At 43.2% G+C, this 288,358-nt stretch overlaps 1 protein-coding gene and 1 long non-coding RNA gene across 4 annotated transcripts; one reads left to right on the top strand and one right to left on the bottom strand.

The window, feature by feature from the left end:
- Positions 1-73,739: 73,739 nt before the first annotated feature.
- On the bottom strand, positions 73,740-77,360 carry LOC132534633 (uncharacterized). Its single transcript, XR_009546359.1, has 2 exons — positions 77,283-77,360; positions 73,740-75,075 (listed from the first exon to the last, which is right to left on the bottom strand). It is a non-coding gene; the product is annotated as an uncharacterized LOC132534633 (long non-coding RNA).
- Positions 77,361-77,766: 406 nt separating this feature from the next.
- DPYSL2 (dihydropyrimidinase like 2) lies at positions 77,767-228,508 on the top strand. 3 transcript variants are annotated; one of them, XM_007535037.3, is made up of 14 exons: positions 77,767-78,124; positions 145,431-145,519; positions 148,132-148,316; positions 192,462-192,626; positions 195,187-195,248; positions 195,684-195,764; positions 196,203-196,271; positions 201,506-201,626; positions 212,561-212,717; positions 213,194-213,335; positions 215,328-215,498; positions 222,151-222,330; positions 223,333-223,498; positions 225,919-228,508. In XM_007535037.3, exons 1-14 carry the CDS (start codon positions 77,771-77,773, stop codon positions 226,008-226,010), a joined length of 2,034 nt encoding a protein of 677 aa, XP_007535099.1. In that variant the 5' UTR covers positions 77,767-77,770; the 3' UTR covers positions 226,011-228,508. The 3 variants fall into 3 exon arrangements, with proteins under 3 accessions (XP_007535099.1, XP_007535100.1, XP_060034827.1); XM_007535038.3 differs by lacking the exon at positions 77,767-78,124 and adding an exon at positions 141,021-141,378; XM_060178844.1 differs by lacking the exon at positions 77,767-78,124 and adding an exon at positions 141,996-142,018.
- Positions 228,509-288,358: the final 59,850 nt, after the last annotated feature.

The following is a 288,358-nucleotide window of genomic DNA, read 5'->3' as shown; positions in this document are numbered from 1 at the left end:
TGGAGAGAGGAGGGGAAGACAGAGAGGTAGAGAAAGATAGACACCTGCAGACCAGCTTCATTGCTTGTGAAGTGACTCCCCTGCAGGTGGGGAGCTGGGGCTCGAACCAGGATCCTTCCGGTGGTCCTTGCACTTTGCGCCACGTGCACTTGACCCACTGTACTACTGCCCGACTCCCTTAAAGATTTTATTTATTTATTCATGAGAAAGATAGGAGAAGAGAAAGAAGCAGACATCACTCTGGTATATGTGCTGCTGGGGATTGAATTTGGAACCTCCTGCTTGAAAGTCCAATGCCTTATCTACTGTGCTGTTGTTTTCGGCGGGCTGACTTCACGGGCGGGTAACAGACGACCTGGGACTCATGGCTGGGTTGTACGCAGTATCTCTTTATTCATGCAGGACGCAGCGCAATCTATACCAAGCTAAGCTAAACTAACAACTACAAACAATCTTGTTCTTATAAATATACTAGCCCAGTAGGGTGGGAACAGGATGCGATGCAGAGAGGGTGGAGAGAAAAGTGACTGGTGAAAATCAGGGTATGACAAGGAGAGGGGGCGGAGCAGGTGAGAATTCTACCACTAAACCACCAATGCCCTGGAGGGAAGGTGGTGCTTGTTAACAGAGGTTATGTAAATAGAATGAAGTGGTTATGTAAATAGAATGCAGTGTTAAGCAGGGGGGATTTAAACCAAATGAAACAGAAGGGGTTTTTAGAAGCATACCAACAATTCCCCCTTTCTTTTTAACTAATGGCCATAGTATCAGGATTGTGGGGTGAACAGAAACCTATATTGTACAGGTGTTTTCAAAAGAACTGGCATAAGACATGGAAAACAAAATAGGTGAGCAGCAATAACCAGTGTGATGCCAAGGGGAATGTTTCTTGCCTCAAAGGACAAGGCCTAGCAGGCAAAAGGGCATTTCTTGCCTCTGGGAGCGCTTCATACCTCTGGGGGCATAACCTAATAAGGAGGGGGAGTTTTCCGCCTCTGGGGGCAGAGTCTGCCGGCGAGGGGACATGGTCTATAAAGTCTCAAGGCAATTGGCTGAAGTTAGTCTTTGAGAAACACAGCAGTGAGTACCAGTAAGTCTGATGGAAGTGTCAGTCCAAAGTAGCTGACCACAGAAGGAAATGCCAAGGGATGAAACGCTGCATGTCTGTCTCGATGGGGAATGTTGGCCACCAGAATTCTGCTTTTCTGTAGAGAGTGATGTTTGGAGTCTGTGAATCTGTTTCTTCAGGTCGTGCCAGGTCACATCATTGGTTTCCGGGGTGTGTTGTAGTCATTTCATCTTGTGGGCGATGTCAGAGATCAGGATCCAAATGGATTTCCAGGAATTCCATTTGAGTAGATGCTTTTTCATGTGAAGACTTGACAGCTGAAATTCACTTACTTGTCAAACAAAACTTGTAGCAGATTAGAAGTTTACTATAACTGATAACTCCATTATAATTGGAAGTCCTTTCTAGTATGATTTTAAGGTTGTTTAAACAGTTTAAACTCAATAAAATGTGGAAAGGTAAACAGAAGAACCACAGTTAAAAGCCTCAGGCATGAGAATAATTAACATAATCATTGCACTATCTGTCCTGTCCATAACTCATACTGTTTTCAGGATTAAGCATTTCAGATTTATGCCAAGACGTAAAAAAGAAATCAAAGGAGGGAAAAAACAATTTTTTGGATTGTTTCTGGATGTCTCTAGAAATCATGGCTGTGTCCAGCATTTTTTTTTTTTTAAGTCAATGTCATACAAAAATTCAGTCATTCAAATCACTCTCTTACGAAACAGATCTCACCATGTAGCATTATGATTCCCCGGAGGGCATCCTAGTCCAAAAAGCTCCTCGAAATTCCATTTAGGGTGCTTCTGACTATTCCTGCTGTATTGCTTCAGGCATCTACTTTTAAAAGCGTCTTCCCATCGAAGAAAGAATCCAACCAGGAGAGTAGAACTAACCACGTGTCTCCATTCTTGGGGACTGCCAGGGTACTGGAGAACGTTCCTCAAATTAGAGTAGTCCTTCTCCATGGGAAACATGCGAGAAGAAGTCCAGAAAGTCCCAGTGGAAATCCCCATGCATATCCCAAGGTCTACGATCACGGTCTTAAAGAACCAAACTGTGGCCCGGAGCAAAATGTAGTCCTTTTCCTCAGGAAACATGGGAGAGGGAATCCAGAAAGTCCAAGGAGAAATCTCAGTGCATCTCCCAAGCTCTATGATTAGGGTCACAAGAAACCAAAGTTCCCGGTCAGGGAGACAAAGTGTGGCCCAGAGCAAAATGCTCCAGAGACAGAGTAACTGTCTCATGATGAAACAGTGGAGGCTTTGGCAAGCCTCTTCATAAGTAGAAGAGAAGACCATAGTGCATAGGTAGGCAAAGTCTTCACTTATCTGGGAGTTGCGCAGGTCCGGTCCCACGTTGTAGGCGCCATTATGCTGTTTACAATGGGCTGACTTCACGGGCATGTAACAGACGACTTGGGACTCATGGCTGGGTTGTACGCAGTATCTCTTTATTCATGCAGGACGCAGCGCAATCTATATCAAGCTAAGCTAAACTAACAACTACAAACAATCTTGTTCTTATAAATATACTAGCCCAGTAGGGTGGGAACAGGATGCGATGCAGAGAGGGTGGAGAGAAAAGTGACTGGTGAAAATCAGGGTATGACAAGGAGAGGGGGCGGAGCAGGTGAGAATTCTACCACTAAACCACCAATGCCCTGGAGGGAAGGTGGTGCTTGTTAACAGAGGTTATGTAAATAGAATGAAGTGGTTATGTAAATAGAATGCAGTATTAAGCAGGGGGGATTTAAACCAAATGAAACAGAAGGGGTTTTTAGAAGCATACCAACAATTCAACACTGTGCCACCTCCCAGATCACTTCTCTGCCTGTTTTTTAATTCAATTGTGCATTTTTGTCATTGTTGCTGAGTTGTTTATATATTTTGGATTGTAACCCTTTGTCTCATACCATTGGTAAATACCTTTTCTCATTATGTAGGTAATCTTTTTTTTTTTTTTTTGTGATTGTGTCTTTACCTAGACAGAACTTTTCAGTTGCATGGTTCAGTTCATTTCTTTTGCTGCTGACAATGAGTCTACAGAGACATAACTAAGACTGATGTCAAAGAAGTTTTCACTCAGATTTTTTTCTGTGTATTTTGTATTTTATTTGTTTTAGATAAATAGATAACATAGCACCAAAACTTCCTTAAATGCTGTGGGTGCTGAGATAGAACCTTCATCATGGGGCAGGGGAAGATAACATAATGGTTATGCAAAGACACTCTCATGTCTGAGGCTCTGAAGTCCCAGGTTCAATCCCCCACACCACGGTAAGCCAGAGTTGAGCGGTGCTCTGGTGAAGAAAAAAACAAAAAGGACCTGAGTCAAGCACATGGCAAAGCAGCACATTATCCAAGTGAATTGTTTCACTGACCCTTCTGTTTACTTAATTAAATTAATTAATTAATTAATTTTGGTATTATCTTTATTTGTTTATTGGAAAGAGACAGCCAGAAATAGAGAGGGAAGGGGGTGATAGAGAGGGAGAGACAGAGTCACCTGCAACACTGCTTTACCACTCATGAAGCTTCCCCTTACAGGTGGGGACTGGGGATTCGAACCTGGGTCCTTGTGCACTGTAACATGTGCACTCAACCAGGTACACCACCATCTGGCCCCCCTTCTGTTTATTTTGTGGTTTAGGTTTTAATTATTATTTATTTATTTATTTGAATAGAGACAGCCAGAAATCAAGAGGGAAGGGGGTGATGGAGAGGGAGAGGCAGAGATACACCAGCAGCCCTGCTTCACCACTTGTGAAGCTTTCTCCCTGCAGGTGGGGTTTGGGGGCTTGAACCCAGGTCCTTGCACACTGTAACATGTGCGCTCATCCAGGTGCGCCACTACCTGGCCCCTGGTTTAGGTTTTATATTAAAATTAAGACATACTTCATACTGAGAAAAAGGTTAAGGAACATAATGGAAAACTCATAAACAAATGCAGTGTATCTGGGCCTGTATATATGTTTGATTTAATACATAAAGATAAAATTGACACTACCAATCAGTGAGGAAAAGATAGATAAAGGGGACAGTAGGAAAACTGACTTAGAGTACTTAGAAAATAAGTTTAAAGTCTTACAGCATCTTTAAACAATGAAAGACGTGTGAAAGGTAAACTAAGAAACTACTAGAAGAAAATATAGGATATCTTTGTGGTCTAACTATATGGAAATGATGTTGTAAAAAAATCCCAACAACATGGGAATGTATTGAGAAATGTGTAAGGCAATAGCATATGGGAACACACTGATGGTTTAAATACATCAAAATAGCTTTTTTTTTTTTTTTTTTAACCAGAGCACTGTTCAGCTCTGGCTTATGGTGGTGCAGGGGATTGAACCTGGGACTTTGGAGCCTCAGGCATGAAAGTCTCTTTGCATAACCATTATGCTATCTACCCCTGCCCAACTTTTTTTTTTTTTAAAGCAAAAGATAATATAGATAGGTATACATAACAAGAGGGACTAGGGGGCTGGGTGGTGGCATATGGCGTGAAATGCACATATTACCATGTGCAAGAACCTGTGTTCGAGCCTTGCTCCCCATCTGCAGGGGCAGGGGTGGTCAGGTGGGGAGCTCGCTTCATGAGCTAGATGGTAGGTGTCTTTCTGCCTCTCTACCTTCCCCTCACCTCTCAGTTATTTTCTGTCCCATCAAATAAAATAGAAAGAAAAAAAATAGAAAAAATGGCCAGTGGGAGCAGTGGATTCATAGTGCCAGCATCGAGCCCCAGCGATATACCAAGAGGAGTTAGGAAAGGTACTGCTAACATTTAACATCGGTAAGAGTTGCTGTTCAGAATATATGTGCAAAGCAGTAGCAGGAAAGTAGTGCAAAAGGAGGGACAGGTAGTGGTGTACCTGGTTGTTGTGGTTATTATTGTTTTTTTTTAAAAGAACATTTATTTTTATTATCATTTAAAAAAATTTCTTTATTGGGGAATTAATGTTTTACATTCAACAGTAAATACAATAGTTTGTACATGCATAACATTTCCCAGTTTTCCATATAACAATACAACCCCCACTAGGTCCTCTGACATCCTTCTCGGATCTGTATTCTCCCCACCACCCACCACAGAGTCTTTTACTTTGTTGCAATACGTCAATTCCAGTTCAGGTTCTACTTGTGTTTCCTCTCCTGATCTTGTTTTTCAACATCTGTATAAGGCACATTTTAAAATAATTTATTTATTTATTTATTTATTCGTTCCCTTTTGTTACCCTTGCTGTTTTTTTGTTGTAGTTATTCTTGTCGTCGTTGTTGGATAGGACAGAGAAAAATGGAGACAGGAGGGGAAGGCAGAGAGGGGAAGAGAAAGACAGACACCTGCAGATCTGCTTCACTGCCTGTGAAGTGACTCCCCTGCAGGTGGAGAGCCGGGAGCTCGAACCGGTATCCTTAGACCAATCCTCGTGCTTTGTGCCATGTGTGCTTAACAGCAGCCCAACTCCCAAAATAGTCTAATTTTTAATTTGTTATTATTTTATATATTTATTGGACAGTGACAGCCAGAAATCGAGAAGGAAGGGAGTGACAGAGAGGGAGAGAGACAGAGAGAAGCCAGCAACACTGCTATACCACTCTTGAAGATTACCCCTTGCAGGTGGGGACCAGAGGCTAGAAACCAGGTCCTAGTGCATTGTAACGTGCACTCAACCAGGTGTGCCACCACCCAACCCTGTCTAATATATTTTTAATAGAGACATAAATTAAGAAGGAGATAGAGAAGGAGAGAGAAAGAGAGGCACCTGCAGCACTGCTTCACCATTCATAAATCTCCCTCTCCCCAACACTGTCCCTATGAGGACTGAGGGCTTGTACCTAGGACCTTGTGCACTGTTGTGTGTACACTCAACCAATTGTGCCAACTCCCAGCCATGCTGGCCAAACATTATTCTTGATGTTGTGATGTCCTTTAGAATATTTGTTTATTTATGAGAGAACCAGGTTGTCTTTCCAGCACATATGATTATGGGGATCAAACTCGAACCCCATGCTTCTAAGTTCAATGCTTTATCCACTGTTCAGTGCTTTATCCATTAGATAAGTGCTTTATCCACTTTGTACCACTTCCTGATCCACTTAATTTGTGTGTGTGTGTTTCCAGTGGGATTCACATTTTAATTAGTAGACTCTGAGTAAAACAGATTGCCTGCCATAAGGGGGCAAGGAGTCTGAATCAACCAAAGGTCTTAAGAGAAAAAGACTGTAGTCCCCTGAGGAAAAAAGAATTCTGCCTCCAGGGGGCTGGGCAGTAGCGCAGTGGGTTAAGCACAGGTGATGCAAAGCGCAAGGTTTCCAGCCCCTGCCTCCCCACCTGCAGGGGGGTCGCTTCACAGGCAATGAAGCAGGTCTGTAGGTGTCTCTTTCTCTCCCTCCCCCTCTCTGTCTTCCGCTCCTTTCTCTATTTCTCTCTGTCCTTTCTAACAACAACAAAATGGGAAAAATGGCCTCCAGGAGCAGTGGATTCATAGTCCAGACACTGAGCCCAGTGATAACCCTGGAGGCAAAAAAAAAAAAACCCAACAATTCTGCCTCCAGCTGGTCTTTAGATGCAAGATGCATTGTCAGCTCTTCCTTGCATCTCCAATCGTGCAAATTCTGGACTAGTACCTGTTCATAATGATTGAACCATGTAAGAATCATGTACCCTATAAAGACACATTCATAGAAACATCTTGGCACTAGGCGGTGACGCACCAGGTTAAGCACACGCAGTGAGAAGAGCAAGAACCTGCACAAAGATTCCAGTTTGAGCCCACAGCTCCCCACCTGCAAAGGGCTTGCTTCACAAGTGGTGAAGAAAGTCTGCAGGTGTCTATCCTTTTCTCTCCCTCTCTATCTTCCCTTCCTCTCTCAATTTCTCTCTGTTCTATCCAACAACAACAAAATGGAAAAATGAAATGGCCTCCAGGAGCAGTGAATTCGTAGCATACAGATATCCTTCTCTCTAGGTAGGTGTGACTGCACGTCTTATTGGTTCTCTTTCTCTGAAGGTCTCTCAAGATCCCTAACTAATACATTCATGTTACAGAAAATTCCCTTTCTCTGGTCTGACTCCATTCAAGGTGGGAGAATGAAGGTTTTCCCTCTGGAAAAACTGTGAGGAATAAGACCTCTAAATACTGACATTGCCTGAGGTATCTGTGTGTCTCTTGTGGTGAGGACTCAGTGGACCCGGAGCAGTTGGTTGGTATTTCAGTGCTTCACCCTTAACTAGATCAGACAACCAAGATTCTCAGATATTTGTGGAATGCCACAGGCATTAAAGACAGAGTCCAAGACAAACAAAGGAAAGGAACATGGAAGGAAAAAAGAAACAGCGTTAGGAGCAAAATACAAACAAACAAAAACTGATATCTGTCTCCCTGGACAAAAGACATTATGATGTTATGGTGTTCTCTCTCTCTCTCATCAATAAATAAATACAATTTGAAAAGAAAAGGATTCTTAATGTAATAAACATTCAAGAAAATGTAAAAAAATCTAATAAAATATTAGACCACATAGCAAAAGATTATGGTCTGAAAAAACAAGATTTCTCAATAGCAACTCAACAGGTATCAATGCCTATAAATCTCGAAGGGAAAAGATCTTAAACCCAGAAGACCAAACTTATGCAAATTATCAATCAAGTGTTAGTATAAAATGAAGATATACTGATATGTGCAAGGTAATAAATAAATGATAAAAATAATTGGGTGCCCATCCTTTTAGCTAAGGAAGCTAGTGGGGGGGATTTGCTCAACTCATGTAAGATTGTCAAGGTGGAGAGAAAATTTCCCTCTGCCCCTCTGGGGTTTATGTAGGCTGGTCAAGCAATCAAATGAACACCAGGTCAATTTACAAGATAAAATAACAAATATGGGGGCAGTAGCACAGTGGGTTAAGCGCACGTGGTGCAAAGCGCAAGGACTGGTGTAAGGATCCTGGTTCAAGCCCCCTGCTCTCCACCCGCAGGGGAGTCACTTCACAAGCGGTGAAGCAGGTCTGCAGGTGTCTATCTTTCTCTCCCCCACTCTGTCTTCCCCTCCTGTCTCCATTTTTCTCTGTCCTATCCAACAACGACGACAACAATAAGACAACAAGGGCAACAAAAGGGAATAAGTAAACAAAATTTAAAAAAGAGAAAAAAACAGATATGATTGCATTTACATGGGGGGAAATATTTCTACATAGATGTTGATTCCAAAGACACCTAGGAAAATGGAGATATATATATATTCTGAGCTAAGGAATGGGGTAGGGGCCTGGGACTTCAAGGAGAAAGGAGAGAGTGACTCACAGTGCAGACTAGACGCTCTGTCATTGTCAATAGATGTTTCTCCAGCTGAGTAGATACATTTCTCTGACAGATTATCTGGGGAGATAGAGGATTGGTAAGAGGCCTTTCTTTCTCTGTCTCTCTCTTTTTGTATTTATTTTTCCCTTTTGTTGTCCTTTTTTTGTTGTTGTTGTTGTTGTTGGTGTCGTTGTTAGATAGGACAAAGAGAAATGGAGAGAGGAGGGGAAGACAGGGGTGGGTGGGGAGAAAGAGAGACACCTGCATACCTACTTCACTCCCTGTGAAGCAACTCCCGGCAGGTGAGGAGTCCGGGGCTCTAACTGGGATCCTTCCAACGTCCTTGCGCTTAAGTCCTTGCCATGTGCACTTAACCCGCTGCATTACCTCCCGACTCTCTCTCTCTCTCTTTCAACCAGGGTTATCATAAAGGTTTGATGCCTGTACCACAAATCCACCACTTTTGCAGCCATTATTTTTCCTTTCTTTTTTCTTCTTTTCTTTTCTTTTCTTTTCTTTTCTTTTCTTTTCTTTTCTTTCTTTCTTCCTTCCTTCCTTCCTTCCTTTCTCTCTCTCCTTTCTTCCTTCCTTCCTTTCTCTCTTTCTCTCTTTCTTTCTTTCTTTCCTTCTTTCTCTCTTTCTACCAGAGCACTATTTAGCTCTGGCTTAAGGTGGTGTGAGAGATTGAACCTGGGACTTGAGAGCCTCAGGCATGTAAGTCTCTTTGCATAACCATTATGCTATACCCCTACCTTCTTTTTTTTCTGTTTGACAGAAACAGAAATTGAGGAGGTAGATAGAGAAAGGGACAGAAAGATAAAGAGAGACACCTGCAGTACTGCTTAATTGCTCCTGAAACTTCCCCCATATGGCCCTGTTGGGGGGAGCCGGGTGCTTGGGCATGGCAATGTGTCTGCTTTACTGGGTGTCCCACCATTCAGCCCCAAGAGTGGCCAGAGTTTCTCATGAACCTGCAAGGTCTTGAGGGATCTTACTTTGAAATAATTCACTTGCTAAAAGGACTCATCTTTGAAGGCCTGCATGGAAAACCATTGGGATCCTAGTTTGAAAATCTTTGGGAGACCCAGCCTTTAAAAGAGAGATGTGGAGGGGCCAGGTGGTGGCGCACCTGGTTGAGCACACATGTTACAGTGCGCAAGGACCCAGGTTCGAGCCCCTAGCCCCCACCTGCAGGGGGAAAGCTTTACAAGTGGTGAAGCAGTGCTGCAGGCGTCTCTCTGTCTCTCACCTTCTCTGTCACCCCCTTCCCTCTCAATTTCTGACTTTCTCTATCCAGCAAATAAATAAAGATAAAAAAATTAAAAAAAAAAAAAAAGAGAGATGTGGAAATGAAGGCTGGTGTAACTATGGCCCCAAAGGGGAAGGATTACCCAAGATAGTCCTTGAAGGAGATAATCTGAAATTGAGGAATCACATTCAGCAACAGATAATAACTCTTAGTACTGTTTATATCAATGGCTTTTGCAAGGAACAATTAATTAATATGCTAAAACTAAATTTGGAAAACCAAAGGCAGTCATACAACACACACCCCCCCAGTGCATTTGTCTGTCTGCCTGCCTGCCTGTGTCTGTCTGTCTATCTATCTATATTATCACCTATTTCTTTTTTAGAATTTATTTATTTATGAGAAAGATAGGAGGAGAGAGAGAAAAGAACCAGACGTCACTCTGGCACATGTTCTGCCGGGGATTGAACTTGGGACCTCATACTTGAGAGTCCACTGTGCCACCTCCCGGACCACTCATTATCTACTTTTTATCTGAGCACTGAACAGCTCTGACTATTAGTGTCTCTGAGCCTCTGGCACAAAAGTCTTTTTGCGTAACATTATGCTACCTTCCCACTGCACTTCTGGCTTTCTTTGTCCCTTCATAACAATGAGAAGAGTTAAAACCTGTTAGAAGTTTTGTTTTAGGAGAAATTTTAAGGAACGTTTATCATAACCCTGGAAACCTTGATCTAGGACGTGAAGAGACCTGTTGGTCTCAGCTGCTCATGCTGTTTGCCTCAGAACTGGTCACCTGGTTTCCAAGCCAACCTCCTCCTGGTCCCCATCCCCCACCATTATCTTCATAAAGGTCTCTGAGACAAGGGACTGGGGAGGTTGACTTAATACCACTTCTGTCTCCACTGTACATTTGAGCTGTAGTAAACGAGCATTTCTCTTTAACTCAGAGCTGATATAAAAGTGATTTTCCTAGGTAGTGGGCAGTGGGCCCTGCTTTGGCTTCAGAAGTACAAATAAGCAAAGGTTTAGAGCAGAAGGAACTATATATTTTTTTCTTTCTTCTTTATAGGGGGGACTAATGGTTTACAGTCAACAATGAAATACGATAGTTGGTACATGTGTAACATTTCTCATTTTTCTACGAAACAGTTCAATCCTAGGTCCTCCTCTGCCATCATGTTCCAGGACCTGATCCCTCCCCCCAACCCCAGAGTCTTTTACTTTGGTGCAGTACCAGACCCAGTCCAAGTTCTGTGTTTGTGTTTTCTTATTTTTCAACTCCTTTTTTTTTGAATTAGCAATTTAATAATGACCAACAAGATGGTGGCATGAGATGGGTAGAATTCCATACAATTCCCACCACCAGAGTGCCATAACCTATCCCCTCTGTTGGAAGCTTCTCTATTCTTTATCTCTCTGGGAGTATGGGCCAGAATTCTCTATGCGGTACAAGGGATGATCTTCTTTTTCTTTTTTTTTAACATTCTTTTAAAAAAATTTTTATTGTCTTTATTTACTTATTGGTTAGAGACAGACAAAAATCAAGAAGGGAGAGGGGATAGAAAAGGAGAGAGACAAACACCTGCAACACTGCTTCACCACTTGCAAAGCTTCCCCCCTGCAGGTGGGAACTGGGGGCTTGAACATGGGTCCTTGCTTGTTTGACATGCTCTCTTAACCAGATGCACCACCACTTGGTCCCCTCAAACTATTTGTTTTTCACCAGAGCACTACTCATTCTGGGTTATGGTGGTGCTGGGACTGAACCTGAGACCTTCGGTGCTTCAGGCATGAAAATAGTCTTTTTGCATAACCATTAACCAGAGCAGGGCAATACTCTGGTAAAAAAAAAAATCTGGCGAACAATTTGTTTGGCTTTGTATGTTAACACTCTTTTCAACCACCAGGTTCCTGATGCTAGCATGATGCCAACCAGACTTCCCTGGACAGACAACCAATATATCCTGGAGCTCTGCTTCCCCAGAACCCTGCCTCACTAGGGAAAGAGAGAGACAGGCTGGGAGTATGGATCAACCCCCATGTTCAGCAGGGAAGCAATTACAGAAGCCAGACCTTCCACCTTCTGCATCCCACAATGACCTTGGGTCCATACTCCAGAGGGATAAAGAATAGGAAAGCTATCGTGAGGGGATGGGATACGGAGTTCTGATGGTAAGAATTGTGTGGAGTTGTACCCCTCTTATCCTATGCTTTAGTCAGTGTTTCCTTTTTATAAATAAAAAAATTTAAAAAGTCATTTAATGTTTCATTACATTATCGATGAGAAAAAAGTTAGTTTTGATTCCTGCCTGAGGAATTCTTGTGGAGTTTGGGGGTTTGCATGTTCTTCCCATTTCTGAATGGGTTTTCCTGGGTTTTCTCCTATATAACAAAGATTTGCACATAAGGTTCACAGCCACACCTGAATTATCCCTGTGTGTGTGTGTGTGTGTGTGTGTGTGTGCGCGCGCACGTGTATGCACGTTAAATGCTGGATTAAGGATCCTGGTTCCAGCTCCTGACTCCCCACCTGCAGGGGAGTTGGTTCACAAGTGGTGAAGCAGGTCTACAGGTGTCTATCTTTTTCTCCCACTTTGTCTTCCCCTTCTCTCTCGACTTCTCTCTGTCCTATTCAACAACGACAGTAATAATAACAACAACAATAAAAAGCGACAACAAAAGGGAAAAATGGCCTCCAGGAGCAGTGGATTCTTTAAAAAAAAAAGAAGAAATTCACATTATTGTTTAACATTAAAAAGTTTATGGGGAGTCAAGCAGTAGCACAGCGGGTTAAGCACATGTGTTGCAAAGACCAAGGACCCGTTTAAGGATACCAGTTCGAGCCCCTGGCTCCCCACCTGCAGGGGAGTTGCTTCACAAGCAGTGAAGCAGGTCTGCAGGTGTCTATCTTTCTCTCCCCCTCTCTGTCTTCCCCTCCTCTCTCCATTTCTCTCTGTCCTATCCAACAATGATGACAATAATAATTAACTACAACAATAAAACAACAAGGGCAACAAAAGGGAATAAATAAATAAATGTTTTTTTAAAAAAGTTTACAGTTACTTTCGTGACCAGAAATAATGCCATAGGAACTTAACTCTTATTTATATCAGCCAGCTTATGGTAAAAATTCATTTAGTTGAACATTATTTATTTATTTATTTTCTCAGTCTAACACTTCAATACTCTCAGGAGTTGTTGAAATTATTTCTCCCTTGAACTCATCTCTGAACTCCTGGAGGATAGAGATCATGGTTAAGTGTATTGGCAACATGGCAAACTTGTAGTATTAGAGCATATTTCTTTTTCTTTTAAATTGATTTAATAATGATCAACAAGTCCACTGGATAAGAGGGGGTACAATTCCACACAATTTCCACCACCAGAGTTCCATATCCCATCCCTTCCATTAGGAGGTTCCCTAATGTTTATCCCTCTGGGAGTATGAAGCCAGGATCATTGTGGGGTGCACAAGGTGGAAAGTCTGGCTTCTGTAATTCCTTCTCTGCTGGACATGGGCATTGACAGGTCAATACATACCCCCAGATTGTTTCTATTTGATTACATATATATATATATATATATATTAAATACTTATTTATTCTCTTTTGTTGCCCTTGTTGTTTTATAGTTGTTGTGGTTATTATTGTTATTGATGTCATTGTTGTTGGATAGGACAGAGAGAAATGGAGAGAGGAGAGGAAGACAGAGAGGGGGAGAGAAAGATAGACACCTGCAGACCTGCTTCACTGCCTGTGGAGTGACTCCCCTGTAGGTGGGGAGCCGGGGCCTTGAACCGGGATCCTTATGTCTGTCCTTGTGCTTTTCACCATGTGAACTTAACCCATTGTGCTATCACCTGGCTCCCTTTGATTATATTTTTTAAATTACCACCTGAGTTGCTGCTAGGGCTCAGTGCCCACACTATGAATGTGCTGCTCCTGGTGGTCGTTTTTTTTTTTTTCTTTTTTCTTTTTCTTTTTTTTTTAATTTATTTATTTATTTTATTTATTTATTTTATTTTTTTTATTATTTTTTATTTAAGAAAGGATTAATTAACAAAACCATAGGGTAGGAGGGGTACAACTCCACACAATTCCCACCACCCAATCTCCATATCCCACCCCCTCCCCCGATAGCTTTCCCACTCTCTATCCCTCTGGGAGCATGGACCCAGGGTCATTGTGGGTTGCAGAAGGTAGAAGGTCTGGCTTCTGTAATTGCTTCCCCGCTGAACATGGGCGTTGACTGGTCGGTCCATACTCCCAGTCTGCCTCTCTCTTTCCCTAGTAGGGTGGGTCTCCGGGGAAGCTGAGCTCCAGGACACATTGGTGGGGTCTTCAATCCAGGGAAGTCTGGCCGGCATTCTGATGACACCTGGAACCTGGTGACTGAAAAGAGAGTTAACATACAAAGCCAAACAAATTGTTGAGCAATCATGGACCCAAAGCTTGGAAAAGTGGAGAGGAAGTATTAGGGAGGTACTCACTGCAAACTCTAGTGTACTTCTGCTTTCTTAGTTTGGTGCCATACTCCAAACTCAGTCAATTTCTGCTTTGCGTTTCTACTTCTTTTTTTTTTTTTTACATGCATAACATTCCCCAGATTCCCATTTAACAATACAACCCCCACTATTTCATTCGTCATTTTTCATGGATCTCTATTCTCCCCACCCACCCACCCACCCCAGAGTCTTTTACTTTGGTGTAGTACTCCAATTCCATTTCAGGTTCGACTTGTGTTTTCTTTTCTAATATTGTTTTTCAACTTCGGCCTGAGAGTGAGATCATCCTGTATTCATCCTTCTGTTTCTGACTTATTTCACTCAACATGATTTTTTCAAGGTCCATCCAAGATCGGCTGAAAACGGTGAAGTCACCATTTTTTACAGCTGAGTAGTATTCCATTGTGTATATATACCACAACTTGCTCAGCCACTCATCTGTTGTTGGACACCTGGGTTGCTTCCAGGTTTTGGTTATTACAAATTGTGCTGCCAAGAACATATGTGTACACAGATCTTTTTGGATGGATGTGTTGGGTTCCTTAGGATATATCCCCAGGAGGGGAATTGCAGGGTCATAGGGTAGGTTCATTTCTAGCCTTCTGAGAGTTCTCCAGACTGTTCTCCACAGAGGTTGGACGAATTGACATTCCCACCAGCAGTGCAGGAGGGTTCCTTTGACCCCACACCCTCTCCAGCATTTGCTGCTGTTACCTTTTCTGATGTATGACATTCTCACAGGAGTGAAGTGATATCTCATTGTTGTCTTGATTTGCATTTCTCTGACAATCAGAGACTTGGAGCATTTTTTCATGTGTTTCTCGGCCTTTTGGATCTCTTCTGTGGTGAATATTCTGTGCAAGTCCTCCCCCCATTTTTGGATGGGGTTATTTGTTGTCTTGTTGTTGAGTCTGGCAAGCTCTTTATATATGTTGGTTATTAAACTCTTATCTGATGTATGGCATGTAAAGATCTTCTCCCATTCTGTGAGGGGTCTCTTGATTTGGGTAGTGGTTTCTTTTGCTGTGAAGAAGCTTTTTAATTTGATGTAGTCCCATAGGTTTATACTTGCCTTAGTCTTCCTTGTAATTGGATTCGTTTCATTGAAAATGTCTTTAAAATTTATGCGGAAAAAAGTTCTGCCAATATTTTCCTCTAAGTATCTGATAGTTTGTGGTCTAACATCCAAGTCCTTGATCCACTTGGAATTTACTTTTGTATTTGGTGAAATACAGTGATTCAGTTTCATTCTTCTGCATGTTTCAACCCATTGTTTCCAACACCATTTGTTGAAGAGACTCTGCTTCCCCCATATAATAGTCTGAGCCCCTTTGTCATAGATTAGATGTCCATATGTGTGGGGCCTCATTTCTGGGCTCTCAATTCTATTCCACTGGTCAGTGTGTCTGTTCATGTTCCAGTACCAAGTAGTTTTGATGACAATGGCCCTATAATACAGTTTGAGATCTGGCAGTGTGATGCCTCCGGTTCTGTTCTTTTTTCTCAAGATTGTTTTGGCAATTCTAGGTCTTTTCTGGTTCCAGATAAACATTTGTAGCATTTTTTCTATTCTCCTAAAAAATGTGCTTGGGATCTTGATGGGGATAGCATTAAATTTGTAGATGGCTCTGGGTAATATATTCATTTTGATGATGTTAATTCTTCCAACCCATGAACATGGAATATCTTTCCACTTCTTTGTGTCTTTTTCAATTTCTTTGAGTAGTGACTCATAATTTTCAGTATACAAGTCTTTCACTTCTTTGGTTAGGTTTATTCCTAGATATTTTATAGTTTTTGTTGCTATAGAAAAAGGAACTGATTTCTGGATTTCAATTTCTTCTAACTTAGTGTTTGCATAGAGGAATGCCACTGACTTTTGAATGTTAATTTTATAGCCTGACACCTTACTGTATTGCCTGATGATTTCCAAAAGCTTCTTGCTGGATTCCTTAGGTTTTTCTGTGTATACTATCATGTCATCTGCAAATAAGGAGAGTTTGACTTCTTCTCTTCCAATCTGTATGCCTTTAATTCCTTGCTCCTGCCTGATTGCTATGGCAAGAACTTCCAGCACTATGTTGAATAGTAATGGTGATAGTGGGCAGCCCTGTCTAGTACCTGATCTGAGGGGAAATGCTTCCAGTTTTTCACCATTGAGTATGATGTTGGCTGTAGGTTTGCTATATATAGACTCCACTATCTTCAGGAATTTTCCATCTATTCCTATTTTTTGTAGTGTTTTGATCATAAAAGGATGTTGTATTTTGTCAAAGGTTTTCTCTGCATCTATTGATATGACCATGTGGTTTTTGGTCTTGCTTTTGTTGATGTGGTGGATCACATTGATTGATTTACGTATATTAAACCAACCTTGCATGCCTGGGAAAAACCCCACTTGGTCATGATGAACAATTTTTTTGATATACTGTTGTATCCGGTTGGCTAGAATTTTGTTCAATATTTTCGCATCTATGTTCATCAGAGATATTGGTCTGTAGTTTTCTTTTTTGGTTGTGTCCCTGTCTGCTTTTGGTATCAGGGTGATGTTGGCTTCATAGAAGCTGGCAGGGAGTATTCCAGTGTCTTCAATCTTTTGGAAGACTTTTAAAAGTAGAGGTATTAGTTCTTCTTTGAAAGTTTTGTAGAATTCATTTGTAAAACCATCTGGTCCAGGACTTTTATTTTTGGGGAGATTTTTGATAACTGTTTCAATTTCATTAGCTGTGATGGGCCTGTTCATGTTATCCACTTCCTCTTTACTTAGTTTTGGAAGTTGGTAGGTATCTAGGAAATCATTCATTTCTTCCAGGTTCTCTAGCTTGGTGGCATATAGTTGTACATAGAAGCCTCGCATGATATGTTGAATTTCTGCAGTGTCTGTTGTGATTTCTCCTCTTTCATTTACTATCCGATTTATTTGGGTCTTCTCCCTTTTTTGTTTTGTGAGTCTGGCTAAAGGTTTGTCGATTTTGTTTACTCTTTCGAAGAACCAACATTTACTTTCATTGATCTTTTGTATGGTTTTCCTATTCTCAATGTTATTTATTTCTGCCCTAACTTTAGTAATTTCTGTCCTTCTGGTTGCTTTAGGATTCCTTTGTTGTTCTTCTTCTAGGTCTTTAAGATGTGCAATCAGGCTGTTTATTTGTGCCTTTTCTTGTTTCCTAATGTGTGCTTGTATAGCTATGAACTTCCCTCTTAGGACTGCTTTAGCTGTGTCCCAAATATTTTGATAGCTTGTGTCTTCATTTTCATTGAACTCTCGAAACATTTTGATTTCTTCCTTGATTTCCTCTTTGACCCAGAAGTTGTTAAGAAGTGTACTGCTGAGCTTCCACATTTTGGGACTGTTACTAATCTTTCGTTGATTGTTAAGTGTTAGTTTAATTCCACTGTGGTCTGAGAAGATGCTTGGGATTATTTCAATGCTCTTGAATAGGCTGATGCTGTCTTTGTGGCCTAACATATGGTCTATCCTTGAGAATGATCCATGTGGATTTGAGTAAAATGTGTATTCCAGTTTCTTGGGATGAATGAATCTGAAAATGTCCAATAGTTCTAGTTTATCTATCTCTCCATTTAGCTCCCTTATGTCTTTACTGATTTTCTGCCTGGATGATCTGTCAAGTTGAGAGAGTGGGGTGTTTAAGTCCCCTACTATGATTGTGTTACTGTTAATATATTGCTGTAGCTCTTTCAGTAGAAGTTTGATGTATTTAGATGGCTTCTCATTGGGTGCATAGATATTAATAATTGTTAAGTCCTCTTGATTGACTGATCCTCTGAGCATTAAGTAGTGTCCATTCCTATCTTTTTTAATCTTATGTATTTTAAAGTCTATCATGTCAGATATGAGAATAGCTGTTCCTGCCCTTTTTTGTGGGCCATTGGCTTGAATGATCGTTTTCCATCCTTTCACTTTAAGTCTGTGTTTGTCTTGTTGCGTTAGGTGAGTTTCCTGTAGACAACATATTGTTGGGTTGTGTTTTCTGATCCATCTTCCTACTCTGTGTCTTTTAATAGGTGAATTCAGGCCATTGACATTTATTGATATCAAAGATTGAAGATATTTTAACGCCATTCTTGTAGAGTTTTAGAGTGTTTTGATATATGTCCTATTTGTGGTGGTCTGTTTGTTCATAGGAGACCTTTCAGAACTTCTTTCAGGGCAGGCTTGGTGATGGTTGCTTCCTTCAACTGTTGCTTGTCTGAGAAGGTTTTGATGCTTCCATCTAGTCTGAATGACAATCTAGCAGGATATAGTATTCTTGGCTGAAAGCCTTTCTCATTGAGCACTCGATAGATATCTTGCCATTCTCTTCTGGCCTGTAGTGTTTGTATGGAGAAGTCTGCTGCTAATCTTATGGGTTTTCCTTTGTAGGTGACTCTTTGTTTTTCTCTTGCAGCCTTGAGGATCCTTTCTTTATCCTTATTCCTTTCCAATCTAAGTATGACATGTCTTGGTGTCTTTAGGTCTGGGTTAATTCTGTTTGGGACCCTCTGGGCTTCTTGAATCTTTATGTCTTTGGTGTTGTCTAGACTAGAGAAATTTTCAGCTATTATGGCCTGGAGAATGCTTTCTTCCTCCCCTTCTCTTTCTTCCTCTGGTAAGCCAATAATGCGTATATTGTTTCTTTTGAAGTCATCCCATAGGACTCTGTTGTTGTTTTCAGCATCTCTTAATCTCTTTTTGAGATCTCTTACTTCTTTTTTAGTTGTCTCTAATTCATCCTCAATCTTGCTAATTCTGTCTTCAGCCTCATTGATTCTATTCTCTCTGCCCTCTACTGCTTTCTGGAGTTCATCTATTTTGTTGCCCTGCACTGATACTGTTTTAGCTTGTTCAGCTAGTTGCCTTCTTAGCTCAGAGATTTCAGCTTTCAGCTCTCTAATAACCATGAGATAATTAGAATTTTCTTCCATATTCTCATTTGTTGTTCCTGCATTTCTGATTACAATTTTTTCAAATTCTTTACTCACTCCTGTTATTATTTCCTTAGCTAATGTTTGGATGTTGAACTCGTTGTTTTGTGCTTCACCCTCTGGAGGACTTTTAGCTGGACTCTTGTCCTGGTTCGAGTCTCCAATATTTTTTCTTGTTGTTTTAACCATTTTATATAAGTTAACAGTTTTTTCAATCCCTGAGTTGGAGTTCAGTGGTGTAAAAGCCTTTTTTTTTCCCCCTGTAGGCTATGGGAGCCTGAGGGCTTTTAAACTATCAATAGGCTTCTTGGCTTAATCAATGACTCCGGACCAAGAGATAAAGCAGGGTGTGGCAGAGATAATCCAGTGGTTATGCAAAGAGACTTTCGCAGCCCCTCAGCTATGCCACCGAGGTATAGGTCTTCTGATTTTCCCAGTTAGATCTCTGTACCCTGGTGTCCCTCCCTGTTGCTGCTCCAAATTCTGAGGGTAGTAGCAATGGAGACTCAGAGTTGCACTTGGTGAGTCTCTGGGGAGTCCTTTCCTCCCTTCAGCTGTCCCCTTGTTGGTGGAGCAGACTGGAGGTGGTGTCTCCACTTACAAACTGTCGAACTGTTAGCAGTCACTTAATCTCTCCTTAGGCCCCTCTCTCCTCTCTGTCACCAGCCACGCGTGTTTGTACTCACGGGTGATTTACTGGGTTTCTGTGGTCATTCTAGTCCTGTCTTGTTTCGGTCCGGGTGGTCTCCTTTAGTATTCCTAGTTGATCCGGGAGAGGAGAGGAGAGGAGAGGAGAGAAACTGATCTGCTGCTCGTAGCTCCGCCTCCGGAAGTTGAATCTTTTCTTTTTCTGTTTTATTTGATAGGACAAAGAAATTGAGAGGAAAGGGGGAGATGGAGGAGAGAAGTGGATCCCTGTAGGTGGGGAGTGGGGGCTCAAACTCATGCCACTGAGGATTGTCATGTGCTCTCAGCCACACCCGGCCCTCATATCACTTTGTTTAAAGTGACAGTTTCCAGGACTCCACAGATGCTATAAAGTGGAGACTTGCTATGTTTTCTTTCTCTTAGCCTCAGTGAGCCAGTGATCCAGCAGCAGGTTCCTTCTGGGACTCCCTTGAATCCTCCACTTCCCCTGAATGGACACCACCTCCTTTTTCTCAAGGCAGAGCTCTGGGCGCTCTCCTCACTTCATACAGTCTCACAGGCCCCTCTCAGCCTGTCACATCTTTAATTCTCACATAAGACTGGCCGGCCCTGGAATGACTTTTTGTCTAGTGTGCTCTTTGAGTTGCAGATCTGAGTCATCTATGAGATAGCTCTGAGTTTCCCTCAGTGCTAATGTTGCGGGTGGATGAGACTGAGGTGTTTTCCCCATGGTGCCTGGTTTGCCATGGGGTACTCCACAAAGAATTGGGGAGACTGTGGGCAGGCATTATAAACTTTATTTAGGAAAATGAAAACACATGTGTGAGATGTGTCAGATTTTTTTTAAAAAAACAAAATTGAATAATTTCTAATGTTTTAAAAATAATCCCATTGTTCAGATGCTAACCTTCTATATGCATGGCTTTTTGAATAAATTCCATAATTTTTAATGAAGTTCCTAAAAAGAGATGCTTATGAAAAGGAAGGTAGCAATAGAGAGATATACAAACAAGATGTAGACTAGCCCTTTGACCAAAACACAATTCTCTCTGCCTGAACTATTGGTTTAATTAGCCAAAACTACCTACATAGGTTAACACCTACCTCCTCCTCCTCCTTCTTTCCTTATTGGGGGATTAATGGTTTACAGTCAACAGTAAAATTCAATAGTTTGTACATGCTTAACATTTCCACATAACAATATAACCCCCACTAGGTCCTCCTCGGCCATCTTGTTCCAGGACCTGAACCCCCCACCCCCACCCCCACCCCAGAGTCTTTTCCTTTGGTGCAATGCACCAACTCCAGTCCAAGTTCTGTTTTGTGTTTCCCCTTCTGATAATGTTTTTCAACTTCTGTCTATGAGTGACAGCATCACATTTTCATCCTTTTGTTTCTGATTTATCTCACTTAACATGATATCTTCAAGCTCTAGCCAAGATGGGGTAAAGAAGGTGAACTCACCATTTTAAAAAAAATTTTATTTATTTATTTTCTCTTTTTGTTGTCCTTGTTGTTTTTCGTTGTTGTTGTAGTTATTATTGTTATTGATGTTGTCATTGTTAGATAGGACAGAGAGAAATGGAGAGAGGAGGGGAAGACAGAGAGGGGCAGAGAAAGATAGACACCTGCAGACCTGCTTCACCGCTTGTGAAGCGACTCCCCTGGAGGTGGGGAGCCGGGGGCTCGAACCGGGATCCTTATGCTGACCTTGTGCTTTGCGCCACCTGCGCTTAACCCGCTGAGCTACAGCCCGACTCCCGAACTCACCATTTTTAATAGCTGAGTAGTATTCCATCATGTATATGTACACGGCAACTTACTCAACCACTCTTCTGTTCTTGGATATCTGAGTTGCTTCCAGGTTTTGGCTATTACAAATTGTGTTTCTGGGGAGTTGGGCGGAAGTGCAGCGGGGTAAGCGCAGGTGGCGCCATAAGGATCCTGGTTTGAGCCCCTGGCTTCCCACCTGCAGGGAAGTTGCTTCACAGGCGGTGAAGCAGGTCTTCAGGTGTCTATCTTTCTCTCCCTGTCTCTGTTTCCCCCCCCTCTCCATTTCTCTCTGTCCTATCTAACAAAAACAACAATAACTACAACAACAATGAAAAACAAGGGCAACAAAAGGGAAAATAAATAAATATTAAAAAAAACTTTAAAAAATTGTGCTGCTATGAACATATGTATACACAAATCTTTTTTGGATGGGTATGTTTGGTTCCTTAGGATATATCCCCAGGAGAAGAATTGCAGGGTCATAGGGTAGGTCCACTTCTAGCCTTCTGAGAATTCTCCAGACTGCTCTCCACAGGAGTTGGACCAATTGACATTCCTACCAGCAGTGCAGGAGGGTTCCTTTGACCCCACAACCTCTCCAGCATTTGTTGCTGCTGCCTTTTCTGATGTATGATAGTTTCATAAGAATGAAGCGGTATCTCATTGTTGTCTTTATTTGCATTTCACCACAAAATTAACATAAAAAGTCAGTAGTGGTCCTCTATGCAAACACTAAGGTAGCAGAAGAAGAAATCCAGAAATCAATTCCTTTTACTATAGCAACAAAAACAACTAGGAATAAACCTAACAAAAGAAGTGAAAGACTTGTATACTGGAAATTATGAGTCACTCACTATTCAAGGAAATAGAGAAAGACACAAAGAAGTGGAAAGATATTCCATATTCATGGGTTGGAAGAATTAATATCATCAAAATGAATATACTACCCAGAGCCATATACAAATTTAATGCAATTCCCATCAAGATCCCAACCAACTTTTTTTTTTTTTTAGGAGAATAGAATACAAGCTACTTTTTTTTTTTTTTTTTTTTTTAACCAGCGCACTACTCAGCTCTGGCCTATGGTAGTGCAGGGGATTGAAACTGGGACTTTGGGGGGGCCTCAGGCACAGAGAGTCTATTTGCATAACCATTATGCTACCTACCCCTGCCCAAAGCTACAAATGTTTATCTGGAGCCAGAAAAGACCTAGAATTGCCAAAAAAAAATCTTGAGAAGAAAGAAAGGAACTGGAGGCATCACACTCCCAGATCTTAAATTGTATTATAGAGCCATTGTCATCAAAACTGCTTGGTACTGGAAAACAAATAAACACACCTGTTAATTGAGAACCCAGAAGTAAGTCCTCACACTTATGGACGACATCTAATCTTTGATAAAGGTGCCCAGACTATTAAATGGGGGAAAACAGAGTCTCTTCAACAAATGATGTTGGAAGAATTGGTTGAAACATGTAGAAGAATGAAGCTTCATTTGTGTTTCACCAAACACAAAAGTAAATTCCAAATGGATTAAGGATTTGCATGTTAGACCAGAAACTATCAAATATTTAGAGGAAAGTATTGGAAGGACTCTTTTCCATCTAAATTTTAAAGATGTGCCAGTTTTTTTTTTTTTTTTTTTTTTTTTTAGCAAAATGGCACATGTTGACTCCAGCTTAGCTTTTCTCTTAAAGCCCTTTCTTTCTTTCTTTTCTTTTTTTTCTTTTATGCCATGTCTACCTCTATTACTACTTCCTCTGGTCTTCCTTTCTTTCTCTTCTCTTTCTTTCTTTCTTTCTTTCTTTCTTTCTTTCTCTCTTTCTCCCTTTTAGCTTAGGGAAATAAAATATCTGACTTCCTCCTCAAGTGTTCTCCGGATTTTCTTCCCTCTCAGTGACAGGGCCAAAAACAAAGGTTACTGGTCATAAAATTTTCACGTCTCAGAGTCCATGTGGAACTGGTTTCAGGGCCCCCTGACCCTAATCTTTCCCTAACACTAACTTGCCCCCAAACAAGTTCCTGACTTGATCTCAGTCTCTGTTCTCTTCTGCTGCTACTGTCTATACCACCATCTTGCTTGGTCAAGTCAAAACCTCCAGTTCATCCTCACCCCTTCTTCTTCATCCTCTTACCCACATCCACTCCAAATTTTCTCTAGTCCAATAACTACTCACCCCCCTTTCCCCTGCGCATTCAGTATTAACAACCTAGTTCTTAGTTCAGACTGCTTTTTTCCTCACCTGAACTACAGCAGATGGTAAAAGTCTACCTTGTCAGTATGAATGTCTTCTCATGTCACCCTCCCACTCCCATTACAAGTAAAACTTCTAATCTGGCTCTGGGACCACAGTCCCAACATTCCTTGCATCGCTCACATTGATCGAATTTAGTCCTTCACACTCCAAACAAACGCTTTGCACCTGTATTTTCCTCTGGTTAGAACCTCTTCTCTTTGTCTTTTCCTGGGAATACCTACTCAGAAGTCACACAAGAGTTCAGACATTTCTTGGCCAGGAAGCTGACTCTCCACTACTTACAGTCCTCATTCTATGGAACACGAGTCTCAATTATAGTTTTCTAGAGTTTGTGTGATTTGTAGCATGATCATGTTACTACAGTCTGTGAGATCCATTTTATCTGGAATGCTTAATATACTGTCACACTTATAAAAGTCACTCAATAAATGAATGACAAAATGAGTATGTCCCTAGAGCATTTCCATCACAGGTTAGATCCTCCTGCTGCCTTCCTCTAAGGCTAGAAAATTAATGCAGACCCCCCCAAAAAAAATCACCTTCAAATATAAGTGACTCTAAAGCAGATGACTCCTATCAAACTCAGCTATGGAGCCTGGCTTTTAGCTTTCTGGGAAAGGATCCTGCACAGCGAGGCAATGTGTTTCTCCCCTAGCAAGCAGGTATGCCTAAAAACTAGTTCCCATTCTACATCATCATCGTCTTATTTGCTTGTTTGAGCTTGAGGGCTATTCTCAATATTCCAGATGCCGCAACCTTGGACACATTGTAAGAATTATATTTTGTACCATACCAGGTGACTAGCTGGAAGGATCTACTTTTGGCTCAGTCTCCTTCCTTTCCCACATGGATGAAGTGGTCCTTTGATGGGCACAGATGGAGATCTGTTTTCCTGGAAACTCACAGCCTGTCTTATCAAGGGCAAGGCGTTCATTAGCAGAAAGTCTGAACCAAACCTTCTGCTGAGTCATCTGTCCAAGTGAAATAGGAGGGAGTCTGGGCTGAACCTTCTGCTGAGTCATCCAAGGGCTTGGAACAAATCCACTAAGGGTGGCGTGGGTGGGTTTGGGGAATCAGAGAATACTTTGGGGTTCCTCCTTATCCTATGCTCCTTTTTCAGTGACTCTCCAGCAGAAAGGGAGAGTCTTTTTTTTTTTTTAAACTTCTTTATTGGGGAATTAATGTTTTACATTCAACAGTAAATACAATAGGTTGTACATGCATAACATTTCTCAGTTTTCCATATAATAATACAACCCCCACTAGGTCCTCTGTCATCCTTCTTGGATCTGTATCCCTCCTCCCCCCCAATAGTCTCTTACTTTGGTGCAATACTCCAATTCCAGTTCAGGTTCTTACTTGTGTTTTCTCTTCTGGTCTTGATTTTCAACTTCTGCCTGAGAGTGAGATCATCCCATATTCATCCTTCTGTTTCTGACTTATTTCACTTAACATGAATTTTTCAAGGTCCATCCAAGATCGGCTGAAAACGGTAGGGAGAGTCTTAATTCTAGGTACCATCTCTAGGTATAGTTGAATGGGACTGAGGGGCATCTGACTGCCTGTGGGTAGATGAGATGATCTTTCTGGAGCTGGTTGTTGACACAAAGTGCTTCTGATTCATACTGAAAATACAAGTCAGGCCTCTCACTATATGAGGCCATAATGCAAAGACTGCGATCCACAAACCCGGAAGTGGGCTCTCACTAGTCTGAATCACATTTGTTGATTCCTTGAACTTAGACATCACAAGCTCCAGAACTATCAGTTTCCATTGCACAACAAGAAGCAAAGTCACAGCCGGACTTTCATCACCCCTACTTCAGCAGACTTGGAGGAAAAAAAAATTTTTTTTTAAAAGGTTTTATTTATTTATTTATTTATTTATTTTTATTTTTTTTTTATTTTTATTATTTATTTTTTTTATATATATATATTTTATTTATTTATTCCCTTTTGTTGCCCTTGTTGTTTTATTGTTGTAGTTATTATTGTTGTTGTCGTTGTTGGATAGGACAGAGAGAAATGGAGAGAGGGAGGGGAAGACAGAGAGGAGGAGAGAAAGATAAGACACCTGCAGACCTGCTTCACCGCCTGTGAAGTGACTCCCCTGCAGGTGGGGAGCCGGGGTTCGAACCGGGATCCTTATGCCGGTCCTTGTGCTTTGCGCCACCTGCGCTTAGCCCGCTGCACTACAGCCCGACTCCCAGGTTTTATTTATTATTGACAAAGATAGGAGGAAAGAGAGAAAGAACCAAACATCACTCTGGTACATGTGCTGCTGAGGATTGAACTGAGAACCTCATGCTTGAGAGTCCAGTGCTTTATCCACTGTGCCACCTCTCCGAGCACGAAGAAAGAAATTCACTGGTAGGTGCATACAATCTCCTTTTTTAAAAAACATTTAATAAAAATTTTTGTATTTATTTTCCATTTTGTTGCCCTTGTTTTCATTGTTGTTGTAGTTATTATTGTTATTATTGATGTCATCCTTGTTGGATAAGACCGGTAGAAATGGAGAGAGGAGGGGGAGACAGACGGGGAGAAAAAGATAGACACCTGCAGACCTGCTTCACCGCCTGTGAAGTGAATCCCCTGCAGGTGGGGAGCCGGAGGCTTGAACCGGTATCCTTCCGCCAGTCCTTACGCTTTGCGCCACCTGCGCTTAACCTGCTGCACTACCTCCCGAGTCTCTCTCTCTCTCTCTCTCTTTTTTTTTTTTAACATTTTTTTTGTTGTTGTTGCTAAAACTCAAACCCTGAAGTAGTATGTCTCAGCTGGCAAACTCCCTGGACTAGCACTAGCTGTTCCCAAGTAAGGTCTTTTAGTTCCAGAAATCTCTCCTATAGCCCCTTTCTGTCCATAAAATACTGTGTTTTTACTCACCTGTGGCTTGGTGAACATTGGTCGTCAATTATTGAATATTCAGGTGATTATCATTGCTTTTTAAAATTTTATTTATTTATTTATTCGTTCATTTATTATTGGATAAAGACAGAGAGGGAGAGAAACCGAGAGAGACACTTGCAGCCCTGCTCCACCACTTGTGGATCAGGGACTTGAACCTGCAACTTTGAGCACTGTGATATGGGAACTTAACCAGGTGTGCCACCGCCTGGTCCCCGTTGCTTTTTTTTTTTTTTAATTTCTTTGTTGGGGGATTAATATTTTACAGTTGATAATAAACACAATAGTTTGTACACACATAACATTTCCCAGTTTTCCACATAATAATACACCCCCCACTAGGTCCTCCTGTGCCATCATGTTCTGGGACCTTAACCCCTCCTCCCCCATCGCCCCAGATTCTTTTACTTTGGTGCAATACACTAACTCCAGCCCAACTTCTGCTTAGTGTTTTCTCTTCTAATTTTGTTTTTCAACTTCTGCCTAAGAGTGAGATCATCCCATATTCATCCTTCTGTTTCTAACTTATCTCACTTAACATGATTCCCTCATGCTCCATCCAAGATGGGCTGAAAACAGTGAAGTCACCATTTTTAATAGCTGAGCAGTATTCCATTGTGTATATATACCACAACTTGCTCAGCCACTCATCTGTTATTGGACACCTGGGATGCTTCCAGGTTTGGGCTATTACACATTGTGCTTCTATGAACATTATCCTTGCTTCTTGTAGTTGATGGGGAGAGCAAAATGCAGCTGCTGCTATTCCATAACCATGCCTCTGGAAGTCCTGGTGCATATAATCTAAGAGAAGGTTTCTAAATGATGTACTCTGGAGTCCTTGTTTAATCCTTGTACTCAGAAATTTGGACCAGGGGTTTGGGGGTACTGTGATTAAACTAGGCCTAGGTCCTGTATCTATGGTTTGGGTAATAAAGCACCACAGTTTATATAGATTTATTTATTATTATTTCCTCAAAAGGTTGCATGAGGCCCAGGCTTGCATGGCCATTTTCTCTCTGAGCACAGGAAAGACAGAATGAGTAGACAGAGATAGAAAGGCTAAAGTACAATAAAATAATAGGCCATGTGATGCCAGTTCCTGATGCCTGTCTGTCAGAGGACCTGGCTGTGTTTCCTGTACAAGATTCCACAAAAGATCCTCTAATCCTTCCAGTAGATTCTAATTTGAGTTTGAACATGATCCAGACAGATACAGAGATGGGCTGGGTGAGAGGGGTCCACTGAGAAGCCTTTCTGAGGGAGCAACGCCAGTTTTCCTGGTGGAGTGGCAATCAGTGTAAATGGAAAGAGGCCACTGACACTGACAGAGCACCTGTGCGCGCTAATGCTGGGCTGCATCCTCTCATGAAAAGCCTCCTCTCTGAATGGCAAGAACCTCATGCAGCTGATCTTATTCTTCTCATCAGGCAGATTAAAAACGACAAAAACAAACCAAAAGAAGAAGGAGAAGGAGAAGGAGAAGAAGGAGAAGGAGAAAGAGAAGAAGTAGGAGGAGGAGAAGAAGAAGAAGGAGACTTAAGACCAGGATTCTTTGTTTTAATAGCATCACTGAGAGGGAAGAGAAAAAAGGGGGGGAAAAAAACCAGGACGTAGTAATAGGTGTAGGTGTGGCTAAGAAAGGAAGTGAAGGTAGGACAATAGAAGTGAATAAAAATGGGCAGCTGTTTCCACTGAAGGGGAATAGGGGCACAAAACTCTGGTGGTGGGGAATGGTGTGGGATTATATGCCTATTATCTTTTAATTTTGTGTGTAACTATTAAATCACTAAGAGAGAGAGAGAGAGAGAGAGAGAGAGAGAGAGAGAGAAGGAAGCAGACTTAGAGATGACAAGCAATGTCTCAAGGTCATGCAACACCCAAGGGTCACAGTACTAATGGGTAGCAGGCAAGCAGATAAGGAGTTGACATTATGGGAAAAGATGGCAACTGCAGTGACTCCTGACTGGTTGACCAGAGGTTGGGAGGGTGACTTTGGGGAGGTGGGGGGCTGTAGCATCTCCCTGTCCAAGAAAACTGCACCACATTTTTTTTTTTTTTTGACCAGTTATGTCTGATCATCATCTGTCTGAGCTGAAGAAAGGCATCAAAGACTTGGCACTGTACAAGATTCTTTCTCTGCCCTTCAGCTCTGTCTCATTTCCTCCTGACATGACAGGTTGCAATTAATATCCTAACCATTTGCAGATGTCTGATCCTTCACTCAGACCAGGAAAGCTTGTGTTTGTGGGTCATTGAGGGGCTGACATATCTCCCTGGGGTACCGGCAGGGTGGGGGACCAAGCAGGGAGGAGGGAGGTGTCAACTCTCCTTGTAGCCTTCTACCTATTTGCTTTCCTCTCCTGATGCCTGTCTGCAGATTCCTGCTCAGGCTCTTCGCTCTCTCGGGAGCTGGGGGGCGAGGGTGCAGGAAGTTGCCCTTCTTTATGCAGGGCACACTCATGGTTTCCATGGGAACCTCACAAAAGGAGAATGCTAGGATTCTGGGCTCCCTGTGGCCTTGGAGAAACAATGTGGATGGGTGCTTCTGGGAAACCCAGAATCTTTCTTCTTCCTGTTTTAACACACAGCTCCTCCCTCTGTGTAAAAAAAAAAGAAAAAGGAAAAATGTAACCAGAGGGAAACATTCAATCAATTCAGCTTTAAATGTGTATAAGAATAAACTTTTAAAAAAATTTATCAAGTATATGGCTTTTTTTTTTTTAAACTCACATCCATCAAACTTGTTTGGAATACAAAAGAATCCTAGGGAAAAAATTATGACCAGGACTACTGAGTTATCCACAGGGATTTGGGACTTGGGGATGGGCTTGGCTTTTCTTTGAGGATTTGTGCTGTCACTCATTGTCTGATTTAGTAGTTTCTTCAGGGCTATTCCTCAGTTAAGGACTCACATCCATCATCCATCAACCCACCCATCCATGTACACCACCTCACCACTATCAGCAGTGTACTTGCCAGGGCAAGGTATGGTATTACCAGCTGGAGACAGAAAACTATGTACTGTGTGCACAGCCTAGTGAGAAAGAGAAATGATAGATGAACCAGACCTGAGGCCTCAGGAGGCCTGTAGCTCCAGCCATGCATGTTAGAACACAACCCACAAGACGTTTTGATTAATGGTCAACCCTTTGCTCCCTGTCCTGGTGCCTCTTTTTTTTTTTTTTAGATTTTTTAAAAAATATTTATTTTATTTATTCCCTTTTGTTGCCCTTGTTGTTTTATTGTTGTAGTTACTGTTGTTGTTGGATAGGACAGAGAGAAATGGAGAGAGGAGGGGAAGACAGAGAGGAGGAGAGAAAGACACCTGCAGACCTGCTTCACCACCTGTAGAAGCGACTCCCCTGCAGGGGGGCAGCCGGGGTTTGAACCGGGATCCTTATGCCGGTCCTTGTGCTTTGCGCCACCTGTGCTTAACCCGCTGCGCTACAGCCCGACTCCCCCTGGTGCCTCTTGAGTACTGTGGTGCTGTGGTCATGGAAGAATGGCATTTCTTTTTCTAGCCTACCTTCGAAGGACTGAACCTTTTATTGAGTCTCTCTGGTCCCTAGGACCTTTCTTTTTTTAATTTATTTCTTTATTGGGGAATTAACATTTTACATTCAACAGTAAATACAATAGTTTCTTTTTTTTTTTTTTTTTTTTTTTTTTTTTTAGTAAATACAATAGTTTCTACATGCATAACATTCCCCAGTTTCCCATTTAACAATACAACCCCCACTATGTCATTTATCATCCTTCATGGACCTGTATTCTCCCCACCCACCCACCCCAGAGTCTTTTACTTTGGTGCGATACGCCAATTCCATTTCAGGTTTGACTTGTGTTTTCTTTTCTGGTCTTGTTTTTCAACTTCGGCCTGAGAGAGTGAGATCATCCCATATTCATCCTTCTGTTTTTTTTTTTTTTTTATTCCCTTTTGTTGCCCTTGTTGTTTTATTGTTATAGTTATTATTGTTGTTGTTGTTGTTGGATAGGATAGAGAGAAATGGAGAGAGGAGGGGAAGACAGAGAGGGGAGAGAAAGACAGACACCTGCAGACCTGCTTCACCACTTGTGAAGCGACTCCCCTGCAGGTGGGGAGCCAGGGTTCGAACTGGGATCCTTATGCCGGTCCTTGTGCTTTGCACCACCTGCGCTTAACCCTCTCCGCTACAGCCAGACTCCCCATCCTTCTGTTTCTGACTTATTTCACTCAACATGATTTTTTCAAGGTCCATCCAAGATCGGCTGAAAACGGTGAAGTCACCATTTTTTTTTTACAGCTGAGTATTATTCCATTGTGATATATATGTACCACAACTTGCTCAGCCACTCATCTGTTGTTGGACACCTGGGTTGCTTCCAGGTTTTGGGTATTACAAACTGTGCTGCCAAGAACATATGTGTACACAGATCTTTTTGGATGGATGTGTTGGTTTCCTTAGGATATATCCCCAGGAGGGGAATTGCAGGGTCAAAGGGTAGGTCCATTTCTAGCCTTCTGAGAGTTCTCCAGACTGTTCTCCACAGAGGTTGGACGAATTGACATTCCCACCAGCAGTGCAGGAGGGTTCCTTTGACCCCACACCCTCTCCAGCATTTGCTGCTGTTACCTTTTCTGATGTATGACATTCTCACAGGAGTGAGGTGTTATCTCATTGTTGTCTTGATTTGCATTTCTCTGACAATCAGAGACTTGGAGCATTTTTTCATGTGTTTCTCGGCCTTTTGGATCTCTTCTGTGGTGAATATTCTGTCCAAGTCCTCCCCCCATTTTTGGATGAGGTTATTTGTTGTCTTGTTGTTGAGTCTGGCAAGCTCTTTATATATATTGGTTATTAAACTCTTATCTGATATATGGCATGTAAAGATCTTCTCCCATTCTGTGAGGGGTCTCTTGGTTTGGGTAGTGGTTTCTTTTACTGTGAAGAAGCTTTTTAATTTGATGTAGTCCCATAGGTTTATACTTGCCTTAGTCTTCCTTGTAATTGGATTCGTTTCATTGAAAATGTCTTTAAAATTTATGCGGAAGAAAGTTCTGCCAATATTTTCCTCTAAGTATCTGATAGTTAGTGGTCTAACATCCAAGTCCTTGATCCACTTGGAATTTACTTTTGTATTTGGTGAAATACAGTGATTCAGTTTCATTCTTCTGCATGTTTCAACCCATTGTTTCCAACAGCATTTGTTGAAGAGACTCTGCTTTCCCCATGTAATAGTCTGGGCCCCTTTGTCAAAGATTAGATGTCCATAGGTGTGGGGCCTCATTTCTGGGCTCTCAATTCTATTCCACTGGTCAGTGTGTCTGTTCATGTTCCAGTACCAAGCAGTTTTGATGACAATGGCCCTATAATACAGTTTGAGATCTGGGAGTGTGATGCCTCTGGTTCTGTTCTTTTTTCTCAAGATTGTTTTGGCAATTCTAGGTCTTTTCTGGTTCCAGATAAATGGGTAGTGGTTTCTTTTGCTGTACAGAAGCTTTTTAATTTGATGTAGTCACATAGGTTTATACTTGCCTTAGTCTTCCTTGTAATTGGATTCGCTTCATTGAAAATGTCTTTAAAATTTATGTGGAAAAGAGTTCTGCCAATATTTTCCTCTAAGTATTTGATAGTTTGTGGTCTAACATCCAAGTCCTTGATCCACTTGGAATTTACTTTTGTATTTGGTGAAATACAGTGATTCAGTTTCATTCTTCTGCATGTTTCAACCCATTGTTTCCAACAGCATTTGTTGAAGAGACTCTGCTTTCCCCATGTAATAGTCTGGGCCCCTTTGTCAAAGATTAGATGTCCATAGGTGTGGGGCCTCATTTCTGGGCTCTCAATTCTATTCCACTGGTCAGTGTGTCTGTTCATGTTCCAGTACCAAGCAGTTTTGATGACAGCAGCCCTATAATATAGTTTGAGATCTGGGAGTGTGAGATGCCTCTGGTTCTGGTTCAAGATTGTTTTGGCAATTCTAGGTCTTTTCTGGTTCCAGATAAACATTTGTAGCATTTTTTCTATTCTCCTAAATAATGTGCTTGGGATCTTGATGGGGATAGTATTAAATTTGTAGATGGCTCTGGGTAATATATTCATTTTGATGATGTTAATTCTTCCAACCCATGAACATGGAATATCTTTCCACTTCTTTGTGTCTTTTTCAATTTCTTTGAGTAGTGACTCATAATTTTCAGTATACAAGTCTTTCACTTCCTTGGTTAGATTTACTCCTAGATATTTTATTGTTTTTGTTGCTATAGTAAAAGGAATTGATTTCTGGATTTCAATTTCTTCTAACTTAGTGTTTGCATAGAGGAATGCCATTGACTTTTGAATGTTAATTTTATAGCCTGACACATTACTGTATTGCCTGATGATTTCCAAAAGCTTCTTGCTGGATTCCTTAGGTTTTTCTATGTATACTATCATGTCATCTGCAAATAAGGAGAGTTTGACTTCTTCTCTTCCAATCTGTATCCCTTTAATTCCTTGCTCCTGCCTGATTGCTATGGCAAGAACTTCCAACACTATGTTGAATAGTAATGGTGATAGTGGGCAGTCCTGTCTAGTACCTGATCTGAGTGGAAATGCTTCCAGTTTTTCACCATTGAGTATGATGTTGGCTGTAGGTTTGCTATATATAGACTCCACTATCTTCAGGAATTTTCCATCTATTCCCATATTTTGTAGTGTTTTGATCATAAAGGGATGTTATATTCTGTCAAAGGCTTTCTCTGCATCTATTGATATGACCATGTGGTTTTTGGTCTTGCTTTTGTTGATGTGGTGGATCACATTGATTGATTTACGTATATTAAACCAACCTTGCATGCCTGGGATAAACCCCACTTGGTCATGATGAACAATCTTTTTGATATACTGTTGTATCCGGTTGGCTAGAATTTTGTTTAATATTTTCGCATCTATGTTCATCAGAGATATTGGTCTGTAGTTTTCTTTTTTGGTTGTGTCCCTGTCTGCTTTTGGTATCAGGGTGATGTTGGCTTCATAGAAGCTGGCAGGGAGTATTCCAGTGTCTTCAATCTTCTGGAAGACTTTTAAAAGTAGAGGTATTAGTTCTTCTTTGAAGGTTTTGTAGAATTCATTTGTAAAACCATCTGGTCCAGGACTTTTATTTTTGGGAAGATTTTTGGTAACTGTTTCAATTTCATTAGCTGTGATGGGCCTGTTCATATTATCCACTTCCTCTTTACTTAGTTTTGGAAGTTGGTGGGTATCTAGGAAATCGTCCATTTCTTCCAGGTTCTGTAGCTTGGTGGCATATAGTTGTTCATAGAAGCCTCGCATGATATGTTGAATTTCTGCAATGTCTGTTGTGATATCTCCTCTTTCATTTACTATCCGATTTATTTGGGTCTTCTCCCTTTTTTGTTTTGTGAGTCTGGCTAAAGGTTTGTCGATTTTGTTTACTCTTTTGAAGAACCAACATTTACTTACGTTGATCTTTTGTATGGTTTTCCTATTCTCATTGTTATTTATTTCTGCCCTAACTTTAGTGATTTCTGACCTTCTCGTTGCTTTAGGGTTCCTTTGTTGTTCTTCTTCTAGGTCTTTAAGATGTGCGATCAGGCTGTTTATTTGTGCTTTTTCTTGTTTCCTAATGTGTGTTCGTATAGCTATGAACTTCCCTCTTAGGACTGCTTTAGCTGTGCCTAGGACCTTTCTTCTCTTCTCTTCTCTTCTCTTCTCTTCTCTTCTCTTCTCTTCTCTTCTCTTCTCTCCTCTCCTCTCCTCTCCTCTCCTCTTCTCTTCTTCACTTTTCTCTTTCTTTCTTTCTTTGCTTCCTTCCTTCATTTTTCTTTCTTTCTTCTTTTTTTAGATTTTTATTTATTTATTTTTCCCTTTGTTGCCCTTGTTATTGTAGTTATTATTGTTGTTATTGATGTCGTCATTGTTAGATAGGACAGAGAGAAATGGAGAGAGGAGGGGAAGACAGAGAGGGGAAGAGAAAGACAGACACATGCAGATCTGCTTCACCACCTGTGAAGTGACTCCCCTGCAGGTGGGGAGCTAGGGGCTGGAACCAGGATCCTTACACCACAGGTCCTTGTGCTTTGTGCACTTAACTCGCTGTGCTACCACCCGACTCCCTCCTTTCTTTCTTCTTTCCTTTATTTCCTCCAGGGTTATACCTGGGGCTTGTTGCTTGCACTACAAATCCACTGCTCCTATGTCCATTAAAAAAATTGGGGGGGGGGGGAGTCAGGCTGTAGTGCAGCGGGTTAATCACACGTGGCGCAAAGTGCAAGGACCAGCATAAGGATCCAGGTTCAAGCCCCCAGCTCCCCACCTGCAGGGGCTGTGAAGCAGGTCTGCAGGTGTCTGTCTTTCTTTCCCCCTGTCTTACCCTCCTCTTTCCATTTCTCTCTGTCTTATCTAACAACAACAGGTGGTGAAGCAGGTCTGCAGGCGTCTCTTTGTCTCTCTTCCTCTCTATCTCCCCCTCTCTCAATTTCTCTCTGTCTCTATCTAATAACAAATAATAATTTTTTTGTCTATTTACTTTTTTTGGTAAAGACAAAGAAATTGAGAGGAAAGAGGGATATAAAGAATGAGAGAGAAAGAGCCACCTGCAGCCCTGCTGCACTGCTCACGGAGCATCCTTCCTTCAGATGGAGACCAGAGACTCGAACCCAGGTCCTTGCTCATTGTAGCATGTGTGCTCAACTGAGTGCACCACTGCCCTGCACCCGAACGTTTTTTTTTAAATTAATTGATTCATTTTCCCTTTTGTTGCCCTGTTTTTTTATGGTTGATGTAGTTATTATTGTTGTTGTTGATGTCATCGTTGTTGGATAGGACAGAGAGAAATGGAGAGAAGAGGGGAAGAGAGAGAGGGAGAGAGAAAGATAAACACCTGCAGACCTGCTTCATCACCTGTGAAGTGACTCCCCTGCAGGTGGGGTTGGGGGCTCGAACCGGAATCCTTATGCCCGTCCTTGTGCTTCACGCCACGTTCACTTAACCCGCTGTGCTACCGCCCAACTCCCGATCTAGAACTCTTCTTACCTGGGATTAAGATTTACTTGATTGAACATACCCTCTTTTTACTGGGTCTCAAAGCTGAAACTCAGCTTCTGGTTTGTCCAATAGGTAGATTAATTTCTTTTTCTTTTCTTTTTAAAAATATTTATTTATTTATTTTCCATTTTTGTTGCCCTTGTTTTTGTTTTTGTAGTCATTATTATTGCTGTTGATGTCGTCGTTGTTAGATAGGACAGAGAGAAATGGAGAGAGGAGGGGAAGACAGAGAGGGGGAGAGAAAGATAGACAGCTACAGACCTGTTTCACCGCTTGTGAAGCGACCCCCTTGCAGGTGGGGAACTGGGATCCTTACGCTGATCCTTGCACTTTGTGCCACTGTGCTACTGCCCGACTCCCTAATTTCTTTTTCTGAAACTGGGGCCTTGTAACATGTGTGATTTCACTGCTCTAGGTCACTTTTTCATTCAGACAGAGGTAGAGACAGAGAGAGGGAGAGGCACTACAACACTTCCTCAGGCTTCTATTGTATTTTCCATGTGGTGCCTGGGTTTGAACCTGAACCATGTGCATAGCAAAGCATGGGCCCCATCCACTGAGTTATCTCTCCAGTCAGCTAGATTATTGCTTGCATCTTAGAACTCAGCCTCTCACCTCACCCTGCACCCACATTCCCTTTGCTCTGTCTTTTAAGAAGGTTGGTAATTTGTGAGGAATTTGAAGAAATAATTGAGTAATGCATGCTGGGAAGACAGGGTCACCCAACTGAAAATAAGTTCAAGGTCTCTTCACTGCTCTGGACAGACTTTTTCAGACAGATAGAGTGAGGCAGAGACAGACTGACACACAGACACACACACACACACACACACACACACACACACACACACACACACACACAGGAGAAAGAGAGAGAGAGAAAGACTCAGCACCAAAGCTTCCTCTAATGGGGTGTGGGTCAGGCTCAGACCTGTCACGTGTTTGGGAAACCAACTCTCTGTCCAAGTGAACTATTTTGCTGGTCCAGGTGATTAGTTTTCAGAGAAAGGAAAACCTGCATTGCAGATCACTTTGAGTCTCTGACCGGATCCAGTGCTCGTTTCGGGGCTGACTGATTAGGCGGCACCGCCAGGCTTCTGCGAGGTGTGATCTGAGCGACGTCTTCTACTCCCCAAATATCTCTGCTCACCAGCTGTCGTAGCGCCTGGGGCTCCAAAATTAGACAGCTTCTCTTTTGCTCCCCTTATTAAAATGCTTGTTTCTTGGCAATTCCGTTAGATGAACTTGTCACGGGGTCACCAATGGCATCAACCTGGAGCTCCAGAGGACACTGGGCAGCTAGCAAAGCTCTGCTGACTTGGCTGTTGAGGGTGCCTTTCCAGATTGTCGGCCCCACAGAGACCCCTGGAGTGTGGGGCCAAGGAACCAGAAGCCAGAGAGGAAGAGGAGGGGGAGGAGACAGAACTGAATTGTTCTTCCTGAAGATTTCTTTATTTTTTGAGAGGAAGTGAATCAGAATATCATGCTGACACATGTGGTGCTGGGAATTGAACTCAAGAACCTCTTGCTGCACATCCTATCTTCTACGGCTGTGCCACCTCACAGACCCAGAATTGTTTATTTTTACATTAGTGACTTAGTAATGATCAACAAGATGTGGGAGCAGAATTGGTTTTTTTTATGCAGGAAAAAGATTCTTCCAAGAGACTGCTTCCATGTATGGTCATTCAAGGAATAGAGGTCAAGGCATTGAGCCGCCAAACATGGTTATGGTAGAAGGAGAGGCCCACATGGTCAGCCAGAGACCCCCAGGCCCAGGCTCAGATGACTGTAGGAGACAGAAGATTGGACAAGGAACAGTAGAGTCTTGTCACCCACCTGGTCACCTCGCCTGGGGTGGAGTCGATGCTAGGATGATTGATCACATGGAGGTACTGGTTCCTGCCATAGACCTTCAAACCCTTGGTGTTTCCTGAACATCAACTGTCTGCTGCTGCCAAGGTGACTCCTGACAGATACCTAGAGAGTTTCAAGGTAGGGATTGGTGCCACAACACAAGCCATGTGATTAGAGAGTCAAAACTCTCAGCTTCACCCCTCCCCACTCCTGTTGGGGAGGGAAGTGGGAGGTGGTGGTACTGAAGATAAGTTTCAGGAAGTTGGCCAATGGAAGCCCCACAAACTCTGAACAAGGTTGAGGGAGATTCCTGGTTGGTAAGCATGTCAGTATACCAAGAGGGAGTCATGTGTCCCCCCTGTTCCATTCCAGTGCTCTGCATACCAGATGAGGATCTTCTGTTGCATTTCTGCTCTCTTAGATCTTGTCCTATTCTCTCTGACTGTCTCTGAGATCTCTTCTTCTCCTTCTTTGTCATCTTCTTCTTTTTGCCACCTTGGTCATTGCTGGGGATCAGTGCCAGCACTACAAGTCCACTGGTACTGGTGGCCACATTACAATGTGCAAGGACCCAGGTTCAAGCCCCTGGTCCCCCACCTGCAGGGGGAAAGCTTCATGAGTGGTAAAGCAGGGCTGCAGTTGTCTCTTTCCTTTTATCACTCCTTCCTGCCCTTTCAATTTCTCTCTTTGTCCAATAATAAGTAAATAAAAAGATTTAAAATAATAAGATAAGACAGAGAAATTGATAGAGGATGGGAAGATAGAGGGAGAGAAAGATAGGCACCTGCATACCAGCTTCACCATTTGTAAAGTGGGGGCTTGATGAGTTCTGTTCTTCATGACAAATGGTAATCTTTTTTTTTTTTGACAAATGGTAATCTTAAGCACAGTACTTTTTGAGTCCTATGAATTGTTTTAGTAAATTACCAAGGGAGGGGGTGCCTGGGTAGGTTAGGGACACCAAAGATTTGTGGCTGATGTGGGGACAGTCCTTTGGGACTGAGTCCTAGGCCTGGGGCATCTGCACAAGTTGTTTATTTATGTTTTTTCTTGTTTCCTAATGTGTGCTTGTATGGCTATGAACTTCCCTCTTAGTACAGCCTTAGCTGTGTCCCAAATATTTTGATAGCTTGTGTCTTCATTTTCATTGAACTCTCAAAACATATTGATATATTCCTTTATTTCCTCTTTGACCAAGTAGTTGTTAATCAGTGTACTGTTGAGCTTCCACATTTTGAGACTATTAGTAATCTTTTGTTGATTGTTAAGTGTTAGTTTCATTCCACTGTGGTCTGAGAAGATGCTTGAGATGATTTCAATGCTCTTGAATTTGCTGACGCTGTCTTTGTGGCCTAACATATGGTTTATCCTTGAGAATGACCCATGTGGACTTGAGTAAAATGTGTGTTCCAGTTTCTTGGCATGAATGACTCTGAAAATGTCCAATAGTTCTAGTTTATCTATCTCCTCATTTAGCTCCCTCATGTCTTTATTGATTTTCTTCCTGGATGATCTGTCAAATTGAGAGAGTGGGGTGTTGAAGTTCCCTACTATGACTGTGTTGCTGTTAATATATTGCGGTAGCTCTTTCAGTAGATATTTGATGTATTTAGATGGCTTCTCATTGGGTGCATAGATGTTAATAATTGTTAAGTCCTCTTGATTGATCTTCTGAGCATTAAGTAGTGTTCATCTCTATTTTAAAAAATTTTCGTTATTTTAAAGTCTCTCGTGTCAGATATGAGAATAGCTGTTCCTGCCCTTTTTTGTGGTCCATTGCCTTCTATGATAGCTTTCTATTCTTTCACTTTGAGACTGTGTTTGTCCTGTTGAGTTAGGTGGGTTTCCTGTAGACAGGATATTGTTGGATTGTATTTTATGATCCATCTTCCTACTCTGTGCCTTTTAATAGGTGAATTCAGGTTACTGACATTATTGATATCAAAGATTGAAGATATTTTAATGCCATTCTTGTAGATTTTTCGAGTGTTCTGATATATGGCATATTTATAGTTGTCTTTTTTTTTTTCTTTTTTTTTTTTGCCTCCAGAGTTCAGTGCCTGCACCATGAATCCACTATTCCTGGGGGTCACTTTTTTCCCTTTTGTTGCTCTTGTTGTTGTAGCCTTATTGTGGTTATTAGTGTTATTGTTGGTGTTGTTCATTGTTGGATAGGACAGAGAGAAGTAGAGAGAGGAGGGGAAGACAGAGAGGGGAAGAGAACGACAGACACCTGCAGACCTGCTTCAATGCTTGTGAAGCGACTTCCCTGCAGGTGGGGAGCCAGGGGCTCAAACCAGGACCCTTACGCCAGTCCTTGTGCTTTGTCCCACATGTGCTTGACCCACTGCACTACAATCCCCGGTCTGACTGTTTATAGGAGAACTTTCAGAACTTCTTTCAGGGAAGGCTTGGTGATAGTTGATTCTTTCAACTGTTGCTTGTCTGAGAAAGTTTTTTTTGTTGTTGTTGCCCTTGTTATCCATCATTGTTGTTGTTGTTATTATTGTTGTACAGGACAGAGAGAAATCGAGAGAGGAGGGGAAGACAGAGGGGGGAGAGAAATATAGACACCTGCAGACCTACTTCACCAACTGTGAAGCGATCCCCCCGCACGTGTGGAGCCAGCTCGAACTGGGATCCTTACACTGGTCCTTGCGCTTTGTGCCACGTGCACTTAACCCTCTGCACTACCGTCCAGCTCCTGATACGGTATCAATCTTACAGAGATGCAGAGAGGACTGTATGAGAGAAGATATTTAGGTGCTCTGAGCAGTCACTAGCTGGTACTCCCAATTCAGTGATGTCTGCCGGAACTTCACTGGTACTACCGCTGCCTCCACCACTACTGGGGAAGGAGCACACAGGACCCACAGGTTTCATCAGCTGAATCTCGGGGTGGGAATGTAGACTGTTTCTAGGACATGGGGCTTGGAAAAACTAAGTGGAATGGCCATCTTAGCTCACTGTAGGACTTCATCCCAACACATCGATTAGGAAAACAGAATAATGGTCATACTATAGATATTTTTTTGTTTTTTTGAGAACTAAAGGCTTTTCCTTTTAAATTTTTAATTATCTTTATTTATTAATTAGATAGAGACAGCCAGAAATCAAGAGAGAAGGGGGTGATAGAGAGGGAGAGACAGAGAGACACCTGTAACAATGCTTCACCACTTGCAAAGCTTTCCCGCTGCAGGTGGGGTCTGGAGGCTTGAACCTGGGTTCTTGTTCATTGTGGCATGTGCACTCAACCAGGTGCGCCACCACCCAGCCCCATTTTTACCCCTCTTAGAACAGAACAATAATGATAGCACAAGGATTTTATGACGGAGTTTTACTCGAACAAAACTGGGCCCCATCTGTAACCTTATATCTATGTTTGTAAAAACTACGTAACACAGCCATCTTATTCGGTCTGATTATGCACACACAGATGCATTGCAAGGTACATACAAAAGAATGAGACAGCCTTATAAGTAGAGTACAAAGAAGTTACATTGGATTTCTTCTCTGCTAACTAGCAGGAAGCAACAAGAAGAGAGGAAATGGAGTCGGGCGGTAGTGCAGTGGGTTAAGCGCAGGTGGCGTGAAGCGCAAGGACCGGTGTAAGGGTCCGGGTTCGAGCCCCCGACTCCCCGTTTCACAAGTGGTGAAGCAGGTCTGCAGATGTCTCTCTTTCTCTCCCCCCCCTGCCTTCCCTCCTCTCTCCATTTCTCTCTGTCCCATCCAACAATGATGACATCATCAACAACAATAATTACAACAACAATGAAAAACAAGGGCAACGAAAGGAAAAATAAATAATAAAAAAGGGGGGGGGGCGGGTAGTAGTGCATGGGTTAAGCACATGTGGCGCACAGCACAAAGACCGGGGCGTAAGGACCAGGGTTGGAGCCCCTGGCTCTCCTCACAGGCGGCCAAGCAGGTCTGTAGGTGTCCATCTTTCTCTCCCCCTCTCTGTCTTCCCCTCCTCCCTCCACTTCTCTCCGTCCTATCCAACAACAACAACAACAATAATGTTAACAACAATGATAGACAACAAGGGCAACAAAAGGGAAAAAAATGGCCTCCAGGAGCAGTGAATTCATGGTGCAGGCACCCAGCCCCAGCAATAACCCTGGAGGCAAAGAAAGAAAGAAAGAAAGAAAGAAAGAAAGAAAGAAGAGAGGAAACAAACCAAATGGTATTATCATAATTAAATAAACTATATTAGCTTAGGTAAATTCACTTGGGCTTTTTTTTTTATTTCTTTATTGGGGAATCAATGCTTTACATTCAACAGTAAATACAACAGTTTGTACATGCATAACATTCCCCAGATTCCCATTTAACAATACAACCCCCACTATTTCATTCATCATTTTTCATGGACCTGTATTCTCCCCATCCACACACCCACCCCAGAGTCTTTTACTTTGGTGTAATACTCCAATTCCACTTCAGGTTCGACTTGTGTTTTCTTTTCTAATCTTGTTTTTCAACTTCGGCCTGAGAGTGAGATCATCCCATATTCATCCTTCTGTTTCTGACTTATTTCACTCAACATGATTTTTTCAATGTCCATCCGAGATCGGCTGAAAACGGTGAAGTCACCATTTTTTACAGCTGAGTAGTATTCCATTGTGTATATATACCACAACTTGCTCAGCCACTCATCTGTTGTTGGACACCTGGCTTGCTTCCAGGTTTTGGCTATTACAAATTGTGCTGCCAAGAACATATGTGTACACAGATCTTTTTGGATGGATGTGTTGGGTTCCTTAGAATATATCCCCAGGAGGGGAATTGCAGGGTCATAGGGTAGGTCCATTTCTAGCCTTCTGAGAGTTCTCCAGACTGTTCTCCACAGAGGTTGGACCAATTGACATTCCCACCAGCAGTGCAGGAGGGTTCCTTTGACCCCACACCCTCTCCAGCATTTGCTGCTGTTACCTTTTCTGATGTATGACATTGTCACAGGAGTGAAGTGATATCTCATTGTTGTCTTTATTTGCATTTCTCTGACAATCAGAGACTTGGAGCATTTTTTCATGTGTTTCTCGGCCTTTTGGATCTCTTCTGTGGTGAATATTCTGTCCAAGTCCTCCCTCCATTTTTGGATGGGGTTATTTGTTGTCTTGTTGTTGAGTCTGGCAAGCTCTTTATATATGTTGGTTATTAAACTCTTATCTGATGTATGGCATATAAAGATCTTCTCCCATTCTGTGAGGGGTCTCTTGGTTTGGGTAGTGGTTTCTTTTGTTGTGAAGAAGCTTTTTAATTTGATGTAGTCCCATAGGTTTATACTTGCCTTAGTCTTCCTTGTAATTGGATTCGTTTCATTGAAAATGTCTTTAAATTTTATGCGGAAGAAAGTTCTGCCAATATTTTCCTCTAAGTATCTGATAGTTAGTGGTCTAACATCCAAGTCCTTGATCCACTTGGAATTTACTTTTGTATTTGGTGAAATACAGTGATTCAGTTTCATTCTTCTGCATGTTTCAACCCATTGTTTCCAACAGCATTTGTTGAAGAGACTCTGCTTTCCCCATGTAATAGTCTGGGCCCCTTTGTCAAAGATTAGATGTCCATAGGTGTGGGACCTCATTTCTGGGCTCTCAATTCTATTCCACTGGTCAGTGTGTCTGTTCATGTTCCAGTACCAAGCAGTTTTGATGACAGCGGCCCTATAATACAGTTTGAGTTCTGGGAGTGTGATGCCTCTGGTTCTGTTCTTTTTTCTCAAGATTGTTTTGGCAATTCTAGGTCTTTTCTGGTTCCAGATAAACATTTGTAGCATTTTTTCTATTCTCCTAAAAAATGTGCTTGGGATCTTGATGGGGATAGCATTAAATTTGTAGATGGCTCTGGGTAATATATTCATTTTGATGATGTTAATTCTTCCAACCCATGAACATGGAATATCTTTCCACTTCTTTGTGTCTTTTTCAATTTCTTTGAGTAGTGACTCATAATTTTCAGTATACAAGTCTTTCACTTCCTTGGTTAGGTTTACTCCTAGATATTTTATTGTTTTTGTTGCTATAGAAAAAGGAACTGATTTCTGGATTTCAATTTCTTCTAACTTAGTGTTTGCATAGAGGAATGTCACTGACTTTTGAATGTTAATTTTATAGCCTGACACATTACTGTATTGCCTGATGATTTCCAAAAGCTTCTTGCTGGATTCCTTAGGTTTTTCCATGTATACTATCATGTCATCTGCAAATAAGGAGAGTTTGACTTCTTCTCTTCCAATCTGTATCCCTTTAATTCCTTGCTCCTGCCTGATTGCTATGGCAAGAACTTCCAACACTATGTTGAATAGTAATGGTGATAGTGGGCAGCCCTGTCTAGTACCTGATCTGAGTGGAAATGCTTCCAGTTTTTCACCATTGAGTATGATGTTGGCTGTAGGTTTGCTATATATAGACTCCACTATCTTCAGGAATTTTCCATCTATTCCCATTTTTTGTAGTGTTTTGATCATAAAGGGATGTTGTATTTTGTCAAAGGCTTTCTCTGCATCTATTGATATGACCATGTGGTTTTTGGTCTTGCTTTTGTTGATGTGGTGGATCACATTGATTGATTTACGTATATTAAACCAACCTTGCATGCCTGGGATAAACCCCACTTGGTCATGATGAACAATCTTTTTGATATACTGTTGTATCCGGTTGGCTAGAATTTTGTTTAATATTTTCGCATCTATGTTCATCAGAGATATTGGTCTGTAGTTTTCTTTTTTGGTTGTGTCCCTGTCTGCTTTTGGTATCAGGGTGGTGTTGACTTCAAAGAAGCTGGCAGGGAGTATTCCAGTGTCTTCAATCTTCTGGAAGACTTTTAAAAGTAGAGGCATTAGTTAGTTCTTCTTTGAAAGTTTTGTAGAATTCATTTGTAAAACCATCTGGTCCAGGACTTTTATTTTTGGGAAGATTTTTGATAACTGTTTCAATTTCATTAGCTGTGATGGGCCTGTTCATGTTATCCACTTCCTCTTTACTTAGTTTTGGAAGTTGGTAGGTATCTAGGAAATCATTCATTTCTTCCAGGTTCTCTAGCTTGGTGGCATATAGTTGTTCATAGAAGCCTTGCATGATATGTTGAATTTCTGCAATGTCTGTTGTGATATCTCCTCTTTCATTTACTATCCGATTTATTTGGGTCTTCTCCCTTTTTTGTTTTGTGAGTCTGGCTAAAGGTTTGTTGATTTTGTTTACTCTTTTGAAGAACCAACATTTACTTTCATTGATCTTTTGTATGGTTTTCCTATTCTCAATGTTATTTATTTCTGCCCTAACTTTAGTGATTTCTGTCCTTCTAGTTGCTTTAGGATTCCTTTGTTGTTCTTCTTCTAGGACTTTAAGATGTGCAATCAGGCTGTTTATTTGTGCCTTTTCTTGTTTCCTAATGTGTGCTTGTATAGCTATGAACTTCCCTCTTAGGACTGCTTTAGCTGTGTCCCAAATATTTTGATAGCTTGTGTCTTCATTTTCATTGAACTCTCGAAACATTTTGATTTCTTCCTTGATTTCCTCTTTGACCCAGAAGTTGTTAAGAAGTGTACTGTTGAGCTTCCACATTTTGGGACTGTTACTAATCTTTTGTTGATTGTTAAGTATTAGTTTAATTCCACTGTGGTCTGAGAAGATGCTTGGGATGATTTCAGTGCTCTTGAATTGGCTGATGCTGTCTTTGTGGCCTAACATATCGTCTATCCTTGAGAATGATCCATGTGGATTTGAGTAAAATGTGTATTCCAGTTTCTTGGGATGAATGACTCTGAAAATGTCCAATAGTTCTAGTTTATCTATCTCTTCATTTAGCTCCCTTATGTCTTTACTGATTTTCTGCCTGGATGATCTGTCAAGTTGAGATAGTGGGGTGTTGAAGTCCCCTACTATGATTGTGTTACTGTTAATATATTGCTGTAGCTCTTTCAGTAGAAGCTTGATGTATTTAGATGGCTTCTCATTGGGTGCATAGATATTAATAATTGTTAAGTCCTCTTGATTGACTGATCCTCTGAGCATTAAGTAGTGTCCATTCCTATCTTTTTAAATCTTATCTATTTTAAAGTCTATCATGTCAGATATGAGTAGCTGTTCCTGCCCTTTTTTGTGGGCCATTGGCTTGTATGATAGTTTTCCATCCTTTCACTTTAAGTCTGTGTTTGTCTTGTTGAGTTAGGTGAGTTTCCTGTAGACAACATATTGTTGGGTTGTGTTTTCTGATCCATCTTCCTACTCTGTGTCTTTTAATAGGTGAATTCAGGCCATTGACATTTATTTATATCAAAGATTGAAGATATTTTAACGCTATTCTTGTAGAGTTTTAGAGTGTTTTGATATATGTCCTATTTGTGGTGGTCTAGTTGTTTATAGGAGACCTTTCAGAACTTCTTTCAGGGCAGGCTTGGTGATGGCTGCTTCCTTCAACTGTTGCTTATCTGAGAAGGTTTTGATACTTCCATCTAGTCTGAATGACAGTCTAGCAGGATATAGTATTCTTGGCTGAAAGCCTTTCTCATTGAGCACTTGATAGATGTCTTGCCATTCTCTTCTGGCCTGTAGTGTTTGTATGGAGAAGTCTGCTGCTAATCTTATGGGTTTTCCTTTGTAGGTGACTCTTTGTTTTTCTCTTACAGCCTTGAGGATCTTTTCTTTATCCTTATTCCTTTCCAATCTAAGTATGACATGTCTTGGTGTCTTTAGGTCTGGGTTAATTCTGTTTGGGGCCCTCTGGGATTCTTGAATCTTTATGTCTTTGGTGTTGTCTAGACTAGAGAAATTTTCAGCTATTATGGCCTGGAGAATGCTTTCTTCCTCTCCTTCTCTTTCTTCCTCTGGTAAGCCAATAATGCGTATATTGTTTCTTTTGAAATCATCCCATAGGACTCTGTTGTTGTTTTCAGCATCTCTTAATCTCTTTTTGAGATCTCTTACTTCTTTTTTAGTTGTCTCTAATTCATCCTCAATCTTGCTAATTCTGTTTTCAGCCTCATAGATTCTATTCTCTCTGCCCTCTACTGCTTTCTGGAGTTCATCTATTTTGTTGCCCTGCTCTGATACTGTTTTAGCTTGTTCAGCTAGTTGCCTTCTTAGCTCAGCGATTTCAGCTTTCAGCTCTCTAATAACCATGAGATAATTAGAATTTTCTTCCATTTTCTCATTTGTTGTTCCTGCATTTCTGATTACAATTTTTTCAAATTCTTTACTCACTCTTATTATTATTTCCTTAGCTAATGTTTGGATGTTGAACTCGTTTTGTGCTTCACCCTCTGGAGGACTTTTAGCTGGGCTCTTGTCCTGGTTCGAGTCTCCAATATTTTTTCTTGTTGTTTTAACCATTTTATATAAGTTAACAGTTTTTTCAATCCCTGAGTTGGAGCTCAGTGGTGTAAAAGCCTCTTTTTTTTTCTTCCCTGTAGGCTATGGGAGCCTGAGGGCTTTTAAACTATCAATAGGCTTCTTAGCTTAATTACTGACTCCTGACCAAGAGATAAAGCAGGGTGTGGCAGAGATAATCTAGTGGTTATGCAAGGAGACTTTCACAGCCCCTCAGCTATGCCACAGAGGTATAGGTCTTCTCCTGAGTTTCCTGGTTTGATCTCTTCCCCTGGTGTCCCTCCCTGTTGCTGCTCCAGATTCTGAGGGTAGTAGCAATGGAGACTCAGAGTTGCACTTAGTGAGTCTCTGGGGAGTCCTTTCCTCCCTTCAGCTGTCCCCTTGTTGTGGAGCAGACTGGTGGTGGTGTCTCCACTGATAAACTGTTGAACTGTTAGCAGCCACTTAATCTCTCTTTAGGCCCCTCTCTCCTCTCTGTCACCAGCCACGCGTGTTTGTACTCACGGGTGATTTACTGGTTTCCTGTGGTCATTCTAGTCCTGCCTTGTTTCGGTCTGGGTGGTCTCCTTTGGTATTCCTAGTTGATCCGGGAGAAGAGAGGAGAGGAGAGAAAGCGATCTGCTGCTTGTAGCTCCGCCTCCAGAAGTCGAATCCGAGAAAGTTTATTTTTATTTATTCCTTTTTATTGCCCTTGTTGGTTAATTGTTGTAGTTATTATTGTTGTTGTTATTGCTTGTTGTTGTTGAATGGTACAGAGAGAAATGGAGAGAGGAGGGGAAGACAGAGAGGGAGAGAGAAAGACAGACACCTGCAGACCTGCTTCACCACCTGTGAAGCGACTCCCCTGCAGGTGGGAAGCCGGGGGCTCGAACTGGGATCCTTACATCAGTCCTTGAGCTTTGTGCCACATGCACTTAACCTGCTGCGTGACTGTCCGACTCCTTTGAGAAGGTTTTTATGCCTCCATCTAGTCTCAATGACAGTCTAGCAGGATACAGTAGTCTTGGTTGAAAGCCTTTCTCATTGAGCATTCAATAGATATCATGCCATTCTCTCCTGGCCTGTGGTGTTTGTGTGGAAAAGTCTGCTGCTAATATTATGGGTTTTCCTCTGTAGATGACTCTGTTTTCCTCTTGCAGCCTTCAGGATCCTTTCTTTATCCTCCTTCCTTTCCATTCTAAATATGATGTGTCTTGGTGTTTTTAAGTCTGGGTTCATTCTGTTTGGGACCCTCTGGGCTTCTGGAGGCTACAAGTCTGAGATCACATTGTTGGCTCTTTCTGAGAGGCACATGGAAGGATGTTTCACAACTCTCCCACTTTTGTGGCCATCTTGGCCATTCCATACCATGTGGCAGCATCAACCTGGTTTATGCTTCATCTTCCCCTGGCATTCTCTCTGTATGTGTGTGTGTGTGCATGCATGTATTTGTGCCGACATTTCTCAGGACTAGCAGCCCACCCTGCACCAGTGTATACTCACCTTAACTTGCTTCATCCACAACAGAAACATGCCGATTTCTGAAAAAAGAACGCTCAGTAAGGACATTGGGCAGTTGTCTAAGGAAGAAGGGAAAGTATGGCACAGAAGTTGTGCACCAGAAGCAAACCCCACCACAGTCAGAACAACCCACCCTTGTACCACCACTGGCCACGGGCACCTTATGTGGTGTCTCTAGGCACTGTATCTATTGCTTCAGAAATTCTATTTAGATGCCCCACCCCCTTCTATCCATTGCCAGTTAAATAATATTAGCTCCTGCCCCCCTCCCAATTCTGAACAGTCCCTGAGTCCAAAAGAATAAGCCTATTTACAGTAAGGAAACTTCTTTATTCTTTTTTAAAAATCCCTATTTCTCCCAGTCCTAGAACCTCTGGGACTCTGTGTGTATTTATTCTTGCTTCCCTTGGTCCCCTAGCATTTGATACTCCACCTGTTGACCTCAACCAAATCAACACAACCAGTTGCACCACACTGTGTTTCATGTTGGACTGCATCCAGAGATGCTAAGCCTGACATGTCAACCCTCCAGCTCCAATACTCTGGTGACACCTTTCCTAACACTTCCTAATTCCATTTCAAACAGCTCACTCACTAACAAAGTTACAGAACCTACTTATAGATCAGGGCCAAAAGGATAGGGTACACATGCACATATTTCCATAAGTTAGGGGAAGATGTGTGCCTTAAAGTAAAAGTGCTCAATATCCTGCAGTGAGTAGACTGAGACTAAGTAAGTGCAGCAAGCAAGTTGAAAGACTGACAAAAGACACCATAAAGTACTTAATCAAATATTTGCTACTTAAACCTAGATAACCCTCTCTCCTACCCCCTACTTCACTTCCTTCAGTCACTTTAAGTCTAACCTTGTCAGATAAACTAAGGACTACAAAAGCTGGGTAAGAGCAAGAGACTGGTACACTTTAATGATAACCTTTTTGGTACTGCCAGGCTACCCCATCATCTAGGGTCTTAGTCAGGGAATCCTTGGATTCCCACATAGATATGATGGGCCTAGACCTCTAACAGATCCCTTTCTTCATCATCACTGGTTGTTGGCCATTACGCCCTGCTCCATCGTTGATACTATGGTCTATTTACATAATCATTGTTTTGGATCTATTTCACAACTCTCTCAATACCCTGCCTGCAGGGTATTGGTTTAATCCCACTGGTTAGAACCTTCACAACAGCTGCTATGGAAGCTTTCTACTTTCGCGCTCTTTTCTTGTCTCCACCCCCTCTCCTAGCCATTTCCTTTTCCAACCTGTCACTTCCATTTCAAAAGATATAAAGGCGTTTTCTCTGATCAATAAAGGCATTGCATTGTGTTCCCACTCTGCCACAAGTTCCTGGTCTCTCTCTCCCACATGGCTGAGTAAGCAGCCGCCCAGGTTAGCTCTGGTCGAGTTTTTTCCAACCCAGAGAGCAAGTGCCCGGGAAGAAACACTCTCATGCTAGCCCGACAACTGGTCATCTCCATCAGGAACAACATCATAAACCATCTTGTGGGCCTTTATAGAACCTTGCCCTCAATGTGGAACAACAATGGTAGAATCTGCCTTATTCTCCAAAGGGAGGCTGGGTCAACCTACTCTGCCACTTGAGGAAGACTGGTCCTGAAATGTTCCCAGCTGTGACTATGGACTATGAGCTCAGGCTTACAGGGATGCAAAGTTTACACAGGCTACTGTGCTAAATATGAACAGATATAGGCCTAGGTCAGATCAATGGTTAGTGGTACTTTCCTCATATTTGGGATCTACTCTCTGCCTTAATCCAGCTTTCTAGTTCTAGTCTCAAGACTGACATCATCTTCCTAGACAATATTCCTAGCCCAACTGCATATTTGCTATCGGGCCCAGGCAAAAATTAGTAAAGTCATGGGCCCCTTGGAATATACCTAAAATGGACTTCCTAGCTTCTTCCCACATGAAGACCCTTAGTTTCACCTGCTCTATTCTTACCTTTAGGTTCTTGTTTATTAAATAATTTGTCCTGCTTTATATCTTACCACATTCTAGCCACCAAGTTGTAGATGCTACCATGATTTCCTCTTGACTTTCCTGGGCAGATGACCTCACCTATGTATCCTAGAATCTCAGAACCTCCCCAAAGCCCTATCCCACTAGAGACAGATAGAAACAGGTTGGGGGTATGTATCAACCTGCCATAGTCCATGTCCAGTGGAGAAACAATTATAGAAGCTAGACCTTCCACCTTATGCACCCCATAAAGAATTATGGTCCATACTCTCAGAGGGGTAAAAAAATAGGGAACCTTCCAATGGAGGGGATAAGATATGGACTCTAGTAGTGAGAATTATATGGAACTGTACACCTCTTATCCTACAGTCTTGTTAATCATTCTTAAATGACTAATAAATATATACTTATTATTATTTTAAAAAAAATATTTATTGATTCCCTTTTGTTTTCCTTGTTGTAGTTGTTATTGTTGTTGATACTGATGTAATTGTTGTTGGATAGGACAGAGAGAAATGGAGAGAGGTGGGGAATACAGAGAGGGGGAGAGAAAGATAGACACCTGCAGACCTGCTTCACCACTTGTAAAGCGATTCCCCTGTAGGTGGGGAGCCAGGCCTTGAACCGGGATCATTATGCCGGTCCTTGCGCTTTGGGCCACGTGTGCTTAACCTGTTGTGCTACCACCTGACTCCCTACTTATTATTTTTATTTGTTTATTTGTTACTGGATAGAGACAGAGAGAAACTGCGAATGGAGGAGGAGGTACAGAGGAAAAGAGACAGAGTAACACCTGCAGCACTGCTTCACCACATGTGAAGCTTCCCCCTGCAGGTGGGGACCATGGGCTTGAACCTAAGTTCTTGCACACTGTATTATATGTGCTTAACTAGGTGTGCCACCGCCTGGCCCCTCCATTATGTTATCTACACAGCCCATGCCAACAGGTGTTCTGGAGAAAATTCCTATCTGGGGGAGGAGGGGTTGAGGTAGACATGTGCCCTGTCATGCTCTGTCATTTTATTTGCCACCTCAGGAGGAGAGCAACTGAGTCCCAAGCTGACATGGAGCTAATGAAGCGAATGCCTACATAAAACTGTGGAGATAGCATTAACAGTTGTACAAAAGACTTTGGTGCCTGCAAAATCAGAGGCCCCAGCACTACCATAAGCTAGAGCTGAGCAGTGCTCTGGTAATAATAAAAGAAGATAAAATAAAATAAGAAGTGACTGACCATTTGTCACAAACCACGAGCCTAGTGGTTAGGCCAGTGCTGATTTGAGAGACCACTTGAGCAGTGCCTACCACACCGGCATTGGACCTAGCAAAGGAACGTTTGGCCCTGCATAGCTTTATGGTTCTCCCTGTCCACATTAGTTTGGGGAGTATCAGCGCACGTGGCAACATCAGGCACTGTCTGTGTCATCACCCTCATTCATTCTCTGCATCGCAGCCTTCCTTCCCTAGTAAGATTGGAAGCCCTCCAGAGATACAGACTGTGTTTGCCTGAAGCCCAGAGTAGAAGCCCCGGGCACATGTTCTGATCCATCAGTGGTGGCTTTGTATTGCCTGTGCATCATCTCCATCATGTTGTAAGCCCATCTATAAGCACAGCAATTTGAAGGCTTCATTAGCACAGGTCATATCTTAGATCTCTGACTCACTCTCAGGGCGGATTTCTGCAGACAAATGCTTTCCTCCCTGCCCCCACCTCCAATCACTCATTGTTCTAGCCTCAGCTTAAAGAGAAAAGCAGGCAACGCTGAGGGAAAGCAATGGTCCCACTCTTGACACCTCCCTCACAGAAAAGCAGTTGACAACCAGTTTCCATGGCAACAGGCTTTCTTTGAAATAATTTCTTCATCTCTGTGCCAGACCCCCTCCTCCCGCTCCTTGGGAGTAATGGCCAGCTTTGACAACCACAGCAGACCAGACAAGGAGAGGAGATCCAGACAAGGGAGTCAGCAGGCTGGTGAGAAGGCTCTCAGCATCCGGAAGAGCAGAGAGCAAACTCACCCACTCCCTTACATGCTAGTGCTCCCCAAAGAGTTAAACGATGCCAAAGAGAAGCCTGGAAACAGCTGACAACAGCACTAACAGGCGCTATTTAGAGCAACACAGTGGCACAGAGCTCTCTAATTTTGGAAGAGGGCCATGTTCACACATTCTGAGCAATGGTGCCTGCCCTAGCAGTGGCTGGCTTCCTTGTTTTGTTTCTTTGTCAGCCTGGGCATGTGAGAAGCCTTTCCCTCCCAGAGGGGCTCTGACCCAGGCACTGTCCCTCCCCCCCCCCCCAAGTAGGGATAAAACCAGCCTTGACACCTGTTAGAGGTTGAACTGTGCTCCCAAATTCATCTGTTGAAGATATCACTCCAGGACCCCAGACTGTGATTATCTGGGGGAAACAGGACATTTAAAGAGGTAACTAAGTATCAATGACATACCTACAGTGAGCTCTGGTCCAATCTGACTGGTGTCTTTCAGAGGAATCTTATACAGAAAAGCAGATATGGACTCACACAGAGACATCAGACACATACACAGTGATGTTGGGACATACACAGAGCAGAGACCATGTCTTCATAGTAGAAGTAGAAGATAGCCATCCACAAGCCAAGGAAAGAGTCCTCCAGTCTTGTTGACACCTTTTAAAAAATGTTTTTTTCTTTTTTTTGTTAAAAATTATTTATTTATTCCCTTTTGTTGCCCTTGTTGTTTTATTGTTGTAGTTATTATTGTTGTTGTTATTGATGTTATTGTTGGATAGAACAGAGAGAAATGGAGAGAGGAAGGGAAGACAGAAAGGAGGCGAGAAAGACACCTGCAGACCTGCTTCACCATTTGTGAAGTGACCCCCCTGCAGGTAGGGAGCTGGGGGGCTCGCACCAGGATCCTGACACCAGTCCTTGCACTTTGGGCCATGTGCACTTAACTCGCTGCGCAACCGCCCCACTCCCTTAAAAAATGTTTTATTTGGTTGTCAGGTGGTAGTGCAGCCAGTTAAGCGCAGGTGGCGCAAAGCATAAGGACCGGCGTAAGGTTACGGGTTCGAGCCCCCGGCTCCCCACCTGCAGGAGAATTGCTTCACAGGCAGTGAAGCAGGTCTGCAGGTGTCTACATCTTTCTCTCCTCCTCTGTCTTGCCCTCCTCTCTCCATTTCTTTCTGTCCTACCCAACAACTACGACATCAGTGGTGACTACAACAATAAAACAACAAGGGCAACAAAAGGGAATAAATAAATAAATAAATAAATAAATAAATAAAATGTTTTATACGTTTCATTTTAATAAGTGAGATACAAAGGGAAAGACAGAGAAAAACCAGCTCTGGCCCTTGTGCCTTGATATGCTGGAAGTTTTGTTCTATTCACTGGTCACAATGTTCTGTGAACTGTTTGGCAGAAGCCTAGTCACCTGTCATTTGATAGCAAAAGAAAATCTCAATAGATTTGAGTAATGTCACTTTGGGAGGTTTGGGTTACATCTGCGGCTGTGTCCTTGTTTCTTCCACTTACCCACCATACTGTGTTTTCCAGGTTTGTGAGATCCTATCATGAGATTCCTTGACACTGTGATGCTGTCTTCCTTTAGTTTGTCTCTAGGCCATCACGACTATACTTAGCATGAAGGTACTTAATAAAAGTCTCTGAATAAACTAATGGATCTTATTTCAGTAAAGAGTAGGAGAGCCCAGACTTTAAAGCAAAAAAGGAATTGCTAGTAGCCTTTTGTTTCTGATGTTGTTTGCAGAGAAGGACAAAAGCTTATAGAAGTGAAATGACTTGCTTGAGGCAGATAGAGGCAAAATCAGGACGAAAACCAAGATCTGAATTCTATCCTTTTCTTCTTTCTTTCCTTCCTTCCTCCCTTCCTTCCTTCCTTCCTTCCTTCCTTCCTTTCTTCCTTCCTCCTTTCCCCTTCCTTCTTTTCTTTCTTTCTTTCCTTCTTTCCTCCTTCCTCTCTTTCTTTCTTTCTCTCCCTTCCTTCCTTCCTTTCCTTTATTATCTTATTTATTGGATAGGGGAAATCAGAAATGGAAAGGGAAAGGGGGTATAGAGAAAAAGAGAGACAGAGAGACACCTCAGCACTGCTTCACCACTCGAAAAGCTTTCCACCTGCAGGAAACGAAGGGCTAGAACCCCAGTCCTTGTGCATTGTAACATGTGTGCTCAAACAGGTGTGCCACCACCTAGTTTTCATCCAGTTATTTCTACTCTGCTATTCAGAAAACTTAATATAGCTATCAGCTGTGAATATACCTGTGCCAAGAGAATAAGAATAGCACTTGCATTTTCAGTGATGCATATTCTCTTAGGGGCAGCAATTAAATATGACTATTGTTTCCCAGGGCCTGATATCATTTCATGCACTCCTTGATGTTAACCTCGTTTATCTCTTGACTCCATTCATTAATAATCTGAATGATGTTCAATGCTCATAGTCCTAAGCAAGGAAACTGCCCATAGTAAGTATTCAGTACATTAAAAAAATTAGTTAGTGGAGAAATGAAAGCAGAGATAATTCTTAATTTCTCTCTGGTATACAAAATCTTCCAATAATCTGACCTGTGCATTTCTAGACTTTTACAGATGTAACCATTTGGGTTATCTAGATCAGGTTCCTCTCTGGCTAGAAAAATGTATAGCTTGTAACCCAGGCTTGTTTTTTCCCCCAGGCTCATACAGCCCTCTCCTTCCATAATTAATAATCGTGAAGTTTTTCACATCTTCAAACCTAACTGAATCCTTTTCTCTTCTGGCTTTGTGCACAAAGATGAACAATAAAGTTTGGGGGTGTGGAAAGAGTAGGTGGAATGAAAGGAATCTACAAAACTTCCAGAAGTAGGACTGGGAGTTTGGAAGAAAATCTGAATGGACTCGGAGCAGACTCTGTCACTCAGAAGTTACTGCTTTGGTGAGACACACATTCTGTAGTTACATTTTCTTCATCTATACAATGCAATTTCTACTGAGGTAATCTTAGCACACTGTCAGCTTTAATACTGTGACTGTAAATCAACCCATATAGCTATAGTCTTTCTTTGTAGAAAATGAACTCCCAACTCTCTTTCTTCCAGTCTCAGGGAAGAGTTCAAAGAATCAACCCTTTTCTTCAAGACCTTGTCTACTTAGATTCCTACTTTTAACTGTCAGTCACTCCTTCACTTCTGTCTTCAATGTCTACTTCTTTAAAGGTTCTTTCCCATCCACATTTAATGTACGTAATGTCTTTTATAGCTTCTTTTATTATTATTTTTTATTTTTTCCCTTTTGTTGCCCTTGTTATTATTGTTGTTGTTATTGATGTCATCGTTGTTGGATAGAACAGAGAGAAATGGAGAGAGGAGGAGAAGACAGAGAGGGGGAGAGAAAGATAGACACCTGCAGACCTGTTTCACCACCTGTGAAGCGGCTCCCCTGAAAGTGGGAAGTCTGGGGCTCCAACCAGGATCCTTACGCTGGTCCTTGCGCTTTGCACCACATGCGCTTAACCAGCTCTGTTACTGCCCGACTCCTGTCTTTTATTGCTTCTAATGAAGAAGTTAGACTTCCACTTTTTCCATAATGGAGTATCCAGTTGAGTTTAGTGAATGCTTTACATATCTTGGAAATTAGCTCCTTGGAAGATGCATATTATGGGAATATTTTCTCCCACTCAGTAGGATGATTTTTGGTTTTATTAGAGGTTTCTTGCACTGTGTTGGATCTTTTAATTTTGATGTGATCCCATTTGTATGTTTTTGCTTTTGTTTATCTCATCATTGGAGTCGAGTCCTTGTGACCTCCCTGACGCTATCATCATGGAGTGTTTTGCCTCCAAACACTCCAAAATGGTTTTTTTTTTTTTCTCCAGTATGCTTTATATTTATTTTTTCAGGTCAAACATTCAAGGATAAAGACTAGATACAACTGCTATATCAGAAATGAAAGGGGGTGGGGAACTAAGGTTCCTACAATCTTGGAAAAGGTACAAAGAACACATGATGAATGATGCATGGCAATAAGTTTGCTCTCTGAGATGAAATGGACCAATTCCTTAGAATCACCAAAAGTGACTCAATAAAAAGTAGAAAAGAGGGGGCTTGGCAGAGGTGCATTTGGTTGAGAACAACCATAACCATGCTCAGGGACCTGGGTTTGAATCCTCATTCTTCATCTGCAGGGAGGAAGCTTCACAGGTGGTGAAGCAGGTGTGCAGATGTCTCTCTCTCTGTCCCTCTCCTCAATTTCTCTTTGTCCTATCATAGGAAATGGAGAAAAAGCAAAAAGGGAAAATATGTCTTCCAAGAGTGGTAGATTCACAGTGTAGGCACCGAGACCATTAATAACCCTGGTGCAAAAAAAAAAAAAAAAAGTAGAAAACTGGAATGCCTTGAATGTGCAATGAAAAGCCTATTCCACAGTTAAATCTCCAGGTCTTGTTGGCTCCACTGGCCTATTCTCGCAAGCTGAAGCAAAATACAAGACTGAGATATTGACATGCCATCTAGGGAGTTAACAGTTCATATGCAGATCTTGAGACTACCAAATGTGTGGTGATCATCCCATGGAACAGGAAGTTACAATAGCTGGTTTCCCATCTGCTTCAGTTGCCTATTAGTTGTACGGCCATTATTTATTTAGAAGTAAGGGCCTCCTGCATATATGATTTCACTGCTCTGAGCTGCTTTTTTTTTTCTTTTTAAAAAATTGTATTGGTGGGGGCTTACAGTATCATCTTTACTACATAGGCACAACCTCCCATCTCCCCTTGATTGGTGTCTAGGAGACACAGCAGAATCCTGGTGACCCTTTATCCTCTTTCCCTCCTTCCCAGAGTCCTTTGCTTTGGTGTAATACACCACACACAGTCCAAGTTTCACCCTGTGTTTTCCTTTACTGTTCTTCATTTTTTTTTTAAAAAAAACTTTATTTATTGGATAGAGACAGCCCGAAATTGAGAGGGAAGGGGGAGATAGAAAGGGAGAGAGACAGAGAGACACCTGCAGACCTGTGTCACCACTCATGAAGCTCTCCCCTTGCAGGTAAGGATGGGGGACTCGAACCTGGGTCCTTCCTTGCACACTGTAATGTGTGCACTTAACCAGGTGTGCCACCACCTAGCCCCCCTTTAGTTCTACCTATAAGAGAGATCATCCAGGATTGGTCTTTCACCTTCTGGCTTGTCTCACGCAACATACAGCTTTTGAGTTCTGACCACAGTATTGCAAAGGAAATGACCACATCATTTTTAACAGCTGTGTGGTATGACATTGTGTATGTGTACCACAGCTTCTTTAGCCACTCTTCTGTTGTAAGGCATCTGGCTTGCTTCCAAATTTGGGCTATTACAAACTGTGCTGTTATAAACATTTGTGTGCATGGGTCTTTTCAATTGAGGCATCATGCTTTCTGTTTTAGAAATTGAGGAGTGAGGGGAGACAGAGAGGGAGAGAGATATAGAGACAACTGCAGGGTACTTGGGCCTGGTAACTTGTACTCAACAGGTACACCACCACTTGGTATTTTATTTATTTATTTATTTATTTATTTATTTATTTATTTTTTTAGTCACCAGGGTTATCACTGGGGCAAAGTGTCTACATGAGGAATCTACCATTCCTGGCCAGCATTTCCTGCCACCTTTGAGTGGGGAGGGGGAGATAGAGAGTGAGAGAGGAAGAGAGACACCTGTAGCATTGCTTCATTGCTCATCAAACTTCCCCAATGCAGGTGGGGACCAAGGGCTTCAACCCTGGTCTTGAGCATGGTAACATATACGCTCAACCAATTTGCCACTGGTTTGTAATGTGTAGGACCCAGGTTTAAGGACTGTTCCCACCACACTAGGGGAAGCTTCAGCACTGTGATATTTCCTCCTCCTCCTCCTCCTCCTCCTCCTCCTCCTCCTCCTCCTCCTTCTCCTCCTCCTCCTTTTTCTTCTTCTTCTTCTTCTTTCTTTCTCTCTCTCTCTCTCTCTCTCTCTCTCTCTCTCTCTCTCTCTCTCCCTCTCTCCCTCTCTCCCTCTCTCCCTCCCTCTCTCTGAAACTGGCCTGGAATATAGTCCAGGGGATTAAAAAAGTAAAAAAGAAAAACTTTAGCACAAAAGGTTATGTAATTCAATACATGTCCAGGGACATATTCTACTCCAATTGTGTTTGTTTGTTTTTGCATCCAGGGTTATCACTGGGGCTTGCTGCCTGCTCTATGAATCCATTGCTCCTGGAGGCTATTTTCCCCCATTTTTTGTTGCCCTTTGTTATTCTTGTTATTGTTGTTGGATAGGACAGAGAGAAACTGAGAGAGGAGGGGAAGACAGAGAGGGGGAGAGAAAGACACCTGCAGACCTGCTTCACTGCTTGTGAAGTGACACCTCAGATGGGGAGCTGGGGCTTGAACCAGGATTCTTACCCGATCCTTGCTTTTCACGCCATGTGTTTAACCCTCTGCACTACTGCCAGGCTCATTCTTTTGACTAATCATACTATGAGGCCTGTTTTTCAGGCTCTGCCCCTTGTTACAAGAATCCCACCCTAGGGTAAAAAGTCAGATTTTTCTTTTCTTAAAATTTTTTTATGTTTATTTATTTATTCCCTTTTGTTGCCCTTGTTGTTTTTAATTGTTGTAGCTATTATTATTGTTATCATCGTTGTTATATAGGACAGAGAGATATGGAGAAAGGAGGGGAAGACAGAGGGGGGGAGAGAAAGATAGACACCTGCAGACCTGCTTCACCATCTGTGAAGTGACTCCCCTGCAGGTGGGGAGCCAGGGCTCGAACCGGGATCTTTATACTGGTCCTTGCACTTTGTGCCACCCGCGCTTAATTCACTGCACTACAGCCTGACTCCCAAAAAGTCAGATTTTTCTTGGCCCACAGGCCAAGAGAGATGCTTGAATTGCAATATGTGATCATTCATTATTTTAAAAAAAATTTTATTTATAAGGAGGAAACACTGACAAAAACCATAGGATAAGAGGGGTACAACTCAACACAATTCCCACCATCAGAACTCTGTATCCCATCCCCTCCCCTGATAACTTCCCTATTCTTTAACCCTCTGGGAGTATGGACCCAAGGTCATTGTGGGATGCAGAAGGTGGAAGGTCTGGCTTCTGTAATTGCTTCCCCACTGAACATTGGCGTTGACAGGTCAATCCATACTCCCAGCCTGTCTCTCTCTTTGGCTAGTGGGGTGGGGCTCTGGAGACTTGGAGCTCCAGGACACATTGGTGGGGTTGTCTGTCCAGGGAAGTCCTGTTGGCATCATGGTAACATCTGGAACCTGGTGGCTAAAAAAAGAGTTAACATATAAAGCCAAACAAATAGTTTACTAATCATGTACCTAAAGGCTGGAATATTACAGATGAAGATTTGGGGGTTTCCATTTTGTAAGTTAGTAGGACTATTTTAGTTATATACCAAAGGGCCCATGACTATAGTACTTTTTTTTTTTTCTTTTCTGAGCCTGACATCTGATATGCAGGTGGGTCCAAATTATTTCTTTGGAGATGATGTCATGGCTGGAAAAAGGACCAGAAAGCTGGATCAGGGAAGAGAGTAGCTCCCAAATAAGGGAAAGGTGTATAAATATTGTTGACTGTAAACCCCATCGATTTGTTCTGATCTGGAGTCCATATTCAGCTTAGGAGCTTATGTGACCTCTGCATCCCTGTAGATCTGACCTCACATTCTGTGGTCATGAGTAAGAATGTTCCAAGCTGCCCCAATTTCAGAACCCATCTTCCTCATGTGGAAGATAGAGTATGTTGTCCAGCCTCCCTTTGGAAGATGGAACATTCTCTACCATTGTTGATCCATGTTGAGGGCAAGGTGTTATGGGGGCCCACAAAGGGGTCTATTGTGTTGTTCCTGATATTGATGACTGGTAACAGATCATCCATTACTTTGATGTCTGGCTACTGTCCTGAGGGGTCTGGAGATTGTGCATGGGATAACTGGAATAGACTCAATATCTTACGGCATCAGAAGGATGTACCTGACATGACGACATTTGGCAACAAAGTAGGTAAAACAGTTACTGATAGAGCTGAGAAGGTACACTGATAGCAATATTCTCATAGTAGTAGATTTTAACTCCCTACTTTCTCAAGCAGACAGATCAATCAGGAAGAAAATTAATAAGGAATCAGGAGAATTAAATAAAGAGATGGGGGTTGGGGAGATAGCATGAATATTATACAAAGGGACGACGGTAGATGGCATAATGGTTACATAAGGAGACTCTCATGCTTGAGGCTCCAAAGTTCCAGGTTCAATTCACCACGCCATCAGAAACTAGAGCTGAACAGTGCTATGGTTAAATAAATGAATAAACACCAAAATAAAGGAGACACCAAAGTTCCCAAGTCCAATCTCCAACATAAGCTGAGTAGTGCTCTAATAAAATAATAATAACAACAAAAATAATTTTTTTTTAGAAATCAACCTGCAAAGGATTTAGAGAAGAACTACAGCAAAAGTCTCATTAAGAACAGTGATACTTGTGGCACTTACACTTATTCAAGGTTCATTCTCTACTTTCTAATTCATTGGTGATTTTGAAAATAGTATCCCAGTTTCCCAGCACTAAAGAAAGCAGAATGACCCAATTAAATAAAGAATTGTTTTGTCATTTTATTAATCACTGCTCAGAAGACTTGTCTTTTTCTTTTTAACTAACCTACCTGTCTGAATGTTGAAGGCATGTCCCACCAAGGCCCCCAACTTCCTTGAGATTAAGAACAACTCTATTTTATCATTTGCTGACTACCTCACTATTTGACTAGAAAATTCAGAGGCCACACATGATAAAAAATATGAATTAACATTATTTCATTCTGAAAAAAAATAATAAAAATAATAATCTACAGCTATTATAATATCCAAACACAACAATAAAACCTAGAAGATGGGAGAATTTTACTTTGAGTTGTTTTATTCTATTATTTAAATATATAATTTTCTCATAAAAAAATAAGAGGTACCGCCCAGGCGGTTGGCACAGTGGTTACAGCATTGGACTCAAAAACATAAAGACTGAAATTTGAGTCAAGGGACAGTATATGCAAGTATGATAACCTGGTTCTCGTGATCCAGGAAGTGGTGTAGTGGATAAAGCACTGGACTCTTAAGTGTGAGGTCCCGAGTTCAATCCCTGGCAGCACATGTACCAGAGTGATGTCTGGTTCTTTCTTCTCCTATCTTCCTCATGAATAAATAAATAAAATGTTTTGTTTTGTTTTGTTAAAAAACAAAACAAAACAAAAGCTGGTTCTCTCTTTCTCTTGAGCTATCTTTTAAAAATAACTCTTTGGGAGCCTGGGGGATAGCATAATGGCTATGGAGAGAGAAAGAGAGAGAGAGAGACCAGAACACTTCACAGCTCTGATTCATGATGGTGCTGGGGACTGAACCTGAAACTTCTGGGAGTTCAGTCATGCAAATCCTATGCTCTAAAACTTGAGCGATCTCAACCACAGTGATACTTTTTTCCAGTCCATCCTATGGGGGGGGGGTAATGGTTTATAAGACACCTGTTGATAGATGAGAAGTTTCTTTTTTTAATATTAATTAATTATTCCCTTTTGTTATCCCTGTTGGTTTATTGTTGTAGTTATTATTGTTATTGTTGTTGGATAGGATAGAGAGAAATGGAGAGGCAAGACAGAGAGGGGGAGAGAAAGATAGACACCTGAAGACCTGCTTCACCAATTGTAAAGCGACTCCCCTGCAGGTGGGGAGCCGGGGGCTCAAACTGGGATCCTTACAAAGATCCTTGCGCTTTGCGCCACGTGAGCTTAACCCGCTGCGCTACCGCTCGACTCCCAGATAAGAAGTTTCTTATCTCCCTGTGACAGACTTGTAGACTCCACTCTCACCAACAAGGCCAAGCTCTCTTCACCATTGTGTCCTGGGTACTCAATGCCCTCTCCCCTCTCCCCACATCTCCCACTGTCTAGAATTTCTTGTCTTGCTGCAACACACCTCACCCTGTTCAAGTTTCACCTCATGTCTCCAGCCTATAAATGAGATCAGCCAGTTTTCATCTTTTGCCTTCTGGATTCTTCCCATGTCATTTAACAGTATTCTTTCAAGTTCCGTTCAAGCCAAGGAAGAAAAGAAGATTTCATCATTTCTTATGCCTGAGTAGTATTACATCATGTATATATACCACAACTTTCCTAACCACTCATCTGTCACTGGATACCTTGGTTGCTTCCATGTTTGGGCTATTACAAACTGTGCTACTATAAAAATAGATTTACATAGGTGATACTTTTTCATGCTATTCAACTCCTAGATTACACCCTCCCCATATATGGATTCTTTTTTTTTTTTTTTTTTTTGATAACACCAGTGGCATTGTTTTATTGAAAGGTCATTGCTTTTCAAATCTGGAAGAATGTGAAAGGAATCTCATTTCCACCTGTGTGGGCTGCTGCCACAAGACTGGACACTAGAGCCTGCTGTGTTATGGAGGTGGCAGTGCACATTTGGCGTTTGTGGAGACCAGTGTGTTAGAGAAAAGCCTTTGAGTAGCCAGGTCACTGTCCCCATTGCTCCTTGGTCCTCGCCCCATATATGGAATCTTTGACAGAGATCACAACACCAGCACTTTTCCTATTTCCATGGCACCACCCATGAGGGGCTGGGACTTGTGGCTGAGCTGTACACGTGGCAAAGAGCACACCCTACCCAGTGAGTTATGTCTCTGATCCCAGCAGATGACACTTCTAATATAAAATTCACAAGGAACCTAAGAGTGAAGACTCTGAGTTTAGCCAGAATTTTCTTTTCTTTTCACATTTTATTTATTTATTATTGGATACAGTCAGAGAGAAATTGAGAAGGGAGGGGAGATAGAGGGGGAGAGAGACAGAGAGATACCTGAGGTCCTGTTTCACTTACTCTTGAAGATTTCCTTCTGCAGGTGGGGACCACGGTCTTGAACCTGGGTCCTTGAGTACTATATTGTGAGCACTTAACCTAGTGTGTCACCACCTGGCTCCAGCCAGAATTTTCAGTAATCAATTTGACTGAGGTCATAGTTCAAATTTCAGGTTTCTATGAACTCTATTCTTTTTCTTCGAGTTTCCTAAAATACTTCTCTTTTCTCTCTCAATAACAAAAAGTTTTCAAAAATCTGGTGCTGTTCTATGCAACTTATCTAAGAGTTCAATCTTTCCTGGATACCTAGATTATTTCAAATCCCGAAACTGTGTGTGTGTGTGTGTGTGTGTGCCTTTCAGTATTGAAAACAAAATTCAGTGACTGATTTTGCACATGCCCTGGGCAGCCACTGCTGTGTTAGATCCAGGACCCTGTGGTAAAAAACAAGACACAAAACTCGTCTAGAGGACCCACAGTCTACAAAGGGTCACAACATTGAAGATGATTAGTACTCAGGTGAATGGCATCACAATGTTCTGAGATATTCCAGAAGCATCTAGCTCAGTGGGTGTGGAGGTGCATATAGTAGATGTCAAGAAATGTTTCTCAAAGGACATGGATTCCCAGCTAACCCATGGAAAATGATGATGTCATCTCCTTTGCCTCATTTTGGATGGAGCTTGAAGGAATCATGTTAAGTGAGATAAGCCAGAAAGAGAAGGATGAAAACCAAATGATCTCATTCATAGGTGGAACTTCAGTAGCAAGGACAGTAAGGAAAAAAACGCAGAGTAAAACTTGGATTGGGTATGGTGTACTGCACTAAAGGACTTGGGGGGAAGGAGAGGCAGGAAGGGAGTTCAGGGGGCTTTGAGGTTCTAGTGCATGATTTTGGAAAAAGGAACAAAGTTGAAGGGTGAGAGTGTTTTTGCAAACACCTATCACAGGGAGATGAGAAAATGTACCCAAGTGTCAACAACTGTACTGTAAATGGTTAATTCCTCCTCTGCATAAAGAAAAGAAAGACAATAAGGTGCATTAAAAAAATAAAATAAACAAGGAAGAGAGAAAAAGGAGAATAAGGATAATAAGAAGAAGGAAAAGAAATAGTGCTGGCTTGGTAGATGTTTTTCCCTAGAAAGTAATATACCTAGTCGTAGACATTTACAGTTGATTTAGACTCAGATAGAAACTTCCACTTTAGGGGGCCAGGCAGTAACACATCGGGTTAGGCATACATGGTACAAAGTGCAGGATCGCAGCTCCCCACCTGCAAGGGAGTCACTTCACGGGTGGTGAAGCAGGTCTGTAGGTGTCTATCTTTCCCTCCACCTCTCTGTCTTCCCCTTCTCTCTTGATTTCTCTCAGTCTTATCCAACAGCAATAACAGCAATGGCAATAATAACAACAAGGGCAACAATAAGGGCAAAAAAAGGGAAAAATGGCCTTCAGGAGCAGTGGATTCAGAGTGTAGGCACCGAGCCTCAGCGAGAACCCTGGAGGCAAAAAAAAAAAAAAAAAAAAAAAACCTTTAACTTTAGAACTTTGGATTCCCAAGCTCAGCAAATGTCATCAGAGCCTGGACATCCTTGTATAGAGTGTCACCAAGGGAAAGCAATGATGGCTAGTCATCAGATCTCAGTATCCCTTAAGTTACCAGCTTGGTTTCTGTGGTCTTGCTCATGTTCATTTACCACATAAAGCTTACTTCTGTAACAAGAAATTCTTCCATTTGTGACAACATGGATAAATCTGTTAAGTGATATAAGTCAGGCACAGAGAGACCAATACTGTCAGGCCTTGACTGTATGTAGAATCAGCCTCGAACAGCAGAGTAGAAGGGAGGTTGCTGGAGACTAGAGAGGAAAGAGATGTTAGTCAAAGGTCCAGAGTAAGTGCTGGAGGTATGAACACACAGTTTGATGATGACCAACGTTAAACCATCACTATAATGTGAACTAGATTATATTTATTTATTTATTTTGCCTCCAGGGTTATTGCTGGAGCTCAGTGCCAGCATTACAAATCCACTGTTCCTAGTGACCTTTTTTTTTTTTCCCATTTTTTAAAAAAATTTGATAGGACAGAGAGAAATTGAGAGAAGAGGAAGGGGAGATAAGGAGAGTGAAAGGTAGACACCTGCAAACACCTGTTTCTGAAGTGAGGTCTGTCCCAGCTGCAGGTGGGGAGTGGGGGCTCAAACTCGAATCTGTGTATGGGTTCTTTTGCATAGTACTATGGGTGCTTAACTGGGTGCACCACTGCTGGGCCCCCAAACTTGAAATTTTCTTAGAGTAGATCTTTTTTTTTTTTTTTTTAAGAATTTATTTATTTATTCATGAGAAAGCTATAAGGAGTATTTATTTATTCCCTTTTGTTGCCCTTGTTGTTTTTATTGTTGTAATTATTACTGTTGTTATTGATGTCGTCGTTGTTGGATAGGACTGAGAGAAATGGAGAGAGGAGGGGAAGGCAGAGAAAAGGAGAGAAAGACATCTGCAGACCTGCTTCACCGCCTGTGAAGCGACTTCCCTGTAGGTGGGGAGCCGGGGGCTCGAATCCGCATCCTTACTCCCGGTCCTCGTGCTTGGCGCCATATGCCCTTAACCCACTGCGTTACCGCCTGACCCTTAGCTTTTTTCTTTTTTTAGTCAACTGTATCTCAATAAAATTGGCAAAAAAATGTGCCTACATTTGTGACAATTGCTTGTAATATCAATAATCTATTTATTTTAAGCAATTGATTTTTTTTTTTTTTTTTTTGCGTGGGTTGGAGAGCAGTTGTGTGAAAGTTCTCTAGTAGGCCGGCTGCCTTTAGGAATGAGAGCATGAGTCAGTCTGGGACAGGGTGGGCTGAGGGTAAGCTGTCCCTACATTTCCTGAGGACTTCCTCCTCAGGTAACTGCCCTCCCTGGGTAAGTGGGAGTGGGGAGGTTGAGGGAAAAAGCCTCAGCTGTTACTTACAGCAACCCCGACAATTAATGGGCAACTCCAGCTGGTGGGTGTCCTGAAAGAGAGACGGAAATCCTACATCCTTTCTCTCTCTCTCTCTCTCTCTTTCCTTAGGACAGAACTGATTTTGGCACATCTTTCTGGAGCCACTGTAGGTGTTTTTTTTTTTTTTTTTTTTTTTTTTAAGAAAAAGGACGTCTGGGATGGTAAGGGCTACTTGTACATGGCATGTCATAGGTAGTGAAGGTTTAGACCAAGGACAAACTAGGGCCTGCCATAGTGGAAAAGCTAGCTTCTGAGAAGCCTATTTATGGACATGATTTTCTACTCCAAAGAACTCCTGGAAAGGAAACTTCTTCTGGGGCAAATTCAAGCAGTTCCTAGGCTACCAGTCAGGAATGAAATGCAAGAGACCTCTGTGCTGATCCTGGGTCTTTATACCATTCAAATTTATGTTATTTATCAAACATACTCAAAAACAATGAGTATGTTTGATAATACTTGCCTGGGTGCCTTACTCAACCTCTGTTCATCATTTCAGGGTTCACATTTTCAAAACTCTAGCTTTTAAACCGTCTTGGCCTCCCCAGCCTGGACCTACAGGATCCTCTTAGACAACACATCTGGGTGTTATCTTTCTCCTCTGTTTCCTTAGATTCAGTCCTAACTTAGCTTCTCCTCTCCCTGCCGTTGTCAGTATTCTGCCTAGGCTTGACAGGACATTTCATGGCAGGTGTTGGGACACAGAACAACACATGTCAGGAGGAAGTCAATGTATTTGCCAGTGGAGAAGATGCTGGTGAACCAGAAGAAATACTACAACCACTTGCCAATCTCTCCTACAGTGGGGCAGATGAAACAGCTTCCACTCAAGGGACCTGAGGGCAGCTGACTACTAGGAGGACCAGGGTTCAATTAAGGAATGTGGTGACGAGGCGTTCTGCAAACACTCTGAGGATACAGGCTAGTCTGTGAATATCCAGCAGGTATGCTGGTGGGTCTTAAAGTACAATACTGGAAACGAAGAACAAAGAAGAAACTGATGATTACTAGCAGCAGAACGAGAAGCTCAGCAATACTGGCTGGTACAGGTGACCTGAAGTGGTTGACGGCCCCTGTTGAGAAGTCATTCTCATCAGTGGGACATGTACTCTTGGATGTCTCAGTCTTCAAGAAACAGGATGGGGGTAGATAGCATAATGGTCATGCAAAAGAGACTCTCATGCTTAAGGTTCCATAGTTCCAGTTTCAGTCCCCCACAGCATCATAAGCCAGAGCTGAGCAGTGCTCTAGTTTAAAAATAAGATAAAATAAAATAAAATAAAAACAATAAGTTGGATCCATCTGCATAACAGATTTCAGGCCCAGGGGAAAAAAAAAACTAGTATAGCCACAGGCCCTTTGGAATATAACTAAAATAGGCCTACTAGCTATCTACAAAATGAAGACTCCCCCCCCCAACTCTTCATCTGCACCATTCCAGCCTTTAGGTTCATGATTAGTCAACAACTTGTTTGGCTTTATATGTTAACTCTCTTTTCAGCCACCAGGTTCCAGATGCTACCATGATGCCAACCGGACTTCCCTGGAAAGATAGCTTCACCAATGTGCCCTGGAGTCCCACTTCCCCAGAGCCCTGCCCCACAAGGGAAAGAGAGAGATAGGCAGGGAGTATGGATCGACCTGTCAATGCCCATGTTCAGTGGGGAAGCAATTACAGAAGCCAGACCTTCCACCTTCTGCATCCCACAATGACCTTGGGTCCATACTCCCAGAGGGATAAAGAATAGGAAAGCTATCAGGAGAGGGGATGGGGTATGGAGTTCTGGTGGTGGGACTTGTGTGGAGTTGTAACCCTCTTATCCTATGGTTTTGTCAATATTTCCCTTTTATAAATAAAAATATAAATAAATAAATAAAAAACAGATAGTCGGTGAAAAATAAAATGAAATAAAATATAAAATAAAATCAGGATGGAAGACATAGCAAGTACAAGGAGAGACTAGTCTCTTAAAGGGGTTTTGCTTATGTGATTGGGAGACGCGTTGGGAATTTTTCAAATCTTACATCTTAAAGTAGGCTGATCAGTAGATTGGAAGACTCTGTGAGGGATGCTCACAAAGAGGGAGAGAGGGGGCCAGGTGATAGCATGCTCGACTGAGTGCACGCATTATAGTGTGTGTGGACCAGGGTTCAATCTCTTACTCCCCCCCTTCACCTGCAAGGAGAAGCTTCATGAGTGGTGAAACAGGTCTGCAGGCATCTCTCTTTCTCCCTATCTCCCCTTCTCAATTTCTCTGTCTTATCCAATAATAAAAGAAAGATAATAAATAAATAAATAAAAGGAAAAATGGCTGCTGGGAGTGGTGAACTGGTATAGATAATGGAGCAAAAGCAGTAATCCTGATGCAATTAAAAAAAAAAAAGAGGAAGAGAATCAGTTTGAAGAGGGCCAAAGGCAAGAGGCATCTTCCTCTCTTCACATCTACAGAGGACAGTGTAACTTCATTCAAGAAATGGGATTTTTCATTTTTGCCTCATTTCAGTGGTGGCAGAATAGCAGCTGGATTGATGTGTACAGTGATGACTGGCTTAAGTAAATGAGTTGGATGTCTCTGAGGGCATTGGCCTCCATCTGTCATTTCCATGTACTTTAAGAGGAAATCAATGATGGGTGACTGTTTCCTCTCATCCTGGGAGACAAAGCTCAAGTGTTTTAACTCCAGCATTTTGATCTCAAGTTTTCTTGTCTAGAAAAAGCTCAAAGTTTGCTTGTTTGTTTGTTTATCTTGCAGTAAAACTCCTTCAAGTGACAGCTTATACAGACCACGATATACAGTACAGAAAAAGCTCATAATTTTTATTAGCACATATTCATATTGAAATTTTATATTTATAACACATTACTCTGAATAGGGTCAATACATGAGATCATTTATTGTAAACATGAGAACACATGGGATCAGAATCTTTTGGATGATAACTGTACCACTTGAGTTAAAAAGTACAGAAAAACATAACTCATATGGTTATATATGGTAGCTTTTGGAAGAAGAAACCTCAGTATTTTTTTTTCAGTTAAAATTATCCACATTCTGAAAGAATAATCAAATTTTTTCAGAGCTGAGTCACAAAGGTAACAGATAACAAATATTCACACTTACAGTATATCTGAAATGGTTTCTACTCCAGTGTTGTCACATCTTGACTGACAGATCACATACCTGTTATTGCACAAGTGTATGAACAATAAAAGGATCGTGCATTGAGCAGACAGTAAGCATCAGCTACTAATGGCATTCTGTGTTCCCAACATCATTTTGAGGGCTTAAAAGATTAAGTTATTTGAGACTAACAACAACTTTATTTTATTTAGACTTTCCATTTTTCATATGAGGAAACTGATGTTTTGAGAAGCTAAGCCATTTATGGTATACACAAAGCTACCCAAAACTGCATATCAACTGTGTCAGAGTGTTGCTTAGCATTTGACTGAAGGGAACTCACTGATACTCCATAATATCACAGGACATGCATGGGTCTGATTTCAAGACCCAGTTTCCTTAATCTACACAGAACTCAAAGAAATTTGGATGTGTGTTCATACGCCATAAGGGAAACTTCTTCCCCATCTGCACAGTAGGAGCCTGTCAGGAAATAAAAGCAAGCCTGTGGGTAAATGCTAACGTTAAATTTTATCTATAAATACACTTGAGCCTACCTTTTATTTACTAGAGACTTAAGGAGTTTAAAATACAGTGTGAAAACGAGACATTTCTGCAGGATGGCAGCACTCAATTAAAAAATCATGATCAGAGTAGAGAATGGATTAACGTCGGTCAGATAGTTCCAGACAAGTGGCTTTGCCACTTGTTGCCTTTTGGATACCAAGGAGACCACATGACCTGAATCAAAAAGATTGGAAACGAGTGTTGGTGAGAAGTGGGGAGAGTGTAGGGTGAAGGAACCCACTTAACCTGCTGCGCATAACCCACCCTACTATTACTGTTATTTTACCAGCACTCCTCAGCTCTGCCTTATGGTAGTACAGAGGATAGAACCTTAGAATTTGGAGCCTCAAGCATGAGAGTCTCTTTCCATAACCACTATGCTATCTCCCCCACCCTGAATATGTAAATGTTAAAAAAATAAAGGGGCACATAAAGAAATGCGAGGGTGTTGCATATTCATGAATATGAAGAATAAACAATAATAAAAGGGTCATTTCACTTAAAGCAATTTATAGAATCCATCTGATCCCTATCAAAATCCCAGAGTGAACAAAGAATCATAAATTTGAGTGGAACCACAAAAGACCATGAAATAACCAAAACAATTCTGAGAGATGGAGGAAAAAATAGAAGTATCATAGTCAAACCACTGATAAATTACCAGGCAACAAACTTCAATTGTGTGGTATTGGAACAAAAAATAGGCACTCAGACAAATGAGAGCCCAGACATAAACTCACACATATATGCAAACTAATCTATGACAAAGGAACCAAAAATCATATAACGGGGTAAAGGAAACCCCCTCAACAAACAGTCTAAGAAAAACTAGGTAGTCATATATAGAAAAATAAAACTAGACCATCACCTAACATCATACTTCAAAATTAATTCAAAAGGGGTCACAAACTTGGGTATTAGAGATGAAATCATAAAACATAGGGGAGAATATAGTCAAAACACTTTATTCAGGATACAGTTGGAGATTCAAACCCCAGGGACAACGGGAACTAAAGAAAGAAAAAACAAAGGAGGCTTCATTGAATTAAAGAGCTTTTGCATGTAGAAATAAACCCCCACAGGATGAAAACACAACCTAGTAATTGGGGGAAGATATTTGCATGTCACACATCTAACAAGGAATCTAAAAGAAAATGTATAGAAATCATTCAGATCAATAACAAAAAGCCAGCAACATAGTAAAAAAGTGGGTGAAAGATATGAAGACATTTCTCCAAAGCAGAAAAACAGGTGGTCCACCAATGACAAGTAAGACCCCTCATCACTTGTTATTAGAGAATTACAATTTGAAACTACAATGGAATACCACTTCACTCCTATAATAGCCTAAATCAGAAAGATTGGAAACAAGTGTTGGCAAGAGGTGGGCAGAGTGGGGGAGAAGGAACTCTGGTTACCTTGTTCATGGAAATGCAAACTGATTCTGTCTCTATGAAAAATAATGGGGATTATCCTTAAATAAAAATGGAAAATTGGGGGGTCGGGTGGTAGCACTGCTGGTTAAGCGCACATGGCGCAAAGCGCAAGGACCCGCCTAAGGATCACGGTTCCAGCCCCCGGCTCCCCACCTGTAGGGGAGTCGCTTCACAGGTGGTGAAGCAGGTCTGCAGGTCTCCCTCTCTCTATCTTCCCCTCCTTTTTCCATTTCTCTCGGTCCTGTCCAAAAACAACGACATCAATAGCAATGATAATAATAACCACAACAAAGATAAAAACAACCAGGGTAACAAAAGGGAAAAAATGACCTCCAGGAGCAGTGGATTCGTGGTGCAGGCACTGAGCCCCAGCAATAACCCTGGAAGCAAAAAAAAAAAAAAAAAAAAAAAAAAGGAAAATGGAAAATTGCTTATGATCCAGCAACACCACTCCTAGATATATACCTAAGGACAAGGAACCACTCATTTGAAAGGATAGGTGTGCCCTTATGTTCATGGCTCTGCTGTTAAAATCTGGAGTCAACCTAAATGTGCCAGACCACTGGATCAAGAAGATATATGCAATGGAATACTACTTTGCCACTGAGACAATGATGATAATTTTTTAAAAAATATTTTACTTATTCATGAGAAAGATAGGAAGAGAGAAGGAACCAGACATCACTCTGGTACATGGCTGCTAGGGATTGAACTCAGGACCTCATGCTTTAGAGTCAGTGCTTTACCCACTGCGCCACCTCCTGGACCACATAAAGTTTTTTTGTTTGTTTTTTTTTTTTAACCAGAGCACTGCTCATCTCTGGCTTATGGCGTGTGGGAGATTGAACCTGGGACTTGAGAGCCTCAGGCATGAGAGTCTCTTTGCATAACCATCATGCTATACCCCACCCCCACCCAGATGATGATGATGATGATTTTTAAGAAAATGGGACAGGGAGCTGGGCGGAAGCACATCCAGTTAAGCACATATGGTGGGCAGGTGGGGACTCATGGAAGAATCTAGGTTCCAGTCCCTGGGTCCCCACCTGCAAGGGGGTTGCTTCCCAAGTGGTGAGGCAGGTCTGCAGGTGTCTATCTTTCTCTCTCCATCTCTGTCTTCCTCTTCTCTCTCCATTTCTCTCTATCCTATCCAGTAACAGCGATCACAACAACCAGGGCAACAAGGGTAACAAAAATGGGAGAAAATGGCCTCCAGGAGCAGTGGATTTGCAGCACAGAAACAGCCCCAGCGATAACCCTGGAGGCAAAAAAAAAAAAGTGGGGCAAAAATCAATGGAACTGGAGGTAACCATGCTAAGTGAAATAAGAGATGGAAGACAAATACTAGGTAGCTTCATTCATAGGTGGTATATAGACAACTAAAGCAAACAAATTTACATACAAAAGAAAAATACAGTTGCCAAGTTGTCACTTAAGACTTTGTAGAAACTATGATGATTCTCAGAGGAAGGAACAGATTGCACACACAGGGAGTTTGGCGGTGGGTGTGAAAAGTTATACAGATACACATCCATCCACAAACACCACACACCACACACACACATGCAAAACTATACACTTGGAATCTCATAATTTTGTAAGCCAACAATAAAAGATTAAGACACAATTTAGTATAGGTATAATAATATAATTTAATGTGACACAATCATATAGGTCTACCAACTTAATGTTGATTTTTTTTTTTTTTAACCTTAGGGTCAAATATGTTGAACTCGGAGTAATTCTCTTTTATTTTCTCTAACCACAACAAGATGTCTCTTACTTCTTCCTTTCTTTTCAGAGTTGTTAATTCTCTTTTATTTTCTCTAACCACAACAAGGTGTCTCTTTTCTCTTCCTTCCTTTTCTTTATTATTATTGTTGTTATTGTTATTATTATTATTATTAGTGCCTCCAGAGTTATCGCTGGGGCTGTTGCTTGCATTACAAATCCACTGTTCCTGGAGGCTATTTTTTCCATTCCTGTTGCCCTTGTTGTTACTGCTTTTGTTGTTGTTGGATATGACAGAGAAAATCAAGAGAGGAGGAGAAGACAGACAGGGGGAGAGAAAGACAGACACGTGCAGACCTGCTTCATTGCTTGTGAAGCGATCTCCCTACAGGTGGGCAGCCACTGGAATCTTTACTGCCTTCCTTGCACTTCTCGCCATGTGAGCCTAACCCACTGCGCTACTGCCTGGACCCCCTTTTAATTATTTTTTTATTTAAGATTTGCTTATTTGGGCTGGAAAGACAGCATAATGATTATACAAAAGACTTTCATTCTTGATATTCCAAGGTCCCAGGTTCAATCCCCTGCACCACCATAAACCAGAACTGAGCAGTGCTCTGGTCTCTGTATCTTTTTCTATTTCTCTTTAACTAATAAATAAATACATACATAAAACATTTTAAAAGATGTATTTATTTAAGGGTTAGGATAGTAGTGTATCTGGTAGAGTGTAGAGGTTACCATGCACAAGGGCTCAAGTGCCCTGTCCTCACCTGTAGGAAGAAAGCTTCATGGGCAGTTAAGCAGTGTTGCAGCTATTTCTCTTTCTCCCTTCTCTTTATTTTTATTATATTATTTATTTATTCCCTTTTGTTGCCCTTGTTGTTTTATTGTTATAGTTATTATTGTTGTTGTTATTGATGTCATCATTGTTGGATAGGACAGAGAGAAATGGAGAGAGGAGGGAAAGACAGAGAGGGGGAGAGAAAGATAGATACCTACAGACCTGCTTCACTGCCTCTGAAGCAACTCCCTGGCAGGTAGGGAGCCGGGGGCTCCAACTGGGATCCTTACACAGGTCCTTGCGCTTCGTGCCATGTGCACTTAACTCGCTGCACTACGGCTCTACTCCCTATTATTATTATTTTTTTTTATTTTACCAGAGCACTGTTCAGCTCTGGCTTATATGGTGGTGCTGGGGGTTGAACCTGGGACCTTGGAGTCTCAGACATGAGAGTCTCTTTGCGTAACCATTATGCTATGTACTTCCACCCTTCTTTCTCCACCCTTCCCTCTCAATTTCCATGTTTCCATTAAAAAAAAAATTAAGGAATGAAATAAGAGCCACGAGAAGCATTGGGTTTGTCATGCACATACTGAGCCTCAGTGATAACCTGGTCCCTAAAAACAAAAAAAGTTAAAAATTATTTATTAGTGAGATAGACTGACAGATAACCAGAGCTTCACTCTGGCACATGAGAATGTTGAGGCTTGAACTCAGGACCTCATACTTGAAGGTCTGACACTTGATCCATGGCATTACTTCCCAGACCACAGCTAGATATTTCTGTCGCTACTGAATAGTAAGCTACTAATATGACACTTTTTTCCTAGCCTTTGAGCTTGAATGGATCATTTGGGGGAAGAAGAAAGAGAGAGGAAACACATCTGTGGTAAGCCTGTGGAGAAGATCCCTAATGTGTCCCAGATACTGTTGAGCGTGTGTTAGAAACTTATGAACATTCTTCATTATGCCTGCAAATCTCCACCAGTCTGAATGGAGCCCATGTGCCAGCCAGTCTGCATGTAGCAGCAGCTGCTCCCACTGTGGGCACTTTCCCCCATCCTTCTGGAAGCTGCTGAAGGCATGTCATGCTCCAGAGGGTCAGGAGGGTAACATGCTGAGTCATGCCCTCCTCCAGTAGTCCCAGAGATCTCAACCTCAGTGAGTTCTTTGTACCACAGCTTCCTCTTGTAAGATGTGAGAGGGACTTTCCTCCACACCTAATATCTAGCAGAAAGATAAGATGTAAAAAAGGATTGAATACCCAGGTGAAAACATCTGCAAGGTCAACACGGTAGCTTTCAAAATGAGATGAGGCTATTTTAGGTGGCACTCACTCCAGAGGAAATCTCTCTGCCTGCAATCTGGCCTTTCAATCAAAAGATGACAAGTTGGGCTGGGTGGTGGCACACCTGGTTGAGCACATATATTATAGTGTGCAAAGATCTGGGTTCAGTGGCTCCCATCTGCAGGGAGGAAGACATAGGAGAGGTGAAACAGTGCTTTGGGGTGTATGTGTGTCCTTTCCCTCTCAATTTCTCTCTCTCTCTCCATATATATATATTCATCTTAAATAGTTGACAAATGTGTGTCATTGATGTTGGAAGACAGTGTAATGGTTATGCAAAAGGCTTTCATGCCTGAGGTTGAGGTCCTAGGTTCAATACCAGGTACCACCATTAGCCAGAGTTGAGCACTGCTCTGATCTTTCTCTCTCTCTCTCTCATTAAATGAAATTATTAAAAAAGAATGGGATTATTTGGATATGGAAACAAGCATGGAATATATATATATATATATAACCCCCATGAAAATCGGGTAAACTGAGAAAGGAAGCAGTCTTTTAGGAACCAGACCATCACCCAACGGAATTGCTGGATCACTGAACAAGGCAGTGACTATGGACAAATGGCTTCAAGCTCTCCAAATCGTGAGTTCCACCCTGGCAAAGCAGTGATGACAAAGCACACATTTTACGGGGCTGCAGTGAATAGGAAATGAAGTAATTCATGTGGAGGCTCTTTATCCAGATGTGGAGCACAGCTGATGCTGAGTCTCAGTCCTGCCCGGTATTCTCCCAGTGTGCTTCCACGTGTAACCTCCCAGCTTTCCATGGACGGCATCTGGAGACTCCTTCCCTTTTTATCTTCAAACTGTGACTTTGTTCCCCCAAAGTAAGAATTAGCAGCGTGGGATGAGGTGTGTGCAGGCACTTATTCTGTGCTGAGAGGCCTAGGGAGGGCTGACAATAGGGCGAATCCACCCCGCAGTCAGCCGGTAAGCCGCAGCTTAGGCTGAACCCACCCTGGTTACTGAGCATGCTCAGACCGCCCACTCCAGCTGTCCAAGGCCGGGCCTCGCTTTTGCAAGCGTCCGCCTGTGTGGCAGGAAGGGCGGGGCTCGAACTGAAGCAGAGATGAATCCAGGGAAAGGAGTCCAGGACGTACATAAGCAAAGAGGGTTCCTTCAGAGACCCCACGACAGGCCCAGATCCAAACACTCCCTGGATGATACGGTTGGGCATACCTGCAAATCAAGAGCTCACATAACCTTTCCAGGGCTTGGAAGTGCGGTAGGGGTGGGTAGGAGGGGAGGGGTCAAGTCTCACGGTCAGATCAAAGACAGCACCTCACCCTCCACCCTCTGCAACTGTCACTGCCCTGGTACTAAAGCCCATGCATGCCAAATCTGGCACCTTGGGACCCTGCCTCTGGTGCAGTGCGCAACCAGGGCGGGGCTGTGGGTGGGGAGCGCCGCGGGGCGCCGGGCAGGGCTGAAGATACTGGGAACCCGCTTCAGTGTATGCCCCCCCCCTTCCGTTATTGTAGGGGTGGAAAGGCTGCCAAATCGAGACATCCTTCCGGGGCCCTTCTAGGCGCAGTGGCGCAGCTGCGAAGCATGTGCCTTTGGGTGCTATGGCCGTCTCCACTCTCTCTCAATGGAAATAAGTGGACACCTGGGCTGAAACATGCGGACTGCACTGTGCGACACGCTTAGGGGCCGTAGACCTCTCACTCCAGGGACCTTTCCTCTCACCATTTGCTAGCAACCCCCCCCCCCCGTGGATTCTTGTGAGAAACTTCTCGTTTCCACCTGCTACTGCTCAGGCCCACCAAGGCCCGTGGGGAGACTTAGGATTCGGTGTCTCGCGTCATGTGTGCCTCCGCCCCCGTGCCCGTGAGGCCTGCGCTATCCCCGGCTCAATGCCTGTCCCCAATCTCCATTGCGACCTCCCCAGTGTCCCGGCGCCTACTAGTTTGTCCCCTTTTCCTAGTCCATCAGCTCACACCGGGGAGGAGGAGTCCTAAGCAAGGTGGTCCTGAGTGGCCCCCCACCCCGGACCACTTGCGCAATGCGGCGGCGGAGACGCCTGGGCCGGGCTCGGGGGCGCGGCGCGGGCGTCTCGGTGTCCCCGCAGCCTGCTCTCTACTCACCCCCGCGCGGAGAGCGGTCAGCAGGCCCTCGGCTCGGCATCCATTAGCCGGTGGTCTGGCCTCTTCACTTCCGGAGCACTCCGGCCTCCCTCCCTCCTTAGTCCCCCCTCCCTCAGCCGAGCCGGGTCCCAGCTCGTGCCCCGCCCCGCCCCGCCCCGCCCCGCCCCTCCCGCGCCGGGAACCCGCAAGCTCCGGGCTCCCGCTGTCGCAGTGGCAGCTCTCGTGGACCCAACTTTGCAGCCCACCCGAGCTCGGGGGGCGTGGGCAGGGAGGGGAGAGTGGGGTCAGGGGGAGGGACGGGGAGGGGTGGGTCCCGGCTCGTCAGCCCTCCTTCCTTTCTGTACACCTTGCGGTAGGCAGGGAGCGGCAGCAGCCGGGGGCTGGTGCACACACACAGACACACGCACACACACATAGAGGGAGACTTAGGGACTCGCGGACAGAGGACAGACGGACGGACGGACGGACTGAGAGGACGCCCCCGCGCCATGGCCGAGAGAAAGCAATCTGGGAAGGCAGCAGAGGACGAAGAGGTCCCTGCCTTTTTTAAAAACCTGGGCTCGGGCAGCCCCAAGCCCCGGCAGAAATTCTGTGGCATGTTCTGCCCGGTGGAAGGATCTTCAGAGAACAAGACCATCGACTTCGACTCGTTGTCGGTGGGCCGGGGCTCCGGGCAGGTGGTGGCTCAGCAGCGGGACGTCGCCCACCTGGGCCCCGACCCGCAGACGCCCTACTCGCGGCAGGGCCGGCGTGCAGGTGGGGAGCCATCTGTTGAATCGGGCCGGAAGGTGGAGATCCGGCGGGCCTCCGGCAAGGAAGCCCTGCAGAACATCTACGACCAGGTGGGTGTGGGGCAGGGCCGGCTGCGCTGGGGCCGCGGCGCGGGGGCGCCCCCCACTCCCCCAGTGCGGGTGGGACCCAGGAGCCTGGCACGCCCGCAGTCCTGCCCATCGCATCTGCACTCGCACCCCGCCCTGCCCGCCCCTTCGTGCGAGGTGTGGAGAGGCGGGGTTCGGCCGCGCCCCCACAAAGGTTGCGGGAGCCTCCCCTGGCCTGGGAGGTGGGGGGCTGGAGGAGCAGGAAGGGGGGGCTGTCCCCTTGTAGGGGGTCGCATGGGGTGAGGCTGGGCCGAGGATCCATTCTTCTTACATCCTTCTGGGAGGCTTCCCGTTGCAGCTGTGCCTGGGTGCCCCACCCTTTTTTGATGCAGCTCGGAGCGTGCAGTGGAGGGTTGGCATGCAGGCCCGCGGGCTCCTCTGGGGTCGGGGGGGGGGTGTCGCGGTGTCGGGGTGTCTGGAGGGATCCGCAGTTCCGGGCCGCGCCCTGCATGCTCTGCTGCCGCACCTCGTGGAGCGCCCTGGGCGCCCGCGTCTCAACCTCGGAGGCCAGCACCATGGTCAGCGCCTCTCCTCCAGCCCGGGAGAATCTCTCCAGCCTCCACTCGGTTCCAGGCGCTGAGAAGAACAAGGGAGGAGAAGGAGGCATCCAGGCGCCCCAGAAGCTCCTAAAAAGACCATGTGGAGAACAAGTTCCGCTAAGTGTTCAGCTAGGGCTTTCCAGAGCGCTCCCCCAGCCACTATTAGGGAGGCGCTTTAGGGTTGGGGACTAAGTAGATTATGCTCAAAGGATTTTTAAAAAAGAAGAAAAGAATCAGGGGCGGAGGAACTCTAACATTTTGAATAGCTTGTCAAAGATTTCACCCCCATTCTGTACTAAAGAGGAAACAAAGAAGACCTATTTGGTAAACCTTGATTTCAGAAACTGTCATTTCAACAAATAGGAACACTGTGTCTTTTGAGTGCTACACATCTTTTTCCCTAGCAGGGTGACCTTCATACTCATGGCAATTTCCTCCCCCTCCTCACCCCCCCACCTTTATATTTGCAACTGATAAATCACAGTGTGAAATATAATATGTTTGTTGTTTCACTTTCATGTTTGTAGGTGACCAGTAGAGATCAAGTAATGATTATCTATTGAATACGTATTGTATGCTTAGCCTATAGGATGGGAAGATTAGCTATAAAAAGTTCAGGATGATTTTTTTCTTAAATGATTTCCAGAGTAGTTGTAAAAAAAAAAAACAAGAAAAAATATGCTCAGGTTTTCCATCACGCAGCCCCTGTGTGATTCCATAAACATTTGTTGGACTTGCAGGTTGCACGTACATGGAGAGACCATTGCAAGAATGATTCAACTTGGAGATAACGGTCCAGTCATGCTGTTTCCTGCTGTAACAGGGAGTTTTCTAGTTCTTGACTTTTATAGAACCAATTCTAGGAAAGATAAGCCATTTCAACTTTTTCCAAAGGTGGTGCAACCTGTCAGCTATTACATTCCTCCTTCCTACCTCTGTCTGGCATATTTACATGAAATGGTATTTGCGATCTGCGTTTTAATGTGAATCAAGCAGAAGAACCGAAGTCTAAGAACTCACTTTTATTTCAAGTGGTAGAATATTGTAGTAAACGTTTTATTTTTTTTAAAGATTGTTTTCTAGTCTCAATTATTTTTTAATGTTTTATTTATTGCATAGAGATAGAGAGAAATTGATAGGGAAGGGGGGATTTGGAGGGAGAGAGAAACTTACAGTGGTTCAGTAACTATCCCAAGGTCTTGCTATTCACACCAGGATTTAACCAAAGGCTTCCCCTGACTCAGACCCATGTTTCTTCCAGGATACTCTTCGTGGCTCAGTTCTCCTCTTGCCAGAGATAGTGAAATCACTGTACAAATTAGGGCCAGTGAACTACCAATGAACTAGTTCACCTAGGGAGGGTGCCTGCCTTGCCATAGTCTAATTTTTTTTATTTTATTCATTTGTTGTATAGAGAAAAAGAAATTGAGAAGGAGAGGGAAAATGGAGAGGGAGGAGAGGAGGAGGAGGAGGGGAGAGAGAGAGAGAGAGAGAGAGAGAGAGAGGGAGAGAGAGAGAGAAACAGCACTGCTTCACTGCTTGTGAAACTTACCCCTTGCAGGTGATGACTTAAGGGCTTGAACCTGGGACTTTGAGCATTGGAACACATTTCATGTTCTTAATCCAGGTTTGAGCTTGGCTCCCACTATGCTGGGGAAAGCTTTGGTGCTGTGATTTCTCCCCCTACCTCTGCCTCTGTTTTTCTCCATCTAGATGAAAAAGATCAATGAAGCCCCGGTGATGACCAACAATTAATAAAATAAAAAGGTACTGTTTAGTTATTATTATAGTTATTATACCAGTGCCAGGACTTCACACATTTATGGTTTCATCATTCCTTAGTTGATCTTTTTCATTCAGATATATATGGAAAGAGAGAGAGAGGTGAGGGGGGAGAGGGAGGGATCATAGGGAGAGGTACCATAGTGCCAGAGTTTCTCCTAATGCCATGGCATTGCCAAGTCTTGCCAGGACTCAAATCTGGGCCTTTCCATGTGTGAGCTATCTCTCTACCCCCTCAAAATATTTTAGATATCATTAAGCGCATACATCCTATAGAGTAGACCCTGCGAAAAAGGCTTTGAGATGGGCTGGCTTATACATGCTAAGACAACGATATTAAAGCACTGCTTCACCACTCGTAATGCTTTCCTCCTGCAGGTGGAGACTGAGGGCTTGAACCCAGGTCCTTGCACATTGTAATGTACCCTCAACCAGGTGCACCACTGCCTGACCCTAAGGTGGTTCTCATTTTTAAATATATTTATGTATTGGCTAGAGACAGAGAAATTGAGAGGGAAGGTGGACAACACTATTAATTTAAAGCAAAGACAAAAACACAGAAAGTGAAAGAAACCAACAAAGCAACTTGCTGCTTAGAAGCCAGAGAGTGGACTTAAAGCCAAGTCTGTGTAGCTGGAGAGCATCTTGATCACTGTGCTGTACTGAATTGCTTTCTACATCGCTCAACACTCTCTCAGTTTAACTCTGTGTGGTGAACTATTGCAAAAAAAGAAGTTCTGACTGCCTACTTTTCTTGGTTTTCTGCTTTGCAAACTACTCTTTGAAGCCACTTCTAGAAAGGGCTGTTGATCTGTCTTTGTCAGTGTGCCCTCAATTGCCGGCATCCGATCCATCACTTTCTTTTACACATGACAAACAAACAGGCCAGCTGTCACAATCTGAACGGCATGCTTTTCTAAGATTAGAGCCATGTGCTGACAATGTGATTTTCCCACTTGAGGTAAATCAGCAATGAAAAGCAATTAATAAGAGAGTTGTCAATAAAAAAAAAAGGGTGGTGGACTGATGGATGTTCTGAGTTTGTTTCGCTGGTGCCCTTGGTGGCTGGTAGATCAGGCCAGGAATTACAAATACTACTCTGAAAGTGAGCCTCCTGGCCTTTAAGGTGGTTTCAAAAAAAAAAAAGTGGGCGGAGGTAGAGCATAATGGTTATGCAAACAGACTCTCATGCCTGAGGCTCTAAAGTTCCAGGTTCAATCCCCCACACCACCATAAGCCAGAACTGAACAGTCCTCTGGTTAAAAAATACCAAAAAAAAGTACTTATTTATTTGATAGAGACAGCCGGACATCTAAAGGAAGGGAGATATAAAGAGGAAGAGAGAGAGTGAGACACCTGAAGCACTGCTTCACCACTCGTGATGCTTTCCTCCTGCAGGTGGGGACTGAGGGCTTGAACCCAGGTCCTTGCACATTGTAATGTACCCTCAACCAGGTGCACTACTGCCTGACCACTAAGGCGGTTCTCATTTTAAAATATATTTATGTATTGGCTAGAGACAGAGAAATTGAGAAAGGAGGTGGAGGTGGAGAAGGGGACAGAGAGAGAGAGAGAGAGAGAGATTTTTTCCATTTTAAAAAATTTTTTCTTTATTGGGGGGATTGATGGTTTATAGTCAACAGTAAAATACAGTAGCTTGTACATGTGTAACACATCTCAGTTTTCCACATAACAGTTCAGCCCCCCTGTAGGTCTTCCTCTGCCATCATGTTCCAGGACCTGAACCCTCCCCTCCACCCCATAGTTTTTATATATATATTTTAAATTACAGAATTACATGTCGACAGGGGTTTGAATCCACACCATTCCCACCACCAGAGTTCTGAATCTTTACTCTCCCCACTGCAATCCACCATAGTTCCCCTAAAGTTGTAGACATGGGCTGACCATCTTCTCTACAACTATCTGTCCACATTTATACAAAGTTACCCCTTCTTTTCCTGATTCAATCCTCTCTTTCCCTATAAACCACTCATGACATCAAAGCTACCTCCACATGTCCCTCTCCTTTTCCTTCTCTCTCTCTGGGTGCTGATGGAGCTGGAGTACAAAGTCCCTTTATCTCCATCCTATCACTTCTCCCCTGCTGGGAGTATGGATCAAGGTTGTTTATGGAGAGCAGAAGGTAGGAGTTCTGGCTTCTGTAGCTGCTTCTCCACTGAACATGGGCGTTGACAGGTCAATCCATACCCCTAGCCTGTTTCTATCGTTCCCTAGAGGACTAGAGCACTGGGGATGTGAGGGTCCAGGACACTTTGGTGAGATCATCTCCCAGAGAAGTTGGGGTGGAGTCATGGTAGCATTTGCAGCCTGGTGTCTGGAAGGTGGCGTGACCTAAGTTGAGACAAGATGGTTAATGAACAGGAACCAGAAAGTAGGATCAGAGCAGATGAGATTAGGGATTTTAGGGTAGAAGAAAGCTAGGGAAACCATTTTAGGCATGTTCCTGGGGGCATACAACTATAATAGTTCTGCTTGAGTTTGGTAATAACCTGAGGTTGGATGAGAATTGCCTGAGAGTGTGGTGTCAGAGTGGAGCACCAGATTTGAAGAGTTGCCAGGTTGACTTCTCAGGCTGGTATCTCAGGTTACAGTCCACAGTAGGATTTCAATAGCAGCATAATGTGGGGTGGCGCTACTTGTAACAATTTAGTTAAAGTTGACAGGGTTGGTATGGTGGTAAGGAATCATAGAAAAGGAATTTCAATAAGTATGTGCATATCCTAGAGGTACCAGGACTAGGAGAAATGCAGGTCTTAAAGAGGATGAAAGGGGTTTCTTATAGTCTTAGAGAAAGTTAAAATGTCAATAATTAATTATTATAGCCAGATTAGTTGGGGGGGCTAAGTATCTGTGTTATTATACTTAACTTCACTATGATGTGAATGATCTATCTTGATTTAGATGTTTGCAGAACTTTATTTTCCTATACACTGTTAGAGACCCATAAACAATTAATACTTTTATCAGAGTATTATAATTTTGAAAATCTAAGATAAATATTAGCAAGAGCTAATATTTGTGTTTAGGGCTATAGTCTAGGCAGTTGGGGAACTTGAGATATTAAATCTATCCCACATGTTGTATTGCTATTGACAGGACTAAATAGTGATAAGACTAGATTTTCACATCTTCCCTGCCACTGAAAGCCTGTACCCTCCCCCCTCCCCCCTAGGTAATCACAATAGTGTTCCCACTTTAAATATGGGTTGTACTGTGTCTGGTTGTTTATTTTATGTATGTGTGTTCAGTTCTCTAAATTCTGCAGATGAGTGAGACCATCCTATAGTTTTCCTTTACCTCCTTGCTTATTTCACTAAGCATAATGTTCTCAAGTTTCATCCATTTTATCCCAATGGATGTAAAAGAATCTTTTTTATTGCTGAGTAATATTCCATTGAGTATATGTCCCATAACTTTTTTAACCAATCATCTGTGGAGGAACATTTTGGTTGCTTCCAATTTTATTCCTAGATACTTGATCTTGGGTTCAATTGTGAATGGTATTGCTTCCCTCAGTTTCATTTCTTCTGACCTAACTTTTGCATAAAGAAATGCCATGGATTTATGGGTACTGATTTTGTAGTCTGCTACTTTACTGAATTTATTGATCATTTCCAGTAGTTTCTTGGCAGAGTTTCTGGGGTCTTCTAGGTATATAAACACATCACCTACAAATAATGAGAGTTTAACTTCATCCTTTCCAATTTGTATTCCTTTGATATCTCTTTCTTGTCTGATTGCTATGGCAAGGATTTCTAGGACTATGTTGAATAAAAGTGGTGAGAGTGGGCACCCTTGTCTAGTTCCTGATTTTAGGGGAAAAGCTTTCAATTTTTCCCCATTGACTATGATGTTAGCCGTGGGCTTACCATATATAGCCTTTATTATGTTAAGGAATTTTCCTTCCACTCCCAGTTTCTCAAGGGCCTTTATCATAAATGGGTGTTGTACCTTGTTGAATGCTTTTCTGCATCGATTGATAGAATCATGTGATTTTTATCTTTCCTTTTGTTGATATAGTGTATTACGTTTATTGACTTACGGATATTAAACCATCCCTGTTTCCCAGGGGTGAATCCCACTTGATCTTGGTGGATTATTCTCTTAATATATTGTTGTATTTGATTAGCCAAGATTTTGTTGAGGATCTTTGCATCGATATTCATCAGGGATATAGGTCTATAATTTTCTTTTTTTGGGGGGTCCTTTCCTGATTTGGGGATCAGGGTGATGTTAGCCTCGTAGAATGTATTTGGGAGTGTTCTCTCTTCTTCTATTTTCTCGAAGAGTTTGAGGAGGATGGGTGTTAGTTCTTCTTTGAATGTTTTGTAATATTCATTAGTACAGCCATCAGGACCCAGGCTTTTATTCTTGGGTAGGCTTTTGATTACTGTTTCAATTTCTTTACTAGTGATTGGCCTGTTAAGTTTATCTACTTCCTCTTGTGTCAAGGTTGGTAGTGGGTATGACTCTAGGAATGTGTCCATTTCTTCTAAGTTGTCAAATTTGGTTCCATACAGGTGTCCATAGTGTTCTTGCATAATCTTTTGAATCTCTACCTCAATCTGTTGTATCTCCTCTTTCATTTTTGAGTGGTTTTACCATAGAATTCTCTTTTTTCTCTTGGTGAGTGTAGCTAGTGGCTTATCTATTTTATTTATCCTTTCAAAGAACCAACTCTTGGTTTCATTAATCTTTCTAATGGTCTTCTTGTTTTCTATTTCATTGATTTCTACTCTGCTTTTGACTATTTCTTGTCTCTTGCTGACCATTGGTTCTTTTTGTTGCTCCACTTCCAGTTGACTGAGGTGGGTTGTTAGATGGTTTACTAGTGATTTCTCCTGTTTATTAATGTGGGCCTGTATTGCTATGAACTCCCCTCTCAGCACTACTTTTGCTGCATCCCATAGGGTCTGGTAACTGGTTTATTAATTTAAAGTGGTATCAAGATAATTCTTAATTTCTTTTTTGATCTCTTCAATGACCCATTTATTGTTCAGCAGCATATTGCTTAGTCTCCAGGCATTGGGGAAATTTCTTTTCCTTTTTTTTTTTTTTTTTTGATTTCTAGTTTCATGCCGTCAAGGTCTAAGAGGATGCATATTATAATTTTAATATACATATGTGTTTAGACTGTCTTTTTGGCCCAGCATATGGTCAATCCTTGTAAATGTTCCATGTGTACTTGAGAAGAATGTGTATTCATTACTTTTGGGATGGAAAGTTCTGTATGTATCTACTAGGTCCATTTCATATATGGTTTCATTTAAGTTTGCTGTTTCTCTATTGAATTTTTGTCCAGATGTTCTGTCTCTTGCTGTGAGTGGTGTGCTGAAATCTCCTACTATTATTGTGTTGCTGTCAATGCCTTCCTTGAATTTAGTTAAGTGTTTGTTTTATATATTTGGGTGCTCCTAAGTTGGAGGCATATATATTAATGATGGTTATATCTTCTTGTTGGATTGAACCTTTAACCATTATGTAATGTCCTTATCTTCTTTTTTTCTTTTTCTTTTAAATATTTATTTATTATCTATTCCCTTTTGTTGCCCTTGTTTTTTATTGTTGTAGTCATTATTGATGTCCTTGTTATTGGATAGGACAGAGGGAAATGGAGAGAGGAGGGGAAGATAGAGATGAGGAGAGAAACATAGACACTTGCAGACCTGCTTCACGGCTTGTGAAACAACTCCCCTGCAGCTGGGGAGCCAGGAGCTTGAACTGGGGATCCTAACACTGGTCCTTGCGCTTTGTGCCACGTGCTACCACCCGATTCCTGTTGTAATGTCCTTTTCTATCTTTGATTACTTTCTTTGCCAGAAATTCTATTTTATCAGAGAATAGGATAGCTGTCCCTGCCCTTTTTTGTGAGTTATTAGCTTGGCACATCTTGCTCCAACCTCTTATATTCAGTTTCCGTTTGTCTTTTCTTTGTGTGTTTCTTGAAGACGTGTAATGGGTGGATCCCGTTCTTTAATCCATTTAGCCACTCTTAATCTTTTGACAGGTGAATTTAGGCCACTCACATTTAAGTTGATTATTGATATATGTGGTTTACTTATGTCCATTCTAACTTTTGTTTTAAGTTCATTTTAAATTGTTGACTCTTTGCCCATTTGTTTCTATCTAATCTACTGTGTGGATGAGTTTCTTTCTTTTTCTTTTCTTTTCTTTAATTTTAATTTCTGTATTGGGGAATTAATGTTTTACATTTGACAGTAAGTGGATGAGTTTCTTTTTCTGTTTTTTTAAAGGTATTTATTTATTTTCCCTTTTGTTGCCCTTGCCGTTTTTTATTGTTGTTGTAGTTATTATTGTTGCTGTTACTGATGTCATTGTTGTTAAACAGGAAGAAGAGGGGAAGACGGAGAGGGAGAGAGAAAGATATATAACTGCAGACCTGCTTCACCACTTGTGAAGCGACTCCCATGCATGTGGGGAGCTGGGGGCTAGAACTGAGATCCTTCCACCTTTCTTTGTGCTTCACGCGGTGGATGAGTTTCTATAGTGAATGCCTTACTGATTTTTCTTGTGTTCTCTGCAAATCTCTGTTCCCTGTTTTGTTTTGTTGTTACCCTGTCGTTAACTAGCATTCTGTATCTTGAAAAGTCTTTTTTAAGTTGATCTTGATTAACAAACATTTAATAAGGCTTCTTTGTCTTTTAATTCCCTCCCCTATTTGCTTGTTGTTCTTTCCTATTTTACTGTGTTTTTGTTTCTAGTCTACTGCTGTTCACCTTGCTGAGAACGTGTGTTCCTTTGCTTCCTCCTTTCCTGTAAGATTCCATTCAATATTTCTTGTAAGGTGGGGTTGATTATGGCAAATTCCTTTAGTTTTTGAGTATTTGGGAATACCTTTATTTATCCCTCATACTTGAAAGATAATTTTGCAGGATACAAAACTTGTGGCTGAAATTCCCTCTCCTTTAGTGCCTTGAATATGTCATTCCACTCTCTCCTTGCCTCTAGGGTTTGTAAGGAAAAGTCTGATGAAAGTCAGGTATTTCTCCCTTTATATGTAACTTCTTTCCTTTTCCTAGTAGCCTGCAAAATTTTCTCCTTGTCATTGAGTTTTAATAATTTTACAATAACGTGCCTTGGTGTTGGTCATTTTGGATTTGTGAACCTTGGTGATCGATCTGCCTCCAAAATAGGTATTCTCTGAGGATTACCTAGGTGAGGGAAATTTGCATCTAAATTTTCTCTGAAAATTACCTCTGGACCTTTGACCCAGTCTATTTCCTAAGGTATCCCTATAACTCCTATATTTGACCTTTTTAAGGAATCTGCAATTTGACAGAGAGTAGCTTGATTCTTTCTAAACCTTTCCTCACCCTCATCTTTGAATTGAAAGAGTGGGCTAATTGTGTCTTTTAGACTGGAAATTCTTCCTTCTGCATGTGTGAGTCTATTACCTAAGCTTTCTACCTGAGATTGAACTGCACTAAAGATGTCTTTCAGTCCTTGCAGTTCTCAGTTCTGTTTGAAAATTTTCTTCCATGCTGTTTAACTGCTTAGTGAACTCTGCTTTGAGTTCTTTCACATTTTGTAGCTTCTTCTTCTTCTTCTTTTTTTTTTTTTGGAGCTTCTATTATCAAATTCCAAAGAAAAATGCTCTTTCAACTCTTGCTTCTATTCTTGTAAAGTTCTCATCATATTTCTATAGTCTGTTTCTGATAGACTCTCTGTATATGGAATTTCTTGGATTTCACCTGATTTGCTTTTCTCTGTTTGATATGACATGCTATTTAACTTTCTGCCTCTTTGCTTTTGCGTGTATGGTGTTGGTTATATTGGCCAGCAGGTGGTGCTTTTGTGGTCTTTGCTTTCCACTTATTTGAATCTGCAGTGGCGGATGGGGGGAGGGGTGTTTTGGGCTACCTTGTGGGCTGAGTTTTGTCTTTGTCTTAAATTCAGACTGAGAAAAAACAAAATCGAACAGAACCCCGAGTCAAAGACTGAGAAGTTTTAAGCTCCAATTTCTTTTCTTCCAGGGTGGGGGAGGGAGGGGGAGGTCTGCTAACTGCGTTACTGTCCAAGATGGCGCGGGTACGTGCAGAGTGCCGTCAGCCCAGAGCTCATGTTTTGACCAACCGTGTCTTCCAACCCACTTCAGTTTCCCCAACAGCGCCGGTCTGCACCTACCTGAGACTGTGGATTTTTTTCAGGTGTGGATTATGTGTCCATTCGGTCTCATGTTGTGTTTAATAGTTGCATGGGGAAAGTGAAGGTCTGATTGCAGCTACTCCTTAAACCACGCGGGGTTGGGGCGGGCGGCAGCACTGCTTTACCACTCACAAAGCCTCCCTCCTGTAGGTGGGGACTGGGGGCTTGAACCCAGATCCTTCTGCATGGTAACATGTGCACTCCACCAGGTTCACCACCACCTGGCCCCATAGTGGTTTACTTGTTAAAGTGGTTTATAGGGCATGCCTGGGATCTGCTTCCGAGACATCTATCTATCTTAGAGGAAACCCTGTGCAAGGATCCAGGAAGCTCGGTCTCTCATCTGGCTCTGCTGTTCACTTGCTGTGCCACCTGCATGAGCCTGGGGCTGGGTTAGACATATCTGCAATATCTTCCCCCTTCATCACTTAAAGTTTTGCCAGAAAGTTTGTTATTTCTGTGTGTGCATATCCCACTGGAGACTTGCATCTGTATGACTCCGCAATTCTTAGGATCATTTTTTTCATTCTTTTTACTACTTCAGATACATAGAGAAGGACAGGCAGAGAGGAGAGACACCATATCTCCTTCATGGTCTGTGGCTCTTCCATTTACACTGTTGGCTTCCCACATGATGCCAAGGCCTGAACTGGGAGCTTTGTGCATAACAGGGCAGGAACTCTTATCAGGTGGGCTGTTTCCAGGCCCCTATTCTTTTTTTTCTTATTTAAAAAAAATTAATAAATCTTTTTATTTATTCATTGTCTAGAGACAGAGGAGCTGAGATGGAAGGAGGAGATAGAGAATGAGAGATAAAGAGACACCTGCATAACTGCTTCACAATTGTGAAGCTTCTCCCTTGCAGGTGGGGACTGGGGCTTGAACCTAGATCCTTGCGCATGGTAAGATGTATGCTTAAGCAGGTGTACTACCACCACCCAGCCCCCTTAGTCTTTGATTCTTTAGATCAAAGAATAACACTCCTCTGTTTCTATGAACCAACCACCTTTTGTTTCTACTTACTCATGGAGGGATAATTGACTTGTGTCCACTTTCAGCTGCTGTAAATAATGCTGCTATAAATATTCTTTTTTTTTTTTTTAAATTGTATTTATAAAAAGGAAACACTGACAAAACTATGTGTCTATTTTTTTTGTCTGCATTTTGTGCTGTATCATCACTGACTATTCTCAGAACTGCAAAAATAGTTCCAAGGCCTTGATTCCTAGAGTCATAACATGTTTCTAAAGACTGTTGTTTTATGGGAGATTTGAAATTCCTATTTTTTATTTATTTATTGGGGGGTTAATGGTTTACAGTTGACAGTAAAATAAAATAGTTTGTACATGTATAACATTTCCACATTTAACAATGCAACCCCCACTAGGTCCTCCTCTGCCATTATGTTCCAGGACCTGAAATTCCTACTTTTTTCAATTACAATATCATTTTATTAAGGAAATGTTGGTTTGCAGGATTGTTATTGTCACAAGGGAACATTTCCACACTTCCCCAGGATGAAATTCATTTAGAGTGGTATTTGCAATAGCTCAGAATTCTTGAATGTTTTGTACACTGTGAAAGTCTGACCTTTCTGTCTTATAATCTGGTTCATATAATAAAAATTTTTGTGTGTATTTTTACATGTGCATCCACATATAAATGTATTCACACATATTGTCATCAGGGCGTCATAACTGCACAACTCCATCACTCCGGGAGGACTTTTTTTCCTCATTTCATTTCATGTATAAAAATATTGCGAAGGAGAGAGAAGCAGACAGAGAGAGGAGAGACACCAAGCACCACTCCACCATTCACGAATTTTCATCTTGGCGCTTGCTATATGTGGTATTTCCATGTGGTATCAGGGCTCTTAAGCATGTTGAGGTACATATTCCACCAGTTGAACTACCATATCTATTGTATTGGATAGAGGCAGAAATTGAGAGGGAATGAGGAGACAGATAGGGACAGACACCTATACTAGTACTTTACCACTCCTGAAGCTTTCCACCTGCAGGTGGGGACTGGGAGCTTGAACCTAGTCCCTTGCTTATGGTAACATGTGCACTTACCCAGGTGTATACTGTCTGGCCCTCAAAACTCGTTTTCAAATGTGAGAGCAGTAGGGGTGGTTGAGGAAGGAAGTAACTAACCAACTGAAATTAGCAAATGTAATTTTGATAAACCAATTAAATCTATAATTTGTCCTAATTTTAAGGACGTATTATGACAGCAGTACCATATCTGTTGCTGATATCATTGGTAATCATTTCTAAAAAGATCATTGATAATCCTATCTAGAATTAAACTTTGATGCCATTTTCTTTTAATCAGAGAGAGAAAGCTAGAGGCAGAGACAGAGAGACAGATACTAGAGCATTGCTCAGCTCTCATATATGGTGGTACTAGGGACTGAACCCAGAAGCTCAGAGACTCAGGTATGAACGTCTTTTGCAAAATCATGCTATGTCCGTAGCCCTTGTAGTCTTTATACTCCCAACAAAACAATGAGAATTGCTCTTTTTTTTTTTTTGAAGTATCTCTGACATTGCTGGGTATTATCAGTCTTAAGTGTTCTTTCTGTCTTTATAGGTGGCAAGTCTCCTGCCCTTTGTCAAATTTACCATTAATGTGCTCATATTTTAATGATTTCTGTCCTTCTGGTTGCTTTAGGGTTCCTTTGTTCTTCTTCTAGGTCTTTAGGATGTGCAATCAGGCTGTTTATTTGTGCTTTTTCTTGTTTCCTAATGTGTGCTTGTATAGCTATGAACTTCTCTCTCAGTACTGCCTTAGCTGTGTCCCAAATATTTTGATAGCTTGTGTTTTCGTTTTCATTGAACTCTCAAAACATTTTGATTTCTTCCTTTATTTCCTCTTTGACCCAGAAGTTGTTAAGAAGTGTACTGTTGGGACTATTACTAGTCTTTTGTTGATTGTTAAGTGTTAGTTTAATTCCACTGTGGTCTGAGAGTGCTCATATTTTAATACTGATGTTTATAACTTATATATGTTCTTTTATAGAGCTAGGGCCTTGTATATGTGTGAGCCTACCACATTTATGCTGACCTTTTCTTTCTTTTTATTTCAGAGAAAGGGAGAGATAGATAGATAGATAGATAGACAGACAGACAGATAGGGAATGCTGGAATTCCCCTGATGTCTTGGTGGGTATGCATGCTCTAGGTGATAGGCTATCCTCTAGCCCCCAGATATATACAGTTTAATTCCACTTTAACATTACACATTTTCTACTTTTATCTATTTTTTTTTTACATTCTTTGGGTGGTACTTGTGCCTCCCACATGCACAGTTCTATTGCTGCTGGACCTACTTTTTCATTTTATTTGTTTCAGATGGGGATGGGGAGGGGTGATGGGAAAAAGAAACAGAAACAAAAGAGAAACATCATAGCACCCATCCACTATCTATGGGACCTCACATGGTGTCATCTCTGGTGCTTCCATAGGGTTCCAGGGCTCTGACCCAGGTCCTTATGCTTGGTGATGAGTGTACTCTCCCAGCTGAGTAAGCACCTGCACCTAAATTTTTCTAGCCTTTATTTTTGAAATTCAGATTTAAAGTTTACATAGACATGTCAAATCATCTTTGTATATGTACTTTGTACTTTCCAAGATTGTTATTTATTTATTTTTATTAGTGATTTAATATTGATTTATAAAATTGTTAAGTTTTTTTTTTTGTAATTATAATAGGGGTATGTATAATTCCACATGGCTTCAACCACCAGAGTTCTGTATCCCCATCCTCTCCTTTGGAAAATGGTCATAGTTCTTCCGAAGTTGCTGTTACGGGCTGATTCTGTAACTATATATCTATCTGCCTATCTATCTATCTACCTATCTATCTAATTATCTATATATCTATCTAATCTACCTACCTACCTATCTATCTCTCTATGTCTGTTTCCCCCCCACCCCATTTTTTTTCCATTTGTCCTGCCTTCACTTCCTTTCTAAGTCACACTTACACCTACTACTACTTCTGGGTTTCTTTCCTTTTTTTTTTTTTTCTCTTCTCTCAGATAAGAGAAAAACTGCCTGGATTCCTCTGATGTTTTCCAGATTCACTTCCCTCATAGATAGTATAAAAACAAGATTTATAGTAACAAATGCTTTGGGTCCTGGTGGAATGGGGACACAGAGCCCTCTGGTTTACTTCCCTCATCATTTACTCCTCTGGGAATATGGACCAAAATTCCTTCTGGGGTGAAGAAGGTGGGGGTTCTGGTTTCTGTAATTGCTTCCCCGCTGGACATAGGCATTAGCAGATGGATCTATACCCCCAGTCTATTTCTATCCTTCCCTAGTGGAGTAAAGCTCTGAGGAGGTGAGGTTTCAGAAAGCATTGGTGAGATCATCTGCCTAGGAAAATCAAGATGGAATTATAGTAGCATTTGGAATTTGGTGACTGAAAGACATTAAGATGGAAAGCAGAACAAAATGTTTAATAAACAGGAACCAGAAAGGTGAAAGTAGGGACCATAGGCTGGAAGGTAGCTCTGAAGTCTATTTTAGATATGTTCTTAGGAGCCTATGTCTTAGTAATATTCCCTTGAACTTGATAGCTAACATGGGGGGCGGTGGGCTAGAAATATTGTCTGGGAAGACAGTTACAGAGTTGAGAAAAGAACTAGGAAGTAGGATTAGAGGAGAAAGTTGCTCAACAACTTGAAGGAAATACGTAATTGCCATTAACTGTTTACCACATCGATCTAACCTGGGACCCATATCTACTCATATTTAGTACAGGACCCTGTGTGACCTCTGAGTCCCTATCAGTTTGAGCTTGCAGTCTAGGGTCATAGCTGGGAACATTCTAGGCTGCACTCACCTCAGAGCCATACTTCCCCAAGTGGCAGAGTAGGATGACCCAGCCTCCTCCCTTTGGAGGTTCATAGTAAGATCCTAACAAGATCCTAGCAAGGGGTTTATGATCACATTCCCAATGTGTGTGTCCAGTGATGGTAGAGAGAGGGATCTATTAGAGGTCTAGACTAATGAGTCTATGGGGAAATCCAAGGATTCCCTGTCTAGGGCCCAGGTGATGGGGTGGCCTGATAGTAGCCAAAAAGGCTATGGTTAAGTGAACCAGTCTTCAAGATTATTGTCTATATCTTCTTTTAAAAGCTTTTGGATTATGTGCTTATTTACATTTAACATCAGCAATTTGTCCATAACTTGAAATAAAGTACAATTTTCCAAATAACTAGTTTTCCTAATGGCATTTATAGAATATTTGGTGTTTTCATGACAGTCATTATTTTTTCTTTTCTTTTCTTTTGCCTCTAGGAATATTGCTGGGACTCAGTGCCTGCACTATCAATGCATTGCTATTTTTTCCTCTTTTGTTGCTCTTGTTGATTATCATTGTTGTTACTATCGTTGTTGTTGGATAGGACAGAGAGAAATTGGGGGGGGGAGGACAGGAAGGGTGAGAGGAAGATAGACACCTGCAGACCTGATTCACTGCTTGTGAAGTGATTCCCCTGCAGGTGGGAAGCCCAGGGCTCAAACCTGGATCCTTATAGCTGTCCTTGTGCTTGGTACCCTGTGCGTTTAACCCACAGTCAATTTTTTGTAGTATGGTTCTGCTTTTTAACTTCCTCATGGTTCATACTGTTTTAATTATTTACACTGTTTATGTATTACATAGTTATGTATTCATCTCATTTATGTATTCATATTTAGTTTTGAATGTCTTTCTCTTAACATTTTCTACCATTCAACTTTATTTTCTATTAAAGGAATTTTAATTGCAGAAATATTTATGATTTCATGAGTATTATATTGAATTTATATATTGAACTTTTTGTCACTAATAAAATTTTTAAAAAGAGAGAAAACGTATCTTTCTAATACACATGTAACTCTTTGGACTTACACCTATTCTGTAGGTGCATATTATTATTTTAATGGTGTAAGATAATATATATACCTTGGTAGGTAGTAATATGCATTTTTGTTTGTTTGTTTCCAGGGTTATCGCTGGGGCTCGGTGCCTGCACTATGAATACACTACTCCTGGAGGCCATTTTTCCCATTTTGTTGCCCTTGTTGCATTTTTGTTGTAGTTGTTATTGTTGTCATAGATGCTGTTGTTGCTGGATAGGACAGAGAGAAATCGAGAGAGATGGGGAAGACAGAGAGGAGGAGAGAACAATAGATACCCACAGACCTGCTTGACTGGTTGCAAAGTGACCCCCTGCAGGTGGGGAGCTGGGGGCTTGAACCAGGGTCCTCAAGCTGGCCCTTCTGCTTTGTGCCATATGCACTTAACCCACTGTGCTACCGCCCAGACCCCATAAGATGTTTTTCTATATCAATATTTGTGCTTATAATCACTGCAAAAAGGACTTTTCATAGTTGGACATAAATATTGAGTTTTCAGAAGCATTTCTTTTTAAGACAGTGAGGTTTTCTCATACAATGTAAACTATAGCTTGTCATTTTTCTCAGGTATTCTCTTATTCTTTTTTTTAATATTTATTCCCTTTTGTTGCCCTTGTTGTTTTATTGTTGTAGTTATTATTGCTGTTGTTATTGATGTCCTTGTTGTTGGATAGGACAGAGAGAAATGGAGAGAGGAGGGGAAGACAGAGAGAGGGAGAGAAAGATAGACACCTGCAGACCTGCTTCACCTCTTATGAAGACTCCCCTGCAGGTGAGGAGCCAGGGACTCGAACCAGGATCCTTATACCGGTCCTTGCGCTTTGCACCACATGCGCTTAACCTGCTGCACTACCACCTGACTCCCGTATTCTCTTACTCTTATGTGGCATTTATTCTGAGATGCTTTGTTGGGATCTTGCATGAAAAAATTTCCCATTGCATTTTGTAGTCTGTACTCTAGGAGACACATGAGTTTCATGCTAACTAGCAACAGCCATTTTATTGGACATATTCTTGGTTCTATTAGTATTTTATTAGTTCTCTCGGGAAAGTTTTATTATCTAAATTATTTTATGTCAATGTTTTTATTGTTTCTCTTTTCAGATTATATTGAGTTGATCTTCTAAATTCATGTTATGTAAGGGTATTAGTGTCATGGTTTCTTGTTTGATAATGTGACTTCAGTGTCATGAAAAGCATATAAAATTTCTTTCAATTCCTCCTTGAACATACTGTCCATGTCTTTAGCCAGTGACCACCAGGGATATTCCAAATTCCAAACTGGGTTTATTACTTGTTGGTACAAGGGAGATCACTCTTATGGGGGTAACTGTGGAGTGTCTGTAGCATGAGTGAGAGAGTCAGGCTTTGGTTGGTCCATTTAGGGGGTACCCAAGAAAAGGAGGGTTCCTTTTGCAGTGGTGTTTTCAGTTACATTGCTAGGGATTTTTATTTCTCTATGTAAGTGAGCGTCATTTATTCCAGAGCATATGATTATACCAATGATGGTAGTGAATAGGGTTAGAAAATTTAACTAGAAAAAGAAAAAAGAAAGAAAAGGAAAAAAAAAGATCTATAGTTCTGATCATTCAATCTCTGTCAGTTTCAGTAACAGAATTAGGAAACACAGGATTTCTGGGAAAGATCAGCTTTACCTCTTAGCATGAATTCACCCAGTGACCACTCTAGTCACTGATTGCCATAGGTATTTTAGCTTAACAAGGCAATGAGGTTTCTCCATAACGTTTTTCTTTAAATAATGTGTAACCACTCTGTGGGCTTTGCAGTCACATCCAAACCAGTTGTGCATTCTGAAATTATCATGCAGGGTTCAGGGATTAAGCCCTATATAGAATCATGTAAGTTTGAAACACAGAGAGACACTGTAAAAACTTGTCAGACTCAATGGGACTCTGGGCAATTTTAGGACATTTTAATATCTATCATAGTCACCAGTGAATTATTACCCTTTCTGTGGTAATTTAAGTAAGTACATAGATGCACTTCTGTGAGAAAAGTAGTTTGATGTTTTGTTTCACAATGAATTCTTCTTTCCTTAAATATTTTTAAATGTTTAAAAAATATGTATTCCCTCTTCTTGCTTTTGTTGTTGTAGTTATTATTATTTTTATATTTATTTATTTATTTTCCCTTTTGTTGCCCTTGCTGATTAACATTGTTGTGGTTATTGATGTTGTTGTTGTTGGATAGGACAGAGAAAAATGGAGAGAGGAGGGGAAGACAGAGAGGGGGAGAGAAAGACACTTGTAGACCTGCTTCACAGCTTGTGAAGCGTTGCCCCTGCAGGTGGGGAGCCCGGGGCTAGAATCCTTATGCTGGTCCTTGCGCTTTGCTCCAAGAGCGCTTAACCCGCGCCACCTCCCGACTGGCTATTGTTGTTGTTATTGATGTCGTTGTTGGATAGGACAGAGAGAAATGGAGTAGGAGGGGAAGACAGAGAGGGAGAAAGAAAGATAGACACCTGCAGACCTGCTCTACTGCTTGTGAAGTGACTCTCCTGTAGGTGGGGAACCGGGGGCTCAAACCGGGATCTTTACTCAGGTTCTTGCACTTTGCACCACCTGCGCTTAACCTGTTGTGCTACGGCCCAACTCCCATGATTTTTTTTTGGCACTTGTTGTTGTTATTTAACTTAAAAAGGGTTTGTGGGGCTTTGGCGTGTGAAAGCATTCACAGCGGGGAGCTGGGAACTGGTTTAAACAATACAAGGTTTATTAGGCTGAAACAGGTAAAAGGTAAAATAAGCACTTATCATCAAAGGTTAAGAGTATACTAGGTCCATAAAGTCTGAGTATAGTTATCAAAAGTTTAGTCCCATAAGATAAACAATTATCAGCTCTGGTAAAGCTTGTTCATGGCTGTAGAGGGGTCTAAAAGTTTACCAGCTAGCGGAGTCACACGTGTTCAGTTCCCAGGAGAAGTAACCATGGCGGATACCTGGTGCACCTCCACTGAGCTGCATCTGACCAGGACAAGCAGCAGCAGCCAAAGAGCCCGACCTGCTCCAAGTCCTGTACTTTATACCTTCCCTTCTCTGTGTGTCCCACCTCAGGGTGACGTCATTTGTATGCTAATAGTCCCAAACTCCTGTTGGGGTCACAACAACTTGTTTTTATGAGACAGAGAGACCAGACTTCTGCTTTGGTGCATGGGGTGGTTAGAGATTGAGCCTGGGGTCTCACACTTGAAATCTAGCACTCTACCGTTGAGTCACCTCCCTGACCTAATGACACACCAATGACAGGGATGAGCTGACCATGTTATAGGGAGTTATTTGATTATACCAGATGGTGACTTTGAGCAGATAGTCCATTTTAACCCTGCTTCTTAATCTCATTTGAAAGAGGGCACCAAGTATGACTTAGAAAGGAAGAGAAGGGGAGTTGGGCAGTAGTGCAGCAGGTTAAGCGCAGGTGGTGCGAAAGCTCAAGGACTGGTACAAGGATCCATGTTCAAGGGCCCGGCTTCCCACCTGCAGGGGAGTCACTTCACAGGCAGTGAAGCAGGTCTGCAGGTGTCTATCTTTTTCTCCCCATCTCTGTCTTCCCCCCCTCTTCTTTTCTCTCTCTCCTATCCAACAATGACAACAACAGTAATAACTACAACAATAAAAAACCACAAGGGCAACAAAAGGGAATAAATAAATATTTAAAACAATAAAAAAGAAAGGAAGAGAAGATGGAACCATGGGGGTAAATATATAAATATAGACAGATGAGGACTGGGCAGTGGTGCACCTGGTTAAGCGTACATAGTACTAAGTTCAAGAACCTGCTCAAAGATCTGGGTTTGAGCCCCTGTTCCCCACCTTCAGGGGGGATGCTTCATAGGCGGTGAAGCAGGTCTGCAGGTGTCTTTCTCTGTTTCTCCTTCCCTCTAAATTTTTCTGTGTCCTATCAAACAAAAATGGAAAAGAAAAACATGGCTACCAGTAGCAGATTTGTAGTGCAGGCACTGAGCAGCAGTGATTGGAGGCAAAAAACTCCACAAAAGACAGATAGTTACAGAAATAATATTCAACCCATAATAATAAATAATATGACCCATAATAAATAATATAACCCATAATAAATAAAATAATAATAAAAATAAATAATATAACCCATAATAAATAATATTCCCATAATAAACAAAATAATAATAAAATAAATAAATAATATAACCCATAATAAATAATATTCAACCCTGGGACCTTGGGAAAGCTACTGTAGCTTCCAGTGGAGGGGATAGGGACACAGAACTCTGGTGGTGGGAATGGTGTGGAATTACACCCTTGCTATCTTATATTTTATAAATCTACATTTGGTCACTAATAAAATTTTTAAAAAGAGGACATCAAAATAGAGGCCCTACAAGTTATTGTGAGGATTGAATGGAATACTATATATAAACTACTTGGCCTAAGTAGGCCTAAGCCTCAGGTATCAGTACTGTAAACAGAGTAGGAATTGAGCATAAGTAGCAGAGTGTCACAGAATGAAGTGCGTAGAAAGGTCTGGAAGGAACCTATAGCAGCACCAAAGTGGGGAAGAGTTGATTTTCTTTTCATTTGTGGCCACAAATTACAAATGGACATTCAGCCCTTCCCAGTGCAAAGGACTCCACATCTTTCCACTCAGAGTTTACACACGTTTTCCAACTCCCTGCTCTCTGTGAATGACTCCACTTATTCACTGGGGAAGGGTAGGAGCAAGTCTACAGAGAGGAACCCGTTACTTTCTTGTCACTGAACATAGCATCTCCTATCACTTTTGCCTCCCCTCTGCTCATCGCTTCAGAGAGGCCCCTACTCTCCTAGGCCCATCTGCTCACTTATGTACCAAGTGTTGTCACTTCCTGCCATCGCAAACTTTCCCCCCCATTATTCTCAGCACTCAGATGCCTTGTAATGTCACCATTGCAAAAACACCACCAATAACAATAAATCCCCTAAAATTTTTTTGGGGGTTCCCCAAATCCTGTTCAGATTCGATTTTTTTCTTTTTTTTCTTTTTAGTATATTTTCCTGAAGACTTATCTCCATTTCTTCATCTTCTACTGTTTTTTTTTTTTCCTTAAAATAAACAACATCTACTTAGTGGAGAGAGAGAGACAGAGAGAGAAGAGAGAGAAAGAGAGAGAGAACAAGCCAGAACAACTATCATTTTGGCATATTCAATGCCAGGGATCAAACTTAGGGCCTCATGCTTCCATGCCCAATGACCTAGCCACAGTATCCTCTCCTAAGTCACTACTTTTTAAAAATTATTTATTATTTTTTAAAAATTTCTTTATTGGGGGTGGTTAATGGCTTACAGTTTTTTGCTGTTTTTACTGTTAATACTTCACCATTCAAGGTTGACTTTTTCAGGCAGAACGAGGAGAGGGAGAGAGAGAGGGAGGGAGACAGAGGCAGTCACCAAGGCACAGAATTATCCTCCAGTGCAGTAAGGGGTCCCATTCACTTTTTTTTTTTTAAATCTTTGTTTAGATTTTTATTATCTTCATTTATTTTTTGGATAGAGACAGCCAGACACTGAGAGGAATGGAGAGACAGAGACAGAGAGACACCTGCATCACCACTCGGGAAGCTTTCCTCCTGCACATAGTGATGAGTGCCCACAACTGGGTGTAGCCTGCCCAGTCCCCAGATCTCTTGTTTCTTTAAGAACTGCTATAAGAATGAGCAGTTGTGGGGGTCGGGCGGTGGCGCAGCGGGTTAAGCGCATGTGGCGCAAAGCGCAAGGACCAGCGAAGGGATCCCGGTTCGAGACCCCGGCTCCCCACCTGCAGGGGGGGTCGCTTCCCAGGCGGTGAAGCAGGTCTGCAGGTGTCTATCTTTCTCTCCCCCTCTCTGTCTTCCCCTCCTCTCTCCATTTCTCTCTGTCCTATCCAACAACGAATAGCGTCAACAAGGGCAATAATAATAATAACCACAACGAGGCTACAACAACAAGGGCAACAAAAGGGGGAAAAAGTGGCTCCAGGAGCGGTGGATTCATGGTGCAGGCACCAAGCCCAGCAATAACCCTGGAGGAAAAAAAAAAAAGAATGAGCAGTTGTTGCTTTCCTGTAGTACTTAGTATCGTATTTACTTCTACCCCAGCTTGGAATGTGATACATAAGTAAAGCACAGAGACGCACCCTAGAACCAGCTTGCATAGAAATTATTAAGCACCTTATAATATTGCTATAGGACACCTTAGCGTAAATGGCAAACGGTGTCTCACTCTTACTGTGTCTCCATTTTTATCTATTCATTTATTATTTATTATTATTTATTTATTTAGCCTCCAGGGTTATTGCTGGGGCTTGGTGCCTGTACTACAAATCCACTGCTCCTGGAGGCTATTTTTTCCCTTTTGTTGCCCTTGTTGTTTATCATTGTTGTTATTATTATTGTTGTTGTTGTTGCTGTCATTGTTGGGATAGGACAGAGAGAAATTGAGAGAGGAGGGGAAGATAGAGAGGGGGAGAGAAAGACAGACACCTGCAGACCTGCTTTACTGTTTGTGAAGCGATCCCCTGCAGGTGGGGACCCTGGGGCTTGAACCCGGATCCTTAGGCCAGTCCTTGCACTTTTGCACCATGTGCGCTTAACCCAGTGTGCTACTGCCTGGTCTCCTTATTCATTTATTTTTATATTATTAAGATAGGCATTCTTCTTTTTTATTGAAGGATTAGCAGTTTACAATAAATACAGTTGTTGGTACATGTAAAACAAACAAGTAGAAAAAGTGTACTCAACAAGGCCCCCACTTTTAAAAAAATAAACTTTTGAGAGGGCTGAGTGATGATGTACTTGGTTAAGTGTACATGCTCCCATGTGCAAAGACCTGGGTTCAAGTCCTCAGTCCCCAACTTCAGGGAGAAAGCTTCATGAGTGGTGAAGCAGTACTGGTGGTGTTTCTCTCTATCTGTTCTATCTGGTGTTTCTGTCTATCTCCCCCCTCCCATTCTATTTCTCTGTCTCTATGCAATAAGTAAATAAATATTTATAAAAACAAAAACCAAACTGCTGGGGCTACAGAATTGCCATGAGACACAGGTTCAAGTTCCAGCACGACAATGATCACTGGTGGGAGCTTTGATGCTGTGATCTCTCTCTCTCTCTCTCTCTCTCTCTCTCCCTGAATGAAAAAAAATTTCTCTAAACAATGAGATTGCACATATTTTTAAAGTTGAATTAATTTATTTTTGCCACCAGAGTTATCTCTGGGTCTCACCTTCCACTACTCCAGTATCCAGTATTTTTTTTTCTCTATAAAGCATGTGAGACAGAGGGGAGGAGAGACAGAGAGGAGATGAGACACCTGTAACACTGTTCTACCAGGTGTGCATGGTAACGTGTGTACTCTACCCGATAAGTCACCGCCCGGCCTCAAGACTGTATTCTTAAGCATAGAGATAAAGCCTACTCACCCCTCACCTCAAACTTCCTGGGCAGAAATAACCAACATGTATCCATTCCTTCATATCCTTTGAGCCCCCTTTCTGTGTATTTACATATACACATGTCTTTGGAGCATGCGTTTTTAGGCTTTATCTAAATTATTTCACCCCCTACAAGCATCTTATTCCTTTTCTCTCTGTGTGTCTCGGGTGTCTCTGTGAGTATGTGCACATTATACTAGTTTCTGCCAACTTATATCCTTTTAGCTGCTATTATGTATGTATGACAACTGTAATATTTACTGGGTGTTGCCCATGTCTATAGAACTATTCAAGCTATTTTATTTGCTGTTCATTACTGAAGGCTTCCCATGACCCTGGAAAGTAGGAGTTATTATTTCCATTTTGATAAGATATTGAAGTAGAAAGAGACTGAGTGATTTGCTTAAGTTTATGTGCTTGGTAATTAATGAAGTCAGACTATTGACTCCAGAGTCTGTGTCCTTAGTCACTAGTTTGTTCTACTATGTAAATACACCATAGCCAGGAGTCTGGTGGTAGCACAGCGAGTTAAGCCCATGTGGCGCAAAGCGCAAGGACTGGCGTAAGGATGCTGGTTTGAGCCCCCGGCTCCCCTCCTGCAAGAGAGTCGCTTCACAGGCAGTGAAGCAGGTCTACAGGTGTCTCTCTTTCTCTTCCCCTCTCTGTCTTCCCCTCCTCTCTCCATTTCTCTCTGTTCTATCTAACAACGATGACATCATTAGCAACAACAACAATAAAAGGGCAACAAGAGGGAAAATAAATAAATATTAAAAAATTTAAAAAATTATACCACAGCCTATTTAATCATGTTTCGGTTGTTCCTATTTTTAAATTTATACTAATGGCACTTTGAGGGCAATTTTGTACATGCTTGCTTGAGCAGGGATGAGTATTTCTTTGTGTGGGGGGGGACTAGAGAATGAAACTTCTGGATCATGGGAGTAAGCACAGTTATTATAGATATTATAAAATCACCCTTGAAAAAGTTCATTCATTTTACACTCCTGCTAGCTATATGTATGGAGTGGGGTTGTTTCCTGTGACTTCACCAACACTTAGTATTGAATTTAAAAGAATATTATTATTTTTAAATTTTTATTTATTCCCTTTTGTTGCCCTTGTTGTTTTATTGTTGTAGTTATTGATGTCGCTGTTGTTGGATAGGACAGAGAGAAATGGAGAGAGGAGGGGAAGACAGAGAGGGGGAGAGAAAGATAGTCCCTTGCAGACCTGCTTCACCGCCTATGAAGCGACTCCCCTGCAGGTTGGAAGCCGGTGGCTTGAAATGGGATCCTTATGCCGGTCCTTGGGCTTTGCGCCACCAGCGCTTTACCCGCTGCGCTACCGCCCGACTCCCTAAAAAGAATATTCTAATCACATTGGTTAAAAATGGTAGCTCCGGCATCGGGCGGTAGTGCAGCGAGTTAAGCGCATGTGGAACAAAGCGCAACGACCGGCGTAAGGATGCTGGTGCCAGCCCCCAGCTCCTCACCTGCAGGGGAGTCGCTTCACAGGCGGTGAAGCAGCTCTGCAGGTGTCTTTCTCTCCCCCTCTCTGTCTTCCCCTCCTCTCTCCATTTCTCTGTCCTATCTAACAACGATGACATCAATAACAACAACAATAATAACTACAACAATAAAAACAACAACAAAGGCAGCAAAAGGGAAAGTTAATACATATTAAAAAACTTTAAAAACATGGTAGCTCATAATTGTCATTTATCTTTGTCTGAGTGACAGCCTGTCCTGGGAAAAACACCTTTTCAAATTGTTACTGGACACTGGAAGTATTTATCTATTGTTATTATTTTATTTTTTTTATATTTATTTATTCTCTTTTGTTGCCCTTGTTTTATTGTTGTAGTTATTGTTGTTGTTGTTATTGATGTTGTTGTGTTGGATAGGACAGAGAGAAATGGAGAGAAGAGGGGAAGACAGGTAGGGGGTGAGAAAGATAGACACCTGCAGACCTGCTTCATCATTTGTGAAGTGACTCCCATGCAGGTGGGGAGCTGGGGTCTTGAACTGGGATCCTTATGTCGGTCCTTGAGCTTTGTGCCAAATGCACTTAACCCACTGTGCTACCGCCCAACTCCTATTATTTTACTTTTCTATTTTTTCCCTTTTGTTGCCCTTGTTGTTTTATTGTTGCAGTTATTATTGTTGTTGTTATTGATGTCGTTGTGTTGGATAGGACAGAAAGAAATGGAGAGAGGAGGGGAAGACAGAGAGGGGGAGAGAAAAACACCTGCAGACCTGCTTCATCACTTATGAAGGGATTCCCCTGCAGGTGGGGAGCTGGGGCCTCGAACTGGAATCCTTACGCCGGTCCTTGAGCTTTGTGCCACCTGCACTTAACCTGCTGCGCTACCGCACAACTCCCTATTATTTTACTTTTGATTAACTTATTTTTATTGCCAGCAGGGTTATCAATGGGCACCAATGCTTGCGTGCAAATCCATCATTTCTGGCGGACATTTTTTCTTTTTTCTCCCTTATATTTGATAAGACAGAGGAAAACTGAGAAGGCAAGGGGAGAGAGATGGAGACACCTGTGGCACTGCTTTATCACTCTTGTAGCTTCCTACTTGCAAGTAGGGACCAGGGACTTGAACCCAGGTCGTTGCTCTACCAGGTGCACCACTGCCCTGCCCCCTGGTAAGGTTCCTTTTGTTTACTGCCTGTTATTATTTATCTACATATTTTCTGTTAAAATATGTATACTTTTCTTTTTCCCCCCAGAGGACTGAGCAGCTTTGGTTTATGGTGGTACAGGGGATTGAACTTGGGACTTCGGAACCTCAGGCATGAGAGTCTCTTTGCATAGCCATTATGCTATCTACCCTTGCCCAGAGAACACGTACCTTTTTTGGTTTGCTGGAGTTTATATACATTGGATGAGACAACTCACTTCATCTCACTCCGGTGTCTTGGAGCTCTTAACATCTCCAGCATAGTGAATTCAGAAAGTCCTTTTCCTGTTCGTTACCTTACTCAGTAATTTGTGACCGTTTCCAAGGAGGCAGGTTTAGGGATATTTAGTTTGCAAGTGAAAAATGATCACTAGATGGCAGTACTTACTGCATATCAGCTTTATCTGGGCAGTATTTTGATAGATTGCTAGAGAAGGGTGACTCTTCACAGCAGGTGACCTTCCAAGGACAGTGTGTAGGCTGTCACTAGAAGGTCAAGGGGCAGAGAAACTCCTTGAGACGTGACAAGGATTGGGGTTCAGGTATCCTCGTGAGGTTGTTCAACCACACAGTGATCATGTGTGTTAGAAGGTTCCAAAGGGCAGGTGCCATGGTTTATAACCATGAGGTTTGCTTTCTTTATGACTAGCAGATGTTGGGTGCAGTTCTGTGGGATATGCAAAGCAGGCAGGCTATAAACAACTAGAATATGCTTATTTGTGCTATATTTAAAGCAGTTGGAGATGTAAAAATTTGTATCCGGTAGTGGTGGGTTTTGAGCCTACAAACCAGTCTACTGGGATGAACTAAACAACATAGGAGCTAATACATAGGGCTCATTGTTAACCCATTTCTTTAGCACTTAAAACACACACACACACACACACACACACAGAGAGAGAGAGAGAGAGACAGAGAGACAGAGAGAGAGAGAGTAGTGATACATATTAATGTGCGCACCCAGACAGAGATACTGGTTCACAAGACTTCACACGTCTCAGGGTTCCCACACCATGCTCATGACCAAAGTTTCAGTACTTTTTTCTCCACAGCAGAGAAAGAGGCTGAAAGAAACCACAGCACTTAATATTTTTACTTTTATTTAATTAATTAGTTTCCTTAACCAGAGCACTGATCAGCTCTGGTTTATGATGGTGCAGGGGATTGAATCTGAGACTTCAGGGCCACAGGTATGAGAGTCTCTTTGCATAACCATTATGATATCTATCCCCACCACAGCACTTAATTTTCATTCAGTGTGGTCAGGCTTGAATTCGAACTTGGGTTGTGCACATGGCAAAGCTGTGCAGTATCTAAGTGAATTATTTTGTCAGCCTTTCAAATTCTTTTTTTTTTTTCTTGCTTCCAGGGTTATTGCTGGGGCTCGGTGCCTGCACCACGAATCCACTGCTCCTGGAGGCCTTTTTTTTTTTTTTTTTTTTCCGTTTTCTTGCCCTTGCTGACCTTGTTTTATTTTTTAATAGGACAAAAAGAAATCGAGAGAGGAGGGGAAGACAGAGAAGGGGAGAGAAAGAGAGACACCTGCAGACCTGCTTCACCACTTGTGAGGCGACTCCCTTGCAGGAGAGCCAGGGGCTCGAACTCAGATCCTTATGACAGTCCTTGTGATTGACCCCATGCATGCTTAACCTGCTGCACTACTGCTCGACCCCCAGCCCTTTAAATTCTTTTTGAACTAAGAAAATATTCTTAAATATAATAAAATATTGTAATTACATTTATTTTAAAGGAAAATGTTCTAAATAATGCAGTCTGAAATAAAATATTTCAAAAAATTAAAAAGTTTACTGCAAGGCAAGGCAATAAATTATATTTAATTTTCATCACTTTTCACATAGGATGAAGAAAACTTTGGAATTTTAAAATAATTGTTTATTGAATGATACTGAGATTATAAACCATAGCAGAGGCAACTGGCAATAGCTAGCAAGAACAGAACAGGAGTTCTGAGAATAGAGTTAATTTCTGAAAATGCACATAAACTTTCTTTTTATAAGTGATGTGTGGCATCTGGCCATTATTTTCTTTTAAATTTATTTATGTATTGTAAATAGATGCAGAGAGAAATTGAGAAAGAAGAGGAGAGAGAGAGAGAGATGTAGCACTGCTTCACTGCTCGTAAAGCTTCTCCCAGTTCTGTTAGTTTTATATTACATAACTTTAAGGTATACAAAATTGTGATTTGATATACCGATACTGTAAAAAATGACTACCACAGTAGGATATGTTACCATCTCCATTATCTCGTATAATTTACATTTCTTTCTGTGGTGAGGACAGTTAAAATCTGCTCTCTCCAGGGTCCAGGTGATGGCACACCCTGGTGAAGACACCAGTTACGATGAGCAAGAACCCAGATTTGAGCCTCTGCTGTCCATCTGCAGGGGGGATGTTTCACAAGCTGAGAAGTGGCTGCTAGGAGCTATGAATTTGTAGTACTGCCACCAAGCCCCAGCAATAACCTTGGAAGCGATATGAAAAAACAGAAACAAAACAAAAACTACCCTCTCAGCATCATACTTCCAAGTATACAGTACTGTACTTCCAGTGATAGTAAACATATTCTACATTAGATCCTGGAAATGGCCCATCTGTAAGATGCATGTTTGTGTGCATTTACATCTGTTCCCTCGTCTCTCAGCCCTAGCAACCACCTGCTAGCAACCATTCTATGCTATGGGCATGGAATTTTCAAATTCCACATATAGGCGGTATCATACACTCTTGGTAATTTTGGGGAGTTGAACTTATTCCATTTAGCATAATCCTTTCAGGGTTATTTCAAATGGCAGAATTTCCTTTTTTATTATTAAATATTTATTTATTTCCTTTTATTGTCCTTGTTTTATTGTTGTAGTCATTGTTGGATAGGACAGAGAGAAATGGAGAGAGGAGGGGAAGACAGAGAGGGGGAGAGAAAGACAGACACTTGCAGACCTGCTTCACCGCCTGTGAAGTGACTCCCCTGCAGGTGGGAGCTGGGGGCTCGAACGGGGATCCTTACTCCGGTCCACTTAACCTGCTTCGCTACCGCCCGACTCCTAGGATTTCCTTTCTTAATTATCTTTATTTATTGGATAGAGACAGCCAGAAATCAAGAGGATGATACAGAGGGAGAGAGACAGAGAGACACCTGCAGGTGTCTCTCTTACAAAGCTTTCCCCCTGCAGGTGGGGGCCGGGGGCTTTAACCTGGGTCCTTGCTCATTGTAATAAGTTTACTCAATCAGGTGCACCACCACCCAGCCCCAGGATTTCCTTTTTTATCTTCGCTAAGAAATTGTGTATGGGGAGTTGGGCGGTAGCACAGTGGTTAAGCGCAGGTGGCGCAAAGCACAATGACCGGCGAGAGGATCCTGGTTCAAGCCCTCGGCTCCCCACCTGCAGGAGAATCGTTTCACAAGGGGTGAAGCAGGTCTGCAGGTGTCTATCTTTCTCTCCCCTCTCTATCTCCCCCTCCTCTCTCCATTTCTCTTTGTCCTGTCCTACAACGAAGACATCAATAACAGCAACAATAATAACTACAACAATAAAACAAAGGCAAAAACAAAGGGAAAATGAATAAATAAATATTTAAAAAAGAAATTGTGTGTACAGTATATATATATATATGTATATATGATATGTACACACACATCACGTCTTCTTTTTCCATTAATTTCTAGATACCTAAGTTGTTTCCTCTGTTAGAAGCTGGGAATATAGTGCAGTGGGTTAAACACACGTGATGCAAAGCACAAAGACCAGTGTAAGAATTAGGGTTTGAGCCCCCAGGCTCCCCACCAGCAGGGGAGTCACTTCATCGGTGAAGCATGATTGTCTTTCTTTCCCCCTCTGTCTGTCTTTCTTTCCCCCTCTCTGTCTTCCCCCTCTTCTCTCCATTTCTCTCTGTCCTACCCAACAATGACAACAACAATAATAACTACAATAATAAAACAACAAGGGTAACAAAAGGAAATAAATAAATAAAATTTTAAAAAAGAAGAAGTTGGGAATAAAGTTGCAGTGAGCACAGGAGTACAGGTAACACTTCCAGATAGTGTTTCATTTACATATATCTATGCCCAGAATAGGAAATGCTAGATCCTATGTTGACTCTATTGTTAACCTTTTCAAAAACTTTCATGCTGTTTTACATAGTACATTGGCAATTTACATTCCTTCTAGTAGTGCACAAAAGTGCTTATCTCTTCACATCTCCATTAGTATGTGTTTTGTCTTGTCTTTTTGCTAATAGCCATTCTTCTCCTCCTTTTAATTTTGTATTATTATCTTTATTTTATTTACTGGATAAAGACTGCCAGAAATATAGAGGGAAGAGGATGCTAGAGAGGAAGAGACAGAGAGATAGCTGCATCACTGCTTCATCACTTGCAAAGCATTCTCTCTGCAGGTGGGGACCAACGTCTAGAATCCAGGTCCTTGCGCACTGTTATGTGTGCTCAACCAGGTGCATCATCACCCGGACCCTTTCCTCCTCTTTCTCCTCCGCCTCCTTTTTCTTCCTTTGTGATAGTCAGTATTCCAACAGGTGGGAGGTGACATCTCATTACGGCTTTGATTTGCAACTCCTTGATTAGTGACATTGAGCACTTTTTAATGTCCCCATTGGCTTTATTAATGTCTTCTGGGAATAAATGTCTGTTCAGTTTTTCTTTCCACTTGTAAATGGAAAAAAGTTGTATGAGTTTCTTCTGTATTTTTGTATTAAACTCTTTTCAGATAGATGATTTACAGCTTCTTTCTCCTACCCTGTTGGTTTGCTTTGTCCATTTTTAGTTATTTCTTTTGCTGTAAAAAAAAAAAAGCTTTTTAGTTTGAGTTGGTCTCTATTTGTTTCTGCCTTGTCTTTTTCTCTGCTTTTTTTTCTTTCCTTTTTTTTTTTTTTTTGCCTTTCTTGCTTGAACTTTTAGCACCACAGCTAGAATATTATTGCTAAGAATAGTACCAAAGAACTTATTTTTTTTCCTCCAGGGTTATTGCTGGGCTCGGTGCTTGCACCATGAATCCATCGCTCCTGGAGGCCATTTTTCCCCCTTTTTGTTGCCCTAGTTGTTGCAGCCTCGTTGTGGTTATCATTGCCATTGTTGACGTTGCTTTGTTGTTGGATAGGACAGAGAGAATGGAGAGAGGAGGGGAAGACAGAGAGAGAGGAGGAGAGAAAGATAGACACCTGCAGACCTGCTTCACCGCCTGTGAAGCGACTCGCCTGCAGGTGGGGAGCCGGGGGCTGGAACCGGGATCCTTACGCCGGTCCCTGCGCTTTGCGCCACGTGCGCTTAACCCGCTGCGCCACCGCCCGACCCCCCCAAAGAACTTTTTCTTTATGTTTTCTTCTAAGATTTTTACAATGTAAAAATCTCACATTTAAATCTTTATGTCATTTTAAGTTAAATTTTGAGAGTAATGTAGTTTCATTAGGAGTTTAATTTTTTTTCTCCCATGGTCATCTAGTTTCCTAGCACCATGGATAGAAGAAATAATCTTTTCTCCTGAACTATTTTTGACACCCTTGTGAAATGTTAGTTACCCTTACATAGGACGGCTTGTTTATGGACTTTCAATCTTCTTATACAGGTCTATATGTTTGCTTTTATGTGAGTAATATACTTTTTTTAAAACAAAAAATTACAATAGCTGTGTCACAGTGCTTGAAATGAGCAAGTCTGATGCCCTAGGATATCTTTTTTACTATTAATGGGATATATACTCAAACTTGAAAAGACATCTAAGGGTGACAGATGGTGGCACACCCTGTAGAGTTCACATAATATATATATTATATATATATTATGTGAATATATATATATATTCACATAATATATATATTGTTCACACAATACAATATATATTATGTGAATATATATATTATGTGAATATATATATATTCACATAATATATATTATAATATAATTTATAATATTTATATATAATATTTATAATATTATAATATAATATATATTATATATAGTTATATATATATTATATATATATAGTTCACACAATACAATATATATATTATGTGAATATATATATATATTCACATAATATATATATAATATATATATTATGTGAACTCTACAGGGTGTGCCACCATCTGTCACCCTTAGATGTCTTTTCAAGTTTGAGTTTTTATTGCTTTTGGACAAATATCCAAAAATGTAATTACTGAATCATATGGTAGTTTTATTTTTAATTTTTAAAGAAAATTCCATACATTTTCACCTAATGACTGTATCAATGTACATCTTACCCACTGTGTACAATGGTCTTTTTATTTTTATTATCCTGTCCTTAGGTTAGACCAGTCAAGACAGTGTGAGTGTGTGTGGTTGGGGGGGGGGGTGGAAGGGGGAGGAGCTTGTGCATTATAAGCACCTTTGCTCTTGGTTAGGGTGGAAACACTGTTCATATCTGTGCAGCTCCCAGGGGGAGTGAAGGACTGACAGGGGCTTGGTATTCTGACAAAAAAGGAAGGCATTGACTTCTGGTGCCGACGTGGGTCTGGATACTTAAGGGTGAGTAGGGCTTTCTCTTGTTCCCGAAGAGAGACTATGTGAGTCCAGTGATAAATTTGAAGGAAGCTACTGAAAATTTGTCTAGTGGGTTCATTTTTTAGCTAAGAGGAGAGGAGGATCTTTCTAAGGCAGGTAGAGCAGGTAGATCCAAGGTAGACTTCAGAAAAGGGGCATGCTTTGGTAGAAACACTTTCCATTGAACCATCATGCTCACACCATGAAAAATCACCCCTCTAGGCCTGGGAAGATAGCATAATGGCTATACAAAAAGACTTTCATGCCTAAGACGCTGAGATCCCAGTTTCAATCCCCAATACTGCCATAAACCAGAGCTGAGCAGTGCTCTGAAACAAAAGAAACCCATCCCTCTAAAGGGGGATCACTCAGTGGCTTAAGCTGTGCAACCACGACTTCACTGTGTTTTTATGATAATTAGTCAGCCCCCAAAGAAAGCCTTGAGGCAATTATTCTCTATTTCCTCCACCTCCAGCACCTGCAAACCATTGATTTGTTTTCTGTCTCTATGTAATTGACCTATTCTGGATATGCTCTGTATGGAATCATACAAATGTGCGATTGGCTCCATTTCCTTACTTGTATGAACCACATGTTTATGTTCCCTTCCCCCTTTGCTTTTCCAGTGGGGTGGTATTGGGAAGAGAGGCCTTTGAGGGAGAACAAAGTCATGAAGGGGGAGTCCCTAGAATGGTGGATTAGTGCCCTTACATAAAAAGGAGGAGAAGGTAGGAGAAACAGCATCAGGGTTATGTAAAAAAGCCTTTCATGCCTGAGTGTCTGAACTTCCAAATTCAGTCCCCAGCACCACTGTAAGCCAGAGCTGAGTAGCACTCTGGTCTTTCTCTGTATCTTTGCCTCTCATTAAAATGAAATAAAAGAACATTTTTAAAAGGCAGGAAGGAGAAGGGGAGGCGATCTTGTCCTCTCTCTTTCTGTCCTCCTGTGAGTGTACAAGTAGTAGATGATTTTCATCTGTAAACCAAGAGGGGCCTTTCATCAGAAAGACTGTGCTAGTACAGTGGTACCTTGGCATTTGTTGTTATTTGGTTCTAGAAGGCACATGAGCGAGTGGTGGAAAAGATGAATGCTAAATGGATTTTTTCTGCAAGGAGTGATGAGAATCGGAATAACCTGTTTCTGAGCCCTGGAAATATTACATTTTACTCATCAGTTTATTAATTGATGGGATTTTTTTATACAAAGCCTTGCAAGTAGACAGACGAGAATTAAAAAATTATAAGGTCGCCACGTGCCCTTAACCCGCTGCGCTACTGCCCGTCTCCCTAGATGCCCAGTTCTAACTGGGCTCCACATACCTCGTTCAGCACACACCTGGTACAGATCTCCCAGTTTCAGCAAGGCCCTCTACTTCTGGGGTAATCATCCAGTTCCAGTTAGAGCCTTGGCACCCACTCACTGCCTCAATACCTTAACAAAGAATCAAACACCAGGAAAATAATGCATTGATAATTCATCTACTATGGTGACCAATACAATGGTTCAAAGTCACCTCCAAAGTCAATACATCTATATAGGTTTCCTGATGAAGACCTCAAAGCTGTGGACTCAGAGATGTTCATCAAATTGAGGAGAAATGTAGAAGATATCAGCAAACTCAAAGAAATAATGAGGAGCTTTACTGATAAACGCATAACAGTGCTGATAATAATGAAGAATGAAATAAATGACAGCTGAAAAACACAGAAGAGAATAACTGCCAGAAAGCAGACACCAAAGACTAAAGTGGAGAACAAGAAGTTAAGAATGAAGAAGTCGGGAGTTGGGCGGAAGCACAGTGGGTTAAGCGCATGTGGCACCAAGCAGAAGGACCAGAGTAAGGATCCGGTTCGAGCCCCCGGCTCCCCACCTGCCGGGACGTCCCTTCCCAGATGGTGAAGCAGGTCTGCAGGTGTCTGTCTTTCTCTCCTCCTCTCTGTCTTCCCCTCCTCTCTCCATTTCTCTCTGTCCTATCCAACAACAACATCAATAACAATAATAACTACAACAACAATGAAAAACAACAAGGGCAATAAAAGAGGAAATAAATAAACAAAGAAATAACTTATATAAAAAAAAAAGAATGAAGTCACATACACACACCAAAAAGACAGCAGCAAAATAATTATATAAGAGAATTATGAAACAGCATCAAGAGGAACAATTTTCACATGATGGGAGTAAAGAAGGAAGAGGAGTGAACATAAAATCATATTTGAATTCTAGCTAAGAATTTCTCCAAATTAAAATGAGAGGTGGACCCATAAATTCAGGCAGTTCAAATCCAAGTTTACCAAGGCACATTATAGTTAAAGTTGCAAAGATCAAAGACAGAAACTCTACACCTGTGTCATTCCATTGCTTCCAGTGGAATTTTTTTCCTTTCACTCACAGATAAAGACAGAGAGGGAGAGGGGGCCGGGTAGTAGCCCAGTGGTTTGAGTGCACATGGCACAAAACACAAGGACCGGCGTAAGGATCCGGGGTTAGAGTCTCCCGCTTCCCACCTACAGGGAGGTTGCTTCACAAGTGGTGAAGCAGGTCTGCAGGTGTCTGTCTTTCTCTCCCCATCTCTGTCTTCCCCTCCTCTCTCCATTTCTCTCTGTCCTATCCAACACCAACGACACCAATAACAAGACAATAATAATGATGTAAAAAAAAGGAAGAGAAAAACAGAGTGGGTGAGAAGAGATGCCAAAGCACTCACTGTTCAACTGCTCCTGAAGTGTCCCCTGGTGCATGACTGAACCTGAGTCCATGGAAAAGTGTGCCTTCTGCCTGGTAAGCTATTCCCCACCTCTAATGGTTGATTATTATTTTTTCCCCATCAGGGTTATCCTTGGGGCTTGGTGCCTGCACAAAAAATTCATGGTTCTTAGTGAGCATTCTTTCCTCTTTCTTTCTTCCTTTCTCCTCCTCCCTTTTCTTCTTTTTACTTGATAGGACAGAGAGAAATTGAAAGGTAATGTGGGAATAGAGAGAAAGAGGAAGAGAGAAACTTGCATCCCTGCTTCAACATTCATAAAACTTCCTCCCCTGCAGGTGGGGACCAGGGGCTCAAACCCTGATCCTTGCATATGGTGAAATGTGCACTCAACCAGGTATACCACCACCTGGCCCCATGTTTAAATTTTTGTAAGGAATTTAAAGCAGTTCCTGGCATACAGTAACTCTTCAGTTAGTAACATTATATAGTAACAAAAAATTACATCAGTTATGTAATAATTATAATCATTAATATTAATATAGAATCATGTAATCCTAGAGTATTTTTAATGTATACATGTAAAATTAGTTATATTATTTGTTGATGCACACTGGTTGTATCATATTTTAAAGAATGGACCAGATAAGAGGACATCTAGTTTTTGGCCTGACATATTATGAGCTTGGAGGTCATGAATTTTGTTTTCACAAGAAAAAAAGCTGAGCAAGCTGAAAATCAACAACTCTTTAAGACCCACCAGATAATTGAGGCCACAGGGCAAAGTACTGTACCCACAATTAGGGAGATAGGCTAACACACAGAGCAGAGCTTACCAGAGTGGAAGTCTGCCAAAGTACAGAGTTACTGTGATCCAAGACAGTACCATTGACTTGCAACAGAAAATTGAAGAGGCCTGCAAGAAGACAAACTAAAAATAGCCACAGTTCAAAGATATAGAGCAAACATCATAACTAGACTCCAATATGACACAGATTTTGGAATTATCAGATAAGGGATTTAAAATAATTATGATTAAGGAGCCCAGATAGAAATGGAGTCTGTAAGGGCAGATGGTTATATTAGCTGAGAGGTGAAAAACTAAGAATGAATCAAAAAGAAATTCTAGAAAACCAAAAACCTTGTAGCAGAAATGAGGAATGCTTTAGAAGGATGTATCACTCCACTGACCAGATACAGCCATAAAAAGAACCAGGAATTAATGAGCTTGAAACAGGATATAACTAGAAAAAAATCAGGAAAAAAAAAAAGCTGATTCATTTACTTATCAATAAAATGGATAAATAAGGAAAAAAAAGACAAGACACAAATTACTAATATCAGGGCCTGGATGGTGGTGTACCTGGTTGAGCGCACATGTTACAGTGCATAAGGACCCAGGTTTGAGCCCCTAGTTCCCACCTGCCGGGGGAGAGCTTTGAGAGTGGTAAAGTAGTATTTCAGGTCTCTGTCTCTCTTCATCTCTATCACCTTCTTCCCTCTTGATTTATGGCTGTCTCTATCCAGTTAAAGAAAGATATATTTTTTTAAATTACTAATATCAGACATCAAAAAGGCTGTTACTACTCATCCCAGAAACACTAAAAGGATAATGAAAGAATATTATGAAGAATTCCATGTCTGTAAAGTTGGTAATCTAGATGAAAAGGAGCAATTTCTTGAAAGACAATCCACTTAGATTCATATGAAAGAAATAAATAAGTTTAATAGATTTCTGTCTGTTAAGGGATTTGCATCAATATTTAATAACCTTCCAAGTCAGGGAGCATCAATGAATTATACCAAGTAAGGAAAACTGCCAATTATTTAATACCCCTTCAAGACACCAGAAGAAACAGGAATAGTTCCTAACTCAGTTATGAGGCCAGAATTACTGTAATACCAAAATCAGACAGGGACACTATAAGAAAGGAAATCTACAGAACAATATCTCTCATGAGCACAGATATAATAATCCTCAACAAATACACACTGAATTCAACAAAGTATGTAGAGTCATATGCCATGTGATTAAATGGCATCACAGATAATGAAGGCTTGTTCAACAGTTGAAAGTCAGTGAATGTAAATCATGACACCCACATATTATAAAAGAAAACCACATGATTTTGCAGCCAATTCAAAGTCCCTGCTATGGGGACACCTCTAAAGGAATCTCAGCAGATTTACAGCTGCGATGGTTAGCAAGACACATATACCGTCAGTCACACCAGGTAACAAATAGGCCTGCTATTTTGACTTCTAGAGCTTTGGCATCCATCACCTCCTTTTAAAATCTGAGGAGTTACAAATCCTTGCTGGCATACAGAGTAACTAGGCCATGGATTGGACAAGCCTGTGGCAAGTGCAAGCCTGGCATTCTGAGATATCTTGCTTAGTTGTTCCCCCACATATGATTGATTACATCAGTAGATTCATAAAAGGCATTTGGCAGGCATTCATTCATGATATTATCAGAAAGGCCAGTAATATAAGAGAATGTCCTCAACTTGATATAAAGAACTTCTACAAAAACTGAAAATTAAAATCATTTTATGTTGAGAGACTAAATGCTTTTCTACTAATATTAGCAACAGGCTAAGGAGATTAACTCTTACTGTAATTTCTTTTCAACATTGTACTGGAAACCCTAGCTGTTACAATAACACAAGAAAAGGAAACAAAAGGTATACAGTTTGAAAAGGAAGAAATAAAGTGGAATTTGCTTGCATAATTGTCTCAGAGGTTCAAAGGAATCAATGAAAAATTCCTGGGACTAAAAAGGGGTTCAAGCAAGATTGCAGAGTGTAAGATGAGTATACAAGTCAGCTGTTTTACTAATACAACAGCCGTAAATGGTTTAGACTTATAATTTAAAACATAGCAATTGTATTGCATATAAAACACTGATGTGTGAATCTCGCAGTGCATGTACCATATCTGTACAATTCTGTGACAAAAAAACATCAAAGAAGATCTCGATAAGTGGAGAGGGAATTTATATTCATGAACTCAGGGAGATTCAATATTTTAAGATCCCAGTTCTTCCCAGCTTAATCTATACATCCAATATAGTTCTGATCTGCACCCCAAAAAGAATTTTGATCCATACTCCTAGTGGGGGAGAAGTGAGAGAAGAAAGAGGCTAAGAGAGCTCTGAACTCCAGCTCCATCAGGACCCGGAGAGAGAGGAGGAGAAAGGGAGGGACATTTGGTGGTAGTAATAGGTGTATATGTAACTTGGCAAGAAAGAGAAGATGGGACCCTAGAAAAGTGTGGGGGGAATATATATAAATACAGACAGTTGTAGAAATAATAGTTAACCCCTATCTGCAACCTTAGGTGAACTGCTGTAGCTTACAATGGAGAGGATGGGGTTCCAAAACTCTGGTGATGGGACTGGTGTGGAGTTGTACTGCTGTTATCTTGTAATTTTTTAAATCAACGGTAAGTCACTAATAAAATTTTTTTTTACTCTTTTTTATTTTTATTTTATTTATTTATTTCCTTTGTTGCCCTTGTTGTTTTACTGTTGTAGTTATTATTGTTGTTGTGGTTGTTGCATAGGACAGAGAGAAATGGAGAGAGGAGGGGAAGACAGAGAGGGGGAGAGAAAGATAGACACCTGCAGACCTGCTTCACCGCCTGTGAAGTGACTCCCCTGCAGGTGGGGAGCCGGGGGTTCGAACCAGGATCCTTATGCCGGTCCTTGTGCTTTGCGCCACCTGCGCTTAACCCGCTGCGCTACAGCCCGACTCCCACTAGTAAAATTTTTAAAAAGATTGTGTCATTTTTACCTTCCTGTAGAAGAAATGAGAGAATTGGGGCTGGGTGGTGGCACGCCTGGTTGAGCGCACTTATTACAATGCACAAGGACCCAGGTTCAAGCCCCTGCAGGTGGAAAGCTTTGCCAGTGGTGAAGCAAGGCTGCAGATGTCTCTCTGTCTCTCTCCCTCTCTATCACCCCCTTCCCTCTTGATTTCTGGCTATTTCTATCGAATAAATAAAGATAATTTAAACATTTTTTAAAAAAAAAGAAATGAGAGAATTACTTCATTCTCTGACCAAAAGAGCATCTAAAATCCTTTCAGGCTTCATTAAAAAAATTGATTTAATAATGATGGACAAGACCGTAGGATAAGAGGGGTGCAATTCCACACAATTTCCACAATCAGTTCTGCATCTCAGCCCCTCCATTGGAAGCTTTCCGGTTTTTTTTTTTAAGAAAATTATTATGTTTTATTTATTGGATAGAGATAGCCAGAAATCAAGAAGGAAATTGAGGGGAGATAGAGAGGGAGAGAGACAAAGAGACATCTGCAACGCTGCTTCACCTCTTGCAAAGTTTTCGCTTTGCACATGGGGACTGGGTGCTCAAACACGGGGTCCTTGCACATTGTAACATGTGCACTCAACCAGGTGTGCCACTACCCTGTCCCCGTTTTTCTGTTCTTTATCCCTCTGGGAGTATAGACTCTGGATCATTATGGGGTACAGAAGGTGGAATGTCTGGCTACTATAATTGCTTTCCTGCTTGACATGAGTGTTGACAGGCCAATCCATACTCCCAGCCTGTTTCTCTCTCTCTTTTAAATTTTATTAATGTTTTAATGTTATATTACAAAATTACATGTCAACAGGGGTATAATTTCACACCGTTACCACCATAAGATTTCTGAATCTTTAGTCTCCCCACTGTAAGCCACCAAAGTTCTCCTAAGGTTGTAGACATGGGCCAACTACCATCTCTACAGCGATCTGTCTACATATGTACATAATTGCCCCCTTTTTCTTTGAGGTCCCTTCCTCTCTTCCCCTCCAAGCCACTCATGATACTATTAATGACTCCCAATGTCCCTCTTCTTTTTTTTATTTTAAAAAATATTTATTTATTCCCTTTTGTTGCCATTATTTTATTGTTGTAGTTATTATTGTTGTTATTGATGTCATTGTTGTTGGATAGGACAGAGAGAAATAGAGAGAGGAGGGGAAGACAGAGAGGGGGAGAGAAAGACAGACACCTGCAGACATGCTTCACCACCTGTGAAGCGACTTCCTGCAGGTGGGCCGCCGGGGGCTTGAGCCAGCATCTTAGACGATTTCTTACACTTTGCGCCATGTGCGCTTAACCCGCTGCACTACCGCCCCACTCCTGTCCCTCTTCTTTTTCCTCTTCTCTCTCTGGGTGCTGATGGAGCTGGAGCTTAGAGCCTTCTTATCTTCTTTCTCTTATCACTTCTCCTCCACTGGGAGTATGTATCAAGGTTGTTTTGGGGGTGCAGAAAGTAGGAGTTCTGGCTTCTGTAGTTGCTTTTTTAGCTAGACATGGACACTGGCAGGCTGATCCATAACCCCAGCCTGTTTATAATTTATAAAATGGAAACACTGACAAGACCATAGGATAAGAGAGGTACAATTCCACACAATTCCCACCACCAGAACTCTGTATCCCTTTTCATCCCCTGACAGTTTTCCTATTCTTTAACCCTCTGGAAGCATGGACCCAGGGTCCTTATGGGGTGCAGAAAGTGGAAGGCCTGACTACTGTAACTGCTTCCGTACTGAACATGGGCGTTGACAGGTCAATCCATATTCCCAGCCTCTCTCTCTCTTTCCCTCGTGGGGCAGAGCTCTGGGGAGGTGGGGCTCCAGGAATATTGTCTGCTAGGGAAGTCCAGTTATCATCATGGTAGCATCTGGAACCTGGTGGCTGAAAAAAAGTTAAGATATAAAGCAGAGCAAATTGTTGACTAGTCATGAACCAAATGGCTGGAATATTGCAGATGAAGATTTGGGGGTCTCTGTTTTGGAAAAAGCTAGTAGGTCTATTTTAGGTATATCCCAAGGGGCCATGATTTCACTAGTTTTTGCCTGAGCCTGACATCTAACATGCAGGTGACCTAAGTTATTGTCTGGGGGGATAGTGTCATAGTTGGAAAAAGGACCAGAAAGCTGGATCAGGAAAGAGAGTAGTTCCCAAATATGGGGAAAGTATATAAATATAGTTAACTGTAAACTGCATCGATTTGATCTGGGGCCCATATTCAGCAAAGGAGCCTATGTAACCTCTGCATCCCTGTAGGTCTGAGCTCACATTCCGTGGTCATGGATAGGAACATTCCAGGCTATGCCAATTTCAGGAACCATCATCCTCAGATGATAGGCAGAGTATGCTATCCAACCTCCCTTCGGAGAATGGAACATTCCCTACCACTGTTGATCCACACTGAGGGCCAGATCCAATAGGTGCCCACAGAGGGGTCCATTATGTTGTTCCTGTGGAGATGACCAGTGACAGCGGTGAGAGGGATCTGTTAGAGGTCTAGGCCCATCATGTCTGTGTGGGAATCCCAGGACTCCCTGACTAAGGCCCCAGGTAGTAGAGTGGCCAGCCTATTTCTGTCTTTCCCTACTGGGCTAGAAGTCTGGAGAGGCGAGGTTCAAGGACACACTGGTGAGGTCATCTGCCCAGAGAAGTTAGGATGGAATCATGGTAGCATCTGCAACTTGGTGTCTAGAAGGTGGCAGGACATAAAGTGAGACAAAATGGTTAATGAACAGGAACCAAAAAGTAGGAATAAAGCAGATGAAATTAGGGATCTTAGGGCTGAAGAAAGCTAGGAAGTACATTTTTAGGCATGTTCATAGGCATACACAACTATGATAGTTTTCTCTTAGTAGGGCAGGTCTCTTGAGAGGTGGGGTTCCAGGTCACATTGGTGAAGTCGTCTGCCCAGGGAAGTCAGGTGGGTGTCGGTAGCATTTGCTACTTGGTGGCTGAAAAGCATTAAGATATAAAGCAGAACAAATTGTTTAATAATCAGGAATCTCAAGGTAAGAACATAGCAGGTGAGATTTGGGGCCTCTAATTTGGAAAAAGCTAGTAGGTCTATTTTAGGTATGTTCCAAGGGTCCATGACTTTACCAATTTTTGGCTGAACCCAGCAGCTAATATGCAAGTAGGCTAAAGGTATTGTTTGGTGTCAGAGATGGAAATAGGACTAGAAAGCTGGATCGGGGAGAGAGTAGATACCACACCATTTTTTTGACAACTAGTATTGGACATCTTAGTAAAAAAAAATTCTCCTATATTTGTTTTCCGTTTATTCATTTATTAAGCCTTTCACATAATTTATTCACCTATTCACATCCTTTTAAAAATTATTTTTAAAAGAAGAAATGTTTCAGCATATGAAGAAATATTATGCTCACTTCCTCACAGTAGTCTTTTAAAAGTTTGTGTGAAAGAACGAACTAGTGGCATATGCAATGCCAAGGACTGAACTCAGGACCCTATGCATGCAAGTCTGATATGCTCCCCATTGGGCCATCTCCTGGGCCACTTTTCTTCATTCTTTTTAAATGTATATACTGGGCTGGGTGGTGGTGCACCTGGTTAAACGTACATATTACAGTATGCAAGGACTTAAGTTCAAGTCCTGTGTCCCAACTTGCAAAGGAGAAACTTCACAAGCTGTGAAACAGCCCTGCAGGTGGCTTTCTCTCTCTCTCTCCCTCTCTGTTTCCTCATTTCCTCTCAATTTCTCTCTGCCTCTATAATATATATATATATATGCTCATCTTTCTCATTGATTTTCTTTTTTTTAAACATTTTTAGAATTTATTTTATTTATTCTCTTTTGTTGCCCTTGTTGTTTTATTGTTGTAGTTATTATTGCTGCTGTGATTGATGTCATCGTTGTTGGATAGGACAGAGAGAAATGGAGAGAGGAGGGGAAGACCGAGAGGGGGAGAGAAAGATAGACACCTGTAGACCTGCCTCACCACCTGTGAAGCAATTCCCCTGCGGGTGGGGAGCCGGGGGCTCGATCCGGGTCCTTGCACTTTGCCCACCTGCGCTTAACCCGCTGCGCTACAGCCCAACTCCGGATTTTTATTCTTACCTGTTTTATTGCCATTAGGGTTATTACTGGGGTTTGCACAATTCCTCCATTCCTGAGGACTCCCTTTTTTTTTTTTTTTTTTTTTTTTAGTATGAGCTAGGTGGTAAGAGACAGAGGGAGAAAGAGAGACAGAGTAAGGAGAGCTATCACAGTACCACTGTACTGCCTGTGAAGCTTCTCCATGTTGTGGCTCTGGGCTACAACTGGGTCCTCACATGTGGTGAAGTGTGTGCTCTGCAGGTAAACAGTGTCCTGGCCACATGCCATTGATTTGTTAGGAGCTCATTAAGAAGCCAGTAAAGCAGCTCATCTAGTTAGTGCTCCTACTTCGCCTTGGGTGCCACCCAGGTTCTAGCCTGGTCCTCATCACATTAGAGGAAACTTCGGTGCTATTGTGTCTCTGCTGATTTGTCTCTTTCTCTCTCTATTTGAAAACTGGGGTGTGTGTGGCACACCTAGTTGAGTACATTATAGTATGCATAGGACCTGGGTTCAAGTCCTCAGTCCCAACCTGCTAGGGAAAAGCTTCACAAGTGGTGCTGCAGGTTTCACTTGCTCTTCTGCCTTTTCTATCTCCCCCTTCACTCTCAATTCCTGTATCTGTCCAAAATAAATGACTAGTTACTAAAAAGCCGTTACAAAAAAAAGAAAGAAAGAAAAGAAAAGAAAGAAAGGAAATTAGATTGCTTTGGTGAAGCCTCCAAGATGACCAAAATAATAATAATAAATAATAATTAATAATAATAATAAAACAATAATAATGAAAGTTAATTAAGGATATTAGTGCTTTAACTATCACAGGTTTCATATATGTATTTCATAGTTGTTGCCTGCCTCTAACTTTTATGTGAGGGATTAAGGAATGTAAATGTTCTATACAGCCAGCTCTGTGAACCGTGTCAGCTATGGTGTCTAGCTTTGGCAGTATGCTTCCCAGATTTCTCTTTACCTACTCTACAGTTCTTTTATCCTCAGCTAATACTCAGTTGTGCAAGTTCCAACAAAAGAGACGCGGGAGGAGATCCTGGGATCACAGCCTCCCAGGATGATGTGGGGAATCACACTGCTCATCTCATTATGCTATGTCAAAAAGCCCCACAAAAGACTTGTCTGCTTTTCCCTTAGCTTCACTGCTCCGCTCATGATAGCAAGTGCTGAGGAGACTTGCTCTGACAGAGTAATGAGTCCTGATTTAGCAGAGTTAGCTGGTACAGAAGACTGAGTGTCACCACAGCAGCGGCAATGTCTCCTCAGGTGGGGGGGTCCTTGGTAGGTTGTGCTTTAGAACTTTCACAAAACTAGCTATGTTTCCATTCCCTAGACCAGGTCTCACTTGGATTGGTTCCCAAGTGCAATAAAACAAGTGTTGGGACTCTTACAGACATAGTTTCATCAAAGCATTTTCCCCCCTCACTTTGTTCTCCCTATAAGATAACATTTAGATTTTATTCACAATAATCTCAGCCCTCTGCTGGTGAGATGAGATTCTGGATGAAAGTCTGATAAATAAAAAAAGAAAAAGAAAAGACAGTCTGAGGAGTAAGAGGCTGGGTGGCACCATGGGTTGAGTGCACATGCTACTATTTATGAGGACCCATGTTCAAGCTCCTGTCCCCACCTGCAGGGGGTAAGCTTTAGGAGTGATGAAACAGTGCTGCAAGTCACTCTCTCTCTCTTTCTTCTCAATTTATCTTTGTTAATTTTTGTTTTTAATTTTTTATTTATAAAAAGGAAACATTGACTAAACCATAGGATAAGAGGGGTACAACTTCGCACAGTTCCCACCACCAGACCTCCATATCCCATCCTTTCTCCTGATAGCTTTCCTATTCTTTAACCCTCTGGGAGTATGGACCCAAGATCATTGTGGGATGCAGAAGGTGGAAGGTGGAAGGTCTGGCTTCTGTAATTGCTTCCCCACTGAACATGGGCGTTGACAGGTCCACCCATACTCACCACCCCACCCTGGACATTTTCTTCTGTGTCTACATTGGAAACTGGAAAGAGTCACCCAAAACCTCCTTTATTAATTAAAAAAATACTTTATGTTCTTTTTATTGTTATTTTCAAGAAATCACATTTCTCTCTCTCTTCCTTCCTTCTTTTCTCCCTCTCTTTCTTTCTTTCAGAATTAAAGCTTATTCATTATCGTGGAAGTTTAAGATATAGAGCATAATGGTTTGATTTACAGATATTGTGCCTGGGGTTTCTTTTATAAGGACACCAGTGCCATTTAAGAGAGTTTTCCTCCCATCACCGAATCACTTTCCAAAGGTGCTACCTTCTAATGCCAACACACTGGAATTATGTTTCACTGCATGGATTTGGAAAGACACAAACATTTATTCTAGGCAGTCACCATCTAGAGGCACCATTCAATAGGCTCCTAAATTAATATCTTAAATTCAGACTTCTGTTGGAATGCTGTTTCATTTCTACTTTAATTGCTTATTGGCATCTCAGATGACCATGACTCAGAATGGAAAATGTACTCTGCCTTCATGGAAATCCTGACTAGCGCTTATCCTCTTATACCTCTATGTCACCCGTTCGTTCCTCTTTGGGTCTTCCTTAAATACACCAATCATGTTGTACCATCATACTTGGTATTTTTCTTTCATTTGTCCAGGTCCTTTCTATCAGTGTTTCTTGTCTGGAGTAGAAGCAAGAGTGGAAAGATGAGGCACAGACTCCGACCAGACTGTGGGCAATTTCTGCATCAACTAATTATCCCTTTTATGTCTTGAAAATTCTCTGACTTCTTTTTTTAAAAAAATATTTATTTTATTTATTCCCTTTTGTTGCCCTTGTTGTTTTATTGTTGTTATTATTGTTGTTGTATAGGGCAGAGAGAAATGGAGAGAAGGGGGGAAGACAGAGAGGGGAGAGAAAGATAGACACCTGCAGACCTGCTTCACCGCTTGTGAAGCGACTCCCCTGTAGGTGGGGAGTCAGGGCTCGAACTGGGATCCTTAAGCCGGTCCTTGTATTTTGCACCACCTGTGCTTAACCCGCTGCGCTACAGCCCGACTCCCAAAAATTCTCTGACTTCTTTGCTTTTATCCTACTTACAGAGTTTTGTAAAGATGAAATGTTAAGTATTCTGAGGCTTAACCTGAGTTAATGTGTATGGACTATTTAGAACAACAGCACATTGACTACTGAAAAACTAGTGACGGGTATGATTATCTCCAAAATCATTGACCTATTTGACCCTTGCTCTCAGTTCTATCTACCCCCAACCTGGTCTTCCCTATACTCGGTACTCATTTTCTTACTTATTTACCTCCCAGTCATCTTTTCTCTATACTATGGCTTGAGTGGAATTGCCCCCTGATGAAATTGCCTGACCCGATTTTCATTTAGACATAGAAAATCCAAATTTATCTCCATGGGCTAGACAGCCTATGCCTACTGTGGCTGAGTAAAACAGACATTGTGTGTCAGATTTTCCCCCCAAATGTGTTGGTAAAAGCCCACAATAGTCTTATTATGTTCGGGGGTTTCTGTGGGCCAGAAATTTAGACACAATAGGGGGAGGAGGGGCATATTGTTTCAGCTCCACTATGTCTTGGGGATTCGCCTAAGGAAACCTGAGTGGTATAAGGTGCTAGGGCACTTCCGATCTGCCTAAAGAGGGGAAGAGGGGAAGGAGAGGAAGCGGGGAAGAGGAGGGGGAGGTGCAAGTACATTTTTGTCATAAGGATTAATCTCATTTTTTTTTAATTTTTAAAATAGGCATTTTAATTTCTTTAATTTCCCCCTTATGTATTTATTTGTTTATTTATTTATGGTAGAGTTAGAGAGAAATTGAGAGGGAAGGAAGAGATAAAGAAGGAAAGAGGGACTGATGGCACACGTGGTTGAGCACACACATGACCATACACAAGAATCCAGGTTCAGGCCCGCAGTCCTCCACCTGCAGGGGGAAGCGTCATGAGTGGTGAACTAGTGCTGCAGGTGTCTTTCTTTGTCTCTATCACTCCACCCTCCTCTCAATTTCTCTGTCCTATCAAATTAAAACAAAATAAACCTCAACATTTAAATAAATAAAAAACTAAGAGAGGGGGCGGGCGGTAGTGCAGTGGGTTAAGCGCACATGGTGCAAAGCACAAGGACCAGCGTAAAGGATCCCAGTTTGAGCCCCTGACTCCCCACCTGCGGGGGGGGGGTCACTTCACAAGTGGTGAAGCAGGTCTGCAAGTATCTATCTTTCTCTCCTCCTTCCTGCCTTCCCCTCCTTTCTTGATTTTTCTCTGTCCTATCCAACAATAACAACAACAATAATAACAACAAGGATAAACAACAAGGGCAACAAAAAGGGAAAAAATAGCCTCCAGGAGCAGTGGATTCGTAGTGTAGGCACCGAGTCCCAGAAATAACCCTGGAGGCAAATAAATAAGTAAATAAATAAATAAATATAAATTTTAAAAAAGAGGAGAGAGAGAACACTACAGCACTGTTTCATCACTCATGAAGCTTCCCTCCCTGCAAGTGGAGACCAGGGGCTTGAACCCAGATCCTTGCACACTATAAGGTGTGTGCTCAACTAAGTGTACCACCACCCAGTCGCCTTTTAATTTTACTATTACTATTTTTTTTACCACCAGGATTGTTGCTGGGCCTCGGTGCTTACATGACAAATCCTGGTGGCCGTTTTTCTTTCTTTATCAAATAAAGACAGATTTATTTATCAAATAGCAAATAAATTTGATAGGACAGAGGGCAACTGAGAACAGTAGGCAAGCTAGATAAGAAGAGAAAGACACCTACTTCAATACTCATGAAGCTCCCCCCTGAAGGTGGGGACCTGGGGATAGAACCCAGGTCCTTATGCATGACGAAGTGTGTGCTCAATTGGGTGTGCCACTGCCCAGCCCCTATTATCTTATCTTTGAATGTTAGTGACAGATTCAAAATCCAGTGAAACTATTCAAAACAAAATGTATCTCTGGGCTGGTGGGATCCTTGAGCCATCAGCTCCTGTCTTACACATTCTGCCCCCCTGAAGGTTGCCTATTGGCACTGGCCTGTGAGCACATCTGTGCTTGCTGTTTGATGAGATAGTTAAGACCACTGGAGTCATTTAAGTGAAAATTAACTTAAACAGAGTCCCTCTGCTTCTCTAACCGTATTTCTAATGCTCTATAAGTCACAGGGGGAGGGAGTTGTGGGGACTGTGTTAGAGGAGATACAAAGTATTTCCCTCATCACAGAAAGTTCCTTTTTCTTCCTTCTCCTGATCTTTCTTCTTCTTTATTATTATTATTATTATTATTTTTAGTATTTTTTTTTCCTCCAGGGTTATTGCTGGGCTCGGTGCCTGCACCATGAATCCACCGCTTCTGCAGGCCTTCCCCCCCCTTTTGTCGCCCTTGTTGTTGTAGCCTTCTTGTGGTTATTATTATTGCCAGTGTTGATGCTGTTCGTTGTTGGATAGGACAGAGAGAAATGGAGAGAGGAGGGGAAGACAGAGAAGGGGAGAGAAAGACAGACACCTGCAGACCTGCTTCACCGCCTGTGAAGCGACTCCCCTGCAGGTGGGGAGCTGGGGGCTCGAACAGGGATCCTTACTCGGGTCCTTGAGCTTTGTGCGACATGTGCTTAACCCACTGTGCCACCGCCTGACCCCCCCTTTTTTTTTAGTATTTATTTATTCCCTTTTGCCCTTGTTTTATTGTTGTTGTTGTTATTGATGTCGTTGTTATTGGATAGGACAGAGAGAAATGGAGAGAGGAGGGGAAGGCAGAGGGGGGGGGAGAAAGATAGACACCTGCAGACCTGCTTCAATGCCTGTGAAGGGACTCCCCTGCATGTAGGGAGCCGGAGGTTCGAACCTGGATCCTTCCGCGGGTCCTTGCGCTTTGCCCTACGTGCGTTTAACCCACTGTGCTACCGCCTGACTCCCCCCTCCTTCTTTTCATAGATGTATTTAATGAGAAAGATAATCAGCTCATCACTCTTGTACATGTGATGCCAGGTTTCAAACTTTAACTCCCAGGATCCTTGAGAGTCTGTCTCTGCAAGAGAAGGAAGGGATAAACAGTAGGGTGGGAGAGCTGATCCAGAGATGAGTTCCAAGGGTCCAAGTGATGGCGCACTGAATTGAGTGCACATGTTACCATGCTTAAGGACCTGGGCTCAATCCTCCAGCTCCCACCTGTAGAGGGGAAGCTTTATGAGTGGTGAAGCAGTGCTGCAGATTTCTCTCTTCTTCTCTATCTTCTCATCTCCTCTCAATTTCTCTTTGTTCCATCAAATAAGATTTAAAAAAATGTTTTTTTAAAAGAACTGAGCTCCCTCTCAGAGATAATATCTAGTATAACACTAGGGGACTAGGGAACCAACCCTCTACCACTCTTGATCCATTTGGACTTGTCTGGGAAGTTCACAAAACATGTTTGACAGAATGGTAGGGTATTCATGGGATGGGGTGAGGGTGGGGGGACAGAAAAAGATAATGACCAGGGCCTTGAGACAAACTCCTCATGAACTTCACACTAAAGAGAAAGGATTAGCAGGGGCTAGATAGCATAATGGTTATGCAAAGAAACTTTCATGCTTGAGGCTCCAAAGTCCTAGGTTCAACCCCCTGCACCCCTATAAACCAGAGCTGAGTAGTGGTCTGGTAAAGAAAAGAAAAGAAGAAAGAAAAAATAGAAAAGAGGAAATAGGAAAGAGACCATCAGGATTGATGTGGCTCTTTTGTCCTATCATTACCTCAGGGAAATTTGAGAGGAGAAGCCAATAACACAGAGGAAGATAAGCCCTCTTACATTCTTAAACAATGTGAGAACCAATTTTGTTCAACTGGCCCCTCTCCCTCTCTCTTCTTCTTGAATACAGGCCTAGAGAGAAAGAGATCATAGCACCAAAGCTTCCTTCAGTGCAGCAGGAGCTAGGTTTGAACTTGGGGGGCACATGTGGCATGTAGCAAAGCAGTGCACTATCCAAGTGAACTATTTCATCAGCCTGGGCCCTCTCTCTTGATTACTTCAACAGTGTGAACATAAGCTCATTTGGAAGTTATTGTACTTCATGTTCTGAAGAGAGTGCAACTCTCTGATGCTCCAAAGACAACGATCTCCCTTGGTGGCATGTCATCTGACTGGACTCGGGGTGGTGTGGGCAGACATATTGCTCCAGGAGAGCTACATGAGGTTTGAGGGTTGAACAGCCCTACAGGAAGCTGTCTGGAGTGGGGAAAGAGGCATGAGGGTTTGGTCAGGCTTTGCTGTACAAAGTGCTGAAAGTCTGAGGCACAGAGAAGAGAACTCACTTCCCTGTGGTCCTGGTCAGGCCTGTGGTGGTCTTAAGAAGCAAACTAATCTTCTCAGACAAGAGGGGGAAGCTTCCTGAACTGGCCCAATTAGAAGTGTATTAATCTATGCAAGTCCAAACAGTACTGCAAACTGTGTTCTGTCCAACTGGCTATGAATATCTACAGATTGAAAGGGTGGAGGAAGCCAGGAACAACCATGTGTTCTGCAACTGTATGCTGGCTTTTTCTTCCATTACTTTGTAACCTTGTAAGGTTTCATTGCACCCCTACTATTAATAAGGGCAACATTCAGAGACTGGGCCAGTAGCATAGGAGTTATGCAACAATTTTTTCATGCTTAAACTTCCCAGGACCTTGGTTTAATTCTCAGTACCACCATAAGCCAGAGCTGAGTAAAATAAAATAATAATGACAAATTAAAATGATAACTAAATAAAATTTTTTAAAAATCTGGGTTAAGCACAGGGGGTTAAGCACATGTGGCGCAAAGTGCAAGGACCGGCGTAAGGTTCCCAGTTCAAGCCCCTGGCTCCCCACCTGCAGGGAAGTCGCTCCATAAGCAGTGAAGCAGGTCTGCAGGTGTATATGTTTCTCTCCCCCTCTGTCTTCCCCTCCTCTCTTCATTTCTCTCTATCCTATCCAACAATGATGACGACATCAATAACAACAACAATAATAACTACAACAACAATGAAAAAAGACAACAAGGGCAACAAAAGGGAAAATAAATAAAAAATTTTTTTAATTATAAAAAAAATCTAACAATAATGGCCATTCTGATGTGGGAGTCATCATAAAAATGGCCAGACCTGACCACCCAGCAGATGAAGATTAAGGAAATGTTCTATTAGGTTCATACTGTATCACTCAACTCTGACCTTGACCCCAAAGGAGACTGGAAGGGAAGAGCTGAATTGGTGTCTCCCCAAGGGCTAAGACTGGAAGAATCTGACCTTGGTGGTAATCACAGTCATCTAGAAGATTGTGAGTCCTTTTGGTATCCTGTAGGCCAACTGGCCATGTGATTTAATACAAGTGAGTACAAGGAGAGACACAAAAGGGAGACAGCAAGAGGCTTGATCGTCTCAACACTGGGTTGAAGTGACATCCAGCAGACGAATTTCCCTTTTGCTTCTGTGGACCTAAATTGCCCTGTGCTGGCCAAGAAGTACACTTTTCTCTCTGGAGGATGCCCAGTGCTGTAAAGATGCCTTCATTCAAGCTCTCTGATGCCATCCACATTAAGAAGAAACAGATGGAGATGTGACTGCAGATTCTAGATGTTTCTTCAGCAGCAGATAAAGTGTTGCCCAGAGAGGCCTCTCCTATTGCTGAATATATGCAGTGCTGGTAACAAATTAGAGAAGTCCAGACCTAAGTGACCAGTCTGCTCTCCTGGTAGGAGACAATGGCCATGCTTAGTGCCTATCTCTACCCTGAGAACTGCAGCTAAGGGGATCGGGTTTAAGACAGCACCTTGTGTGAATTCTATGCCTTGAAAGACCATGTTAGACTCCAGTTCCAGTGTGACTGCATTTCATAACTGGGGCTTTTGTTCAGTTCCCTGCACCACTATGTGCCAGAACAGAGCAGTGCTCTGGTTTCTCTCTCTTTCTTGTTCATTAAAATAAAGAAATGAATATTTAAAAAAATATGAAAGAAGAGAACTTCTGTTCAAGGAACTTAATAATTTGTTCATTTGTACATCTGCCCATTTGCCCACTGATCCATCTATCCATCCATTGTTTGCCATCCATCTGTCCTTCCAGTCACCTACTCAGCCATTTTCTACCCATCTAGCCATCCATTCATTCTTTCAGAATTTGTTGTGTACGTATTAAAAATTTTTTAAAAATATTTTTTATATTTATTTATGTTCCCTTTTGTTGCCCAAATAAGATGGTGGAGGAGGATCAAGGTGGGGGACAGGGAGTTAGAGTGTTTTGTAGAAAACAGAAATTTTAGGGGCCAGATGGTGGTGTACCTGATTGAGCACACATGTTACAATGTGCAAGAATGTGGGTTCGAGCCCCTGGCTCTCACCCACAGGAGGAAAGCTTTGTGAGTGGTGAAGCAGGGCTGCAGGTGTCTCTCTGTCTCTCACCCTCTCTATTTCCTACTTCCCTCTCGATTTCTGGCTGTGCTTATCCAATAAATACATATAATTAAGAAACAGAATTTTATAGATGTACCAACAACTTATTTACTGTTGAATATAAACAATTAATTCCCCAATAAAAATAAATAAATAAATAGAATAGAATAGAATACTAGGTTCAAGACAGAATAAGATGCAGAAGTGGGGTTCCAGTGGATTAAAGTGTGGGAAGGATGAGGACACCTCCAACAAAGACAGTGGCTTCAATGGAGAGGGAAAGGGCTAATGGCCTGGATAATATTCATCCTCTTTTGGCTTTGTCCTGGTAACGCGGCCACGTGACTGTATTATCTGTATTTCCGGACTGCTGAGGGGACAGTAGGGAACTCTTAAGTCCTCCTTCCCTGGCCTGACAACAGTGACCACAGGATGTCACAGCTGTCCATTGATGTAGAATCTTGTTGAAAGATCTGAGTACATGACGTTCTGTCATTGCCCAGAGCCATTCCAGTTGCTGTTGATTCTTTCAATAGTCTCCTGATCTCCTGGGTCCCAGAGTGAGTCAGTCTTCTGTTCCTTGAGGGAAGTTGGACCTACTGAGGGGCTGGATGGGTGATACTCTCAAGGCATAGAACCCCCAGCTTGTCCTAGGGCAGAGGAACACAACCTCTGCTTTGGTCTCTGCACCAGTCCTTATAGTATATGGAGGAGTTGAGCCACCTCCCAGACTCCTTTTGTCATCAGTGGGGTTCACTCACAGTGACTTGGAAACAAATGGTGTGTGGATGATGGAGGTCTGGGTGGAGAAGAGACATGAGGGAAAGGGAAGGAAGATCAATCTGATTCTGGAAAGATTCAGCATTTCTTTACATCTCTGCAATGTCCAAATGGACTATGTCCAAGAATTCACAAGACTGGGCCAATAAATCAGCCCAGAGAGTTCGCCAGGGAGTCTGCTTGAATGAGTGGTCAAGAGGCATGGGTTTTTTTTTTTTTTTTGTTTAAAGAAATGAGTTGTTCTCTGTCCTTGGACATGGTTGATCTTCTTAAGAGACTTAAATTCCTGAAAGATTATTTGCACTTTTGAGGGGCATAAAGTTCACTCCCCCACCCCGCTTCTTTTGGAACTGACACAGTCTTGGGCTTAGGAGACAGCATAATGGCGATGCAACCAAACTGGGACCTGAGATTGCCAGGTCCCAGGTTCGGTCCCCAGCACCACTATAAGACAGAGCTGAGCAGTGCTCTGGTCTCTCACTCAAAAGTAAATGGTTTTAAACAGAAGAAGAAAATCTGGTGTATTGCACTGAAGTAAAGGACTCTAGGGGGTGGAGAGGAGGGCACTTTCAGATCCTAGTACATGATGGTGGAGGACTACCTAGACTGAGGATGAGAGAGTTTTTCAGAAAACTGAGAAATCTTATACATGTACCAACAACTGTATTTACTGTAAGCCATTAAATCAAACCCCCCACAAAAAAAAAAAGAGAGAAGAAATTGACATGACCTGATCCTGAACCAAGGAAAGCATCTTCTGGGTAGGGTGCAAACTCAGCCTGAGGGGTGGGCCTGGGAAGAGGACCCCTTGCTGTCACCACAACTGGACCTAGGTTTGAACTGGATCAGTGTCAGGCCTGAGCTTCAGCAGGATTGATCCCAGTCAGAGCATCTGCCTGGGTGGGGGGAGGGGGGTAGCACCTGGCCCAATCTCATTAGGGGAAGTCTCCCCAGCTGTCTGTATAAGGACCTGTGGGTCAGGATGTGAGGGAGGTGGAAGTGGGAAGGTAGACCCAGAGTCACTGAGTGGTGTGAGGTTCCTGTGTGTGGATTTAAAAAAAAATTTTTTTAAATTTATTTTAAAAAAGAAGACATTAACAAAACTGTAGGATAAGAGGGGTACAACTCCACACAATCCCCACCACCAGATCTCTGTATCCCATCCCCTCCCCTGATAGCTTTCCTATTCTTTATCCCTCTGGGAGTATGGACCCAAGGTCATTGTGGGATGCAGAAAGTGGAAGATCTGGCTTCTGTAATTGCTTCCCCGCTGAACATGGGTGTTGACTGGTTGATCCATACTCCCAGCCTGCCTCTCTTTTTCCCTAGTAGGTTGGGGCTCTGGGGACTCAGAGCTCCAGGACACATTGGTGGGGTCATCTGTCCAGGGAAGTCTGGTCGACATCATGGAACCTGGTAGCTGAAAAGAGAGTTAACATACAAAGCCAAACAAACTGTTAAGCAATCATGGCCCTAAAGGCTGGCATAGTGCAGATGAAGTGTTGGGGGTACTCACTGCAGACTATTGTGGACTTAAGAACAGGTTGGTTGAAGGAGTTTGTAGTTCAGAGGAAGAGACTGGGCCTCAGTCTAGCTCACTGGATGATAGGCTGGCCGGCTCTGCCAGATCTGAGAACCACGTTCCAGCCTGAGCCCCACTGAGTGGAAGGAGGTTGTGGTATTGTGGTCTTTCTCTTTTAAAACATTTTTTTTATATTTATGTATTTATTTTCCCTTTTGTTGCCCTTGTTGTTTTGTTGTTGTTGTAGTTATTGATGTCGTTGTTGTTGGATAGGACAGAGAGAAATGGAAAGAGGAGGGGAAGACAGAGTGGGGGAGAGAAAGATAGACACCTGCAGACCTGCTTCACCACCTGTGAAGCGATTCCTCTGCAGGTGGGGAGCCAGGGGGCTCAAACCAGGGTCCTTATTCCGGTCCTTGCGCTTTGCGCCACGTGCGCTTAACCCACTGTGCTACTGCCTGACTCCCGGTATTGTGTCTCTTTCACTGTCTCTGCCTCTATTTAAAAAAGAAAAAAAGAAAGAAGGGAAAGGAAGAAAGAAAAAAAGGAAGAAAGAAAGAAAGAAAATAAAGAAGAAATAAAAAAATACCCAGCCAGTGGCCTGGCAGTGGCTCAAATGGTACTGTGCACATTTTACTATGTGCAAAGACCCCACTTCTATGGCTAAGCTTCACAAGCAGTGGAGTAGTGATGCAGGTATCTGTCATTTTCCCTGTCTCTTTCTCTCTCTCCCTCTGTATAATAAAAGATGGGGGGCAGGGCAGGGGATGGTTCACCTAGTTAAGGCACAAGTTACTATGTGCAAGGACCCAGGTTCGAACCCCCACTGCCCACCAGCAGGGGGGATGCTCCATGAGTGGTGAAGCAGGTCTGCAGATGTCTCTTTCTCTCTTCCTCTCTATCTCCTCTCCCCCTCTTAATTTTGCTCTGTCTGATAAAATAAAATAGGAAGGAAGGAAAAGAAAAAATAAATAAAAGGAAAAAAATGGCCGCCAGGAGTAGTGAATTCATTAGTGCTAGACTGAGCCCCCCTGATAATAACCTTGGTGGCAATAAAAAAAAAAAGATCAGAGAGCCAGGTGGTGGTATGCCCAGGTGAGCACACACATTACCATGCACAAGGACTTGACTTCAAGCCCGCCTGGTCTCCACTTTCAAGGCGAAGCTTCACAAGCAGTGAAGCAATGCTGCAGGCGTCTTTCTCTATCTTCTCTTCCTTCTCAACTTCTCTCTGTTTCACCCAAAATAAATACATGAGAGAGAGAGAGATGTGGAGGTGTGGAGTCATTCTGGCACTGAGCTCCAGCAATAGGCCTGGTGGCAAAAACAAGACAAAACAAATAAAATGCAATAAAAAAATACACAATAGTACCCCCAAACTGTGATCATTGTTATGAGGAAACATCACAGATAATAGGGAACATAGCAAATGTGTGAACTGACTCCAGACAGGGAGGTCCGGGAGGGTCTTCCGGTCAAGGCATAGAAGGGTAAGGGCAGGGCAAGAAGGGGCCAGTCCTGCCATGCATGGGAGAGGAAGGAACAGCAGAGTAGAGCCTGGGAGAAAGTGAAGGGAATCAGTGCCAGACGTGTGTGTGTGTGTGTGTGTTTGTGTGTGTGTACATACCCAGGACCTTGCTCATTGGTGACACTGCTCAGCTGCCTGTTTGGCCCAATTTAGAGAGATTTGGGGGTGGGAAGGAACAGGGGTGGAGAGAAAGGGAACAAGGAAGACTCATCAAAGCACCTTTCTACCATTTGTGGAGCTTCCTTAGTGCTGTCCTTGCTATACCCAGGTGATGCCAGGAATCCGACCCAAGCCCTCACATATGGCAAGACATGCACTCTACCTGCTGAGCCATTTCCTGGGCCTCTAAACAGTTTGTACTTTGTTTATACAAGCACTCTGCCTTGCCTTCTTCTTCTAGCGTTTGCCCTTCTTCCGTAGCCAGTCAACAGCGTCAGGTTGAGCCTGATGTAAAGTTTCGAGACCTCCTTTGAATCTGGAGAGGTGGCAGTCGTTGACTATGTGGGTCATAGTCTGTCTGTAGCCGCAGGGGCAGTTCGGGTCGTCTCTGGCTCCCCAGCGATGGAACATAGCAGCGCACCGGCCATGGCCTGTTCTGAAACGTTGTCAATCAATGCTTGGCACGCTCACTGCTCACCGGAACTTTCTTGCGGATTCATTGAGCTCCCAGTGACAGGGGAGCTAGCCTACTGAGAAAAACCGAGTTCTGCTGAGTGAAGAAGAAAGAAAGAGATAGAGAATTAATCTGGAAGCAAGGGGAACTGACTAAGGAATGTACATCCTGGGACTGATGTAAGGACGTGGGGCTGCGGGTAGCAGCCAGTGTCTGTGAAAAGGGTAGAGAGACAGCAGACACCCATGCCCCCCAGCCCAGCTCTCTCCCAAGATGGGGCCTGGCTCCTGCTAAATGGGAATTAGTCCTGTAGCTTGGTGTCACACAGAGTTGAATAAGAACCTTTTAGATGTGACCCTCTTGGGTGTGAACCCGAGCCTAGAACCACCAGTTTCTTTGAGCTTTATTTTTTGGGGAATGAGGATATTCTGTGGGGGTGGGGTGGCGTGGGGTGGGGAGGAGGTGACGCTTAAGTTCAAGCTCATGTTCTCCTAGCTTCCTCTTCTACAAATGGTTGGCTGGTCTGTAGCCAGGAGCCTGGAGAGACTAAACAAAGCACCGAAAAGCGTTGCTGGACTTTCTCTCTCACCATTCTGATCTGGGGACCTGAGCTGGACCTCCCAGGTGATTGTAACAAGAAGGCAAAATCATTCCAAGTGATTTGGATTCAGGAGTTTCAGAGCAAGGTCCCTTCCCAGTCGTGAGTCATCACGTTGGAGAAGAGAGGGTATCAGGCTGTTTATTTTTCATTTGCCACCAGAGGGCGGACCTGAGGCATGACAGGCAAAAAAAGATGCTGTCTCTTCTGTCAGGATTCTGTCACACAGAAGGTGATGTGTAAGGTAGGCAATAACGTGCTCTGTTGAGAGGACTGTGTGCTAGATGGAGATAAGAGGAAAAATCCAGAGGCTACTGGAATCTGTGATGTCTAAGATTCCCTCTGATGGTTCCACAGGATTTGGACAGATGAGCCTTCATCTTGCACTTAGAGTCCCTGGCTCTACCAAAAAGTAGCATCTGTTTCTGGGGCCCACCAATTACTGGATCCCTGACAAAAGGCACATCCACTGGGAAGGGCAGTGGTCAGATTTGGGTGTGTTGGCTCCTGACTATCCCTGTGCAGTGTCTGTTCCTTCTATGGACACACACACACACACACACACACACACACACACACACACACAATCACAACCAGATTCCATCTGCAGCAAAGAAGGCATCACTTCCAGCTCAAGTGTCCTAGTAAATGTCCTTAGTTTTTGGCCAAGAAGAATTTCTGGTGCCTATTCTACTGCTGCAATAACTTCAGCCTTTTCTGCAAACCATATTTGAGGCCACAGTGCTTGGCATCAGTACTGCAGTGATGTGGCCACTTAAGAGTTTTCTCTTCTTTTGCCACATGTAGGCTTCTTTCTTCCCATCAGCGACTTACATGGTAGACTTCTCCCTAGTCTGTGAAGTTCTGAGCATGACACTTCCACAAAGACCCAGAGGACCACAGAAGCAGAAATGGTTATTCCAGCTTCCAAAACAGGGAAGATGAAACCAAGAGCAGTGGCGGGCCTGGGTGGGGACAGGATACGTACTGTATAGGGTGCTGAGGAACTGAAAGCAGCCCAGAGTTGAAGTCACTCCAGAATGTCTGAGTAACGGGAGGGTGGAATACTGAAGAATTAAAAAAAAAAATTGGTGTTGAGAAGAGATGACTAAAACTGTGCATGACTTTGGCGCTCATTTTAGGATCGGACAGCTTCTCTCCTGCATCATATCAGCCTTATGATACATGGCAGTTTGGATAAGGGTAGGGGCTGAGTTTAAGATTCAGGCCACTAAGACCATACAAAGGACACGAAGGATAATAAGCTGCAGCATAACAAGGTTGTCTTTAGTTTTAGGGACATGGAGGAGAGAGGCTGAGCTGCCAAGAAAAAAGACTTACCAAAGCAATAGCACAAGGAGAAAGGCCTAGAATGAAGGATTTGTTGAAATCAAAACTTCCCATAATGGTGATGTGGAAGAATCTTAAGACAACAGCGAGTCAGGTGGTAGCACAGTGGGTTAAGCGCCAGTGGCACAAAGCACAAGGACCGGTGTAAGGATCCCGGTTCGAGCCCCCGGCTCCCCACCTGCAGAGGAGTCGCTTCACAGGTGGTAAAGCAGGTATCTTTCTCTCCCCCTCTCTGCCTTTCCTCCTTTCTCCATTTCTCTCTGTCCTATCCAACAGCTATAACATCAATAACGACAATAACTACAACAATAAAACAAGGGCAACAAAAGGAAATAAATAAAAATAATAAAAAATTAAAAATTTTTAAAAAGTTAAGAATATATATATATTAATGACTGTTAATCTCTTCAAATGTTACTGACCAACCAAATATTGACGTCCTGCCATGGACTGATAACTGAAGAAAAAAAAAACAAGGAAAGCTAGTAAAAGAAATGGAGACTTGATGTCTGTCTTAGGGGATAAGAAGGGGGTAGACTTCATGGACATTGAGATGATGTTTAAGCTCACCTTTAGAGGAAGTGTTGTGGGGAAATGGGAGGGGGTAAAGGGAGGAAGGTAGAGGGAATAGCATGAGGCAGGGCACATATTTGATTGAGAAGGGGCAGTGTGTGCCTTGGGTGTCTTCATGTTCTCAGTGAGCATGGGAATGGGAGTGTGTGTGTGTGTTGTGTGTGTGTGTGTGTTGGTGGTGGTCCAGGGATGGGACATGAAGCAGCAGAGAAGGCCATGATCAGGCACCTGGGGAGAACACTGTTTGCCTGTTCACACATGTGTTGGGTAGGTTGCCCCATTCCCCCAGACCACTTAGTATGCCCCAGAGAACCATTGCCCTGAAGGTCTCTTTTCTTGTTGCTGGGGTAACATCTCGCTCTTTCTTGTTGCTGGGGGAAGATGGCCTTGTACAGGATTATGGAAGAGACTGTCTTGTAGTGCTTTATCATGTTTAACATGCATTTAAAAGACTAAGAAAAGCCATGCTTGAGAACAGATTCAAATTGGTGAAGGGATAATGGTTTTTAATCCTACAGAAGTTTTCATCTAATGATTGCCTAAAACAGTGTGTATTAATGAGTCTGTCTGTGCAGGGAGGGTGGGAAGCTGTTCCCCCTTTTACTTTTCTGCATTGTGCTGAGCAGTAAGTGTGAACTGCAGACAACTCTGTTCTTTGGTCACTTAAAGAAACATTTGCTATGTCCTGTGTGCCAAAAAATCACGGGCTCTAGCCAGAACAGAGAAATTAATTCCAACTTTGAATATTTATGATTTTAAGTGTTATATTATAAACTAAGGGATTCACATTGGTGGCTCCAGAAATTAGACTGACATCACAAAGGCTCAGAGGAACTTTTGTCCCAGAGCAAAATATTCCATAGTACATTGGCAAATAACAAAATGTAGCTAAGACCCAACAATCCAGGAACAGGAAAATATAACAAGAATATAAACAATGCAATTAGCTGTGACTGCTTTAATTAGAATCTTAGCCTTTACTTATTGGCCAAGCTATATATATATATTTTTGTTCTCCTGATGATTTACTTGGATACTCCTACTTGGAGCCTGCTGTTGACTTTCACAGGTAGGAGGGTACATTTTCAGCTTCCCCCGAACTTGTGACATTAACCCTTCCAGGCTGCCACCAATACTTGCTGACATCAACTCACTTTGCTGTTAGCACATCATACATTGGGAGGGAGGAGTGCTTCTGCTTCATTTACAAGATGTAGAGCTAATTGGAACTTGAATGAATTAACCAGCCATGAAGCTTGCTACAGACTCTTTGGTACATTTCTGGGACTTCAGGATTTACAGAAATAGGAATGAAAGGGTGTGTTTTATACTGTCTGGTCAGACAACCAACTTAAATGGCCAGTGTCCAGACGGCATGCCATCCCATGCTTACTTTGTTTTTATCTGACCAACCTTTACTGCGCAGGAAGGAGCCAAATATATTTTTTTTTTTTTTGGTGATTGCTTGGTGACCTCAAATATGTAAGGGTTTTTTTGTTTGTTTGTTTATTTGCTTTTTAATTTTTATCTACTGCTTGATCTACTGCTTGATTGCAAGCAAGAGAAACCCAAAGCCCGGGGCCAGCCCAGATGACTGAGTCATTACACTTAGATAACCTTGCAAAGAGTGCTGGTGGACTGTTTGGGCCGAACTAAACCACCCCCCAAGCGGATTCTGAGATGAAGAGCACCAGGCCAGGGTCCCGCCTCTTCCATGGCTGCCACCGAGAGGCCGGGCAGGTGGTTTTCAGTTGAACGAGGGTCTCAGACTAGGAGTCACCACTCCTCTATAGTTGAATTCAGATTCCGAGGGTGTCCCTGCCTCAGTTTCTCCTTTCAGGACGTAAACTTTTCTAGATTCTCTCAATCCTCCTGCTTCTCCACGGTTTGTCTTCGGATATTTTATTTTATTGCCTCTTTACTGCTTTGGGGACCCTCGTACAACACTTCCTTGTGCTCCTTGGTTGCTGCAACCCCAACTGCTTCCCCTCGGCTGTGCTCGTCCAGCAGAAATGCACGCCGCAGCCTCCCAAGGCTCTAGCTGGGTGGGCCCGAGGGGCGTCAGGCTGTGCTTCCATCCCCCGCACCCGGGAGCTGCCTTCCCGCCCCGCGGTGGAGTGAGGGCTTTAGACTTCCACTTCCCGCCGCCAGTCCTCCCGGAGCCCGCAGCTGCACTTCCGCTGCGTCGCCTCCCCGCCCCAGGCGCCCGTCTCCCGGTCAGGGCGGCGGACGGGCGTGGCCCGCGCGGCTGCTCTTCTCTCGTTTCCCCTCCCGGCTCCGCTCGCCGCCGTTAGAATTCCCCCGTCGACTCCGGGGCGGAGGCCGCGCGAGCCTTCGCGAAGGGCGCGGGCCGCGGCGCAGTCGCGCGCTCGCCGCCAGCGAGGCCATTGGCTCGGCGCAGTCACCCCACGCGGGGCTGCCGCAACGGCCTCCGCGGATTGGCGCGCGGGAGGGCATCTGTGCGGGCGCGCGCGAGCGCGAGCGGGCGCGTGCCGCACCGCAGCCCCCGATTTGGGCCTGGCTTCCTCGGCTCGAGAACGCCACTTCTCCATTGTCCCTGCAGTGTTGAGGCTGCACTCAGGGCTGCCACCATCCACCTTCCCCGACACCTGAGCCCGGAAAAAAGGGCGCGAAGGCGCGCTCCCTGCTAGGGCGCATACTGCAGCATTTCGCGCGCTCGCGCCGCTCCCCTCCCCGCTCGCGCTCATTTGCATATCCCGCGATTGTGGCCAATCAGTGCTCGCCTCGCTCGAAGCGGATGGCTTTTGCCTGAGAGGAAAGGGAGTGGCTGGCGGCGCATGCGCCGCGGTGGCTGACTTCAACCGAGGCTTTTATTGCTGTAGTTTATTTCCACCCCCTTCCCTCCTGTTCTCTCTCTCTCTTTTTTTTCCGCCCTAGCTGGGGCTGTGTTGGAAGGGAGGAAGAGAGAGAGGAAGAATTGCATTTATTCCTTGCGTTCCTGAAATTTGCTTACAACAAGACCATCCAAGCGGTTGCACCTTGTTCTTTTTTTTCAGTTGTGCAAATACTAATAAGCACCTAGTCTCTTTGCTGGCATTTTTTCTCCCTTTACTTTTGCTTTAAAGCTGCCCTCGTGAAATTAATTTTGCCCCCCCAGGAGAGAGATGTCTTATCAGGGGAAGAAAAATATTCCACGCATCACGGTGAGTTTGCTATTTGGGCCATCTTCGGGGGCGGGGGGGGGGTTTAGTCAGCAGCCTTTTGTGGCATGGAACATCTAAGGAATTTTTTCTTTTTTTCTTTTTTTTTTTTGGTAAACGGAGGGCGGGGGGGGGGGGAGAAGGACCGACCTCATCACTTCCATCCCGCCGCTCCCCAGCAGCTGCAGAAGGCGATCCTGGTAGTGGGTGATGCAATCATACAGAGTGATCAGCTACATCATTTGCAAGGAATTAGAGGAGCGGGAGCGCATTAAGGTCGCCCTGGGTAGCGCGCCAGATCCGCTGCATCCTTTCATTGTCAGCGAGATGCTGCAGTGCCTGCCTGGCGGCTGCGAGCAAATGGATGCCAGATTGAATATGCATGGTTGCCGCTCGGATATTGTTCCCGGGGCTGCATGCTGGATCCGGGAGCAGCGCCCAGGAGCCGGGGAGCCGGAACGCTGGGGCAGTGGACTCTCTGCTTCCCCCTCTCTCTCACACACACAGCAGACAGGGCTTTCTGCACCCTTCCTCCAGCTCCTTAGAAAAGGGAGCGGGTTCCAGCCTGAGGCGTCATGACAGCCGAGGGATGCTGGAAAGGGCTGGGTGTACCGGCGGGCTGTGCAAGCGGACAGGAAAACGGGTGCAGGGACGAATGGAGGAAGAGGGTGGGGAGCCAGTTGTGGGCTTTTTGTTGCGGGGAGCTGGGTGCAGGGCTTGGGGTGATCGTCGCCCCTCTCTCGCTTCCTGCAGCGGGGCTGCGCCCCCCAACAGGACCGGGGTCTTTCTTCCCGGCGGCGGCCCGGGGCTGTCTGTGTGGGCGCACACAAAGCCGGCTGGGCGGGGGGTGGGCGCCGGGGGCCGCCGCCGGGCTCCGGGAGCTAATGGCGCTGAGCAGATGGCCCGGCCAGACAATGATCGCAGCGGCCTGGGGTGTCTGTGCATCACCATGGGGGAAAAAAGAAAACATGTTTCTGCGGAGAATTTGCTAAGCTACGGCGGTGAACATGAGTTTAAGCCCCCCTCCCCTTTCCTGTAGACCCTTTGCCCCACACCCATGTTTTCCTGGAAAAGTCTCGTCGGTTTTATTAATTCTTTATATCCCTGCATGAAACGCCAGCAGGGAAGCTCGCGAGGGAAATTCATTGTTATATAATGATGTGCAGTTGCTATTGGCCGGCGGATTACTGGGCAGACTCCTGGGCTCAGGCTGAGGCCGAAGGAATCTTTTTCCAAAGTAAAGATGCGTTTGGGGCTGGGTTCCAGGGCGCCCTTCGGTGCAGCTGTGCTCAGCTGCCCCAGGTACCCCGGCTGCCTCTGGCCACCCTGGGGCACACCCATCTGCAGGGAGAGAGGTGGGTGCTAACACACAGGGGAGGGGGCGCGGGTTCCCGAGGTCTTCCTATACGACTTGGACTGTAGGGGTGGGTGCTTGCTTTTTTTTTTTTTTTAAAGACCCAAGATCGTGAAGGGCCAGGGGAGGGAACTCCAACATAGTGTTCCCTGCAGGAGGAGAAAGGAGTCCAGGGGAGAGGTGGGGTGGGGAGTAGATTTTGTTGCAAGCCTCAAATAACTTGCTGTCTTCGTGAATGAAAAAAGACAGTTTTGTTTTTGACAGCAGGAAGAAAAAAATGTAAAAAGCTATCAACATGACAAAAAAATTTTTTTAAAGAGTGCCCCCCCCTTCTACCCTTAAACACAGAAAATCAACCTGGTTGCTTTATCCCTGGGACCTATAGCATAGCTTCTTCCCTTCCTCACCATCACAGCCAACTGCTTATGTAAGAAGTCTTCTAGAAGATACTAGAAAGAACCAGACTGTGATCTGCCACCCTACCCCACCCTCCGGCCCTCTTCTTGGTGTGATGCTGGCTAAGAGATTTGCAATGGTGGCAAGGACAGATTCAGCAGTGACTGAGGACAGGGATGGTGAAGGGAGAGCTTGCTTTTCAGGCTTTAGCCTAGTATCTGGGCGGGATGGGAAAATCCTTAGAGGCAGAGGGAATGGTGGTGCTGTGGATCAGGTGACTATGGGCAGGTGGCTTAACCTCTCTGAGCCTCAGTTTCCTTATGTGTGGCAATGATAACTATCTGGCTCCATCCACTCCAGAATTGTTTTGTAGCTTTAATGGCATAGTGTCCAGGCAGGATTGTGTAAAGGTTTTTATATTTATAGCATGCAAGTGTAGGGGTTCTATTTGACGCCTCAAAAGTCTACAGCTGAATGAATGACTCTGCAGTGTATAAAATGAAAATGCTCTTGCTATTTTTCACTCAATTTGAGAAAAAAAAATAATAAAGACTCCCCAAACCTCAGGTGTATGTATAAAGATGCCTTTTTCCTAGGTCTCTAGCAGCTTTGTAGATATTTTAAAATTCGCTCTGCTTTTCTTGGTAAGTACTAAATATAGATAGCATTTCGCAACAGCCTTGTTTTGTAACTGTTGACTTTACTATTGTCAAAATGAATTCCATCCTTGGAAATGTTTTGCATAATGCAGGGCAATAAATGTAACTTTTAAACACAGGCTGGAATACTACAGGTTTTATTAATTAACTTGTTTTGCCACCAGGATTATCCCTTGCTTAGTGTCTGCAGGAGGACTCCACTGTTCCCAGAAGCATCCTCTTTTCTGACAGAGACAGAGAGAAGTAGAGAGGGAGAGAAAAATACAGCATAGCTTCACTGCTAGTGAAACTTGCCTTCCTGCAGATGGGGGCCTGGTGCTTGAACCTGAGTTCATGCACATGGTAATGTGTATGCTCTACCGAGTGAGCCCCAGTCCAGCCTCCTGTACACTGAATTTTATTATGTCATTCCTTCAAGGCATTCAGGATAGATATGAGTCACAATGTAACATTTCTGTTGTTCCTGGCTTTCAGTGCTGCTTACCAGATTCTTGGCACAGATGAAAATGTAAGCGCATCACTAGGCCACAGTAGTGTGAGATGCTAGAATGTGCCATCTCCTCTGTTTTACCACAAAGCTTTATCTTTTTCTTAACAACTTAATAGTTAAAGTGGCGCATACTCGAATACCTCAGAGATGAATGCAAATATAAAGAAGTTTCTGAATTGGAACCTTGCTATGGTAGAACTGAGTGTGTTTGTGTAGAGTATCCCTTGACAACAGACTTTGGGTTAAATTTCTTGACACAAACCTTGCCACGAATTGACTTCCCTTCATGCAGCTGTGTTTTTTTTTTTTTTTTTTTTTAATGCCATTTCACCTAAAGACATTTAAAAAGTATTATCTGTATCTTCATGATCTGAAATGTTCAACTTTAACAAAATATTTATTTCTAGATATAGAGAGAAATTGAGAGGGAAGGGAAGAGAGAGAGACAGAGACTGAGACTTGAAGCACTATTTCATTGCTCATGAAAATTCCCTTATGCAGGTAGGGGCCTGGGACTTGAACCCAGGTCCTTGCACACTGTAACATGCACGAGGTATTGGGTTCATTTCACTTTTTAAAATTTTTTTTATTTTGAAGGAGTGTTAGGCATTCTCTCTCTTCCTTTTTAATATTACTTTATTTTATTAATGCACTGCTCAGCTCTGATTTATGGTGGTGTAGGGGATTGAACCTGGGACTTTGGAAGCCTCAGGCATGAGAATCTCTTTGCATAATCATTATGCTAGCACTCCTGTCCAACTTTTTCTCTTTTGATTGTGACAGTAACAGAAAGACTTCTTTAATGGAGTATATATAAGTTTAGCTCAGGACTGGGTTGTTGTACTCACCACAGGAAGAACAGGTTGCCACACACAGGCTGATTTTTGTCCTTGAACCTTTCCCAAACTGGTTACTTTGGGTATCAATTTTTTTTTTTTTTTTAACCAGAGTGCTGCTCAGCTCTGGTTTATGGTGGTGTGGGGGATTGAATCTGGGACTTTGGAGCCTCAGGGATGAGAGTTTCTTTGCATAATCATCTACCCCCACTTGGGTATCACTTTTGAAAAGTGAAATGTATCCTCAGCTCATGTATCTTGGTTCCAGTGTATCTCAGAGATCAGACATGAATTGTGATCTTACTGTTTCTTTGTTTCAGAGTGATCGTCTTTTGATCAAAGGAGGTAAAATTGTTAATGATGACCAGTCCTTCTATGCAGACATATATATGGAAGATGGGTTGATCAAGTAAGTGTCATTCCTTATATGTGTATATGTGTTTCCTAAGCATCATCTACAGTTAATATACATGATATCATATATGAGTCAACTCAGAGAGGTACTAGCTTAGCTTCTGTTTAAGCCCATTTCGATTGGTAGTAATTAGTGAATCTGAAACCTCAGATTTAGGGAATTCAAAACCAAAGTTAACTGCACATGCATTTCATTATGCATTATGTAACTTGCTATTTTTAACTGAGGTGACATAATTATCTTTGTGTTGCCAGCTCAAACACTTACTTTAGGATCTATTGACTATATGAAAAGTTATCCTAGAACATAGTTGTCTGTGATAGATTACCCAATCAAAGGGGGCACCAAGTCAGAATATAGTTTCTTCTGTGGAGAAAGCACATCTGCTTTCTTTTTTTTTTTTTTTCTTATTTTTCTATTTTATTTTAATTTATTTATAAGAAGGAAACATTGACAAAACCATAGAGGGGTACAACTCCACATCTGCTTTCTTAGTTAAGAAGCCAGGTTGGAAGAACCAGAGGACACCAAATTAATTATCTTTTTAAAAAAAATTTTATATATGAAAAGGAAACATTGACTAAACCATAGGATAAGAGGGGTACAACTTCACACAGTTCCCACCTCCAGAACTCTGTACCCCATCCCCTCCTCTGATAGCTTTCCTATTCTTTAACCCTCTGGGAGTAGGGACCCCAGGTCATTGTGGGATACAGAAGGTGGAAGGTCTGGCTTCTGTAATTGCTTCACCACTGAACATGGGCGTTGACAGGTCGATCCATACTCCCAGCCTGTCTCTCTCTTTCCTTAGTGGGGAAGGGCTCTGGGGACTCGGAGCTCCAGGACACATGGGTGGGGTTGTCTCTCCAGGGCAGTCTGGTCGGCATCATGCTAGCATCTGAAACCTTATCCAGAGAATCCCAGGTCACAAGTTGAGGCTTGTTGGAGCGCACATGAGCATCTGCTTCCAAGTCGCCATCTTGGCTCCGCTCCGCACCAAACTAATTATCAAGTAACAAACACACACACACACCACTATCTCAACCCAATGGAGTGTTAAGTCTTACTATTCTTTAAGTGGAAACTGGCACAAGTCAGCCTTTTTTGTTTATTGTGTCTTGTGTTATGAAGGAGGACTAACAGAGAAGGTACTGAGTGAGGGTACATTATTAGTTTCTAGAGGGTTAAGTAGACTGAGTGCATACCAGTATCCTTGTGCTTGTGCTCTTCTGACAGCTCAGAGGGTTCCGGAGAAATAGCACATCTGTTGAAAGACAAACACTGCAGCAAATGACATCTTTTAAATAAGCAGCATTCATCAAGTGGGAGCAGTCCAGAGGAGTGGAAAACTGGAGTGGATGTGTCTGTTGCTTGGAAACTCACACCCTGATTTATGAGCCGAAAATAGGCTGTAATGTTGCCACATCTAATGCTTTCTCCATGTGTGTTTGTGATAGGCTCTCAAATCCCATGACTCCCCCCCCACACACACACACACACACCCCACTAGCAGGCTACGTGTTCTAGTCTAGCATAAGGACACTGGCCCAGAAGTGAATGGTCTATGGGCTAATTTTAGCCTTTACTAATTTGCTTTTAGGTCTGTAGCACCTCTTTCTTGACTACATTTGCCTCTTTAAGAAAGTTTAAAAAGACACCCCTCCCCAAACTATAAATGAATCCATGTCCCCCAACATAAATCCAATGACTTTTTCTGCCTTTACTGCCCTGACCCACTAATCTAAATTTTTTTTTTTTTTTGCCTCCAGGGTTATTGCTGGGGCTCGGTGCCTACACCATGAATCCACTGCTCCTGGAGGCCATTTTTTCCCTTTTGTAACTCTGGTTGTTTTTTTTTAACCATTGTTGTGGTTATTATTATTGTTGTTATTTATATTGTTATTGTTGGATAGGACAGAGAGAAATGGAGAGAGGAGGGGAAGACAGAGAGGGGAGAGAAAAATAGACACCTGCAGACCTGTTTCACTACCTGTGAAGCAACTCCCCTGCAGGTGGGGCACCGGGGGCTTGAACCGGGGTCTTGAACCGGGGTCCTTCCGCTGGTCCCCGCGCTTTGCGCCTCGTGCGCTTAACCCACTGCGCTACCGCCCGGCCCCCAATCTAAATTTTTTGATAGTTTCATAGTGTTTACATTCATTTTGTGCCCTTGCTTTTCGACTTACACCCACTTCTTCTTTTCTGCGCACTAATAAGGATAGGGTGAGAAATCAGTGTTAGTAAAGTGCAACTAGTTCTGGGGAAAAATTGCTCTTGGATACTCAGCTTGATTGTGTGTGTTCTTGAAAAAACACACTAGTGGTGTTTTATGTGAATATATTAGAGCCAAGTTAGTCACCAGGTGTTGTCTTAGTCAGCTTTCGTGGGGCCTTTTGTTTGTGATTTACATTTGTTTTCTAGTATACTTTCACTGCCTCTTAGCTGGGGGGGAGCAAATAGGAATGCTCACATCATGAAGAACTGCAGTCATCTCAGAAGCCGATGGAACACCAAGAAGAGGCGTTGATGGGCTGGTGGAAATGTCTGACAGATCTCCTCTGTGGCAAGGATTCGTTTATAACCATTATCCCCCCACCCTACTTATTTAGGCAAATAGGGGAAAACCTGATTGTTCCTGGAGGGGTGAAGACCATTGAAGCCCATTCCAGGATGGTGATTCCCGGAGGGATTGATGTCCACACCCGCTTCCAGATGCCTGACCAGGGGATGACCTCAGCTGATGACTTCTTCCAAGGCACCAAGGCAGCCCTCGCTGGGGGAACCACCATGATCAGTAAGGCACCTTCAGAATAGCAGTCTTAGCACTTGGGAGCCATCGCTATTTGAACCCGAGTCTGTGGTATTTGATTCTTTCTTAAGCTGGCTGAACTGAGTGGTGGTTTGGTCTGCCACAGAGGAGATGGGGGTGGACCAGCCCTTTGTTCTGTTTCTTTGCCCTCCTTTTCATAGTCATATTGTGGAGGTCACCATTTCACCTTGACACTATAGTTCTAGAGAATTTGGGTAGGGTAAAAAGACTGGCTTCTTCCCTTTTCAGCTTGAGAACATTTGCCTTTCTGTTAATCTGAAAATATGATTAGATTGTGGTTACTGTGAAAACACAGCATTTGGGGTTATCTCCAAAGCTATCTATCATTTTTGAGCCTTTGCTTGCAAGTGTTTGATTTAAAAAAAAAAAAAATTCCTGAGTGTTCATTGTCTCAGAATGAAGGCAGGGTGCAGTGAGTGAAATATTGAACTAGGAAGCTCTGTCCCACTGACTGTTGAACCAAGGACTTCTGATTGACTGACAAGAAAGCCAAATGGGGATAGAGGTATATAGTGCTGTCCTGAGTCTGACATAAATGGAATTGGGTAGCCTTGTTTGGAGGAAGACCCTTTTACACATGGAAATTGCTGACATGAGCAGCTGGATGACTTGTATTTTCCATCCATTCAAATCTAAAGTAGAAATCCTAGGACCATAGCACACGTGTGAAGAATTTGCTTGTGAACTGTCAGTTTACAATGTACTGACTGGTTTTCCTTTTGACACTGTCATTTGCTTTTAGAGGAGGAAAGCACACTGCATGGTAACCTGACTGACTCTCTCTCTCTTTTTCTCTCTCTCTTTCTCTCTCTTTCACACACACAGACACACACTTTTATCTGAAAAGTTAGTAGTTCAATTGAGAAGGTTAGAATAGACAGAGCTTTGCTACTAATGCTTTAGAAAAACTTGGCTTCATGTTTATTTCTTGGAGTTGATGGGCTTTTCACCAATTCTGGGTTTTTATCTCAGCTTTTTCTTTTTAAATTCTTACTTATTTATTATTGGATAGAGACAGAAATTGAGAAGGGAGAGGGAGACAAAGAGGGAGAGAGACAGAGAGATACCTGCAGCCCTGCTTCACCACTTGTGAAGCTTTCCCTCTGCAGGTGGGGACCAGGGGCTTGAACCTGGGTCCTAGCGCACTTGAATGTGAGTGCTTAATGGGGTGCATCACTGCCTGGCCCCCTCTCTCAGCTTTTTCTTATCCTTTTACTAAGAAGAATGCTGCCCTGCCATTCCTTTGTAGTGAGAGCTCCCCTTCCTCTTATTATTTATCTTCTTGTTTGCTTATTTATTCTTGCTACCAGGACTTTATTTTTGTGTGATTCCAGGCTTGTGGTAGATAGTTTTTTTTTTTTCTTCCTTTCTTCCCATCAAAGGTGAGAGAAAGAAAGAGAAAGAGAGACAGAGAAAAGTGGAGACAACGCAGCACTGCCCCCACTGCTGGTGAAACGTCTCCTTTGTTTAGTGCTCCCATGTGGTGGCCAGGGTCTCAAACCTGTGTCTTCATGCATGGTAAAGTGTGTGCTCTACCAAGTGAGCTATATTCTAGACTCCCCCCCCCCCCCCCACCGTCATTTTAAGTCATTTTCCCTGGCTGGAGAGATAGCTCACCAGGTAGGGTACCTGCCTTGCCATGTACAGCCCAGGTTCAAGCCCTGGTACCACATGGGATAGGCTGTAGTATTGGAGGAAGTTCTGGTGCGGTGGGTTTCCCCCATGTCAATAAAACAGCTTCCTAGAGGGGTGAAGTCACGCATTTGTAAGGCCCTGGCATCAGGAATTAAATAAGCTGCTCTGTCCTGTCTGAGGACCAGGGAGTACTCTTCCTTGTTTCAGGTTTCTCATCAGTGCCCAGACAGAGAGAGCTTCCACATAAGCCTGCCTACTTTTTTTTTTTTTCATCTCTGCATCCATGACCTCCTCAACTGGTAGGTGCCATTCTTGGGGGCCAGTGCCACCAGGAGCCCCTCAAGACTGACCTGGTGGAGAAGTCTGCCTTTTGTCAGTGGTTTCTGTCAGGTCTCACTGGGCCACAACAGGCGTTGCTGTCTTTTAGGGTTAGCTGTGGAACGAGTGACAAGCATAGACTAATTGGCCAAGTCTAGGCTACTTGGCCAAGTCCAGGCTACACTATGGTCTGCTGAATTCAGAATGCACGTGGCGCCCCTGGACCCCTGCCTATGCTGGTTCTAGAGCGCTACAAATCAATGCTTGGTTTTCCTCAGCGAGTGCTGGTGATCTCTCATGGGAGGACTTGCTGTGTGGGAAACCTCCAGTGGCGATGCTTCCAGTCAGGAGCCTGCAGCTCTTGTCTCCCTTGGGTGCAGACTTGCTCTGCAACGTTGAACACGTCACCTCAGTTGTTTGGCAAAATGAAGGAAAGATTTGCACCAGGTGACCCCTGGGTGTTCTTTTGAACTCTCACAGATGATGATTCACTAAGCTCAGGGGTGGAACTGGCCTCAGTCTAATGCGTTTTGCTCAGCTGATATGGGAAAGTCCTGTTTGTCCTATGTATTCAGTCTGCTTTCTTCTCTCCTACTTTCCTGAGTGTGCGCCCACTCACTCCTCACAGCCCTCTCCTGTTCTTTTCACTCTCCTACCTCCCCATCACTGTTGCTTCACCACATGGACAATCCCTGGCTTTCTCTTATGCTTTCTGACTCTGTGGTTGTGGACCTCTTTCCTCTTCATTCCAGGAGAACCTTCCATGCAGCTTGAGGGAGAGCCCACACATGCCACCCTGGCTCAGGGAGCCCTCAGAATCCCGGTTGGCTTATTGGTGAATCCTAAGGAAGAAATACAATGTCAGACTCCCTGTCCTGTTCAGGTGGACAGAGCACCATTGTGTTTGCTGTGGAGTCTGCATGTAGTCAGTGAGATAAAGACAAAGGGATTGGGGTGTGGTAAACAGCTCAGTTGTATAGTGCATGGTTTTGCCGTATGTACAAACCAGGTTCACCCCTGGCTGAAGGAAGCTTTGATAACTGTTGTCTCTTATTTCCCCACTCTGAATTTCTGTCTGAGTCTTTGCATCGGAAAAATTCAAACTGGAATGGTGAAGCAGCAGAGACAACTAGAAACACAAAACAAAACAAAACAAAACACCCCCCAAAAAAACAAAGCCGAAGAACTGAATGAGTAAGCCTTACAAAGAGTAAAAGTAATGAGAGATGGCTCTGACGTGATTTGAGTTGTCTCACCCCACACTCCACTTCTTTTATTTTCCTTTGCTATTTTTTTCCCCTTTTTGATAGAGACAGAGAGAAATTCAGAAGGAAGGGGGTTGTAAGGAAGGAGAAAGAGAGACCTTCAGCACTATTCCACTGTTCGTGAAGCTTTCTTACCGCAGGTAGGAACTGAGGCTTTGAACCTGGGCTCTTGCTCATGGCAATGTGTGCACTCTACTGGGTGTGCCACCACCTGCCTCCTTCCACTGCTTATATAATCTTCAAAAAATACTAACTACTCTTGGGAATGACTACCTGTGTTTACTTACCTCTGTAGAATTCCCACTAGCCTGCCCTCCGCAAGGGAGACAGGTGGCAGTGATGCAGATAGGAAATCACAAGGTTTTTCTGCTCATGGGTCTGGCATTCTGAATTGCAAAAAGTAAGAGGGGTAGAGGCACATTTTGTAGAGATGCCTTGCAGAGAGGCACGGCTACTTGTTCAATAAGATAGTTCTTGGGGGAGTTGGGCTATAGCACAGCAGGTTAAGCGCAGGTGGCGCAAAGCACAAGGACCGGCATAAGGATCCCGGTTCAAGCCCCCGGCTCCCCACCTGCAAGAGAGTAGCTTCACAAGCAGTGAAGCAGGTCTGCAGGTGTCTATCTTTCTCTCCCCCTCTGTCTTTCCCACCTCTCTCCATTTCTCTCTGTCCTAATCAACAACTACAACAACAATAATAACTACAACAATAAAACAATAAGGGCAACAAAAGGGAATAAATAAATAAAATTTAAAAAAAAAGATAGTTCTTGGTTGGGGTGGGGGTGCAGATAGCATAATGGTTATGCAAATAGACTGTCATGCCCGAGGCTCCAAAGCCCCAGGTTCAGTCTCCTACACCACTATAAACCAGAGCTGAGCAGTACTCTGGTTCAAAAAAAACAAAACAAAAAAAACCCCACGTATATATCTCAGTGAGTAATGAGGCCCGAGACAAACACTAAGGGTAACTAGAAGATACTCAACCCTGAAGTTTCAGAAACAAGCTACTGAAGAAAACTGGTATGGAACAGTTCCCTTCCCTTCCCCATCTTTCAGACTAGTCACGCCTGTGACCTGCACCTGCCCCTTGCTGTCTTTTGTTTCTCTGGAAGCTTCATTTCTGTCTGTCTGAAATGCCACTGCCCATGGTGGAAAACAAAGTTGAATATTTCCACTGAAAAAAAAAAATGGCAGTGGATGTGTCAGCAGAAGAAAATAATATTATTGCCACCAAACAGAGCCTCCCATTGAGAATTACACAATGGGATCTTTGTAGGGGGGACTGGGTGCTGGGCAGAGGGAGCACCCTTTGCCCTTTCCAGCCAGTGATGGTAGGCAGAGGCTCATATGCACCTACAGGCAACACCCAGATGGCTGAGGCATCCTGGAGGTGGCAGGACTGGCTTTGTGGGACTGTGTGCGTATCATCAGAGTTGGGAAGGCGGGGATGGTCCCCTTTGCTTCAGAGGGGAAGATAGGTTAGGAGCAGGGCCTTAACTAACACTGGCTCTGCATCTGTAGGTGACATGAAAACATGCCACAGGCCCCCTGCACCCACCAGTCAGTGTGGGACTTTTGCAGCCATCTTGTCTGAAGACTAGGGAACCTTGTCAGGAGGATTGACTGTGGTGGTATCAGAACAGTGCCCCGCCTGCAGAAGTACTCACATACAGCTATCACTTTTGTCTTGGTGTCATGTCTTGCCATCACTCTGCTATTACCACTGACTCAGACTAGTCTGTCTCTTGTTAGATTTTTGCCCCAGTCTTCCAGGGGTCTCGTTACTCCTGCATCTGACCTCTGTGGTCTGCACATCTCCTGCAGTCCAGACTCTCTCTCTCTCTCTGGCACAGTATTTTTTAAAAACTAATTAATTAATTAATTCCCTTTTATTGCCCTTGTTGTTTTGTTGTTGTAGTTATTATTGTTGTTACTGATGTTGTCATTGTTGGACAGGACAGAGAGAAATGGAGAGAGGAGGGGAAGACAGAGAGGGGGAGAGAAAGACACCTGCAGGCACTTCACCATCTGTGAAGCGACTTCCCTGCAGGTGGGGAGCCAGGGGGCTGGAACCGGGATCCTTATGCTGGTCCTTGCCCTTTGCGCCATGTGCGCTTAATTTGCTGCGCTACCGCTGACTCCCGTCTGGCACAGTATTAATGGTGCTGTTGCCTTCCTCTGCGCCCTCAGAGGCTCCCACTTGCTTAGTCAATTCAGCCCAAGTGGCAGGTTCCCAGTGCTGTTCAGTCCTGCTGTTGTAGTGTGGACTCACATGATTAGGTTCTCTTTAAGAACATTTATTTAAAAAATAAATTTTGATTTTATTACTAATTGGAAAGAGAGAGAAATCAAGAAGGAAGGGGGAGCTCAAGAGGGAGAAAGAGAGACACCGGCAGCACTGCTTCACCACCTGTGAAATTTTCCTCTTGCAGGCGGGGGACCATGGGCTTGAACCCGAGCCATTACACATGGTCACTAGTGCTCCTTGATAGGCTATACCACCACCCAGCCCCATTATTTTGGCTTCTCAAACCTTTTCTTTGCCTTCCTGATCTTCATTGCTTTGAAGCCCAGCTTAGGTGCTTAGTCCTGAAGTAGGGCCTCAACGCTCTTCATTTTTCACCACAAATCTGTTCATTCTTTGCATCAACAAATATCACTTAGATTATTGTATTTCTATCCCAGGACACTTCTGGCACTTAGCTGTGCTGTAGTTTGATCAAAGTTCCTCTGTCTCTTGATTATTATTATTATTGTTATTTTGTTTTATGGATCAAACTTTCCACAGAGGTGATTTTGTAGCCCCTAAACCACTTTTCATTCAGAATGAGAAAGACGGAGACAGAAGGAGAAATACCTGGAAGCATGGACGTTTCCTACAATGCCATGGCACCTCCTGCATGGTATCAGGACTGGGTTGTGTACATAGCAAAGTGTGCACCCGACCTGGTGAACTATCTCTTTGGTCATCTTTCATTTCATTTAGCGGAGTCAGACCAGAAGGTGCCTCAATAAATTTTTGAGTTGAATGAATAAAACTATGAATAGGGACAAAGAATCCCGGGCTGAGGGGAGCATTTATTGGTGATATTAATTGTTTGCTGTCTCCAGAGCTCCCCTCCCCCTGTTTGCTGCCCCATCTCCTTGCTGTCCACCCTTGGAGTTGATGGGGGAGCCAGAGGGGAACAGCCCAGAGGTCAAGCATGGTCTATGGTTTATTGTGGGAACAGCTTTCTCTGTTACAGCATTGTAACTTTGCTTAGTTTTATTTTTAATTAATTAATTATTATTGTTTGTCCACCAAGGGTATGGCTCGGGCTCAGTGCCTGCACAACTCTACCGTTTGAGCAGCCATTTTTTTCTCTTGTGATAATGTGCGCCTAATGGGTGTGCCACTGCCCAGCCCCCATATATTTCTCTTTTGTTTCTCTTTGTTAGAGGGTAAGAAACAGAGAATTAAGAGAGTGACAGAAACAGAGGGGAGACACTTCTAGCACAGCTTTACCATTGGTGATGCTGCTGCTTCTCCCCTGTTGGTGGGGACCAGGGATTTGAACCTGGGTCCTCACGTGTGGAAATGTGTGTGCTCAAATGAGTGAGCCACCACTCTGGATTGTTCTTTTGGAAAACAGCACAGATAGACCTCCTGAGAGTATGGGTTCATTTGTGTTTGAGAAGCAGCCTTGACTCTGCCCTTGGATTTGTGCCTGCTCTTTCCTGTGGAGGTGGGAGGCCTGAGGTGAAGGCAAGCTAGTTCTGGCCTTCCTGGGAGACGTGGCTCAAGTGTGTCACTCTGGTGCAGCCACTGCTTGTCATTTTTTCATCCATGTGGCATGTGGGTTGCTCCTTGCTTCAGATGAGGACACGTGTGAACACACACACACACACACACATACACACCACACATACACACTGTAATATGAATGTGTCTGTAATTGATACTTTGATTATTCCCTTTACAGCATTCATTTGACTCAGGCTGGAAAGTGTTTATAAAAGAGGCCTGACCACATCAGAATAATGTTTCAAAGTTGTCACCACAAAATCAGCCCCTGGCCTGGAGATTAGAAAGCCATGTTATCCCACCGGCTGTTGGTGTGGGCTCTTTCTGTCTGCTCCTCTTTGCTGCTCTGTGGGCCACGAGGGGGTGAGGCCATCAGTTTCACCTAAGGATGTGTGTGCCCTCCACATGCAGACACTACAGACCAGGCCTGCTCAGGTGTCTGTGCCAGTCTTCTCAAATGGCGGGAGTGGGGAAACTGTCCTCTCTTTGCGACAGGCCTCCTACTTCATGGTGTGGAACAGAAGAGAGTGAAAAACAACAACAAACACAGAAACAAAAACAAGGCATCTTGGAAAAGAGCATAGCTCTTCTTCCAACACTCATTTTCTTCCTTCCTTTCTTCCTTCCTTCCTTTCTTTCTTTCTTTCTTTCTCCCTTTCTTCCTTCCTTCCTTTCTTTCTTTCTTTGTCTCTTTCTTTTTTTTCCCTGCAGGATTATTTCTGGGACTCAGTGCCTGTACCATGAATCCACTGTTCCTGGAAGCTATTTTTTCCCCTTTCTTTGTTGCCCTTGTTGTTTTATTGTTTTTGTGGTTATTATTGTTGTTGTCATTGATGCCGTTGTTGGATAGGACAGAGAGAAATGAAGTGAGGAAGGGAAGACAGAGAGGGGGAGAGAAAGATAGACACCTGCAGACCTGCTTCACTGTTTGTGAAGCGACCCCCTATGTTGGTGGGCTTGAACTGGGATCCACACCCTGGTCGTCGTGCTTTGTGCCATGTGCACTTCACCCGCTGCACTACCGCCCCCCCCCCCCCCCCCCCGCCTCAACACACTCATTTTCCTGAACACTTTTCCTCATCCAGGAGGCTTTTGTTGTGTCTGGCTTGACCAGCCAGCATGGTGTCCAGGTAGACCTTTTCTAGAAGCCAGGGATATTCCTGTTTGACTCCTAAAGTTCTGTTTTGTGGATATTTTGAGCCTAGTTCACTCAGGAGTTTCTTGCTTGCCTTTGGCTGTGCTGGTAGCAGTTAGAGAAATCATCCCAGCCCATGAAGGGAGTGGGCCTTCACCTTTGCAGGGAGTTGAGTGGGTGGTCAGTGGGAGGAGAGCCATCAGGCTCAGTCTCCACAGCTCACACCTTGTGGGTGCTCACAGCCAGCAGGCAGCCAGTCTCATGTCGCCTTTCGCAGAGGGCCCCTGTGTGGAGGGCCACAGCACAGGGGCAGGAGCCAGGGGGCAAGGGAGGGACCAACAGAACTCAGAGTCGGGGAGAAAGAACCCCTAGATGACTGGGAGGGGTACTGCTGTCACCTGGTCTGCCCCCTCATTGACTGTGCTGTTGTTCAGCCAAGCATTGTATACTGTCATGAGGATTCCTGTGGGTGACAGAACAAAATCCACCTGAATCACATTTTGAACCAAATCTATAACAAATAGGCTGTGCTTCAAATGCTGACTATAGAAACTATTAAAGTTTATTAAAGTTCAAATCGGAATACTGGCACTTTCTTAACTGTCCACTGAACAAAAATGAAAGAAGGAAAAAGAGGCTAAGAGAGAAACTAGCTTTAGCTTTTAGCCCTGTTCACAAAACTTCTTCTGCTGATCTGAAACTTCCAAGTGACAGTAAAACAAACTGATGCTGTCACTGACGCCAGGGCTGACAAAGTGACATAGTCAGGTTGCCGTGAGGGCCAGAGTCAGTGATGCGAGGAAGCCCTCTTGCATTTTGCGGTCCTTCTTGGGGGTCTTCACTGAATGACACAGAAGATTCTGGAGTGTGATTCCTGGAGAGCATTAGACCTAATCTAGCCTTCATTCTGGAGCTTCATATCTTTTCATCCAGAGAGCTGCTGAGACCACACAAACAACGTCTGTCGGAGAAGTTGTTGTAGGTGCCTTTGACAGCATCCTACAAAGACCTTGTTTCTTATATCCCTACCCTTTCCCAACTCTTGCCTATTCTAGACCAGCATTGTTAATCAGGCAGAGATTAACTTTATAATGGAGCACATTACAGGACTTTATTTATTTATTTTTATTTTTAAATTTTATTTATTTTTTATTAGGGAATTAATGTTTTACATTCAACAGTAAGTATAATAGTTTGTACATGCATAACATTCCCCAGATTCCCATATAACAATACAGCCCCCACTAGGTCCTCTGTCATCCTTCTTGGACCACATTACAGGACTTTATATTGTTGTTTCCTTTCGAGGATCAATATTTTCAAGGACGGTGAACCTTCCGTGTGCCATGCACACGTCACGTGGTAATGGATGGCCAAATGTTTCCTCTTGAACTGCATACTCTGGAACTTTATTTTCTTATGCAGAGGAGCAGACCCATATTGAAAATTAGAGGGAGTCGGGCGGTAGTGCAATGAGTTAAGCGCATGTGGTGCAAAGCGCAAGGACCGGTGTAAGGATCCCGGTTTGAGCCCCTGGCTCCCCACCTGCATGGGAGTCGCTTCACAGGTGGTGAAGCAGGTCTGCAGGTGTCTGTCTTTCTCTCCCCCTGTCTGTCTTCCTTCCTCTCCTCTCTACATTTTCTCTCTGTTCTATCCAACAGCGATGACATCAATAACAACAACAGTAACCACAATAACAACAAAAAACAACATGGGCAACAAAAGGGAAAATAAATAAATAAAACAATTATTAAAAAAAAGAACAACAAGGGCAACAAAAGGGAAAATAAATAAAAAAAAAAGAAAATTATAAACAGCCAAGAACATTTGGCAAAAGACAGCTAATACAGTTTAAACTAGCCAGACACATCCTTTCAGGCCATGAATTTACTGTAGGGATAACTAAAAAAACACAGTTTAATCCAACAACTCTGAAAACATCCTCTAGAGAAATCAAGAGTCTAATGGCTCTCAACCCTCCCAGTATCGTAAAAACTGTATGAAATCATTGCAGCTGAGGAGACATTAGGTCTGGTTATGGAACACGCACATAGAGGTGAAGTGTCTGGATGTTTGGATGGATGTGGTGGGAAGCAGGAGCTGGATTCAGATGGATAGTATCTACAGTCCATTACTACTACCAAAATCACATTGTACACCAAGATGTAAACGTGCAAAATCTGTTCGCTCCATGCAAACATGAATGTTCAGAGAGCTGACTGAGTAGCATCTTTACTACTGACTAGACTTGAGCACATTTTGTGGGAGTCCACTCTGTACAGCACCAGAAATTTTTTCAGGGCTAAGAACAGTCTTGGTGTGGTTCTTTTCACCTTAGTGAGTCATCACCATTTGATGGCAAAAATGTACCAGAATGGAGACAGAGAGTATTTTATAAAAGGGAGGTAGAGAATTCCTTCCTTCATATCAGCAGACTGCACATAACTCAAACATTTCTTGGTGTCCAGTCCAGCCAGTCTCTGCACACTTGAAGAAATAATAAGGGACAGACAGGTGACTCAGTGAAGGGTATGAGTGTGATGAGCCATAATGTTGAACCACCTCTGAATACCACTGACCAGAAAAGAGTCAAAATCATGGTGAGGATGGACTTTTCTCTAGAAGAGATTCTAGAGTCTCTGAATGGAATGCGAGTCAGTGATGTGACACTGACCTATTTGTTGGGGGAAAAAAAATCCTCAGCACTTGGTGTTAGTAAGTCCAGTGCTTGCACTAGTTTTTCTTCTGCTGAAGTTAGATCGGGCAGTGACCTAGAGAACAGCACTGGGGCTGTCTCCTCACCACCAAGTGCAGAGCAGTGTGTTTGAGACAGAAGCAGGGCCGTGCCAGTGACCAGGCTGGACCATTTATTCATTCGCTTACAGCATATGAGACCAGGGCTGCTGACAGCAAACAAAAACAAGATGGGATTTCCTTCCAGAAGTTAACAGCAGTGCAAGTGATCCTAACTGGACAGATGGTCCTGAAGCTGATGACATCTCCACTGTCCCAACTAACAATCATGCAGCATCTGGGGAGACCCAGCGAGATGCTAACGTGGTGAGCGGAGAAACTGCGGCTAACACTACCTCATGCTTCCAAAAGAAAATGTCATTCCTCCTGAATTGAGAGCTCCTCTTGCTCCACTTGGAGTGTTTACAGTGCAGCCATCCAGGATCAGAGCAACTTCCAGAGAGACACTGCCCATGGTACCTCTTTCCAGGGCCAGCTCCGGTACCATTATCTTTATAATGGGTACTGAAACCCATTATAAAGATGCTTCAGGTGGTCGGGCGGTAGTGCAGTCGGTTAAGCGCACGTGGCGCAAAGCGCAAGGACCAGCATAAGGATCCCGGTTTGAGTCCCTGGCTCCCCACCTGCAGGGGAGTCCCTTCACAGGTGGTGAAGCAGGCAGGGCAGCAGTTGTCTGTCTTTCTTTCCCTCTTGCTGTCTCCTTTCCTATTTCGATTTCTCTCTGTCCTATACAAGCAACAACAACAGCAATGACAACAATAATAATGTCAACAAGAAGGGCAACAAAATGGGAAAAATGGCCTCCAGGAGCAGTGGATTTGTAGTGCAGGCACCGAGCGCCAACAAAAACACTGGAGGCAAAAAAAAAAAAAAAAAAAAGCTTCTGCCTCTCTGGGCCTGTGCTATGAGACCACAGTACCATGCAAGATGGAAAGCCGAGACTCCACTAACCATTCCACTGACTTCCATTTAAAGTTCACAGGAAGTTGCAATGCGCGGCTCCTGAGAAAAACTAAAAAGAAAAGGGAGGCCTAGATCTTTACGCTTTACTTGGAGCAAGAAAGTCACTAGTCCTGTGGATCCTGACAACATCCTGTCAGGATGCCAACAGCTGTGTCTCTGCGGAGTGCTGCCTACCCCACCGCCTCCACAGAGATGGGCAAGCAGACAACCCTCATCCAGTGGACACCAGTCTGCAAGTGGCCAAGACAGTTTCTGAACAGACTCCTGTCCCCTGCATATCAGGGACGTCCTCAAGCATTCAAGACCTCTACCAGAATCATCAATGAGCTAAAACTGTAGCCAGCAAACACAACTTCAATTTAGTATTAAATGAGCTTTCTTGGGGATGGAGGGAGGCTAGGGGAGGAGACAGTCAGCCCTCTTCCTGATCTAGTTTTCACTCTGCCTGTGGGTGTTGTACACAGAATGAGCCCGGATGCTCTGAATCTCTTCTCTGTTTTCCTATGGAGCAGGATGATCAGACTGAGGGCAGCTTCCTGCCACTCCTGTTGCCTAGAATGAGAGTTCAAACCTAGGTAGGGTGGTGGTGGGGGGAGAGGACATGGCGGTTTTCAACATGGTCTTCCTTTGGAAAGGATAAGCAGACTTCCTGGGCTCAGCATCTTGTGGGCCTGGGATTCACATGGCCACGCACACACGTGTCCATGGATGCTTTTGTTCTGTGTCCCAGCTCAGTGGGAATGTACACATGGAAGCGTCTGCTGGTTGCCCAGTCGGCAGCTAATTGAGTCTGGACAAGAGCCTCCATGCTGTTGCTTCTACTCTTGGCGACTTTAAAGTTCTCATCCCGGGGCAGCCCATCTTTCATATGCAGCTATATTCAGGACGCTTCTATCTGACAGCTAAGATGATAGCAGACCTACTCTGGCTGGAATGATGGTGGTGGGTGAGTTGAAAGACCAGACTATTACTCCCTAACTCTCGGTCATCCCCTTCTTGGCAGCAGCCCCTCTGACTGGGGGTTTCTAAAGCTCAGAGAAGCTCAGTTTGAAAAAGTACCTCACTGTCTCCCACACCCCCACCCCAACCCCCACCCCCACCCCCACTCCCACATGCACTGTTTCCCTTCCCTTCTGGGCCTGGCAATATGACTGGTCTCTGCGTGGCTTCCCAGTTGAGCCACAGGGGAGGAAGAAGGGACATTCCCACTTAGTCACATTCCCAGCCTCACTGAGTTTTCAGTGGTTTTGATTAGCGTTTTCCCTTCTGCTCATATCAGAGCTTGGATGGTGAGCCCATTTCACCCTCCCTGCCTAGGTTTACACTTGCTTTGTCTTTCCTATGAGTGCATAATAGGTGAACACGCTCTCCATATTAAAAAAATGAATGGTGCACTTTGTGTTTTTTTTTTTAATTTTTGTTCATTTATTTTTATTTGATAGGATAGAGGGAAATTGAGAGGGACAGGGGACAGAGCGAGAGAGAGACAGACAAGCAGACATAGCACTGCTTCACTACTTATGAAGCTTCCTCCTTGCAGCTGGGGGCTGGAGGCTGGGGGCTTGAACCTGGGTCCTTGTGCATTGTAACGTGCACTTAGCCAGGTGTGCCAATATCCAGTCCTACACTATGTTTTAAAGGCAGAAGTCTATATGCTTGGGGGATGCTTGGCAAAAGGATTTGTGCTCTCCTCATGTAGCTCAGTTCTGGCCCCAAATTACTCCATTTAGGGTTCTTCCCCCCCTTTTCCACTGGGGATAAAAATACCTTCTTAGTTCTTGGGAAATGACTATTTATTTCTTTGGGTTTTTGAGGGTTCTGCCTCAGACTTGCCTCGATTGTTGGGTGAAGCCATTTAGTCAAATTCCTGGCTTTTAGTCCATTTTAACTGCCATGGTAATGATAAAGGGGAATTACAATGAATAGAAATGAGTTCTTTCTGGTTTACCCACTTGGGAAGCAGCTTTCTTGAATGTGACTAACTGTCCCCCTAATGATAGAGGGGTGCCACTGGGGGTTGGGTCACTGTGGCTGAGGCTAACTAGCTGGTGGAGGCAATTTTGCAACAAACCGAGGGCAGTTGATACCTTGAGACATATCAACATCTACTGAAGCTGTTTCACCAAATACACAGCCCAGATTCCTGTCCAAGTGCTCTTAATAGGTTTGGGGTAGTGCTAGTTTTTAAAGCTTCCAGGTGCTGATAGGGTTAAGAGTAACATGACTTCGGTGCTTGTTCTCACAGTTAGAGTCTGTTGAAGCAAGGATCATCTGCCAGAGTTTTCTGAAAGCTCAGAGTACCCTCTTCACTCTTCCTATTCTCTTTGTACAGGGAGGGGGGCAATTCTACGGTCACATCCTGAGGTGGGGGCCCTTCTGTAGCCAGACACCCTTCATGAATTTATAAACCAGGGTGAGGCTGAGCTAATGTTCCTGAAAAAGGATTCCTTCTTTAGTTGCTGTCCTTGGTGTCCTAGAGGGGTTTACCTGTGAATGCTGTGACAGGACCCTAGTAGATGGGATGTGAAGAGATGAGCAGGAGTGGGCGGGAGTGAGGGGTGGGGGCGGGAATGGAGGAAGTATTGAGGGCAGAGTGGAGCTGGAGCTTGGACTGGTGTCCCCATCCCATGGGCCACCTGCTGTGCTGGTTTTCTTGAGAAAACCCTCCTTTCTTTAGGTTGAGGCAGTAGTGTTTATGATCTAATCTCCCTCTAATGATAGGTCAGACTGGAACTCTTCCTTGTGGGGAGCTTATGAGGAAAAAAAAAAAAACCTCAAAAGAGCTTGGTAATAACATAGAATCATGGACGCTTAAGTCAAGCATCCACATTTTTCCCAACCTCTCGCAGCTGCGTCAAGTTTATTAGGCCAGGCTTCATAGGGTGAAGTTTCAAGGAAGCAGCAGGACAGGATTTGGGAGAGTTCCAAGAGTCCGACATCTGAGTTTACTTTCTTTCTTTAGTACTTGCTCTTTGAGTGTTACTGTCTAATAATATTTCCGGATGGCAATTCTATGTAAAATGAAGACGATTCATTCCCATTTCTTAGGGTTATGTAACATTTAAGTAAGATTGTTAGTGTTATATTATTAAAAATGATAATCACACTTGTCTCTACTTGGAGACACTATAGCATCCATCAATTACCTTATCTTTTATCAGTATCAGAAGATGTATATATCTAGCTAGTGTTTTCTAGCTACATCATATAATCTGTGTCTACTCAATCTAATATCTCTATCATCATTCACCCATCCACTATTTATCTTTCCCAGTCTATGGTTGTAGTTGCTCACCACTGATTCCACATGGGTAACCTCCTTTCTCTGCCTCCTGGTGATATCCAGAAGAGAGTTTTTTTGTAGTTTGAATCTTTCGAACACAGCAGGCAAAACAGCCATATACAAGAAGTTTGTTTATTTAGTTTTGATTTTTTTTTTATTATCTTTATTTGTTTATTGGATAGAGACCGTCAGAAATTGAGTGGGAAGGGAGGGATAGAGAGGGTGAGAGACAGAGAGACACCTGCAGCACTGCTTCACCACTTGGGAAGCTCTCCCCCTGCAGGTGGGGACTGGGGGCTCAAACCTGGGTCCTTGCACATTGTGACATGTGCGTTCAAGCAGGTGTGCCAACACCCGGCCCCTGTTAATTTATTTTTGTAGTGCCAGGACTGCACACATGCATGATCTCACTACCCCTGTATTAAGCTTTTTTCATATAATTTTAGATAGAGATACACAAAGCACCCCAAATTCCTTCAGTTGCTGTGACACTCCCAGGTATTATTGGGGCTTAGTCTGGGCCACTTGCAGGCCAACTCATTTGCTTTATGAAATGAGTGACTTTATGGCCCTATAAGACTACTTGTTTATTGCCACCAGAGTTATTTCCTGGTGGCCATTTCCCCCTTTTTACTTCTTTTTCTTCCATTTTTCTGTTATGGAGATAAAGAAATTGAAAGGGGAGGGAAAAGGAGGAAGAGAGACATCTTTAGGGGGCCTGGATGGTGGCACACTTGGTTTAGTGCACATGTTACAGTGCATAAGGATCCGGATTCGCGACTCTGGTGCCCACCTGCAGGGGAAAAGCTTTGCAAAATTGTGAAGCAGTGATGCAGGTGTCTGTCTGTTTCTCTCCCTCTCTGTCTCCCCCACCCCTCTCAACTTCTGGCTATCACTAGCTAATGAATAAAGATAATAAAAAGTTAAAGTAAAAAGAGAAACATCTTTAGCACAGCTTCACTGCTCATGAAGTATCCTACCCCTGGAGACTGGGGGCTTGAACCCAGGTTCTTGCATGTGGTAGTGTGTGTATTTCACCAGGAGTGCCACCATCTGGTCCCAGAAGTTCTTTAAAATGACTTATTGTACCACTTTCTTTGTCTCCCTTCCTCCTCTCCTCTTTCTCCCTCTCCTCCCTCTTCCCTTCTTCTCTTCCCCTCCTTCCCTGTCTCCACTCTCCTCCTCCTTCCTGCCCTTCCTCTTTTTCTTCCATCTCTTCTTTTTCTTTCTTTCTTTCTTTTTTTTTTTTTACCAGATCACTGCTCAACTCTGGTTTATGGTGGTATGGGGAGTAAACCTGGGACTATGGAGCCTCAGGCATGAGAGCCTCCATCTTATCTTTTTCTTCCTTTTCCTTTTCTTTTGAACATACCTTTCACTTCTTCTCCTTCAAAAAAATTCACTGTAAAATTTGGATGGGACCTGAATTTCTTAACAGCATTCCTAACCTCACAGATGCAGACTGATTTGATTTGATTTGATTTTTTTCAGAAATGGCTCATGGAGTTAGTAACTCTTGCTAGATTAGCATTTTCAGACCAAACAGGATTTTTTGTAAGAGGTCAGTTCTATAACTGGCATGACCATGCTGGTGACCACCTACACTCTCTGCTTCTCATGCTGACTTCATTGCAGTGGCTTCAAGGAGCATCTCTTCCTCACTGGAGCTGCTCCAGCACCCTCCTTCCTGCCCGCATGCAGCTGATGGGGACACTGTTATGGCAGCACTGGTGACAAATTCTCCCCCAGGGGGTGGTTCAGCTAAGGAAGCATTTAGTCATAGAAGGTTTTCTATGTGGTGACTTGTCCTGTTTCCTGACATCAAATGAAGGGATTGTGTCAGATCCCTCACAGATGAAAGCACACGCCCCTGAACCATTAATGGCCTCTCTGGCAGAGACAAACAGATCTTTGACATCTACAGTTAGCTGGAAGTCTTTACTATTATTTTTTTCTCACAGCTCATTAATGGTACAAATCATAGGGGATTAGAAAGCAGTCAGAATAGACAAGAAGGCAATGTAATTAGAAAGCTATGCCTTGAGGCTTGATGAAGACTTTGGAGCCATTCTGATTCTAGTGGAAGGGGATAGAATTACTATCTTGGGGGGAAATGCAATTTTTTGCTGTGAGTATTTTATTTTTAAAATTTATTTGAATTAAGTTGAGAAGGGAGGGGAGATTAAAAAAAAAAAGAGACACCTGCAGTACTGCTTCACCATGTATGAGGCTTTCCCCCTGTAGGTGGGGACCAGGGGCTTGAACCTGGGTCCTTAGATACTGTAATGTGTGCACTCAACCAGATGTGCCATCACCCAACCCCTTTGCTTCTGAATTTTAAATGCGACTGTAAGAATGACATAGTTAAGGCATGATATATGTGGTGTGTTTTCAACACTAATTTATATAAGGAAATGCATGCTCTGCTTATAAACAGATGTGCATTAAAGCTACTGTCTGATTGCTTGCACTCTGAGTGGGAAATGGGTGTAGCTAAGTATCACCCCAGCACAGCAGCCTCAGCCAGGGCATGCCCCAGGTAAACCCGAATAAGCATCATTCTTCCTCTAAAGGACTTGAAGTGAATTTCCTTGCTTTCTGATGAGCTCTGAAAGGGAGTACCTTGAGGGCGGCTCTTGGGATTCCTGCACCAACCTGCAAAAATTATGGAAGGGAAGAACTGTCCTTTGCACATGAAATAGTCAGAACCAAGCGAGGTTATTTGGAGGAAGCCGAAAATTGATACCTCTCTTGGGAATCTGCACCATAGGAGCTCTCATCTGAACCTCAAAGATAGGAGGACTTACTTTTGTGTCATAGACAAGAAAACAAGAGGCCCAGAAAAGCCACAGGGCTCAAAATTATAAGACTGGGGTATTAATCCAAGCTCTGGGTTCCTGGTGCTTGCACATTACGGAATAAAGGAGTCACATTTGCTTCCTCTTTTTTTTTTAATTTTTATTTATTTGATAGAGACAACCAGAAATTGAAAGGAAGGGGGAGACAGAGAGAAGGAGACAGGGAGACACCTGCAGCGCTGCTTTACCACTTGTGAAGCTTTCCCCCTGCAGGTGGGGTCCAGGGGCTTGAACCCAGATCCTTGTGCACTGTAATATGTGCACTCAACCAGGTGCGCCACCACCCAGCCCCCATGTTTGCTTCTTAATAATAATAATAATAATAATAATAATAATAATAATAATAATGTGTTGTGAATGCAGCTTTGGGCCCAGCACACTGCCAGGTTCTTTACAAATAAGCATTCCAGTTTGCAGTCAGGGTTGGACTGATATTTTTCTCTGAGGCAGAGCAGTTTTGGTGGTCCATCTTTATTAAGCCCTTAGATCCAATATTTATTTAAAAGTATTTTTCCTGTAATGCAAAGGGAGAAAGTGATCAGGTCGCAAACATCTTGGGCTAAGCAAGAGACGGCCCCAGCAGCCAAAGGTGCTCACCAGGTGGTGAGTTGAGTATCTCTGGTCTCCCCACATAAGCACTGAGCTGATGACCGAGGTTTCACCTTGCTTCCCCGGGGAGGGAGGACTTGGTGTGCAATCGAGAGCAGTGTCTGTTACCATGGGCTCAGCAACTGAATTTAATCCTCTTCTGGAAGGCCTTTGAGCCTCGTTTCCACACAGGGTGAGATTGTACTTTAGAACTAAGTACATATATCATGTACTCTTTTTTTTTTTTTTTTTGCCTCCAGGTTTATTGCTGGGGCTCAGTGCCTGCGCTACAAATCCATTGCTCCTGGAGGCCATTTTTTCCCATTTTGTTGCCCTTGTTGCAGTTGTTATAGCTGTTGTTGTTGTTGGATAGGACAGAGAGAAATTGAGAGAGATGGGGAAGACAGGAGGAGAGAAAGATAGATGCCTGCAGACCTGCTTCACCACTTGCGAAGCGACCCCCCTTGCAGGTGGGGAGCTGGGGGCTCAAACCGGGATCCTTATGCCGGCCCTTGCACTTTGCTCCATGTGCACTTAACCCGCTGTGCTACTGCCCAGACCCCATATCATGTACTCTTACTCAGTGGACTTCTTGGCTTGGTTTGGGTCTCATCTTTCCATAAGTCTCTGAGTTACTTTGGTATGATCCCTTATAAAGTATATGAGGGCCTGCCCTTTCCAGCCTTCTTGGGACCCCTTAAGTAGATGGGTTTTTTTTTTTTTTTTTTTTTTTTTTTGAGGGCCAGGAACAGGGAGGAAAATCAAACAGCTTCCCTGAATTGGGATGCCGTTGTGGGCATAAGTGTTTTCCTTGATGGAGACAATCCAAAGAGATGCATGAGGTGTGATGGAAAGAATTTAAGGCCCAAACATCTTGATGACACATCTTCATAGAGCTGGGAATCCAGAGATGTTCGTGCTGGTACTGACCTTGCTGGTTCTTAGCTCAGGCAAGTTGCCCCATGTCTCTGTCTTTGTTTTGTCAATTGTCAGAAGGGTTTGGACCAGCTGTTATTGCCTAATAGGGTTGCAGAGGGGACTCAGCAGTTGGTGAATGTGATAGGGTTTGGACACATTACACATGGGGAAAATGGGCATATTGGACAAACTCTTCTCCTGACAGTCAAACCCTCCCTACTGGTACCTGGAGAAAGGGAGACTTGCTGGGCTAGATCTGTTTAGTGATGACTGACTTCATCAGTTCTCTCTCATTACATTTTATAGTTTTTATTAAAGATTATTTAATAAGTGAGTGAGGGAGGAAGTGAGAACCAGAGTGATGCCAGGGGTAGATTTTGGTATCTCATGCATGCAAGTCTCACACTCTGCCTGGTACACTACCTCCTGGCATGCACCCTTAGCCTATTGTTAATTTTTTTCAGTAATCAATTTGAGGACTTACTTTCTCTGTGGCAGAAGACTTAGCTTCTAGAAAGATCTGCTTCTACAGAATAGCTGAAGATCATTGTAGTCTTTTGGTGGTGAAATGTGGGTCTTTATGAAATGGTCTAGCCTCTTAATGAAAACAAACTGGGAAAGCTATCAATGAAAAAGAAATGGGTTATATAGGGTGAGAAAGTTCTTATATAGCGGCACTTTCTGGCTGCATAATTTTGTGTAAATGGGCATTTGAATTTTTATGAATAATTTGAGAGTCAGATGATCCAGGAGCCATTTTCTGCCTTTGACATAAATTCCCCCAGTTCCATTTTCTTCTCGCCCATTGGAAATGGCTTCCGGTGACCAATAAGGGTAGGTTTTCCATGTTTGACTGTACCAGAAAATGTTACTGATAATTTCCCACTATGTGCTGGCTAAGTCTTTTTGTTCTCTTTATTATTCTTTTGGCAATTTGCAAAAGGCAGCTTATGTTTAGAGGAATTTTATCCTATAAGATCTGAGTAACAGTTATCAACTCAGTCTTACTCTGCTCATAATTTATTCATATATTTATGTGTGCATAATTTATTCATATATTTATGTGTGCAGCAGCTCATACAAACTACAGTTGACCCTTAAACAACATGGGTTTGAACTGTATGGATTTTTTTCTAAGTGGGTTGTTTTTTCTTCTTGGGTTACATATTCATGGATTCAACTGCAGGTTTGGCTACATATTCATAGAACAACTGTAGGTTTTGATTGATTGAATCTGAGGATGTGGAACCCATGGATATGGAGAGTCAACTGTACACTGTTGGGATTACATATTAGTTACTCAACAATTAAAAAATTAAATGTTTACTATAAATTCTATTGTAAGGTATATGATTCAGTGATATTTAATAAATTCACAGAATTGTACCACCTTCACTGTTAGCTAATTTCAGAATGTCCATACCCCCCACAGAAGAAACACCATACCATTTAGCAGATATGCCTCAGTTATTAGCCTACAGTGAACACTAAGCTATTGCTGTCTCTTTGAATCTCTTCTCCTTTTGGGGGGAGAGATTTCATTTAAATGGAATCATACAGTATGTGACCTTCCTTTCCATTAGCATGTTTCCAAGGCTTATAAGCAGTATAGCATGAATCATCATTTCCTCCTTCTTCCTCTTCTTCCTCTTCTTCTCCTTCTTCTTTTTGACTGAATAATATTATGCTATATGGATATACTTCCTTTTGTTTATTCTCCAGTCAATTGATGACATTTGGGCTGTTTCCACTTTTTGGCTATTATGAATGAATAAGTGTTCATTCACAGATGAATTTTTGTATGTACGTATGTTTTCATTTCTCTTAGGTATATGTTCAGAAGTAGAAATCCCAGATCATATGGTAATTCTTTAACTTTTTGAGGAGTTGCCAAGCTATTTTGTCTTCTTTTTTATTTCTTTATTTTTTTAAATTTCTTCTTCTATTTTTATTTATTTGTTATTGGATAGACAGAGAGAAGTTGAGAGGGAAAGGAGAGCTAGGGAGAGAGACATCTGCAGCCCTGCTTCACCACTTGTGAAGCTTTCCCTCTGCAGGTGAGGACCAGGGGCTTGAACTTGGGTCCTTGTAATGTGAGCACTTAACCAAATGTGCCATTGACTACCCCCCCATGCTATTTTTTCAATGTGACTGTGATATTCTACATTCCTACCAGCATTGTACAAAGGCTCCATTTTTTCCCCCCACGTTCTCACCTAGACTTGTTTATTGTCGGCCATTTTGATCATACTGGAGGTGGGTCGGCCTGATGTGTTACCTCATCATAGTCAAACCACTTATTCATTAACTCTTAGTCACACCAATTATAACTTATGATGTGAGAACCTGATTTTGAGTATCATTTCATGACCCTGAATGGGGGTACATCTGATTTGAAAAAGTGTAAGACTGTTGATAGGTTTGGGACAGATTAGTTGAAACAGGGACACACCTCAGAAGTAGAAGTAGACTCCTGAGTTCTCTCACCTAGCAGTACTTGGAGCTTTTTCTCTGGGGTTCCCTGCCCCTTATCGGCTGTAATGACCTCTCTGGATTTGCTCTTTTCTTACTAGGGGGCCCAGAGTAAGCCTGCTTTTTTCTGATGGTGCTTTATGGTGGAGTGGACAGGAAGTGGTCCTCGGTCAGGGAAAGGATTTGGTAGAGCTCATGAAACTTCTTTTCCTTTGGTATCCCTCTTCTGGTATTACCTGAGTCCAGTAGTCTGTCAGGTGTGGACACTCTGAATCCTGGCATCTCCCACATCACCACATTCCTGCCTCAGCGGTGGCTGTTCCCCTGTCCCAGAGGCCAGAGTAATAAACTTTACCTTCTGCATTTTTATAGTATTTTACTTAGCTGTTCTCTCCTGGGGCCCTCCCTCCCACCCTCCCTGTGAGATACTGTGACAAACAGCCCATCTCGCCCCTTACTCCTGAGGTGTTGCAGAGTCGAGAGGTTAAGTGACTTGCCCAAAGTCTCCTGACTAACACAAAGCCCAATGAGGACTGAAGCCCTGGCCATCTGGTAGTGTGTTGCTGGGCCTGTCTTGGGAGAGGAACTTCAGGCATGAAGTGAACTATCAATATGTCCCTTGCTTTCTGGGTGTCTCTGTTGTAAGAGTAGTGAGCATCTGCTAGAATTGAGGTTGTTGTTTTAGGTTGCTGAGACTGCACTGATGTGAGCTGCTTAACCGGAAGGAAGGATGCAGTCAGTTTCCTTGTGCTGTTACAACTGTGGCTGTGTTTGCACTGACTTACTTGCTCTGTGATGTCTACTGCTATTAAGAAAATCCTGTTCATTCATTCAGCCCTTCATGCACTTAACTGGATGAACAGTTTATCAGACCATGTGTTCAGTACGGGTCTGACAATCAAAGCTGCAGACATGTCATATTCTCATAGAACTTGCAGGCTGTTCGGGGAGCTCTAAATTGAAGATGACAGCAAACCCAAGCCAAGGTTTAGGAGAGGAAGAACTCTTTAAATTCTGCAGGAGACAGTCTTTGCCTAACAAGTCTTGTGGGAGCTGAGACTCGCAGGTGGGTCAGGATTTTGCTCTGAAAGTCAGTTTTGGGATGTTAGTTTTTAAATACCTATTCAAAATTGGTAGGTTTCCTACATGCCAAGTATAACCAGTTAGAAAATATAGAATAAAAATTACATGTGTAATGCCAAATATAAAGTAGTCAGGAATTATAAGAAGATATTCTTATAGAATGTACAGGACTCACAACTTCATTATTTTAAAAAAATTTTTAAAATTTACTTTCCCTTTTGTTACCCTTGTTTTATGGTTGTTGTAGTTAATATTGTTGTTATTGATGTCGTCAGTCGTTGTTAGATAGGATAGAAAGAAATGGAAAGAGGAGGGGAAGACAGAGAGGGAGAGAAAGATAGACACCTGCAGACCTGCTTCACCGCCCGTGAAGCGACTCCCCTGCAGGTGGGGAGCTGGGAGCTCGAACTGGGGTTCTTATGCTGGTCCTTGTGCTTCATGCCACGTGCGTTTAACCCGCTGCAGGTTTTATAAGCAAAAATTATTTATACCTGACTCCAAATAATCTACGTGCAAATATTTAGTTCTAAGGATGCTCCGTGCAACATTATTTATTACTTAGCTTTTAAATATAATATACAGACAGAAATTGACAGGGAATGGGGAGATAGAGGAGAGAGAGAGTGACACCTGCAGCACTAGTTAATGGCTTGTGAAACATCTCCCTACAGTTAGGGACTAGGGACTTGGACATGAGTTCTTGTCACCACTGCTCAGCCCCTACAATATAATTTTTTGGTGGGGAAAAATTAGAAACAATATAAATGCTCAGCATAGGTGATTGGTGGCCACTTTTAGGAAAAAAAATAGACCATAGAGATTCATTGTGAAAAATTTTAGGCAGCTCCCCCCCATGTGGAATACATTTTTAAAGAAAAGATTATTATTATTATTTATTGGATAGAGACAGAGAAATCAACAGGGGGAGATAGAGAGGAGAAAACACAACAGTGAAGCTTCCTTTTTTTTTTTTTTTTTAATGAGAGCACTGCTCACCTTTGGTGATACTGGGGATTGAATCTAGTGGTGCTGGTGATTGAATCTGAGACTTGGAGCCTCAGGCATGAGAGTCTCTTGGATAACCATTATGCTATCTACCCCTCCTCCCAAGTTTCTCTGCCAGTTGGGGACTCAGGGCTTGAACCTGGGTCTTGTGGTATGCTCCTCCCCTCCCCTCCCCTCCTCTCCCCTCCCCTCCCCTCCTCTCCCCTTCCCTTCCCTTTCCCTCCCTCCCTTCTTCTTTCTTTCTTTCTTTCTTTCTTTCTTTCTTTCTTTCTTTCTTTCTTTTTCTCTCATTCCTTCCTTCCTTTTGAATTTTATTGGGGGGAAATAGCAGTTTACAGGATAGTTACTGGCACATGGATACAACTTCTCATTCTCTTTGTGATGTTAGTACCCACTCCCACCATCAACTTCAGTCCTTCTTCACCATGGTGCTTTGGTTATTCTATTAATTAATTAACTGATTAATTAATTTTACTAGAACACTGCTCAGCTCTGGGTTATGGTGGTTCAGGGGATTGAATTTGGGGCTTTGGAGCCTCAGGCATGAGGGTCTCTTTGCATAACCATTATACTATCTACCCTCGTCCCGTTGGGCTTTCTCTATTCCCTCCTAATGTTCCCTCCCTTGTAGTCCTTTGCTTTTCTGTCACACACCACACCCAGTGTTCCCTATTTCTTTCTAGTTCCACCTATAAGATCATCTGGTATTGTCCTTCTTCTGCCTTAGTTCACTTAACATGGTTCTTTCAAGTCAGAGGGATATTTCCTCTCCCTATTTTCTCTCTCTCTGTCTCTCTCTCTTATTATCTTTATTTGATAGAGACAGCCAGAAATAGAGACGAAGGGGAGATAGGGAGAGAGACTGAGAGACAGTTGCAGCCCTACTTCACCACTCATGAAGCTTTCCCCCTGCAGGTGGGGACTGGGGGCCTTGAATCCAGGTCCTTGTGCATTGTGGCATGTGCACTTAACCAGGTGCACCACCACCTGGCCCCTTCCCTATTCTCTTTCCAGCCTTCACCTACTGTTCCTCTACTCCCCCTCCCCAATTAATATTATCATGTTCCCAAAATATTGACAAGAAAAAAGCAGGCCACAATCACCATTCAATATGATACTACCTTTTTTTTAATGATGAGCTTTGTTGAGGTATGATTACATCAATATATCAATGGTGATTTTCTGCAAATGATGAAATAACTATGTTGTGCGTGGGCCGCGGAGAAGAGAGAGAGGGGGTCCAGAGCGAAGAAGAAACACAAATCTTTATTTGTGCTGGCACCTCAGAGTTGGGTGCTAGAGAGGCAGGTTGGGCCACGTGGAGGTAGCGAAAATGGCTGCCTCACGCAGTAACCTTTCCTGCGTCTGAACACCGGAGTGAAGCGCTGGCAAGAGAGCAAGGTGCGGAAGAAGGGCTTTTATAGGAGTAGCTTTCGCGAGAATGGGAAGGGGGAGGAGTAACCATAGCACTCCAGGGTAGGATAATAATGCTCTTGAGAATGGGAGGGGGGAGGAGTGACCAAAGCACTCCAAATATCGCGGGAAATAGACAATGCCCTGAGGGCACAACATGGCGAAACAGGCACTCTGAGAATGTCCCAACTCTCGCGGGAACTAGCAGTAGCCTGAGGAGACAACATGGCAGATGTGACTGCATCTGCACAATTTCCCAGCATAACTAAAAAGTTTTTTTCTTATTTCTGTGTGTGTGTGTGTGTGTACACACACACACACATATTTATCTATTTATGAGGAAGAGATACAGAGACAGAGAAAGAGACAGAGACAGAGATAGAAACAGATCAGAACACTGACCAGCTCTGCTTTTGGTACTGCTGGGAATTGATTTGGGACCTTAGAGTCTCAGGCATGAAAGTTTTCTTGCATAAATAACCATTATGCTGTCTTCCCACCCTCCTTTATTTCTTTTAGGTTTTCCAAGGTTTGATTCTTTTCTTTTCTTTTCTTTTCTTTTCTTTTCTTTTCTTTTCTTTCTTTCTTTCTTTCTTTCTTTCTTTCTTTTTTTAATTTTAAAATACATGTTATTGAAAGGAGATGGGGGAGAGCATGCTCTTTAAAACATCAATCTAGTACATGTGATTAAATTTGTAACTTCATGTCATTAAGTCCAACTCTAGGCACTTAAGTCCAACTTTAGGCACTGTGCTACCTCTTGGAGTCCTGGTTCATTTGTTTGTTTGTTGTTTTGTATATAAATGAATTTTATAAAAACAATTCCCTTCGGGGCTGGGGAGACAGCATAATGGTTAGGTAAAGGACTTCAATGTCTGAGACTCTAAGCTCCCAGGTCCAGTCTGCAACACCACCATAAACCAGAGCTGAGCAGTGCTCTGGGGGGGAAAAAAGTTCTCTTGGAGCTGTCCTTTGCATCACAGTTATTATCTCTTAGCCTGTGGTTCCTGGGAAGGAAGAGAACATAATGTGAGGAAGTGTTTAAATTTATGTACAGAGGTACTGACTGGTGTTTGTGAGGAACCTGAACTCTCAAATACCTTCATCAATGTCCAGTAGAAAGAAGGTTCCCTGGACAATCGGGTCCCTTATCAGGCTGAAATCTCAGTGTCTGGATTCATTGGCTTTTGTTAGTTTTATTAATCCACTGGGGGGGGGGGGACAAGAGAAATGAACAGGTCAGCCCTCAGCTTGACTTAGAGGATACTCAGTGGGACAATGGCCATGGTTCAGAATCGAGAGATGTTGTGCTGTGTTTCTGAATTCAGTCCAGGTTTCTAGGAGGAAAACACCCGTCAATTATGTTGGCTCTGGATAGATCCCAGTCAACATATGACATCACCAGCTCTTCCTTCCCTGCCCAACTTTATTTGGAGGGAATGCAAGAGTTGTGCAACATCAGAATAAACAGAATAGAGAACAGTGTCCTTTGTGCTTTTGTTTCTCGGTTAAACTCCAATAGTCAATATGTTCTTTGCCATACACAGTAAGACTGTATTACATGTCCTCTCTCTGCCTCTCCATCTCTCTCTCTCTCTCTCCCTCCCTTTCTCTTTTTCTCTGTCTCCTTTTCTCTCTTTCTCTTTCCTTTTCTTCCTTCCTTTCTTTCTTTCTCTCTCCCTCCCTCCCTTTCTTTCTTTCTTTCTTTCTTTCTTTCTTTCTTTCTTTCTTTCTTCTTTCCTTCTCATCAGTGCTGCTCAGCTCTGGCTTATGGTGATGTGAGGGATTGAAACTGGGACTTCAGAGCCTCAGACATGAAAAAATTTTTTTTGCATAACTATTATGCTATTTCCCCAGCCCATGATTTTATTTATCACTTTTAAATTAAATCATTATTATCATTTACATTTTTAATATTATCTTTGTCGGATAGAGACAGCCAGAAATTGACAAGCAAGGAGGTGATAGAGAGGGAGAGAGGCAGAGAGATACCTGCAGCACTGATTCACCACTTGCAAAGCTTTCCCCTGCAGGTGGGTACTAGGGCTTGAACCTGGGTCCTTGTGGAATATAATGTTTGCACTTAACCAGATGTGTCACCACCTGGCCCCTAAATTATTATTATTATTTTTTTATCTGGGCACTGCTCAACTATGGCTTGTGCTATGTAGCACTGGGGCTTGCATGAAACTCTTTGCATAACTGTTATGCTTTCTTCCCAGCCTGAATGGCAACTTTGTATACATGCAGAATAGTTGCTTCCTTGCAAACTGGTGTCTAGTGTACACATGAGTTACCATTTGAACTTAGGTGCTCTTGTCTGTAGGATATTGTTGGAGTGTGCCCATAAACGATGTTCTGAAGTATAGTAGGTGTTAAGCATTAGATAGTCTATTTTAGTCCACATTTTTCATAGAAAGAAGATTGTAATCAGATACAGGGTTTGCATGCTTATCTACTTCAATAGGAATGTAAACATGACCCTGATTCATTAATTCACTTAGTGTTCTTTCCTGTTATTGGCAGTGACCTTGGGGCTTGGCTAGAGCATTTTGAAAACACAGCCCTACACATTCTGTATGTAAGCACATGTGTTTCTGTTGATCTCTCTGGCTCATTAGAAAACTGTAAGTCCTTGAGTTATAGTTGGATTCCCTTCCCACCAGGGAGTCAGCAGGAAGGAAGACTGGGACAAACTCAGTCTTTGCACGTGAAAAAGCATTGTGGGCTAACGTTTTGTTGTGTGTGTATGATGTTCCACACGGCTCTGTAATGTCTTATTTTTGGCAGGCCAGCACCAAATCTGTGGTCTGGTAGCCCTGGACAACCAAATGCGGAGACAAACAGAGGAAGTGTCATTACTCACATGTTTCCCCAGCCACCTCATCGTGGCCTGAGGTGGCCAGCTGCCTCTTGTCCTGCAGTCCCTTTAGGCTCTCCACATCCCTCATTCCTCCACCTCTCCACCTCTCTGCTCCCCCAGCCCCAAGGTTTCCTGTTGCTCTTTCTTTTTCAGTGTGCTTTCTGTAATTCTGTTGTAGTCTGGCCTTTACTTATGGTAGACTTTGGTGAAAATTGGAAAGCCTTGTTCATTTTCTTCAAGTGTCTTGAAGGCCCCAGGAGTGGAGTAGAGATCTGGAGCCCCACCCTGCAGACAGACAGACAGGCACGCACGCACGCACGCACGCACCCTCCTGGTGCTCTGTGCTCTCTGTCTGGAGAACAGCTTTGAAAAATGTGTCCTGCTCAGGAAATCTATAGAACTTCAGGTTGCCCATGCTATCAAAACTCGAGGAAACTCACAGTGTGTGCTACCTCTTCTTCTGCCCACATAGAAAGGATAAAGGGAGAAATGGCTTCCATGTCACTAGGAGTTTTCAGAACTGCGGTTAATTTCAGTATTGTAAAAGAAGACATTTAGCTGCATTTAGCTGAAGTGATGGTTCAGGGCCTGTGCTTATAACTAGAGTGCTACAACCTCTGTTCATGATGATTATCTTGTGTTAATCCACTCTAGTGAATAGTCTTTCTTGTCTTCAATTCTTCATGAACTGGTGGTGGGGGTGGGGGTGAAATTATTCTTACTCAATACTTGGCATTTGATGGGCAGAGAAACAACTCACCCAGGAAGCGTACCTGCCTTGCCATTCATGCAGCTCAGGTCTGTGCCATGTGGCACCACATGGGAGTGCCATGACTCTTGGGGGGGGAGGGGAAGCACTCTGGTGCTGTGGAATCTCTCCCTCTCTGTGTCTCTCTATAACTTAAGTCAACCTGGAGTAGTAAAACCATGCATGTGCAAAGTCTGGGCACCAAAACCGTAAACAGATAAAGATAGATGCTATTTGATAGGAAGATTATTTCCATCATGGATCCCAGGGGTCAGACAGGGTGTTAGGCAGGAAGGTTGGGGGAGTTGGTGGTGAAAAGTTCACATTTCTGTCTGTCAGTACAGGACCTCTGTGATTCTTCCATTCTGGCCTTCACTGTCTTTTTTTATGGCAGTGTCGATTTGCTGTGAAAAAGGGACAGATTTGTTTTCCTCTCTTTGGCTTTGCTCAGTTTTACACTGAAGACTGTTCTGCTTTGCAAATAACCCAAGCTTCCATGCTTTTCCTGTGGCATCTGTAGCCCGGGGCTGCCTCCTCATAATAAAGCTTCCCACACCTGAAGGCTCCTTTTGGATTCTCTTCCTGAGCTTGCCTATACTGTCAAGTCCTTTCTCTTCTACCTGGTTCACAAATAGCAATGCAGGGTGTTCTGGTCTCCTAGGCTCTGTTTCCCTGAGATCTCACCAAGCCCTGGCACCTTCAGATTATACTTCAGAGTAAAATTGAACATTTGGAGAAGGCTACAATTATACCGAGAATTGGGTTAGGCAGTCTTAAGACAAGCCTTTGTTACTGTTTATTTATTAATGGTGCCAGGCATGGTTGTAAGACCTTCTTCACAAATGCAGTTTCACAGCAACTTTATAATTGGGCGTTACTATGGTCTCTGTTTTGCTGATAAGAAGATTGAAGTCTGGAGAGAGTAAAGGACCCTGAGGCTATATAGCTTGTGGTGGACAAGCTGGGTTCTGACTCCAGTGTTCACACTTTTAACTCCTATACTCAGAACTAGCCATTGTTACTTTGATTTTTGCAGATGGCAAAGTGAGTCTGGGGGCCTTATTCTAGGCAGAGTCAGAATATTCAAGTCCTGTTGGCTTTCATCATGCCAGATGAAAAATTGATGGGGGACTTGAGGTCTAGGTGTCCAAGCAAGATATTTTTGAAGCCAGCAGGCTTGAGGCTTAGAGTTTCCTGCACAGGTAACAGTGACTGCCAAGGATGCCAGGATGACCAGAGAAATTCCAGAATCTGAATCTTAACCTGAAGCAAACCCTGTGTTTCTCCCAGAGATGCCTGGCTCTGAGTTGCCATAAACTTGGCCTCTTTTCAGACCTAGAATGCCTGGCTAATTACAGGAAGCAGAACCTTCTTCCACAGTTAGCCAATGATTTCAACATCTTGGAGCACTCCTACAGTATGAGCCTAAATAAAACTTGAGACTTAGCGTCCTGATGAGTTTGGCTGGGATTTTCACCTTTGGCTTTCCCTTGCCTATGCTCCAGGCCACGATTTCATCATCCTGCTTTGAGGATAGCACTTCCTGCTAGTGCCAATCAGTGAACATACATGGATCTGAGACAAAGCATGTTATGTCTCTGAATACCTGGCTGGACATTCTGGGCCTCCTGTTACCTGGCCCCCATCTCATGGAGGGCATATTAGGACTGCACTAACATGGCCATGTGAGGCTTAAGGACCCTACACCTGAGATGATGGATGTTAAGATCTGGAGATAGCTCACTTGGTCCAGCTACAAGGACCCAGATTGCAGTCTCTGACTAACCATAAAGGAGCACTACAAAAAGGGGAAGTTTCACAATACCTGGGAAAAAGAAAGCAAAGAGTCTGCTGAGGGGTAGACTCCTGTAATCACGAAGCTTAGCAAAGCCCTAGCAGCTTAGACAAAAACAAACAACCCCTCATAAACAAGAAGGAAGATATAGCCATTTTTTCATGTCCCTGCTAGATTGTCTTTGTATAGTGGGATTGATCAGATTCAGGGTTGGAAGGTAGATGTTTATTTGAAGCAGATGGCCTAATGAAAAGGTCTTTTTCTTTAAATAAAAAAAAAAAATTATTATGAGAGAGCTGGAAAGAATGAGAGAGGAAGATGAGAGAGACCAGAGCACTACTGAGCCCTGGAATAAGGGGTTACCAGGGACTGAACCTGTGACCTGGGGTGTCAGGAATGCATGTTCTGTGCTCTAACAGACTAAACTATCTATCTCCTTAGCCCATTGTTGTAAATTCCCTCTAATTAATAAGCAACTAAAGTGACAGTGCCAGCACTGGCTGGAGTGATAACCTGATGCAGTGCTGGTGGCAGAATAAAGAGATGGTGTGTTTGGAATGTCCTCTGGTTATCTGTATTAAAAACCATATAACTCAGTCACTCCCAATGAAGGGTCCTTTCCAGAGAAATCCATTTATATTACAGGGGAATTTTTTTTTTTTTTTTTGCCTGAATGAGTTTATAGAACATTTTGTGTAATAAAGAAAAATTGGAAACAAGCTGTAGGTTGAGCATAGGGGAATGGTTAAGAAAGTTACAGTATATTCCTCCAAGAATAGCCCTCATTTAAAAAGTCAATGATGGGGGATCAGGCGGTCACGCAAGGACAGGCCCTAAGGATCCCGGTTCGAGATCCCCACCTGCAGGGGAGTCGCTTCACAGGTGGTAAAGCAGGTCTTGCAGATGTTTGTCTTTCTCTCTCCCTCTCTGTTTCCCCATCCTCTGTTTCCCCCTCTCTTTCCTATCCAACAATGACAACGTCATCGAAAACAACAGTAATAACTACGACAACAATAAAACAACAAGGGCAACAAAAGGGAAAATAAATAATTTTTAAAAAGTCAATGATGAGGAGTCTAAGACAACCTGGTATTAAGAACACACACAAATGGGGCCTGGGCTGTAGTGCAGCGGGTTAAGTGCACATGTGCAAGGACTGGGTGAGGATCCCAGTTAGAGCCGCCAGCTCCCCACCTGCAGGGGGGTCGCTTCACAGGCGGTGAGGTGAAGCAGGTCTGCAGGTGGCTGTCTTTCTCCCTTTCTGTTTTGCCCTCCTCTCTCAATTTCTTTCTGTCCTATCTAACAACAATGGCAGCAATAACAACAATAATAATGACAACAATGATGATAAACAACAAGGGCAACAAAAGGGAAAAAAATAGCCTCCAGGAGCAGTGGATTTGTAATGCAGGAACTGAGTCCCAGCAATAACCCTGGAGGCAAAAAAAAAAACACACTTAAAAGTGAACACTGATTGGAGGAGATAACATAATGGTTATACTAAGTAACTTTTGTGCCTGAGGCTCCAAAGCCCCAGGTTCAGTCCTCCACAATACCATAAGCCAGAGCTGAGGAATGCTCTGCTCTTTCTGTCTCGTTGAAATAAAACATTTTAAATATATATATTTATTTATATATTTATAAAGTGAGCACTGGCTGTGATTATACCCAGGTAAAATATATAGTGTGATTGACCTGAAAGATGTAAAAAAAAATATTAAAATCTTATTGTTAAGATGGTAAGGTTATTGGTGTAGTATTTTTTTCTTATTATAAGATAAAGGAAACACTACATACTTTGGATCTAGACCTAGAATTTGTCCTGGTATTTATTGCATCTTGCAGCAAGTCTTGAAACTTCTCTGAAGCTCACTTACTCATCATTCAAGTGATAGAACAGTTCCTAAGAATTCTTATTCCTCAACCTGATTCTTACCACTCAGTTTTTTCAGACTCTGTCAGACTTGCTTATAAATATGAATAAGACTCACCTGCAGCTGTGAAAGGAGTGGCGCACATATCCCTTTGGATGAGTGTTTTCATGCTCTGTGGATAAAAATGCTTAGGTGTAATATTGCTGAACTAACTGTAAGGTATTTCCATTTTTCATTTAAGCACTCTCCATACTGTTTTCTCCAGTGGCTATATTAGTTTACATTCTGGTGGTCTACCTGAGGGGAAATGGCCTGCCCAGGGGGGGAAATGAAACTTGTCTCGAGGGCTTCCATTGTTTCAAAGCTTATCATCTATCAAGCAGAGAAATGGTTCCTGGCACTGTGACCCCAGAAATCTTACAATTTTTTATATCATTATGGGGTCATTAATACAAACATTAGAGACTCATGGGCACTTGGTAGCTATATTGTGCACAACTGAAGTCCTTCCAACATTCCTGGTGGTGGAGCAGTGTTCCCACAGAGCTGCTCTCACTGTTCCTGGGTTGATGACCTCTCCCCACAATGCTTTGTATATTTATCCCTCATGAGTGGAGAGCAAATGAAGTCTTGCCACCGAGGCTGGTTTCCCTATAAAGCTGATTCTGGCAAAAGGGGTCCTTTTGCCCTGCCTGCTTCTCACTAGAGGGTTGACCCCATGCTGCCTGCGCACATGGGTTTGCTGGCTCTCCCACTCCCTCTGAGTTTCCTTTTGATGAGTGCAGGAGAGGGTTTCTGTTCCTAGTTTGGTTTGTCACTCTAAAAGGATTTGCACATTATAAATGAGGCTTCATCGCCACACACAGATTCCATTAGCTTGCCCTTTGATCTGCCAGGCGAGGGGGCCACATGCAGGCTACACCAAGCCTCCGATGTGAAGAGGGTTTTAGGAGGTGCTGACGTTTTGACAAGCTCTTTACCTGATGCCTCAAACTGACTTTCTCAGACTCATATTAGCTACTCCCCTCACCATCTCCTCCCTGCCCCCACTGGGTTAAGTTCATTAGCTGCCTGTTTAAGTGAGCTTGTGTGACTCTCTGTGTGTGTGTGTGTGTGTGTGTGTGTATGTATGTATGTGTGTGTGTGTGTGTGTGTGTGTGTGTGTTGAGGTGAGCGCCCGAAGTTGCACTTAGTCAAGGCTGTGAAACTAGGCAGAGTTGGATTCCAGCACTGTGCGTACCTGTTTGCTTGGCTGCAGGCATGCCACGTGGCCTCTGGTTTTTACATCTGTAACAGGAGCATTGAAACCAGGTCTGGCTGACCTTGTGTGAGCATTGGAGGAGAGACATAGGTAGACCACAGCACTTAGATGGTCTGATGGTTCCTTTCCCATGAAAGGATTTCTGGAAAGGTGACAGATTGCCTTCCAGTGGAAGTGCTCTGGTTAGGCCTGTGCTCAGTTCTGAAAGTAGAAGGAAAAGCCAGCAGTCACTTTCCAAGATGGCTTCTTCCTGCTTGCTCCCTTTTTCTCCTTGGCTACCCCCCAGTCTTCAGCTCAGACTTCTGGTCTCCTGGTGTCATCTCTCAGTGACCTGGAAAGAAAAAGCAACTTCATTCATTCCCGTGGGTGGGTCCAACCTTGGGAGGTGGAATCAGGTGGACAGGGTTGTGGACTCTTAGGTGCCCAAGACTGGAGGTGTTTGTCTATCTTTCCCTGTCCCCCTCCCCCCTCCTCTCTCAATTTTTCTCTGTCTTAACCCATGAAATGCCAAAAATGACCACCAAGAGCAGTGGATTCTTAGTGCCAGCACGGATCCCCAGCAATAACCCTGGAGGAAAAGAGAAGTACTGGTTCACCTCTCTCAAAGCCTTCCCCCAACAGGGCCCTAACTCATGTGCATGGTAATATGTATCACCCCTCTCCCTCCATTACTGCCCCCTTCCCGCAAGCTGAGTTTTTATGGCCACAGTTTCTGTCTTCTACTTGTGTGTCCTCTAGAGCTGACTGATCATCAGACACCTTAAGGAATTTGTTTATTTCAGAAAGGCATCTTCCTGGATCTTGCCCCACCAGATTCTGGCTTCAGAATCCCAGTAGTGTAGTGCTTACTGGGTGTGGAATATTTACTTAGGGCTCAGCTGGTTTATAGGCATTCGGTCATTTAATCTTATAAGCAAGATTGAACATTTGGGAGAGAAAAATCAGGGGTTGGCCCAGCTTCCACAGGGGCAGAGTAGTTAGGAGCATGTGTTGAAATGCCTGCCACTGATAGCTCCTTGCACGGTCTTTCCTGTTTATTGAGTTGGGTCACTTGGCAAGCAAGTTGTGAAGGGCTAGGACTACATTCCACTCTTCAGCCAACCACCTCTCCCCATTCTCTCTTGAGCAGGGGTGCTTAAGAGTTGGGGCTCTCATCAAGTTGCAGTTGCTACTGTGATCCTATCCTGGCCTCCCTAGGCAGATGACTTTGCCAGCATGTTCCAGAATCTCACCTCTCCAGAGCCCTACCCCACTAGGGAAAGACAGAGATAGGCTGGGGGTATGGATCAACCTGCCAATGTCCTTGTCCAGCAGAGAAGCAGCTACAGAAGTCAGAATTCCTTCTTTCTGCATCACAAAAAGAATTTTGGTCCATACTCTCAGGGATGGAAAATGTCAGGGAAAGGTGACCAGAGGGCTTTGAACTCTACTTTGACTGGGACCTGGATCTTTTGTTACCAGGAACCTTTGTTTTTGTACCATCATTGAGAGGGAAGAGATTCAGGGGAACACCCGAGGAAGTCAGGTACTGTTTTGCTTATTTGAGAGGGAAGAGGAAAAAGGAAGAGCAACTATGGGATGATTTTGCTCATAAGTGGAATATAGAGAATTGAAACACTTGCACTTGAAAAATATATATATAGTCAACCCATATCTAAGACCTTAGGAGAACTGTGGTGGTTATCATTGGTAGGGTAGGGGCACAGAACATTGGTGGTAAGAGTGGTGTGGAATTATATTCCTACTATCTTAGATAGCCTTGTAAATCACTATTAAATCATTAATTAAAAATATAGAGTGGGTTCTTGTGGTGGAGGAAGATAAGTGGACAGAGGAAGATTCACTGTACTGATAACCTCATGGGGAGATAAGAAGCTACACATATGATAGTAATAGCCTTGTTAACATTAATTTTCTCTAATAATGTGATTTCATTAAAAAAAAAAGGTAGGGGACTTGCTGGGTCAGATTCCACCCCTGCTGTCAGTACTGGATAAAGCCAGGGGTTAACCACCGTCCAGAGTGAAACCTTACTTGTGTGAGGCTTGGCCATGTGAGGATTCACACTGTCTGTGGGTCAGACCCTCTGTCAGAGCTTTTGAAGCCACCTGAGCAAGTGGCTTCCTGCCCCTCAGCTTCTTAGCTGAAATCTGGGTCTGGCACTGGCTCTGATTGCAGGGGGCTGTTGTAAACTTTGAGTAAGATAATCCTTGGATGAGTCATATATTCGTAGACTAACACCACAGTGGAAGTGCACAGTAGAGATACTTAAAACTCGTGGTCAGGTGGTGGCGCATTAGATAAAGCATTTGACTCTCAAGCATGAGGTCCCACATTCAATCCCTGGCAGCACATGTACCAGAGCGATATCTGGTCCTTTCTCACTTCCTATCTTTCTCATTAATTAATAAATAAAATATTTAAAAAAGACATAATTAAAATTCCCGTCTTTCAAAGTATGCTGGCAGTCACCCTTGTGACCAGTAATGGCTCAGCTTGCTTGAGGTTCCCAGTTCAGTTCCTGCCTCTGCGTGCACTGGAGTGGTGCTCTGATCTCTTTCTCTCCCTGTCTCATGTGAAAATCCTCTCTCCTATGTAACAGATAAATCTTTTAAAAAAAGTTAGCCACCTTTTCTTAGGCTGGTGCTAACCTAAGACAGTAGAGCCCCTGTTCGGCATTTGGGGTGGGGGTGGGGTGCTAGAGACTATGGGGGACAGATGTAGACTATTTAGTGTGATGGCTATGGTGGAGCTTTTGTGTTTGTTTGCTTGTTTGCTTCAGGCTGGCTTTTTCAGATAGAAAGACAGAAAAAGAGATAGAGGTACAGGCATCACAGCACCAGTTTCCTTTGGTGCGGAGGCGGCGATATTTTGTGTGAGACAGAGCAAGAGCACGGTCCCAGTGAGCTATCTTGCCAGTCTGCTTTTTTTTTTTTTTTTTTTTTTTTTTAAATTATTTGTTTATTCCCTTTTGTTGCCCTTGTTGTTTTTTATTGTTGTAGTTATCATTGCTGTCGTTGTTGTTGGATAGGACAGTGAGAGATGGAGAGAGGAGGGGAAGACAGAGAGGGGGAGAGAAAGATAGACACCTGCAGACCTGCTTCACCACCTGTGAAGCGACTCCCCTGCAGGTGGGGAGCCGGGGCTCGAACCAGGATCCTCACACCAGTCCTTGTGCTTTGCACCACCTGCACTTAACCCGCTGTGCTACAGCCCGACTCCCACCAGTCTGCTTTTGAGGTCCTTAGATTGTTATGTTTTGCAATGGTAGTGTCATGAAGAGACTTCTCTTAAGTCCTGGGCACCCGAGATGTTTGGTTTCTGCCATGCTTAGTGAATACCTAATATGCCAGCCTCACCCGCTTGGTGTTCTGAGGGCAGAGAAGTGACTGAGTGATGGTGATTGAGCACATTTCACCCTAGTGCTTCGTAGGTAGATGACGAGCACTGGCTAACTGCTCAGCAGAATACTTTGTTCAGTGCTCTTGCCAGATCAGAAAATCAGGCCCAAAAGCTAATTCTAGATTCTTCCAGCTCTTGAGAAAAGGCTTCTTTGTGATGTGGGAGAAACAGGATGTTTGTTCAGATCAAGTGGTCAACCCTGGAAGGCAGCCTCTCAGCACTTCCCAGAGGGCTTTCTGCACAGCCCTGTTCTTCCTCGGGTGACATGGCCTTCTTCCTGCTGGGGATTACTGAACATGGCTGTGCAGCGGGCACTCCTAAGTTTACACTTCATGAGTGGCGTATGGAATAAGTACTGGGATTAGTCCCATCCTGCAGGCGAAGAACTAGAAGCCCAGAGAATGCATGAAAATAATAGGGGGAACTGAACAGAAACTCAGGCATATGATTGCTCTCTGTCCTCCACCGTCTCCTGCCTCTACCCCCCAACCCCCCCATCCCAATTCCCAGGGGCAGGTACTTTCTCTTTCCTTTCTGTTCCCCTCATGCCTCCCCCACCCCCACCTCATGGGGAACAAAATGATCGTATCTTAACTGGCAGACCCACTCCCAAAGGCCCTTATCTCTCCAACCACATAAGCCATTCCCTATTGAATGCATCTCCAGGCATTTTGCTGAGTGGATGCCCGCCAGCTCAGGAAGCCACGTGGATAAGCCAGCCGTGGCTTGTGTTCTCATCTCCCTGATGGGTTGCTTTTACTTCCAGTTGACTAGTTTATCTGAGATGACAAAGGCAGAGGCCGGCACACACAGTTAAGGGCAGGGGCTGCAGTTAGAGGGAGTGATGAGTCTGGAATGGGGGCAGGAGATGGGCAGCGCTGATAGAGCACATATCCCAGGCAATGCTGGGGGGGGGGGGAGAGGGGGAGAGGGAGAGGGAGATTGAGATTGACTCTCCAGGAGCTTTGTCTGCCCTACTGTGTGTGAGGCTCTGGAGAGGCTGGGGAAGAAGACTGGAGATCTCCCCCCCTCCCCCAAGCTCCCCCACTATACACACCTGCTTGATTCCCAGCAGGTTTTGGGAATGCTTCAATTTCTGAGCAGGGGCTGTGGTGATGACATTTCTGGCATTTCTGTACATTCACTACGAAATACCCCTTGACAACTGAACAGCAGTACTAGCTTTTAAAAACATAGCATCCTGGGTCATGAGAACACCAATTTCCTGCTTGTTTGTTGCCACTGGGGGAATCTCTTTCCGTCATTTCTTACAAATACTATGAGCCTCGATTATCTTAAATAAAAAGATTTCAATTTTTTTGGAATTCTTTTAAATAAGACACAGACCAAAGGAATCCTTTATTTGCGTTTTCAAGGAGCAGCTTGCTCTGCGTTTGACACTTTGCCTGTAACCAATAAGCCTAAAATGAGCATACTCAGACCTCTGAAGGCAATGAAGGCCCAAAGTACTGACATCTGCTACTACGTGGGTACGCGTCATCAAAATGGAAGAAGGCACACTCTAAAGCCTACGTATTGTGGGATACCATTTATGTAAATTGTTCTTTGTTCCTTCTCTTTCCCCTTCTTTCTCTTTATTTTTCTGTCTCTTTTTGCCTTTCCTCCTTCCCTCCCTCCCTTCCTTATCCTCCTTCTTGCATAGATGCAGACAAAGAAAGACAAGAGTATGTAAGAAACCACAGCATTGAAGCTTCCTTCGGTGTGGTAGGGGCCCCGTCTGAACCTGATGAAAGTTATTCCGGCCAACTCTATAACTGCAGAAGGCAGCTTAGTGGTTGCTCAGAGCGGGAAGTAGCCGAAGTAGGAGGGGATGGGGAGGGAGGGCTTCTTTTTTGGGCGATGCTCTAAAATTAGATTGTGGTCAATGGCAGTTGCACAACTGTGTGACTATACTAAAAATCAGTGATTGTACAGTCTAAATGAGTGAATTCCATCCAGTGTGCATTATACCTCAACAAAGCTGTTAAACAGCACAGAGTCCCTTGACCATTGTAAGAGGAATAATAACAGGCCCTTGGAATTGGCCAGTGTCCTAAGTGCAAGAGTTTTGGACACTAGTTAACCACTCCTGAGTTCACAGTTTGGATGTATGTTCTCGCCTCTCTTGTGAGTCAGACTCACAGGCAGCCTGCCCAGCCCATGAAGCCACAGGGTTGCTTCCAGTTGCTCCATCTGAGGAATGAAAGAAAGCTCAGTGTGTTCCAGATGTGCTGCCAGGTGATTTCTTTCACATGCATATGTGCACCTTGCTTAAACCTTAGCAGCTTAGCATGGTGGGGAGTTTCCTACTTTTTTTTTTTTATTGCTGCCACGGTCATCACTTGGAGCTTGGTGTGCTTTAAAGCTTTATTTGAACTTTCAAAATATTCTATTTATTGTATTTATTTTTGTATAGAGACAGAGATTGAGACAGAAGGGAGAGATAAACAGACAGATAGGTGTATATATAGAGACACCTATAGCACTAATTCACCACACATGAAACTGCCCACCCTACAGTTGGGGACTGGGGACTTGAACCTGGGTCCTATAACATGTGCTCACTGTAACATGTACACTCTACTGGGTATGCCACAGCCTGGCTCCCTTACTTGTTTGCATTTAATGAGTGTGTGGGTGTGGGGCAGATCACTCTGAGCGCTGGCGTGTGTGATGCCAGGGAGCGAACTTGGGGCTTCAAGCATGCAAATCCTGTGCTATAGCGCCTGAACCCCCTCCCCTGCCTGAATGTCCATGCTGTATAGATGGAGAAATGGAGTCCCAGAGAAATATGTACAGTGAGAATATGCTACAGCTAGACCCAGAATCCCAAAGCCCATCACTCTTTCACTATCTGGTGGAAACACGGACCTTCCCCCAACACTACTGTGCTGCCAGAGTTATTACTGGAGCTCAGCGTCTGTATGACTCTACATCTTCCAAGGGCCATTTTTATTTCTTCCCCTAAACAAGAGGGAGGGACAGACATACAAAGAGAAGGGGTGATACCACAGCACTGCTTGAAGGCTCCTCCAGCAGCCACTTCGGGGCTAGAACCCAGATCCTAGCACATAGTAACTGGAGCAAGTTATCTGATGAGCCATCCCTTGGGAGTCTTACTCTAGTAGCAAAATCCTGGCTGGGAGGCAGAAACCTAGCTCTGTCAGGGACATATTGGCTGGTGAAGTCACCAGAACAAAGGCCTGTGAGTGCAGTAAAAGTTGTTTGCAGACCTGTGTCTTTAATGTGGGGCCTGCTCTTGTGGAAGTGAGTGTGACATTCTGCCCTGTGCTCTGGAGCTGTTCTTCCCAGGAGAGCTGCTGTGGGAGAACAAACTGTGGGAAACATGCAGATGTTTCTCACGGACATGTTTCTCAGTCCCATTATCTCTTGGAGGAAGCATGTTTATTTGCCTGAAGCCTTCAATGCCGTGTCCTGTGACTGTCAAGAGTTGATGACTCTAGGGACTGCCATTGGGTATGTGAGAAAACCCCTTTTCACAGAAGCCAGGGAACCCAGTCATCTTTGTAAAGGGTAACAGTGCTTTTGTGTAGTGTGTAGGACTCCCATGGTCAAATGGCTGGAAGTGAATGAAAGAGTGTATCAGAAGTCGCAAAGATTTGCACTCAGTGCAGTCTGAGACTGACTAACATCCACAGGACTTAACAAAATGCACACTTCCAGGACCCAGCCCCGACCTATAAATTCTTAAAAACAGGAGACCTGTTTTCCATACCCTCTAGATAGTTCTTAGACACCTTGACGTTTGAGGAGCACAGTGTCAGGTGATCTTAGATACTTGGGGGGTTGGGGGACTTGAGCAGGAAAACCTGCCTGTGTTTGTTCCCATGAAGATACCTTCTGGGCTTGACCTGATGTTGCTGAATGGAATGTGAATGGCAAAGGGAAAATTCTTTCATTTATTGATAGCGTGTATTAAACACTGCCTCAATCTGGGTGTTTTCTCTGTGCCTGGCTCTGTGGGAGTTTTTGTCCTCATAGCGGAGGTAGAGAGAAGGGAAGGGAAGTTATGTGTACAAGTGGTGATGCCCACCAGGATTGTGACTTTTGAGTCCAGTGCGATTGAGGAGAAGCTGATGGCCGAATAAAGAGCAAGGGGGAAGGATTCCTGGAGAGAGAGGTCAGCTCATGCCGGGGCCTTCTGGAGGGGGGGAGTGGAACAAGTCAAAGAGTAGGAAGTGGCCAGGGTGGCTTGGTGGAGAGCAGAGGGTGTTAGCAGAGACTGTGGCAGAGAGAAAACTAGGAGCAGGGTAGGAGTTTGAATTTCATTCTGACGATAGTAGAAAGACCCTGAAGGAGAAAATCTGGGGAGAGACCACATCTGATTAAAGGCTGAAGATCTGGCTATGTAAGGAAGGTGGTTTGGGGGTCAGGTGGTGGTGTACCCAGTTGAACATACATGCTCAACGACCTGTGTTCAAGCCCCTGACTCTCACCTGCTGCAGGTATACTTTCTCCCTGCCTCCCCCCCTCAATTTCTCTCTGTCCCATCAGATGAATATTTAAGTTAAAAAAAAAAACTGATAAAAAATAAGAAAGCTGGTTTGGAGGAGGCCAAGAGAGTGTCTAGGGAGGTTCTGTTCAGGAGGTAATGGCTCCAAAGTAATGTTTTCAACCCTTTCTTTCCCACCTGCATCCATCCATCCATCCATCCATCCATCCATCCATCCATCCATCCATCCATCCATCCATCCATTTTTCCCTCTCTTTCTCCTTTTTCTTTTTTGTTTGTTTTGTAGATGGGGCACAGTTTGGTGTTGTTTTGTTAGCGTTTCAATGCTGGCATTCTATCGATAGAATAGGTGTGTGTGAGGGAGTCGGGCTGTAGCGCAGCGGGTTAATCGCAGGTGGCGCAAAGCACAAGGACAGGCATAAGGATCCTGGTTCGAACCCCGGCTCCCCACCTGCAGGGGAGTCGCTTCACAGGTGGTGAAGCAGGTCTGCAGGTGTCTATCTTTCTCTCCCCCTCTCTGTCTTCCCCTCCTCTCTCCATTTCTCTCTGTCCTATCCAACAACGACAACAACAATAATAACTACAACAATAAAAAAAAACAACAAGGGCAACAAAAGGGAATAAATAAATAAAATAAATATTTAAAAAAAAGAATAGGTGTGTGTGTGCTTTCTTTAGATACCATGATATGGATTACAGTACCATATATGCGGGCACCCACTGGTTACCATATGCTAGTACTACTTATAAACAAAGATAAAACTGTTTCAATAGACATTTCAGTATAGGTGTCCATATTTTTGAGAGACGCAAAGCCAAGTTTTGTTGATGACAGTTGAGCAGCATCTGCAAGATTTGATCCATTTTAGAAATCTGAGCTCACTGGCAATGCCAGGGCTGGCAGATTTTTAGCTAAGAACTGCTTCTCTGAGTACAGAAAATCCGATATTTCATTTAGAAGGATGATTCATGCCACATTAGGTGTTAAGAGTCCTGGGTGTCCTCCTCTTGGTTATACAAGTTTGATTTGATCTTGGGCAAGTCAGTTTATTTGCATTTTTGTGTCTCTATACACAAGATAGGTAACTACTAGTAAACTTTGTATAATGGTCACTAAATGATGTGCTACAATCAATCTAGGGCTCGGGGACCTAGATTGATTGTAGCACATGCAAAGGACCTGTGGCAGAAGGGGGGGACGACGACACAGTATTGCTGGAGCTGAAAGGTAGCCCATGTGACCGGACAGGAAGATGCCAGAGCATGGTGACCCCAAGGTGTTTCTGCTAGAGAGGGTGGTGAAGCCAAGCTGGGTAAGCTCTTGGAAGCCTCATTGAGGACTTTCATCTCTAGCTGTAGAACAAGGGGAACCACTGCAGCATTTAAACAGGAGAGTGACATATGATTGACAGATACTCCGTTTCATTTAGTCCTCACAACACGTTTATGGCGGGTAGTACCTTTATTTTAAACCAACACAGAAAACTCAAGGGTGCTGGTGTGTGGTGGATTAGTCTCAGGTCAGTCTGAGTCCAGACTTCTCTGTCCTCCCTCAGCGTTGTCAATTCTTCTTCTAGCGTTTGCCCTTCTTCTGTAGCGAGTCAACAGCGGCAGGTTGAGCCTGATGTAAAGTTTCGAGCGTTGTCAATAATACTAGAACAATGACCAGCATTTTCAAACGCTTTGAACTCTTAAGATGAAAGATGACCCTTAGGTTACAAAGTGGTATTATGCTGCAGAAATACGAGCAGTGACAGGAGAGTGGATATGCCGGCACCTTTTAAAAGACCCGGTCTCCATGGCTCTTGTCCAGCTTCTTCAAGTTCCCTCTTGTGGGTGGGGACATCTCAAAAGCAGCTATCAACACATGAAAAGGGTTTGGCTGCCCAGGCTGGCCGTCTGACACTGCCATTGTCCATAAGGACTCATTGTCCATGAAATGTGCCTGGGGTGTGTCTCTTTAGGGATTTTTCAGCTGGGAAATCAGATCTGGGCAGTTCATGCCTGGTTTCATGGGAGTAAGCACATCATGCCAAGTTTCTACTTTTCTGCTTTCTCCCTCTTGAGTAGGCAGCTGACTTAAGTAGATTCTTAGAAACTGGGTGTAGAGATCCCCATTACGATTTTGTGCTCAAAAGGCCTATTGAGGGTTGAAGTGGAAACCTGGTTTGTTTCCCTTGAAGCTCCCATTGATGATGCCCCGTCTGTTCTTTTCCAGTTGACCATGTCATTCCTGAGCCTGGGACAAGCCTGCTGGCTGCCTTCGACCAGTGGAGGGAATGGGCTGACAGCAAGTCCTGCTGCGACTACTCCCTGCATGTGGACATCACCGAGTGGCATAAGGGCATCCAAGAAGAGATGGAGGCCCTGGTGAAGGACCATGGTAGGTTTCACTAACTCAGTAACCTTCTTGGAAATTTCAGTTGCAGTCTGTCAGCTGGCCCAGCTCTGTGAAGAAAAACTTGAATAGTTCTTCTATTCCACTTCTCCTCACCCCCATTTTTGCATGGAGAGAGGGCGTGACTTTCAGTTCATACTGACTGATTTGGGCCAAGCCCCTCCAAAAATCAACATAATTTTTTATTGCTGTGAGAACCAGAATCTTAAGTATAAAGTCCTACTTTTTTTTTTTTTTTTTTTTTTTTTACCAGAGCACTACTAGCTCTGGCTTATGGTGGTGCTGGGGATTGAACCTGTGACATGAAAGCCCCAGGGACTAAAGTCATTTTGCATAACCAGTATGCTATCTCCCCAGCCCTGGAGACCTACTCTTAAGTAACAACTGCTCACAGAGTTTGAGGGAACTGTGTACACATTCATGAGTCCTAACTAAGACTGTGGGTGTGATTGCCTTAAAGCCAAACCGTGAGATGCCAGTGATGATTCTGGAGTGCCCCCAGCTGTGAGTGGAAGACATGGCCTCTGCTTGCACACCAAGAAGAGCTAAGATAGCTTTGAGGGCAACAAGACTCTGGGACAAAATATTCCAGAGGAATATTTTGGGGAGCAAGATTCTGGGATTGAATTTATGTGAAATTACCAGGAAGTCTGGATAAAGCCAGCTCATCTACCTAAAGGCCTCTGGGGTGTTTAGTTATGGCTGCCAAACTAGGTTCCCTTTAGCTTTAGTAGAGAGAGACTCCCAGATTTACAGGCTGACCTCACTGGTATCTTATCAGTCAGGGAAGCACTGACTACTTTTGGGTTCTGAAACTTCTGAGCTCAGAAGTGTACCTGTGTGAACTGCCAGTAATATAACAGTAATAGGTATGGATATGATGACTGACCATCGAAAAGTCCAGAATGAAAAATCTAGAATCCAGGGTCTATCCTATTTCTTTGCTTTTTTACAAACTAGTTGTATGACTTTTGGTAAATCACTTAGATTGTACACATCTTGGTAAAAAGAAAGAAAAACAAAAACAGCTCTCACACACAAATACATTGGCCTAGATAGATATCCTAAGATTTTTTTTTTTGACATGATGGTTTCACATTAAAAAAAAAAAGGTGACCCTTGACCTTTTGTGCTCTTGAGAATACCAGGCACAAGTGGATTTAACTTTGAAAACTTTAATGAATGTACTCCAGAGCAGCCCAGTGGGTTACCATAGTAGCTGTTGCCAGGCATGGAGGAGAGGGGACAGGATGTCCTGAGGCACTGAACCCAGACAGCTTCCAGCACCCCCAGGTGGCTTGAATTAAGCAGGGAGGCTAGGAGCTTGTCAGTACTTTGTTTACCACTGTGATGGATGGCGGAGGGTTGTTTGGTCTGCAGTCTCTGAGTCAAAAACTAAAAATTTAAGGATGACAATGGCAACATGAGCTTGTCTCTCTAATGGACCTTTTCTTACCTAAAATTACTTCTGAAAAAGCGGCATGGAGGCATAGAGGGTGGTCTGTTTGCCAAAACCAGCTCTTCACTGACAGACTTTTCTAATAAATCTTCTTGTGAAAGTCACAAGACTTGGGGAGACAGCTTTTGTTTTCAATTTTCTAAAAATTGATTCTTTCTTCCTTCCTTCCTTTCTTTCTTTTTTTTTTTTTTTTTTTGATAGAGGATGAGTGACACAGAGAGGAAAAGACAGCAAGGAGAGATACCTGTAGCGTTGTTCCACTGCTCATATAGCTTTCCCTCCTCAGGGCTTAAACCTACACCCTTGTGCATGGTGAAGTGTGCACTTCACCTCTTGCTTTCTGTTTTCAATTGGGCAAAATACAACATGTGGAAAACTGACCATCTTAACTCTTGTTGAGGGTATAGTTCAGTGACATTAAACATAGTCACACTGCTATTCAGAGACCACCACCATCTATCTTCAGGGCTTTTCATTGTTTCCAAATTGAGATTCTCTGTCCATTAATTAAGTAAACAGCAGCAGCCAGTTGTAACATTCTCTCCATCCTAAGCAATCCCTTCCCTGCATTCTGTCTCTACGAATTTGACAGACAAGTGGAATCCTGTGGTATTTCTCTTTTTGTGCCCGATTCAGCATCATGTCCTGAGAGTTTATCTGTGTGTCAGGATTTCCTTCCATTGTACAGACTGGACTGTGCTCTGTTAGGTATCTGTATTGCATTTTGCTTGTTCGTTCCTCTGTCAGTAGAAACTTGTGTTGCGTTCACTTTGTCATCAATACTGCTATGTATACTTGTATGACTATATAGTTACCGGGACAGCTTCATTTTGATGTGGAGAAAAACTATAGGGACATTAAAAGGAACTTCTAGATCCTATTCCCAGATTTATATTGTTCATTTCTATTTTATCTCATCTGTTTACCCTTTGTGTCTCTGTCTCATCTTGTCTCTCCAGTTTTCCTCTTTGTCTGTCTCTGCACAAATACACGTATATCATTCTTACTTTCTTATGCCCCTCTTGATTCTTTGGTTTTGGTTTCTGTATTAAAGGCATATCTTCCCTTCTCTATTTTGTCCTCTAGGGGTGAATTCCTTCCTGGTGTACATGGCTTTCAAGGATCGCTTCCAGCTAACGGATTCCCAGGTATAAAAAGCTGGCCTGTCTGAACTGGCTCCTTGGCATTTGGCACATTCAGGCCCCTGCTGTTTCCTTGATTGCTGCTTCTAGTGTAAAAACACCCCATAGCTTCATGGGAAATGACCAGTGGACGAAGTCCCTGGTGTAGTTTTACCTTTGGGGTGGGGGTCAGAAGTTTGTGTCCTGTTCTGGGACTGGGGTTCCTGCCTCCCTCCCCCCCCCCCACTGGCTCTGGGATCTGTGGTTCAGAGAGTTGGTTACCACCCATGCGCCTCTTATCAATGTAAGTTACCAGGAGGACCCACATTCTGGCCAGAATCCTCACCCAGGGCTGTGTCCACACAGCCCAGCCACTGCCACTTCTGGGGTTGGTGGAGACATGGCTACACTTATGAACAGGAGAATGGAGATCCCTGTCTCTGATCACACCCTCTCCCCCAGATTTACGAAGTGCTGAGTGTGATCCGGGATATTGGTGCCATCGCCCAAGTCCATGCAGAAAATGGTGACATCATCGCAGAGGTACTTTCTTCTCCATGACCTTCAGGGGCACTAAGTAGGCTCGTGACAGTGAAGTGACACCTATAGTTCCACTTCAAGATGGAAAGAAGCCGGGCAACTTGGTGCGACTGTCCTTGGACTCTGTACTGTCTCACCCCACAGTGTGACTGTCGGTGACGCCTGTGCCATTGTGTGCTCTGCCTGCCAAGCCTAGTCCCCTTCTCACACTGTGGTGCAGCTACCCTGGGTGGGGGTTGTCAGCTTTGTTTTACACAGCGGCCCTCAGCTGGGGGAGGCTGTAACTGAGCTACCGTAGCTCAGATGGGAATGGAAACAGGGCTTGGATTGAGGAGCAAGTGGTCCGCAGTGACATCTCAGTGCCTTGCCTTAGTGATCTTTTCCAGCAGTCAGAGCTCTCTGAAGTCCAGCCTGAAGCCTGGTTCTCTTTAAACATTGCAGGAGCAGCAGCGGATCCTAGACCTGGGCATCACGGGCCCTGAGGGACATGTGCTGAGCCGGCCTGAGGAGGTGAGCACTTTGAACAAAGCATGTGAATCCGTGGCCCTTGAGCACTGCAAGAGCCACTTTGAACTATTTCCTGCCACTCCTGATGCGAATTCTGGACCCTCTGACAAGCCCCTGGTTCCATGTGTGATGTTAGCAATGTGTAGTCTTAGGCCGAGCTATGGGGTAAAGCCATGTGGTTTGGTCTCTTCCTGTTCCTACATCTCCAAGCTCCTTCTGGGATGAACACAACCAGCTTCTCATTAACACCCTGCATGTTGTCTGGGTTTTGTGGTACATAACATGGGGCCTGTAGAATCTTAATCATAGTTATGGGGGATTTTAAAGGTCTTCAAAATATCCAAGAAGCTTAAGAGATGTATGTTTTTTTTCTGACATACATTTGCACAAGGTGTAATATAACCGGCAGAGGATGGCAGACAGAATCTTTCAGAAAATCTTTGGGAAAATGTAGGGCAAGAGTGCTTGCTGGCACAGAGGTTAAGAATTGCCATCTGGTGGTCTGGGAGGTGGCTTAGTGGTAAAGCATTGGATTCTCAAGCATGAGGTCCCGAGTTCAATCCCCGGCAGCACATGTGCCAGAGTGATGTCTGGTTCTTTTGCTCTCCTCCTATCTTTCTCATTAATAAATAAACAAATTCTTTAAAAAAAAAAGAATTGCTGTCTGGATGGTAAGACTGAAAATTAGAGAATGTGAGCTTTGGTCTGGTGAGGAAGCTGCTTTGGACATACATGATACAACAGTTAACTGAGTACAAGAATGTCCTTTGCAGTTCCATGGGTTGGTTGCTAGAATTTTGTTAGATAACTTGTGCTTGAATCACATACCATTTTCTTGCCACCCTTTACCATTCTTTTTTTTGTTGTTTTGCCTCCAGGGTTCCTGTACTATGAACCCACTGCTCCTGGAGTCCCATTTTCCCCATTTTGTTGTCCTTGTTGCGGCTCTTGTTGGTATTATTGGATAGGACAAAAAAGAAATCGAGAGTGGGGGAGAAGACAGGGGGAGAGAAAGATAAGACACCTGCAGACCTGCTTCACTGCCTGTGAAGTGACCCCTCTGTAGGTGGGGAGCCAGGGGCTTGAACCGGGATCCCTACCACGGTCCATGTGCTTTGTGCCATGTGTGCTTAACCTGCTGCGCTACTGCCCGGTGTGCCGGCCCCCCGTCTGCCATTCTTTTAACCAACTGTGTGAAATCGCCTTGTAGGAGGTCTTCCCCTAATTTTGGTTGTAAGGGAGACGTAGAAGATAGGGAAATCTCGAGACCACGTGCACATAAATGGAGCCTGAGCAAGAGTTAACAACTGAGGTGTTTGTTGGGTCCTGGGAGACAATGGAGTAGTTAGTTCAATCCTTGGAAGAGGGTTTGGATGAGTTGAAGAGAACAAGCAGGATGGCAGATAACCAGGTAGCACAGAACGTGTGAGTCCACCAGTGAGAACCAGCTCCAGCACTGGTGTTTGAGGACAGCGAGGACTTGGAGGTGATGGGGCAAAACCCTTCACAGACTTTCCAGCTGACTCTCGGAACAGTGTAGTGGGGATGTGCAGACCACTGGAGGGACAGGACAGAACCATGGTGGGTACTTGGCTGGGCCCTGTGTGTGCTGCCCCTGTAGTCTGTCCTGATACCGTTTTGTGTGTTGATATTATTGTGTTCTGACACTATTGTGTGTACTGATCCTCTTGTATGTACTGACCCTGTTGTGTTTACTTGCCCTCTCGTGTGTGCTGCCCCTGTAGTGTGTGACAATTCTCTTGTGCGTGGTGACGTTATTGTGTGTACTGACCTCATAGTGTAGACATTGCTGTGTGTATTGACGTTATTGTATGTTGACGTTATTGTGTATATTGACCTCCTCGTGTCTGCCAGTACTGTTGTGTGTGTTGACATTGCTGTATATACTGACCCGTTGTATATTCTTAGGTTTTCCTGCTCCTGGCCAGAAAGCAAGGATAGGTGCCCAACGAATCCCTGATAGTTCTGTGACACCATTTTTATAATATTTATTTTAATAGGGCAGAGATGAACTGAAAAGGAGCTGCACTGCTTCACCTCACCTCAGGTGAGGTGAACTGAAAAGGTGAGATGAACTGAAAAGGTTCATCAGGTTTCAGTTCATCAGGTGAGATGAACTGAAAAGGTGCCGCACTGCTTCACCTCACCTCAAGCTTCAGTAAAGCCCCCCCAGATGTTGGGGGCTTGAACCCTGGTTCTTGTGTATTGTAACATGTGCTCAGCCAGATGTGCCACTGCCGAGCCTCCCATTTTCATAATATTTAAAGTAAAATTATTTAAGCCAGAGCTCAGTGCAGGCAAGACAGTCCATATCTTCTGTGTGAGGCACATGAACACTCACAGAAGGGTAAAATGTGGACCATCTGTGCTTCTGTGTGGAACAAGGGGAGAGGAAATGACCTCTTTTGAGGTCACTGGTTATCTAGTCTATGCCCTCACCCCAGACATCTGCTGGCCAGGGAAGAGGGGTGACAACTCATCTTGTAGCTAAGAACAGACCCAGACTGGTTCCAGCTCTTCCCACAAAACCATGAGAGGGCCCAGAGAGAGCCGGTGTTTTCCTTCAATTTCCCACCATTGGTATGACTGCCTCTCCAAGGCTGCCCTGGCCCTTGCCAGGCTCGTGTGTAGTTGTGAAAGGTGCTTCTTAGATAGTTATACAACAAGACTTTTGTACCTGAGGCTCTAAAGCCCCAGGTTCAGTTCCCCACACCAACTATAAGCCAGAGCTGAGCTCTGGGTATGGTGTGAGTGTGTGTGTGTGTTTGTGTGTGTGTGATTTCTCTTATTAAAATAATTAAAATGGGGGCTGGGCATGGCAAACCTGGTTGGATGCACAGACTAGAGTGTAAAAGACCCAGTTTCAAGCCCTTGGTCCCCACCTGCAGGGGGAAGCATCATGAGTGGTGAATCCATGCTGCAGGTGTCTTCTCTATCTCTCCCCTCTCAGTTACTCTGTCCTATTAAGTAAAATTTAAGAAAATAATTAATAAAATTAAAAAATAAAAGGAATATACTTTTAAAAAAAAACCCACCCAAAACGGTGCTTAGAACCAAATGGTATCTGGGTGGGCGCAGTCTAATATAGTCACCTGCACTGCTAGGAAGTGGAGAGGATTCTCACTGAGTGTCCTTGCACTTTTGAAGTGATCACAGAGATTAACACGTCCACCCTCTGTGCTGCCCAGGCTAGAGGCACGTCTGGCTGTAAGTGGGGCCCAGGAGAGGGAGGGTCGGTCGCTCAGCTATTCCAGGAATTAAAAACATTTGGATGTTTAATGAGCTTTTTCAAGAGCCAGTTGGTGTGCCTCTTCATCTGCAGACATCTCTCCTCACATAGCCGAGGCCAGATGAGCAGGAAGCTGTCTGAGTTGATTCAATTAGATGAGCAGTGAATACAGTTATAGCACTCACTTCAGCTCTCAGCCCGGCACCTGTAGAAGAAACTCACTTACCTGGGAAGATTCAGTTAGAGGCTCCGTTTATATCTTGTGGGAAAAACAAAAACCAGCAGCTCTTCCTGGGACAGTCCAGCCTTTACCACTAACATTAAATAAAGCCATTTGTTTGCTCAGTAAACATTGTGGTGGACCTGCTGTGATTGGGAGCTGTTTGGCCAGGGCACAGAGGATACAAGAAACCCAAGTAGGACCCCAGCTCCTTGCCTTAACAAGTGGAAGCTGCAGACTTTTGTCGGAACCTGGAGGATGGAGGCATGGAGAATGAGGTGGGGGGGGGGGCAGGGAGGAGGGGGAGAAAATTTTTTGAGGGCTGCCACCCCATAATTTGACCCTTTTGAGTTGCCTGCTGCTGTCACACAGTGCTGATTTGTTTCTGAGGTGTCACTTGATCTGAGTCATCCTACCTACTCAGGTGGTCAGTGGGAATCACTTGGGGGGGGATCTTTGGACTCCCATTCCTTGAAGAATCAGTTTTAGGAGTCCAGAGGGCTATAGAGATAGCTTACACGGGAGGGTTCTTGCCTTGCCATATGCATGACCCAGGTTTGAGCCCGTGCATCACCTGGGAATTCCATGGCACCAGAGGAAGCTCCAGTGACTTTGTGTCTCTGTCTTTGTTTCTCTGTATGAATTAAAAAGTCATCTAAGAGTAGTGAGATTGTGTACATGCAAGTCCCCAGGCACACCACGCACATGTACACACAAATACACACTCCCCCCACACAGAAATCAGAAGTTTTTTTTGTCCCCAGAGATTTGTGGGAACTTGTGACTCCACTGATCCCACCACTCCTGGTGGACTACTTTATTTTCCTCAGAGAGAGGATGAAAGACAGAGCTGGGGTGAGAGAAAGAGAGAAGGACAGAAAGGACGAGAGACATTGCAACACTCTTCTGAAGTGTCCCCTTTGCATTGGTGCTCCCATGTGATTCTTAGGTTCTCAAGCCTAGGTCCTCACTCATGGTGAATGTGTGCTCTCCTGGGTGAACCATCTGCTGGCTTCCAAGAAGAGTCAGATTATTAATCAGGACAGTTCTCCCATCTCCTGCCAGAGGATGTACCAGGCCGTGGGTAGCTGTCATCTTGTTCAATACACAGAGGGCCTTTGGTTTGCACATCTGCTGCCTGCCATGTGCCCTGTGAGGTCACATTGTTCCTTGGGTGATGCTGGCTTCATCTGTGAGCATCTGACTGGAACCCAGCACAGAAACAAACCACATCACACACTGGTGATTCATGACTAGCGAAGCAGAATGAATGCATCGAACTGAGGGCAACCAGTTGCCATGTGCAGTGGTTCTCAACCACTAGCAAGTGTGAAATCACCTACTACTGTGAAAAGCCACATCTCTGGGGCCTGCCTCTGGCACGGTGAGATTGCAACAGGGCCTGAGAACCTGCATTTGTTATATAGACTTCAGGTTGATGCCGGCCACACTTTGAGATCCACTCATGCATGTGCCAGGGAAATCTTGGGGAGATGTGGAACTGTACCCCTGTGACAATAGCTGAGGAAGTGAAGATTTCCTCCATAGAGCCATTAACAATGACAGCCAACAGGGCCAGGGAAGAATGTTCGGTCACTGCAGCTGAACAAGACTGAGTGACACCAGGCAGGTCACAGCCCTCCCCACAGGGTCACTTGGGTAGAGCCTGGAGGACATCTTGGTCTCTTGATCAGGACCACTCCAGGTAGGATGAGGGTGAAGCCATCTGGTGGGCTTGGCTGTTAACGTTTGGTTTCTCTACTGTAGGTCGAGGCTGAAGCCGTGAACCGCTCCATCACCATCGCCAACCAGACCAACTGCCCCCTGTACATCACCAAGGTGATGAGCAAGAGTGCTGCCGAGGTCATCGCGCAGGCCCGGAAAAAGGGTGAGGGGCAGGTTTGGTGGGGGAGTTGGAGGGAGGGGAGGGCTCCTCCCAGGGAGGCTCCTTTTCCAGCCCCTCAGGCCAAGCAAGTAGCCTGCTTTCATCACGTTCCAGCATTAACCTAATTACAGCCAAGCTAGGTGGGGAGCTCTGGTTTCTTCCTCTGTCCCCATCCCTCCCCCACCTCCTGCGGCTGCCTTTAGTGTCTATTTAAAGCCGCACCCAGCAGAGAGTGGGTGGGCAGGCGCATTCCCCCACCTCCCCCAAGGTTGGATTTAATTTGTTGCAGTTTAAATAAACTGGGCACATACACCGATGATGTCAGCTCCCATCTGCGGAGGAGGCCTTGGGGGGGATGTTGTATTGCAAAATGCCTTTCCCTTCTATGCCTGGTAGTGATTTCCGCTGTGGAGAGCAACACAGTCTGGGGGGATGGGGTGGGCGTTGGGAGCCCCTCATGTCCAGTTCTGGAGATGCCCAAGTCCCCCACTGTGCCATTTTTATCTGGGCTGGGACTGGATCTTTATTCTGTGATCACTGGGGATTCCATTGAGAAGGTTCCAGGAAACTAATTGACTAAGTGCCGTTTCCCTGTCTTCTTTCAGAGGACTGTTCATGGGGCTCCTTATATATACTGAATGTCACTGAGCCCCACCATAACCTGCTGTTGACAGTGCTCTTTGCTGGCTAGTGCTGCTTCATGGGCAAAGTCGGACCTGATGGGGAATGTGACTATCATAAAAAGGTCCTCCCTCGCCCTTCCACTCTCATCCCTCTCTCAGCCTCTGTCTCGCTCCATCTCAGAGTCTTCTTTTCTCTCATCATTTCTGTCTGGCTTTCTCCCATGTTGCTAGATCTCTTTCTTTTCCCTCTTGCTGTCTTTCTGTCTTTATCTCTGTCTGTGTGTCTTCTTTCTCTCAGTAAGGCAGCAATCAAATCCTTCTGGCTCAGTTTCTAGTTCTTTGATCTGCATGGATATGGAACATTGTAGGAGGTTTTCCTGGGGTGGGGGTAGGGGCACCCCCTTCAGTGTGAGACCCAGAACAGATTGTTCAGTAACCACTGAGTCATCCAGTCCCACAAGATGATGGCTTCCAGACGTGGACCCAACAGTTCCTGACCCCTGCTCTCTTGGCGCCTTTGTCTTGGTCTTTTTTGTATCTGATGATCACTGTTCTTACCATCTTCTTGGAAACCTGCCCCCTGTTGGCAGCTATAAGGGATTGCCTTTTGGAAATAAAGGACCAGCTGCCTAAAACCACATCATCCACTCACCATCAGCTTTGAGTTGAGTTTCTGGGAGACATTGGGGTGACCTTCCCTGTGCTGTGCTCTGTCACTATACACACATTGCAACATGAGAATTGTTGCTGATACATTGTCGCTGCTCCCCTGTTGTGTGGAGGAGAGTGGTACAACTTCTGAAAGGGGGAGATCAGGAGGCGGCTTATCTTACCCTTTTGCAACCATACTGTTATCTAGGCGGTAATAGACAGTCAGGTCATAACTGAATACTTTCCTGTTCAATTTGACACAATTTAAAAACTGAGGCCCAGGCAGGTAGCATAGTGGTAGCAGACAGGACTTGCGTGTTTAAAAAAACATTTTTTAAATTATCTTTATTTTATTTACTGGATAGAGACAGCCAGAAATTGAGAGGGAAGGGGGGTGATAGAGAAGGAGAGACAGAGAGACACCTGTATCATTGCTTCACCACTTGCAAAGCATTTCCCCTGCAGGTGGGGACTGGGGGCCTGAACCTGGGTCCTTGTGCACTGTAACATGTGCACTCAACCAGGTGCGCCACCACCCAGCCCAAGACTTGTATGGTAAAGCTTCTGAGTTCCATCCTTGGCACCACCAACAGCCAGAGCTGACCAGTATCCTTTAGCCTAAATAAATAGTTAAATAAGTAAAAATTAAATTACTAATCATAATATAAGAAAAAATGAAAACTTTGCTTTCCACATGCAGGTGCTGCTTCCTGCCCAAGTTGAAAGTCAGAGGAGTACAGCCTCTCACCAGAGCTGACCTGTATCCTCTAGTCTAAATAAGTTAATTAGATAAATAAAAATTACAAATAATAAAAAAATGAATAACTTTGCTTTCCACATTCAGATGCTGCTTCCTGCTCAAGTTGAAGGCCAGAGGAGTACAGCCTCTCGCCAGGTCTGTGAGGGCAGGAGGAGTAAGCCTGGTGTGGGCTGCAGAGGCTGGCCAGTTCTGTGCCACCTCCTCTTTTCTGCACTTCGGTTTCCTTTGACACATTTGCACAGCAGGTTCAGTCCCACTCTTATACCTTGTGCCCATATCTTTCCATCATCTTCATAACTTTGTTCTTGTGTGTGTGTATTTGTGGTGAACACTGAGAAGGAACAACTGTAGTCTCTTTGTCCTATAGTATTCCTGGTGTGAGTACAACTGTGCTCATCTTGGGGGTCCTGTGGTGTCCCTTGCATTCAAACTCGCTCATCTGGCAGATGTGAAAGCCTTTGCATTAAGAAGAATCCAAGCTGCAGAAAGAAATTTCCATGCATTTGAACGTTAAGGGACAAGAAATAGAAGTTCTGGCTTACTCCATGGATCCCCAGGAATCAATCTCTCTCTCTCTCTCTCTCTCTCTCTCTCTCTGCTTTTTTTTTTTTAACTTGGTAAGGTAATTTTCTCAAAATTTCTCTAAATTGAGAGAGGGAGGGGTAAAGGGAAACTAGAGGCGGAGGGAGAGAGGGTGAGAAAGAGAGAAAGAGAGTTTTTCTGCAACACTATTTAACCACTTGTAAAGCTTCTCCCCTGCAGGTGGGTACCGGGGGCTCGTACCTGGGCCCTTACATATGGGAACATGTGCATTCAACTAGGTGTGCCACCACCTGGCCCTTTAAAATCATGTATTTAAAAAAAAAATCATTTATTTTTTTATTTACTCTCTTGCTCTTTCGGTCTCATTGGAACTTCATAACAATTTTGGGGGGCTAAACATCATCACAGTTTTAGTATGGGAAGTGGCCCGGGTAGGAACTTGTATCCTTCATTTTGCTTTGCCGCTGAGTCAATGGAGCCCCTTAGCTTGAGCTTGAGGCTCTAGATATGCCCCTGACTATCTCACTTCCCTTCATGCTTTGGGGTTATTTTAGAATCAGTTTCCTCCTTGGTACTTGTTGGAGTTTAGTTTCTCAACAGACCTAGTTGGAGTGGTGTCTGACACCCAGCAGAATCATGGGTAAAAGAGAAGCAGGAAAACAGGGCATCTTGTGGGTTTGTGCTCTGGAATCAGCACCCTGTCCTGGCTGAGATCCCATTTCTGCCAGCATGTGCTTCTGGGAAGGTTACTTATCATCTCGAGGGCTCACTTTCCCTACTGCAAGGGGAGAGTGATGATGATGATGATGTTTAATGAAATAATGCATCTATCTAGCAGTATAGTGAATTGTCAAAAAAGCCATGACATGTTTTCCTGTCCATAAATGCATCTTGACTTTGCCAACAAACCAATATGTAATAACTGTCCACAATTATCTTGATGAAATAGTACTTGGCAGGTGTTACTTGAGACACGTTCAGAAATCAACACGAAGACACAGGCTGAGCCGGGGTCAGGGTTTTCTGCTCAGGATAGCTTTTCTATACCCTGATGGGATCTTCTGACCCCAAGAGAGGTGGCTGAGGGGCATTTCTCAATTTCCACGGTTTGATTTGTTCATCTGGAAGTGGAGAGATTCACCACTTCTCTGGTGATCTCTGACTGTGTGACACTGCAGGCAGGTGTTTGTGGCACAGGTAGGATGGACCCAGCCCTCAGCTCCTTTATACATAGGAAACACATGAGTTGAAAGTCATTCAGGAAATGATTAGTGTTATAAAAGCACACGATAGGGGATGGGTGGTGGCACACCTGGCAGAACACACATGCTACAGTGAGCCAGGACCCAGGTTCAAGTCCCCGGCCCTCACCTGTAGGGGGGAAGCTTCATGAGCAGTGAAGCAGTACAGCAAGTGTCTCTCTCTCTACTTTTCCCATCCTTACTGATTTCTCTCTGACTCTATCAAATAAATAAAATATTAAAAAACACAAAGGGGGGAGAGCCATGACACACCTGGTTATAAGCATACATACTACCATGCAGAAGGACCCAGGTTCGAGTCCCCGCTCCCCATGTGCAGAGGTGGCACTTCACAAGCAGTAAAAGCAGGTCTGCGGGTGTTAGTTTTTCTCCATCCCTCTCTGTCTCCCCTCCCATCTCATTTTCTCTCTGTTCTGTCAAATAAAACAAGAAAGGGAAAACTGGCCTCTGGGAGCAATGAATTTGTCCTGTTGGTACCGGGCCCCAGAGATAACCCTGGTGACAAAACGAACAAAAACAAACAAACAAGTAAATAAATACAAAGCACAAGATAGTGCCCAGAGGGAGGAGTCATGTTCTTCACAGCCCGGCGTTTCTCTGAGCATCAGACTGCAGGAGAGGGCACATTTCCCTGCCCCTGTGGGCTGTTGCCAACCATAATCCTGCAGCTCCTCTTGCCTTTCCACCCAGAGACCTGCTGGTCCTGAGTCACAGACAGCAGGTGTTTATGTAAACTAGGCTGTAGGCTGCAGGCCAATTACATTAACCACGTGAGGTTAGAACTGGTTTCATGTGCCTGCTCGCCTAGCATGGCTGGGTCTTCTCCCTCTATCCCCCGGGAGAGCTCTGCTCCCTCTGGCGGCCCTGCTTTGGGCTTTCAGCCTTGCCTGCTCGCCTAGCATGGCTGGGTCTTCTCCCTCTATCCCCCGGGAGAGCTCTGCTCCCTCTGGCGGCCCTGCTTTGGGCTTTCAGCCTTGCACCGGCCTTCCCATTCTGCACGTAAGCAAATGAAGACACTGCAGGACCAGAAGAACTTAGATACTGATCATTTTGAGTGGCTTCTGTCACGCAAGGGAAACTGAAATGTGGAAAAAGGAGTGTCTTGAGGGCCGGGAGGTGGAACACCTGGTTGAGTGCGCATAGCACTATGTGCAGGGACTCGGGTTTGAGTCCCCACTCCCCACCTAAAGGGGGAATGCTTCACAAGCGGTGAAACAGCTCTTTAGATGTCTTCTCTTTCTCTCTCCCTTTCTTTCCCCTCTCAATTTCTCTCTATCCTGTCAAATATAAATGAAAGGAAAAAAAAAAAGGAGAGAAAATGGCTACCAGGAGCGGTAGATTCATCTAACCCCAGTGATAACCCCAGAGGCAAAAAAAAAAAAGAAAAAAAAAAAAGAAAAGAAAACAAAGAGAAAAAAGAAAGGAAGAAAAGAAAAGGAATGTCTTGCCTCACTGGCATCCAATTTTGAGGGACATAGAACCCCCATGATTCCAGATTCCATCCCCATTCTGTTTCTACCAGGGTCCAGTGTGGGGTTTTCTCCAGAATGGACCCCGTTAGGCTGCATTTTGTGCACATGTGAACTCTTGCCTTATGCTGTCTCTGTGTGGATGGCAGTGTGGGGGCCCTCCCTGTGACCTCATCTGATGGCTCTCTTCATCCTCCCCCCATCCTGCCCCAGTGCTGTAATTCAGATGCAGAAATGTTCAGAACATTTGTGGCTGCCGAGGGGATGTTAAAGCCTGGGAACCCAAATTTGAGACTTCCTGTTCCCTGCAGGGTCAGTCGAAGTGATGTGAGCATAATCGCTAGCACATGGTCATGGGCCTCCAGAGCCTTCAAATTAGGGTGGCTCAATATTGAACTAATGCACAAACCAGCAATCTTGAATCAGAGAGGAGCATATGGGTTGGCTTGTGCCATAAAGTCTCACTGAAATCTGTGTTAGTCACGGCTTTTCAGAGACACAGAACCAACGCCATGTATATATGTATTGTGTGTGTGTGTATTTGTGTGTGTGTGTGTCTATAAAGAAAGAAAGCTAAAGGACTTTGTTCATTCATTTGTGGGTGCTGGCAAGTCTGAAGTTTGCAGGGTATGCGTGCCAGCAGGCTGCAGATATAAGGAAGAGTTGATGGAGTTGAGTCCAGAGGCAGTCTGGAGATTTCTTCTCCTGTTGGTGCCTTCACTTTAATGGCAGATTCTCTGTGAGGCTGGGAGCTCAGTGTGTTCTGTATTGAAGCCAGAAGCGACTCTGTGTTTGGTTTTCAGCTATCGCAGCTCAGTTGCTGCTGATCAGGCTCTGTTTCAGTGCAGATGTAGTCATTGGAGGGTCACTTTTGTGATCCAGGAGTTGGGAGTTTGGATCCCTGAGCTCATGGTTTTCTTTCCCCATTTTGTCCTGCCTCTTTAGAAGCAGCCCGTCAGCCTCCTTTTGCTGAGTTTGACCAAAAAAAATACGTTATCAGGTATCAAGTGTGTCATCCAGAACTTGGCTTCATAAATATTTGACTAGGGGTATCCAGTGGTAGCCTGGCAGGCATTTCTGTGCCCCATCATACCGTGAACTGTCAGCACACATTTTCCCCCTTTTGTTGTCCATGTTCTAGTGTTGTAGTTATTATTGTTGTTGTTATTGATGTCATCGTTGTTGGATAGGACAGAGAGAAATGGAGAGAGATGGGGAAGACAGAGAGGGGGAGAGAAAGATAGACACCTACAGACCTGCTTCACCACCTGTGAAACGACTCACTGCAGGTGGGGAGCCGGGGGCTCGAAGTGGGGTCCTTGTGCTCTGTGCCACATGTGTTATCGCCCGATTCCCTAGCACACTTTTTATTACTGGAAATGAAGTGTTGAGTGCCTTTAAATAATCAAATTAGAGAGCCATTTCAGAAACAGTTATGATTTTGTTCCTCTAGGTCCACTTCTGGTTCCAAGATTTGACAGGGTTATCCAGGGATACACCCAGGGTGTTGGCTTCTGGCTTGGGCTTTCTGAGGGGAAAGTGTGAGCATGTGTGTGTGTGTGTGTGTGTGTGTGTGTGTGTGTGTAAGAGAGAGAGAGATGGAGAGGTATTGGGCAGAGAATTGGTTTTTCATTGCTTTTCTGACTCTTGAAATACATGATTTTCTGTTATTTTTACTCAGGTTTGGTCTTCCTTACTCTCTCATTTGTGGGGCATGACTAAGTGTCAGAGTTGGGAGCTGTCACTCTTTGTAAACCCCAGCTGTGTGTTTATTCTTTCTGAATGCAGGCTGGCCACAGCTCCTTGTGAATAAACACTGCCAAGGCCCCTACAGTTCCCAGTCTTCCTAGCTTGCTGGCTCGAGGTCACGTGACCATATTGTCCAGTTCAGACTGTGCCTGGGAGAGAAAATCCTGAAGGTCTCACTGCCTCCAAGAAAGTGTCAGCACTGTGTTTAGGAAGTGCAGAAAGACCAATTAAGCCTAGTTTGTGGTTTATTATTACTAGCAGTAATTATTTCTGGCACACAGTTCAGTGGTGTCTAGGGCTGACTGAGTTCCAGAAAGAAGCTCCTCTCTGACTGGCTTCTTCGTAAACGGTGCTTATAGTGTGGGGAGAGGGATCCTGAGAAGGCTCCAGGGTGCAGGGTCAGGCCCCTGCCTATGGAGGTACAATTCCCCTAGGTGTGGAGGCTTCCTAAATGATAGGTTTTTAAAAACTCATTTTTATTAGCAGTTTTTTAAAATAATGGCCTACAAGATTATAGGGGTATGGCTTCATACCACAACCACCCCCCTGAGGCCTGCACCTAGCCCCCAGTCCCATGACCACCATCGTTCTCAAGAAGTCTTATAGTTTGGTTTCTCCCCCCCCTTTTGTCTTTTTAAAACTATTTTTTGCTTTGATTTTAATTATTAATTTATTTATATGGCCATCACCAAGGCTGAATGCTTGAACAACCCCACCATTCCTGATTACCATTTTTGTTCTCTTTCTTACCTTTCTCCCCCTTTTTTTGATAGAAGGGAGAGAGAGAGAGAGAGAGAGAGAGAGGGATAAAGAGGAGCCAGAAAAGGAGAGACATCTGCAGCACTATTCCACCCCTTGTCAAGCTTCTCCTTGCAGCTGGGGACCAGGGCTTGAACCTGGGTCATTTGCATGCTAGCATTCACCCTCTTTCTGGTGGGCCACCACCTGGCCCCACATATATACACTTCAGTTGTGTATAGTCCACATGAGTGAAATGATCTGGTAGTTACTTATTTCTTCCTTATTTACTTCAGTAAACCTAATTACCTCCAGTTCCATCCATTTGGGGCCAAGCAATACAGTGTCGTCTTTTTTTAAATTGCAGAAGAGTATTGCGTTGAGGGTGTAACCTATAACTTTATCCTGTTGTCTGTTCCTTTCTTGGCTATCTATGTGATGTTTGAACTCCTGCTCTGCATTTGGGGGGTTGCAGAACAGAAAGAAACCAAAAAAGCAACCAGTACCTGCCAATCTCTTTAGAATCTGAACAGAGCAGAACAGAAATGAGTTGCAAGGTGCTTCTCTCAGATTCAGGGAGTGAATGACCCCATGTTACAGCAAAGTCAGACTGTGCAGGTTTTCAGATTATAGTTGCTCAGAGGTTTTCCAAAATGTTCAAGGCATTTTTTTCCTCTCTTTCCAAGTAGTTCTCCTCTCTTGAATGTGTTCTTGTGAATAAAACTAAGACATCTTTAGGGCCACAACTTCTTTGTTTCCCTCCTGACTTGCCCCAAACCTACCTTGTGTTCAGTAGCCATCAGGACCCCCAGAACTGGCTGGGTCTGAAGAGCCACTTCTGGCTGATGTTAGAACCAAAGCCCTGAGCAGAAGTCTATCCTCCTTAGCATTGGCATTTCATAAATGTGCTTGGCAGCACTAAGGCCTCCTCATTATGCAATAGTTTTCCTCTTCCGGACTGAGTGGGTTCAGCTAACACAAGTCATACAGCTGACTCCTCAGACAAGACCCTGCCTGGTAGGTGTTGACTAGGCCAGGGGCCCAGGGAACCTTCTAGTGATTCTGAACATTAGCCTTCTCTTTTATTTATTTATTTTTTTCCTAGGGACTTCTTTCTGGGGGAGGGCCCTTTCTGATTTCCTCAAGTGAACTGTTTACTGTGCCTCTGGCACTCCCTAGCTGAACAGGGACTTCTTTGTGAAATTCCTGAGGCTGGAGGGGCAGCCCCATGGAGCCAGCTGCTCTCAGAACAGCAGCCTGCAACAAAGAGGGTGATGTGGTATATTATCAAGAGATAAGGTTTTAGCAAAGGCAGCCAAGAGGGAAGGAGGCAGATTCCTGACTGCAAAGTGTTTGGCCTTGAATGCTCCGTGTTTGGAGACAAGGGAGGCCTGGCTGCATTGCTGGGGGGGGGGGGGGTAGGGGTTCAGGGGTCAGCCCTGTGATGGGAAGATGAGGGAGGTGAATTCTCAGTGGTGGAAAGACTGACTTGATACCAAGTCTCAGCTCCCCTGTCCTGAAGTAAGAAAATTATCGGGGCTAGTCCTCTCTCGCTTAATAGTTATGCAAAGAGACTCACACCTGAGGCCCAGGATCAGTCCCTCACACCACTATAAGCCAGAGCTTAGCAGTGCTCTGGTTAAGAAGGAGAGAAATATGGAAAGAGAGGAAGGGAGGGAGGGAGGGAAGAAAGAGAAAATAATCAGCACTTCAGTCAGTTTAACAGCTGTTGAGTGCCTTATCTGTCTACAGGGTGTCTCCAGCTATTGGAGAAGCTCAAGTTCAAAGCTAGAGGACTGGAGTGGAGGTTGGGATGTTCCTGCTGATGCCTGGACTGAGTTTTGGATGAAGTTAAAGAGGAGGTGATCCTTGATAAGTGGCCATATAATGACCAGACATAGATGTTTTGGTGAGGAGAATTTTAGACAAGAGAATGGAATAAACCTATCAAGTCTGGGAAGCTTTGTTAGTATGAGTTGGGGAGAAAGGATGAAGTTCTGATAGAGGGGAAGGAGTGTGGCGTGCAAAGCAAAGGTGCACTTAGGGCTTTGAAGCATTGGCATTCGGGGCATATAAATAATTCCCCACTTTCTGTTGTCACTGGGGCTCCACTCATTCAGATAGAGAGAAAGGTACCGCAAGGGGGCTGGGCAGTGGCGCACCCGGTGTCTTATCTGCCTCTCCTCCTCCTCTCTATGTCCCTTCCCCTCTCAACTTCTTTCTTGTCAAACAAAAATAGTAAGAAGAAAAATGGGGGGGGGGAATGGCTGCTGGGAGTGGTAGATTTGTAGTACAGGCAGTGATAACCCTTGTGGCAAAAAGAAAGAGAGAGAAAGGAGGAAGGAAAGAAAGAGAGAAAGATTGTGAATAAATAAGCAAATGAAAGAAAGACAACATAACACCAAAGCTTCCTTCAGTTTGGTAGGTGTTAGACTCTAACCTGGGCTATGTGCATGAAAAGCAAGCATACTGTCTCTCTGGCTTGATTCCCAATTTTCTGATCAGCACCCTAGTGGACAGAAAGGATACGATTTGAGCATCAGTGTCCCTTAAGGCCAGTTCCCTCAGGTGACTCATGGGGAGATCTGGAAGGCCATATACTTGTTCAAGAATACACTGATACGATGTGACTTGACGTGGTGTGATGTCACAGGACATAACGTGATGTGATGGGATGTATGATGTCTCTTCCCAGCCCATTAACCAGAACTGGGCATGAAAAGGGGGCTGGCAGATATTGGCAGTATGGGAGTGCTTGGTAAGCATGATATGGACACATTTGAGGTACTATGGGTCACCTCAAATAAGAGTCTTGAGGACATTGGTGGTCTGAGCTGCAGATTGTTCACAGTCCTTGAAGCTGGGGATCAGTAGTGTAGGAAGTACAGGCTTGGGAATAAAGGCACTAGCCTGGAAGCAGGGTCAAAGGTGTACTTTTAGGGAGCACTGACATCATCTGGCTGAGGTACTTCTCCCAAGTGTGAGTCCTCTTTACCTGTGAGGTGAGCCTGGTGCATACTCAGAAGGGATGCCCAGAACCTTTGCACACTGCCAGGCAGGGTGTGCCTCCCAATCTGCCAGTTTCCTTCCTCTCTCAGTATATCATATTCAACCTTGTTGTCCTTCTTGCTTTGTGCGTCAGGAACTGTGGTTTACGGTGAACCCATCACAGCTAGCTTGGGAACCGACGGCTCCCACTACTGGAGCAAGAACTGGGCCAAGGCCGCAGCTTTTGTCACCTCCCCACCCCTGAGCCCCGACCCAACCACTCCGGATTTTCTGAACTCCTTGTTGTCCTGGTGAGTCTTGATGACTTGTTCTCATTCTCTCCTCAAACCGGATTGACCTGGCAGGTTCCATTATAGTGTCTGAAATGTCAACCAAAGGGAATGAATTGGTTGCCAACAGGATTTTGCTGTGGTATCCTGTCACCCATAAGACACCTCAGCAAGTTGATTTAGATAGGCAGCATTGTAACTAAACTTTAGGACTGTGGACTGGTTTTCCTGATTTATCTTTCCCCTGGGAGAAAAGATAGGCTTTCAGTGGCTGGGGAATGGGTGTAGCTATAGAGCCCAGGACATGCTAGTGTAAGGTCCTGAGCTCAGTCCCTGACATCGAATATGAGTCAGGTACTCTGGTTCTTATTATTTATTATTAGTAAATAGATAAATGCATTAGAAGCTTTCATTGGCCTTGGACAGGAAAAATATATGTTTATGGATGATTTGCCACCAGAAATAGATTAAAAGCCAGTCATCTGTTTTCTCTACAGTGGGGATCTCCAGGTCACAGGCAGTGCCCACTGCACTTTTAACACTGCCCAGAAGGCTGTAGGAAAGGATAACTTCACGCTGATCCCTGAGGGCACCAATGGCACTGAGGAGCGGATGTCTGTCATCTGGGATAAGGCTGTGGTGAGTGGTGGTAGGCTTCCTCATGGGCTTCCCTACCCCCTCATCCCCCCCAACCCACACTCGTCTGCCATCTGAGGGTCCTCCTGGGACTCAGGTAGCCTTTGACATAGAGCTGAGAACGTTCTAAATGTTGCTATGTGTGTGTCAGTATGTATTAGGTTTGTGTTACGTGTGCATGTCTTCTCTGTTGATCAGGGGAGACTTTGTTTTTTATTTTATTTTATTTTATTTTTGCCTCCTGGGTTATTGCTGGGGCTTGGTGCCTGCACTACGAATCCACTGCTCCTGGAGGGCATTTTTCCCATTTTTTTTGCCCTTGCTGTTACCCTTGTTGTTGTTATTATTATTGTTGTCATTGCTGTTGTTATGAGATAGGACAGAGAAATCGAGAGAGGGGGACAGAAAGTTAGACATCTGCAGACCTGCTTCACCACTCATCAAGTGACCCCCCTGCTGGTGGGGAGCTGGGGGCTCGAACCGGGATTCTTACACTGGTCTTTGCACTTTGTGCCATGTGAACTTTACCCACTGCACTACTGACCGACCCCTGGAGACTTTGTTTTTAAAAACACCGTCTTCACAATTTGACTTTTTATTTTCAGTCAGGCACAAGTTTCCTTAGCAATCTGGTGACTTTATCAGCTAATCTCCTTATATAGTGTAAGACTTTGTACCTTTATTGTGAAAAAAGTAAAGAAATGAGTTAAAAAAAAAAAGAATGACAAACAGAAACCCTCCTAACACTCTTACACATAACTGCAATTTACATTGAGGCAAATGCTTTTCTGATTTTTGCAAGTGTATGTGTGTAATGTGATATATGTGCGTAATGTAATACTGGCATCCTACACACTGTTTTACCTCCCCAATGAACTAGGGTCTCATTCATATGTTTATTGTTTTGCTGCTTCCTGGGCTCCTGTTTCACTAAGAGAGTGAGTGAGAGAGAGAGAGAGAGAGACCAACCATAGTGCCAACACTTCGAGAGAGAGAGAGAGACCGACTATAGTGCCAACACTTCTCGCTGGTGCTATGGTAGTCCCATGCGGTGCCTGACCTTGCAACCAAGCGAGTCATATAACCAGGCACTGTCCCATGTGGTGAGCTAGTCCCCACATCTATGATTTGGTTTAATTAATTAGTTAGTTAGTTAATTAGTTAATTTTAATATATGATGAACAAGTCTCTGCATCTTTTTTTAAAAATTATTATTTTTTTTTTATCATCTTTATAGATTTGATAGAGACAGCCAGAAATCGAGAGGGAAGGGGAGATAGAGAGGGAGCAAGACAAAGAGACACCTGCAGCCCTGCTTCACCACTCATGAAGCTTTCCCCTTGCAGGTGGGGCGTGGGGGCTCAAACCCGGGTCCTTATGCACTATAATATGTGCGCTCACCCAGGTGTGCCCCCATATCGTTGTATAACCTTTGAAAACCTTTATTTTTAATAACGGACTGTCTGAACACTGCACTGTAATTCATTGATTGATCATCTGTGTTTCTGACTTTTTACTGGGTAGAGTGTCTTTGTAGACATATTCAAGGACATCTTTAATTATCAGTTTAATTAAAAATATATATGTAAAACTGGTAAGAGAAATTCCCAGATGCGATTTAACTGGGTCAAAGTCTGTGTGTGTGTGTGTGTGTGTGTGTGTGTGTGTGTGTGTGTAATTTCATCATGTGAATTCATGTACCCACCATAGAAATCAAAATGCAGATTTCATCTGTCACTAAGACCTCGCCCTTGCTGCCTGTTACAGTCATATCTACCTGACTCCTGAAGGAATCACTATCCCATCCCTAGTCTGTTTTCCATTTCTACAACTTTGTTATTTGAGACCATTGTGTTTGTGTGCTTCCCCCCCCCCCCCCATCTAGTCTAAGCCCTGAGCATCATCTTAGTTGTGTATATTGAAAGTGCCTTGGTATTGCTAAGCCATATTAAACTCTTTGACTTTTTAACCCACTGTTGGTGTGTGTCTCCTCAGGTCACTGGAAAGATGGATGAGAACCAGTTTGTAGCTGTGACCAGTACCAATGCAGCCAAAGTCTTCAACCTTTACCCCCGGAAAGGCCGCATTGCTGTGGGATCCGATGCTGATCTGGTCATCTGGGACCCGGACAGTGTTAAAACCATCTCGGCCAAGACCCACAACAGTGTAAGGCTTGTGCACCCTGCAGACCCAAGCTAAGGGAATTACAGTTACAGGAAGAGGCAGGCAGGGAAAGGCCCCAGGATGTGTGAGAGAACTTGCTGTCATGGGATGTACCTAACCCCAGAATATATATATATATTTATGGTTGACCTTTTAATTAAGTACTTTTTTTTCTAGATTCCACTTCTCTTCTTTTTTTTTTTTTTTTGGTGATTTAGTAGTGATTTACAAAACTATAAGATAGTCGGGTATAATTCTACACAATTCCCACTACCTGAATTCTGTGTTCATTCACAATCTTCTCCAGTGGAAACTACAATAGTTCTCCCTCGGTCATAGATATGGGTTGACACTCACTCTCTCTTCCTTCCTCCCCTCTCTCTCCATATAGATATAGGTATAAATATCTATATCTTTTTTTTTTTTAATTGTTGTTGTAGTTATTGTTGTTGTTATTGATGTCATCATTGTTGGGTAGGACAGAGAGAAATGGAGAGAGGAGGGGAAGATAGAGAGCAGGAGAGAAAGACAGACACCTGCAAACCTGCTTCACTGCCTGTGAAGCAACTCCCCTGCAGGTGGGGAGCCGGGGGCTCGAACCGGGATCTTTAACGCCGGTTCTTGCGCTTTGCACCACGTGTGCTTAACCTGCTGTGCTACCACCCGACTCCCTAGATATCTATATCTATCTATCTATCTATGTGTGTTTGTGTGTGTGTGTGTGTATATATATATATATATATATATATATATATATATATATATATATATATATATATATACACACACCCCATTTTAATTCATTTCTATGGCCCGCTTTCACTCCCTTTTTAAATCACACCTATGCCTATTACTACTTCCCAGTGTCCTTCCTTTTTCCTCTTCTCTCTCAGATAAACAAAACAGTATCTAACAGTATCTGCTTTCCTCTGGTGTTTTCCGGATTTTTTTTTTTTCTTCTTTCCTTTTTTCGTTTTTACCAGAGCACTGCTCAGCTCTGGCTTCTGGTGGTGCAGGGGATTGAACCAGGGACTTTGGAGTCCCAGGCATGAGAGTTTGCTTGCATAACCATTATGCTATCTACCCTTGCCCGGTTTCCAGATTCTCTACCTTTTCAGTGATGCTATAAAAACAAAGAATCCTGGTGACAAGTATTTCTGACCCCTGTGGAATTGGTATTCAGAATCTTCTTGTGTGTGAGAGAGACTGAGACAAGAACAGTGCTTACCTCTGGCATATGTGTAACAAATTCATTACACTTTGCCCCTTCTCCTCCATTGAAATTTGCTGAGAGAAAAGCTATTTCTTTTGCTTCAGTAAGGCCAATAAGGTTGTTACTCATCATTTTGGCCTCTCTCTACTGTGTGCGCTTAACCCTATGCACTACCTCTCAACTCCTATTTTGGCCTCTCTGTAGATGGAGTTCTTTCTCTGGGCCTTCAGAGCTTCCAAAGCATTCCATCACTTGAGAAGCTTCTAGGCATTTCCCAGCATTCCACTGTGACAATTTGGTATAGTCCCTCCCTCCCATGGCAGGGTTGGCTCAAGAGACATAAATATTCAAGCATCAACTTCTGAAATGCCCAGTGGGATACCACTACTCTTTTCATGTTGTTGTACAGAAATCTGAAAGGCACTTTCTTTCTCTTAGTTCTTTCTGTCTTTCTGTTTATTTGCTTATTTTTATTTCCACCAGGTTTTTTATTGATGGACTTTGGTGCCTGCATGATGAATACACTGCTGCTGGTGGCCTTCTCTCTCACCCCTTTTTATTTTTTGATAGACGTAGAGAAATTGAGAAGGAAGGGGCAGATGGTGAGAGAGAGAGAGAGAGAGAGAGAGAGAGAGAGAGAGACCTGCAGCACTTGAACACTCATGAAGCTTCCCTGATATAAGTGAGGATTGGGGGATATCTTGGACCACCAATACTGACACTTCTTCCACATGCCAGGACAGCTCAGGAATGGTCTCTGGTATTACCCCTGACAGCCCTGAGCCCTTTTTGAGATCCCACTCTTATCTCCACTTGGGCCTCAGAACTCACCTCTTGCTGCTGTCACCTTTGGATGCTGAGATGCCCGGTGCCTTCTGGGAAGGCTTCTCAATTCTCAGCGTTTGTAATTGACTCTTTTTTACTGGCTGGCTTAGTCTCACAGTTTAGTCAAGTGTCTCACCGACTCATAACTTGGGTTACAACCTCTTGGGTTTGAGAATGGCTTCTCCTCAGGCAAGGGTCCCAGTGAACTTACTTATTCATGCTCATTTAGCATCCCTTGCCCATTTGCTCTTTCATCTGGCCCTCTCAATAAAGAGATGGTATTATTATCTCAGTTGGGAAGATAAATAATCGGAGGCTTAGGGAGCTTAAGTGACCAGTCTAACGTTACATAGCTATTTTGCGGTAAAGCCAGAATTAGAACCCAAAATTGTCTGGGGTCCTTCCCTGCCAGATTGCATGTGTAGCCTCTCCGTGAAGCTGAGCTGGAGAAAATGCTTCCCCTGCCTTGTTGGTTCTTGTTGCCAGATATGGCAAACAGTTGGCCGTATCTGCTGATACAGCTGGAATGGGTAACTGGACCCATTTAAGCTCCTGCTGACTTAGGTATGTACTTGCATTGGGGACTCTAATTCAGATAGGAGAGAGAAAGTAAAGGCATGATGATTTGTGAAGGCAGAGCTGCCTTCCAGATATTTCACCCAGGCTTCCCAGAGATGTAGCCCTGCCTAACCTTTACCTCCAGCTAGTGTTGGGTGTGAACTTGGACTTGTTTCAAAAGCATCTCTTTCCATCTTCACCTCTCTAAATGAACCCCCAGTCAGCATGCCCTGTGCAGTGCAGTGTTAAAATCACCTTGGGGGAAGTACAAATAGGAAGCTTTCCCTGGGTAATTAAATAGCACTTCTGACCCTGACACTAATTAGGTTTAATTTGGAGCACTTAGCTAACTATTATCGACAGCCCTTTTGCTAACCTTCTACTTGGAATTCCCAGGCATCCTGCCAAATGAATAATTTTAGGGAGCTCATTTAGATGTAGGTTAAAAATGCCTCTACCTGTTGTGTGATAGTCCTGTCAGTGCCTTTTGGTTTGCCAGAGGGTGGGCTATGAAGACCTCGGACTGTGATGTGACCATCAGGCTTGTTCATTTTAATTCACTTGGAGCTGGGTTGCTTCATCTTGGGGGTTAGACCCCAAAGCTTTTCATGGTGTTTTCGATGAGTTACTTTTTAGGCAAAAAATAAATAAATAAATAAATAAATAAATAAATAAAAATATATACATATTCCACCAAGGTTATTACTTCCACCATTCTTGATCACCACTTTAAAAAAAGTTTTATTAGTGATTTAATAATGATTAACAAGATTATAGGATAACAGGTACAATTCCATGCAATTCCCTTCACCAGAGTTCCATGTCCTATCCCCTCCATTGAAAGCTTCCGTGCTCTTTATCCCCTTGGGAATATGGACCAAAATTCTTTATGGGGTGTAGAAAGTGGGAGTTCTGGCTTCTGTAATTGCTTCTTTACTGGACATGGATATTGACAGGGTTGATCCATATGCCCAGCCAGTTTTTGTCTTTCCCTAGTGGGACAAGGCTCTGGGGAAGTCACCTTTTTTTTTTTTTTTTTGATAGCGGTAGAATGAGAGAGAGAGGGAAATGGAGAGACACCTGCAGAACTGCTTGTGACACCTCCCTCTGCAGATGGGGGGCTTGACTGCCTGGTACTATGTGCACTGTACTGGGTGAGCCACCACTTGACCCCAACGAATGTGTCTTCTGATACATTTAACACCAAAGGGCTTGCAATCCTTTTGGGAAAGTTAATAAAAACCTAGCCAGTGAATGATTAAACTTTTTTTTTTCCACTGTGTATATTGGGCTCAGTTGCATGCTAGATGCTTTTGCTCATTTTAGTTCATTTGATCCCTGCATAAGTCCTTCAAAGTAGTCTTCTTTCATTGGTAGAGCAGGGAAACAGAGTCAGAGAAGTATAAAAGACATCCCTTGAATCCCCCACCTGGTGAGTGGCAGATCAGGGGGTCAGGACAAGTGGCACCATGTTCAGGCTTGTCTCTAGCTATGGAGTGATGTAATAAAGATGGGGCTTGAGTCAGACCTTGAAAGGTAATACACACCCTTTCATAGGTCCATAACTGGCCTGTGACCTGTGCACATATGATGCTTTTTATGTTGTCCTCTTTGGCATGTATTCCTTGGGAAGGAGGCAGATAAAGAACTTGTAGGTTCTTTTTGTTATCTTAATTGAGTAGGTGTGGGCTTATGGTATGGGTATCTATTGATAGAGCTTCACACCCAAATTAGGTTTCAGTGCCTCTCACTCACCACCAAACTGACATCTCCCTCTACTGTAGGATACTGGCCCATCATCTGCCTTGTACCCCTTTTCTAATCTTTGGGTCTCCTGAAATAGACCGTGTTATTAATATCTGCCCCTATGTTTTCCATTACCTTGTTTCATACCTGTTAAGTGAGGTCATCCATTATTTGTCCTTTTCCTTTGGACTTTTTTCACTTAGCGTAGTTCCATTCATGTTGTAGCAGAAAATACCTCATCTTCTCTTACAACTGAGTTCTCACTCCATAGTGTCTATATGCCACAACTTCCTCATCCACTTCCTTATCTGTCATTGGATGCATAAGTTGAGAAACTGAAATCCTCTCACAGGATTGAAACGCCTTACCCATTATCAAGTAACTCCTTGGTTTTGCCATATCTCTGATGCTGTTGATTTTAAGAAATTCTATTAGTTTCTCTTCCACCGTGTAAGAAACCATTCCTAAGGTGGGCATTTGGACACTCCTATAAAAGCTCACCAGAGCCGCCAGCTCATACTCAGTATAGGAGAAGGTAGACAAGTGTAATGAACATCTGGTATGCCTACATTTAACACTAGGTGGAAAGAGGAGAAAAATGCCTCTTCTGAGGACCTGAACCGAAAACTGGTGTTCAGACAAGTTTCTAGTCTGAATTCTTGTGCCAGTGTGGTCCAGAAAAACCTCAATCTGAACACTTAGTGTAAAATGACCTGTGTGTGGTAATCCTGGCCAGTGGGCAGAGCAAACCCAGACTCCATCTGGAAGGATTCAGCTCAGGCTACACTGACAGCCATCGCAAAACACCGTCTGCCGTAACACATTCTACTTTCAGCGTCTATAGGAGACTCTCGTATGACCTGGGGCAGACACAGTGGGGTCTTGGGAGACTACCTGTCATGTTCCCCTCCCTCCTGTATGTGTCTCTTGACCACATTTCTTCAGGAGCTTCTGTTTTCATTTTTTGAGTCCCTGGGCGGTGCTGACAGTCACTCATTGCTGTTTTCAGCCACCCTCACTGGGTCTAAAACCCAGTTGACCGCACAGATGAAACAAAGCGGTGAGCATACAAGCCAGCTTTCTCCATACTGACCAATCACACATGCTCTCCTGAGCCACAGTGCTCTAGTAATTGCTCTCTGCTCAAGGGATGACTCCTTTAGTGCTGGAAACCTGGACAGAATTTTCCCAGAAGCCCAAGCTGCTCATTTAGGGTTGTAGCCACTGATGAACTTTCCACCCCCCTGGACTCAGCTCTGGCCATTTCTGCCTGACAAGTCGGGAGAGGGGCATTGTGGAATCTGAGGGAGAGCACGGAGTGAACTGAAGTTACGGGATGGGGCTGTGACACCTGGAAATTTTTTTGTGTGTAGATTGTAGTGCTCCCTAATTCCTGTTGCTTTGTTCCTCAACATCAAATTCACATGTATGTACAGGTCCCCAGCCCTTCCCTCCCACCATTTTCCAAGAGAGCACACAGATATGATAACACTCACTCAAATAGCTTGACACCAAAAAGATGGCTGCGTCATTTGGGAGAGTAACCAAACCTCATTTTATCAAAGACATCTCTCTTAAATTACCACAGTCCTTTCATTGAGGAACCTCAATTTAACCACATGGCTAACGGATTGGAAACCAAGCAGGCCAGTGGGAAACCATCTCAAGGACAGCCCATTTCAAGATTAAATTTAGAACTTGGTTGGAGAAGGCCTTTGGGTTTTACCCTACTTGGAGCTTGACACAGGAAGAAGCATTGTTTTTCTTTCTGTTACATAGCATGTCCAACCCATCTACTTTTCTCTGCAAATTTTCTGTTATTTCAACCCCCCCCAACCTCCCCACCTCCCGAAATTTCAGAGAGGTAAGAGAAGAATATTCCATATTCTTTTTAAATTTATTTTTATTTTTCAGATATATTTATTTATTATTGGATAGCAACAGAGAGAAATGTAGAGGCGAGGGGGAGATAGAGAGGGAAAGACAGAGGGGGAGATAGAGAGGGAAAGACACAGATACCTACAGCCCTGCTTCACCACTTGTGAAGCTTTCCCTCTGCAGGTGGGGACGGGGGGCTTGAAAACGGGTCCTTGTGCACTGTAATATGAGCACTTAACCATGTGTGCCACCGCTGCCCCCCCCCCATATTCTTTAGTCCATATTCTAGAGAGGAGATTTAATGTGGAGGTTAGTGCCTACCTGGGGGGGACTGGTGGCCAGAGACTCCACCTCTGGGTCTTTGATGTCCATGTGACATCACTAGGCTATGTAGCCTGGCCTGGACATGCCCCCAGAGTTTGCTTCCTCTTCTAGGCTCTGGAGTACAATATCTTTGAAGGCATGGAGTGCCGTGGCTCTCCGCTGGTGGTCATCAGCCAGGGGAAGATTGTCCTGGAGGATGGCACCCTTCATGTCACTGAGGGTTCTGGACGCTACATCCCTCGGAAGCCCTTCCCTGACTTTGTTTACAAGCGGATCAAGGCCAGGAGCAGGGTGAGTAGTTTCCTCCTTGAGAATTGCTTGTAAGGGGGCAGGGCGGTGGTGCACCTGGTTGAGTGTACATGTGACCGCCCACAAGGGTTTGAGCACTGCAGGTGTTTCTCTTCCCTTCCTAAATCCCCCTCCATTTTCAACTTCCCTCTGCCCTATCAAATAAAAGAAAGGGGGAAAAATGGCCACCAAGAGTGGTGGATTCCAGGCACCAAACCTCAGTGATAATCCCAGTGTCACAAACAAACTAACAAAAACCGGTTTGTATCATGGGTTAAGTCCTATGATAGAAACACTTGGGATCCAAATATTGAGATGAGTGTGGGGAACTCATGTATAAGAGAAACATGTTTTATTTACTCTTGGACTTCCTAATGCCAGCAGAAAATTAGGTATGTCCACAGCCAGCCAGAAAATATATGAGACTGGTCCATGCTGTGGGGAGGACTAGGAGGGAACAACTATGGGCCAAAGGGCATTTGGTATAGTGGTTTGAAGGGTAAATAGGAGTTTGGTAAGCCAAAGAAAGGAGACAAAGCAATTCGATAGAATGTTGTGAGGGTGGGAAACGGAGTGTCTTCAGGACTAAGTGTTTAGCCTGAAGCACTGGAGCTTTGGGGCTATGAGGAAGGGAGCTGAAAGGCAGTGAGCAGGAAACGGGGATTGGAAGGAAAGTTTGGGGCAGACTTTGAATGTCTAATCTGAGTGTTTTCGTAACAATTTAGGGGACTCCTGAAAGGCTAAAATCAAGTTCCTTTGAGGTAAAAATGGTAAGAAATGATAGTTTTATAGAGAAATGAGTAACCATGACCCACTGGGGGAAAGCTTTGACCAAGAGTCATGGAGTGTGGCTCTGTGCTGGTATCTGTCCAGGCTGCACTGAGTCCCCTACTCCCAGCTCTCACAGGCCGATCCTGGCCTCTGTCCTTCCCCCTGAGTGGGGCAGCCAAGGAGGTATATCCTCAGGTGTTATGGTCTGAATCTTGGGGATGTTGTGTCTTGCAGCTGGCGGAGCTGAGAGGGGTTCCTCGTGGCCTGTATGATGGACCCGTGTGTGAGGTATCTGTGACACCCAAGACAGTTACGCCAGCCTCCTCGGCCAAGACGTCCCCTGCGAAGCAGCAGGCCCCACCTGTCCGAAACCTGCACCAGTCTGGATTCAGCTTGTCTGGTAGGTTAGGGCTCAGGCTGAGTCTTGCTGAGAGAGCTGGTTAGTCAAAAATCTCCGTTGTTCAAGACACAGAGACAGAGAGGAATATTAATGTTCTTTCCCAAGTGTGAAATACTGTTACCATCAGAGATGAGATGCCCAGTGAATGACTAACTAGATTTCAGGATCTGGACATCAGTTTATTGTACATAGACCGCCATGATGTCTACGCTATGTGTCATACTCAGGACATTAAGGACATTTAATCATTTGTTTATCTTCATCACCAAGACTTCGCTGTTCTGGGGTGAATTTTTCCAGATATGTATAGAGACAGTGACAGAGAAAAAGGAGCAGAGAGAGAGAGAGAATGTGGGGAATTGAACACAGCACTGAAACTTCCTTTAGTGTGTGGTGGGGGTCAGGTTCAGACCTGTGTGGAACACTGGGAAACTCACACCCCATCCAAGTGAATTATTTTGTCAATCCTGAAGACATATATACTTAAAGAATATCCACTGGATATTGTGGCTTTTCGAGACTTTTCTCCCTCCTCATGTAGTTATTGCAGGAGTCGAGCTGGTGGGGTCTGGAATTTGACTAGTTTTACTTCAGAGCCCAGGTGCTAGCTGTGTCTGAGTTTCCTCTCATCTGTAGCAGCCACTCGTACTCACAGGATTGTTGTGAGAATGAAATGAGTCCATATATATCAAGTGCTCAGAACCGAGGCATCTGATAAAAGGTTTATTTATTTATTTATTTAATAATGATTGACAAGATTATAGGAAAAGAGGGGGTACAATTCCCACCATCAGAGTTCTGTTTCCCACTTCCTCCCACTGGAAGCTTTCCTATTCTTTATCCCTCTAGGAGTATGGACCAAAGATCTTTATGGGGTACAGAAGGTGGGAGGTCTGGCTTCTGTAATTGCTTCTCCGCTGGACATGGGCATTGGCAGATTGATCCATACTTCCAGCCTGTTTCCATCTTTCCCTAGTGGGCCAACGCTCTGGGGAGGTGGGGTTCTAGGATACATTGGTGAAGTCATCTGCCCAGGGAAGTCAAGATGGCGTCAAGGTAGCATCTGCAACTTGGTGGATGAAAAGAATTAAGATATAAAGCAGAACAAACTGTTTAATAAATCATGAACCCAAAGGTAAGAATAGAGCAGATGAGATTTGGGAGGGGGGTGTCTCCATTTTGTAAAATGCTAGAAAGTCTATTTTAGGTATATTCCAAGGGGACCATAACTTTAATAATTTTTACTTGAAACCAACAGGTAGCATATAGGTGGGTAAAGGTATTGTCTGGAGAGATGGTGTCAGAGTTGGACATAGGACCAGAAAGCTGGATCAGGACAAAGAGTAGCTCCCAAATATGGGGAAAAGATCTAAATACCAGAATAACATTTATTTACTTGGATAAGACGTGTTGGTCCTGCAAGGTGAGAGAGGAAAGGGTTCTGATGTTAGAACTTACTTTAAACTCTCAGTTTTTCACTTGGGTATCACTCAAGCCACAATCTGTCTCTGGATTTCTCTGGTATGTTAAAGGAATTTACAGATCCTCTTTTATTGTCACATATACCATATATGCTACACACATGTGACCAGATTTCACAAAACTTTAAAAAAGCATAGGAGTATCTGTGTTAACATTTTGTTTGTTTGTGTGTTTGTTTGTTCTTATTGCGGCTTCCCTGCTTTGGGACACCCTTTTCAAGTAGAGACAGAACAGAAAAGACACTATCTTTCATTAAGCTGTTCAAATATAAGGAATCATCATTGTTCCTTGTTTTGTTTAAGATTTATTTATTGAGAGAGAGAGAGAGGAGATTGGCATATATGATGCTGGGAATCAAACTCAGTATCTCATGCTAAGAATTCTAACAGTGCACCACCTCCCTGGCCATGTTTCAACAAAGAAATATTTATTTCGTAGACCTACTTTTTATATGATGTACTGTTATTTGAAGGGAATGTCAGGGTGAGAATTTGTCTTAAGAGGCACCACACCTGAGACAATACTGGGACAGGATGTAGTCTGAGTGAGAAAAAAAAACTTAAAATAATGTTGTTTTATAAATAGTTTGACTTCCAACATTCTTTATTGAGAGAGAGAGAGATAGGAAGGGGGAGAGAGAGAGAGAGAGAGAGAGCTATTAGAACACTGATTCCTCATGATATACTGTGCTGGGCATTAAAGTCAGGGCCTCATGCAAGGAAGGCTGAGTCTCTGAGCCACCTCTCTGGCACTAAATGATTTTACTTTTTCAAGGACTGGATCCAATGCACTTTGCCTTGAACTACCTTATATAGTCTGTGATTATTTTTTTTCCTGGCCACTGAAGGGAGGCTTGTCTCTTTTTTGTCTTTGAAACTTTCCTGCAGAAATTATTATGACTCTGGTCTTTTTGTCCCTCACCCCTCTGTCCTCTGCAGGTGCTCAGATCGATGACAACATTCCCCGCCGCACCACCCAGCGCATCGTGGCTCCCCCTGGTGGCCGTGCCAACATCACTAGCCTGGGCTAGAGTTTTGGGATGCAGTCCATTGGGGATGTGGGATGGGACACCTGAGGACATTCTGAGACTTCCTTCCTTCCTTTTTTTTTTTTAAGAGCCTGTGATAGTTACTGTGGGGCAGCCAGTTCATAGGGCTCCCTCTGGGAACCCCATACTCCATCCCTCACCTGGAGTCACTGATTTTGCTCACCTTTACACATCTCTAAATATCACACCCAAGTTAATCCAGCAACCCCATACATGGAACCACATCCACCACTCAGACATGTGACACAAGGCAAATCCCAATGAAGGTGTTTTTCACCTCCAGCCTCTGTTGTATTTATCATGTTCCTTCTCATGGTGGGTGGGTGGGTGGTGGTGGTGGTGGGGAGAGAGAAGATAAAGTGAATTGCCCAGAGCTGCCTTTTTCTTTTTAAATTTTTACAAAAGTTTTCTTTGTGGGGGTGGGAGTGGGTTGGATGGGAAAGGAATGAAGGTTTCTGTTTTGTTTTCCTAATTCTAAATTGGGAAGCCTGATTCTATATCAATATAAGGGGTTTAAACTGGACATCCTAATGATTCAATTGTGTAACCGTCAGCTTGATGTTTCAGGGTGGTTGGCAAGCTTACAATATTCCTCCTGCGAGGCTTCGAAGTATTCACACACCATTCCATAGTCTTCTGGGTCAACTGTTTAGAATAAAAAGCAGGTTTTCTTTTTGACCTAGATTTTTTGCTGCAGAGTAAATCTTTGGAAGATTCTCCTTACTTTACCTCTTTTCTGTTACCCCCCCTCTCCCTCCCTCCCTCCCTCTCGTTCCCGGGTAGTTTCACATGTCTGCCTTTTTGTGTTTCTTTTAGCCCTTGTCTCTGAGACACTAGGTTTCTCTCCTTCCCTATTTTCTCTTCTCAGATGACCACATCTGCCATTTTATTGTCATAAAGGCCAGCTGGAGGGATTTGAGCTTTTTCACACAACCATTATCAGACACTCTCCGAGTCCGTGTAAGGCTGGTGCTACTGCCATTTGAGAGTGTGTTCATACATGCTTGATGTCAGGGCTGAGCTAACCCCTATACTCTTGACATGTGGCCATAGAGTAGGACCTCCAACAGGGCCAAGGAGTTGAGGTCATGAGAGTTTTTCCTTTGTGAAATGCTAACTGCCTAAAGATCGATCAAGTCTGTACATTCAGCCCTACACATGATTCAAGTGAGCCAGCTAACCTCAGGCCAGCTACTTGTGGGAGTCTGGTCTCCAAGGCTAAGTGTTATCTGCTTGGTTATCTGTGGGATTCCGGAACGCACTGGGGCTTCTGTCCTTTGTGGGGGGATAGAAAAGCATTTTGTTCTCGTTGGGATATTTCTGAAGATACAGTGGCGCAGCGTATGGGAGCTCTTCTACACTTCGGATATCTTAGGGCAGGCATTTTGACTTGAAGTCTATTTTGCATTGTCCAAGGAAACTTTGTTTTATGAGAGGTGGCACATTGGAGCTGTGGTGGGGAGAAAAACCTTACAAATCAAAGGCATGACACTTCCCAGCCTCCAGAGACAATAGTTGACCTGTGTCTACATCCCCTCTGCCTCCTTGTCTTGGTGACCCTTTTATACCAGCTGCCTCTGTGCCCTTTGCTGGTCTGTGTGGCATTTCCTTCCAAACCTGTTGCTACGTTCTCCCAAACAATGTTACCAATGTTATGTCAGCAGGCTTTTAGAAAACCAAATCTGCTTTGTAAAGTGTTAACACAAAATGTCGGTCCTGGCAACATCACACTTCTCTCTCCAGACCTTTCTTGCCTTTGGGGTTGTGATTGGGGTTGTATTTTTGTTGTTGTTGATGTTTATTTGTTATTTTTAAAAGTAAATTGCACTTTTAAAGAATAATTGGTTATTTTAATATATTTGACTTTTTTTTTTCTCTCTCACCTGCACTTAGAAGAAATTTGAATGAGTTGGAAAGAAAACTTTTTTTTTTTTTTTTTTTGGTTTGTTTGTTTCAATTCTGAGAAACACTTGCAGCTCTTTAGTATTCGCTTGGGTCTCCCTGTTGTTCTTGTACTAGGTCATGGTGATTTTGGTTATTTTGATTGTTTTCTTAAAACAACTTCAAACCTGAAGCTGTCTGCAGGCTGTGTCAGCATGTTTTACCTGTTGGCTTGCTTTGTGTGTCTGTTAAATGAATGTCATGTAAATGCTAAAATAAATGGACAGTGTCTCAGAACTGAGTAACTGCAGTGACTTGATGCTCTAAAAACAGTGTAGGATTTAACAATAGATGGTTTTTAATCCTTGGAATTGTGATTGTGACCCATGAGTGGAGGAACTTCCAGTGTAGCAGAAGAGTACCTTTTTCTTTTCTTTTTCCTTCTTTCTTTCTTTCTTTCTTTTTTTTTTTTTGTAACCACTGTCTTAATGGCAAAATAATTATGGTAAACAAAAAAAATACAATTCTCGTGTTTATTATTCCTTCAGAACTCTGTGTAATATGACCATGGAACACCTAATAAAGCAAAATGTGGTTGTTTCAGGGCTGTGTCTGTGTTGAGATGTTCAAGGAGACAACTGCTCCTAGCTTATCCCCATGAGCCTGCTCCCCGGACGTCACAGGTGTTATATGGGCGCCAGTGAGGACCAACAAACACAAAATGTCAGAAATTCATAGACAGCACTCTAGAGACCCTCCAAAGTTAAACGGCAAATCTCAGCTGGGCCCTGGGAGATGGGTGGGACCAGGTAGGTGAGTGCGGTGACGCCTCTGGGCTCTCCTAGTCCTTGCTCCATGAAGGAATGAGAGCTAAGTAGGTGTTGGTTTGCATCCACAGCTCCATCAAAAGTGTGCAGGAAGCACATGTTCTTCCACCCTGAAGCAGGTGCCAAGAATACACTTGGGGAGCAAGAGCCATGCCAACCCCGGTAGACTGGAGGCATGGTTCCCACAGCTGCCCTGTTGACAGGCACCAGCACTGGTACTTTGAAAGCAGTGAAGTAGAGTTTATGTTGGGAGCTCTCTCTACGCAGGACAAAAAGACAGAGCCTTTTTCCTCTTTTTGTTTTCTCCATCCATGTTCAAACAGGATGTGAGATGATTCACAAAACACCACCAAGGCCTTTGTAAATAAAAATGTGTGAGTGAGGAAAAATACATACAGGAAAAATAAGATAAGGCCTGAGTGGGGGTGTTGGTGGTGGTGTAAGGATTAGTACAGTACACCTGCCATGAGGGTGTAAACTGGTGAGGGAATGCTGATTATTCAGCAAGATATATTTAAAAAAAAATGGGGTCGGGGGTTCAGGTGGTAGCTCAGCCGGTTAGGTGCACATGGTGCAAAGCTCAAGGACCAGCGTAAGGTTTGAGCCCCTGGCTCCCCACCTGCGGGGGAGGAGGGGGTCACTCATAGGCTGTGAAGCAGGTCTGCAGGTGTCTTTCCCCCTCTCCTTGCTTGATTTCTCTTTGTCCTATCCAACAACAGCAATGACAGTGATAATAATAATGACAACAATAAAGGTAACATGGGCAACAAAATGAGAAAAAATGGTCTTCAAAGAGAGTGGATTTGTAATGCAGGCACCAAGCCCCAGCATTAACCCTGGAAGCAAAAATAAATAAATAAATGTTTTTTAAAAAAAGATGTGGGGAGTAGACATGTAGGTTGCTTCCACTCCTTGGCTATCGTGGACAAAGTAGCTATGAACATACACTGCATATGATTCTTTGAACTAGTATTTTCATATCCTTTGGATATATGCCTAAGAGTGACATTGCCCATCACAGATGACTGGATAAAGAAGTTATAGGATATATCTACTCAGCGGAATACTACTCTGCAATTCAAAAAGACAATATCGAATGTATCTTTTGGCCCAAATGGATGAAACTGGAGGTGATTATGTTTAGTGAAGTAAACAAGGAGGTGACAGGCAACTGCTGAAAGGTTTCCTTTATTTGTGGGATATAGGTAATTGAGCCATATAATGTTGCCCCCCCCCTGCCCAAGAAAAAAGAAAAGAATAACTGAACTAAGACTGATAACTATGGAAGTTATTTGGGCTGGTGGCGGGGCGACACAGGGCTTTGGTAGTTGGGTGATGTATGGAACTCTTCCCCCACAATCTTTCAAACCATCATTAAATCACTAATTCAAATTGTGGATAGGTAAACAAACACAATGTTGTTGGTTCTAACACAGTGACCAGAAGAAAACTAAAGTAAAAGTTCATTTTTCAGAAGAAAATCAGATTCCTCATTCTCAAGCCTGAGGTAAGTCCTGGGTCCATCTAGTGGCCAGAGTGTTGAGTGTCTTGAGTTGGCCTTTGTCCAACTTTCACTATTCTCTGATGACTGAGCTTAGAGACATGGAGTTTGTCTAGGCAAAAAGGCTCACCCTGACATTTTTGGGCCCGCTATGAGTGTTAAAATGGAGAGCCTAGGTTCACAGGCCACTGTTCCCTCCTGAGAGCGGACCTAGCAGAGAGGCCTGTGCCGGTGCCAGGAGGCGGCTTGGCTCCATTTAAGTGGGAAATTGCAGGGACCCCCATTTCTGAATCTGTCGTGGAAGGGACATCCCAGGCTTTGGTTGGGACTATCTCATAAGCTTTTATGAACCTGTCATGCTGCTGGGGAGGTGTCACTAGATGACCTGTGTGTCTAAAGAGGGGGTTTTCTGAATGCCTACGGCTAGATTCAGGACAGGTACATACTCGGGTGGTGTGATCTCATCCCCAAACTAATTTTTCTTTTATTGTTCTGTTTTTTTTTTATTGCTTTATTTTTCTTCTATTTGAAAGGTCAGAGAAATTGAGAGAGAGAGAGGGAGAGAGAGACCAGCAGCACTTCTCTGCTATTCATAAAGCTTTCCTCCTGCAGGTGGGGACCAGGGGCTTGAACCTGAGTCTTCATGCATGCATGGTAATGTGTGTACTCAACCTCAGGGTAATGTGCAGCCACCTGCCCCACCCTCTTAAGACTGACTTCAAATCAAGGAAGTGGAGTATAGCTTGAGGAAGTTTCTGACTTGTACTGCTGTGAGTTAAAAGTTACATTTCTCTTGGAAGGGGTAGATAGCATAATGGTTATGCAAAGACTTATGTCTGAGGCTCCAAAGTCCCAGGTTCAATCCCCCTTACCACCATAAGCCAGAGCTGTGCAGTGCTCTGGTAAAAAAAATTCAAAAATGAGTTACATTTCCCAACCAGTTTCTTTAGCACATGTTCCATAAAATAGAAGGCAGATCTATTCCACCAGCTGTGATGGGCATACTTTCCCCCACCCCCCCTCACTTCAGCTGCACTGCTCCCAACCATTTTTTTTTTTCTCAGAGAGACTAAGGGAGAGTGGGAAAGATACTGAAGTTCCTTCAGTGTGGTGGTGTCCAGAGCCAGATCTGGGACTTGCACATGACAAAGCAGGGACATTATCTAAGTGAGCTATTTGCAGGCCCCGAGGTTAAGTCTAGATGGTACCACTTTTCTTTTGAGAAGCTGTTCAGGTTCCGTGGGCCTTGGTGACCCTCTTTACAAGATAAAGATGCTGCTACAAGCTTGAACTAACTACCTGCTTAACTGACTTGCCTGAGTCCAGTTAAGTTCAATGCTAGGTTCAGATTGGAAAGGACATGCTACCAGTCAGATAGGACACAGAGGAGGTCTGCCGAAGAACAGAAGAGAGTGACTGGAGTCCAGTATCACTCCTCATGTGGAAGATCAGTAAGTGAAGACTGGTGACTGCACAAGTCTCTAGTTAAGTGTTGAGATCACAGGGCGATGGGATGTCAGATACGGTGTGGGGTGTTTAGTGAAACAGTCTGCTGGTGTGAAAGTTACACTGTTGACATTTATTAGGTGTCAACAGTGTTGCACACGTTCTTAGCAGCTATCCACAAGAAGTTACTGTAAGGTTTATTGTGTTGACGAGAAGATGGGGGAAGACGGGCATTGAACCTCTACAGGTTAGCCTCTGGCGTTAGCAGCATGCTTAAATCATTTATTCTCTCTTTGAAAAACAAGCTATTTTACTTACTTATTTATTTATTTGATTTGATAGGAATGAGAGGAATTGAGAGGGAAGGAAGACAGAGAGAAAGAAGAAAAGAGAGACCTGTAGCATGACTTCCAAGCTTGCGAAACTTTTCACCCCACAGGTGCAGAGTGGAGGTTTGAACCTGGGTCCTTGCACATGGCAACGCTAGTCACTGTTACTCTACCACCTTTGAGTTTAAAAACAGACAAACAAAAAACCTAAAAAGGGTTTGAGGGAAAGAGCTGGGGAAATGCTGGAGAGTGAGACCGACTTGAGGAGGAAAGTGAGAGCTTTGCAGAAAGAAGTACAACAGTCAAGTAGAGCCAACACGGACTGGATATGTTGGCTCTTGGCAAGAAGAAATAAGAGAGCTTGGCTTCTCCCACAGGGAAGCCAGGACAAAAATGGGTTAAAGAAAGGCAAAAGGTGTAGAGACTGAGATTTCACTGGGTTGAGTTTACACATTACCAGATGCAAGGACCATGGTTCAAGGCCATAGTCCCCCTACTTGCAGGGAGGAAGTAGTAAAGAAGTGATGTGGGTGTCTCTCTGTTTCTTCTTACCCATCTCAATTTCTTTCTTTCCTATTAAATAAAATAATAAATAAATAAAAGTGAGGGCATAAGGTGTAAGAAAATAATAACAATTCAAGTGCACTAAGTTTTATATCTGGAGTGGATGAGTAGTTGCACACCAAATTGAGTGCAAGTGTTATATGGTGCAAGATCTGGGTTCAGGTCCCCAGTCCCCATCTGCAGGGACCAAGCTTCACAAGCGGTGAAGCAATGCTGCAGGCATCGGCCTCTTTATCCGCTCACATACAGATTTTCTGTCTCCAATAAATAGAATTTATTTTTTTTATAAACAGATTTGGGAAAATTGTGTTGCTGAAAAGTTACAAATGTGTGCATATACACAAATGCATATGCATTATTTTTGCAAGGGTCTCAAAAGCTTGAATAAATCATATTGAAAATATGTTGAAAGGAGCAAAAAGACTCAGGCACGTCAGTGATATAATTGTATTGTCGGGAGTCAGGCAGTAGCACAATGGGTTAAGCGCAGGTGGCCACAGGTGGCGCAAAGCACAAGGATTGGCCTAAGGATCCCGGTTTGAGCCCCAGCTCCCCACCTGCAGGGGAGTCATTTCACAGGCGGTGAAGCAGGTCTGCAGGTGTCTCTCTCTCCCCCTCTCTATCTTCCTCTCCTCTCTCCATTTCTCTCTGTCCTATCCAACAGCAACAACATCAACAATAACTACAACAATAATGACTACAATAAAAAACAAGGGTAACAAAAGCAAATAAATATTTTAAAAAAATAAATGAAAAGTAAATAATTATATTGTCATTTGATGCAGATTTCCCATCAGAGGACCCAGGAAAGGACATGCTCCCTTAGGAATGTGGCTTTCTCTTAGAGATGTACACACAGTCTGTGCAAGGAATGCTGGGAGGGTAGAAGACCAAACGTTTTCACATATTTGTGCTTAAGTAGTTTATTTTATTACTAATAGAATGCCTATGTGAATAGATTATCTGTGTGGTAATTCTTGGCAGCCAAACCCCATCTGTGTTTTAGTTGCATAGTAGTTATCATGCTGGTAAACACCACCTCTCACAGCTGCCACTTGTGACATTTGTTCAGAACAAGGTGGGCATCAGGGGAGTGGCCTGGACCCCTCTATCAGTGACTTGGACTAAGGCCAGCTGTTTTCACTTTGAAATTTATCTCTGGGAATCCTGTAACTCCTAATAGGACACCAATGTGGACCCTTTCAGAGAATGGAGAAGAGGGAACATGTATTGTTTTCCTGCCTGCCCATGACCCAAGGATCAATCCCTACAAAGCATACAATTGTTGACAACTGTACTATAAGCCATTAACCCCACCCCATAAAACAATCATTCAAAAAAAGAAAGTCTCATACAGTTTCTCATCTCTATGAGATTTCTCTGCGGAACACTCTCACCCACCATGTAGTTCCCTCGACATTGTCGTCAGCAGGACCTCCAGGTTCTCTTCACCTCTTCCCTCCCCTTCTTCCTTTCAGCCCATTGCTTTGGTGCAATACATTATGCCCAGTATGTAAGTTTTATTTTGTATTTTCCTTCTCTGTATTTCTTTTTTATTATTTTAAAAATTATCTTTATTTCTTTATTGGATAGAGGCAGGCAGAAATCGAATGAGAAAGGGAAAATAGGAAGAGAGACAGAGAGACACCTGCAGCACTGCTTCACCACTTGCAAAGCTTTCCCCCAGCAGGTGGGGACCGGGGGGGCTCAAACCTAGGTCCTTGTGCATTGTAACAACTGCATTCAACCAGGTGCACCACCATCTGGCCCCTCTATCTTTCTTAATTTCCACCTGTAGGTGAGATCATTTGGACTCCCTCTCCCTCTCCCTCTCCCTCTCCCTCTCCCTCTCCCTCTCCCTCTCCCTCTCCCTCTCCCTCTCCCTCTCCCTCTCCCTCTCCTTCTCTCTCATTCCTTCCATCCAGGTTATAACTGGGGCTTGGTACCAGCACTACAAATCTACTGCTGCCTTTTTTCCCTTCAAATACTTGTTTTTCTTTAACTTACCCTTTTTTTTTTTTACATAGAAGTTTGAAATATATAAAAAGTTTTATACTGACACTTAGAAATGTACAGTTCAAACTTTACAGAGCTGTCTACATATGAATAAATCTCATCACATCTTAGAGAATTCAACAGTACACAAATTATCAGGCACAGAAAGAATGAACATTTACTTCTTAAAATTGTACATAAATTTCAATAATTTAGTCTAGTCAAAAGCAATCACTTTGGCTTTTGCCTATATTTACATCTTGATATTCCTTACTAAAACATTCCTGTGTAATGATGGCTGCTCTTGCTATTTCAAGGTTGAACTGAAGACTGGTGCTACATTTCTTTGACTGGAGGTAGCATCTTTCTGTAGGAAGAATGATGGTGAGGAAAGCACTGCCTTTTTTTTTTTTTCCCTTGGGTAGGAAGAAACATCCAGAGGACAGAGATCAGATTCCTGTTCCCACCCATCACAGGAATATAAAAGAAATCCTCAGGAAGAAGAAAATAGAAGCCTTTATGGGAAGAACACCCCACCCCCAAGCTAGTCTCAAATTGTACAAGATTGCAAAATAAAGCTCACTTAAATTCACACAAAAAACTGGAGAGTTCCATGGTATTGGACAGATGGTCAATTTTGAACTATATCAAAGTCTAGTTTTTTTGTTTGTCTGTTTTTTGTTTTTGGTGTTTTGCTGCTAGGGTTATTGCTGGGGGATGGTGCCAGCACTATGAATCCTCTGCTCCCAGCAGCCAATTTTTTTCTTTTTTTTTCTTCCCTTCCAATTTTTATTAGATATGCCAGTGAGAAATTGAGAGAGGACAATAGGGAGATAGAGGGAGAGAAAGATTACCATCTGCAGACTTGCAGACCCCCTGAAGGTGAAGAGCGGGGGCTGGTCCTTGTACTTGGTAATGTGTGCGATTACTTAGCGCACCAGTGCCCTACCCCTCAAAGTCAGGTTTAAAACCTCAAAAGAAGAGAGACGGCAGATAGCGTAGTGGGTTAAGCGCACATGGCGCAATGCACAAGGACCGGCATAAGACGGTGAAGCCGGTCTGCAGGTGTCTGTCTTTCTCTCCCTCTCTCTGTCTACTCCACCTCTCTCCATTTCTCTCTGTCCTATCTAACAACATCAGTAACAATAATAATACTAATAACCACAACAATGATAAAGCAAAATAGCCTCCAGGAGCAGTGGATTCATGGTGCAGGCACTGAGCCTCAGCAATAACCCTGGAGGCAAAAAAAAACCTCAAAAGAGTCAGATGGAACAGATCATCAGAAAGATGATTTTTTCCCTCCCCTCTCCCACAAGCCAATAGTTTGTGATATCATTTCCAACGCTGGATTGTGATAAGAAACACGAGATTGAATTTCTTCATAATCTTTTTTGGGGTGTCAAAAACTTAGCAGAACTAAGACATGGAAGCCAGTGTGGACCCTTCAGATTATACTACGTATTGTTGCGTGTGGCGTGTAATGACTTGAATAGGTTTGGTTTCAATCTATCACCGCTCAATTTCTTACTTAATTGTAGCCCGTCATCTAAGTTTCTTTCCAAATCTCTTTGTAAACAATATATAGAATCCCTGAACATATATTTAAAAATATTTTATTTATTTATTTTAAGATTTTATTTATTAATAAAAAAGATAGGGGAAGAGAGAGAGAGAGAACCAGACATCACTCTGGTACATGTGTTGTTGGGGATTGAACTCAGGACCTCATGCTTGAGAACCCAGTGCTCTATCCACTGTGCCACTTCCCAGACCACCACTCATTGATTTATTAGATAGAGACAAAGAAATTAGAGTGGGGGAGAGACAAAGAGGGAAAGAGATAGAGAGACCCACAGCCTCACTTCACCACTCATGAAGCTTTTCCCCTGCAGGTGGGGACCAGGGGCTTGAACCTGTGTCCTTTCACACTGTAATGTGTGTGCTTAACCAGATACCCCACCACCTGGTCCCCCCTGAACATATTTAACCTCTGGAGAGGACATCTAACATCAATAGGACAATTCTGAACTACTTAATTTACAAATCCAAAGATAAAGTCTAGACTGGCAAACTCTGGATAAAAAAAAAGATTTCTGTCCTCAAATATCACTCATAGCCAGCAGTAATGGAAAAATTCCATTTTTGGAGATAGCATTGATAACAGAACATTGTTTAATCTGTTTTGATTTATCTGTATCAAACTTGATAAATTCACTTACCCTGGGTAGACAGACATCACTGTCATGCTGTTTTACTACATTGGCAGCTTCCAAAGATTGTGCTGAAGGGATTCTTACCTCTCTGCCTCTCAGAAAATGCTGAAAATATATACTCTCTCTCCTGTGACTTGAATGTGCTTAATGCAAACAATCACATACTCCCAGTCACATATCCTTAAATCACAAAAATGACACAACTGACACCCTGTCTATTGTAAATCTCCATACTGGCCAATGTCCCCTTTAACTTATTTCCTGTAAGATCGGGATGCAGCAAGGTAAGAACAGCTTGAACAACAATGAAGATGTCAGTGATACTGCAGGATTCCCACATGATTTCAATGGCTTATTCCTTGCTCTTTGCAATACTCAGTGGAGGTTCAGTCAAAATAAATGGTAATATGCCCCCAACTATTTAAAGATCACTTGCTTCCTAAACTTTTCCATTAAGCTTCAATGTTCAACTGCCCCATGGTAAACTGACCACTTGGTGGCATGTGTAGGTTTTCATTTTACTACTCTGTCATTGATGACGAAGTCTAGGCCACAGACACCACTGGTCACCCTCCTTTGAGTTTGATCACCCACGTTTGCTGGCTCTTGGTAGTGGCCCAGATTATATTGTACCCAAACCTCCACAAAACTACCTCATGCTGGCAGTCTGTGGAGAGCCAAACTCCACTTCATTCAAATGCCTGGGACCATGTTCAGTATCAATATGATAGCAAAAGGCTCACCTCTCAGTGGAGAGGGGAACACTGATTTACATATATAATGTGACTAGTTTACATAGTGATGAAAATACAAACCATAGGCTACACAACAGGAAGAGAACTGGTTGAGGAGATGGGAAAGATTCCACAAAGAATCAAATTAAAATGAAACAAGGGGGGGTGTAGTAGTTACCCAAAGGTGCATCCATTCCTCCCCCCTCTTTATTGGGGGCTTAATGGTTTACAGTAAATTGTTGACACATAGCTTACCACAACTTCTCAGCACCTCAGCTTAGACCCTTTACCACCATCAAACACTGGGACCCCAGCATCTTCCCATCTCATCCCTTTCTCTCCTTTTTCACTGTCGTTTGCTTTTCTGCATTTCACCATACCCAGTCCAAGTTTCACCTTATGTTTTTCCCTTACTGTCCTTGTTTCTTTTTTTTTTTTTTTTACAGTGTAGTGTTGACACATGTGCACAATTTATCACCTCTCTGTGCATCATGCATCATGCAACAGGACCTTAAGGTTCTCCTCAACCCCACCCTTCCCTCCTTCCCGAGAGACCTTTGCTTTGGTGCAATGCAGCATACACAGTTCTCATTTGACTTTGTGATTTTTCTCTCTCCGTCCTTATTTAATAAAGTCCACCTATAAGTGAGGTCATAGGGTATTTACCTGTCCTCTTTTTGTCACTTATCTCACTTAACACAATGTCTTTTTAAAAAAAATCTTTTCATTTATTTATTTATTATTGAATAAATAGAGATAGAGAGATTGAGAGAGGAAGAGGAGATAGGAAGATAAACAGGGAGACACCTGTAGCCCTGCTTTCCCACTCGTGAAGCTTTCCCCCCTGCAGGTGGGAATCAGAGGCTTGAACCTGGTACCTTGTATGCTGTAATATATACACTTAACCGGGTATGCCACTGCCTGGTCCCAACATGATGTCTTTAAGTTATGTCTATGATGAAGCAAAGGAGATGACTTTATAATTTTTGACAGTTGATTGGGATTCCACTGGGTATATATATACCACATTAAAAAATTTTACTACTTTTTTTAATTTATAAAAAGGAGACATTGACAAAACCATAGGATAAGAGGGGTACAACACCACACTATTCCCATCACCAGGTCTCCGTATCCCATCCCCTCTCCTGATAGCTTTCCTATTCTTTAACCCTCTGGGAGTATGGACCCAAGGTCATTGTGGGTTGCAGAAGGTAGAAGGTCTGGCTTCTGTAATTGCTTCCCCGCTGAACATGGGCGTTGACTGGTCGGTCCATACTCCCAGTCTGCCTCTCTCTTTCCCTAGTAGGGTGGGTCTCTGGGGAAGCGGAGCTCCAGGACACATTGGTGGGGTCTTCAGTCCAGGGAAGCCTGGCCAGCATCCTGATGACATCTGGAACCTGGTGACTGAAAAGAGAGTTAACATACGAAGCCAAACAAATTGTTGAGCAATCATGGACCCAAAGCTTGGAATAGTGGAGATGAAGTGTTAGGGGGGTACTCACTGCAAACTCTAGTGTACTTCTGCTTTCAGGTATATATTTTGCAGTAGTTTATGGATACGTGTGAACATATGCTCTCTCTCATAGAAACTGGTGTATATCTAGGTTTTGGGACTTTGTTAGAAAGTGAACCACCTGAGATGGAATTAGAGTATACTATGAAAGGAAAGGTCTCACCCGAGTAATGAAGCTGAAGGGTTGTCATTTCCACACGTGAAGTCTCTGGACACAGTCTGAAGTGAAGCATGTTGAGGTGGCAATCGTTGGAAGGGGTATAAATATTGTTGACTGTAAACCCCATCAATTTGATTTGGCCTGGGTTCCATATTCAGCTTAGGAGCCTATGTGACCTCTACATCCCTGTAGATCTGAGCTCACATTCTGTGGTCATGGGTAGGAACATTCCAAGCTGCCCCAATATCGACCCATCTTCCTCAGGTGTAGCATAGAGTATGATGTCCATCTTCCAAAAGGATGGATGGAACATTCTCTACTGTTGTTGATCCAAGTTGAAGACAAAGTCCTAAGGGGGGCCCACAAAGGGGTCTATTTTGTTGTTCCTGATAGAGATGACCGGTAACAATGGAGAGAGGGATTTATTTGAGGTCTAGGGACATCATGTCTGTTTGGGAACCTCAGGACTCCCCAAATAGGGCCCCAAATGATGGAATGACCTGATAGTGATGATGAGTCATCATCATTAAAGTATGCCAGTCTCTTGCCCTTAGTCAGCTTTTGCAGTCCTTCCTTTGCTAACGCTAGCTTTGTATTGAGAGAACTGTAATAGGAAGTAGGTGAGGAGGATATCTAAGTCTAATTAGATACTGTTTCATTAGGAACTTTATACTGACTCACTACAGACTATTGTGTGCTTTTGCTTTCAGGTATATATTTTGCCGTAATTTATGAATACATGTTAACATATGCTCTATCTTATGGGACCTGGTCTATATCTAGGTTTTGGAACTTTGTTAGGAAGTTAACTGCCTGGAAGGGAATTAGAGAAGACTATGAAAGGAAAGGTCTCACCCGAGTAATGAGGGTGAAGGGTTGGCATTCCATGCCTGATGTCTCCGGACACAGTCTGAAGTGAAGCATGCTGAGGTGGTACTGTTGCGTTGATTAGGTTGGGATTGGCGGATACAATATCATTTGGTATGAATTGAGAGAAGCATGCAGGAAAGTGAGTCCCACCCTAGAGGTTCTAGGACTGGGGGAAATATAGGCTCTATGGTGGAAATGTGAGGTTTCTGCTGTCTTAGGGGTCAAGAAGACAATAGATAGTTATTGTTATAATCACATTATTTGGTAATTGGTTTAACTCTGAAAAATCCCTTTGTTAGGATTTGCTATATCATACCCAACATCACCATAATTTGTATCCTTTGACATTATTTGTAGATAGCTGTGCCACTGGTTGCTTCTGTTCTCCCTGGACTAAGCTTTTAAGAGAGTCAACATATCAGTGACTGAGCCTATGTTTTAAAAAGACTCAGTTTGCGCTTTAAAAAGTTTGAGATATATAATCAATTTCTCCCCTCTCATACTAATTAGAGATTTATATGACTACAAATTAATAGGAGTGTATATAAACACCATTCCCACCACCAAAAGACTGTGTCCCATCCAACCCCCCCCCCCACCCCCTGTCCTGGAAAGCCGAATATCCACTGTCACCCTCACCCCAGGGTTTTTACTTTGGTGCCCTACTCCAGATTTAGTCAAACCCTGCTTTTAGTTTCCCTTTCTGTTCTTCTTTCTCAACTTCTGTTGATGAGTGGGATCATCCCATACTCATCTTTATCTGTCTGACTTAGCTGACTTAACATAATTCCTTCTAGCTCCATCCAAAGTGTATACAACACAATTTTCTTAGTCATTCATCTGTCATTGGGCATCTGGACTGCTTCAAATCGTGAGCTATTGCAAATTGTGCTGCTATGAACAAAGGTGTGCATAGGTCTCTTCAGAGAGGTGTCTTTGTTTCCTATGGATATATCCCCAGGAGAGGAACCGCTGTGTCATACAATAGGTCCATTTCTAGTGTTCTGATGAGTCTCCAGACGGTTTTCTACAGGAGTTGGACCATTACACCCACACCAACAAAGTGGGAGAGTTCCTTTCATCCCGCAGCCAAAGGCTCATTCTATGTATATCTCAAGTCTGGTTTATCTCTAGGTCCAGCAGTCTTGAACCTTCAGCTTAAACTTTCTTTTGGTCACCAGGATTATAAATGGGGCTCAGTGCCTATACAATGACCCCTTTGGCACCCCCATGGTGATTTAAAATTTAAAATTAAATTTTTTTTTAAAATTTTTAAATTTTATTTATTCCCTTTTGTTGCCCTTGTTGTTTTATTGTTGTAGTTATTATTGTTGTTGTCGTTGTTGGATAGGACAGAGAGAAATGGAGAGAGGAGGGGAAGACAGGAGGAGAGAAAGACAGACACCTGCAGACCTGCTTCACCGCTTGTGAAGCGACTCCCCTGCAGGTGGGGAGCCAGGGGTTCAAACCGGGATCCTTATGCCGGTCCTTGTGCTTTGCGCCACCTGCGCTTAATCCGCTGCGCTACAGCCCAACTCCCGGTGATTTTTTTTTTCTTTTTGCCTCAAGGGTTATTGCTGGGGCTCGGTGCCTGCACTACCACTCCACTGCTCCTGGAGGCTATTTTCCCCATTTTGTTGCCCTTGTTATTGTGCTTGTTGTAGTTGTTATTGTTGTCATAGCTGTTGTTGTTGGATAGGACAGAGAGAAATGAAGAGAGGAGGGGAAGATAGAGAGGAGGAAAAATAGATACCTGCAGACTTGCTTCACCGCTTGCTAAGCGACCTCCTACAGTTGGAGAGCTGGGGGCTCGAACCGGGATGCTTACGCTGGCCCTTGCTCTTTGAGCCCTGTGTGCTCAACCCGCTGCGCTACAGCTGGACTCCCGTTTTCTTTTCTTTTTCTGATACAGAAACGGAGAGCTTCTGCTTCGCCTTCTCCTTATTTAATGGATAGAGGTATCCAGAAACTGAGAGGATACGGGGAGATAAAGCAGGAGAAGAGAGACACTTGCTGCACTGCTTCACCACTTGCAAAGCTTTTCTTCCGCAGCTCGAACCTGGGTCCTTGCACATTGTAACGTGTGCACTCAACCAGGTGCGCCACCACCTGGCCGACCCCTCATTCACACTTCGCCATCTTTTCCTCAGGCAGCCTGTTTGCTTCTCAGCTCCACCCCCTACCACCCCTGCCAGAGCGGGCATCCAAGAGTGATTCTTTTTAAGTACTTAATACCACTTTAGCCAGGCCTCCTGTCTACTCTTGCTATGCCCGTTCCTTCCTGGATGTCAAACCTAACTGTTCCAGGAGACAAAATAAATTGTTGAGGGATTTGGAATGAAAGCGTAGTTTGGTAGGTTGTAAATTTTCACCACTAGATGACAGCAGTGTACGATCTGTGCCATAGTAAGTACCTGCACAGCAGGAAGACAGAAGAACACAAGACAAGAGTGAACAACCCATTCGTTAGCAGTAGCCTGTCAATAATATACGAGCATGGGCTTTTTTCTGTCCATGAAGGGAACAATGGATGACTCTGAATTTAGAGAGTCCGTATTAATACTACATACTAGACTTTTAGAACTAACAAGAATCACTAAAGATGTTGAATAATAAAAGACAAAGTCTCAGGTTCCTCCATTAAGAATGTCTTTTTGGGGAGTCCCGCGGTAGCGCAGCGAGTTAAAGGCACATGGCGCAAATCGCAAGGACCCGCCAAAAGATCCCGGTAGGAGCCCCCGCCTCCCCACCTGCAGGGGAGTCCCTTCACAGGCGGTGAAGCAGGTCTGCAGGTATCTCTCTTTCTCTCCCCCTCTCTGTCTTCCCCTCCTCTCTTCATTTCTTTCTGTCCTATCCAACAACAATGACATCAATAATAACTACAACAATAAAACAACAAAGGCAACAAAAGGGGATAAATAAATATGAAAAAATTATATATAAAAAAGAATGTCTTTCTGCTAGAGACAGCTGTTTTTTTTTTAAGTTTTATTTATTGTATAGAGACAGAGGTAAATCAAGAGAGAAGAGTAAGAAAGGCACTGAATAGGAAATCTCCCTGTTTCTCTTCCTCTCTATCTCCCCTTCCCCTCTCAAGTTTCTCTCTATTTCTATCTCTCCAATAATAAATGGGTAGGAAGTGAAAGAGAAACACCTGCATCATTGCTTCACCACCTGAGAAGTTCCGTGTCTCCCACCTTCCACAGTTGAGGACTGGGGTCTTGAACCCTGGTCTTACCTACCGCCCAACTCCCATAAGTGTACTATGTTTTTATATTTATGACCTAAGAAACTGAGTATAGGGAATATAGGAAATCTCTAAACTATTTCGGCAATTTTCTGTAGCTCTAAATCTATTATAATAATAATAATTAATAATGTTACTATTACTTTGCCACCAGGGTTGTTGTTGGGACTTGGTGCTTGCACCACTTACTTATCCACTGCTCCTGGTGGCCATTTTTTCCATTCTGTTTTGATTTGATAGGACAAAGAAAAATTGAGAGGGGAGGAGGAGATAGCGAGGGATACAGACAAGAGAGACAAGTGTAGCACTGCTTCACCACTTGCGAAGTGTCCCACCCCCACCCCCAGAAAGTGTGGAGCAGGGCTCCAACCTGGGTCCTTGCACATGGTGATGTGTGCACTCAGTAAGGTGTACCACCACCTAAACCCCCCAAATATTATTTAAAAAAATTATAGTGGGAGACATAAAGATGTAACAAATGAAGAAATAAGTCATTATTGTTGATATTATACTTTGTGGAGTTGGAGCTAACCTTTGCACAGAACCAGGAGTGATCTCACCATTCCTGGTCACTGTGTATATATATACACACACACACATATATATATATTTTTTTCCATTTACAGACTGAGAAAGAGAGGGGCTGGATGGTGGCACACCTAGTTAAATGCACATAACATTAAGTATGAGAACCCATGCAAGGATCTGGGTTCTTCCCAACTGCAGGGGGAATACTTCACAAGCAATGAAGCAGGTCTGCAGGTGTCTCTCTTTTTCCTCTTCCTCTCTATCTCCTCTCCCCCCTCTTAATTTCTCTCTGTCCTATCCAATTTAAAAAAAAAATGAAAATGGCCACCAGGAGCGGTGGATTCATAGTGCCAGCACTGAGTACCAGCAATAATCCTGGAGGGAGGGAGAGAGAGAGAGAGAGAGACCGAGACCCACCACAGCAGTAGCATTTCCTTCATCATAGACCCTCCTCCCCCACCAGGGATTGAACCAGGGTTGGGCATGGCAAGGGTATGTCCTACCCATTTGTTTGGTGTCAGTATTTAGAAACACGATTAGCATCTGTATATCTTGCAGCATTACTAATTTTGCTTATTTATTTATTTACTTTATTTTCCCTTTTGTTGTCCTTGTTTTTTATTGTTGTTATTGATGTCGTTGTTGTTAGGACAGAGAGAAATGGAGAGAGGAGGGGAAGACAGAGAGGAGGAGAGAAAGATAGACACCTGCAGACCTGCTTCACCGCCTGTGAAGTGACTCCCCTGCAGGTGGAGAGCTGGGGGCTGGAACCAGGATCCTTACTCCGGTTCTTGTGCTTTGCCCCACGTGAGCTTAATCCGCTGCTCTACCGCCTGACTCCTTAAATTTGCTTATTTATTTTGGTAACCTATTTTATAGATCCAACTGAACTTTTACCTAGATATTCAGATCACCTGCAAAGAAAAACAACCTTATTTCTTTCCTCCAGTGTGTATGTGTCTATGTGTTTTTTTCTATCATTTACACTATTACCTATAAAAGGACAGAAATCTGTGTCAGGTTCCTAATTGAAACTACAGTCTTTTGCCATTAAGTGTAATGGCAATTATAATCTTTCTGTAGACACATTTTTATTAAACTGCAGATACTTTCTTCTATTTTTTGTTTACTTAGATCCTGTGCAACACATTTAGTTTGTTTATTGAGATGATGATGCCCCCCCTTTTTCAATTATTAGCATGATGAATTGTGTAGGTGGATTTTCAGCTGTTGATCTAACCTTATATTCCTGAGTAAATTTAGATTGTAATTTGTTATGTTTCAGTTACATTGTTTGGCTCACTTTGCTAAACTTTTACTTGGAATTGTTTTGTCCATGTTAATATGGAATATTGATCTGTGCTTTGTGATAATGCTTTTGATTAGTATGACATTGCTTTTTTTTCAATGTTTTTTTATTGTTGTAGTTATTATTGTTGTTGTTATTGATGTCATTGTTGTTGGATAGGACAGAGAGAAATGGAGAGAGGAGGGGAAGACAGAGAGAAGGCGAGAAAGATAGACACCTGCAGACCTGCTTCACTGCCTGTGAAGTGACTCCCCTGCATGTGGAGAGCTGGGGGCTCAACCGGGATCCTTGAGCCGGTCTTTGCGCTTTGCGCCACCTGTGCACTACTGCCCACCTCCCTATTCTAAGCTTTAAGCTTTAATGCTAATTTAAACATTCTTTTATTTGATTTCTTTTCCCCCCTTTTTAAAATTAGTGATTTAATAATTATCAATAAGATTGCGGGAAAGAGGGGCACAATTCCATACAATTCCTACCACCAGAGTCTGTTTCCCATCCCCTCCATAGGAAAGTTTCATATCCTTTATCCCTCTGGGAATATGAACTAAAGATCTTTATGGGGTATAGAAGTTGGGAAGACTGGCTTCTGTAATTGCTTCTCCACTGAGCATGGGCTTTTATAGCTCAATCCATACCTCCCCAGCCTGTTTCTATCTTTCCCTAGTGGAGTAGGACTCTGGAGAGGTGGGGTTCCAGGACACATTGTTGAGGGTCATCTGCCAAGGGAAGCCAGGTTGATGTCATGGTAGCATCTGCAACTTGGTGGCTGAAAAGCAGTAAGATATAGAACAGAACAAATTATTTAATAATCAGGAACCACACTCATGGAATGTGAGTACAAACCAACAGGGATGCAGAGGTTACACAGGCTCCTGTGCTAAATATGAATAGACATGGGTCTTAGGTCAGATCGATGGGGTTTACAGTTAATAGTATTTATATATAGTACTCATATTTGGGAGCTACTGTCTGTCTTGATCCAGCTTTCTAGTCCTATTTCCAACTCTGACACCATCTTCCCAGATAATACTTAGCTGTTGGGCTCAGGCAAAATTAGTAAAAGCTATAGGTCCCTTGGAACATATCTAAAATAGACTTTCTAGTTTGTTTCAACATGAAGACTCCAAATCTCACCTGTTATATTCTTACCTTTAGGTTCCTGAAGCTTCTTTCATTGTAGGGTATGTATGGACAGGAATGGGCTTGAATTCAGATCATGCACTTGACAAAGTAGGTGTGCTAGTCAGATGAGCTATTTTTAATTAATTTTTTAATTTTTGCTATACCAGCAAAATTCCCTTCCTTTTAAGACTTAAGAACTTGCCATTGGACGAATTTGGACAGACCAGGACAGGGCTTAGCAGCCACTGAGGCTGCAGTACACTGCCATAGCACTCAAGGAAGCATTCAGGGCATCCCTGTCTTGTATGCTCCTGGGACAGACTGTTTTTCTTCCTAAAGGTTTGGTGCTTTCTTTCATGTCTTGATCCTGAGAATCGCTTAATGTTTTCTGATTAGATTCCTCCACCCACTTTACAAAGTTAACCAGAATCAACTAGTATCCAAAGAAAAACATTAACTGCTGTGACCCGGGATACATTTCATCCAGAAAAATGTCACTGAGATTGATCACCAGTGAGTCTGCACTATTGTTTTCTCATGGCTGAGACTGTACCGCTGTCTACATTCATACGGATGATTCATACCTGAAGTGGCTCTGAAAACTGAATTCGGGTGTCTGGCGGTAGCGCAGTGGGTTAAGTGCACGTGGCGTAAAGCGCAAGGACCGGTGTAAGAATCCGGGTTCAAGCCCCCGGCTCCCCACCTGCAGGGGAGTCGCTTCACAGGCGGTGAAGCAGGTCTGCAGGTGTCTATCTTTCTCTCCCCCTTTCTGTCTTCCTCTCCTGTCTCCATTTCTTTCTGTCCTATCCAAAAACAACTACATCAATAGCAACGATAATAATAACCACAACAACGATAAAAACAACCAGGGTAACAAAAGGGAAAAAACGGCCTCCAGGAGCAGTGAATTCGTGGTGCAGGCACCGAACCCCAGCAATAGCCTTGGAGGAAAAAAAAAATAAAGAAAATTGAATTCATGGTTCAGTAAACTAGGCCTTTGGTTAGCATGGAAGAGCGTGTTCCCATGAGAAATTGCTCATGAAATTCGTTGCCATGTGAAGTCCTGTTTACGTCATGATGGCAGAACATGAAAAATTCAACAGTGACATAGAAGCCACTCAGTGCTCGGAAATTATGACCTTTTTTAAAAAAATTCTTTTCCTTTCAAAAATGTTTCTGAGAATCCAGAATCAAGAGCATTTCTGAGAAGATGTAATTAGAGAAGATGCAGAAGAGATAGGCAAGGTGAACAGAAAGAAACTGAATTATTCTAAATGCAGTGGCTCTATTGAAAAGCTTAGGTCCCTGGGGTCAAATCAGGAAATACTTCTTCAGTAGCGCTGTCAGATTGGCTTTGTAATCCGCTTCTTGCTCTCCCACTGGATCTTCTGCAGAACCTGTAGCATTTAGGTTGCTTATGGCAATTACATATCTAAATCTTATCTCAACAGTTGCAACCTAGTTTCCCAATGAAAAGCACCAATCTCCAGCTGCACGTCCTGCTCAAAGTGGTTACATTCAATTCTAGGCGAGTCTGTGGCTAAGGGACTTTACATCCCCCCCCCCCCCCCCCCCCCGTGGTATAAAAGTGCCACTCAAATAAAAGTACTGGCTTAAAGAACAGTACTTGAGTGGTCCGGGAGGTGGCGCAGTCTCAAGCATGAGGTCCTGACTTCAATCCCCCGCAGCACATGTACCAGAGCGAAGTCGGATTCTTTCTCATTAATAAAAAAGATATTAAAAGAAAAAAAAAGGATGGTACTTGAGGGGCCAGGTGGTGGCGCATCTAGTTGAGTGCTCATGTTAACAATGCTCGGGGACGGGTAGTGGTGCACCTGGTTGAGCGCACATATTACAATGTGCAAGGGCCCAGGTTCAAGTCCCTGGTCCCCACCTGCAAGGAGAAAGCTTCATGAGGGGTGAAGCTGTGCTGCAGGTGTCTCTCTGTCTGTCACCTATCTATCCCTCCCTTCCCTCTTGATTTCTGACTGTTTCTATCCAATAAAGAAATAAAGATAATAATAAAAAAATTTTAAAAAAAAGAACAGTACTTGATTTTCTCCTAATTTTGGAAGATAGGAATCTGAGGTCAAGGTATCACAGAGACCTCCTCAGCTTATAGATAGCTGTCTTCTCCCGTGTCTAGACATGTTCTTTCCTTTCCATGAATCTGTGTCCTGTCCCAATTCCCTTCCTTCTTCCTTTCCTTTTTATTTGTAAATAAGGACACCCATCAGATTAGTTTAGAGTCTACTCAAGTCACTTCATTGTTCTTTTTTTTTTAAATTTTTTTATTTAAGAAAGGATTAATTAACAAAACCATAGGGTAGGAGGGGTACAACTCCACACAATTCCCACCGCCCAATCTCCATATCCCACCCCCTCCCCTGATAGCTTTCCTATTCTCTATCCCTCTGGGAGCATGGACCCAGGGTCATTGAGGGTTGCAGAAGGTAGAAGGTCTGGCTTCTGTAATTGCTTCCCCGCTGAACATGGGCGTTGACTGGTCGGTCCATACTCCCAGTCTGCCTCTCTCTTTCCCTAGTAGGGTGGGTCTCTGGGGAAGCTGAGCTCCAGGACATATTGGTGGGGTCTTCAATCCAGGGAAGTCTGGCCGGCATCCTGATGGCATCTGGAACCTGGTGACTGAAAAGAGAGTTAACATACAAAGCCAAACAAATTGTTGAGCAATCCTGGACCCAAAGCTTGGAAAAGTGGAGAGGAAGTATTAGGGAGGTACTCACTGCAACTCTAGTGTACTTCTGCTTTCTTACTTTGGTGCCATACTCCAAACTCAGTCAATTTCTGCTTTGTGTTTCTACTTCTTTTTCTTTTTTTTTTTTTACATGCATAACATTCCCCAGATTCCCATTTAACAATACAACCCCCACTATGTCATTCATCATTTTTCATGGACCTGTATTCTCCCCACCCACCCACCCACCCCAGAGTCTTTTACTTTGGTGTAATACTCCAATTCCATTTCAGGTTCGACTTGTGTTTTCTTTTCTAATCTTGTTTTTCAACTTCAGCCTGAGAGTGAGATCATCCCGTATTCATCCTTCTGTTTCTGACTTATTTCACTCAACATGATTTTTTCAAGGTCCATCCAAGATCGGCTGAAAACGGTGAAGTCACCATTTTTTACAGCTGAGTAGTATTCCATTGTGTATATATACCACAACTTGGTCAGCCACTCATCTGTTGTTGGACACCTGGGTTGCTTCCAGGTTTTGGCTATTACAAATTGTGCTGCCAAGAACATATGTGTACACAGATCTTTTTGGATGGATGTGTTGGGTTCCTTAGGCTATATACCCAGGAGGGGAATTGCAGGGTCATAGGGTAGGTCCATTTCTAACCTTCTGAGAGTTCTCCAGACTGTTCTCCACAGAGGTTGGACCAATTGACATTCCCACCAGCAGTGCAGGAGGGTTCCTTTGACCCCACACCCTCTCCAGCATTTGCTGCTGTTACCTTTTCTGATGTGTGACATTCTCACAGGAGTGAAGTGATATCTCATTGTTGTCTTGATTTGCATTTCTCTGACAATCAGAGACTTGGAGCATTTTTTCATGTGTTTCTCGGCCTTTTGGATCTCTTCTGTGGTGAAGAAGATGCCTTAGTCTTCCTTGTAATTGGATTCGTTTCATTGAAAATGTCTTTAAAATTTATGCGGAAAAAAGTTCTGCCAATATTTTCCTCTAAGTATCTGATAGTTTCTGGTCTAACATCCAAGTCCTTGATCCACTTGGAATTTACTTTTGTATTTGGTGAAATACAGTGATTCAGTTTCATTCTTCTGCATGTTTCAACCCATTGTTTCCAACACCATTTGTTGAAGAGACTCTGCTTTCCCCATGTAATAGTCTGAGCCCCTTTGTCAAAGATTAGATGTCCATAGATGTGGGGCCTCATTTCTGGGCTCTCAATTCTATTCCACTGGTCAGTGTGTCTGTTCATGTTCCAGTACCAAGCAGTTTTGATGACAATGGCCCTATAATACAGTTTGAGATCTGGCAGTGTGATGCCTCCGGTTCTGTTCTTTTTTCTCAAGATTGTTTTGGCAATTCTAGGTCTTTTCTGGTTCCAGATAAACATTTGTAGCATTTTTTCTATTCTCCTAAAAAATGTGCTTGGGATCTTGATGGGGATAGCATTAACTTTGTAGATGGCTCTGGGTAATATATTCATTTTGATGATGTTAATTCTTCCAACCCATGAACATGGAATATCTTTCCACTTCTTTGTGTCTTTTTCAATTTCTTTGAGTAGTGACTCATAATTTTCAGTATACAAGTCTTTCACTTCTTTGGTTAGGTTTACTCCTAGATATTTTATAGTTTTTGTTGCTATAGAAAAAGGAACTGATTTCTGGATTTCAATTTCTTCTAACTTAGTGTTTGCATAGAGGAATGCCACTGACTTTTGAATGTTAATTTTATAGCCTGACACATTACTGTATTGCCTGATGATTTCCAAAAGCTTCTTGCTGGATTCCTTAGGTTTTTCCATGTATACTATCATGTCATCTGCAAATAAGGAGAGTTTGACTTCTTCTCTTCCAATCTGTATGCCTTTAATTCCTTGCTCCTGCCTGATTGCTATGGCAAGAACTTCCAACACTATGTTGAATAGTAATGGTGATAGTGGGCAGCCCTGTCTAGTACCTGATCTGAGTGGAAATGCTTCCAGTTTTTCACCATTGAGTATGATGTTGGCTGTAGGTTTGCTATATATAGACTCTACTATCTTCAGGAATTTTCCATCTATTCCTATTTTTTGTAGTGTTTTGATCATAAAGGGATGTTGTATTTTGTCAAAGGCTTTCTCTGCATCTATTGATATGACCATGTGGTTTTTGGTCTTGCTTTTGTTGATGTGGTGGATCACATTGATTGATTTACGTATATTAAACCAACCTTGCATGCCTGGGATAAACCCCACTTGGTCATGATGAACAATTTTTTTGATATACTGCTGTATCTGGTTGGCTAGAATTTTGTTCAATATTTTTGCATCTATGTTCATCAGAGATATTGGTCTGTAGTTTTCTTTTTTGGTTGTGTCCCTGTCTGCTTTTGGTATCAGGGTGATGTTGGCTTCATAGAAGCTGGCAGGGAGTATTCCAGTGTCTTCAATCTTCTGGAAGACTTTTAAAAGTAGAGGTATTCGTTCTTCTTTGAAAGTTTTGTAGAATTCATTTGTAAAACCATCTGGTCCAGGACTTTTATTTTTGGGAAGATTTTTGATAACTGTTTCAATTTCATTAGCTGTGATGGGCCTGTTCATGTTATCCACTTCCTCTTTACTTAGTTTTGGAAGTTGGTAGGTATCTAGGAAATCATTCATTTCTTCCAGGTTCTCTAGCTTGGTGGCATATAGTTGTTCATAGAAGCCTCGCATGATATGTTGAATTTCTGCAGTGTCTGTTGTGATTTCTCCTCTTTCATTTACTATCCGATTTATTTGGGTCTTCTCCCTTTTTTGTTTTGTGAGTCTGGCTAAAGGTTTGTCGATTTTATTTACTCTTTCGAAGAACCAACATTTACTTTCATTGATCTTTTGTATGGTTTTCCTATTCTCAATGTTATTTATTTCTGCCCTAACTTTAGTAATTTCTGTCCTTCTGGTTGCTTTAGGATTCCTTTGTTGTTCTTCTTCTAGGACTTTAAGATGTGCAATCAGGCTGTTTATTTGTGCCTTTTCTTGTTTCCTAATGTGTGCTTGTATAGCTATGAACTTCCCTCTTAGGACTGCTTTAGCTGTGTCCCAAATATTTTGATAGCTTGTGTCTTCATTTTCATTGAACTCTCGAAACATTTTGATTTCTTCCTTGATTTCCTCTTTGACCCAGAAGTTGTTAAGAAGTGTACTGTTGAGCTTCCACATTTTGGGACTGTTACTAATCTTTTGTTGATTGTTAAGTATTAGTTTAATTCCACTGTCGTCTGAGAAGATGCTTGGGATGATTTCAGTGCTCTTGAATAGGCTGATGCTGTCTTTGTGGCCTAACATATGGTCTATCCTTGAGAATGATCCATGTGGATTTGAGTGAAATGTGTATTCCAGTTTTTTGGGATGAATGACTCTGAAAATGTCCAATAGTTCTAGTTTATCTATCTCTTCATTTAGCTCCCTTATGTCTTTACTGATTTTCTTCCTGGATGATCTGTCAAGTTGAGAGAGTGGGGTGTTGAAGTCCCCTACTATGATTGTGTTACTGTTAATATATTGCTGTAGCTCTTTCAGTAGAAGTTTGATGTATTTAGATGGCTTCTCATTGGGTGCATAGATATTAATAATTGTTAAGTCCTCTTGATTGACTGATCCTCTGAGCATTAAGTAGTGTCCATTCCTATCTTTTTTAATCTTATGTATTTTAAAGTCTATCATGTCAGATATGAGAATAGCTGTTCCTGCCCTTTTTTGTGGGCCATTGGCTTGAATGATCGTTTTCCATCCTTTCACTTTAAGTCTGTGTTTGTCTTGTTGCGTTAGGTGAGTTTCCTGTAGACAACATATTGTTGGGTTGTGTTTTCTGATCCATCTTCCTACTCTGTGTCTTTTAATAGGTGAATTCAGGCCATTGAAATTTATTGATATCAAAGATTGAAGATATTTTAACGCCATTCTTGTAGAGTTTTAGAGTGTTTTGATATATGTCCTATTTGTGGTGGTCTGACTATTTATAGGAGACCTTTCAGAACTTCTTTCAGGGCAGGCTTGGTGATGGTTGAGTCCTTCAACTGTTGCTTGTCTGAGAAGGTTTTGATGCTTCCATCTAGTCTGAATGACAATCTAGCAGGATATAGTATTCTTGGCTGAAAGCCTTTCTCATTGAGCACTCGATAGATATCTTGCCATTCTCTTCTGGCCTGTAGTGTTTGTATGGAGAAGTCTGCTGTTAATCTTATGGGTTTTCCTTTGTAGGTGACTCTTTGTTTTTCTCTTGCAGCCTTGAGGATCCTTTCTTTATCCTTATTCCTTTCCAATCTAAGTATGACATGTCTCGGTGTCTTTAGGTCTGGGTTAATTCTGTTTGGGACCCTCTGGGCTTCTTGAATCTTTATGTCTTTGGTGTTGTCTAGACTAGAGAAATTTTCAGCTATTATGGCCTGGAGAACGCTTTCTTCCTCCCCTTCTCTTTCTTCCTCTGGTAAGCCAATAATGCGTATATTGTTTCTTTTGAAGTCATCCCATAGGACTCTGTTGTTGTTTTCAGCATCTCTTAATCTCTTTTTGAGATCTCTTACTTCTTTTTTTGTTGTCTCTAATTCATCCTCAATCTTGCTAATTCTGTCTTCAGCCTCATTGATTCTATTCTCTCTGCCCTCTACTGCTTTCTGGAGTTCATCTATTTTGTTGCCCTGCTCTGATACTGTTTTAGCTTGTTCAGCTAGTTGCCTTCTTAGCTCAGCGATTTCAGCTTTCAGCTCTCTAATAACCATGAGATTATTAGAATTTTCTTCCATATTCTCATTTGTTGTTCCTGCATTTCTGATTACAATTTTTTCAAATTCTTTACTCACTCCTGTTATTATTTCCTTGGCTAATGTTTGGATGTTGAACTCGTTGTTTTGTGCTTCACCCTCTGGTGGACTTTTAGCTGGACTCTTGTCCTGGTTCGAGTCTCCAATATTTTTTCTTGTTGTTTTTACCATTTTATATAAGTTAACAGTTTTTTCAATCCCTGAGTTGGAGTTCAGTGGTGTAAAAGCCTTTTTTTTTTTTTCCCCTGTAGGCTATGGGAGCCTGAGGGCTTTTAAACTATCGATAGGCTTCTTAGCTTAATCACTGACTCCTGACCAAGAGATAAAGCAGGGTGTGGCAGAGATAATCCAGTGGTTATGCAAAGAGAGTATAGGTCTTCTCCTGAGTTTCCCGGTTAGATCTCTGTCCCCTGGTGTCCCTCCCTGTTGCTGCTCCAGATTCTGAGGGCAGTAGCGATGGAGAGTCAGAGTTGCACTTGGTGAGTCTCTGGGGAGACTCCCTTCAGCTGTCCCCTTGTTGGTGGAGCAGACTGGAGGTGGTGTCTCCACCGACAAACTGTTGAACTGTTAGCAGTCACTTAATCTCTCCTTAGGCCCCTCTCTCCTCTCTGTCACCAGCCACGCGTGTTTGTACTCACGGGTGATTTACTGGGTTTCTGTGGTCATTCTAGTCCTGTCTTGTTTCGGTCTGGGTGGTCTCCTTTGGTATTCCTAGTTGATCCGGGAGAGGAGAGGAGAGGAGAGAAAGCGATCTGCTCGTAGCTCCGCCTCCGGAAGTCGAATCCTCACTTCATTGTTCTTTTCAATCACATTCTGAGGTCCTGGGCATTAAGGCTTCAATATATATTTTTCAATCAGAACACTGATCAGCTGTGACTTATAGTGGTGTTGGGGATCGAACCTGGGACTTCCGAGTCTCAGATATTAGAGTCTTTTTGCATAACCATAATATGTGTATTTTGAGGGGATACAACTGAGTCTGTAATAGGGACCCAAAGTGAAGGAATGGACCTTGGTCTTTTTTTTTTTCTTTCTCTATTTCTCTTCCTTCTTCCATCTCCTTTTGTTCTGTTGTTTTTAGGATCATGGGATGGTGAAGAAGTATTATTTTAGTATTTTGCAGAAGTTGAAGCCTCTGTGAAGGAAACTAAACACACTCCCTGGTCTAGACTAATTGGAGAGTTTGAGGGAGTTCCTAGGGGAAGGAAAGTTAGTCTTGGTTCAGCTATAGCCTCCAGCCATGAGGTGAGTCAGCAACAAAGTGTGTCAACTACAAAATGGCTGACGTTCACCCTCTACCGTCTAGATTACCCACAACTCTCCTTTGTGACCACTTTAACTGGAAACACAAAGGAAGGGGAATTTTGGAAAATATGACTGAGCTGGGTAAAGTGACACACGACAAAGCCACTATACCCAGAGAAAATGTATTCCTTAGCAGCTTCCAAATGTCATCTAGTCAACTTCTTCTGTGAGATTTATCTGGGAATATTTGTAACAACTTGTTCTGGGCCCTGGAGTCAGCTCAGCAGTTACAGTGCATACATACTTTGAGGACTGAGCTTTCAGCCCCCAGCACTGTAGGGGAGCATCATGCAAGATACTAAGTAAGAGAAGCTCTGTGAATAATGGCGCAGTGATGTGATGTCTCTCCTACTCTCTGTCTGAAGTTAAAAGGGGGGAAGATGTCATAGGGAGTAGCGTAATTGCAAAGGTGTGTGAATTCCTGGAGAGGGGGTTAAACAAACAAACAAATAAACAAGAAACACTGGAAAGCAGGAATCCTCCTGTAGCAAATTCTCTCATAGATGTTCTCAGGACTGACACAAAATACACTGCTTGGCTCAGGCTGCTTCCTCCCCACCCCTTCTCTCCAGGGTTATCTCTGGGGCTCAGGCCCTGCACTATGAATCCACTGCTCCTGGCAGCTGTTTTTTTCCATTTTTATTGTATAGGACAGAGAGAAATTGAGAGAAGAGGGGGAGATAGAGAGGGGGGGGAGAAGGGATAGACACCTGCAGACCTGCTTTACTGCTTGTGAAGCGCCCCCCTCATCCCCGCAGGTGGGGAGCCGGGGACTCGAACTGGCATCCTCCTGCAGGTCCTTGTGCTTAACTGGATATGTCACCACTTGGCCCCTAGGCTGCTTTTTCTCTGCTCCTAATTTCTTTCATAGTTTATTCTTGTTCTGAGTAAAAAAAAAAAAAAGCAAAAAACAAAAAGAATTAGAAGGACCCACACCTCTTCCTACCCTCCTACCCTGTAGGCTTCAAACTTTCAGTCTCCCAAACTCCACGACTGAAAATTCATTTGCATAGGGACTTGTCTGAGAACACAAAACTGGGACCTAGAACATTTAAAAAGGGTTGAATTAGAAAAGACAGAAACAACAGCTTTTGGAGAGGCTGTGTGTGGGGAGGGGGGAGGAATTTTACTACTTTTCTGGTGGGAAAGTATTGTTCCAACCATTGCAGAAAACAGTTTGGAAACTCATCAGAACACTAGAAATGGACCTTCCGTATGATCCAGCAATTCCTCTCCTGAAGCTATATCCAAAGGAAACAAAGACAATCTATTCAAAGAGACTGGGACACTTTTATGTTCATAGCAGCACAATTTTTAATAGTCCAAGCCTGGAAGCTAGGGATGAGTGGCTAAGAAAGTTGTGATACACACACACACACACACACACACACACACACACACACACACACACACACACTGGGCTAGAAGTTATGAAGTCATCTCCTTCACCATATCTTGCATAGAACTTAAAGGCATCATATTGAGTAAGATAAGCCAGAAAAAGAAAGAGAATACTGGATAATCTCACTCATAGTTGGAACTTAAGAAGCAAGAACAGTAAGGAAAAAACATAAGATGAGACCTGGACTGAGTGTGGTGTATTGCATCAAAGCAAAGGACTCTGGGGAAGGAGAGAAAGGGATAAAGTGGAGGGGCTGCATGTATGATGGTAGAAGAGAACCTATGTTGGGGGAGAGAATGTCTTACAGACAATTCTCATGGGGAGGTGAGAGGTTGTACCTACGTGTCAGTCACTCTTGTGAAGCGTTTCCTCAATAAAATGGAGATAAGAGGCTGAAAAGATATTAAGGTGAAGTGAGTTTCGACTGGGTATTTCTACCTCCATGCACAATACCTGTTTTCCATTTTAATAAGCATTTTTTTCCTAGCACAAATGACATTGTGAGTTTTTACTGAGTGTAGACAGACAGATCCAGAGATGCCTAATTTTAGGTTCTATTAATATTAATATTTCACTGTCAGGCATTTGTGTTTTGGGGCTTAGTGTTGCTTTTGTGAAGATAGAGAAGAGCAAGATGACATTTTTGCTTCATTTTGATTAATCCTCTTACTGGCAAAATACCTTTTCCTGTCTACTACCAAGAATTATACTCAAACTCAGCCTTAACTTCCATGCACTGAAAACACAATTCTGCACAAGGCTTGTGTCTGAATAGATAGTATTCACTCATAACAATTGAAAATGGAAATAAACCGAATGCTTATCAATTGATGAATGAGTAAGGAAGATGCGTACATTCATACAATGGATTGACATTGAGAAACAAAAAAAGCCTGTGTACGCATATTTCCATGTGAACAGTAAAAACCTCACACTAAGTGTAAGAAATAGGACTCAAAGGGAAGTTATGGTAGGAGTTCTTCTTTCTAAGATGTCTAGGAGGGGCAAGCTCATAGAGACTGAAAAGAGACTCCTTGATATCCTTCAAGGACTGAGGCAAGGAGATTGGGTAAAGAAGGAAAGAAAAGAGGAACCCCAACTCTTCATCTGCACTATTCCAGCCTTTAGGTCCATGATTGTTCAACAATTTTGAACAATCATGCTTGTTTGGCTTTGTATGTTAACTCTTCATCTACCAGGTTCCAGATGCTAGCATGATGCCAACCAGACTTCTTCCCTGGACAGACAATCCCACCAATGTGTCCTTGAGCTCTGCTTCCCCAGAGCCCACCCCACTAGGGAAAGAGAGAGACAGGCTGGGAGTGTGGATCGACCAGTCAACACCCACGTTCAGCGGGGAAGCAATTACAGAAGCCAGACCTTCCACCTTCTGCATCCCACAATGACTTTGGTTCCATACTCCCAGAGGGATAAAGAATAGGAAAGCTGGGAGTCCGGCGGTGATGCAGTGGGTTAAGTGAACATTGCGCAAAGCACAAGGACCGGCATAAGGATCCCGGTTCAAGCCCCCGGCTCCCCAGCTGCCGGGGCGTCACTTCACAGGCGGTGAAGCAGGTCTGCAGGTGTCTGTCTTTCCCCCTCTCTGTCTTCCCCTCCTCTCTCCATTTCTCTCTGTCCTATCCAACAACCATGACATCAATAACCACAACAAGGGCAGCAAAAGGAAAAATAAGTAAATATTTTTTAAAAAAAGAATAGGAAAGCTATCAGGGAATGGGATATGGGAAGCTGGTGGTGGGAATTGTGTGGAGTTGTACCCCTCTTATCCTATGGTTTTGTCAGTGTTTCCTTTTTATAAATAAGAAAAAAGAACAAGAAAACTGAAGGAAACAGTAGTGTTTCTGGACTGTGGGTCCCAAAATATAATTCAGGGCAAAAGAACTAAGAAAAAAAGTCAAGTCTTCAATTTTGAGGCATGAATTAGAACAGCTCAAAAGGGAAATTTTCAATGTACTCTCCTAGAAACATGATCAAATAAAATCCACGCACTTAAATATGCAATGATTTAAAAAAAATTTTTTTTCCTCCAGGGTTATTGCTGGGCTCGGTGCCTGCACCATGAATCCACCGCTCCTGGAGGCCATTTTTTCCCCTTTTTGTTGCCCTAGTTGTTGCAGCCTCGTTGCAGTTATTATTGCCATTGTTGACGTTGCTTTGTTGTTGGATAGGACAGAGAGAAATGGAGAGAGGAGGGGAAGACAGAGAGAGAGGGGAGAGAAAGAGAGACACCTGCAGACCTGCTTCACCGCCCGTGAAGCTACTTCCCTGCAGGTGGGGAGCCGGGGGCTCGAACCGGGATCCTTATGCCCGTCCCTGCGCTTTGCGCCACGTGCGCTTAACCCACTGCGCCACCGCCCGACTCCCTATGCAATGATTTTTAACTATAGTCACAATCACCATTAACTCCAGAATTTTATCACCCCTCCGAAGGAAAATATTTACCCAATCTCCTTGCCTCTCGACACTTTTTGGACTTGGCAGCTAGAATGGATACTAGTGGATAGAAGCCAGGATGCTGCTGAATAAGCTACAAAACTTAAGACTTCACTTCCATTCCCAAGAATTATCCAGTCCAAAAATGTCAGTACTACCAGAAGTGAGAAGCCCTGATTTAGAGGTATCTGAAGGCGCTCTCCTGTCTGGAGGAGATGGAGTACAGGAATCAGACACACCCACACAAAACGAAAAACCTGGACAAAGTACATGGAACAAAGGCCATCAGTCAATGAAACACAGTGATCCATGAGAGATGGGAACCAGATGAGGTGAGGCAGTATTGCTTTAGTTTAGAGTCTGGAGACAGCCTCTGGTCCAGAGGACGTGGGAGGAGGAGTGGTAGGGTGGGGCAGAGTGTCCTCAGGCCACAGTGACAGCTGGGAGTAGAGTAAGGCAAAAATGGTTAGAGTTTCCAGGGAGGAGTCAGAGGGAGTTCCTAGAGTTCTGGGAGTTGCTGGAGGGAGTTCTGGCCTCCAGCTTTATCAGTCTTAAGTGGCCAGGTGAGTGAAATGTTACAAACCTAACAAAAGCACCCACAAGGATCAATTGCTCAGCTCACAAAGGTTCCTGAAGGAATCTTATTTCCTTCTACTAGACAGAATAAAAATTCCTCCTGATTCATCAGACAGAATACTAAGAAATGTGGGTGGGTACTATTATCAACACACACACACACACACACACATACACACACACACACACACACACACACAGTAGGTCCAGGGCATGAAAGAATCAAACTATTTCCAAGACTTGAAAGAATCAACTTATTCGTTCTGGGATGTGGTTTAACCCCAGAACAAAAGCTCAAGCATATTTGCAGGCATTGTGAAATGGCTAGTGCCAAACACGGTAATATCCGCCAGGCCTGGCATCTGATGAAAAAATTATCAAAAAAAATTAAAAAATGCAAAAAAAATAGTAGGAAAATATGAGCCAAGATGGGAAGAAAAATCACTGACTAAACCAGATACAGAAACGAAACATGATAAAGTCAAACAAAGGTGCTAGAAGAACAGTATTTATTAACATGTTCTGTATGTTCACGAAGACTCAGGAAAGATAGGTCGTGTCAACTGGGGATACAGAAAATTGTTAAAAGATTCAATTTAAGTCCTAGAAGGGAAAAGCTTCAGGGTGAAGACGAAAAGCACACATCACCCAATTAAGAGAAGATTTAGTTTAAAATAATGTAAAGACACAGCAACAGAATGAAATACAGAGGAGAGGAAAGAATGCAAATAAACAGCATTAGCAAGTTGGGGCAGTTACAGACAAACTTGAGTTCAGTAGAAGTTTCCAAAGAAGAGGAGGAGATAGGAAAGAAAATGGAAGTCAAATAACAGCTAAGACATTTTCAAATTTGATGAAAATGATATTCCCAGAGAATATCTGTGAAGACTGGTGAATTCCAAATAAAACTACCCATGTATCAAGGCACATCATAATCTAATTTCTTGAAGTCAGCGATAGGTAGAAAAAATTCTAAAAAGCATTCAGAGCAATTTCACTGACAGGTAGATAGCCCCCCAAATCGTTTCAAACAAGGACTTAAGAAGTTACTTACACACCTTTGTTGACAGCAGCATTATTTACTGCAACCAGAAGATGGGAACAACCCGTATGTGGTCATCCACAGCTGGATGGGTTAAACAAGGGGATACATACAAGTGCTGGAATACATACATAGTTGTTGTAAATGACGTCCAATTAAAATGACTTATCAAGGCATACATAAGGAGTTAAAGCAAGGCATTTATTCTTTTGCAAAAGGGCGTGCTGCCAACAGTGGCTGTCAGGCAGCAGTGTGCCCCCTTCATCCTTCTCCCATCTTTTATACCTGACGCAGAACTGTCTCCTCCACCCCTGGGCTGGGCTTCAGAGCCCCAATCTAACCACGTTCAGGGAAAGGGGATGGTGGCGAATATTAGGAGGGACTATAATGAGAAAGGAAGTGCCAGGAAGGGAATTTTGGTCAGGACAATGTGACTGTACTGGGAAAGGTAGACTGAAGAAGGGGATTTTGGCCAGGAAGTCTGAGTTTACAATGTGGCTATAACGGGAATGAGAGATTTAGGAAGGGGCTGGGAAGTCTAAGCTAATTTTGAAGAAAAACAAGGCATAGTTGTAGTTACGTAGACATGTAAAAGTCAGGGGTTTGTAGTCAGACTGGGTTGATAGACATCAACAAAAAGGCTACAACCAACTGGGCTATTTCTCACATAGTCATAAAAGGAATGAGATTCTGAGACATTTAGAAGAATATAGATCATTCAAGTACAGTAGTGAGCAATGAGTGAAATAAGCCAGATAGAAGTACAAATCCTATATAACCCCATTTATATGAGTATTTAAAATAACCAAACTCGGGGGGTAGGCAATAGTCCAGTGGGTTAAGTGCACATGGTGTGAAGCGCAAGGACAGGCATAAAAATCCTGATTTGAGCCCCCCACTCCCCACCTTTGGGGGAGGGGGTCGCTTCACAAATGGTGAAACAGGTCTGCAGGTGTCTATCTTTCTCTCCCCCTCTGTCTTCCTGTCCTCTCTCGATTTCTCTCTGTCCTATCCAATAGCAACGACATCAATAACAATAGTAATACCAACAATGATAAACAACAAGGGCAACAAAAGGGAAAAAATGGCCTCCAGGAGCAGTGGATTCATAGTGCAGGCACCAAGCCCCAGCAATAACCCTGGAGGCAAAAAAAAAAAAAATCCAAACTCAGAGACAAATATAATAAAAGCTACTAGGACTAATTTCTCAGTAGTTTTTGAGATTAAGAGTTAGCATTTATTTAGTGTTAGCGGCTATGCTAAGCACTGAGGTTGTATCTGCACAACATGGCATGAAGGACTTTGTAGGGTAGAGTACCTCTGGAAGCATAAGGAGCTCAAAGAATTTACATCATTTTATATGACTAGAAAGATTCCTTCCAGAATAGATCTTTTTACATCAAACATAGGTCAACAGGATAATAAACAAGATATATTAAGAGCTCACCCAACTCGGCAACAAAAACAACAACACACATGACCCCCAAAGTAGGGAGAGAATATATACAAAATATTCACCAAAGAAGAGATTCAAAGGGTCAAAAAACATATGAAAAAATGTTTGACATCACTGATTATCAGAGAAATACAAATAAAGGACAGTACAAACAAATGTTGGAGAAGATTTTTTTTGGGGGGCGGGGATAAAAGAATTATTTTACACTATTGGTGGCAATGTGAATTGGTCCAGCCCCTGTGGACAGCAGTCTGGAGAACTCTCAGAAATCTAGAAATGGACCTAACCTATGATCTAGCAATTCCTCTTCTGGGGATATATTCCATCGAAAGAGATCTGTGTACACTTATGTTCATAGCAGCATAACTATATATATATATATATATATATATATATATATATATATATATATATATATATATATATATATATTGCCTCCAGGGTTATTGTTGGGGCTCGGTGCCTGCACCACGAATCCACTGCTCCTGGAGGCTATTTTTTTCCCCTTTTGTTACCCTGGTTGTTTTACCATTGTTGTGGTTATTATTATCATTGTTATTGATGTCGTTGCTGTTGGATAGTACAGAGAGAAATGGTGAGAAGAGGGGAAGACAGAGAGGGGGAGAGAAAGATAGACACCTGCAGACCTGCTTCACTGCCCGTGAAGCGACTCCCCTGCAGGTGGGGAGCCGGGGGCCCGAACTGGGATCCTTATGCCGGTCCTTTCGCTTTGCGCCACGTGCGCTTTACCCACTGGGCCACCGCCCGACCCCCAGCAGCATAATTTTTAATAGTCCAAAATTGGGAACAACCTAGATGTCCAACAATAGATGAATGCTAAGAAAGTTACTGTATATATCTTTATGTATATACACACACACAACGGAATACTACTCTGTTATTAAAAATGAAATCACCTTCCTCACCTCATCTTGGATGGAGTTTGAAGGAATCATGTTAAATGAGATAAGCCAAAAAAAGTGGTTAAGGATGAATGTAGGATGATTTAACTTGTAGGCACAACTTAAGAAAGAAGAAGAACAGAAAGAGCTATCAAGTGAGTCAAATACTGTCACACACACCCACACACTTTTGCAGAGACTGAAGCAGCACTGTCTTTTGCCACCAGAGGGCGCTTCGAGCGCAATCTCCAAGTTTATGTTTGTCAGTCTCTAGAAGCACATTGGGATTGGGTCTCATGCATGTGTCTGCTGATGACAATTGCCAGCTTGACACAATTGACCATTTGTGAAAAATGTATAGGTGTTCAGAGCACACACAAGAGAACTGGTACTTGCAAAAAGTTGACATATGAGAGGCCATGAAGTTAAAGGAGCTCTTCTCACAGTGGGGTTCTGCTTGTGATTTTTCTTAGAGATGAAATTGTCAGAGAAAAAGTCTGTATGTCTGATCCAAGATGGTGCTTCCTGAGTCCTGTGAGGAGGAGCCAAGAATGAGATCTTGAGCTGAGTGGCATACAGGCATACAACAATCTGGGTGTGATGCCGTCACAGGGCAGGTCAAATTGTCAGGACAGGTTTGGGGCTAAGACTTCTTGACTAAAACCCTTCAGTTGCTAAATAATCAGATCCACCCTTAGTGACCATGTGGGGAAGAAGCTTCCTGTAACAAGTTCCCAAAGGGAAAGATTAGTTAAGGCTGCTTTGTTGTGTGGGAAATTGTTGAGAAAACCAAGGATTGCTTGGTTGATTTTCTTTCTTTGGTGTGTGTGTGTGTGTGTGTGTGTGACTTTATTGTCATAGGCTACACTGAATTAGAGAAACAGAAACATGATTTATTTTATTTTATTGCCACCAGATTTATCGCTGGGGCTTGGTGCCTGCATGATGAATTCACCTGGCAATTTCTTTTCTTTTCTTCTCTTCTCTTCTCTTCTCTTCTCTTCTCTTTTCTTTTCTCTTCCTTCTCTCTTTGCTTATTTCTTTCCTTTTCCTTTCTTTTCTTCCCTTACTTTCTCTTCTCTTTTCTCCTTTGTCTCTCTATCCCTCCCTCCATACCTCTTTCTTGATAGTGACAGAGATACATTGAGAGAAAAGGAGAGAGAGAGAGGGAGAAAGACACCTGAAGATAGGTTTTATCACTCATGTAGTCTCCCCGCTACAGGTGGGAACTGGGGGTTTGAACCCAAGTTCTTGTGTATGTGTGAGCTTCACCAAGTGTGCCATTGCCTGGTCTTCCAAAGTAGAAATTTTTACTACTACTAACACACACACACACACACACACACACACACACACACACTTTCTTTCTCTCTTTAACAAAAATACCCTTCTACTTATGTTACTTCCCTTCAGTCTATAGATATAAGTTTATATCATGCAAAAAAATGAATATTAGGATGATTTGAAAGACTTCAGAAATTCAATTCAGGGTTTCAAAAACACTTAGAATTGAAAGGAACTAAGAAAACATGTTCCACAATCACTTTTTTCCTTAATCTTTTTTAAAAAATTATTTGTTTATTATTGCATAAAGACAGAGAGAAATTGAGACAGGAGTTGGAGACAGAGAAGGAAAGAGACAGACAGAACATCTGCATCCTGACTTCACCACTCATGAAGCTTTTCCCCTGCAGGTGGGGACCAAGGGCTTGAACCCGGGTCCTTGCAGATTGTAATATGTGTGTTAACCAAGTACACTACCACCTGGCTCCAATCACTTTTTGATGCTTGAGTTATCTTTCTGATGATTCCCACACGGTGACAGTTATACTGATCAAAGAATCTCTTTCCATTTTGGGTAACTCTGATCTTAGAAAAATCTCCTTTCTAATTTTTATCTTCCACTCTTGGATTTTTGATTATCCTGCAACTAGGAGCTGGCTAAATGTTTGCTTTATTAAGCTCTATAATCTATCTTGGTGCATGTATTTGTTAGCCTAGGCTGCCTGGTGAAATACCACAGATGGGGTGGGTTAAAAACTGAAATTAAGTCTCTCTCTCTCTCCCTATCTCCCTTTCCCCCCTCAGTTACTCTCTGTCTTATCAAATTAAGAGAGAGAGGGGAGGGGGGAGAACTCAACAAACTAAAAGACTAAAAGACCGAAGGAAGAATTCTAGAGTCCTGTACTCCTAGTACAGAGTACTTAGTCATACTTAATACTGACACTGAAAATTATTTTTTAAATTTACTTAGACTTATAATTATGAATTGTAGGTTGGGTGGATTTTAGTGTAGAGAAAATGTAGAGTCAACTAAAAAGACTCCATCACAGATTTTCCTCATCTCATGTACAAAATAGTTCTCTTCAAATAAAACATTCCTACTTTAGCATATGTCTATAAAAGCATCAAAAAAAAAAAAAAAAACTGAAATTAGGGGAGCTGGTCGGTAGCACAGCGGGTAAAGTGCACATAGCACAAAGTGCAAGGGCCAGCATAAGGATCCTGGTTCAAGCCCCCAGCTCCCCACCTGCAGGGGATCACTTTGCAAGCGGTGAAGCAGGTCTGCAGGTGTCTATGTGTCTTTCTCTCCTCCTCTCTGTCTGCCCCTCCTCTCTCTATTTCTCTCTGTCCTATCCAACAACAGCTATGACAACAATAATAACACCAACTACAACAAGCACAACAATAAGGGCAACAAATTTGGAAAAATAGCTTCCAGGAGCAGTGGATTTGTAGTGCAGACACCAAGCCCCAGTGATAACCCTGGAGGCAAAAAAAAAAAAAAAAATCAATGAGACTTTATGAAATTGAAAAGCTTCTGCACAGCAAAAGTAATCATCACCCCCCAAAAAAATTTTAAAAAAACCAAACTGATCAGGAGGTGGTACAGTGAATAAGGTATTGGACTTGTGTACGTGAAGTCCTGAGTTTGATCCTCGGCATTGCTTATGCCAGATTGGTGCTGTAGTTCTTCTTCCCCCAAGTAAATAAATAAGTAAGTAATTAAGTAAACCTTTAACAAAGCATGTCTGAAAACAAATAGAAAACCCAAAACAAGACAAAAAAAATTAAAAAAAAAACCTCAGAAATTATTTTCCTCATAGTTCTGGAGGCTAGAAGTCCAGGATCAAAGGTTGTTAGGTCATTTAGTCAGTTTGGCTTTTGGAAAGAATGCTCTGCTGATTTTAAATGGCCATTTTCTCTCTCTCTCTCTGTGTGTGTGTGTGTGTGTGTGTGTGTTGGGGTGTGGGGGTTTCCTGGTGTCTCTTATTACAGGGACACTAAGTTATTACAGGGCTTATTACAGACCTCTAAGTTCAGCTTAGAATCCCATCTTTACAACCTCTTTGACTAATTATTTTCCTAGTGACTCTATCTCCAAGTACAACCATGCTAAGGGTGGGGTAGAGAGAGCTTTGGCATATGAATGTGGGACACATAAACATTTGATCCCTAACTCTGCATGTGTGTGGGTCAACATTAGTATCTTGGCTTTATAAAGAATCTCTAAGGGATTAATCTGTTTTCTCAAATAAGAAAGGTGACTGAGATAGCAATGAGATCTGCTTGACTCCCAAGCGGGTGCTTTTTCTACTTTACCACCATACTTCCTGCTTCTTCTTCTCAGAACAGAAAATCAGTCCAAGCCCACACAGTGCATTGTCTAGCCCAGTTCTCTAGAGCAAGAGCACGGATGAGAGAAGGGCTTGGGGGCAAAAACCTCACCTAGCAACAGAATGCGTATATACATATATATATGCTGCAAATTTGTGAGTTTCAGTTCTCTAGGCTCCACATATGAAACCATCTGGTAGTTAGTTGTTGGATACCCCTTTACTTATTTTACTATACATAATCACCTCCAGTTCCAGCCAATTTGTCACACTATATCATTTTTTTGGCTGCAGAGCAATATTCCATGAAGTATATATATCCCATAATTTCTTTATCCAGTCATCTGTTGGTGGGCATTTAGGCTGCTTCCACTTGAAGCAGGAGAGGTTATGGCTAAGATAATCAAGGACCTAGCATTGTTCGGGCAGTCAAAACAAAAACACTGCAGGGAGGGTGGCTTACACAGAAGGCATTTATCTCTCATATTTCTACCTCTCTCTTGACTTTGCAGATGTTATCTCCTGTGTGTCTATGCTCTAATCTCTCTCTTTCTCTCTGTTTAATATCGATTTACAAAATTACAGGACGACAGAGATATAACTCCACACTACTCATACCACCAGAGATGTGAATTCCCAGACGCTCCACTGTAAGCTACAAGAGTTCTCTCAAGGTTGCAGATGTGGGTTAACTACCGTTTCTACAACCATTTGCCTATATTTGTACATAATTGCTCATTTCTTCTTTTTTTAATATTTTATTTTATTTTTTAAAAACTTTTAAAATTATCTTTCTTTATTTATTGGATAGAGACAGCCAGAAATCAAGAGGGAAGGGGGTATAGAGAGGAAGAGAGACAGAGAGACACCTGCAGCACTTTTTCACCACTCATGAAGCTTCCCTCTGCAGGTGGGGACCAGGGACTCTAACCTGGATCCTTGTGCATTGTGACATGTGCACTCAACCAGGTGCGCCACCACCTGCCCCCTGCTCATTTCTTCTAAGACTCCATCTTCTCTTCCTTTCCAAGTCACACAGACACCTATCACTACACCCAAATGTCCCCCCTCTCTATTTCCTCATCTCTCTCTGGGTCCTGACGGAGTTAGAATTGAGAGCCCTCTGGTCATCTTCCCTCTATCACTTCTCCTCCACTAGGAATATGAATCAAAATTCTTTATGGGGTCCAAAAGGTGGAAGCTCTGGCTTCTGTAATTGCTTCTCCGCTGAACAGGGGCATCGGCAGGTCAATCCATACTCCCAGCCTGTTTTTACTTTGCTTAGTGGGCCAGGGCTCTGGAGAGGTGGGGTTCCAGGACACATTGGTGAAGTCATATGACCAAAGAAACACCCTAGTCTCTTTTTATAAGGAGTCCAGCTTACTAAGGGAGCTAATTAAGCGTAACCTTCACCTTAATGACCCCATTTAGTCTGAACTCAGCTATATTCAGAGGCACTGGAGGTTAAGATCCCAACACAGGAATTTTGGAGTACAGTTTTACTCTGGTAGTGCTCAAGGTGCAGTGTGTCCTTTGACCAACAGAGGGCGGGTATACTTACTGTCCTGCTCTCAGGAGAGACCTTTCAGTCTCCCTTGCATTAAACTACCAGAAACACTGCCTGTTTCTACTGAGTGTACCCTAGTTTACTCGTGTCCTCTTCATAGGCTTCCAAACAGTAGAGAAAGAAATTTTAACGAAGACGCAGTGCTCTTTCTGAACTCTGGGGTTGCTTTCCTGTTGCCAGAAAACGTTTTTCTCATTAGATAGTATCTCTCTCTGTATTCTGTTTACTTTCTCAGTGCCTGCCTTCTGTTCCCTCCCATCTGGCAATTATCAGTGAGTTACATAAATTGGTCTCCTTACCTATCGTTACACATAGGAGTAGTTTGCCTTGGTACACAGTGTACGTGCTGTTCTCTGAAAAAGGTCATGGAGTTATGAAACCAAATCATACTAGCGCTTGGGAGAAGCACCCATGAGCCTGCCATACCACAACAACGGTTTCCACCTTGCTTAAGGTTGTGGTCTCAGAGCTGCGTGCCTATGTATTTTGCTCTAGAAGTTTGGAAAGAAGCCACCTGTGAAGCAATTGCTGCTTTTGCCACAAGGTGCTAACAGGATCCCGCCTCCCCCACACAAACAGGACAGGGCACGATGTTTCCTCCTCTGGGAGTCTAACCATTCCTACTGCCTCCTACCGTCAGAATCAGGAAGCTGCTGAAAGGTAGTTCGCAGAACTCTAGCCCTAACCTCACAGACCTGGGTATACAAGTGTGAATTTCACCTCGTTGGATACTCAGCATTTTATACATATGTCAACTTCTGGTTGGCAACAATAACATCTTTATGTTGTTAGGCATTTGCCTAATCAGATGCAACTCTCTCACAGAAAAGGAAACGGGAAAGTTCAAGAGTTATGCCTTCTCAGACGACCTCACCAAATGTGTCCTGGAATCTCACCTCTCCAGAGCCCTGCCCCACTAGGGGAAGATAGAGACATGCTGGGGTTATGGATCAACCAGTTAACACGCAAATCCAGTGGAGACTCAATTACAGAAGCCATATCTCCTACCTTTGCTCCCCACAAAACAACTTTGATTCATACTCCCAGTGGGGGGAGAAGTGATAGGAGGAAGAGGATAAGAGGGCACTGAACTCCAGTTCCACTAGGTCCCAGAGAGAGAGGATGAAAAGGGGAAAGATTTGTAATAGGGTTATGTGTGACTTTGTAGGGAAGAGAGGGAAAAACGAATCAAAGGTCCCAAACTTTTGGATGCATAGACCATAGCTCTGAGTATATGTTTCTTCAGTCTAAGCACTTAAGACTTCAAATTGGTAAGCAGATTGATTTTAATAGTGGGCCCAAATTGTTAATACATTTCTAATAATGACTTGTTCTTTGAAATATTAAATCTCCTAAAAGTTTAGACCAGGGAGAACAGAAGCAACTGGTGGCATTACTTTATAAGATACAACTATATATAAATAGCATAAAAAGACACAAATTATAGTGAGGTCTTGTATGATACAGTAAATGCTAACAAAGGGATTTTCAAAGTTAACCCCATTGCCAAACATATGGCTATAGCAATAACTATCTATTGCCTTCTTAAACCCTTAGACAGCAGGAAGCCACCCCCCAAAGTCCACACTTCTCCCAGGCCTGGAACATCTAGGGTGGGGCTTACTTTCCTGTATGCTTCTCTCAATTCATACCAACTGATACCGCATCTGCTGACTCCAGCCTAATCAATGCAACACGTACCACCTCAGCATGTTTCACTTCGGACTGTGTCCAGAGATGTCAGGCGTGGAATGTCAACCCTTCAGCTACATTACTCTGGCGAGACCTTTCCTAGCTCATAGGACTCCTCAATTCCATTTCAGGTGGTGCACTTCTTAACAAAACCTCAAAATCTAGATATAGACCAGGGCCCATGAGACAGGGCAGATGTACACATATATCTACAAGTTGGGGGGAAAATATGTACCGTAAAACAAAAAGTGCACAATAGTTTGCAGAGATTCAATAAATGCAGCAAGCAAGTAGAAAGACCTAAAAAGACACCTTAAAGCACCTAATGAAACAATTTCTCCTTAGACCTAGAGACCCTCCTCATCTACTTCCTATTTCACTTCCCTCAATTTGGCGGAGGCAAAGTCAAGTCTGTTGGATGGTACAGTCCCCAGCAGTCCTGGACCGACTGCAAATCGGGAAGTCCTAGACTAAGCCGAAGCTATTCATTCTTTTGTTTCCAATAACATTGGTTATTTGACTTATTGGCTATTATGGAAATGCACAAATAATACCTGGGGACAATAAAAAGAGATCCCCAGGGGAAGAAAATTGTGACAACAGTTATGGCAGTGAGTGGAACAAGACTGAAAATGGCCTAGGGACAGAAGCTGCTATATCCATTAGGAGGCTTTCAGAAAAAGAGCTGCTTGTCACCATTACAGCTTCTCTATTATCTGGACTCAGACCAAAAGCCAGAGCTACGCGTGGCTTATAGAATGAGTGGCAGACTGTGGTTTCCACCTAAATATAAAAAGGCCCTATTACTTACCCTCACCCACAGACCCCCTGCTTCCACTTACAGGTATCTGTGATGAATATAGAGGCTGTGTAGTTAAATAGCTAAGTTAGGGTATACGCGTAGAAGTTAGTAAACTTTCTTATATGCAAAGGTTAGCTGGAAGAGAGCCCCCATGGTGTGTGCTTACTTTACAGCAGATGATTTCTTTAGGTCGACAGCTTAATAGATATTACAAAATACTTGGTTTATATGATCTAGTTAGACCCATCCAAGAATGGGTTAAGAAGAGAAACTATGGGAGTCAGGCGGTAGTGCAGCAGGTTAAGCGCATGTGGCATGAAGCAAGGACCGGCCTAAGGATCCCAGTTCGAGACCCCAGATCCCCACCTGCAGGGGCGTAGCTTCACAAGCGGTTAAGCAGGTCTGCAGGTATCTCTCTTTCTCTTCCCTCTCTGTCTTCCCCTCCTCTCTCCATTTCTCTCTGTCCTATCCAACAACAACAGCATCAATCACAACAACAATAATAACTACAGCAATAAAACAAGGGCAACAAAAGAGAATAAAATAAAAATTTAAAAAAAGAAGAAAAGCTATTAGATTTAGTTCCAGGGAGGAATGTTGATTCTTCTTCTAGCGTTTGCCCTTCTTCCGTAGCCAGTCAATAGCATCAGGTTGAGCCTGATGTAAAGTTTCGAGACCTCCTTTGAATCTGGAGAGGTGGCAGTCGTTGACTATGTGGGTCATAGTCTGTCTGAAGCCGCAGGGGCAGTTCGGGTCATCTCTGGCTCCCCAGTGATGGAACACAGCGGCGCACCGGCCATGGCCTGTTCGATAGCGATTGAGGAGGGCCCAATCATAACGTGCTAGGTCAAAGCCGGGTTGACGCTTGCAGGGGTCTGTGATGAGATGTTTGTTCTTTACCTCAGCTGACTGCCAGCTCTGTTTGCAAGAGACTGGAACAGAGAAGTTCAGTGAAGGCGTAGGGGACCAGATTGGGTGACGAGACGTCAAGCGTTGAACAGGGTGGGCGAAGATATCTGCGTATATTGGCAGGTCTGGTCGAGCGTAGATGTGGGAAATGAACCTAGATGATGCCGCATCCCGACGAATATCTGGCGGGGCGATGTTGCTAAGAACTGGCAGCCATGGAACCGGGGTGGAACGGATGGTTCCAGAAATGATCCTCATGGAGGAATATAATTTGGAATCGACCAAGTGGACATGGGGGCTACGGAACCATACTGGGGCACAGTATTCTGCAGTGGAATAGCATAATGCCAGAGATGATGATCGTAGTGTGGAAGCGCTCGCGCCCCATGAGGAGCTGGCCAGTCTTGCAATGATGTGATTCTTCGCGCCCACCTTTGCTGCAGTTTTTATGAGATGTTTGTGAAATGACAGAGTGTGATCGAGAGTAATGCCAAGATAGACTGGCTGGGCTTCATGCCGGATTCTCGTATCGCCAAGCTGCACATTAAGCTCACGTGAGGCTGAGGCATGGTGTAGATGGAAAACAGATGATACCGTTTTAGCAGTGCTAGGAATTAGTCGCCATTTTTTACAGTAATCAGATATCAGAGACATGTCTTTTGTGAGTGTTTCCTCGAGGATGTCGAACTTTGATGCCTGAGTTGCACAGCAGATGTCATCGACGTAGATGAACTTCCTTGAAGAAGTTTCTGGGAGGTCATTGATGTAAATATTAAATAGCGTAGGAGCCAGAACAGAGCCCTGGGGGAGGCCACTTGAGACAAGTCTCCATCTGCTAGACTTGTCACCCAGATGTACCCGGAATCTTCTGTTTTGGAGAAGAAATGATATAGTGTTGGCCACCCATGGAGGCAGGCATCTTGAGATCTTGACCAGGAGACCACGGTGCCAGACCGTGTCATAGGCTGCTGTGAGATCAACAAAGACAGCACCCGTCTTTAAATTCTTCTGGAATCCATTTTCAATGTAAGTTGAGAGGGCCAGGGCTTGTTCGCAGGCAGATCTTCCTGGGCGGAAACCAGCCTGGGCGGGTGATAGGAATTTCTCTGTAAGATGAGAAATACGTGATAGAAGCAGCCTCTCAAGGAGTTTGTAACACATGGAGAGGAGAGAAATTGGTCTATAGCTGGCAGCCAGTGTTGGGTCTTTCTTTGGTTTCAAAACCGCTATGATCTTCGCACGACGCCAAACTTTGAGCATAGACTCAGATTCCAAGATGTGGGACAGGAATGAAGCGAGCCACTTCTTTGCCGCGGGGCCCAGGTTAAGAATGAGTTCTGGGGTGATGTTATCATAGCCAGCAGCTGTTCCCGGTTTAACCCTCTTCAAAGCGTCTTCCAGTTCAGACAGTGTAAAGGGAGAGAGTTTTGGAGATGGACAAGATAAACGGAAGTGGGATGACCACTCATGGGAAATTTCTCTTTTCCAGACTGGGTCGATCTTAGCACGTCCAACTTGAGTTAGGTGACTGGCCACTGAGTTTGGAGATACGGGAGGATGGGAGACGGGAGGGGGTTGGCTACCAGCACCCAGTCTGTAAAGAAGCTTCCAGGCCTTCCTACTTGAGTGGGTGAAGTCCAGACTTTCCGTGAGTTGTTGCCAGCGGGCTTGGCGTGCTGCATCCAGGGAGGTAATGAGATGGTCAGCCACATCTGGGTCGCCCGACTCATCATACTGCTTTAGTAGTTGCTCGCATTCAGCATCAAGACAAGGCGTATAGTTAGCATGTCTCCCACGAGGAATGGCTTGGGAAGCTGCTTTGAAGATGGCTTGGCGGAAGCGCCTGTAGGAATCTTCAGAGGGGATAGAGTTAATTGGAATTACAGGAATAGATTTGTTGGTAAGATCACTGAACAGACACCAGTTTGCTTTCCGAAAGTTCCATCTTAGTTTCTCCGAGCACAGAATCAGTGGGAGCTGGAGACCAATGTGAATGATAGCTGGGCCGTGATGACTGTGCGGGAAGATCTTGAGAACTTGTCTCATAGCGGGAAAGGCTTGGCTGTTGACTGTGCTAATCCAGCATAGGTCGGGTGACTAGTCTTTATTCCATCTAGCACTGTGAAAAGAGCCTGGTTGTTTGGGATCGTATAATAGGGAGAGGTCATTCGCTGAAGCCCAGTCGGCTAAGATAGAGCCGTCAGCACGAGTGGAGGAATATCCCCAGTCTTGGTGATGACTATTAAAGTCTCCAACATAAACGGCTGGGTGATTCGGGCTAGGCAGGACCTCGTTATCCCATGAGGCACTGGGAGGCTTATATACATTGACGAGCTGAATAGTTCCAACAGTAATGGAGTCATAGAAGGTCGAAGAGGCCGTATGGTAAACGTCCAAAAGACACGATTTGGCGTAGATGGCTCGGCCATGTTTATGATGGAGATTACAGCATATTAAATCGAATCCACTGATGGTGAATCGAGCAGCTTCATCGACTGCTATATGTGTTTCTTGTAGGCAGATAACATCTGCCTGATGCTGTATTGCCAATTGTTGATTCATACAGAAGATCAAAACAAGGAGATGGTCAAAACACAGATGGTCATTCCAAGGGAACTTTCAAGGGAAGATTTAGGATACCCCAGACCAAGGAAACTTTCAATGGGGAGATTAGGATGCCGCAGACCAAGAGAACATTCTAAGGAAAACATACCTAAAATAATAATAATAATGTTGTTTAAGATTATTCTTGATGTTAATAAAAACAATCTTGCATGATGTCAACTATATCTGGGTAAAAATTCTTTCAAAATAAAGCTCTGCAGAGAGAAAAACAGAGGTGCCTCTCTCCTGCACTTGAAGCAGCTGACATGTCTCTCACTTTATTATCTCACCGACACCCCTTTTCCTTTCAAGGACCCTAATAACTTTCGCCAGGATTGGCCCCTGTGTCAGTCACTTCAAGCTAACCTTGTCAGACAAAGGACTACAAAAGCTGAATAAGAGCAAGAGACTGGCATACTTTAATGATGACTCTTTAGTCACTCCCAGGCCACCCTATCACCTGGGGCCCTAGTCAGGGAGTCCTGGGATTCCCACACAGACATGATGGGCCTAGACCTCTAAGAGATCTCTTTCTATTCACTGTCACTGGTCATCTCCATCAAGAACAACATAATGGACCCCCTATAGGATTTTTCCCTCAATGTGGGTCCAAAAGGGTAGGGAATGTTCTATTCTCTGAAGGGAAGTTGGACAACATACTCTACTTACTACTCAAGGAAGATGGGTCTTGAAATTAGTGCAGCCTGGTATGTTCCTAGACGTGATCACAGAATGCAAACTCGGACCTACAGGAATGCAGAGGTTACATTGGCTTTTGTGCTGAATATGGGCCCCAGATCAAATCAATGGGTTTTATAGTCAACAATATTTATATATTTTATCCATATTTAGGAGCTACTCTCTTCCCTGATCCAGCTTTCTATCCCTTTTTCCAACTATGACACCATCTCCCCAGACAATAACCTGGTTCCACCTGCATATTAGTTGTCAAGCTCAGGCAAAAACTAGTAAAGTCATTGGCCCTTTGGAATATACCTAAAATAGACCTATTAGCTTTTTCCAAAATGGAGACCCCAAATCTTCATTTGTAATATTCTTGCCTTTGGGTTCATGATCTGTCAACAATTTGTTCTGCTTTCTTTTTTTTTTTTTTGATATTTATTTATTTCCTTCTGTTGCCCTTGTTGTTTTGCTGTTGTAGTTATTATTATTGTTGTTGATGTCTATCTTAACCCTTTTTCAGCTACCAGGTTCCAGATGCTACCATGATGCCAACCTGACTTCCCTGGGTCCATACTCCCTCCCATAGGGTTAAAGAAAAGGAAAGCTGTCAGGGGAGGGGATGGAATACGGAGCTCTGGTGGTGGGAATTGCACCCCTTTTGCCCTATGGTCTTGTCAGTGTTTCCATTTTATAAATAATTACATTAAAAGAAAAGAAACATATTTAAAAAAAAAGAAAAAAGGGGAGGGAACTACATTTGTAGATTCTCAGCACTTAGTAATGTACGAACATTCTATCTTCCTTTCAATATGGCAAATATAGTTCCTCTTAACCTCACACTTTGAGGCCAGGCTGTACTTAGTAACTCACTTTCACTGCATAGACCATAGAGCGACTTGACCATGGTGAGACCATGGCAAACACGATCATTAACAAGAGATGCAGGTCGACATCAGCCATGACCATATGTGACTATCAGTGCACCCCAATATGCTGTGACAAAAATGATCACAGTAGTATACTTTCCCAAATATATGGCCCTGGGCTAACAATGAGTGAAATGTCAGACATACTTAACTTGAGGGACAGTCATCAAAACAGCTGACAAGTTCTCCTCAAAATCGTCAAGGCATGAAAACCAGGAAGGACTGAGAAATTGTCACAGAACAGAGGAGACTGAAGAGACCTGGCAGCTGAATCTAGGGATCATATTATTGACTGGATCCTAGAATAGATGAGAGAACATCCATAGGAAATCTGCTGATATGTGACATGAATTTAGGGTTTAGTTGCTAAGTAATGTGTCAATGTTGGTTTCTTAGTTCAGCAAATGTACCATAGGAATGCCACTAGGAAATATGACAAAATGCATAGATTTCAACTACTTTTTCTCCTCCTTCTTCTCTCCCCCACTCTGTTATTTCTCAGGCTTCATTGCTCCAGGATGACTTTTTTTTTTTCAAAGAGAGACAGAAGGTTAGAGAGAGAGAAAGAGAGAGAAAAAGGGTGGGAGAGAGGGAGAGAGAGAGAGAGAGAGAGAGAGAGACCGAAACCAAAATACAGAAGCTTCTTGTAGTACTGTAGGAAGCTGGATTCAAATCTGGGTTGAACACAAGGTAAAGCAGTGCACTGACAACTGAGTTCTTTTGCTGACCCATCTCTTTAAAAAAAAAAATCAGCATTTTTTTTTAATGAGAGAGACTGAACCAGGGTTTCTTGAATACAAGGCACATACTCTACCATGAAGCCACCTCCCAGTTTCCTGTACTGTCATTTTTATTTTCAGCTTTAAAAAGTGCAGCAGCCAGAAAGTGACTTGGTGGAAGAGCAGGAGACTTGCAAGATAGAGATCCTGAGTTCTACCACCTCTGCTTGGATACGCTCATTTATTTATGAGAATAAATCAATAATCTTCAAAATTAATTAATTTCTTCCCTGCTGCCCATTCCTTTTATTTTTAGCTGGCTGAGATTGTTTACCTACCAGGGTGACTAAATCTTTACTCTTTAAAAAAACTGTGTTATTTGAGAGAGACAGAGAAAGAGCACTACTCAGTTTTGGCACAAGGAGTCCTGGAATTTGAACTTCCATCCTCAAGGGCCTCAGACATACCATTTGGTGCTTTAATAGCTTGATTTATTCCCAAATATTTATTCTTAAAGGAGTTGAACCCTTAATTTTCAAATGTTTCATTTTCCAGTTAACAATTACAGCAAAGCTGAGAAGTACTCAGAGAAACTCAGAGAATTCACTGGAACTACTAGGCTCCAGAAATATCTACTTCCCTCTGATGTATAACTCAGCTATTTAGAGTCACCACTGATCACCTAGGCAGTTCATAAGTATGCTTTGCTGCCTCTTGGCTTAGAGAACTGATGATTCCACCATATCCCTGTGGCAACAGGATCATTTTTGTCAGTGCAGAAATACCGCTGCACTGACAGAAAAGAACACTTTCTTTTTTTGCTTAAAACATTTATGTTTGCATCAGCATCATTGTCAACTTTAGTCTCTTTTTAGTCTTCTTTAGAAGAAATACTGTTTACCATTGGCCAAGAGCTATAATGGCAAAAACATATATTAACTAAAGGACAATTATTACCCCTATGACAACATTCATTAGGATCATCAAAGAAGTAAATGCAGTAAAACTCAAGGTTAACTTAAATCCCATCAAATCCTTGGTGTATTTCTTCTAACTTGAAGCCAACCCCATAAACCCAATATTGTTTTTGGAGACAACAAATGACACTCAACACTTTAACAGCTGGGAGGAAGTCGAAGCTTGCCAGATAAAGAAGAAACTACAAAAGCTAGAAAAGGGCAAGAGGCTGGCTCAATTAATGATAGCCTTTTTATTTATTTATGTTGTCAATTTATTTATAAAATAAAAAGTATTGACCAGACCATAGGATAAGAGGAGTACAATTCCACACAGTTTCCACCACCAGAGCGCTGTCTCCCCTTCCCTCCCTTGATAGCTTTCCTATTCTTTATCCCTCCGTGAGTATGGGCCCAGGGTCATTATGGGGTGCAGACGATGGAAGGTCTGGCTATAGCCTTTTTGATCACTAACAGACCACCCCATCATCTAGGGCCCTAGTCAGGGAATCATTGGATTCTCCCATAGGTACAATGGGCCTATATCCCTAAAAGACCCCTTTCTCCACCATTACTGATCACTTCCATCAGTCCCTTTTGAGGGACTCTCCAGGACCTTGCCCTTACTATAAAATACTAATGGTAGGGACTACCCCCCTCTCCAGAGGGAGGCTGGGCCATCCTACTCTGCCACTTAAGGAAGACTGGTCCTGAAGTGAGGGAAATCTAGAATGTTCCAAGCTGTGACCATGGACTGATAGCCCAGACTGACAGGGACTTGGAGGTTATACAGACTCTTGTGCTAAATATGAATATACATGGGCCCTGAGTCAGACTGACATGATAAACAGTTAATTGTATTTATATATTCTTTTCAAGTTTGGGAGCTACTCTCTTGCCCTAACCCAGTTTTCAAGATCTATTTTCCACTCTGACACCATCTTCCCAGACAATATTTCTAGTCCATTCCCATGTTAGCTATCAAGCTCAAGTACCAAGACAAAATCTCCTAGGAGCATACCTCAAATAGACTTCCTAGCTTTCTTCCACCCTAAGGTCCCTACTTTCATCTGTTTTATTTCTACTTTATGGTTCATGTATTAAACATTTTATCCTCCTTTCCATATTACTGTCTTTCAGCCACCAAGTTCCAGATGCTATTAAGATTCTATCCTGACTTCCCTGGGCAGATGATCTCACTAATACTTCCTGGAACCTCACCTCTCCAGAGCCCTACTCCACTAGGGAAAGATGGAAACAGACTGGGCATATGGATTGACCAACCAATGCCCATATCTGGTGGAGAACTAATTACAGAAGCCAGAACTGCCACATTCTTCGCCCCATAAAGAATTTTGGTTCATACTCCCAGAGAAGGAGAAATGTTAGGGGAAGATGACTGGAGGATTCAGAAACCCAATTTCATCAGAACCCAGAGAGGGAAGAGGAAAAAAAAAAGGAAAGATATTACAAAGTAGTAATAGGTGTAGGTGTGGATTAGAAAGGAAGAGAAGGAAGGAATGCAGAAAGGAAAAAGAGCAAACAGATAGATAGATAGATAATTATAGAAAAAACAGTCTACTCATATCTGTGACCTTGGGTGAACCACTTCAGGTTCCAATGGAGGGAATAAGGATACAGAACTCTGGTGGTGGGAACAGTGTGGAATTGTACCCTTGTTATCTTGTAATTTTGTAAACCAATATCAAATCATCAATAAAAAGATGTATGCATGCATATATTTAAGAGAGAGAGCCAGAAATGTATGTATGTATATAATTGAGAGAGAGAGGGAGAGAGAGAGATAGAGAGAGAGAGACTGACCCAGAGCATCACTGTGGCACATGTGATACTGGGGTCTGAAATCAGGACCTCATATAAAAAATAGTTTGTTTTGGAAATAGCTAGTAGGTCTATTGTAGGCATATTCCAAGGGGCCCATGACTTTATTGTTTTTTGCCTGAGCCTGACATCTGATTTGCAGGTGGACCCAAGTTATTGATCTGTTAACGCCCATGTGCAGCGGGGAAGCAATTACAGAAGCCAGACCCTCCACCTTCTGCATCCCATAATGACCTTGGGTTCATACTCCCAGAAGGTTAAAGACTAGGAAAGCTAACAGGGGAGGAGGTGGAATACAGAGTGCTGGTGGTGGAAATTGTGCGGCATTGTACCCCTCCTATCCCACGGTCTTGTCAGTGTTTCCATTTTACAAATAAAAATGGAAAAAATTGTTTTATTTATTTTGGAGAGAGAGCAAGAGAGATACCACAGCGCTGCTCAGCTCTGTCTTACAGTGGTGCAGGGGACTTAAAGTTACAAGTATGGGAAACAGAAACTCTGTAAGTAGATTGTTAGGCATACTAATAAAAGGCTTGCTCTAATTTAAAACCATTTCTCCTGGGACTCTGGTATTCTGATTAGGAGGGAAAAACGTACCCTTGTATTATTTGCTCATTCATTGTTTGTTGTGCGATAGAACTTCTGTTTTTCAGAATGGTGTCCCATAACTGACATAACAACTGAGACAAGTTGAGTACCTTGGACATGAGTCCATTATTTCACTGATTTTATTATAAAATAAGTTCCCTGGGCAGGATCAGTGTTGGGTGGAGTGATAGTGAATAAAATGTTCCCTAAGTCTGAAGATAATCGTACCAGCAGAACTATTTCTGTCTGGAAAGAAAAATGAATTTCCATTCCAAATGGAGTCAGATTGATATATCCTGGGACCAGGTGGTAGCACACATATGGCAATGCATAGGGACCCAGGTTTGAGGCCCCAGTCCCCACCTGCAGGAGGAAAGCTTTGTGAGTGGTGAAGCAATGTTGCAGGTGTCACTCTGTTTCTCCTTCTCTATCAACCCCTTCCCTCTAGATAGCTGACTGTCTCTATCCAATGAATAAAATAAAGATAATAAAAAAATTAAGGGAGTTGGGCGGTAGCGCAGCGGGTTAAGCTCAGGTGGCGTAAAATGCAAGGACCGGCCTAAGGATCCCGGTTTGAGTCCCCGGCTCCTCACCTGCAGGAGAGTCGCTTCACAGGTGGTCAAGCAGGTCTGCAGGTGCCTATCTTTATCTCCCCCTCTCTGTCCTCCCTTTCTCTCTGTCCTATCCAACAACAGCATCAGTAATAACTACAGCAATAAAACAAGGGAAAAAATTTAAAAAGAGAAAAAAATTGATATATCCTATTTAAAATGTTTTTATTTAATTTATTTTTTTGGATAGAGCCAGAGAGAAACTGATAGGAAGGAGGAGAGAGAAGAAGAAGAAGAAGAGGAAGAAGAAGAAGAAGAAGAAGAGAAAGAAAAGAGAGAGAGAGAGAGATGCGCCTGCAGCACCACTTCACTGCTTGTGAAACTATTCCAAATTATTCCCCTTGCAGGTGGGATTGGGGGCTTAAACCCAGATCTTTGCACTCTAACATGTGCACTGTAACATGTGCACTCTACTGAGTGTGCCATAGCCCAGCCCACACTGCCCCCATATTTTCTTTTTAGAGGCAGTCAGGCAATTGACTAGTCTTCCAAAGCAAGGTCAGAAGTGCATATTGATGAGTTCATGTTTAGACCTTGATATGGATTGAATATTTGTGTCACTCCCAAACTCATATGTTGAAATATAATCTTTGATCTTTGGGGGTAGAGCCTTCAGGAGGGTGTTAGTAGGTCATGAAGATGGAGCCCTCATGACTGGAATTAATGCTCTTCTTCAAAGAGATTAAAGCACTAATGTGCTTTCTCTCCAATGTCTGAGAAAGCAGCAAGATGGCCATCTGCAATTGGACAAGGACCCTCACAAGGCACAAGATGTCCCACAACTTTGCCCTTGAACTTCCAAGCATCCAGAACCGTGACCAACAAATATTTGTTTCTTGAGTCATCCAGTCTACAGTTTCTTGTTAGTTTTTAATTAAATTTTTAAAAATTTATTTTCCCTTTTGTTGCCCTTGTTTTTTTATTGTTGTTGTAATTATTATTGTTGTTGTCATTGTTAGATAGGACAGAGAGAAATGGAGAGAGGAGGGGAAGACAGAGAGGGAAGAGAATGATAGACACCTGCAGACTTGGTTCACTGCCTGTGAAGTGACTCCCCTATAGGTGGGGAGCCAGGTGGGCTTGAACCGGTCTCTTCATGCTGGTCCTTGTGCTGTGCGCCATGTGTGCTTAACCTGCTGCGCTACCACCCAACTCACTTAAATTTTTTTATTGTCTTTATTTATTGGACAGAGACAGCCAGAAACTGAGAGGGTAGGGGTTATAGAGGAGGAGAGAGAGAGACACCTGCAGCACTGCCTCACCCCTTGCAAAGCTTTCCTCCCGAAGGTGGGGGCCTGGGACTTGAATCTGGGTCTTTGAGCATGGTAACATGTGTGCTCAACCAGGTGTGCTACCACCTACATCCTACAGTGTCTTGTTACAGGAACTGGGGGAGTCTCTATCTCAGCACCAAAGCATCTTGTACATGCACTTACTTGGGTCATTAGGGAAGAGTCTGGCCTATTCCCCCTCCCCCCAATTATTAAGAACTCTGCTGTAGCCATACTCCAAAGTAGACATTCATGTAAGACTCAGACATCTCCACAACCCAGTCAAATGCCTCTCTGTCACATGATAAACTAGATGCCACACTCCAAAGTAGACATTCATATAAGACTTAGACATCTCCACAACCCAGTCAAATGCCTCTCTGTCACGTGATAAACTAGATGCCACACTCCAAAGTAGACATTCATATAAGACTTAGACATCTCCACAACCCAGTCAAATGCCTCTCTGTCACGCGATAAACTAGATGCCAGTCTTCCAATTCTTTTCCCTCTATGTCCATGAAGAGCTACCAAAGCATCAACTCCTACTATTGAGTCAGTGTAGACTTGTGCCTCTGGATACTCCTGCAAGAAGGAAATTATGCTTTCATCAGAGTTATTCTCATCACCTTCCCCTTGATTTCTATAATCCTTACTGTGTTCTTACACTGTGTTGCTAGTTCTTATATTATGCTGATCAATATGAAACAAGGGTAGGACATATCCCCTTCTCAATCAGTGAGTTCTAAGGGAGGCTGTCTACATGGATTGAAGGTATTGGGGGAGTTTGGGCTGCCTGCTCATGCATATTCCCCATGCTGGCTGAGCCTGTCCAAACGGATTAATTCTGCTGTTTCTACAGAGAAGCACACAGCTCTGTTGCCCTTGTCTTTTTAAATTGTTGTTGTAGTTATTATTGCTGTTGTTATTGATGTCGTTGTTGTTAGATAGGACAGAGAGAAATGGAGAGAAGAGGGGAAGACAGAGAGGGGGAGAGAAAGACAGACACCTGCAGACCTGCTTCACCACCTTTGAAGCGACTCCCCTGTAGGTGGGGAGCCGGAGGCTTGAAACGGGATCCTTACTCCAGTCCTTGCGCTTTGTGCCACATGCGCTTAACCCGCTGCGCTACCACCTGACTCCCAAGCACACAGCTCTGAGCTTATGAACCCCCACAATTACGATCCAGTGTGTGAGATAACATCCTGTTCATGATGGGATGCTCAGATTCCAGAGCCATAAGATGCCCCATGGTTAGGTACTCAATATTGACTCTGTTTGGCCCAAGAGCAAGGCAGAATCCAGATTTTAAAAGAATAATTATCTTGGGAATAGGCAAAAGCTCTGCTTTTCAACCTTAGGGCTCTGCACTATGACTTTCTTATTAAAACTTGTCAGAGGCTTCATGAAACATTGGTTAGTTTCCATAGAAACTTCATGCATCAAGGCTGTTCTGGGACATAAGGCCCAAATGACGAGCAGTTTATGCCTGGGCCTGCCACAGACATGCACTCGGCCTTTGGTTTCCATTTAAAACAAAGAGTCTGATGGGCCAGAATAACCATTTTTTTTTTTTAAATATTTATTTTATTTATTTATTCCCTTTTGTTGCCCTTGTTGTTTTATTGTTGTCGTTGTTGGATAGGACAGAGAGAAATGGAGAGAGGAGGGGAAGACAGAGAGGAGGAGAGAAAGATAGACACCTGCAGACCTGCTTCACCGCCTGTGAAGCGACTCCCCTGCAGGTGGGGAGCCGGGGTTCGAACCGGGATCCTTATGCCGGTCCTTGTGCTTTGCGCCACCTGCGCTTAACCCGCTGCGCTACAGCCCGATTCCCCAGAATAACCATTTTATGTGCTGTATTACCACTAAGCAAAAAAGAGTCACTTGGGGGTAGATAGCACAATGGTTATGTAAAGAGACCCTTATGCCTGAGGCTTCAAAGTCCCAGGTTCAATCCCTGGCACCACCATAAGCAAGAGCTGAGCAGTGCTCTGGTTAAAAACAAATGTAAAAAAAAATAATAATAAAAAAGAAAGAAGGTTCACCAAGCAGCAGTGTCATCTCCATTCTCTACCCCCCCCCATTGCAGAATATGAGAATGCAATGATTTATTTTTCACTTTGGTGGGTAGCCTTCACAGTGACAGACAAATCATTACATTTTTATGCTCCGTTAAGAAAGCAACACTCACTTTTTGTCTCCCAGCTTACATTTGTCTTCTTGCTAAGGTATCTAAGATTCTTGCTATTTTTTTTGTTGTTGTTGTTGCCTCCAGGGTTATTGCTGGGGCTTGATGCCTGCACCATAAATCCACTGCTCCTAGAGGCCTTTATTTTTTTTGTTCCCCTTTTGTTGCCCTTGTTGTTGTAGCCTTGTTGTGGTTATTATTGTTATTCTTGATGTCGTTCGTTGTTGAATAGGACAGAGAGAAATGGAGAGAGGGGAAGATAGAGAGGGGGAAAGAAAGATAGACACCTGCAGACCTGCTTCACCGCCTGTGAAGCGACTCCCCTGCAGGTAGGGAGCTGGGGGCTTGAACCAGGATCCTTAGGCCAATCCTTGTGCTTTTTGCCACGTGTGCTTAAACCGCTGCACTACCGCCCGACCCCCGATTCTTGCTATTTTTAATGTATTCAGTCCAATATACATAATGTCACCAATACACTATATCAGTATGATCGAAAACATTGTATTATTTCATTTTAATGAGATACACACACACACACACACACACACACACACACACACAGCACTGTTCAGCTTTGGTTAATGGTGGAATCAGGTACTGAATCTTGGACCTTTGACCCTCAGGTATGAAAGTTTTCAGCATAAATAAATAGAGGAAGGAGGCTCTCTTCAATAAATGGTGTTAGGAAAATTGGGTTGAAACATGCAAAGGAATGAAACTGAACCACTTTATCTCACCACAAATAACAATCAACTCCAAATGGATCAAGGACCTGGATGTTAGACCAGAAACTATCAAATACTTAGAGGAAAATATTGGTAGAACACTTTCCCATTATGCTATCTCCCCTTACCTTGAATGAAATCATTTTCATGAGCTTTCGAGACCATCAATATCCACATGTTGTTGCAAAGACTGAACTTGTACTGTTGACTCAGTGGGCTAAAACATATTGCTTCTGGTTGTCCTTGGAAACTGGGGTGAAGGGAAACAAGCATCTGTTACACAAATGGTGTATATGTGATGCAATGGGATGCTCATTCTGACTAGTTCCTGGAAAGCTTTCATGACTAGAGCATAAGCTGTAATAGAACTTACACCTATTTCATTTTGACAATAATTTATAATCTCAAATATGTCCACTTCTTGGCAGGTCAAACAAAGGTAGTAAGAGAGAAAGCAGTCAGTATCAGAACTCTTCCTTTCTCTAAGCATTTGATGATGACATTGGTTTCTTCAATTTCCTCTTGAGAGTTTGGGATTCCTTTTTTTTTGGGGGGGGGAGCTATACTAAGCCATTTATTTCTTTATTTCTTTTTTTTTCCTCCAGGATTATCGTGGGGGCTCAGTGTAGGCACAACAAATCCACTGCTTCTGGAGGCCATTTTTCCCAACTTTATTGGGTAGGACAGAGAGACATACTGAGAGAAGGGGAGATAGAGAGGGAGAGAGATAGACACCTGCAGATCTGCTTCATTACTTGTGAAGCATCCTCGCTGCAGGTGGGGAGGTGGGGTCTCCAACCTAGATCCTTGCGTTGGTTCTTGGTTTAACACTATGTACGCTTAACTGGGTGCACCCCAGGCCAGCCCTCCTACTTAGCCCTTCCTACCAGAGCAGCTTTCTCCTCTGGAGCTAAGAAAAGCCTTTTGTGCTGGCTTTGTTAGCTGTTAAGTATGACTTAGTCTTAAGTTGCAACCCCACTTACCAGTTCACTGCTATAACTTGCTGTTGATGCGGAGGACGGATACACAAGCCCTTTCTATTCAGCCATCCTGACCCCACATCTCACATCAATGCATTTAGCTCGCTCACTAGAGTCTTACAACACACCACCACATGCATTTATCAGGTTTTGCTGATATGAATAAGCACTATCTTGTACTTAATTTGGAGCACAAGCTATTTCTTCCATGAGTATATTAAAAGCTATATCTCTCTCTGTGTGTATAACTGAAGCCTCACTCATAGAAACATTCACCACCCCTTCTGAGTCAGACTTTGTATTTGATCTTCTGGAATGTTTAGCAGAGAATTTAGCATTTTACCTTTTCACTTAACAGTCTAACTTGTCAGCGCTTTTTTTTTTTTCCTGTATGCTTAACAACAACTTTTAATAGTTGTTTGGTATCTCTACAAATTGAAATACTGTTTTCTAACTTATATTCCTTATACTGAGAGTTTAGTTGCCTGGAAAAAAGCTTTTTAAAAATATTTCTTCTGAAATTTATTATAGATTGTTAAATCCTATGCTCCGAGTTTTGGTTTGCTAAGAAATTATTTAAAATAGGGGCCAGGCAGTGGTGCTCCTAGTTAAGCACTCACATTACAATGTACAAGGACCGGGAGTCAGGCGGTAGTGCCATGGGTTAAGTGCAGTTGGCACAAAGCACAAGGACTGGTGTAAGGATCCCAGTTTGAGCCCCCAGCTCCCCACCTGAAGGGGAGTTGCTTCACAAGGGGTGAAGCAGGTCTGTAGGTGTCTGTTTTCTCTCCCCCTCTCTGTCTTCCCCTCATCTCTCCATTTCTCTCTGTCCTATGCAACAATGACTACAACAATAAAAACTATAACAATAAAACAAGGGCAACAAAAGGGAATAAGTAAATAAATAAATATTAAAAAATCTTATAAAAAAAAACAATGTACAAGGATGCAGGTTCAAACCTGTAGGGGGAAAGCTTCATTAGTGGTGAAACAGGGCTGGAGGTGTCTCTGTGTCTCTTTCCCTCTCTATTTCCCCCACTCCTCTCAGTTTTTCTGTTTCTACCCAATAATAAATGAATAAGTACAAAGATTAAAAAAATAAAAATGATTTAAAATTAAACAAAAATAACCAAGAAGAAATATTTTATCAAATTAAATGAACCAAACAAAAAGGTCTGGGGAGTTTAGTTTACTCTTAGCTTCCTCCCATAAAATAGATGTAGAACGAGAAAGCAATAGAATAGTCTAGGTCAAAATTATCCAAATGGTGAATAAGAAATGAGATACTATTTTCTTTTGTGTTATATTCTTTTGTGATTCATAGTTTCATTATCCAGACAATTCTTAGGACTTGTTCAGTTGGAAAAACTTTGCTGGGGAGTGTCTCTTTCCCAGAAGAATGCAAATGATAGCTTTTTAAAATTTTTATTTATTTATTTATTTATTTATTAAAGGAGACATTAACAAAAACCATAGGATAGGAGGGGTACAACTCCACACAATTCCTACCACCCGATCTCCATATCCCACCCCCTCCCCTGATAGCTTTCCCATTCTCTATCCCTCTGGGAGTATGGACCTAGGGTTGTTATGTGTTGCAGAAGGTCTGGCTTCTGTAATTGCTTCCCCGCTGAACATGGATGTTGACTGGTTGATCCATACTCCCAGTCTGCCTCTCTCTTTCCTTAGTAAGGTGGGTCTTTGGGGAAGCGGAGCTCCAGGACACATTGGTGGGGTCGTCAGTCCAGGAAAGTCTGGTCAGTATCCTGCTGGCCTCTGGAACCTAGTGGTTGAAAAGAGAGTTAACATATAAAGCCAAACAAATTGTTGAACAATTATGGACCTAAAGGCTGGAATAGTGCAGATGAAGTGTTGGGGGGAACTCACTGCAGACTCTTGTGTACTTCTGCTTTCATTTTGTCCTAGTTTATGGATACATGTGAACATATGCTCTATCTTGGGGGACCTGGTCTATATCTAGGTTTTGGGACTTTGTTAGGAAGTGAACCACCTGGAATAGGATTAGAGAATACTATGAAAGGAAAGGTCTCACCCGAGTAATGAAGGGTTGACATTCCACACCTGAAGTTTCTGGACACAGTCTGAAGTGAAGCATGCTGAGTTGGTACTCGTTGCGTTGATTAGGTTGGAATTGGTGGATGCAATATCATTTGGTATGACTTGAGAAAAGCATGCAGGAAAGTGAGCCCCACCCCAGAGGTTCCAGGCCTGGGGTAAATATAGGCTCTATAGGGGAATTGGGAGGCTCCTGCTATCTTAGGGGTTTAAGAAGACAATAGTTAATTATTGCTATAATCACATTCTTTGGCAAATGGGTTAACTTTGAAAAATCCCTTTGTTAGGATTTTCTGTATCATACACACCATCACCATATTTTGTGTCCTTTGACATTATTTGTATATAGCTGTGCCACCAGTTGCTTCTGTTCTCTCTGGAATAAGCTTTCAGGAGAGTCAACATATCAAAGACAAAGCCTATGTATTAAAAAGACTCAGTCTGTCCTGTAAAAAGTTTGAGACATTCAATTTCACCCCTCTCATATTAATTAGTTATTTATATGAATAAAATTAATAGGAGTGTACATAAACACCATTCCCACCACCAAAAGCCTATGTCCCATCCCATCCCCCCAACCCACCCCATGAAACTGAACATCCACCCTCACTCTCACCCTCATCTCAGGGTTTTTTACATTGGTACCCTATTCCAAATTTAGTCAGATCCTGCTTTGAGTTTCCCTTTCTGTTCTT

This window comes from Erinaceus europaeus, chromosome 19, assembly GCF_950295315.1.
Source record: "Erinaceus europaeus chromosome 19, mEriEur2.1, whole genome shotgun sequence".
Taxonomy (NCBI): Eukaryota; Metazoa; Chordata; class Mammalia; order Eulipotyphla; family Erinaceidae; genus Erinaceus; species Erinaceus europaeus.
Note: the sequence above shows the minus strand (reverse complement) of the source record. Positions and strands in the feature narration are given on the sequence as shown.

What these genes read in the sequence shown, in the direction of transcription:
- DPYSL2 (XM_007535037.3), top strand. Translation starts at nt 77,771, where the DNA reads ATGGCCGAGAGAAAGCAATCTGGGAAGGCAGCAGAGGACGAAGAGGTC. An exon ending in CTGAACTCCTTGTTGTCCTG is followed by an intron (nt 212,718 to 213,193) that starts GTGAGTCTTGAT and finishes TTTTCTCTACAG; the next exon opens with TGGGGATCTCCAGGTCACAG. An exon ending in TCATCTGGGATAAGGCTGTG is followed by an intron (nt 213,336 to 215,327) that starts GTGAGTGGTGGT and finishes GTGTCTCCTCAG; the next exon opens with GTCACTGGAAAGATGGATGA.